The 281,403-nt window shown below is 37.9% G+C and overlaps 20 protein-coding genes, 2 long non-coding RNA genes and 2 pseudogenes across 37 annotated transcripts; 12 read left to right on the top strand and 12 right to left on the bottom strand.

The window, feature by feature from the left end:
* The first annotated feature begins 8,939 nt into the window (after positions 1 to 8,939).
* LOC121756963 (NAC domain-containing protein 43-like) lies at positions 8,940 to 10,590 on the top strand. Its single transcript, XM_042152406.1, has 3 exons — positions 8,940 to 9,229; positions 9,310 to 9,584; positions 9,824 to 10,590. Exons 1-3 carry the CDS (start codon positions 9,058 to 9,060, stop codon positions 10,358 to 10,360), a joined length of 984 nt encoding a protein of 327 aa, XP_042008340.1. The 5' UTR covers positions 8,940 to 9,057; the 3' UTR covers positions 10,361 to 10,590.
* Positions 10,591 to 24,717: 14,127 nt separating this feature from the next.
* LOC121756928 (snurportin-1-like) lies at positions 24,718 to 31,316 on the top strand. Of its 2 annotated transcripts, none has more exons than XR_006041129.1 (7): positions 24,718 to 25,226; positions 25,745 to 25,931; positions 26,012 to 26,262; positions 26,820 to 26,934; positions 27,381 to 27,473; positions 30,376 to 30,488; positions 30,692 to 30,830. XR_006041129.1 is itself a non-coding variant. In XM_042152363.1 (7 exons), the coding sequence occupies exons 1-7, from the start codon at positions 24,868 to 24,870 to the stop codon at positions 31,103 to 31,105; spliced, it is 1,263 nt and encodes a 420-aa protein (XP_042008297.1). In that variant the 5' UTR covers positions 24,722 to 24,867; the 3' UTR covers positions 31,106 to 31,316. The 2 variants fall into 2 exon arrangements, 1 of the variants encoding a protein (XP_042008297.1); XM_042152363.1 differs by lacking the exon at positions 30,376 to 30,488 and adding an exon at positions 30,992 to 31,316 and having other exon boundaries at positions 24,722 to 25,226; positions 30,692 to 30,835.
* Positions 31,317 to 37,149: 5,833 nt separating this feature from the next.
* Positions 37,150 to 39,553, top strand: LOC121756787 (protein IQ-DOMAIN 17-like). Of its 2 annotated transcripts, none has more exons than XM_042152180.1 (5): positions 37,150 to 37,540; positions 37,616 to 37,870; positions 37,947 to 38,192; positions 38,272 to 38,421; positions 38,507 to 39,553. In XM_042152180.1, the coding sequence occupies exons 1-5, from the start codon at positions 37,385 to 37,387 to the stop codon at positions 39,251 to 39,253; spliced, it is 1,554 nt and encodes a 517-aa protein (XP_042008114.1). In that variant the 5' UTR covers positions 37,150 to 37,384; the 3' UTR covers positions 39,254 to 39,553. The 2 variants fall into 2 exon arrangements, with proteins under 2 accessions (XP_042008114.1, XP_042008113.1); XM_042152179.1 differs by having other exon boundaries at positions 37,153 to 37,540; positions 37,613 to 37,870.
* A 6,588-nt stretch (positions 39,554 to 46,141) lies between these two features.
* Positions 46,142 to 47,216, bottom strand: LOC121758225 (protein BRANCHLESS TRICHOME-like). Its single transcript, XM_042153642.1, has one exon. It carries the CDS (start codon positions 47,094 to 47,096, stop codon positions 46,266 to 46,268), a length of 831 nt encoding a protein of 276 aa, XP_042009576.1. The 5' UTR covers positions 47,097 to 47,216; the 3' UTR covers positions 46,142 to 46,265.
* Positions 47,217 to 52,946: 5,730 nt separating this feature from the next.
* LOC121759158 (protein CANDIDATE G-PROTEIN COUPLED RECEPTOR 7-like) lies at positions 52,947 to 54,560 on the bottom strand. Its single transcript, XM_042154663.1, has one exon. The coding sequence runs from the start codon at positions 54,484 to 54,486 to the stop codon at positions 53,176 to 53,178; it is 1,311 nt and encodes a 436-aa protein (XP_042010597.1). The 5' UTR covers positions 54,487 to 54,560; the 3' UTR covers positions 52,947 to 53,175.
* A 1,711-nt stretch (positions 54,561 to 56,271) lies between these two features.
* Positions 56,272 to 58,217, bottom strand: LOC121757237 (beta-carotene isomerase D27, chloroplastic-like). Its single transcript, XM_042152754.1, has 6 exons — positions 57,650 to 58,217; positions 57,393 to 57,485; positions 57,237 to 57,298; positions 56,805 to 56,911; positions 56,620 to 56,715; positions 56,272 to 56,524 (listed from the first exon to the last, which is right to left on the bottom strand). Exons 1-6 carry the CDS (start codon positions 58,028 to 58,030, stop codon positions 56,475 to 56,477), a joined length of 789 nt encoding a protein of 262 aa, XP_042008688.1. The 5' UTR covers positions 58,031 to 58,217; the 3' UTR covers positions 56,272 to 56,474.
* Positions 58,218 to 58,351: 134 nt separating this feature from the next.
* Positions 58,352 to 60,339, bottom strand: LOC121757238. Its single transcript, XM_042152755.1, has 2 exons — positions 60,123 to 60,339; positions 58,352 to 58,655 (listed from the first exon to the last, which is right to left on the bottom strand). The coding sequence occupies exons 1-2, from the start codon at positions 60,243 to 60,245 to the stop codon at positions 58,554 to 58,556; spliced, it is 225 nt and encodes a 74-aa protein (XP_042008689.1). The 5' UTR covers positions 60,246 to 60,339; the 3' UTR covers positions 58,352 to 58,553.
* A 12,330-nt stretch (positions 60,340 to 72,669) lies between these two features.
* LOC121756852 lies at positions 72,670 to 75,904 on the bottom strand. Its single transcript, XM_042152263.1, has 2 exons — positions 75,693 to 75,904; positions 72,670 to 72,996 (listed from the first exon to the last, which is right to left on the bottom strand). The coding sequence occupies exons 1-2, from the start codon at positions 75,813 to 75,815 to the stop codon at positions 72,895 to 72,897; spliced, it is 225 nt and encodes a 74-aa protein (XP_042008197.1). The 5' UTR covers positions 75,816 to 75,904; the 3' UTR covers positions 72,670 to 72,894.
* A 10,129-nt stretch (positions 75,905 to 86,033) lies between these two features.
* On the top strand, positions 86,034 to 89,589 carry LOC121757292 (probable lysophospholipase BODYGUARD 1). The gene is made up of 4 exons (XM_042152832.1): positions 86,034 to 86,749; positions 86,961 to 87,289; positions 88,088 to 88,287; positions 89,048 to 89,589. Exons 1-4 carry the CDS (start codon positions 86,080 to 86,082, stop codon positions 89,382 to 89,384), a joined length of 1,536 nt encoding a protein of 511 aa, XP_042008766.1. The 5' UTR covers positions 86,034 to 86,079; the 3' UTR covers positions 89,385 to 89,589.
* Positions 89,590 to 94,714: 5,125 nt separating this feature from the next.
* On the bottom strand, positions 94,715 to 97,026 carry LOC121757009. The gene is made up of 2 exons (XR_006041151.1): positions 96,757 to 97,026; positions 94,715 to 94,973 (listed from the first exon to the last, which is right to left on the bottom strand). It is a non-coding gene; the product is annotated as an uncharacterized LOC121757009 (long non-coding RNA).
* A 13,703-nt stretch (positions 97,027 to 110,729) lies between these two features.
* On the bottom strand, positions 110,730 to 118,687 carry LOC121758707. Of its 3 annotated transcripts, none has more exons than XR_006041541.1 (4): positions 118,342 to 118,687; positions 115,052 to 118,144; positions 114,772 to 114,832; positions 110,730 to 112,201 (listed from the first exon to the last, which is right to left on the bottom strand). It is a non-coding gene; the product is annotated as an uncharacterized LOC121758707 (long non-coding RNA). The 3 variants fall into 3 exon arrangements; XR_006041539.1 differs by lacking the exon at positions 110,730 to 112,201 and adding an exon at positions 114,176 to 114,307; XR_006041540.1 differs by lacking the exon at positions 110,730 to 112,201 and adding an exon at positions 114,293 to 114,418.
* Positions 112,209 to 115,034, top strand: LOC121758706 (homeobox-leucine zipper protein ATHB-12-like). The gene is made up of 2 exons (XM_042154098.1): positions 112,209 to 114,466; positions 114,610 to 115,034. The coding sequence occupies exons 1-2, from the start codon at positions 114,164 to 114,166 to the stop codon at positions 114,907 to 114,909; spliced, it is 603 nt and encodes a 200-aa protein (XP_042010032.1). The 5' UTR covers positions 112,209 to 114,163; the 3' UTR covers positions 114,910 to 115,034.
* A 768-nt stretch (positions 118,688 to 119,455) lies between the features above and the next one.
* Positions 119,456 to 121,812, bottom strand: LOC121759451 (methionine gamma-lyase-like). The gene is made up of 2 exons (XM_042155028.1): positions 120,783 to 121,812; positions 119,456 to 120,106 (listed from the first exon to the last, which is right to left on the bottom strand). Exons 1-2 carry the CDS (start codon positions 121,531 to 121,533, stop codon positions 119,535 to 119,537), a joined length of 1,323 nt encoding a protein of 440 aa, XP_042010962.1. The 5' UTR covers positions 121,534 to 121,812; the 3' UTR covers positions 119,456 to 119,534.
* A 19,371-nt stretch (positions 121,813 to 141,183) lies between these two features.
* On the bottom strand, positions 141,184 to 144,034 carry LOC121756785 (sec-independent protein translocase protein TatB-like). Of its 7 annotated transcripts, none has more exons than XM_042152173.1 (7): positions 143,828 to 144,034; positions 143,073 to 143,227; positions 142,716 to 142,837; positions 142,139 to 142,277; positions 141,977 to 142,053; positions 141,714 to 141,906; positions 141,184 to 141,561 (listed from the first exon to the last, which is right to left on the bottom strand). In XM_042152173.1, exons 2-7 carry the CDS (start codon positions 143,131 to 143,133, stop codon positions 141,452 to 141,454), a joined length of 702 nt encoding a protein of 233 aa, XP_042008107.1. In that variant the 5' UTR covers positions 143,134 to 143,227; positions 143,828 to 144,034; the 3' UTR covers positions 141,184 to 141,451. The 7 variants fall into 7 exon arrangements, with proteins under 7 accessions (XP_042008107.1, XP_042008108.1, XP_042008109.1 ...); XM_042152174.1 differs by having other exon boundaries at positions 143,073 to 143,182; XM_042152175.1 differs by having other exon boundaries at positions 143,833 to 144,034.
* Positions 144,035 to 148,370: 4,336 nt separating this feature from the next.
* LOC121759548 (embryogenesis-associated protein EMB8) lies at positions 148,371 to 151,935 on the bottom strand. Its single transcript, XM_042155178.1, has 8 exons — positions 151,513 to 151,935; positions 151,028 to 151,156; positions 150,629 to 150,760; positions 149,898 to 150,040; positions 149,682 to 149,779; positions 149,511 to 149,605; positions 149,063 to 149,116; positions 148,371 to 148,757 (listed from the first exon to the last, which is right to left on the bottom strand). Exons 1-8 carry the CDS (start codon positions 151,903 to 151,905, stop codon positions 148,557 to 148,559), a joined length of 1,245 nt encoding a protein of 414 aa, XP_042011112.1. The 5' UTR covers positions 151,906 to 151,935; the 3' UTR covers positions 148,371 to 148,556.
* Positions 151,936 to 158,610: 6,675 nt separating this feature from the next.
* LOC121759331 (rab GTPase-activating protein 22-like) lies at positions 158,611 to 164,914 on the top strand. Of its 2 annotated transcripts, none has more exons than XM_042154876.1 (5): positions 158,611 to 158,967; positions 161,937 to 162,069; positions 162,190 to 162,239; positions 162,889 to 162,942; positions 163,540 to 164,914. In XM_042154876.1, the coding sequence occupies exons 1-5, from the start codon at positions 158,693 to 158,695 to the stop codon at positions 164,729 to 164,731; spliced, it is 1,704 nt and encodes a 567-aa protein (XP_042010810.1). In that variant the 5' UTR covers positions 158,611 to 158,692; the 3' UTR covers positions 164,732 to 164,914. The 2 variants fall into 2 exon arrangements, with proteins under 2 accessions (XP_042010810.1, XP_042010809.1); XM_042154875.1 differs by having other exon boundaries at positions 161,934 to 162,069.
* An 848-nt stretch (positions 164,915 to 165,762) lies between these two features.
* Positions 165,763 to 173,432, top strand: LOC121756791 (protein HLB1-like). Of its 2 annotated transcripts, XM_042152183.1 has the most exons (14): positions 165,763 to 166,273; positions 167,215 to 167,337; positions 167,742 to 167,811; positions 168,098 to 168,211; positions 168,748 to 168,831; positions 169,615 to 169,665; positions 169,885 to 169,914; positions 170,062 to 170,124; positions 170,227 to 170,292; positions 170,435 to 170,563; positions 171,336 to 171,371; positions 172,308 to 172,427; positions 172,848 to 173,033; positions 173,135 to 173,432. In XM_042152183.1, the coding sequence occupies exons 1-14, from the start codon at positions 165,891 to 165,893 to the stop codon at positions 173,243 to 173,245; spliced, it is 1,566 nt and encodes a 521-aa protein (XP_042008117.1). In that variant the 5' UTR covers positions 165,763 to 165,890; the 3' UTR covers positions 173,246 to 173,432. The 2 variants fall into 2 exon arrangements, with proteins under 2 accessions (XP_042008117.1, XP_042008119.1); XM_042152185.1 differs by lacking the exons at positions 172,308 to 172,427; positions 172,848 to 173,033; positions 173,135 to 173,432 and adding an exon at positions 172,201 to 172,293.
* A 10,555-nt stretch (positions 173,433 to 183,987) lies between these two features.
* Positions 183,988 to 193,796, top strand: LOC121758849 (serine/threonine-protein kinase BLUS1-like). 3 transcript variants are annotated; one of them, XM_042154257.1, is made up of 23 exons: positions 183,989 to 184,369; positions 186,686 to 186,940; positions 187,059 to 187,183; positions 187,359 to 187,403; positions 187,906 to 187,987; positions 188,070 to 188,138; positions 188,241 to 188,411; positions 188,496 to 188,561; positions 189,131 to 189,199; positions 189,291 to 189,362; positions 189,509 to 189,555; positions 189,727 to 190,005; positions 190,830 to 190,963; positions 191,050 to 191,144; positions 191,232 to 191,270; positions 191,354 to 191,413; positions 191,512 to 191,613; positions 191,759 to 191,810; positions 191,885 to 191,937; positions 192,714 to 192,778; positions 193,040 to 193,091; positions 193,209 to 193,332; positions 193,412 to 193,796. In XM_042154257.1, exons 1-22 carry the CDS (start codon positions 184,214 to 184,216, stop codon positions 193,275 to 193,277), a joined length of 2,157 nt encoding a protein of 718 aa, XP_042010191.1. In that variant the 5' UTR covers positions 183,989 to 184,213; the 3' UTR covers positions 193,278 to 193,332; positions 193,412 to 193,796. The 3 variants fall into 3 exon arrangements, with proteins under 3 accessions (XP_042010192.1, XP_042010191.1, XP_042010193.1); XM_042154258.1 differs by lacking the exon at positions 193,412 to 193,796 and having other exon boundaries at positions 183,988 to 184,369; positions 192,714 to 192,810; positions 193,209 to 193,290; XM_042154259.1 differs by lacking the exon at positions 183,989 to 184,369 and having other exon boundaries at positions 186,763 to 187,009; positions 187,136 to 187,183.
* A 5,053-nt stretch (positions 193,797 to 198,849) lies between these two features.
* LOC121756934 lies at positions 198,850 to 202,196 on the top strand. 2 transcript variants are annotated; one of them, XM_042152376.1, is made up of 6 exons: positions 198,850 to 199,109; positions 199,209 to 199,405; positions 199,498 to 199,577; positions 201,549 to 201,624; positions 201,690 to 201,794; positions 201,874 to 202,196. In XM_042152376.1, the coding sequence occupies exons 2-6, from the start codon at positions 199,256 to 199,258 to the stop codon at positions 202,009 to 202,011; spliced, it is 549 nt and encodes a 182-aa protein (XP_042008310.1). In that variant the 5' UTR covers positions 198,850 to 199,109; positions 199,209 to 199,255; the 3' UTR covers positions 202,012 to 202,196. The 2 variants fall into 2 exon arrangements, with proteins under 2 accessions (XP_042008310.1, XP_042008309.1); XM_042152375.1 differs by having other exon boundaries at positions 198,851 to 199,109; positions 199,199 to 199,405.
* Positions 202,197 to 205,632: 3,436 nt separating this feature from the next.
* On the top strand, positions 205,633 to 206,859 carry LOC121759718 (5-keto-4-deoxy-D-glucarate aldolase-like). Its single transcript, XM_042155394.1, has one exon. The coding sequence runs from the start codon at positions 205,679 to 205,681 to the stop codon at positions 206,708 to 206,710; it is 1,032 nt and encodes a 343-aa protein (XP_042011328.1). The 5' UTR covers positions 205,633 to 205,678; the 3' UTR covers positions 206,711 to 206,859.
* A 21,320-nt stretch (positions 206,860 to 228,179) lies between these two features.
* Positions 228,180 to 230,109, top strand: LOC121758430 (annotated as a pseudogene).
* A 1,652-nt stretch (positions 230,110 to 231,761) lies between these two features.
* Positions 231,762 to 235,943, bottom strand: LOC121759748 (oligopeptide transporter 7-like). Its single transcript, XM_042155433.1, has 5 exons — positions 235,747 to 235,943; positions 235,199 to 235,665; positions 234,987 to 235,084; positions 232,735 to 233,560; positions 231,762 to 232,660 (listed from the first exon to the last, which is right to left on the bottom strand). The coding sequence occupies exons 1-5, from the start codon at positions 235,784 to 235,786 to the stop codon at positions 231,869 to 231,871; spliced, it is 2,223 nt and encodes a 740-aa protein (XP_042011367.1). The 5' UTR covers positions 235,787 to 235,943; the 3' UTR covers positions 231,762 to 231,868.
* Positions 235,944 to 240,091: 4,148 nt separating this feature from the next.
* LOC121759330 (transcription factor LHW-like) lies at positions 240,092 to 243,922 on the bottom strand. Its single transcript, XM_042154874.1, has 10 exons — positions 243,389 to 243,922; positions 242,826 to 242,915; positions 242,634 to 242,742; positions 242,504 to 242,545; positions 242,344 to 242,403; positions 241,272 to 242,264; positions 241,070 to 241,171; positions 240,828 to 240,965; positions 240,594 to 240,728; positions 240,092 to 240,505 (listed from the first exon to the last, which is right to left on the bottom strand). The coding sequence occupies exons 1-10, from the start codon at positions 243,469 to 243,471 to the stop codon at positions 240,317 to 240,319; spliced, it is 1,941 nt and encodes a 646-aa protein (XP_042010808.1). The 5' UTR covers positions 243,472 to 243,922; the 3' UTR covers positions 240,092 to 240,316.
* Positions 243,923 to 248,862: 4,940 nt separating this feature from the next.
* LOC121757473 lies at positions 248,863 to 254,940 on the top strand (annotated as a pseudogene).
* Positions 254,941 to 281,403: the final 26,463 nt, after the last annotated feature.

Below are 281,403 nucleotides of genomic sequence, written 5' to 3'. Positions count from 1 at the left end.
TAGCTTCATCACAACTGCTAGCCATACTCAAAATAACATCACTACATTGTTCTCTCATTCAAACATAATGAGGTAGTAATTAGAAAAATGAAATGGGGTCCCTATGTTAAGATTACAGCTTCTCGTCGGCTTCTAACAGATCAAACACAAAGGCTGCACGAGCAGATTCGGGCAAGCCTCGAAACAGATCAAGGAGTTCGGGTTCCTTAACGAGTTTCTTTGAAATATAGAACTGCAACTTGAGAGATAAGCCGGGTATACTTTTGAGTTGGTCAAAGACCTCCGCCCTCTTGTTGCTCAGATCGAACTCATACCCAATCCTAGTCGAAATCTCTTTCAATCGTTCATTTGTGTCTGTGTGAATCTGCCCCATGAGAGTTATAACTCCATCCATCTTGTCTTCCACTTTTTGCTTCTTAAGCACCTTTTTGCCAACTTGTTTTCCTCTCAATGCACCTGATCCACAAGCATCCCCTGTCGTTGTTCCTGTCCCCCGTGTCTCTCCTCCTAGACCCACAGTAACATCAACACCAGAACCAGGCCCTTCTACTTCGGTGGCGGACTGGCTCTCATCAATCATCTCAGGCAGGACACCTTCCGGGAAGACCATGTCAGGAAAAAGATCTTGTAAAGTCATGTGACTGGATGTCCCATCCGCGGCTTGAGTCTCATCCGCTCCCGGAGAATCACCTTTGTTCCCGTAAATGGTCCTCGCAGCAGCACCAACGTCTATACGTTTCTCACCATCGGCCCGGTCATTTCCAAAAACCTCCTTCCAGTCTTCGTATTGAGGCCAGGATTTGTTCCGCATATACTTGGCATGCCTGTCTCTCTGGACGCAAACACTCACACAACGTATATTAAAAATTACATTCTCTTATGTCAATGGAACTAATATCAGAGCCAGTTATAAATGAAGTCCTGTTTTATGATACATTTTGAAGCCAATACCGCTGTAGTCACCATAAGATAATACATACCTTACAAAATAGCGCCCATTGCTCGTCATCACATTCAATTCGGTATGTACCATCTGAATTGAAGCCGATGCCGCTGTAGTTAAGCATCGTCTTAAGTGATCCGTAGTTCCTCTTCCAAGTAGTAATTTTTGAGTAGATATGCGGGTGTGGCAGTATATCGGTATTTGGAAATTCACTCTTGATCGCCTCCCTCGCCCGAACAAGGTAACCATTGCGAAATCCATTGTCGGACTTCCAGTCGTTTGCTGCCAACTCCTTTAAAGTTGCCATTAGGATTTCTTCCTCACGAGCCGACCAAATGCGTCTCGACCTATCAGATTTTGCATTTCTGTTTGGGCCCAAATCCTTGCTACCTACATTCAGAAAACACCCAATATAATTCTGAGTACCAATAGAATAGCAACGACCTTAACCAAACGGACTATTACCTTCCGGACTTCCATCGTCTTCGCTACCTTCAGTTTGTTGTGACGCCATATCAATCAAGCTGTAAACGAACAGGTGGTTGACAGTTCATTAGAAACCCTTTCAGCCCAGGCAATTACATTACAATAGGGTAGCCATGTAAAACAGATGATTCCCAAACGGCATAGCTAAGACGCGCAAACGGTCTTGGGTCTGAGTTATATACAATTTATGTAGAATATATAAGAAAATCAACCCACAATCACAAACCAATTTCATCCACACACATACCAAATTAATGCACAAACACCGACCAAATCAACGCACAAAAACAAACCAAATCAATCCACAAACACAAACCAAATCACAATAGCCTCAATACCGACATTAAGGTGCGAATAGATACATACCCGTCTGCAATGCAAGTTTCGGGGTTTTTGTTCGTCGACCACCCGCTCCTGGAGTGAAATAAGGCGCTCGATTTTTGATTTTAGGCGGCAGACTATATTTGGTTAGGGATGAATTAGGGCTTGGAGGCCAAATTTGGAATTATGCAATTGTTTTGGCATGGTCTACGCCCAAACATGGAGTGAAATAAGGCGCTCGAGCTTAACAAAAACAATATAAGCTGTCTGATAAATTGTCTCAGGGCAAACAAACGCCTTAAATTAGATAAGCTATCTTATTGGTTATCAGCTATATCTTACAAACTCCGATATGACTACCCTATCTCGTATTGCCATCTCCGGGCAATCAAACGCGCCCTAAGAGTCATGGCCTTATGTTTTGGCATGGTCTACGCCCAAATTCTAATAACTTCAAAAATGTAGAAAGACAAAATGCGTGGCATTTTTAAAATATATTCCAAGATAGTTAAAATAATAATAAAAAAACCCCCTAAATTAACCGAAAGTATAAATATAGGTACATTGAAAAAGATAATCAATTAATTAGTATGTGCATCGTATTCAATATAATTCCACAGAGCACATGGAGTGTAATTAGGACTGTTGATGTTCAATTCAATTTTAGGAACAGCATAGACGGTTGAACAACTATTGAAAACAAAGCGCGGGAATAAACGAGACATATGAAAAGGACTTGACAAAGGGTGATCGTAACCTGTCGAAGAAAACTAAGTATATTTGTCAGAATTGATTTAGAAATTAGTGATATTGCCGCCATATTTACAGAAATAACAAGATTGACAATTAATTCATCCTCAACTAATTAATCTTATCATCTAGTTAACCTATCTCAATCCCTTTCTTATTTCTCCATCCACCAATGCTAATTGCTCGATTTAGTCATTTCACAATTTTCTAATCTTCACTCTGATCATACTTCCATTTTAACTTTACTTCCCAACTAATTCTGAGCCTTTTGTTATAAGGCACTTATTTAATTAAGGTATTTATAAGTAGAGGATTAAATAGAAACTTTCTCTTTCATAATATGTAAATCCATTTTTAGTTGTTGCTTATTGTATATCCAATTTAAACCATTTGATGATCGATATTAGTCTAAATTGAGAGTTTACATGCTAGAGAATAAAAACCTTCTAAACAAAAGTAAAAATGAGTGGACATATGGTATGTGTTCAATTGAAATAGCATCTTTTAATTTGTTATTATACACGATATTAGTTACTATGTAGTAACAACTAACAACCAACTCATGTTGTTTCCCTAAATATAATTTGTGTTATTGGTTTAATTGAAATAAATCGTGTCCATTCAAAGTTCTGGGAAATTATGACTTGGGACCACAGAATTTTATAAATGAGAGAAATTGATATTTATTGAGTAATAAATTGTTTAATTAAAGTCGACGGTCATTGAAAATTAATAATTATGCGTAGAGTTTGGAAATTTTGGACTATCCATATATGACAAATTGACAATACATACTTGTATATATGTATGTAGAAGTTTTCAGTAATTTTATGATTTTCGATCGATGGTCCCGAGTCCCTGACAATGAAATATGTACCATTGAAATTTTATGACTTTGGTTTTTTTAACTATGTTTTGTTTTCTTTTTATATTTTCGAGAAAGATAAGAGAGTTGGGAATTGCATTATTGTCCAAAAATTGTGTCAGTTTTCTTAGTCCACTAACATCAATTCAGATTTTGTGACAGGAATAGCTATTTCTATCAGTATAAAGTTAATTTCCAAATTGTTATAGTGCAAACACATGTAAAAGTGACTCTATGTTTGTCGCTAACATTCCCAATAAAAAAGAAAATTGGAAAATAATTAACCAGCATGTGCATGCTGGGGCTGCCTCAACTGTGTTTACAATTTGATGGGAGAAAAGGGAAAGAAGAAAGTACATTGTCAATGTGTATTAGCCCTTTTAACTATTGGACATCATTATATTCATAGTTTCATTTAGTGGAAAGTGTGTAAATAGATTATTGGAGGATTGATATTTTGCCTCCCTACTTTTATTTTTCTCATGAGATTAAGAAATTAAACGAGACAATTAACATAATTTCTCTCAATTATTAGAACAATAATGATTACGATGAGAAAGTGGATCTATCTCGGAACCATAAACAGCTTCAAAGATTATGATAAAGCGATGAAGATTGAATTTGGCCAGACATATAATTTCTTAAAAGCTTGATAATAAAAGTGTTGGTTCAAAATAAATTCATAAACAAATTGCAACTTTTTTTCAAAAAGGCACCTTAAGATACGAAAATTAGCTAAAACAATTTTATATAGAATCCCATCATTTATTTCATATTTTTATAAATAAAATGATTTTACAGATCAGATACATTTGAAAATAAATATAGATTGAAAAAAATAGAATAGGTTAATTCATTAGTATTTACTATACGAATGGGAACTTTGGGATATTTTTAAGGCTCTTTATAATTTTAACCATCTTGGTAAACTTTGTTTATACTTTTATTCATATCCCATTTAAATGGTAGGGTCATAAATATCGTATGTATAAGTGAGTACTTATACATACCATATTTTATTTTTAAATTATAATATTAAAATAAATTTTTTAATTATAAAATATTAGAATGAGCATGACAATACCTCCTGCTGTGCATTCTACCACAACACGGGATCCAAACTCAGATTTCATAGATGATTCTCAAAAAATATTTTATCATGAAATATTTTACGATAAAACACATTTATATAGACAACATATATCTCTGATAAAAGAGATATAGATAAGAAATACATGTATTGTAGTTATTTTTTAAAAGTGCTTGCAACTTATATCATTCTATCAGTTAGATTTGGACCACGAATCTTCTGACCAATTATCCTTACTCAAGATTTGAATATTGTGAACAATATTTATCACATCCTAAATTAATAAAAGAGAAAATATCACTGAGTGAGTGAGACGGAGAATTTTAAAAATTTCCCAGTAGGAATTTTCAAATATTCGTAGGAAAAGTTTTATGCTCTGATTGGATAGGCTTAACGGAAAGACTTATTTATAATCAGATTTAGCTCAAATAAATTTAAGTTGATTTATGAACTACGTAGTATTAATTAGTGTCACTATTGTGATTAATATTGACTTACCTCCAAATTCAGACTATGAAATGTTGGGTCTTTCTTAATTCAATTAATTTTGTGCTTTAAAGATATTATGCTCTCTGTTAAGGATGAAGTTCCTTAACTCGTAGATTTTGCGTCGAACGTCGCGGGAGCTTTTGCCCATCGATCAATCCGGCGTCAAAATTAGGGTTTTGTGCGTTTTGCACTTTGAAAGGAAAGAGAATACGAGAAAATAAAATAGAAGGATAATTGATATTTCTTGAATGAATAATATGAATAACAATGTCCACTATTTATAATAATGGATACTAACTTAATGAGCAAGACAAAAGATATGGAAAAGATATGCAAATCTATAATTAACTAACTAACTAAATAATAATAATAATCATCATCATCATCGTATCAACTCCCCCACGGTTGAAATCCACCTTGTCCTCAAGGTGGGAACCATGAAGCAACGATGAGTGTCGAGGAATCCTCCTGGATCAAACATACACCGAATAGTTGGGCGTCTCCCTGCATCATCTCCATCAAAAATCACAAAGGGATGACCCTTATGGACATGATAATTCAGTTCTAAAATCTTGTGAATGCGTCCATGAATGCTCAAGCATAGAGTGTCATTTTGCGGAGGAATCAACCGGGCATCGACGTCGAGCTATGTTGATCGATGATTCATACTTGCTACAACCTTGACATGAGATGAATCATTCAATAATTTCAGCGATGCGTTGCCCACAATGGAACTACCCAAACCAATCTGGACTTGGGGAATCTTGAATCGAGAAACATTCCATTGTCGCGCGCACTGAATCTCGATGCAACCGTGAACCGGTTTCTCTTTACGTGCGGAATCTGGACTGGACCTCTCTATCTTCTCAACCTTTTCAACTCCACCAAAACGAGAAGAAGAATGTAGAATCTTCTCCGAAGAATCATCAAATCCTTCCTCGACTCTATCGTAGTCAAGAATCACAATCTCTTTCTTATTGCACTCTAAAACATTCCCAACTGAAGTCTTGGACAGAGCATACGGCGGCTCGAGGGCGGTATCGGGAAGCAGCGCAAAGGGTGGTGGTATTGTACTCGACTGCTGCGGTAGAGCCAATGAGTCGTAGGGGACTAAATCCGACGGCCCCGGTGAAGCCTTGCTATTTCCTGATGGAGGAAGGTGCTTAACGAGGTCCCCAAACCCAAAAATTTGAGAGCCGTAGGACTGCGCAGGTTCAGGCAGCTCGGGAGGAAGCATGTTGTCGATGCGTCGGTCGGCTGCAACAAGGTGAGACTCCATCCTGTAGCAAGCTTCCAACAATTGTTGAAGTTGTGCGAGAGTCAGATGTGCCGTGGTGGTGGCTGGACAAGGTGGCTGCGGCGCGGGTTGATTCCATCCTGAGTTATGGTTGGGGGCAGCGGATGATCGTATGCCGAGACCTCGTGGAAGGGGCGTTGTCCCGTTGTCTCCCAGTAGGCAGGTGGATCCCAACTAGTGGGTTGTCTGAGCGCGGTGTGGTGTGGCTGCTGAGGCGGTTGATAAGGCTGAGAGTATCCCTGCTGCGTGCACAACCTTGGCGGGTCCCAACAAGAGGGCGGTGGTGGCGAGTACAAATCTGTCTCGTAGGATGATGGTTGTTGACACGCAGTTTCCTGGCGCAGCCATGGCGGGTCCCAAGAAGTGGGTTGACGGGCTTGGTAGGGATGGTGTTGTGGGTGGAGTCTCCCATCGTGTGGATATGGATATGATGGTTGTTGATCTAACGCTCTGATCGGATGGAGCAGGGGTTGAGGTACGGGCTGCCATGGGTGGTAAGCCGCCTGCCGGAGTTGATATCCGGTGTAGCCGTACGACATGTAGACAGTGATTCGGAGGAAGAGCTCACGATGAAAGCACCAATTGTTAAGGATGAAGTTCCTTAACTCGTAGATTTTGCGTCGAACGTCGCGGGAGCTTTTGCCCGTCGATCAATCCGGCGTCAAAATTAGGGTTTTGTGCGTTTTGCACTTTGAAAGGAAAGAGAATACGAGAAAATAAAATAGAAGGATAATTGATATTTCTTGAATGAATAATATGAATAACAATGTCCACTATTTATAATAATGGATACTAACTTAATGAGCAAGACAAAAGATATGGAAAAGATATGCAAATCTATAATTAACTAACTAACTAAATAATAATATTCATCATCATCATCATCGTATCACTCTCCCATCCCCCAATAATTGTCTACTTTGGTTTCGACACGGGTTTTAAGAAATATAAAAGAAAGTGAGTTAAAAAGTTAGTGAAATATGTTTCCAACTTTTATATATTAGTTTTATAACAAAATGTGAGTGAAATAAATTAGTAGAATGTAAGACTTACTTACCATTTATGGTAAAAAGTGAAAGTGGACAATTAATGGGGAACGGACGAAAATGACAAAAGTGGACAATTAATAGGAGACCGAAGGAGTATGTTCATTAGGTAATCGAGCTTCTTGCTAGCACAAACATAATTAATTTATTTATCCAAATAGTGTTAATAGTTCTAAGAGCGTCCACTATAGGGGAGTCGCGGCTCGTGGCTGCAAGGAGGAGATGATAATTCCCCCGGCTATGGAGATTCGGGATACGAGAGCTTTCCACCTCCCCAACACTGGAGTTCGAGTCCCACCCCCCTCCACTCTTTTATTTAATTTTTATTAAATTATGCATATTTTTATAATTATTATAGTCCAATAATTTTTATTGTAGTTAAATTAAAATACCTCAAAAAATGAAAAAAAAATTAATATTTGGTGGCTTGGGCTTGTCCACTATAGTGTGAACAAGTATTTTTGGTGGTCCGGCCAAGTTTTGTGGCTTGGCCCAGGGCCACGGGCTCTAATATTGTGGAGACTCTAAAGCCCTTATTTATTGTACTAGACCAACTAGCTAGGTTTCTATGCAATAAAACTTTATTCATATCGCTTGAGGAAGATATCATCTTGTATGCACCGAGACACGATTCTATAAAGTAACAATATTACTCCATTTGTTTATGAAAAATAGTTTCATTTTGCCATTTTGGGATGTGCATGAAAAATAGTCTTATTTCAAAAATAAAAAACTTTCTCACATACTTTATTCACCGTTTCTCCTTTTCTTTCTTACATTTTCTCCTCTATCTCTTACTTTTTCTCTTTACTTCTCCTACTTTATCTACTTTTCTCTCATCTCTCTTTACTAATTTCTCATTAAAACTCGTGTTGTCCACAAATGAGACTATTTTTTATAGACGAAGGGAGTAGCTATTTTCATTTGTTAGTTACTACTACTATCCAAGATTCCATGATGATTGGGTGACAAAAAAGTCGTGCATATTAACAATTCAAAGTAGCGTATAACTAATTTTGTCTGCCCAATGCTACTTCTACAAATTTAAAATAAAATAATCTCCGAGATCTTGTACTTGATTTACTCCACAAGAAGTACTTATCTCAGCGAGGTCATATTTAGTTGATTATATGATCATTTTGTTGAGTTTTTAAAAAGAAAAAAAAAATATAAGATACGAAAATTAGAGTTGGAACCGTGAACTTTACAAAGCCAGTGGTTCGTCAATTTCGCATGCGCATCCATATCAACTCGACAGCCGTTTGGAAAGAGGCAAAAGGTCACAGGCGGCGGCAAGCTGAGGTCACATATTGCCAACCCAACAGGTCACCGGATTTATCCGAAAAGCAATTTATTTTATATATTTCTAGCCTTTTGAATCCAATATCTTCCCAAATATAAGTATAACCATAGAAAATTGTTAGAATGTAAATATCATGTAGAATCTTTGGGTTGAGTATTATACATAACTTTATGTAATCTTGATGAAGCTAAATATGTTAAATGAGTGTAGATATTCAAAACTATGAAGGAAGTGTGACCCCATCTCTCTTGTTTTAGGTGGTTGGTAATGTTGAAGATGGACCCCATAGGAAGACCATGATACCAAAAGTTCCATGCATTTTAACCCTACCACTTTGGTATAAATCATCACCTCGCCAAAGCTTTTCACTCACACAAATACATCTCCTCCCCTTTATATCCCATCTCTCCACACACCAACTTCAAAGCACGTCTATTTCTCAGCTTATTGCCTCGATCTCTAAAGACATGAATCTATCCGTGAATGGCAATTCCAAGGTTCCCCCGGGCTTCCGCTTCCACCCCACCGAGGAGGAGCTCCTCCACTACTACCTCCGCAAGAAAGTAGCCGCCGAGAAAATCGACCTCGACGTCATCCGTGACGTCGACCTCAATAAGCTCGAGCCATGGGAGATTCAAGGTAATTACATAAAATATGGCAATTAGTAATAATTAATATTTTACACGTACAATAATGTTTTTTGTTATGATAAACTGCAGAGAAATGCAAGATAGGTTCGACACCACAGAACGACTGGTATTTCTTTAGCCACAAGGACAAGAAGTACCCGACCGGGACAAGGACGAACCGCGCCACGGCTGCCGGATTCTGGAAGGCCACCGGGAGGGACAAGGTCATCCACAGCAACCTCCGGCGGATTGGAATGCGGAAGACTCTGGTTTTCTACCGCGGGAGAGCCCCCCACGGCCAGAAATCCGACTGGATCATGCACGAGTATCGGCTCGACGACATCTCACCTCTCGACTCCACCAATGTATTTACATTCTCTTTCTATCTATCTATCTATCTATCTACCCATCTATTTTTCACCTTACATCCGTCATTAACGGCTTTTTCAATTCCCTATGATATCGGGCATAGTCCTTTCACATTTCATCATTACTACCACCAACTTATTCCATCAAATAAAAACTAACATTAGCACATGTCTGATGAGACTAAAGGTCTGGTGTTCGAATCCTATGTGACGCGACCTTTAAAAATTTTCGTCAGGTGTCAAGCCTGGCCGGTGACATGGGGCCGGAGGAAGGGTGGGTGGTGTGCCGCGTATTCAAAAAGAAGAACTACCACAAGTCCTTACAGAGCCCTCTGACATCTTCAGCCTCAATCATGCCACAAAACGACGCCGTTCTGGATCAACTACTCATGTACATGGGAAGATCCACCTCCTGCAAGCAGGAAACCGATCCCATTATGCACTTCCCCGGTCAGTCCACCGCCGGCTTCCTGCACCTCCCAGAGCTCCAGAGTCCGGCCATGAACATCAACGAAGACATCAACTTCAAGCCTCCTTCAAATGAGATAGGAATGGCGTCGTCCGACTGGGCCACGCTGGACCGGCTAGTGGCGTCACAGCTCAACGGGCAGCCTCGCGGAAGCGATGAATTCGCCTTCTCGTTCGATCAGGATGATCAGGTGCAGCAATTGATGAACATGAATAACTTGGATAGGGGTAACGAGACGGATTTGTGGGCATTCGCCAGATCATCGTCGTCGTCGTCGGACCCACTGTGCCACTTGTCCGTATGATAATGATGCTGAGATATTAGGGTTTGGGTGATAATCATATTGAAATTGAAAAAACTTATACTACGTTTGTTGATGTGTAAGTTATAGGGGAATGGAATAGCTAGTATGAGATACTACTACTTACATTACATACATATATAAAACTGCAGTATCTTTGTACCCAATAATTATTTGTGATGAGCCGTCATTGTCTAGTTATATACGTGAATATATACATGAAAATTGAAAAAGGACGAAGGAATCAGTTGATTGATTTGGGAAGACTGCTTTAACTGCTAGTGATATTTTACCTACTATATTCCTATTACTTTATTTATTGCCACATATTCATCAATTTCGTGTCTTCTAAAAACACATGGCCACACAGATTTTCTGTTTGAGAAAGTTCTACTCCTTAATTTAATTCTTACTATTTTGATCTGCTTGCCGGTGTCTCCCTCCGTCCCGGATAGTTTGTCCCATTTTTCAGTTTCGGTCAGTCCCACATAGGTTGTCTCATTTCACTTTTTACCATATTTTGGCAGTGGACCACGTATTCCACTAACTCATTCATACTCACATTTTATTACTATAAAACTATTCTCTCCGTCCCCAATTAATTGTCACTCTTTGACCGGGCACGGGTTTAAGAAATGTAAAGAAAAGTTGGTTGAAAAAGTTAGTGGAATGTGAGACCCACTTTTTAATATTAGTTTTATAATAAAATGTGAGTGAAGTGAGTTAGTGGAATGTGAGACCTATTTACCATTTATGGTAAAAATGAAGTGTGACACTTATTGAGGGACGGACCGAAATGAAAAAGAGTGACAATTAATCGGGGACGGAGGGAGTAATATATAAAAGTAGAACACACATTCCACTAACTTTTTCAACTTACTTCATTACATTTCTTAAAATCCGTGATTGATCCATGTGAGACAAACTATCTGGGACGGAGGGAGTATCTTTTATCGATAGACTTTAATCGTTACAAGTACTCATCATATTGTGGGGGATTAATAATGAACTATATTATGGGGGATTAATAATGAACTATAGTTTAAGAATCAGGGAAATTAATTTTCGTTGAATTAGATAATAGTAATATACATGTTAGTGATTAAAAAGTTTGCTAATCAGCTTTTTACAAATAAATTTGATTATAAATTTGATTCTGAATGGATTTAATGTGACAGATATTTATAAACCGCTTTCTCACACCATACACAATCGCTATACATAACTTTTGAAGTCAATTTTAAATTTAATTGTTGTCGCAATGTTAGACGGTATTAATATATCATAAATAACATTTTCTTTTTCAAAAATTCATTGAACCTTACTCACTCGGTCGGAAAACATCTTTATCATATTTATCGTGTCTTATCGTTATGTAACACTTAAATTATATGCTCCTTTAATGTGCACTTAGAGCATGCGCAGCGGTGGCGTCCGTCGCCACCGCCGTCCACGCCGCTGGCACGGACGCCATTCGCCGCCGCTGCGCTCGCACCGCTGGCACGGCGCTGCTCGATGTATCGAGCACGTTCGTGCCAGCGGACGCACACGTGGCGGCACGGGATTGGGCAACGGCGTAGCCGTTGCATTCAAACTTTTTTTTAAAAAAATCGGTATTTAATTATAAATAATGCTAAAAAATAAAAAAAAAAATTCCAAATCCCAAAAATATGGCCGTTTTTTCCCGTTTTTTCTGAATTTTTTTGATTTTTTTGATTTTTTTTTTCCCAAAATCATCTATAAATACACACATTCATCACTCATTTATCACATCAATTCATCTCTCATTCATCTCTCATTCATAATTCTTATACAAACTATCAACACATTCAACCTTCACTCAAAACATCAAATGGATTTCACTCATCTCATGGCGGAAGCGGAGCGCGAAGAACAAGAATACTACGAACAACATCGTGCCGCTTACGAAGCATATGTCGCGGCAAATACCCCCGCTCATCCTCCTCAACGCACTAGATCAAATCGCCGCTACATCCATCGTGACCGGGAGGGAGCCCACGAAAGGCTCGTTGCCGACTACTTTGCCGACCATCCGCGGTTTCCGGCAGATTACTTCAGGCGCCGTTTTCGCATGTCAAAGCGCTTGTTCATGCGAATTGTCAACACATTGTCCGCACGTGTTGAATACTTTCAAACAGGTGTAGATGCAGCCGGCCGACAAAGTATCACGGCGTTGCAGAAGTGTACGTGTGCCATCCGACAACTCGCTACTGGGCAAACGGCCGACATCTTCGACGAGTATTTGCATATCGGTGAGTCCACTGGAATCCTTTGTTTAAAGAATTTTTGTGAGGGCGTTCGTTCTGCTTTTGGGGATGAATTCCTTCGGGCACCCACCACCGATGATTGCCAACGGTTGCTTCGTCTTCACGAATCAGTCCATGGCTTTCCCGGAATGCTTGGCAGCATTGACTGCATGCATTGGAGGTGGAAGAATTGCCCGACTGCTTGGAGGGGGCAACACTTAAGCGGTCACAAAGGCGGCGGCCCAACACTTATCCTTGAGGCGGTCGCCGACTATCGCCTATGGATTTGGCATCCATATTTCGGCGTTGCCGGATCCAACAACGACTTGAACGTGCTCTATTCTTCACCACTCTTCAATGATGTGATGAATGGTGTAGCACCGGCGATCGACTTCACCATCAACGGAAATACATATCGCATGGGTTACTATCTCGCCGATGGTATCTACCCAAGGTGGTCGACGTTCGTGAAGACGCTCCACAACCCGCACGACCCGAGACGGGTTCTTTTTGCGCAGCGTCAAGAGTCAGCGCGGAAGGACGTCGAAAGAGCCTTCGGGGTTCTTCAAGCTCGATTCAACATTGTGAAGGCCCCGGCTCGGCTGTGGTACGTGAATAATATCGCCGACATCATGTTCACGTGTATTATATTACACAACATGATTATAGCCGACGAATGGCCGAGGGCGGCTAGCTTCTACGACGAGGACGAAGCCGGAAGCTCAACAGCGAGGTCTCCCCCACGCCGAGGCGAGCATACGACGGTTGGCCAGAGGATCGAGATAAGACACACAATGCGCGATACTCGAATCCACAATCAACTACAAGAAGACCTAATCAACCACATGTGGGCGAAATTCGGCAACGAGTAGTAGTTTTTTTAATTTTTAGGATTTTAATTATGTAATTTTTAATTTTTAGGATTTTAATTATGTAATTTTTCATTTTTAGGATTTTAATTATGTAATGTTTAATTTTATTTGTCATTTGTAATATTTATTGTGGTTTTTCAACGAATTTTAATATTATGGAAATGTTATTGTTTAATTGAATTTTAAATTAATTGTGCTCGTCCTTGCGGAAGAGCACAGTTGTGGGTGTTGTGCTCTTGCCAGAGAGCATGCATGAATAGTACCGCCCGAGCCCACAACCGTGCCGCTGGCAAAAGCACGGTTGTGGATGCTCTTAGCTCCATCAAATAGAAGTTTGGGGAAAAATGCGCCTAAATTGATATTGGAATATGGAAGATGTTGAAAGGGAATTTCATATTCATTGATATTTTGGTATATCTACAATGACGATAGTAGCATGCCTAAATAGGAGGGGTAATATTTACATATGGTAAGATCTTCTATGATTTACCCTAGCTATAAATCTGGAACAAATAATTCTAATTAATTCCACAATCTTCGTGTATCTTCCTTGATTTTAGTTTGATTCTTCCAACACTCCCCCTCAAGTTAAGCAATGGGACTTCCCATTCTTAACTTGCCCAATACTTCGGCGAAGCTTCTTGCATCCACGGCTTTTGTTAGAATATCTGCTATTTGATCTTTTGAACGAACAAACGGAAGGTCTATCACCTTTGCTTCAATATTCTCCTTGATAAAATGTCAGTCTACTTCCACATGCTTTGTTCGATCATGTTGTACCGGATTTTCAGATATATTAATTGCTGTTTTATTATCACAAAAGAGTTTGCACAGCTCTTTTGACATCAATCCAAGTTCTGTCAACAACTTCTTCAGCCATAGGATTTCTGTCACTCCACTTTTGATTCCCCGAAATTCTGCTTTTGCGCTTGATAATGCTACCACCTTTTGTTTCTTACTCCGCCAAGTCACTAAATTGCCTCCAACAAAGGTAAGATATCCTGCGGTTGACTTTCGATCATTTGGGTTTCCAGCCCAATCCGCATCAGTGAATCCGTGCACCTCTAGATTTCCATGATTTTCAAACAAGATCCCATGTCCCGGTGTCCCCTTTAAATAGCGCACAATCCTCAAGGCTGTTTCCCAGTGGTCGGCTTGAGGCTTATGCATGAACTGACTCACTACTCCCACAACATATGCAATATCGGGTCTAGTGTGAGAGAGATAGATAAGCTTACCCACCAGCCGTTGATATCTCGTTTGGTGGGTGAGTTCAGCTCCTTCAGTCAGTCGAAGGCCATGATTCTGCATCATTGAGTTTTCTGCCGGCTTGCAATCCATCATTCCTACTTCGGCCAAGAGGTCTAACACATACTTCCGTTGGCTTATGAATATTCCCTTCTTGGATCGCATCACTTCGATGCCTAGAAAATACTTCAATAGGCCCAAGTCTTTCATTTCAAAATCGGTAAACAGATTCTTTCCCAATTGCTTTATTTCTTCCTCATCATCGCCGGTAAGGATCATATCATCCACATAGATTATCAGACATGTGATCTTTCCGTCCTTCTTCTTTAGAAACGGAGTATGATCTGAATTACTCTGTTTGTACCCATATTTCTTCATTACATCCGTAAATCTTCCGAACCACGCCCTGGGTGACTGCTTTAAACCATATAGTGTCTTCTTGAGTCTACACACCTCTCATGCCCTGAGCTCCCCCTCAAACCGGGCGGAGCTTCCATATAGATAGGTCGAGTAAGTTCTCCGTGCAAGAAGGCGTTAGTGACATCAAATTGATGTAGTGGCCAATTTTTTGTTGCAGCGATGGAGAACAACACTCGAATAGTACTCATCTTAGCCACTGGTGAGAATGTTTCTGCATAGTCAACTCCATAGGTCTGAGTGTACCCTTTCGCCACTAGCCTTGCTTTGTAGCGGTCAATTGATCCATCTGGTTTCCTCTTGATTGTAAACACCCATCGGCATCCCACCAGTCTTGATCCTTCTGGTCTCATACACACCTCCCATGTCTTGCTCTTCATCAGTGCCCTCATTTCCACGAGCATTGCCTCTTTCCAATGTGAGATTTCCATGGCTTCTTCTGCCGTTCTTGGGATCTCTTCTTCTTCGTATAGGGCTGCCATAAAAGCCCTTGCCATCTCTGTCATGTTTGCGGTTGCCAGATTCGCCATTGAATATCTGCTCCTTTTTTATACTCGTTCTGGACTATATCTCTTGGGCGGAATGCCCCTTGTGCTTCGGTTGGGAAGTATGTACTGTCCAGTATCCCCGTCGATAGCAGCATTCTCCATGGGTTCTGGTTCTGCGACAGAGTTATTAGGAATATTTGCACTATTGATCCCAGCTTCAGTAATTACCTCAGATATCACTGGAGGATGATCGTTAGGGCTCGGCGGTTGAGGAGGCTCCACTGTCTCTAAGACGGGCTCGGCGGCAGTGCTAACTGACTCTGTTGGTTCCACAACGGATTCACTTGGTGGTGACGCAAACCAATTTAGGGGTCCACTCGTTCTATTACCACAACTACTCTCCCCCTGACCACTAAGATTGGTATAGTAATACTCACAGTCCAAGAAGTTGCAATTCATGGTTGTTATTATCTTCCTAGACGACGGATCGAAGCATCTATAACCCTTTTGATTGATCTCGTACCCCAAAAAAACGCATTTAATGGCGCATGCGGAAAATTTTGTTCTTTCGTGTTTCGGAACATGAACATACACAGAACAGCCAAATACTTTAAGGGGTAGAGTGAGGGGTTCGGGTATTTTTGCTAGTGAAGACAACAACTGTAAAGGGGTTTTCATTTTCAAAATTTTCGTGGGAAGACGATTTACCAAATAAACAGAAGTTGCAACCGCTTCAGGCCATAAAAATTTTGGAACATTAGAATCAAAAAACAAAGCACGAGTGATTTCCATAATAATTCTGTTTTTCCTTTCGGCTACTCCATTTTGTTCGGGGGTATAGGAGCATGAAGTTTGATGAACCAACCCTTTATCCACAAAAAAATTTGACATATCATGATTCACAAACTCCCTCCCATTATCAGACCTAAGAGTTTTAATGGTTGTTTGAAATTGAGTCTGGATGAGTTTGTAAAAAATGACAAATTTTTCATAAACTTCAGATTTATTTTTCAAAAAATATACCCACGTCATTCTTGAACAATCATCCACAAATAACAAAAAATATCGAAAACCATGATCACCAGTAACGGGCGCAGGGCCCCAAACATCAGCATGTACTAATGAAAAAAGACTTTCAACACGAGTTTCAGTAGATTTAAAAGATTGTCTATGGCTTTTTGCCAAAACACACGATTCGCAATCAAAATTCTTAAGATGAGAAAAGTTCGGAAAAAAAAGTTTAAAATAACCGAGAGATGGATGACCATAACGTCTGTGCCACAACCAAGCGTCTCGGGTCGCAGATCCGTGAGCCAGCATCGCGGCCCTGCCTTGGTGAGCCATCTCGTCAACATAGTAGAGGCCTTGACGCTCAGAGCCACGCCCAATTATCCTCCTCGTCCTGATATCCTGTAATACACAAAAGTTAGGATGCATTAGCAGTGTGCAATTTAATTCCTTCGTCACGTGGCTAATAGACATCAATTTATGTGATAGCTTTGGGACATAGAGACAATTAGACAGCCTTAACGTCGGTGAAATCTCAATTGTTCCACTCCCCTCTACTGAAGTCAATTCCCCATCTGCGGTTTGTATTTGACTTTTCATAGTACCACAAAAATTCACAAAATCATCTTTATCATGTGTCATAGTGTCGGTGGCCCCACAGTAAAAAATCTACCGATTATCTTTCTCCCTAGACTTTTTTCTCACGGCACATGCAACGGGTAACTCATGTAGTATTTCAAAAGGATTAGGACTTACATATGAATCATCACAACTTATGGGGTTCTTTTTCGGAATAGGCAAAGTATAGGGGGAAACATGCAAACTATGGGGTAATTTTTGTAATTTCGGATAAGTGCAGGAACTAAAATCATAAGAGTTGGAAATTAAAGCATAAGATGGGCTGGGTTTGTGAAACCCTAGCCCAGTACCTCCGTCGTTCTCTCCCTCGACTCGCTCGGCGAAGGCCGCCTGCCCCACGTCGTCCCCTCGTCTGCCGCCGCCGTCGCGCGAGCCTCTTTCCTCAGACGTTCGCCCACGGACGGCGGTCTTTGTTCCGCCGACTCCATCGATTCCAATGGCCAATTTTGCTTTTCCCTTCTGGTTCTCCTCCCACCACTCCGGGAAGCCGATCAATTTGAAGCATGTCTCTCGGGTATGTTTGTTCATCCCACAATTTGAGCACCACAACTTGGTCTTGTCTGGTTTGGGGTTTGTGCGACGGTTGTTGGTGGCGACGAGGTTCTGCCCATGTCGGGGTGTCATCTGTTGGGGTGGGAATCGCACGTTTCGGGCTCCAAATCCGAGTCCCACGCCGTTCGTTGCGCCGGTTGGTTCAGGGTTCGCTGCCGGCATGATCTTCAGCCGGGTAGCTTCCCTTTTGATCCACCTGTATGCGACGTCCACTGGTGGCGCCGGGATCTCTTTAAGGATGTCTCTCCTGGTTCCCTCAAATTGAGGGTTCAGTCCGGCCAAGAATTTGTATAATCGTCGGGTGTTGATGATGGTTCGGTATTCACCGATTCCCTTGTCGCAACAAGTGATTGTCTTGGTTTGGCATCGATCAATTTCGATCCACACTCCGTGCAGGGTCCTCCAGTAGGTTTCCAGATCCATATCTCCTTGGACAATACGACTGGCCTTGTCCTCCAAATCGTATATCATATACGAATCCGATGTATTCTGATATGTTACCGCTAAGCTATCCCAGATTGCCTTTGCACTTTGTTGATGTGCAAAGTCAGCCACGATCTCGATCTCCATGTTGTCCACAATCCAGGAGAAGACCACTAAATCGGTCTCCTCCCATTCCAGATATTCCTTGTCCGTTGGTTTTGGTGGTTCTGGCACTCCGGTGATGTGCCGTAGTGCTCGCCTACTCCCGATGGCAACTCGCATAAGTCGAGCCCACAATGGATAATTCCTTCCATTTAGCTTGAATGCTACCACAACATTCTTACTGGCTTTAATCTTCAGATCATCGTATTTGACATCCTCTCTTCTATCATTTTCAGGTTCCGGTGGTGGTCCTCCGCCTTCTGGCCGAGAAACGGTATTCGGCTATGATGAAATTATATTCTGAGCCACTGCTCTGGTACCATGTTGAAAGGGAATTTCATATTCATTGATATTTTGGTATATCTACAATGACGATAGTAGCATGCCTAAATAGGAGAGGTAATATTTACATATGGTAAGATCTTCTATGATTTACCCTATCTATAAATTTGGAACAAATAATTCTAATTCATTCCACAATCTTCGTGTATCTTCCTTGATTTTAGCTTGATTCTTCCAACAGAAGATAATAAATGAAATCTATAGAGAATTCAACAATATATGATTACAGATGCGAATACAATACAGCACACAATCATTGTTAATTTTCTTAGTTATATATTGAGATCTTACATATAGTACTTGTTATCCTAGAGAATCTAACAAACATTAATAGTCCACTAAGTCAAGACCAATTTCAATGTTCACATCATTTATCTCATTTCCAGTTAGTTTACTGTGTACCACTTTATTTATATTTTTTGCTAACTATTTTACAGTTAGTTAACTATTTTACATAATATACATCAGTTTTTTTTTTGTATTTTACCTGAAAATTTTTAATTATTATGAGAGGTTGATCGATTATACCAAGTAGATTATAAAATTACTTTTTATTATTTTATATTAACAATTTGGCAGTTTTGATTAGGATTAGGGTTGATTAAACCCAAACTTATAATATAGTATCATTATTCCATTAGTGTTAATGGTAGTTCGTGACCTCTGCTTTGTTTAATTTTTATATGTAAAATCAACTTTGATTTATTCTATAAGTGACCCAGACCTTTCAGGTTTATTCGGTTATGCTGAGTCGCTGACCAATAATAAAAAATCTAAAAAGTTCGTGTCTTCAGAAATTAAGTGAAAGTTGAAACATGAAGCACCAAAGTCTTCAAAGTTAGGGCCACTTTGGCTCTAATCTTCACAGATACACAATTCAGTCATCTCTCTAATTAATGTTTATAATTGAGTGGGGTGATTACACATGCATACAAAATATTTCGTCAAGTTTTAAACTAATAAAAAAAGTTTTAAAGTTTGTATCAAAATATAACCATATTTTATACTATCAAAACTAAAATTAACTTAGAACTCCTAAGATGATCAGCCATTTATATTATGCCAAGTGGTAAACCTATAAGATTTATTTTATCCAATAAGAATAGATTAAAGAATCAATTTTTGTTGATGTTATGGAATACGTTAATTTATAGATGCATTTTTATAATGTCATAGATGCAATGTATATTATGAACTTGATACATTGATGTAATGTTACAAATTTGTGGAATATTTAATATCACATGCTACTTTCAATGACATTGATTTGACGATTTTTAAAGATCTTAAAAGTACTTATATTTTTATATAACTCTTTTAATTTAAAGGTAATTTTATGAGGATTCTAACATTATATCAATTTCATGTATATGTTCGACGAAGAAATTTGGATCATAAAAACGTACTACTACTACTACTTAATTTGTTATATCTATATGTCTATGTAATGCACTTCATTGCAGAATTATTATGTCACAATTCATTGTACATAATGATCCAAGTTTAGTGTATATAATGTTGGAAAAACATTACTCCCTCCGTTCCACAGTAATAGAGGCATTTCATTTTGCGCACTAATTTTGAAAAAATAATTATAAATAGTTAAAGTGGAGAAAAAGTAAAGTAAGAGAGAGAATATTGTAGATAAGACTCTTCTCTATATTATTCTCTCTCTTACTTTACTCTCTCTTCACTTTAACTATTTAATACTATCATTTTTTCAAAACGAGTGCAGAAAATGAAATGGATTTATTACTGTGGAACGGAACGGAGGGAGTAGTATTTAAGTATGTTTTCGAATTTGCAATGAAGAAAATGATAAAGGTCATATTTCAATAATTTTCATATAATAAAGTCTATAGCAATGGTATAATAATCCAAATGTAATTTATACTATAATTTAGTGTATACAATGTCTAAAAATGTTTGTATTATTGAATTGTGTATGTATGCATTATACAATTGTCACTCGAACAATTTTAACCCTTTAATGTCATATTCACGTATATATAATGAAAGAACTAATACTAATATATAAGGACTAAACTAGAATGATGCTAGTAGGCCCACAACAATTTTTTCCTTAAAATTTACTCCCCGACACTTTGATTGAAAGCCCTTCAATCTCAAATCCATTTTTCCAATATTTTCTATTCCGTACTTATACGTCTAATAAAGTCTCAAACTTCCTTTTATTTGCCAAGGAATTCAACATTTTGTGTTGCAAACTGAAGCTTTCAAATAATTGTATTTTGAAGACTACATATTTTTAGCAATGAAGATGGCAATAATTTCATCATACGTACCAAGAACAAATGTTGAAAAAATTAAGGACTCTAATTAATTTCACGCCTTCCTATCGTTATTTGTAGATTGTGGTCATTTTTTCAAGCTCCCGTGAATAACCCATTCTGCTCTATTAATACAATAAATGTCATTGAAAAAGAAAAAAACATGCAAGAATGTGAGGTGAGAGGAGAATAAATATATGGGGTTCAATCGAAGGGCCTACCTTAAGAAAATAATAATCGAATCATCGCTCAATATGAAGATGTGGGCCAATAACCAATGAATTAATTTTTTCAAAGGATGTTAATCATAAGAGGTAGACTAATATCTATTTAAGCACTTATTCCTCATGCACACATTAACCTTGATATAAAGTATTAAATTGTTGTGTGTGATGTTTCACTTTCTCTCACCCACTTGATAGCAAAATTTTAACTCCACACCATTGAATGAAATCAAACTTCGTTATCGCCATTACATATATATACAATGTGTGTGTTTCTCTTTAAGATACGAGGACAAATTTACATGCAAACGTAATACATTCACCTAAATATTGAATTTTCAACACGTACAGTGTGTTGAAGAAAACATTACTAACTAATATAGTATAATTTTTTTATGTAGTACTAAAAACATTTAAAGCATCACACTAGCTAATTGTATAAAGTCATTGCATAGATGGTAAAATTAATTACAATATGATGAAATAAAATTAAATTAAAGCAATTCGGGAACTCGAACTCTGGTGTTCACTCCTTCAATAAACACATGCATCAATAATCTATCTTTATGTTTTGGAAATTTAAATATAAGTTCTCATTTAGACCTCTTTGAATTCGTATAGCACCATTGAGTTCATAGTTTGAAGTTTGAAGGACCAATGATCATACAAATGTTGTTATGTTGAAGTTTTCTATTTATCTATTGACAACTCGAACCTCTAACTTATTGATAGGAAAAAATATCTTAATAACTAATATACGCTTTACCGTCCTGATCAACTTTGCTCATACTAAGAAATTAATATTTTAGAGTTCAAATTTTGGGATCTGGATCCCCTACTGTGCTAAAAGCCACATCAGGGGATGTTGTGCTCTAATACACACATATTTTATTCATAAAAAATGTTAAAATATTAAGTTTATTTTATATAAAATAATAGCTTGTTTGTAACAGAATCCTCTGATGTGCCTTTGAGCACAGCGGGGATCCAAACCCCAAATTTTGATGTTGGAAAAAATGATGTGGCTCACCAAATTGATATGACTTGGTGGTATTTATTCGTGTTTATTTACTTGAGCATGTTCAGTTATTACACGTGCATCATGTAGTTCATTAATTCAAAACCACAGTATCAACATTAGGTTCGCACATATTTCCCTATTCCACCTAACTTTTCTATTGAATCAATTGGATGCAGTGTATAAGCCAAGCCCTCTATTGCCAAACGCACCTACAAATCATAACATGCATGGTCCATGACCATGATTATAGACTTATGTTCTACTAATATTCGCATGCGCACCAGTTGAGTTAAATATCCAAATTTAAGTCTAAATATGTTGCCATTTTTATAATTATACTCATATAATGTCTGGATCTAATCATGACTCAAAATATATCCTAATCTTATAGACTTTTACACAAAACTTCCCCCCAGGCCCCCACATTCACAATAAAATCTAATCATAAGTTTATACCATAATTTTATCTCCAAATTTGGATACATAGTTTGGTCATATAGTTATTACACAAAGTATCATGTGATGTACTAAATCACGAATTATTATTTATAAAGAATCAACACATATCTTTAACTTTTTTTTCTCATATTTGGCACTAATAAGAACTCCAATACCATAAAGAGAGATGTTTGTATGTACTAAATATTACTCCAATTTATGTAGTTTGGGTAACGCAAGAGAAGAAGCATGCTTGTGTAACCAAACAGTATAATTGATTTATCCGCAGTGGCACTACATATATGTTTGAAACACATATTGAACCAAATCTAGGCATAAAATTCTTAAAGCCACCATCACATTATTGAAAGCCCATTTCATGGTATAGCTTCATTCCATCAGTTGCAGGCATAATAAAATTTTCTAAATTCTACATTTAAAATATTATGTACTAGTAGCACATTTACAGTGTTTGGAGACAAATTTAAGCAGATATAGTAGATTTCCAGCTTAATCCAACCTTTTATCATAAAAAACAAGCGCAGTTGCAATTTAATATACACTTTAGTCCATTTTGAAGCTTAATTTCCCATGAAAAACAAGCACAGCTGCAAGTTGTGATTATTTTTGGGGAGGAAAACCACACACAAAAGTGTTTTAAGTGAAAATTCTGTCGAATGAGTAGATTCAATGACAAAAACTGGAAGAGAATCTATAGGTCGAACACTAAAAATTGCAAGAAAGAGTTACGTAGTTGTGTAATATTTTCTGATTTCATTTATTATACATCTCAAAAGCACTAACTTGATAATCAGAAACCACTAACTTGCAGCAAACAAAATGATTATGGTTCTCATTCTTATGATAAAATTATCGTAGAACAAGAATTGGATTCCTTCTAGTTATTAGACATGAGAAGATGTTGTCCCTTAAACTAGCTAGTGTAAGGGTGTAAGCGCATTTCCAAGCACTCGGTCAGTTCTTCCACTCTAATGCAGTAGTCAATACTTCCTAGCATATCAAAAAAACCGTGAACTCTTTCGTGTAAATTCATCAACAGCTGGGCATCAGCTTTCCGTATCACTGGTTGATGCTAGTCGTTTATGAATTCATACGAAAGAGTTCACGATTTTCCTGGAAATGCGCTTATACTAGTGAGTTCAAGGGAAAACATTCGACTATCATTCTCAAAGCTGTTGCTGACCAACGACTCGGGATCTGACATGCATTCTTTGGTTTGGCCAGAGCGAACAATGATATCAATGTACTCAACTGATCACCGATCTTTAATGAAGTTTGTGTCGATCAGACTCGGACGATCAAATTCAGGGTCAATCGTCGACAATATAAAATGGGCTACTACTTGGCAAAGGTTTATCCAAAGTGGTTATTGTTCATGATGTCGATTACATGTTCGATTGAGAGGGTAATACCAAATCATGCTTCTTCAATGTGACGTAGACATGTACTACTCCTTAACATGATAATCGTGGATGAATGATCTACGTCAACTAATTGATGAGAAGAAGTTGTACCTAGCTCGGAAGTAGCCCGAAACAACCCGATCTAATTAGGTGCACCACCTCTTTTTCAAGAGTATATGGCTTGACAATATATTCCATTAATGAGGGGCGAGCTCATGGCCAACTCATGATCGAAGTAATTTGGGCACATAACTTTTGAAGTTATAAGTTAGGAATTTAAATTAATGTATTTTGAATATTTAATTTTTTTTATATATTTAATCTTTGTAATTTGATTTCAATGAATGTAGTTTTTTCGAATTTGAATATATTTTTTTTATAGTTTATTTAAAATTTTAGGTATTTTAGTAATGACTGAGTTATATATAGGTCTACATTGTGACTTAAATTTCGAATTATTTATGTTTTTTTACGAAATTTATTATTAATTTATGTAATTTTGTTTCTTTTGGGCTGTGCTTCCATGGTAAAACAGCAATTTGAATGTTGCGTTGCCCATTCCAATTTACCTGCAACTCTTCCTCCAGTCCCAGTCCCAGTCCCAGACCCAGACCACCACTGTGATTCTCGATTTTTCTAATACTACTAGCTTTCAATTTCGATTCAAGGGCCTCTGCACATTTTGCCCCAGACCATGGCGCCGCCCGATCCCCGCCGCCCGTTCAAACGGCCTGCCTTCTCCGATCAACAGAAGCGGCGGGATATCTCCTTGCAACGGCAGGCCCAGAACCGCCGCGACGCCCAGCACCAGGCCCGCTGTTTGGCCCTCACTACTATGACCCTTCAAAACGATTCTGCCTCCGCCTCCGAGCCCGAATACGAACTCCGCGAGCCCGATTTTGAAATTGAGCCCGAAGCTGCAGTTAAGGCCAGAGATTTTGACGTTAGAGAAGCGGCCAGCCTAAGAGGGCGCGAAGCCCGGCGATGGTTCGCAAAGCAGCTCATGCTGCCCGAATGGATGATTGATGTTCCCGACCGCTTAAGTTCCGACTGGTATTCTCTTTCCACTTCCACAAACTATTTTCTTTGCTATGTGCTTTGTGATGTTTTAGTTCAGTCTTACTTCAATTCGTCGAATTAGGGATTGTTAGCCTTGGTTGAAAGGGGGGAATTTAGTAGAGATTCTAGCCAGATAATTAAGCTAGAGAGCACGAGTCACAGAGTGGATTTTGAGAGAAGATGCTATTTGAATTCATTCATTGATTATAATGTGTCAATACAGAATTTATTTATAGATCATTATAACGTCTTCCTTCCTTCACACTAAATCAACTATCTTTCTAATTGATTGACAGCTTAGTGTAACTGCTTAGCAGTTAACACAACTAAGTTCTAACAACTATTCTACTGTTAACTCCATGTTGTTGATCATCCTTCTTCTTTTACATGTATCATAGTTTGTAGAATTTGTAGGAGTAGGAAGTGGACTGATTGAACGTTACTTAATAATCTCCTTCATCGCTTGAATGTCAAATTCAAAGTGTTAATGAAGCTCTCGTTTTTCTGTGCAGGTATGCGTGTGCTAGACCGGCTGGGAAACGTTGTTTTGTTGTGTCTTCTAATGGTGTCACGGTTAGTAGGTTACGCAATGGTGGTTTGTTACATCGATTTCCGTCTGCTTTACCCAATGGTTCCAGGACAAATAACAGCAATCGGTCTGGCCAATCTTATTGTATACTCGATTGTATATTTCACGAGGTAGTTGGTTTCTTGTCCTCTTTGATCCTATTCTTTGAACATGTCGTACGATGTGATGCGTTACATACCGTGATTTGCAGGCTGATCAAACTTACTATGTAATTGACATGGTTTGCTGGGCGGGAATGTCAATGTATGAATGTACCACAGAGTTCAGATTTTTCTGGTTGAACAGCAAGCTTGCTGAGTCAGGGGCTTGCACCGATCCTTCACCTCAACATAAATATGCGTTCAGGACACTTGTCGTATACAACTCCGACCAGGAGGGTCTAAAAGCAGCTTATGCTGGTCCAGTCTCATATCTGAAGGATGGGCTGTTGTTCTACAATAAGTAAGCTTTCCTTCGTTTTTTCTTACTACTGTTAGAATCATGTTGTTGCATGAGCAGCTAATTACTTTGTCACCAGGCGAACTTCTTTTCACTGGATCCATACGTGTTGAACGTTATTACATAGTTGAGTGAAGCGATTAGATTAGATAGATGAATGAAATTAAACTATAAAGAATACCTTTAACAACTTGAAATAAACTTGCGTAATTTTCTTAAAGCTAAATTGAGATGAAGGCAAAAAGAAAAGGAGACTAAATTTTCTAAACAATAAAGGTAAGAATAAGGTATTGGATATAGGGATTTATGTCATTTGTAGCCACTATTTTATGCCTGGGAGGATCTCTGGCTAGTTGTTGTGTATTGCCAGTATCATACTTGATACGTCCCTTTTCTCTGCCATCACATTTGAATATTTGATAAGGACTTTTGATCTTTTTTCCATTCTGAGATCTGTTAAGTGCTTAAAGCATGCTACTTTTCGTGTTTCTTCACCTCCTATTATGCTTAGGATGATGTTCCTCTTCCGTCTCACACTCTGATCTTATTCTGATTCTCAGGCATGCACATTATGAATCAGGAAATACACCTTTGGTATTAGTCTGGAAGGATGAGAATTGTAGCCAATATGTTCTTGATACAGATAGTAAGGGACAGATTCCAGATCAGCAGCAGGTATATTAAGTCACTTTGAATCACTTCCATATGTAGGATAGGCTCTGGGATTCTTGTTGCACCCAATAAGGCCTCTTTCCTCTATCACTTGGTTCATAGTATGTGATTTGAAATATAGATGACAAGCCTACTCGGATGGGCATTCTTGCATTTTATGCTACTTTTGGGTGGTTTATTATAGCTTCCATGTTGATAGAGAATAAATTATTGAAGCTAAGAGGATAAAATCTTCATCTGCTTTGATAGATCTTCGGGGGAGGAAAGGCTAAAAACAAAGTTGTTGCATATCAAATGCTTCTGAAAAAATCATTGAGTATTACTAATTCTGATAGTATAACTTAACACTTTGCATGCACAGTAGACTTCCAAACTTGTTTGACAATTAATAATAAGTAAGTGGGTGAATATTTCTCTAAATTCCATATTTCCTGTTTTGTAAACATCAGGTAGTCTTGGAGCTATTAGATGATGGGAGATTGGCTACCTTAGACGATCCTCCTGTTATATTTGGTTGCTTGAACAGTGATTTCATCCAAAAGGTTTGTTTGCATTTATTTTTCAAATATAAAATTGCTGGTAAGTCTTTTAATAGTAAAGAAGTTTCTGTCCTTTTCTCTTTTGCATTCAGAAATAAAATTTGTTTCCAGAGGTTGATTGATAACACTATAAAGTAAAAAACCTTCAATAGTTTAACACCACTATTTGACAAGACTCTAGCTTGCTGTAGATAAACTAGAAATGTAAAGTGTAAACAAAATATCCAAGTTTGGTAGAAATGACTAAAATTTAGGGCTTTCGGCAGCCTAATTAACAAAATATCCAAGTTGGGTAGAAATGACTGATATTTAGGGCTTTCTTTACACCTTTATTGTTTCTCGATGGGTGGGGTGCCAAAATACAAGATGTGGAAGATGTGTCACCTAAACTTTTGAAGAAATAGAAAAAGCATATCCTCATAATATTGATGATTTCTTTCTTTTGGTGGTCTTTGATCTTAATGTGTCATAGTTTTTTGCTTCCCTAATAAGTTGTTAAAAGTTCTGCAACTCATGCGTTGAGTTTCTGTAAGCCATAAAAGTAGTTTCTACTTTATAGTAGCTTGTTTCATTTTGGCTTTCAGAGACTCGCCTGACTTAAATTTTTATTTTTATTTATTTGCTCGAGAATTGCGTATAAACCATGTTCTTCTTGTTACTGAGAATTGACTTTCATTTGAGAAGACTAATAAAATCAGATTAGTATTGGATTGTGTGGCATGTGGTGTTGCCTATTTAATTTCAGAATGCACTTCTACGGCTGAGCGTTGATACTTAATACTGTGGCAGTTAATAAAGGTTCGCTAAATGAACAATTTTTTTCATGAACAAGACTAGGTGTGCACAAGGGTCACGAACCGCCGGTTCAAGGTCATGAACCGGCGGTTCAAGGTTCAGGAAATGCTTGAACCTGAACCGGCCCGCCTAGCTCCCGGCGGTTCCGGTTCAGGTTCAACAAACCGGCGGTTTACGCGGCGGTTCAAAACCGCCGGTTTTTGGCTTGAACCGCCGGTTCCGGGCCGGTTCGAAGGTTCGTCGACTTTTTTTTTTTTGGCATTTTTCAACTATTCAATTTTTAATCAAATTACATTACACTTTCAAAGTTGTTTATGTATGAAATGTGAGTAAATAAAATTGAAAAAAAATACGACTAAAGTTGCAATTTTATTGAAATTGCATGTTTACAAGTTATAACAATTACAAATCGAAAACATATGCCGGTCTTGAAGTCTTAAACAAAATTTAAATACAAATGAGACTACTAGTCAACAACTAATTACAAATGACAAGAACGACGTTGAAGTTCTTAAACGTATAAGTGTATTATATACATACTCTTAACCGGCGAAGAAGATCTTTCTACATAACTAAATTAAGGACACCTTTAGCAATTCAACTTTAAATGTTGAGTTTCGTCTAACAATCAACAATTATAGTAGAATTGTCAAAAGTTTCCCTCATTTAGCCGTATAGAGAAATATACTTCATCGACTAGAGTATATACAAATACAATTATGTAATTGTATTTGCATATTTTTAAAGTATGAATTAATGGGAAAAAAAGAAATAAAAGAAAAATGACTTGAGCTCAACTTAAATTTAAAATTTAAGTTGAGGTGCCTACGTATCCCAATTGCTCATTTGCATTAGGGAATCAAAGTCCACGTAGTTCTCTTACCTTACTTACCTATTTGGCTTGGCCGGCGGCGGTTGACGGTTGGTCTAAGCTTCATCCCCGGTGAATTCATCTTGTGATCCCTCTTGACGATCATCCCAATCATTTTCTTGTTCTCGGACGTCAGCTTTGGCCCAATCATCAAGTAACATCACGGCTTCCATATTTTTCGTCGAGAGCTTACTTCTTGATTCATCCAACACGCGCGAGCCAACACTAAAAGCGGACTCGACGGCTACGGTGGAAGCCGGAACAGAAAAAATCTCCTTGGCCATTGAAGCAAGGATGGGAAAATCTTTCTCGTGGGTTCCCCACCAATCGAGGACGTCGATTTGGGCGGGAGGAGTAGGACCTTCATCACCAAAGGAAAAGAGTGAATCAAAATATAAATCTAATTCACTGACCATACGGTTTATGACCGGTTTTGCGTCAGAAACCCGGCGGTTTATGCATAAACCGGCGGTTCGTCCACGGTTTGCATCAGAAAACCGGCGGTTTATGACCGGTTTTGCAGGCCCAAACACTGCACCTACGACCTAGCCTCTGAAAAGTCACCGGAACCGGCGGAAACCGGCTGCCAAACCGGCGGTTTCTGACCCAAAATCGGCGGTTTCTGACGAAAACCGCCGGTTTCTCGGAAAATCGCCGGTTCCCACCGAAAATCGCCTGTTTACCTAAACCCTACCTGAACCCCTACGAACCCCTAGCCTACTTACACTGTGCGACCCTTTGAACCGGCGGTTCGAACCGCCGAACCGCCGGTTTTGAACTGCCGGTTCACTGTTCAAGATATTGCCGAACCCGCACCGGCCCTTACGACCCGCCGACCCTTCTGCCGGTTCAACCCGCCGGTTCCGGGCCCGGTTCCGGTTCATGAACCGGCGGTTCCGAACCGCCGGTTAACCGGCGGGCCGGGCCAGTTTGTGCATGCCTAAACAAGACCATGTAACGTTTGATAATTTGTGAGTTTAAGATCCTTTCTTTGTGTAAGGTATCAGATAATAGGGGAGACCCTTTCTTTGTACACGGTTTAAAAGAATAGGCAGCTTTTGGAAGAAGGATTACAAAGTTGAGTGAATAGGCCATTTACTCATCCGGATACTGCCAGATGAATACCATGTCGATAGATTCTAAAAATAATGGCTTGTATTATTTGAACATTTAGAATGCAATTGGTAAATTTTACTACTCCTTGAATAGATGATAATCAGTGCAGTTTATTTGCCACAGAATATTAATCTGGCGGTGTCTATACATACATAACCCATCTCTTTACGCCGTCATAATACAAAGATGAAATGTTGGTGCATTCATTGCCTGCATAATCTGGAAAGAAAACCGAGGTATCTGTATTTTTTTTATGCTCCTAGAGAAGTGGATCCATGTTTTGTTCATGCTACTGAATTCGGTACTAGTTTTTGCTCATTTTGTTATTGTAAACAATTGATAATGTTCACATATTGAGCAATTTTTGAGTATATTTTAGCAATCTAAAATCAAGAAAGTTATGGAGGACCGAGAACATTACTAATTCAAGTTTTTTCAGATGGGAAGTCAGACTGGGGATCTCCTAAGATTTTCCATCAATGAAGGGGCTTTATATTTTAAAGATGGGCAACTAGAAAGAGCTGATCTAAACTATCTCGGAAAGCCTAACCGTGCACGAGCATTTGCAGATAGTTACTCCAAGGTAACCACACAATTTAAACTCATTCTCTTGTATTCGTTTAGTTCGTACCATGAAAGATGCAAAAGAATTTCTATCTTAAATCCCAATAACATTTTCATTGTGTCAATGATAATGGATATAGATTATGTGATTTGGTTTGTGGTAAACTTGTTGCAGGTGATGTTCCAGTATGCAGCTAGGCATTCTCCTCTAAGAATAGAGCATCTACTTGCATCAATTGAGTCCTCCAACCACCAAGAAATTACTACTGACGCAGATATGCTTGGTTGACCAAAACTTTGCTATATTTATGAATGATCATCATTTTAATTATTCAGATCATATACTACGTGATGAATATAAATCACATGTTTGCATGAATTGTGATCAAAATTCAAAAGCAGCGATCGCTAGTTTCCTAGCAATGAATGATGCAATTAACCAGTGCTATTGTAGTATACTTTGTTAAGAATAAAAATAGAGCAAGTTACAATTGCATATACCTTTCAATTATCCAAGCTAAGAATTGAGTTTGTGCAATTATTAAACTGACAATTAAAGGCGAAACAAACATTTCTAATAAGAATTTCTTGGAAAACACCGTTCTTAGGAATGAAATAATTAATTAAAACATATGCGAATGAACTTATTGATCAAGTTATCAATTTTAAGTCAAATCAGACAAGAGATCATTAGCTTAACTATGTTCTATGATAGTAGATTAGGTATGATTTATATTCCCTTAATGACTTAAAAAACTATACTAATTAATTTTCTAAAAGTTAATTAAGAATAATTACCTATGACTCACCTATACCTGTCTGTACTCGAGGCTTAGCATATTATAACGTTCTTAGTACTGTTAAACACAAGAAACAGGTAATAGGAATTACTCTATAAATTAGTACTATGAATATAAAAATATTTAGGAATATTCCCTTCACAGAATCAGATAATATTTAGCTACTCGTAATAAACGGAACATAAAAAATAAAGAAACCATAATTGAAATGAATAAATGAACAATTAAAACCCGTGAATCAGTGAACACCAATAAAATGCTTGAATCTTCAATGTTGCATGAAGCAATAAAGCTCTGACGCAAACGGAATAAAACTAAGGGTGAACTATAAAAACAGTCTCTGGACTATGTGTTTATCTCGTCCTTAGTCCCTGAACTTTTAAAATATCCACATACAACTCTGGACTAAGCGTTTATCTCGAAAATGGTCCCTTTTCACTGTTTTGAGCCGAAAATACACTTTTGGGGGGTTTTGGGAGTTTGGGCAATTTGGTCTTTTTACACTTTTAACATTTTAAATCTGATATTATTTCAGTGATGTACTAAATCTGATATTATTTCCTAATTATCATTTTTCTTCCCTTTTACTATCCTTCACTTTGTTTCTTTATTTCAATATTAGATTTAATTTTATAAAATTAATTTTTAAATTTTAATTTTAAATATCAATAAATTTTTATTAATTATTAAAATTACTATTAAATAGAAAATTAATAGTTTTAATCAATATTTGCTAGTGTCTAATATTTAATCAATAAGGTACGACGACGCCTTAGTTTTAATCAATATTTAATAGTTTTAATCGTAAATAGATCATATAACACGATTTATTCTGAAATAAATATACATCTAATGTAAGACTAATATAATTTTCATTTATTAATTGAAAACAATCAAAATTAACTAGAAAATTTCAACAAAAATTCTCCTATATCAAATTTTTAGTAGTATCAAATTTTTAGTCAACTTCATAATATTTAATCACAAGCAATTATAATAACCGAACGAAGGCTAAATAGAATAACTCTTATTTTTCCATCATGATTAATCTGTACTTCTTCAATTCAGCTGAATATTATATTAAATAACAAAAATTAATAGTTTTAATCAATATTTATAGTGTCCATGAATTAATAGTTTTAATTAAAAAAATTTATTGATATTTAAAAATTGAAATTTAAAATTTAATTTTATAAAATTAAATCTAATATTGAAATAAAGAAACAAAGTGAAGGATGGCAAAAGGGAAGAAGAATGATAATTTTGAAATAATATCAAATTTAGTACATCACAGAAATAATATCAGATTTAAAATGTTAAAAGTGTAAAAAGACCAAATTGCCCAAACCCTCCAACCCCCCAAAGGGTATTTTCGACCCAAAATAGTGAAAAATGACCATTTTCGAGAGAAACGCTTAGTCTAGGGTTGTCTGGGGATATTTTGAAAGCCCAGGGACTAAGGGCGAGATAAACCCATAGTCCAGAGACTGTTTTTGTAGATCACTCTTGATTCACTTGGTTTTGCATGGTTTTAGAGAGTATTTTTACTTGTTTTTTTTAATCATATATTGTGTACTTTGAGGTATGGTTATAGCTACTTCTATATTATATTGGTATTTGACCATTTTGTGAAGAATGTGTAGAAAAATGTACGAAATATGTGGATGTGCAGTAGCTTTGGTTCGAGACAGTTAATCTGGAGATTTTGAGGTCCGATTAGCACATAATGCATATCATTCTCTTCGTCTTTGAAAGAGGTTCGAGTGGATATCTTAAACATCTCAATCGGAGTTCGGTAGAAGAAGTTATGACCGTTTTACAGAGACTGCATGGAGTAGTGAAATAGCTAGCGACCAGCCAGGTTCGCGTGCAAACGAACCTGGCGACCCGCCAGAATCGCACAAGAAAAACGCCGTAGGCAGCTGGCCACTAGCCAGCTTCGACACACACCGAACCTGGCGACCCGCCAGCTTCGTCGGATAGCTTATTTCTCGCCCAAAGTCAACCCTAGGTATATATATGCCTAGGAAACACCTCCCAACACAACTTACACGCCTCCTACCCCAAAAATACTAGTTTTTCACCTATGAAGAAGAGAAGAACGAGCAGAGGACACGTATTCATCGCAAGATTGAAGACGAGACCTCCAATCCACCCAATCCAATTTCAGGAGTTCATATTTTAGTTTTATTTTTGGTCAAACAATGTTTTTGAATATTTCTTTGAATATTTCTTTGACTTTTGTGATGAACATGGGTAGCTAAACCCTCCGTAGAGTTCTACGGGGGAGATATAATGATTCTTATGTTTAATTAATTTCTTTTTTCTATGCCTTGGCTCATGTGGTTATTTTGATTTCTTCTGTGCTTATACATTTATTTGACCGATCACCTTATAAATGCATGTGGATTCTACTACAAGAAATGAGAAGTGAGTAGTTTAATTTGAAAGAGAAGAAATTGACGTCTTTTCCAATATAATCGAGAGATTTGAGCCTTGAATGAAGGTAAGTATCTTAGGAGCTATTATGAGTCGTTGCCATAGTTTTAGGAAGGAGACTTCAGTTTTAGGTATCAATCTACAAATTATATGCTTTGAGAGAAGATATAGTTTTACCTTAGTGATAGCTTAATAACCATTGAGACCCTTTGTTGGCATAGTTTGGAAATTAGTTGAGCATATGATAGTTGTTATCGATCCCGTAGGATTCTACCTCCCTCATTCTTGATCTACATCTGTTCTCTTTTATTTCCTTTTAGTTCTCTAGTTGTTTTTTATTGTTTTTACTTTGCTTTTAAGTAGATTTAGAAAAAACAAAACCCTCCGATTCATCTAGATAGTAGTTGAGGTTGGTTCGTGGTACTTAGGTTGACACTCATTGTCTATGTGGATATGATACTCTTTGCTTACTATTTGCTACATTATCATTTAATAATTTATTTAATACCTTTTCGTTTCGTTTCTTGTCTTATTTATTTATTTTTGGTTTTGGTAAAATATAACGTAGCATTCCTAATTCCTAACATTGTTTTTAATTATGAATAGTATTATGTTTAGCATTATCTTAAATCTGTTAACATTGTTTTTAATTATGAATAGTATTATGTTTAGCATTATCTTAAATCTGTTAGACCTGTGTTGTAGTGCCATTCTTTAATGTCTTCATCCACATGATATCCTAATCCTAATCCTAATGCATTATACATCCATACACTAATTCAATACAACTATATACTATTATATTATTACTATATGTTTTGTGTATGTGTGTATTGCAGATTCAGATGCCTCCCGTTTCAGAAAATAAAAAAGGTGAATAATTGGAATAGTTTAATTAGAAGGAGTTGGGAAACTGAAATAGCAGAAAAAAACAAGTTTGACCGGTCCATTTTTAAAAGGTACAACTATCAAACGTCTCTTTTATCTTGATTCCTGCCACTCCCACCCATTTTATTTCCATTTTCTGCTCTACAGTTACCAATTACATTCACTATCAATTAAACTTCTACCTCGGTCCCAAAGAAGATGATACACTTGAAAGATGACATGAGATTTTAGGAGATATTGTTTTGTGTATTAAGTGGTGAAAGAAAAAAAATAATTTCATAATTGATGTGAGAGGAAACTTTTTCCAAAAGAGGAAATGTGACATCTTTTATAGAACAAACTAAAAAAGAAAGTGTGACGTCTATTATGGGACGAAAGAAGTACTTATTTCCAATTTGGATTTCTTGATTATCATCTCCAATATCTATCTTCTTTATCCTTTTCTCCATTTCCGGAATTTCCTTTTATAGGCGTAGATTCATTGTGCAATATGGGATTACAAAAAAGATTCAAAAATTCAAAAGGAGAGAGCACGTTGAGGGGTGCATTGCAAGCGAGGTAGTATCGAGAAAGGCAATAATACACTGACGGCATATCACACACACACTGACACACACACATTTTCCAACCCCATTTCTAATTAAACAAATACTATCACTCTTCATTTTTATAGCACTTCAATGACCAGATTCTTAATCCATTCATTTTTATACTCGACCCACTTCAATGCTCCAGATCCTCCTCTCCTCTCCTCTCTCATTGGTTTCTCCTTGTATTTTTTAATACCACAAGAAATTGAGCTAAATTGCTTCAACTTTTATGTGCAGTGAGTGAGTCGCATTTAATTAATCAATAACGAAAAATTCCATCGGAAACACACACACACACACACGCACTAGCTAGTAAAAGTTCCATAGTGAGTAAAGTAAGAGCATCCACTGCGCTGTTCCTCCATCGTCCCTTAAACTGCTATTTGAGGGCTCCACTGTACTTTATTCCTCCATCCCTTAACTAAGGGACGGAACCTGCAACGCTCCGTTCCTTAACCGTCCCTTAAATTACTATTCATTCAATTTCAGTTTTGTATTTTTTTTTCAACAAATTTAATTTAAAAAACAAACTTCATTAAAATTAAAACAACATTAAAATTCAAAAAATAGATAAAAGACATAATTAAAATCCTAAAAAAATAAAAATGACATAATTTAATTTTCTCCGCCAAAGTTTTCCCAAATGTGCTCAATTAGATCCTCTTGGAGTTGGGCGTGGGCGCTAGAGTCGCGTGTCCTTGCCCGAATAGACAACCGTTCTTGTATTGACGGATGCGCTCCGCTTCGCGGCGGACTACTTGCGGTTGAGCTTCCAGGGGATTCGGGGTCAAACCAATTTCCCGCCTCGGGTCCTTCGTCTTGGACAATCATGTTGCGCTAGATTATGTGCGTATACATGATGTCGACCATGCTCTGCATTAACCACGAACGAGCCGGGGGCGGCGCGGCTTCCTCCGCCTCTCGGCGTCGATCTTCTTCAAGTGATTGTTCAATTATTTGACGCATTTGCTCAAAATGATCCATTAGTTTGAGTTGATTTGAGATGGAAATTGGAGTGGATATAGAGGGAATTTGAGAGGAATAGATGTGTGTTTGTGTGTGAAATGAGTATGAAATAGGAGTATTTATAGAGTAAAGAAATAAAAAAAATAAAAAAAAATTTGAAAATAAAAAAAACAAAGAAAAAAAATTTAATTAAAATTCGAATTTTAAAAAAAATTTGAATTATTGCGTCATCCGTGACGACGCCCACTCGCAGGCCAGCGAGTGGGCGTCAAGCATGCGTCGGGCGAGCGACACGTCGGCCGGGCGGGTGGCGCGACGTCGCGTCCCGAGTCGCGCAGCGACGGGATACGGGACGGGCGATACGCTGCAACGCGTCCCGCGGCGGAACCGTCCCTCCGGGACGGAACACGAGCCGTGCGCGGGGCGCTTAGTGGATGCTCTAATTAAACCCAAACATAGAGACAGCCACTCCATTTTGCAAAATTTATCAACAATTGTATGACATAACATGTGAAGGACTGAAGGGAGGAGTCAGCCATTATTTATGCGAAACGCATTAAATCAATCAGAAAGGGCTACTTACTATTTTTCAAGGGGTCCTTGGAATCTTATGTGACAGCCCCCCACCCCACCCCACCCCAATAGGGAGTAGTAGTTTTTATTTTCCCATGCCGCTACAAAACACCTACGTCTTGCGTTGTGGGTTGTACACTACAGTTTTAGAATTAGATGCTGCAAAACAATTACAAGACTACTACTCTTTTATATGAAGCATAACACTATTTAATCCCCCACCAATTATTAATCTCTGGAGTATATATCAATCCTGCTCCCTCACCACTGCAATTTTATCACATCACTATACATTTCCCCTTCTTCTTGCACATGTTGCAAACCTCACACTCAATGGGCAAGAAGACCTCCTCTTCCTGGCTCACCGCTGTCAAACGTGCCTTCCGCTCTCCCACCAAAGACTCCGATTCCGATAAGAAAAGCTGCCGGCGGAAAGTTGACCACCCACAACAAGACGACGAAGCCAAGGTATATCTATCTATCTTTCCTATCAAACTACCCCTGACTAGTCTAGCCTGGTTTGATAACTTTATTGCGCAGAAGAGTGAGAGGAGGAGATGGCTGTTCAGAAAGCAATCCAACAGCAATGCCACACAAGCTCCTGTGATGCCCCCCGAGCAGAGGCATGCCATCGCGGTGGCTGCTGCCACCGCAGCCGCAGCTGAAGCTGCAGTTGCAACCGCAAAAGCTGCGGTGGAGATGATCCGGCTGACGCAGCCGTGCCCCAAGGCTGCTGCGTTGTATAAACACGAGACGGCGGCCGCGAGAGTGATCCAAACAGCCTTCAGAGGCTACTTGGTATTTATCCATCTATGATCAAGTTGAATCAACTTAGTTAGTTGTACAGGAATGAGCTTATTTTGAGTTATTGCAGGCTAGAAGAGCATTGGTGGCGCTGAAGGGAATAGTGAAGCTGCAGGCACTAATCCGGGGGCAGAATGTTCGTAAGCAGGCCAACATGACCATGAAATGCATGCAGTCGCTGCTGCGCGTGCAGGCGCGGGTGCGTGATCAGCGCGCCCGCCTCTCCCACGACGCCGGGAGAAGGTCCATGTTTGCTGAGACCACCAATTTATGGGAGTCCAAGTACCTCAGAGATATCAGAGACAGAAACTCTAGAGTAAGCCCATATATATCTCCCTAAATTGGATACATACATATATATATATATATATAAACTTGCTTAATTTGTCGATTAGTCAAGAGAGGGAAGCTGCGTGACTGACGAGTGGAGGGCGGCGCCGGAGTGCCCGCGCACGCTGGAGGAGCTTGAGGCTATCCTAAAAGCCAGAAACGAAGCAGCATTGGCGCATCAGAAATCCTCCCTGGCTTTTGCTTTTGCTCAGCAGGTCATCAATCAATATGCTGTGTCTGCCTCTGTTTCAATTTGAAATTATTTCAACGGAAATGGATTGATTTTTTTTTATTGTACAGAGCAACCTAGTGGAAAGCGACAGGAGCGCCTACAACGGAGACGAAAGCGAGCTAGACAACAGAACAAACTGGCTGGATAAATGGATGGCCACCAAGCAGTGGGAGACCAGCAGCAGATCCTCCACAGACCACCGCCGCGACTCAATCAAAACCGTCGAGATCGACTCCCTCAAAACAACAAACGGCCGTCGATCCCGCTGCCAGAGCCCCATCAACCACCGCCACTCCATCGCCTCTCCCCACCCCAGATCCATCGCGCCGTCCACGCCATCTCTCGCCTCCAGAACGCGATCGTCGCCGCAAGTCCGCCCGCCCAGCCCTCGGCGCGTAACGGAAGACAGGAGCTACTCCACCGCAAATACGCCGTCGCTCCGCTCCGCACAGCGCTTCAGCGAGGGAAACGCCGCGGCGGCGCAGATACCTAACTACATGGCGGCGACGGAGTCAGCGAAGGCGAGGATCCGATCGCAGAGCGCGCCGAGGCAGAGGGCGGCGACGCCGGAGCGGGAGCGCGGCGGATCGGCGGCGAGGAAACGCCTCTCGTACCCGATACCGGAGCCGTATTGCGTGAATGTGGGATTTGGATGCAATAATTTGGGGCAGAATCTGAGGAGTCCGAGCTTCAAGAGCGTTCAGGCAGGGTACGTGGGGATGGAGGAGCAGTCCAATTATTCATGGTATACGGAGAGCATCGGCGGAGAGATATCACCGTGTTCGACCACCGATCTGCGGCGGTGGTTGAGATGAAGATACAGTTTCATGTTCCTAAAATTTGATGAAGAAAAGCAGCATCATTGATGGATGAGGAGTGATTCAATAACTGATTTAGTTGGCAACTCTAGTTTGTTTTTGTTTTTGTTTTTGTTTTTGTTTATGCTAAAATAGGAGTGAGTGATGCAGATGCTACACTGTATTTGCCGCCACCACTCATAAACTTCCAGCTTACCATTCACCCAATCATTCTACTCATCCACCAAATTAATTACATTTCCTGTATTTTCAGTGATATTAGGTCACCATAAATTCCCATGTCTCAACTTCCTTCAATTTGAAAATTTCCGTTATTATTTGGTCTAGTAAATTTGAATCGCAGTTATCTCTTCATCTTTATCAATAGTCTTGATAGTATTTAAATGCAAAATTAATAGAATAAGATAGATGATAAAAAATCACTTAGCAGAAATAAAAGCTGACTAATACTTTTAGATGACTCAAAATGGAAATTTTTACTATTGTTTCCAATCATTATTTAGAAAATTGTGAGTTATTGTATTGACTTGCATGCATGGAGACATGGAGTTCTTGAAATTTCATGAAGGTAAGAGCTAAGTCTACGCATGAACTAAAGGCCTATTTATTTTCAATGAAAGTTGAAAATTGAAAGCATATCAAAGTTGAGAGCATCCACAATCGTGCTCTTGCCAACAAGCACGGTTGTGTGCCCCACTTTTTCTGCCTGCTCTTAGGCAAGAGCACAACATCCACAACCGTGCTCTTCCGTAAGGACGAGCACAAGGGTCCCACCATTCTATTATTCAATTTAAATAAAAACATTTCCATAATATTAAAATTCATTAAAAAAACCCGACATAATATTACAAAAGAAAATAAAAATTACATAATTAAAATCCTAAAAATAAAAATTACATAATTAAAATCCTAAAAATTAAAAATTACATAATTAAACTCCTACAAATTAAAAATTACATAATTAAACTCCTAAAAATTAAAAATTACATAATTAAAGGCTAAAAATACCCATGTGGAAGACTATTCATTCGACGGCACTACCCCCAATTATTTTTGGAGACCCAAAAAAAATTAAAAGTGGGTAGAAAACGGATATAATTTTTTTGGGAAGTAAGAAAATATTTTTTATTTTTAATCGGATTTTTTAATTAAAAACCAATTAAAAAAATCAAATTGCCAACGGCATCAGCGCCTGCCACGTCACCTGCTCGCTGGCACGGACGTGCTCGATGCATCGAGCAGCGCCGTGCCAGCGGCGCGAGCGCAGCGTCGGACGAGGTCTCTGTTGGCAATTGAAACATAAAATGAATATAAAATATCCCACATCGGTGTACACAAATAGATTAATCCACTATATAAGTCTCATGGGCCTCACCTGCTCTCACCAATTGGTTTTAGGATGGAACCCATAGATTTCTAAGATGGTATCAGAGCAGGAAATCAACAAAAAACCTCAAATGGAGAACAGCCAAATGCACTCTCCCGAGCTACTGATCGAGACAATCTCAAATCTAATTGATTTGTACAAAGCCTACACTAATCAAAACCAAAATTCCAACCAACCGAAGAACTTCGGCGTTGAGCCCACGCCGTCACACCCAAAAGGTGAAGAAAACCCTAAGTCCGAGGAACCGAAAGAGGGCTGCAATTTGCTCGGCAAGCCTAAGTTCAAGAAGCTCGAAAACGGCCGCTTAAAATGCGTGGAGACCGACCATGAGCTCCCTGCACACGCCAGAGAAGCCTACGCTGTGTCCAAGCACTGTCTGCTTGATTCAGTCAGTGTCCAAGCACTGTCCAAGCCTACGCTGTGTCCAAGCTCGACGAAATGTCAGCCGCCCCCCGCCCCCTCGTCACCGTGCAGTCGCTGGAGAGCGACATGGCCACTGACGCCAATTCCGTTCCCTACCCCGAAGAAGACCAGCGGCGGCGGCGAACCTAAATTCGATCGATTCAGTCAGCAGCTGCCAGAGTCACCACCCGTCAGCAGCCGCCGGAGTTACCATCCGAGCCTAAATCCGATCGATTCAGTCAACAGCATCGACATCAGTGGTGGAAGCAGTAGCAGCACCCGTCGATCCAGACGGCAGCAGCACCCGTCGCAGGCTGGAGCTCCATTGGCGGCGGAGGTTGTGCAGCGAGGAAGAAGAAAGAAACGGAGGAGGCGCGAGATTTGGGCGAGCGGCGAGGACCGAACACCCACCGCCGACCAAGGCGCCGCGAGGACGAAGGTCTCCCAGGCGGCTAGGGTCTCGAACACCATGAGAGAACCAGTCTCAAATAACCCCCCACACTTCCATAAATCCAACTTTTCATCCTCACCATGAGAGGAGGTGAGGCCCATGAGACTTATATAGTGGATTAAGCTATTTGTGTACACCGATGTGGGATATTTTATATTCATTTTATGTTTCTATTGCCAACACCCTCCCTCAAACCCTTCAAGGTGAATCTTGGAGGGGTTGGACTTTTTTATGATCGATTGGACAATCGGCCCAATTTTTTTTCAATCTGTTGGACCACTGGCCCAAATTTTCAGCCCAGTTATACTGCTGGGTCAGTCATTTTATTTCGGTTTCAGCCCAGATATACTGCTGGGTCAGTTAAATATGATCCACAGTCGGCGACCCGCTCTGATACCATCTTAGAGATGGTAATCGAGAGAGGCTGAACTCGTATTGATCGACATTGGGAACACAGAGAATAGGGAGTAGAAAGGTTCGTATATTTCCTGATCCATTACAATGATTTCCATCCTCAATTATATAGGAATAATTTGTCACTTATCTATGGAAATTGTATCAACCTATTCTAGGAAATAATATTCTTTGATATCAATCAATTATTCCCACAATCTTCTCCTCCCATTGATTCGGTTGATTGATTCCTTGTCATACTTTGACAGTCTCCATGTCGCTGGCACGGACAGACGGACGCCGTCCTGCTCGCCATTGTGGACGCTCTTATGATTTATTTCTATTGCATTTTGTAATAAGTCAATTTATTATTATGTTACTTTTGTAAAGTTTCTTTTGTGGAGATTATATATTGCCACCAAAAGTTATCGAGAATATAATCTGCCATTTGGTGGTGCTGCCCAGTGGGAGAATTTCTTGCCTGTACTGCATAGCACCGATCACATGCATACATGTGCATATATACTACTCCACTACCTAAGGGCTAAGATAATTTTTGCCATTTTATGGGTTGTTGGAGGGTTAAATCATCATTTTGCTGCTTACATTGCACATGGACTGACCAAAAATAATTGTATCTTTGTTGTTCCTCACACATTTTTGACAGGATAAAAACATTTGTGTATTTTCCAATATTTGGAGACTTCATAGCTCTGATATTTCCAAAACTATGTGTTAGGTTTAATTATGAGTTACATACTAGAAACATTGAGCACTCTTCAAAGCCATAAATTGGAGGATGAAGGGTATTAATTGGTTGCTAAAGTAGGGCTTAAATGTGATTTTTGACATGATAACAAGGATAACCCAGGGTCAATGTCCCACAAAATAAAGAATTGAATAACAAAGGATTCCATCAATAACCTAGCTAGTAGTAATAATAATAATAATAATAATAATAATAATAATAATAATAATAATAATAATAATAATAATAATAATAATAATAATAATAATAATAATAATAATAATAATAATAATAATAATAATGGATAATTGTAAAACAAATTACAAGCTTTATCCATGTTGGAATTTCAATTTCATTTCCAATTTTTTGAAATTGTGAATCTAACATTGTGTAATTCATATTTTTGTACTAGGCAGCTAGAGGGTCCAACAGAATTTCATTTAGCTCTATATATAATAAATTAATAATAGTAATGTAGTACTATTTCTTTATTTGCTACTCACCAGATCAAGTTAATACCGGTCTTGAGCATCTATCTCAAGATAAACATGAAGTTGGTAGTTTTAATTCTCTTGTGTAATACCATATATTGTTACTTTCTGCTAAAATACAAGCATAAAACAAACCACTAATAGCCGTTGAAATATATCTAGCAATGCAGTAGCTGAAGAGAGGGTTGTCAATATGTTAAGGATGGTAGCTGGAGAATTATTCCTCAAAGCCCTTATAAAATCACATGTCTAAGTAGACAAATTCTTCTTGGGAAATATGCATGTGGACCACATCAAAATATATTAACTACAACACTTATGATTCTTTTTATTGTTTGTAAATGACTCACACAACTAATAATAAATTGTTTAATTTGGTTCAGACTTTATCCAAAATATGTACAAAAATAAAGTCAAATTAGTGGTCACGCAATCTCTGTTTCTCAAACATTGCTTTCTATCATGACTTTTTAATTGATCTCTATTTCTCAACCATCATTTTCTTACCTCTTCAAACCACTTATAGACAGTGACGAAGCCAGAAATATTTTTTTGGGGGGTCCAAATATTTTTATTGATGACTAAATACCATAAAAAATACTATTTTTTCATTTATTTAATGATTAAATCTTACAATAATTACTTTTAATTTTCTGCGAATCTTGAATAAGAGAACTTTGAGATGAAATTGAATGATCATTATAAAGAAATGAATAAAGATTATGGATTATATTCTTAGACTAAAAGTTGTTAGTATAAAATATTTTCATATTTAAGGAATATTATAGAAGTCTAAGAATATTTAATTTATCAATTATGAAATTAAAGTTTAAAATAATCAAATGTTGCAAAGTCACAAATAATAAGCATTAAAATTAAATTAATTAGTAGATGTGGATGTGTAAAAAAATAAGAATTTTATGAATGATAAAAATTATAAGTAAAAAGGTTTTGCAAGTGGATTAATGAAGAAAAGAAATTATATCTATTGTTCTATGGGAGATTCGATCACAATACCTCAAGGATGAGAGGCGGGTCCATTGACCAACTGCGCCAGGACAGTATTAGTGTAACGCTAAAGCATATATATATATATATATATAATAACAGTTCCCATGGCTGGGGGGCCCAGTGGCCCCCCATGCCCCAGTGTGGCTTCGTCCCTGCTTATAGATATGATCATCACCGAACATGGAACTGAAAAATCATGACTTTTAAATTTAAAAGTTAAGATTTTTTTTAATAATTTAAAGACGCTCAAGCCAAAGATTAACAAGCAAGTACAAACAATACAGTTGAGACAAGTAACATCGCACTGAAGCGGACAATAAACACACAACACAACCTACATTGAGCCGGAATCCGTCAAAAACAAGAGAAGACAAACGTAGGAATAAAATTGAGAAAATTTTATAACAAGAGAACTATTCATATTATGTTTGAGGAATGCTACGACATATGTCACCATATTAAACCTAAACTGATTATGTGATATCAAACCCAAAGTTGATCACTTTTAATAGAATTGTATAACTAAGATAAGCTAAATACGTCTTATAATCTTTACTCGATAACTTATTGCCCATGAACAGTTCTGGTCCTAGAATTTTTAATCTACGTAATTATCTTAATATTTGAATTAAAAAGACATCAAACAAAACAAGAGACATCATTGAATTATTCCTTATGTCCAAATAACAATAAAATAAATCAGCACCATAGAAAGGACTTGAATTGCTCAATTGCATAAAATAAACATAGCCCAATCAACAGAGTTTCTAATGATTGGCAATTGAAACATAAAAATAAATATAATAATATCCCACATCGGTGTACACAAAGAGCTTAATCCACTATATAAGTCTCATGGACCTATCTTCTTATCACCAATTGGTTTTAAGATGGAACCCATGGATTTCTATCATGGTATCAGAGCGGGTCATCGACTGTGGGTCATATTTAACTGACCCAGCAGTATATCTGGGCTGAAACCGAAAAAAATGACTGACCCAGCAGTGTATAACTGGGCTGAAAATTTGGGCCAATGGTCCAACCAACTCAAAAAAAATTGGGCCGATTGTCCAATCGATCATAAAAAAGTCCAACCCCTCCAAGATTCACCCATCAAAGGGTTTGATGGAGGGTGTTGGCAATTGAAACATAAAAATGAATATAATAATATCACACATCGGTGTACACAAAAAGCTTAATCCACTATATAAGTCTCATGGACCTCTCATTTTATCACCAATTGGTTTTAAGATGGAACCCATTGATTTCTATCACTAATAGGGCATGAATACCGGCCCAGTTTGCCGTGCATTGTGGCCCAACAAGCTATTTTCAACATCCCACTATAGCTCCACCTTCAAAAATATGTTTGTTGAACTAATCTCTTAATGTCTTTTAGATACTCCCTCCTTACAAGCTATTTTCAACATCCCACTATAGCTCCACCTTCAAAAATATGTTTGTTGAACTAATCTCTGAATGTCTTTTAGATACTCCCTCCTTCCCCAAAGAATATGCATTTTGGGGATTACACGGATTTAATGTAAAATTGGTAAAGTAATAGAGAGAGAAAGTAAGTAAAGTATTGTTAGTGGAAAATGGGCTCACCTCATTAGAGAGAAGAGACTTTCTAATTTTAAAAAGTGCATATTCTTGTGGGACGGACTAAAAAAAGAAAGAGTGTATATTCTTGTGGGACGAATGGAGTATTAATTACTACTAGTACAATACATATAATTAAGTTTAAAACAACTAATTATGTGGATCTATGAGGGTAGTAGAATACATCGAAAACAAATGTCTCCCACAATATTAATTTGACATTACTGACTTGCCAATTAAAGTAAGTATCAAATTTCTAACAAAGTAGCTACAATCAATGCCAAAAGCAATCTGTATTTCCAGCAACAACACCATATATATAAACTCAAAAACTTTCTACATCAAATTGATTTCAACTTGCTCCTCAAGAATTAGCTGGAAACTAATTAATCACACTATATACTCCTAACTCCCAATGGAAATATTATTTCGCTCCATTCATAAAATGCATAAAAAATCAAAATCAGGACAAATCAAGAAACATAATAAAAATTAAAAGAGTAATTACATGAAAAAAATAGATCTCATCTTGTAATATGGCCAGCACTGAATCTAACCGGCCCCTTCTGCTTGAGTAGTATCTTCAGCTGCGCCTTCTGACACTCTAATTTGCTTCCCAAATGCTTGCTGCTTCTGCAACCGATCGCTCTCACCACTTTCGGAAACTCAACAAACCCTTTAATCCCTCTCTTTATATGCGGATTCTCCGTCATAGCCTTCTGATGATCATTTCTAGATGAAGAAGGTGTACTGGTTTGGAGGCGGGAGAGCTTCTCCTCGAGGAAGATCTTCGCCTCCGAGAGCTTCATCTGCACGCGCTCCTCGCGGATGACCTCGGCCGTGCGCAGCATCTTCCTCTCCTCCTCCATCTCTCTTTTCAATCTCACGATCTCGGCCTTGTGGGCCGACACCTGATCTGCGAGGTCGTGGCAGGCGCGCTCCAGCGCCTCCCGCCCCTGCCTCTCCTCGGCCACCTCCCTCTCCAGCCGCCGGTTGAGAGACTTCATCTTCTTGAGAGCTCTCGAGTAGTCCGTGTTCGGCGGCTTGATGAAGGCTAGGTCGATAAAAGAGGCTGCGAGGTTGCGGGATGAGATGGGGAGGTGGAGTTTGTGAATATGATCGGTGGTGGTGGAGTGTTGTTGATGGAAGATGTAAAAGGGATTCTCGTAGAGTTTCCAGGTTGGGGAAATGGGGGTGGTGGTCATCATATTCATATTCATATTCATATTCATATTCATATTCATATTCATATTCATATTCATATTCATGGGGGGTTTTGGATTTTGGTCTTGGGAGAATATGGTGTTAGTTTTGTTCATCATCACCATTGTGTTTGTTATCAATATCTCCTTCATTGTTCTTAGTTACTTAATAAGTGTTGTGGTGTTTTTGTTCCTTCTTTTGCTTTTGGTGTAAAGGGAGTAGGGCCATTAGTATAGTTAATTCGTATTTGGGAGATAAAAGAATGGGAAAAGTTGGAGACATTCACATGCACCGCTGGTTGGAATTTAATGAGCATCGATGGATGGAGGTGGATTTCAACTTGGACCAAAAATATGCAATAAGGGGTGTTATGATCTCCTTTATATGTAGATGTCTTGAAAATTCTAATTCTACTTGCATTGGAGAGAAACTTGAAGAGATCAATAGATATCGTCTTGATGAAATTCTTCAATACACATTGAATAAATTAAATCTCATCAAATTAAAGATATGGAGTATCACAAGAATTGGGCTAAAAGATTGAGAATATATTTAAGAGATATACACTCCGTACTACATTCCAAACATAATCTCTGAACAATAGGAAACTGCTTAATTAATTGTATGGAACATACACTAATTAACAAACGCAAGTGTTTGGTACTTATGACTTGTGAGCATATAGTATAGTTCCATTTAATGATTTTGTATATATTTGTGGGTTAATTAAATTACTAGTGCCTCGGTCTCAATCACATGCTGCAGTTTGTAGTGTGAGAAAACGAGTTACTTCACGTGGTAAAGGTGAAGTAAGTTGTTTTGAGGTGCAATTACAATTCACAAACTATATGTATATTTGAGGCATTGATTACTAGAAAATAATGTAATAGTAGTAATTAATAATCTTCAATAGATGGTAAATTCCAATAGAGACATGCTACTGTATATCATAACCGACTATAAATATGAGGGTCCATTTCTAACGGATTTCAAGTATAGAGTCCAATTATCTTAAATGCGCTGTCGATGATCTGATCAACATGTACTACACCACTAAATTCAACCCATCAAATTTACATACAAATCTTAGCACTCACAACCGTGCTCTTGCCAACGAGCACGCTTGTGAGCCCGGTGCCACTATTTCTGTCTGCTCTTAGGCAAGAGCACAACACCCACAGCTGTACTCTTCCGCAAGAATGAGCACAACTCATTTTAATTACAAACATTTCCATAACATTAAAATTCATTAAAAAAAAACTGAAATAATATTACAAATTACAAATAAAATAAAAAAGACATAATTAAAATCCGAAAAATAAAAATTACATAATTAAAATCCTAAAAAATAAAAATTACATAATTAAAATACTAAAAATTAAAATTTACATAATTAAAGCTAAAAATATCCTCGTGGAAGACTACTCATCCGGCGGCACTACCCCCAATTGTTTTTGGAGGCCCAATATCATGGCCTCGTGCGATCGAAGTTGCGAGGGGGTCATAGTTGACCTATCTGCCATATTGAGTTAGGCCAAAAGGGTCCACAACGAGTTGGTGGGGGTGGAGGTGGCGCATAGGGAACGGGAAAGGGAGCGGGGTCGGGAACATCGCCGGATGGAGTCGCGGCGCGACGGCGGTTGGCCGCCGCCTTCTTCCTTCCTTGCGGTCGGCGTTGGGAACCGCTCAGGCCGGCGTCGGGGCTACCCAAGTTAGCTCCGACGAGTTGGCTAAGCACGTCTTCATAGCTGGAGTCGGATAGGGATACCGACCTTGACCGTTTGGAGGAGCCTCTAGAGGAGGATGTTACGCCTCCCCTATACTTCGGATGCGACCGCGTCTCCTGCCAAATGTTGAGGTACTTGAACGGCTTGTAGTTAATGGATTGGTAGGTGTTCATCGCGGCAGAGATGACGTCGACCTCGCTCTGGCCGCTCTCCGCCGACCGCTCTTCCTGGAGGTAATACCCCTAGAACATGCTAATTTCTTCGTTGGCTCGGTAGATGGCGTTGCGCACCATACTCTCGTTGCGCTCGATTGTCCCCTCCAGCCGGTTTTCATTGTACTGACGACAGATACGCCACCAAAAGTGATAGCCGGATTGGTTAGTGCCAACCTCCGGATCTTCGGAGATTGACAAATACGCCTTGAACAATTGCTCCATCTCCGCCGGCGAGTACGGTGTGCGGACACCGCGAGTAGGAGGAGTCGGAGTTTGGGAGGGGGCGGTCGACCTCGCTCTATGCTCGGGTGTCCACCCGTATCGCCCTTCGGGGGCATCTTGGTCGTCGATTGGGTATGGCCGGTAGCCACCCGGAACGCCCGAACTTTGGGTTTGAGGAGGGGCCGAATATTCCGTTTCCGAACTATGAAACGGTTGTGAACCGAACCAATCGGGGTTCCAACCATGGGAGCCCGGAGGGTGATCGCCTTGGCTGGACATTGTTATGTTGTATGTGTGGAAGAAAGATTGAGAATGGAGATGAGAGAATGTAGATGAGAATGAAAATGAGAGAATGTAGATGAGAATTGTGTAGTGTGGTGTGAATTTTTGGGTGTGAAAGTGAGGGTATTTATAGATGGAAATGTGTATTTTTGGGGGAAAAATAAAAAATAAAAAGTGGTAGAAAACGGTAAAAAAATGGATATATTTTTTTTGGGAAGTGGAAAAATATATTTTTTATTTTAATCGGTTTTTTAATTAAAAACTGATTTTTTTAAAAAAATTAAAGGTGCCCAATCGCAACACGCCACGTCACCTGCTCGCTGGCACGGACGTGCTCAATGCATCGAGCAGCGCCGTGCCAGCGGCGGACGAGCTCTTCCGTGCCGCTGGCACGGACGGACGGACGCCGTCCGTCCACAGTTGCATATGCTCTTAGCAAACAAACACTAGTCTATTTCGAATTGACTACCAAATTCTATGACCGTCACGATTGATTCTTTTGTTAGGGAGCCACCACACAGCTGGTTAATTTGTTTAGCAGATTATCGCTCTTATTCAAAATCACAGATAGTTCATTTGATCTATAAATCTATCTACCTTTATCGAGTAGAAAGTGGGGTACTTGTGCTGGAAAGGGATCCCACTTCAGTCTTATAATGCATTTAATCATTATGGCGTTACAACTTACACCACCATTTGGATATGTCTCATTGCAGGGTCCCTCAGGTTTAATGCAATATTTTACTTACAATCTCATTCTGTATATGAATGAACTCTACATATGACATTATGAGTAATACTCCTACTTCAAATGTCAAATGCTCGTATCACCTTTCACTCTAATCATACTACATCAATCAAAATTAATTTATGAGCTCAAGAGTTAAAGGACAAAAATCATTGAAAGTTTCTCAAAGTATACGCACATGCCATGTCCAAATTAGGGTAAATCACTGTTTGCGTGTTTTGAACTTTTGATAGATTAGTATACGAATTTTCTAATTATGCACGCATGAGAATTGCTAAAAGGCGAAAACTTAGCCAAACATAGATAGTGGAAGGCCAGGGTACTGTCCCAATGGGTTTACTAATTCATAACTTAATCTTCAAAGCTAATTAAAGTATATCATAAAAAACATCAGCTTGTGTGAAGTGTCCAAAGTATAGCAATCAAAAGAAAGGGAAACTTTTCTCAATTTAATTTTGGGATATAAGACATCACAATAATATGAGATAGACTTGGAATCAACCCGTTGTAGACTTATAAGATCATATTTGTAGAAAATAAATATAAATATGAAAAAAAATGTAAATAACATAAATACTAGTACTAGTTAATAAGAAGTTGGCATGGCCCATACCCAACTTATAGAGTGGTTAAAAGCAAGCCTCAGTCTAAACCCAACCCACAAGAAATGGGTGGGCCTACATTATGCCCGTCCAATGGGCCACTGCCTTTGCTTTTTCATTCGGAGTATTATTAAATAAATGGAAAATTATACATAAAATTGTTCTTTTTTTCAAAAAAATCTTATTTAAAAATTGGGGTTAAATCCACTATTTCATAATTCATGTTCTACAGAAAAGAATTGTCACTTGCATTATATAAACTCCATCTTAGATACTTAATAGTAGTAGTCAGTAGAAGATAAGAATTATTGTCCTTAGGATTTCATCTTAATTCTCAGATTATTATCTTTTAAAATCTAATGAGTTGGTAAATAATTGGGATTTGGAAGAACAAGATCAGATGTAGGTCAGGCCACAGAGTGTCGTGAAGAAAAAGAGGTAGATGTTTGGAGTTATAAAGGAAAGTAGGAAAAACAAGAAGCTAGGGACGAAGTGGGGCAGAGGGAAATAAAGACATGTTTGAAGAATAGATGAAGAAGAATTGAATAAGATATATTGTGTTAAGAAATGTTCCACTTAGAGTGGGATGGAGGGAGTATATAATTAGATAATATAGGTTAGCCTATTTAAATTATGTACTAAGTATATCAGAAAAATGAGTTTGCCTAGTTTAAATGGAGTCAGTTCTAAATTTATAGCAGTAACTTTTATTTTTCAGGACAACCTGAGGTCATTATTTTGATAGCCAATTTATATTTAGAAGTTGGGATATTGATCTCCAAATAGACAGAGAAATGAAACCTACAAATGATTTTGAAATCTTCCTTGGAGCCACTTAGTTTGGACCATCTCAAGTAAATTAGTCTTTACACATGATTTTGAACTCTTCCTTGGACATTTTAGAACCACTTAGTAATGACTAACCTTTCATTTCTCGTGGAAGATGACCAAACAGTCCCCACAACACATTTAACACGACCACATAGATTTGTTTGATAATCCTTTTAACTTCAGCAGTCCACAAATTTATTCTAACAAATTGAGCAAAATCATGTACTATTACATTACGCATTTTATTCGAGCCATAACATTTCTCATAGTCTTGAAACAAAGGAAGCAGTGCGTGTTTGTTGAAGTACTCTCTCCCTTTTAAGTTCGAACTCTTATCATTTTTGTTTAACATAATAACCCAATTAAGCTAGACCCACCCACTTGTCCATCAGGGGAATGATTTATTTTCCCAATAATCCCAGCCACATCAAAATTATTCCAACACGTCTCCAAATTCTTAACTCGAAACAATCCTTTACTTGGCTTTCATGATCAACAAACACACACAAGAAATTCAGGGTCAAATTAAACGAAATCCATAATGGAATCAGAGGTGATGGCGGCTGCGTATTTGAAGTTTTGGTATTGGTCATGGAGTGTTGCAGTGAGAGAGATAGCTGGAGTGAGGTGGTGGTTATGCGAGAGTGGGAAATGAAGCATTAAAGGGAGAAGAAGGAAGAGGAAGGGGGTAGTAAAAAGGAGGAATCTGTACAGCAGACCCAATTCCAAAAAATACTACTACGCACCGACACAGTACAAAGGAGGAAAGAGTTAGCTTTGATAAATAACCAAATTCCATTTTTCAGACCAGAATTCAGTTAACTCAACATGGTACTAGAATTCCTTGCTGTAAGAGTGTGGGATTGGAAAATAAAAATAAAAATTAAAATAAAAATTTCAAAACTCCACCATTACCAATAAATTTTTACATAAACATTCTCTCAAAATAATGTGAAACTTCACCATCACTCTCAACTATCAACACAGAAGTAAGAGGTGAACGATGCTACACTATAATGAATTCCAAATTCCAAATTCAACTCAACATTCCAACGTCTAAACTTCTCAATGCTGCATTTGGATAAAAACAAGTTGTATTTTTTTACTTTTGAGGGGAAATCCATAAATACTCCAACTTTATGGAACTCAAGTCCAATCTAAATGGTTCCATAGTTTTCAATCCAACATAAAACCTGCAATCATAGCTCATACAAAAAACCCAAAGGACTTAAAATCTACTTTGATAAGCCAGAGTGGATTCACTAAAAAGAACCTAACTGTGCACTACTATTGATATATGAATCAGAAGACAAGTCATGATCAATCATACAAAGTTGAAGGTCAGACATCAATCATACAAAGACTAAGAGACGAGTGATCAACGAGATTTATAACAGCAAACGTTATTCTCTAGAGTTCTTTCATCAACAAAATTGACAGGACATTTCAACTCTGAATTTAAAATCTAATTCACGTATATATAAGCCATGGCGAAAATAAAATTCAAGTAGAAGTGAAGAAAAAAGATACACACAGGTATAACTAGAAGACCTGTATAAGGGGGGAGCACTGTTCACTAGGAGGATGCCTAATGCTACATCCTCTCATAATTCAAACTCATCTTCAAGCTTCAATTGCTCAGCAGCAGCCTCTTCCTCTTCGTCATCAATCACAAAGTAAGGATTGTGGACCTCGGGCCTGAACTTGTACCCTGTGAACGCATAGAATGCCAAGGTAGCCAACTCCGCGGCAACCACGCTAGTCCAGAAGTACTTATACGAAGTAATAGTTTCGAGACCATAGACCACAACCCGAGTGAAGTAAATGTAGCATATGACCACAATGTAATACTGCCTAAACAGAGTGAGTTTCATCAAATTGACCGCAGCCTTGCCATCAGTCTTGGCCGCCTCGCGCAAGTTCTTAATCGACCAAACAATGGGGAAAAGCACGGCACAACAGCAGACGACATCCACGAGCAAGAACACCTGCTTCCAAGCGATCCAATCCTGCCCGAAGGGCCCTGTCTCATCAATCACAACCTGAGCTATATTCGCGATAACCTGAAGAGGAATCACAATCATCAAAACCTTCTTCTCCTTATCGTGCAAATACGGCTTCAGGAACGACCATCCCGTCCCGATCAAGACGATCAAGGTGAACAAAGTAATCCCCTTCAAGAAACTGAATATGTAAAACAGCACATCCCAACCGTGTGCAGATCCAGTGCGCTTAATATACGATTTGTCTTCGGCCTCACACAATAGATTCAGTGCTTTGAGCAATACCACAGCCAACATAAAGAAATGGATTCCAAAAGCAGTCGGTCTCTTCTTGTACAAGACATTGATCCAAAAGGCGGCCATAATGAAATAGATGATGGAGAGCAGGAAGTAAACCCTAGGTAGAATTGTTTTACCCGCGGAGAGGTAATCGCGGCGGTTGGACCTTCCGCCTTCCAAGTTGTACATCGCGGAGCGGACGTTCATGGAGACCTTGAGCTGCGGGAGGCAATTGGCGAAGATGAGAGTGTACTGATCGGCGGAGGACTCGGCGTAGGAGAAATTGAAGGCGGAGACGGAGGGGTTGGGGAGTTGATCGAAGGTGAAGACGTGCTTGATGGAGTGGGATCGGAGGACGCAATTGATCTGCGCATCGTCGATTTGCTGGAGGACGTGCGCCCAGGCGTCGATGGTGCAGAGGAAGAATCCGAGCTTGGAGAGCTCGGGCGGGTCGGGGACGGAGCCGGAGAGGGAGAGGTTGGTGAGGTTGAGCTCGACCTGGCCGCGGTGGGTGAAGCCGAACTCGTCGAGGAGGATTAAGGGGCGGGAGTCGGATCGGGTCTCGGTGGAGCGGATCTCGGCGGCGGAGAGGGCGGCGGAGGAGAGGATGAGGAGGAGGAGAGGGAGAGACATTTCAGATTCGGGTCGGATCGGAGTCTCTCGGGTCAGGAAAAGGGGGAAATGGTTTGAGATTTGTTGGTTGGGGTTTTATTTAGCGCCCTTTCCGATGCTTCCTAGTAATCGTCTAATATGGAAAAATCAAGTCTTCCTTTCTTGTCTTATCTTCTATTTTATGTTTAATCAATGATAGTTTTAATTTTATAACCTTTTCAAACAATATTTCATGTTAGGAAGATGAAGATGAGATATCGTTTTTTAGGTATAAAGATCGATTGTTTGTGTGTTTTAAATATGTATAGAAATAAAAATCATGCTTATTTCTAGGTAAATATTGTGGAGATTTAGAAAATGTGATGATTTATGTGAGCACAATTTATTTCATCATGCAAAAGTGTAATGTGAATCTAAATTTGTATTTAATATTATATTCTCTCTCAGCAAGCCTTGGTGGCCCCCACACTCCGATCCGATATCATTGAGTTGTCGCAAAATTTTAAAATATAAATGAAAGTGAATAAAAAGTGAGCAAATTGAATCTTATTTTAACATATTAATTTTAAAATAATTTAGGGGAAAAATGAGTTTGTTATATGGGAAATATATTTTTAAAAATAATAAAAGTAAATACTCCCTCCCACGTTACTTGAGGCATTTTTTTGGGCACGAGATCTAAGAAAGTTGTGTTTAGTTAGTTAAATAAAGTAGAAGAGATAATAAAGTAAGAGGGGGGAGAGAGGGTAAAGTAAAAGAAAGAATAAAGCAAGTGTGATTAGATGTTTTGTTTTTAGACAAAAAAGAGAAATGACTCAAGTAACTTGGGATAACTAAAAATGGAATATGACTCAATTAACTTGGAACGGAGGGAGTATGATCTATTTACTAAAAACGTTTCAAAATGTAAAAGTAAGAGAATGTGAAGAAAGTAGTGTATTCAAAATTTTATATATGAACATGGATATGAAAATATGAGGTAAGTGCAGATCCGCCCCATGGGTTACTTAATAGTTTTTGGCATGACAAATGGGATTAGAAGTTGGACTCGGTCGGTTGGATAGGAAAAAGGGGGATTATAAGTGAGTGATGGCGGAATCCACGAGCATGTTGTGGGGTTAATTACTCCATTATTGAGTTGAAAAGTCTATTTCATTATGATGCTAATTACTCATTTGAGATGCGATCTTATTGTTTACACACAAAATACAAACAACAGGACTAACGAACGAGTCAAAGGAGATGTAAATTAATTTCATTGGAAAATATACATAATCTCCTTCACTTCTCTAACCTATTCGATCATATTCCTATTTTTTTTTCTTTTAGTGGCAGTTCAATAGTACTAGAATAAACGCCTTAATTTATATCGTCAACTACTTGAGTAAACAAAAAGTCTTTTTGCTCAGCGGATTTATGACGCCGGTAGTGGAATAATGGATTCTATTTTCCACAAGAGTTAGTCAACTATGTGATATACAGATACAATTATACAAACTTTTAATTCGGTTTATAGTAGATCAGTTAAACATATTTTCCTTCTTTTTTTTATAAAATCAATTATTCAACTTTAAAGAATAAGTTAAAGGGGTATGGTCAGAAACATTGATTTCATTCCATGCCGTTTGAAAGAGGTCACATTATTTTAAAGGGTTATTAACAAGTCATTTAAAAATTTTAATTTTTCTACTAAACTTTAAAGTTGGAATCATGAATTTAAGTTTTGGTGTCAACTTTCCATCGATTGAATTAGTTGACAAATTTTAGCTTACATCGTGTCTGAGTAGTAGAAAAGAGAAAAGGATCAAGACCTTATTCTGCTTACATATTTACTAAACCCCAAGTGTCAAAAAAAAAGACGTCTGTAAAAATACAGTAATACCACCTTATCTCGTAGTACTATATGAAGAGCCATATTATTATATATACGAGATGGAATTTATACAATATGTGATGAAAAATGGTCTAATCCGGACAGACAATATGATAGTTGCAACCACCAAAATATATCATGCTTTTAGTTTGGGACAGAGACTTGAATTTGGGTTTGCAATGGAGCCTGAAGGAAGAATTATTTGATTAGCAACAAGAGAGATTGTATATATATATATATATATATATATATATAGGTATATAAATGTATGAGAGACTTACAAAAATTTGGTAGACAAGATTGTTTTGAAACCGGATCGTCCTCAAAGGGGGGTGGAACTTGTCCATATATCATCTCACAACTCATGTCTTCAAAATCTGCAATTAACACATGTATGTAGATTATTATGTTGTGATGATGCAATTGCAATGAGACATGAATAATGTAGGGAGGTGAGCTCACATACTTGGATTCATCGTCAATGGAAGGCCAAACTCGTTGGTGAAAAAATCTTGTGTTGGTATTTTACACATGTTAACGCACATTCCTACGCAACCACTATTCTCCAAGTACCTTCCAATTTCAATTCCATCAAAATACCATTCCATCACATTATCTAATTAATGTACTCCCTACTCGACATGTCTCATTTTGCTATTTTGGGATTTCCGTGATTTAAAGTCTCATTTGTTTTTTTTTCATTTTATGTAAGGGGACCCAACATTCACCTAACTCATTACACTCACATTTTATTATAAAATCAATATATAAAAGTGAAGTCCATTATCCACAACTCATTTTTTTTTTTTTTTTTACAAAGTCAAACAATTTCTTAAAACTTGGGAAGAGTCAAAATGAGACTATAATTAGCAGACGAAAGAGTATCATATATACATACCTGCATTTCTTGATGTGGACTCCGCTCTTTTGCTTCACTCCGTTTACTTCTACCTCCACAACCTACTGAATTGCCATTATTAATTTTAGATATACAATTTTAAATATAATTAATACTTGTAAACACCAAGAGAGAGAAGAAAACATAGATACAAACCTCAGAAGGGCCAACCAACCAGTGGAAGAAAGGCACCGTTAATGCCGCATTGAACTCTGCTGCCCATTTTGTTGGTGGAAACAACTTTCTAAACTGCCATACAAAATACAATCCATATTAATCAACCCATTCCACCTATATATTTTACTTAACTTATTAGATACTAGAATGATATTTTCCTTTAACTTATGAGTCATTCTATAAAAATAAATGTAACTATTCCATGTTTTTGTTGAGAGAGAGGGAGAGAAGGGTACTTGAGCAGGGGCGCCGGGAGGGAGCATGGAGAGGAGCACCTCTCTAACAACTTGCTGCTGCTGCAGACGACTCCTTCCCTCCATCACTCCTCTCGACACTTCCACAAACGACTCGTAATCACAGTCGAACAGCCCCTTCTCCTCCATCCCCGCTTTTCCTCCGCGCCCGAACTTGTCCATCTTCCGCGAGAAGAGGCTCATGAACACTCTCTCGAACAGCCCGTCCTTGTACTTGGTCTTCTGCCCCATCGGTGCCGGCTGTCCCGAAGCCTCTGCTATTCCGCACCGCACTGTGCTGCTGCGTAAATGGAATTTCCGCCGTCTCTCCGGCCAACATGGCGACGGGAATAACGACTTGGTTACCGGCAAGCTTAACACCATCTTTAATTCCGGTTTTGGCTTATCGTAAGATTCACAAATTTAAAAAAAAAATTATGGGGTTTAATTGAGTTGAAGAAAAAATGAATGATATGGGCGTGTGGTGGTGGTGAGTTATCGGAAGAATGGTGGCCATACATGTGCCGCATCACCAACTAACAACCTTATATTATTTCTTTTTATTTACATGAATATCTTTTGTGAATACTACAAATATGACTAGGCCAGGCCATGATGAAGGCCCAAGATTATGTCTTTCCTTTTATTTTGTTGATTATATACAGTATTCCAACCTTTCTCAAATGCATTCTGCAGGAAACAATATGGTTAATGTTACAAATTTATTCCAGAGGCTGAAATAAAACATTTCCATATTCCAGTAAGTATGAGGCAGAGCCTGAATAAAGTAAAATGAAAAAAAAAAACAGAATAACAGGTGAAATTGCATAACATTTATTCGGAAATCCGCATGATCTGGATGGAACTGTTGCAATATATTGCTACTACAAAAAAAAACCTCATTCAATTAGGCAGAGTCAGCAGGTTCCACAGCCTTTGGTGCATCATCTGCTTTCAACTGCTCCAATGCCGACACACGTTCGTCCAGTGACTTGTAAGTGTTATCTATCTGTTTCAAAACAAATCAATTACACCATACACAAAATTCGAATCAATACCAATATTCATGTTATCAACTAGTTCATTTCCACTCCCACTAATCTCTCTAGCTATTACTCCATCCAGATCCATTTATCTAGAACCACCTCTCAGTTTTGACCTTAACTTTCATCAGCATTTTAAATTTGACGCATTTAACTGATGAACTGATGCAGAAATCTCTATGATGAAGTCTGAGTTGCAAATCCTTGAGTTGGCTTACCATGGATTCGATCAGGTCAATGTAGTACTATCAGATTTAGACATGAGAAATGAAGGGGATCCAACAAATGGGTTTCATCTGAATAACTTGTAGAGTTGTATAAATGAGCTTTTCAAAGGACATATCTCTTCAACACATGTTACTTACATGGAAACTGGTCGAGGAAATGTGATCGCTTAAGAAAAACTTAACGAAAGGAACACAATAACTAAGCTTACTTGGTGCTAGTTATTATGGCTTGACCAGCATTTTTAGTTTGCATCATGTTGTAAAGACAAAGTAGGCAATTTGTGCTATTAAAAAAAGGCAAAAGAACAGCCAAGGCTGGGCATTTAGGGTTATGAGAATCAGTTATATACCAATAACTGCATAGCAGATACCAAGTAAAGTGACAAGATTAGAGTTGATAAGTGAAGACGCTAATGGAGTCACTGCTTATTGATGATTAGAGTTGAGTGACAATTGAAGACATGAATAAAGTTAACGGAGTTGATTTCATCTCTTCCTATCCTATAGAGACAACATGAAAGCAACGCAAAAACGGATACAAGATCATTATTGAATAGTGTTATGCATCTAAACTTCATTCACTTTTGGGTGATTTAGTGTTCTCATTCAAGTGTTGATTGTACACAGATGCACAGACTGAATGCTATTCGCACAAGAGTCGTAAGCTTAGGCCTAGATTCAAGTGAGTGAGCGTCAACATTAAGGTAGCGACTCAAAAACAGGCGGAGCACTTAAACAACTAAATCGTTGCTCACTGTAGACTGTCCACCTATTTTTCACTGCATCAAGGATGATAGAACTACTACTACTAGTGGCTGTCAAGTGCACGGAAAATGATATAACGAACATTAACGCAAAACTCTACAAATTTAAAAGACACTCTCTCGACATTTCACAAAGGCAAAATGATTCTATACCAAACTTCCACTGTAAGTCTGCCTCATTTCTCAACCATTGTTAACTTCTAGTACAATATTCATCCACTACATACGGAACTCTTCTCTCGCCGTTTCGACTGAACATCATCTAATTTTCAATCAAATCTACACGAATTTTTTGACATATTCAATTCGCGCTGGAACATATTCCGTGTAACAATTGGGGAGCCACTAACCAATCTCATGAACAAGCAGTAATAGGAATAGTAATTAAAATAAATAACAATCAATTTCAACAAAAAGCAGAAGAAAGGGCAAAAAGAAAAACCTGTTGAGAGATGGCGTGGTGGGCAATTGCATAATCCTTCTGGAGATAATAGAGACCGGCGGCGGATGCCAGCGCCGCGCCGGTGAAGAATGAAGCCAGTCTAACCCGCAGCACATAACCCATTTCTGTCCCCTCCGATTTCACCGATCTCAGCGTCAATCGCCCAAATTCTTTACAGAAAAAAATGAAGATGGCGATGCCCAAAAGGCCTAAACACTTGGGCCTTGGCGCTAGACGTCACCACGTTTCGGGAACCGGCGGTTCACGGTTCGGAACCGCCAGTTCCGGTTCAAGAAAGGCGTGAACCTGAACCGGCCCGACCAAGGTTCTGCGGTTCCGTTTCCTAAACCGTGAACCGCCGGAACTGCCTGTGCATATCCGATTCCGAGCCGGTTCGGCGGTTCATTTTAAATTTTTTTTATATTGTAAATTTGTAATTCAAGTAAAAAATGTAAATATATTTGTATAAATAAAATTAGAATAAAGCGACGTACAAATGCAATTTTATTGATACAAATTACAACTTCAAAATTAGAAATTACAACTTTTAAATTACAAATTACAACTTAAAATTTACAACTTAAAAATTATAAATTACAAAAGACTTAAAGTCTTGATTACAATTTTACAAATTACATATTCGAAACGAAGGGGAGAAAAAAAAATAAAGGAAAAGGACTTGAGCTCAACTTAAATTTAAAATTTAAGTTGAGATGTCTACGTATCCTCAATGCTCAATTGCATTTTGGAATCAAAGTCCACGTAGTTCTCTTAACTTGCTTACATATTTGGCTTGATCGGAGGAATTGGCGCCTACTCTTCTTCGTCGGGGAAGTAGTCTTAGTCAGGTTGTACTACTTGATTGTCCCAATCCGGTTCTTAGTCTCTAATTTCGGCGGAGCACCAATCATCAAGTAACATGGTGGCTTCCATGTTTTGCCCGGTGAGTCTACTTCTTCTGTCGTCCAAGACGTTGCCTCCAACACTAAAGGCGGACTTGACGGCGACAGTGGAAGCCGGAACCGAAAAGATCTCCTTGGCCATTGATGCAAGGATGGAAAAATCTTTCTCGTGTGATCCCCACCAATCTAGAACATCGATTTGTTAGGGAACGAGACCTCCTTCTTCCTCATTGAATGAAAAGTGTGAGTCAAAATATAAATCTAACTCACTTGCTGAATTTGCCGTCCTTTCTCCGCTGCTGAAGCCGTATAGGTCCGCCAATTGGGATTGAGCGTCGGGGTCATCAACTTGGAAGAAGCCAAAGTTATGTGTTTGCCGGGGGGTCTAGGTCTCACTTGGTGGGTACTGTTGTACTTGGCTTCGTAATCGTGAAAGAGAGCCCGCAAGTCGAACTCAAAACTTCTTTGGAGGGTTGGGAGGTGGGGGAGGTTTATTTGGAATGTTTGGGCTAGGTTTATGTAGTTGTCGTCGTCCTCGTCATTTTGCAAAGCTCGGAGTGGTTCAAGATCAATAGAAGCCAAATTGTTGTAATAAAATTCTAAAATTTTTAAAGTACCAACTAGTTTCCACTTTGGATCCAAAACTTTGGCAAGCAAAAAAACCGTTGGGATCTCATTGAAATACTTGAGCCATTTTTCAACCATGTAATATAAAACAGACATTAACTCAAGATTGTTTGTGGAATTTTTCATTGCAGTTTTAAAATCAAGTGATATATACATGCAATGTTCTAAAACACGAACGAATGTGCAATAATACACACCCGATAACTCAACGGTCGCATTTAGAAAACCTTTGAATAATTTAAATAAGCTCATGCTTTGATCCCAACAAGAAGAGGTTGGATATAAATCATCAACATAGAAATTTCTATAAAAATCAACCAAATATTCTATATGCTCTAATGTAGAATGCAATATATCATATGTAGAGTTCCATCTAGTAGACACGTCTAAAGTAAAAGTTGTGTACCTTATTTTCTTCGAGTGCCAATACTTATTCCACGCCTTGCCAATTCGAGGCTTCCAGTGGATCAAGGATACAGCTGTAGTAATAGGTTGAATATGTCTTTGCCATAAAGACAAAGCATCTTGTACACATAAGTTTAAAATATGACAAATACATTGTTGGTGAAAATACTTACCATTTATCACCGGGGAGCAAGCCGCAATTAAATCGGGTATACTTGCGGTGTTAGCGGTTGCGTAATCAAAACCAACCGAAAATATCTTGTTGCATAACTCATAATCATTCAAAACATGAATAATTAAAGATGTAATTGCTTGTGCGGTGTGTGGGGAAGGAAATTGTCTAAAATCAATTAAACGTTTACTTAAAGACCAACTATTGTCTATAAAATGACATAAATTCCCATGTAAAAATTTCGTTGGAAAGAATCCGTCCACACATCGGAGCAAATATTAACTTTGTGCCCCAAGTTGGATAGAAATTTTCCAACTTCTCTTTTTTTGTCAAAAAACTGACGGTTGTTAGATCTTTGAGCAGTAGAGGGGGAAATTCTTTTTGTAGCAACATTAAAAGCGGTTTGCATAGTAACTTCATATTTTTTGTCATTAAAAAAATTAAACGGAAAATGTTTCATTGCCACCCATCTTACCATAGCATCGGTAACATTTTTGGGATCATATTTAAATAGAGGCATACCTGTTTGAGACGATGAGCCGGCGGAGAAGTTTATTTGGCTTTGGGACTTAGTATGCCCATATTCCACGGGGTGTTTTGTCTTCAAATGGCGATGGAGAGTACCATATCCCCCACCGGTTCCAAATGGATAGACTTTATCGCAGTAGTTGCAGTATGCTTTGAACTCACTTGTCTCCACGGTAGTGGCCAGATCATTAGGATTTGAAATTACCACCGGGACCTTCTTGTAATGTTTGGTGAAAATATCGGATTTCAACTTGGGAGGCATCTTCTTCTTTTTTCGTGCTGCGGAAGGAGGAGCATCGGCCTCCTCATCATTTTCGCCAACTTGGCCGGTGCTAGAAGGGGGGAATTGATGCCATTCATCATCGCCTTCGTCCGACGATAGATTCACATCGTACTCGAAACGCGAAGCCGAATGTGAATGCCCCCCTTGTTGGTCGTCGTCGGCGAGGGCAAGTAACAAGGCCGCATTTCGATCTTCTTCCTCCTACGAAAATTATACAACTAAATAAAAATACTAACACAAAAATAAAACACATAGACACATAGATGTTGAAAAATGAAATTATGAATTTAATAAAAATGAATTAACAAAAAACTAAAACATATTAGAACTTACTTGAGCTCGAAGAGCAGCTCGCCTTCCCACCTCCTCCGCAACTTGTGCTCTAGTATCACTTTGATCTTGGGCAATTCCCTTGCCCCGATCACCACCACAACGACATGAAGACATGATATTTATGGAAATTGAAAGTGGAGAATAGAGAGTAGTGTGATTGTGTGATGATGATAATATGAACAACGTGAGTAAATTATGAGCGCAAATAACGTAAACAACTTGAGAGAATGAGGATGGAGAATAGAGAAATTGAGATTGAGAAGAGAAATTCTTATTAACACAAAAATGAGGTGAGTAGAAATAAAGAGGAGGGGGGTATTTATAGGGGAAAATTGTGATTAAATTTATAAAAAAAAATTTAAATTTCGAAATTTTGAAAATCCGGCGGAACCGCCATTTTACCACTGGAACCGCCGGTTTTAGGCGGAAACCGCCGGTTTTAGGCAGAAAACCGCCGGTTTCGTCAACGGTTTCTGACGAAAACCGGCGTCCGCGGCAGTGGTTTCTGTAGGCCTGAAAACTTGTCGGGAACCGCCGAACCGGCGGTTACGGTTTGCCAAGAATTGAAACCTGAACCGGCCCGGTGGAACCGCTGTTCCGGTCAAGGTTTGAACCGCCGCCGACGGTTCCGGTTCCGGTTCCGGTTCGAAACCACCGGTGAAGGTTCCGAGCCGGTTCGTCCAGTTCGGTTAGGTTTGGAGACCTCTACTTGGGGCCTTAATAATATTATCCCTTCCCAATATCATTTGGTATGAGTACTACTACTAATTTTTTATGGAATATTAGAGCATCCACGATAGTATGGACTAACCAATAGACTAGCACTAGAACTAACCAAAAACACCTCCTGTCATGTTACTATGACTAACCATACCACTGCCACATCACTAGGACTAACCACAACACAATAATAGCCTAGCACTAGGACTAGTCAACGCCCAAGCCAATAAAACAAATTTACAAATACGAAATTAAAAATCCGACACGAATATGAAAAAAGTACAACCATTTTATTTCTAAAAAAAGTTCAATTAAAAAAATACATAGTTAAAAAAAACACTACCATGAAAAAGCTTCACACACGCGGGCCCCGTCTCACTCCTTGGAGTCCCCTTGGCCATCCCCAGCAGCTCCCCCAGAGGCACCCCCTGTTAGGATTGGTATACTGAAAAGCATATTTCGAGCATGTTGCACGGATAGAATTGCTTGTATATAATAAACTCTACAATCCACTTTTAACCCAAGGCGAGATGAAGTAATTTTATTGCATTGGTGTTTGCTTAAGCATTTATAAGATGTTTCTCAAACATTTAAATGTATAAGAAGCAAACAAGTATAATTCTTCAACATAGTAGACTGGTCGTGAACGACGTTCACAGAAGGTGACGCAGTCGGTCCTTTGTAGAAGAGTCACAACCTAGATAGGCTTTGGCTACCTATCGTGAAAGGTTGCAGTGTCAGTCCGCATGTTTCCTTACCTTAGGAAATAAACGACACTGGTGTGGTATAGCACTGAAGGATCTAACAGTTGAGATAAGTCTTTCTTGCTATTTACTGAAAGACGAGGTCTCGGTGATTGTTATTTCTTAATCATTGTTGACATAACATTGAGCATACGATATTGATTATGCACTACTTTGATTTATCAAATGGTGCGGTTTTTTCGCAATCCAAGAATCCTGTTATCTTGGGTAATGGTGATCTATGTCTAGAGGTGCTAGTATTGTTATTGCAATGAATCGTGTGCTGGGTGAGTCCAGTTTGATAATATCCTCAAGAGTTGTTCGAAAAAGGTTTTATTATTCAGAAACCCGGTCGGTTGGAACTTATTCCAGAATAATAAATAAAGATTTTGAACTAGACAACTCTTGGAAAAAGATATTAATTAAGTAAAGTCAAATAGCAGACTTAAATTAATTAATGGATATTTATATCTTAAACACGAGAAATAATAAATTAAAGAGGTAAAGCTCGGATTACTCGTAATTTGGGATTGGACGTGCAGTTAATATTATTTTACTGTAGTGGCTGATAATAATATTCTGTTTGGATTTGAATTAAATTGGGGCTCAATTTAATTAGTAAAAGTCCAACAGGTTTGGCCCAAGTCCAACCTCCATGGATCCCTAATCTGGCCCATCATAACTCTATATAAAAGAGACTAAATAGAAGACAAAATTAATGAATTTAATCATAAAATTTCGTGTTCCCTCTTTTCCAGAGGAGACGAAAATTTCCATTCCCTTCTGGTGGGAATTCTGTCTTCTGCCTAGTCAAGCCCTTTTCGATTCTGACAAGCTTTGCCCACCTAAAGGTCGGATTCTGAGTTCGGGATACAGATTAGAAGGTTCGTGGTTGAGTACGAAGAACATCACGTGGAGAAGGCGCAAGCAATCGACGATTCTTTGGAGAATCAAATCGGTAATTCTAAACCGTAGGAATTCATGTTTTAGGTTTTAATTCCTTTTACATGAATTATGTGCGTTCTTGGATGCAATTCTGTGTTTAACATGTAGTTAATTGATCCCATAATCGGTCAAATAGATCTGTAATTATGTTTTATTTGTGAATGCATAACTTCCGCTGTGCAAGGGGCTCCAAACCCCAGCACCCCCGGCAGCTCCCCAACACGCGCCTCATATCAATGACGAGGCTCTCCAGAAAGGCCTTGTGTTGGGGGTCCGTTGCCGTGTTCCACTCCTGTATGGCCTCGAACAAGTTCCTATGCGTTTGCATACGCGCGACGGTGGTGAGTTCGCCACTGGGCTGGGTACTGGGAGCTGCAGATTGAATCTCCGCGAACCCGCTGGAGGCTCCCCCAGACATCCGCATTGCCGTCTTTTGCCCAACCGGGCGACGGAGGCGGGGAACTAGTGGACGAGTATCTTCGACATCGTCGGGGAGGTCGTGGGAACCGGCACTGCTGCTGTACCCGCCTGAGAGATAGAGCCTCGTCCGCTTCGACCAGCCAGCAACAACCACAACACGAAACTTGGCGGACTCCATCAGCTCCATATAGGAGTCCCAGTACGTAAACAGGCCGAACACCCTGGCCAGGGGGAACTGCGAGAACGACAACCTCTTCACGTCCTCCATGGTCTGGTCGCTGGTCATCGAGCGGGTGTTGTTCTCGTAGATGCCGGCAAATCGGGAGATAGTGGTACTTATTCGGTCCCATTGTTTCAGGCACTCCTCAGGCGTGTGAAACTTCTCATTCGTCGGCTTAAATATCTCATAGGCTTCACTAGTGCAAGCCCACATCCCATCGATTTTCTGATTACTTGACACAATTGGATCATCAACAACACTAATCCAAGCCTTGGACAGAGCCACATACTCCTTCGTACTCCAAACGGTCCTCAGTCCCTCACCGTCCTCCTCCTCATCCTCCGCAACCCCCAACCACCCCCCCCCCCCCGCGTGAAGACTCCCCTGCCACCCCTTGCCTTTGCCCCTAGGCTTGCCTGTGATATTCCTAACCCGAAACCTGCATCATTTTGCACAATTACATATTTTTTATTGTCATTTTAGGACTAATTGTTATATCATATCTTACTAATTAAATCAATAGTATATAGTATATGCTTCTAATGACATATAATGCAACTGGTTGGCTATATAATATATATATGACATTTTTTTACTAATAAAACCTATGAGTATATACAATGATCTATTGCTTGGGTTTATAAATATATATGATGCGTGTGCTAATTAATTTACCGTAATAATTAATAATTTTCAATTTAATGTATTAAAATTATCAATACAAAGACATAATTATATCAATACAGCATGTAAATTTAAATATCAACACAAAGACATAAGTTTATCAACACAAGAAGATTGATAAATTTATGTCTTTGTGTTGATATTTTTAACATACAAAATTGATATTAGTTATTAGTTATTACTATAAATTAGTTAGTATTTGATTATATATATATATATATATATATATATATATATATATAGGGTCCTGTTAGATTGAGATTTTTTGGCTTAATTGAGAATTGAGATGCAATCTCAGTCACTCATTAACAATTTTCATGCGATGTCAACAGCGTTTAGTTTATGTCAACAAGGGGGTATTTTTGTCATTTCAGTTCTAAACTCTTTGAATTATGGTCAAAACCCTCTCGAACATTTACATTCATTTCTCTCCCAATTACTCTTATACAATTCTGCAAATCTTCAATTACTCTTATACAATTCAAATCTTCAAAAATCAATCAAACATTGTTATTCATCTCCTAACCCGCAACAGCCGTTTCTTCAGCGATCTGCTCTTCGATTTCGAGCAATCCCCACCGGCGGAATCCTCCCCTTCAGCAGCCGCCGAAATCCAGCGGCTCACCACGTAGTACAGCAACACCACCTCCCCCACCACCGTTGCCATTGTCGTGGCTGCCATCGAAGCTCCGGTCTGACCAAATCAACAACCAAATAATTGTTCACCCTTTAATCACTACGCGTTTTATGCAAAACATGCAAAACACATAGATTCGGAGAGTATGCTATAATTCGTCGCATAATCTGTTGATCGATTAATTGAATTTTGCAAGTGTGAGTAGAATTGGGGAAAAGGGGTTCAACAATCTACAGTCGATCACTGAAGCTTTAACGCAACTGCATAATGACGTAATTAGCCTTCCATTAAACAACAATTATTTTTCGGTGTTGCTTTATGATTTCATCCACGTAACTAAGCCTAATAATCTACTAGTTGCATTCAATTGCAGGGTTGAATGAATATCAAATAATATATTATTCATTTCTTTCACTATGTGAATAATAAAACATGGAATAATTTTGATGGATGTGATAATTTATTAGGATTAGTATTGTCATTTGAGGTTAAGTGTGATTTGCGTTGGATATAGAAAGCAAACATGGACAAAATAAGAAGTGAATAAAAAGTGGTTTTAATGTTTGATGTTAACTTATTTTTTGGATGGGTTTTAAAGTAACTATTGTGGTTTCTGACTTTTGAACTTAGCAACGTGTAATATATATCAAATGTCAATCAGTTCAACAACTTCTAATGAATGTCAACAACTCGTATTCAAATGTCAACAACGCAAAAACAATTTTTATAATTAAAAAACAACTCTTTTTTCTTATTTTCTTTATTTGACACAAGTTCTGAAATCATGATTATACAATACATGTCAATAGAATGCACATCAATTGTCAACAACTTATAGAAAAATGTCAACATCTTGTATATCAAATGTCAACGGCTTGTCAACAACTTGTATATAATGTCAACAACTCAAAAACAATTCTTATAATTAAAAAATACTAACAACTATTTTATTTAATTTTTTTATTTGAACAAGTTCTGGCATCATGATCATACAATACATGTCAATAGCCTGCATATCAAATGTCAACAACTTATAGTAAAAAATGTCAACAGCTAGTCAACAACAAATCTATAACTTTCCAACAATCCCACATTTCTGAATCAAAAGCAAAATCGGTCAATTTCACAGCCATGAAGCTTGAATCAGAGAGATATGAAGCAACAACTACTCTTGGCGCTCAAATTCGTCACTCTAAGCAGCGCGTACATGTTCACGCGCTCCCTAACTCCGGCGCACAAGCTCCCTCCTCTTAAGTGAAATTTTTTTTTGACCTTTCAAAATTTAAGCACTCAGTTCCATATACAATGTACTCTGAGGCCTTAATATGATATCCTTCTCAATGAGCTTTTCAAGCAACTTCACACCTCTATCATATTGACCAGCCTTGCATCAGTTTTCAATCAGAACACCGTAATGCCCTGCTTCCGTTATACTCAGCTTAATCATCAACTGTAACACATCAACTGCAGCATCAAAATCACCCACCTTGCATTAGCCAAGCATCAATTTCATGAAAATCGAGTTATCCTTAGGTGGAATGTGCTACTCCACCATCTCCCTCAACAAAGCCCGAGCCTCAGACATCTTCTCTGCATCACACAGGCCCGACAACAAGGTTGAATAGGTTACAACATTCAGCTTAATCATATATCCTCTCATCTCCTCCACCAACCTTTATGCATCATCCACCCTCTCCACTGCAACACACCCTTCGATCAAAGTCGTATACGTAATCACAGTAGGCCCAATGTTCCTACCTTTCATCTCCACAAACGTCGGCCGCCGCCGCCTACGAGATGCCCGTGCTCCCCGACGACTCCGAGATAATCCATAAATTCTTCAAAGCCAATTTCTGTGAGATTTTATTAGATGCTACTAATTCAAAGCCATGAGAGACTTAATTAATGTAGCATTCAAGCATCAAACATCAAGCAAAATTTCATTTTTCATTTATTTAAGGGAGGAAATTTGGAATTAATACCTGCCACAATAATCTACAAATTCAGACAGAAAAGCTATTTGCTAGAAGAAGCTACAAAGCATCAGCTTCTTTACCCCTAAACCTGTCCAAGCAAAACAATTTCAATTCAATCCATAGTAAAACATCAGTTCTTGGACACACACACACACACACAATCACACTAAAATGTTAACAACTCTATTAAAATGTCAACAACTAAAAAATAACACTTATAATTCACATATCAATAGCCAGAATATCAAATGTCAACAGCTCTATTAAAATGTCAACAACTAAAAAATAACACTTATAATTCACATATCAATAGCCATAATATCAAATGTCAACAACTCGTATTAAATTGTCAACAACTAAAAAATAACACTTATAATCGAAATTATCGAAACTATGTGAATCAAAATTATGACGAGAGATATAATCGAAATTATGTGAATCAATACACAAGACATTATCCAAATTATTCAAAGCTTGCAGCAGAAAAATAGCTTACTGACTCTACATAAAGGAATTAATTAATCTAAAATACTTTATAAAAAAAACTCAAAAGTAATCGGCTGATCGAGTGACCTTTATTGTCCCAATTAGTGAGAATTAGCAGCACCAATTTGATGCCATGCGTTTCCGGAGACGGCACCGGTGATGCTACTAGATTTTCCGCACCCTCAGTCTCAGGAGCCAGCGACGGACTTCTGCTCAGAAAATCTTCATTTCGGTTGAGCTCCGCTGCAGTAGACGGATCCATCCAGTCCGAATATGAATCAGCTGCACCGTCGAAGGCCTCCGGAGCTGGTGCCGGACTCTCGGATTTCTCCTTGTGCGCCGGCGACGGTGCCAGAGAAGGAACTATGTGAGATTTACTCTTACCGAAAATCCTATGAATTGGATCCAGAGAAAGAGCTATGTGATCTTCCTTTAGCAGAAACCCTAGGAATTGGGGCTGGAGAAGGGGCTAAAGCAGCGACAGTTTTTTACTCAAATTACCATTTTGACCTTTTTTAATTAATTAATCCTAAAATATTTTTGATGTGGCAAATTCTGGACCACTCATTTAATAAAAATGAGTGGCTAATAATGCATCTCAATTCTCAATTAGAATAAAAAATCTCAATTGATCACAACCCTATATATATATATATATATATATATATATATATATATATATATATATATATATTATGCATTTATAATATATGTAAATATATGTTGTGCGAGGGTGTCTTATTAGAAAATGTATAAATATAGATAATGCATGGAAATATAAAAAACTAACTTTATACTTTGGCAAATGTGAAAGAAAAATAAAAGAAAATTCTTAGTTGTGACATATAGCTGAAACGTGTCTCATATTTGCTTCATTTGAAGCTTAGTGTATTTAAAAGAAAGTTTGGATAATAAATCATTCCTCCATTAAGTCGGATATAGTGTTGAACAAAAACAAATAAATAAAAACAAAGGGTGAACTCCTTCATAAGAAAAATAGTCTGATATTATTTTTGTTGACGGTAATACTTAGTTTTAATTTTTTTATTTAGCCCATGTACATGCTTTGTTATTTAATACTTTGGAGGTTACTTGAATGTTATTTAATAGTACTTTGGAGGTTACTTGAATCCCAAATACATACACGCTATTAAATTGTTTTTGGATGATAATATATTTATTGGTATTCATTTGCATAAGTTCGTAGAACACGTATGTATAGAAGCAATTAGAAATTTTGTAGCATGTAAATAATTTTTATAAATTCATGAGATATGTGATATTTTCCATAAATGGACATAAGATATGTTAATATAGGATTTTGCAATGTGTAGATATATATATGTATGTATATAATTGAGATAGTAAGTTAACTTTCTTTATTTATATATACACGTATGTCATAGAATATGTATAATTTGATCTATATGAGTATAAGTAAATAGCGTAATTATATATCTCTAAAGATTATAGTGTAATATTTAACTACAGTCATGTGTATAAATATATGGGACTATTTACAATATTAAATAAAGTAGATAGCATACAAATAGTTGTGATAATTTAAACGTGCATGTATTATATACGATCAAGGGTTATAGATCGAGAAACGGGAATAAGTGTCCGACCAGATTATCTATCTTAATCAGGTGTGTATAAATCACACTTTAATTTTACATGTTTTATGTGCTTCTTTGCTAGGTATTTATATAAAGTGAATAATTGGATTATATGATGTGACTCTTATATGATTATGTGTGTTATTTGATATCAATGGTGGAATATGATAGAAATATGTAATTGATGCAGTTGATATGTTTGCACATGGTTTTGGAATTATTTGAATCATTGGAATAAAGAGGATCTGTGACAGTCATGCCCTAGGTCTGATATCAATGGCAATGGACTTGTAGGTCATATACAATGGTAAGGACCTACGGGTCATATATACAATGACAATGGACCTCCGGGTCATATATATGTGTGCGAAATTATAAAGACTAAATTGTACATATAAAGTTATTGGTTTATATTATCTCAAAGTATAGCTTAATTTGACATTTCCTAGGAACCATAAAATTTGGTCGCAAAAAACATAATCTTATTCCTTTAAGTGAATTTCCCATGAGTTGTGAATAACTAATTTTTAAAGAAATTTACTACAAAGCCTAAGTTCATGATTTTCAGCGACCAACTTTAAAGTCTGTGAAAAATATAAAATTTAACCAAGGTTTGTGATTAAGATACTAATGCCCCTTTTAAAAATATTGTTTCAAACTTTAAGTTATTACTTTAATGTATTTGAATTTGAATTATAAAAATATAAGGGTTATTGGTCGGAAATAGCATCTACGGAGTACCTTGGATGTGATCTGGTATTTTCCACACCTTTTATTTTTGGCCCGTGAAACAATTATTGTTTCTTCTAGTTATTGATGCCATAAGATTTTGATAGGAAATATAAGATTTCACACAAGGAAAACTCCTTTCTCAAATGGTTACAGGTTACCAAGTTCTTTAATTCCCAGAGGCTGAAATAAAACATTTCCCATTCAGGCAGAGCCTGGATCAAGTAAAATGAACAAAGGAGCAGCAGAATAAGGTGGAGTTGCATAAGTTTTATTCCGCAATCCTCAGGATCTCATTGGAACTGCTACAGTATATCGCTACTGAACAAAACATATAATTCAATCAGGCGGAGTCAGCAGCTTCCACGGCCTTTGGTGCTTCGCCTGTTTTCAACTTCTCTAATGTCGATACACGTTCATCCAGTGACTTGTAAAAGTTATCCATCTGTTTCAAAACACAAATCAGTTGCACCAGGTATATTTCAAAAAAAATCAGTCAACACCAGAATTATTTCAAAACAAATACAGTAAGCTACACTATATTCAAAATTCGAATCAATATCAATATTATATCGACTAGTTCATTTCCATTCCATTTAGATCCATGTATCCATAACTACCTCAGGTGACCATAATATATTTCATCAGCATTTTAAATCTGATGTTTTTAGCTGAGGAAATGATGCAGAATTCTCTATGATGAAGTCTGAGTTGAAAATCCTCGTGTTGGACATACCATGGATTCGGTTAGGTCAATGCAGTAGTACTATCAGACTTTAGACATGAGGTATAAAGAGATCCAACAAATGGGATGCATCTGAATGGCTTGTAGAATTGTATAAATGAGCTTTTCTGAAAGACGAAAAATCCCTTCGACACATTTTACATGGATAACTGGCCGAGGAAATGCAACTGCTAAGAGAAAACTAGTTATTATGACTTGTTGTTGCACCATATGTAGCATAATACAAAACATTGATGAGAACTTATGATCCTAGTCGGCTACTAATTGGCATAAATTAGGTGCTTCTCAATCCATATGAAAGCATCCCTGATTTTGTAAACATAGATCTAAAAAAAAGTTACAGTTTCCAGTTAATAACTAATAGTCCTTTCTCATTTAACATAATAATTTGAGAACCATAACTACCTCTTTATACATATAGCAAGTTTTAAGCTACATAATTGGACAAAAAATGACTTGAATAATTATTTTTGAAACTGTGTTCCATAGTGTTTCTCATCTTACTCAGCAAGAAAGAAGCAGCATGATGAAACTCATGCAGTCATGAATTTACAAAAATACTGAGTCTGTCATGTTCAATGAATCAATCCTAGGTAGTAGGTTGTCATACTTAGATCAAAGAACACAGCTCTGTTCAGTTTGTTTGAAGCTTCCCAAGAAACAGAATGTCATAGACTATTAGGCTCTTTCTTGTACTCCCTCCGTCCCATTGAAGATGACTCACTTTCCTTTTTTATTTGTCCCAACTAAGATGACCCATTACTAAAAATGGAATCATCTTTGTTTCTACTTTATTCCCTCTCTCTTACTTTACTCTCTCCATTTCACGCACAAAATAAAGTTGCATAATTTCCCGTGCCGTCCAAGGAAGGGGTCATCTTCCTTGGGACGGAGGGAGTAATAAATACCAGGTAAAATGGAGACAATTTAAAATATAAATGGAATCACAGCTAATTGATGTCAGGGGTTGATTTCATCTCTTGTCTCCCATGGAGAGAACATGAGAGCAGGCTAAAATGGACACATGATAACTTTCGATAGTGTAATGCATCTAAACTTCGTGTATATTGGGTGATTAGTCAAAATATGAAATTTAATAAGCTAATCCACCTAATATTAATGAACCAAACCAGTAGTATTATCATTCAAGCGTTGTTTGCACAAAGACGCATAGACGGAATGCAATTAGCACAAGCGTAATAAACATAGGCCTAGATTCAAGTGAGTGAGAGGCAACATGATGGTGGCGACTGAAAAACAGAAGGACCACTTAAACAACTAAATCATTGCTCACTGTAGATTTCCCACCTAATTTTCACTGCTTCAAGGATGAACAATATGTTTTACCTCAACTTCTAGTGGTTGGCATGGCAAGTGCACGGCAAGGATGAACATCCGCATCCACCTTTCTTGGGATCGATTATACAAAGAATCATATTGACTAAAGAATTTAAAAATCACAGCATTTCACAAAAGCAAAATGCAAAATATGATTCTAATTGTATACCACACTTCCATTGTATGTCTGTATCAATTCTCAGTCATTGTTAACCTCTACAATATTCATCCAGTACATATGGAACTCTTCTGTTAAATTCTCTAAATTCTGTCCCACATCGACTTGGTGAAGATCCCTTCTAATCTATATAAGTGTGGATAACCCTCCCCCTTATGAGGCCTTTTAAGGGGTGAGTGACTCATTTCTAATATGGTATCAGAGCGGGCCCAAGTCGATGATGGTTTTCTCTTTATCTCTTATCTACCTCACGAGTGGAAGACCGATGTTCTTTCCGGCCCACATCGATGATGGTTTCTCTTGCATTGCCTACCCACGTGATGGAAGACCGATGTTCTTTCCTATCTACCTCACGAGTGGAAGACCGATGTTCTTTCCGGCCCACATCGATGATGGTTTCTCTTGCATTGCCTACCCACGTGATGGAAGACCGATGTCCTTTCCGGCCCACACGTGAGGGGGCATGTTAAATTCTCTAAATTCGATGATGGTTTCTCTTGCATTGCCTACCCACGTGATGGAAGACCGATGTCCTTTCCGGCCCACACGTGAGGGGGCATGTTAAATTCTCTAAATTCTGTCCCACATCGACTTGGTGAAGATCCCTTCTAATCTATATAAGTGTGGATAACCCTCCCGTGAGTGGCCCATTTCTAATATCTTCTCTCACCAGCTTCGACTGAACATCATCTAATTTTCAATCATCAGAAACTTAATTAATCTAGACAAATTTTGACACATTCAATTCGCACCGGAACATATTCCGTATAACAATTTGAGAGCCACTAACTAATCTCATGAACAAGCGGTAAAAAGAATATCAATTAAAATAAACAACAATCAATTTAAACTCAAAAGCAGAAGGGGCAGGAAGAGAAACCTGTTGAGAGATGGCGTGGTGGGCAATTGCGTAATCCTTCTGGAGATAATAGAGACCGGCAGCGGATGCTATCGCCGCGCCGGTGAAGAATGAAGCCAATCTAACCCGCAGCGCATAACCCATTTCTGTCCCCTTTCGGTTTCACAGATCTCAACTTCAACCGCCCAAATTCTTTACAGATGTATTTGTTGCTAAAAGTTAAAATGAAGATGGCGATTACTAATACAGTACTTTTATATAGATTATTGTAAGTATTTAGATTTAAAAGTATAAATGCAGTTTAATTGTTATTAATAAATTTTTTCATACCATTATAAAATTGCCGACTGATCCATATAATAAAATGCATTGCCTAAAAGTCCAATGTTTTAAAAACCGGACCGGTAAGCGAACCGGTGAAGCTACTGGTTCATGGTTCAACCGGTCGGACCAGTTTAATCACTGGTCAAACCGTTTTACTGTTACAAATATGTATAATTCAATTTATAATGTAAAATATAGTGTCCAATATAATAAATAATAAAATATGATCAATAATGTGTCACAAAAACATTCAATCTTACATATAATTAGTATATATACAAATATAAAATATTAAAATTTAGTGAATATAATAAAATATACAAATTGTTAGTTAGTGTGAATAAAAATTAAATATTTTACATATAAAAATAAACCAAATTTATATTAATTCAAAAAAAAGTATGTGGTGGAATAATCGAATACAAATTATTAGTTAGTTTAAACAAAAGAATACTTTAATATCAATAGTTAGTCTACATAAATTAAATATATGCTATAAAAATATATATTTAGTAAATAATAAACTATAATAAATAAATATATTGAAAAAATCGAATCTTACTCCCTCCGTCCCATGTTGTTCGCACTTTTCATTTTAGGCCGTAAATTTGTGATTGATTTTTTAGTGTAATTAAATTAGAATTTTAAGTGTAATGAGACATCACTTAATAAAGAAGCTCTTAACTTAAACTAACATATTAATTGAATGCATTAATTCTAACTTAAACTATAAATAGTGTAAGGATTTGTGATGAGCCAAAAAGCAACAATGCAAGTAACATGGGATGGAGTGGGTATAATATAACGATAGTAATAAGCGTTATAGTAATAATATAGTAACTAGGAAAGTATAGATAAAATTTAGAGGATGATAATTATATGTATCATAATAAATAATTACATAAAAAAATATAAAATAAATGAATTATTAGTTGGTTTAAATAAAAATATTAATATTCTATGTATAACATTGTTTAATTTTCTTATTTTTCCATGTGGGGCTTGTGGTGGAGTGAGTAAGCTCTTGTTAATTGGAGTGGTGGTCATGAGTTCAAGTTCTTCCAACAATAAGTTTTTAAAATTTTGAACACAAAAAGCAAAAACCGGTTTCCGGTTTCAAGCCAGACCGGTCCAACCGGTCGGTTCAAACGGTTCTCGATGGCTCAACCTCACACTGGTCTAAATAGGTAAACCGGACCGGACTACATACCGGTTCGCGGTCGGACCGATCGAACCGGCCGGTCCGGTCCGGTTTTTAAAACACTGCCTAAAACTTGTCACTGACACCTTTTGAAAGGAGCAACAAAAATTCATTACTCCCTATAGTCATATTTATAAATGACACGTATTTTAATAGGAAATTGGTAAAATAAAAGAAAGGAAAGAAAATGTGGGTAAAATAAGAAAGATAGGGAAAAATAAGTGGATAAAATATGAGAAATGGGAAAAAATGGAAAAAAGTATGAGAGAGAAACTTTCCATTTTTAGAAATGTGACTATTTTTTGTTGACATACCAAAATGACAAAATTGATTATTTTTCGTGAACAGATGGATTATAAAAATAGTGCGTTTATCATCTAAAAATAAAAATATTTGCGTAGGAAATAAAAATATCATCTAAAAATAAATACTACTCCATATTACTACCTCCGTCCACCAAAATTCGTCCCAGTTTGACCGGGCACAGGTTTTAAGAAATGTAATGGAAAGTGGGTTGAAAAAGTTAGTGGAATGTGGGCTTGACTTTTATATATTAGTTTTATAATAAAATGTGAGTAGGAATGAGTTAGTGGAATGTGGGGTCCACTACCAAAAATGGTAAAAGTGAAATGGGACAAATTTTGGGGGACAGACGAAAAAGGAAAGTTGAGACAAATTTTTAGGGACGGAGGGAGTAATACATTATCGTAATCGAATACCTTTACCTTTACTTTATCGTCACAATATTTTACAGTACATAACTACTATAACAAATATATTAAATTAAATTTAAATGTTATAATTAATTTTCCTTTACAAACATTTTCGTGCATGAAAATTTGAGGAAAAGAATTGAAGAAAATGCAAATAGAGGAAAGGAAATATTAGTAATAAGGGATAATAACGGTTAATACTAAAAATATTAGGACAAATCTGATATTTCCATGAATTTTATAAGTGTGTCTCAATTTGTTATTTTAGAATGTTCGCAATTTGAAGTCTGATTTTTTTTTAGTAAAAGAACCTACTATTTAACTAAATCATTATATACGTACAAAGGCACTGGACTTCAAATAGGCTCGAACTCGGCACATCTTACAATAATGTCTAAACTAATTACCGTTAGAACAAATGCAATAGACTTCAAATTATGTGGACTTTTACATGGCAAGAAGTGCTGATTTGGACACTAAAGGTGGCAACCTTTCCAATGAATACACTTTTGTCATCTTCGAAGTGGGAGAGTAGGGGCTAGGGATAGACACAGTCACCCATAGTCTGTTTTTTACGAAGGCGATGATGAGATATGGATTTAAGTTGATCAATTTCGATCATACACTTGTTTACGAAGAGAAGATATATTAATGTAACTTGGTTGATTATCTACGTGAATGATATGATATTTAACGGTGGCAATCCTGAAGAAATTGTGAATCTAAAGAATAACTTCTCAAAAGAATTCGAGATGAAAGAGACCGCGGATTTGTAAAATATCTTTGTATAGAAGTCTTGGGAGCAGGGAAGGCATTTTTCTGCGGCAAAAGAAGTGCATTATGGATTAATTTGCTTAGACTGGATTGTTGCGTTGTAAGCCAACCGAGAAGCTCATTACGACAAATCATGGATTGCATATTGTTGAAGTAGCTGGATAATCATGGATTTGCATATAGAGGAAGATATCAACATTTAATAGGGAAATTAATCTATCTTTTCTATGTGAGGTTTAACATTACTTATATGGTTGGAGTGTAAAGTGACTGGACACTACTAGAAAAATTGCTTCTCACTACATTTTTTTTATCACACTTTATAAAAAGTGCCAGCATAGATGTACTATCTACACACTAGCTTTTTACTGCACTTTATAATATATTGTTACTGCACTTCAACATAAAAAGTGCCATCATAGATGTACTATCTACACACTACCTCTTACTACAGGTACCCGGTGCTGCACTTGCATAAGTGCCATTATAGATGAAGTGTCAGCACAGTAATTTTCTAGTGACAATTTTAAGTGTCATTACAAGCCAATTTTCTAGTAGTGGGATTGGGGTGTGTGTGCGCGCAGGTGCAGATCAAACAGGTCCAAAGGATTGACTCAGCCGCTAGGCCTAGTAAATCGTAAAATTATCTGACTGTGTCGTTGGGATACTCTCAATCACTATCAAAACCTTAACCCATTTACTATTGGCTAGTATATGGTAGTAAGGATCGATCCCACAGAGATGGAGGTGCTAGTAAGTGTTTAGAGGACTCGGAAGGGGTTGGCTGCTGCCACGCAACTCATGGGTTAAGACTTGTTTAACTACTAGACTCAGAGGAATTTAAAGGTGATTTAACTAGAGAATTCGGATAACTAAACTATTAGGTCAAGCAAACAGGTTTCCGAAAATAACTAAACAAATACGTAAACATGCAGTGGGGACCATTTTGCCAATTTAGCTACTACGACAGAAAAGCTGCAGAAAGTAAACAACGGCCAATAACAGATCAGACTTCTAACTAACTCCTAACTTCATCTTCTTCAGCAAGCTAGGTAAATTCAAATTAAAACAGAGCATCAAACATGCGAAAACAGAACAGCTTCAGATCCGACTTCAAACATTACGATTAAGCATAGAAACTACCAGATCTAAACTACTAGACCGAGCAAAATAAGAAAGCAACAGTAAACACCCATAACCATGCAAATCAGAACATCACGTCTCAGATCCACAACTCTGATCAACAATTCAACTCAGATCAACAAAAACCAACTCTGATACATTCAGATCCATACTCCTCAATTCAAATTCAACAAATTCAACCACAAATCAATTCCGATCAACTCGATCTCAACACCGAATCAAACATCAATTGCGAAAAGCATCCAATTCAGTAAAAACCAACAATCAAACATAAGAGACAATTAAACAGAAAACAGAAACTTTCATAGCTACTAGATTAAGAGTCAACACAGAAATATTAGACACCGAGCTTCCAAAATGATGAAGTTTCAGCTCAAAACGACAGAAAATAAAGTAATTGTATCTTCGTCCTTCGTAAGGACGGTGTTACACCTTGAAACTGTACTAAACCACCACAAACTCCCAGAATTTACCCCATTGATGCTAAGTGCGCAGAGAAAATATGTGTATGAAGTGAATGAGCTAAGAGCGAAAAGTGAATGTGTGAGCTTGATGATGCCTCTCTTCATGATTGTATCTCTATTTATAGTTGAGGCTCAGATTTCTAGGGTATTCTCCCTTGATGATTTGTCATTTTTTCCCTTCCTAGAAGATTATTCAAATGATGCTTTCTGCTCACAGCTGCTCCCGCCTTTGCTCCTGTAATCTCCTAGGTCAGGTTGAAAGCTGGCTTCTTCACTCCATTTTCCTTTGATTTCCCCCGCCTGGTAATTTTTCATCCGTTTCCTCAACCTGGCAGATTCTCTTCACACCTAAACTTATAAACATGTGTTAGTTCATGAAAATCACATAATTTAACCCCATAACCGATGCATGAAATGAGCCTTATCAAACTGCTCACACTTAAACCATACTTGCCCTCAAGTATGAAAGACAAAATAAAGAAATAAGGTTCGTGCATGGTTATCACATGACCGACATCTAAAGAAAAGAAACAAACACAAACTCCTAGACCTAGACGCAAAAAGACTTAAACAACAGACGGAAACACAGATGAACGAAAACAACAAAACACAGAAAACAGAAATAAACAAAGATGTATAAACTGGTTCAAGTTCTAGCAATCGTCCCCACAAGCTTAAGATCAGTCCAATCTTCTACAGTCTCAGATTCCTCCCCCTCCTTTCTTCTATCTAGTCAATCTGTCAGTTCGTCAAGATAGCATTTATTCTCACCAATTGTTAGATTCACTTGATCACTCATTCCTCACCAGATACAATAGGACCATTCACTCATTTATGCTTTTGCCAACCACTGATGCCTTGGGTTCTCCTGACACAGAAAAAGTTCCTTAAGGTCTTTTAATTTGGTTTTAACGGGGCCAGGGGATTGTAGTATGTGTAGGTGAGAATCCTAGGGAGCCTAAGTTCAAGAAGTGTAAGTACGAATATGTGACGGACATGTAAACTTAGAGACAAAAGATGGAAACAACCTCCCTGTTTACAAATCTGACTTCCAAAATTTGAAGTTGTTCCCCGGCCATTTTGGCCTTATTCCCTAACTATCCTCTACTGGGTCAGGTGACAATTCTTTTTCCTGCCCACCTTATCTAACTTTCCTTTTCTAATAATTTTTTTTTATATTTTCTCCTAGGTTAGGCTATACACTTTTTCATGCCCTTTGTTTTCCTCTTTTTTTTGTTCTTTCTTTCTTCATTTTTTCTCGGGTCAGGTTACAAATTTTTCCTGCTCGTTTTCTTTTTTTTTCTAATTTTTTTCCTGGGTCAGGTTATAGAATTTCCTGCCCGTTCTTATTTTCTACTTCCTACTTTGTATTCCCCTGATTCACAACCTATTCCCTACCCCGAATGGTGAGTTGTCCCCACTCCGCCCCCTTGTTCACATGACATGGAAGCTAAGGTGCCAAAAGAAAGGACAATTTTGAACAGGCTCAACTTTGCTAGCTAGGGGGTGCCCTTACAATGAGGTGGGTCCAGTAGATTCGAAAAGATTAAGCTCAACTGGTTTCTCTTATTGCCTTTAGTCCTTACTCCCCTAAGCATCAAATGACAGCCTTTCTATTTTTTTTTTGTTTAGTAGAAAATGTTCTACTCTAGGCTTTTAACTCACTTTTTAGAAGGCTTCACAACTAGATCAAATTAAGGCTTTCCTATCGTTCTTACTTCCTCCAAACTGATTTCGATTTACTAAGGAAAGAGGTCTCAAAAATTGACATGCATCCTCTCTTCGATCAGTCTCACTAAGGGAATCTTGCTTTCTATTTCATCAGTTTATACTTAAACACATAGGTCCTAAAAAATGACACTCTACTGACTCAAAAACTAACTCAAGACCCAACATATATACATGCTTTGACTCACTGCACTAACTCCTCCCCCCTCCCACTTCATTCCTGCTTGTCCCCAAGCAACTCCGATGAAGTGGAAAGCAGGGCAGTTAGTGCACACACATTAACAGACCCTAAAAACATAAAGAAAACACAAACTTCTCACACTCAGACCAATAATTGGGCTAAGTGGGAGAAGAAACGGGACAACAAACCAACAAAACATATATACAATACAAACTTCTCACACTTAGGCCACGCAATGGACTAAGTGGGAGAACAAACAATCACAGAAAATAACAGAAACCAAAAACATGCTTAATTAACAAAAACTTCTCACACTTTGACCAAGAATTGGGCTAAGTGGGAGAAGACACCAAACACAAAACACAGATATGTACAGACATCAAAAGCATGCATAAAAACAGAGATAAACATGCTTAACAGACACTTAAACAAAAGAAAATAACAAAACAAAAACAGAACTGTAAAATTACTTGGTACTGGGGGTTTAATTCTGTTTCTCGCTCCCTTGGGAGCCAGGCTTCTGGGGCACTTGCTTCGGGCGGTCAACTTTCACTTTCTTCGGAACTGATGGGGCAAGTTCCTCTGTCTCTTTCACGGCCGGTTTGGGTATTGTTTTCTTCACAAATATGGTGGTGGCTGGCTTGGTCATCACTTCCTTCTTTTTATTGGTCGGGGTACTATCTGGATCACTAGTGGCTTTCTTGAGTGTGGAAGCTCCTAGGCCTAATGAAAAGTAGTTAATGAGCAAAATGAAAAGGTTTTATTATTACTTCCCTACACCATGTCCATCTGAATTGTCCAACAATAATTTTCTCTTTATTTGTACTATTATGTCAATTTGTCCACCCTTTCCCAGCAGAGTCACAACTTTTATGGCTTCCCGTTAAAGCAGCACTACACTAGGTGCCTGATCTTGAGTTCAACTCTACTATTAATTTTTTTTATAAGATTAGCATTGGAGATTGTGCTCTTTTCAACCCACTTAACAATTCTCCACCCTTGATTGGGCAAAGAGAATAACCTGCAGCTTGGGGTAAACAGGCTTTATCGATCATCAAAAATGGCCTTTACCAGACACTGTTCCAAACGAGATCTTCTATTCCTGCTTTGTTCGTCGACATTGGGAACAAGTGTTTATGGTGGCCAACAGATCAAGACTACATTTCTCTGTTTCTTTTTCTTATTTTCATTTTAAATACCAATGGATGTTTGGTATCGCAGGAGCAACACGAAGAAGTAGATAAGCTTTTATACCAAACTAGAAAAGAGATGCATGTGAATAAATGCATTAATGTAAATTGAATTTTAAATAATGTACAAATTATTATTGTTAATCCGCCCTCACTCCCTTGAAAAATTGTCATTTATTTTCATTTCGTTCGTTCCTAAAAATTTGTCACATTTCACTTTTATCATTTTTGGTAATATACCACATATTCCACTAATTCATTTTCACTCACATTTTACTATAAAACTAATACTCTCTTTGTTCCCCATTAGGAGTCTCATTTCTTAGCGGCACGAGTTATAAGAAATGTTAATAAAAATGTGGATAGAAAAAAAGTTAGTGGAATAGGGGTCTCATTAGTATATATTAGTTTTAAATGAAATGTGAGTGAAATGAGTTAGTAGAAGGTGAGACCCTGTTACCATTTATGGTAAAAGTGAACCTGAACTCCTATTTGCGGACAGACTAAAACCCAATAGGCTGACCCGGTGGGTTGGACATATGTTCTTTTACTATTTCTTAATATTTAACACATAACTTGACATTTTATTAATTATTTTATAATATAAATAACTATCAAAAAATATTTGATTTTTAATTTAATAATGTTAGATTTTATTAATATTATAATAGATAAATAAATTTAAAAAAATCGTATTAACCATATAAATACTCTATTTCTAAAATAGATTAAATTTTTTAAAATATAGTTAATATTTATTTTTTATATAAATTTTAAATTAATATTTAATTATGTTTCAGTTTAAAGATATTTTAAAATTATCATAATTAAATGATTTACATCTTATAAAAATGACTATTTTTATCATTATGTATTGGATAGATCACATATTCATTTTATTGGTGGCAACCTGATTAGCCCATTGAATTAGCCCGAAACCCGAACATTTAGGATTAAGGTTAAATATTTGAACCTGGTACAACCCAATTAACCACAGCCCCGAGTAAGGTTGGTCCGAAAGTCGTTGAGTAACCCGATTGACATCCCTAGTTATAAATTACAGTAATGGGCCAACAAAGATTAATTGACGCATAATATATTACTCCATCTGTTCTAACTAAGTTGAGTCAAAACACTTAAGCGCGAAGATTAAGAAATTATATTGAAAAGCAAGAGAGAAGAATAAAGTAGGAAAAATATAGAGAGAGTAAAGTAGGTGAGGGAATAAAATAAGAGTGATTGAATGTTTTGTTTTTTGTTAAAAAAAGAAATGGTTGTAATTAGTTGGGACATTCCAAAAAGAAATACGACTCAACTTAGTTAGGACAGAGGAAGTAATACGTACTAGTACTTCAATTTTAATCTACTTATGTAATGTCCATATAAAAATAATACTATTAGTACATTATTATAATTGAATTTCTTTATATTTCATTATTACAAGGGCCATGATGAGATACGAGTTTAAGTAGAGAAACTCTGATAAAACTAAGTATGTAGAGGTGGATAGACATTAACCTAGACAGTATCATTTTCATTATCGCTAACCTAGACAGTATAGAAATGTTTTTCTTTTCGAAATTTCCACTGTACCATTCAACAATGAAATGACAAAAACAAAAACACTAACCTAGACAGTATCGCTATGCATTTTCATTTTCATTTTCATTTTCATTTTCTTTTTCGTTGGTGCCTTTTACACCCACGTCGCTACGCATTTCATTTTCATTTTCTTTATAGTTGGTGCCTTTGAGACCCACCCAAGGTGACTCAGTCTCGTCCACAAAGGCCAGTGGCGGATCCAGGATCCGGAAATGGAGGGGGCGGAATATATAGTATTAGCTTTTAGTGCGGACATGGCTATTTTTTTTATTATTCGGGGCGACGCCGGAGGCAAACGGAGGGGGCGGACATGGTAAATTTACATCCCGATAAGGGAAAAATAGTCGCACGGAGGGGGCGACCGCCCCCTCCTAGATCCGCCACAGCACAAAGCAGCCCCCACCGAGTGTCACAAACCTCTCCTCCGTCTCCCCCTTCCCCAACCCATATCCAATAACTTTCGTTTCTTTTTGTTGTAATTATTACACGATTAAACTTTCTTTTCTTCTTAATATCATTATTAGTGTAATTGTCTTAATGAATATATATACCAAGTTGTGCCATTCCCCAATTTAACTTAGGAAGGAAAAGATGAATCTTACATATATATGATCCACTGAAGCTGAGTTTGTCGACATTAGTCATGTGGCTTACACTCCTTTTGGGCCCTCTGCCCTTTGAAAAATTCTCCATTCATTAATTACCATTTCTCTACCGCCTCCACAACTGCTATCACACTACAATATGATTAACCTCATTTATAAGTATTGGTAAACTCAACTAGAAATGTGAAACACAAGACTTATGATACTATATAGTATAAACAATGTCCACTAATCTAACAACCAACCTGTAACTAAATCTCTCATTTGAAAAAGAAGAAAACAAAAAAGTAAATTAATTGCTATAGTTTGATTTTGGTCCCTCATGCAGGAAAGTACATTGCCATAAATTTGAAGACAGGTGGTTACTTGTTATTTATAAATAGAAGAATATGCAAGCAAAGAAAAAGAGTTTATTGAAAAACTTGTAGTATCTTCTTTGCTAGAGGTTCAACCACCACCAACTTTTTCCACTTGCCAATTTTAATGAATTCATCTCATTTACAACCTTTGTTCTTATTCTTCACCCTCTGTCTCTCCACAATCGCATTTGAGGCCTATAATTTAATGCACATTTCCCTCTTCTGCATTTCATTTATGCTCCTCATATTCTTGCACAAGAGAGCCACTTTCTCTAATCATGGGATTATTTTGCTTTATTCTCTGAACAAGATGAGAATGGCGGTGCAATCTGGTGCGAGATTGGGAGGGAGATTGGTGAATGAGATCTTGAGTTTTCTAGTGTTTAGTGTGTTGGACGTGGTGGATGCGATCCTTTGCTACATTTACAAAGTGTTGGATTTCTTAATCGAGGCCGAATGGAAGGAATGCTACTGCTCCTCCCCGGTCAAGGAGATCACGGTGTCCGAGGCCGGGGAGTCGAAGATCCTGCGGCTGACGTGCAGAAAGCTGCAGCTGGAGGAAATCTCCGACACGCTCTACACGCGCCCCTCCCTCGTCTCCAAGTCCACCGCGGCCATCCGGTCTTCTTCGTTGACCGTGAACTCGACTATCATGGACATGCTGCAGGGAAGGATCGGCGGGCAACGGACTCTTCCGATTCCGAGGTGGTCGGATTGTAACTGCAAAACTTGCACATCGTGGACGGCTTCTTCATGCAGGGACACTCTCTTTGTCAAAGTTGACGGAGCTCGAGGTAACACAAATAATAAGATTATGAAATGCGATAAATTGGATTTTTATTTAGAGTCAAACATGCAGGTGCGCAATAATAAATGCTTGGTTTGTATATGTAGAGTGATTAATGGCCGAAGCAAAAAGTCTCAGCAGTACTTTAAATTTCTGTTAATTTATCAATAAAAAAAATGAGAGGTTACCGTAACATTAGCCAAAATTTTTGGGAGCAGAAAATGCGGGGGAAGATGTAATCTTCATTCATGGGTTTATATCGTCGTCAGCGTTTTGGAGTGAGACGTTGTATCCAAATTTTTCCAAGTCGGCGAAATCAAAGTACAGATTGTTTGCTGTGGATCTATTGGGTTTCGGGAGGAGTCCGAAGCCTATGGATTCGCTCTACACATTGAGAGAGCATTTGGAGATGATCCAACGCTCCGTACTTGAGCCATACAATGTCAAGTCCTTCCACATTGTGGCGCATTCGCTTGGTTGCATTCTCGCTCTCGCTCTTGCAGTCAGCCACCCTTCTGCTGTCAAGTCCCTAACCTTGCTCGCACCCGTACGTACCATTTCTCTCAACCACCCCTTTTTTATGTTATTTTACCGCCATATTTTTAGAAAAATCATAAATTTTAGTCAAATTTTGATTTATTATACAATTTTAAAATTTAACCAGAAAAACATGAAATTTGGATCTGATATGACACTCCAAAAATTATGTATAGACGTCTATACCCCGATGAATTACATAATGTCGTATATTTATAAAGTAAATGTTATTGTTTGGTTGAAAAATATCGACATGCAACTATATTTTTCTTTATGGAATAATTGGAAACAAATCCAAACTTTATGATTTTTCCAGCTAGTAAAAATGTGTAATGAAGCAGAGTTTACCAAAATTTATTCATTATTATTATGTGATAATTATGAACAAATCTAAATGTACGAAGTTACTCGATGGGCATAATTAGTCTGACATAAATTCATGATTATTCCAACTATTTGCATACATTATGAAGCATGCATGCCCGGGTAATCGTTCGATCCTTGTCGGCGTCGCCTCCCTTACTGCAATTCTCACTCTCATTTCCTCTCAATTATTAATTCTTCATCGGGTAATTGTACTAGTATAATCTCGTCTCCTCACACAAGTAATTAATCACTCCACATTTATCTTAGACACAAGTAAGGTCCCACTAGAAGCATCAAAGAAATGTTAATTGCACCGCACATAGTTAGTTAGGATTAAAATCGCAAGGAAAACATGTATATCACATCTAGTTAAGGGAGTATTAATAATGTAAGTATGTGACGTTTTTGAGTTGTTACATGATGGGGTCGAAAACAACAACAGCCATATTTCCCAACGCCGAAAGGGGAGGCGGCGACGCAGCACATGATGAGGAGGGTGGCGCCGCGGCGCGTGTGGCCTGTGATCGCCTTTGGGGCGTCGATGGCGTGCTGGTACGAGCACATTAGCCGCACCATCTGCCTAGTCATTTGCAAGAACCACCGCATTTGGGAATTTCTCACCAAACTCCTCACCAGAAATAGGTGCGCTACTCCCTTATTTAATTGCTGCATTCGTCACTCAAAAACACACCTAATTAATTAACGTTGATATGCCTACTACTACTTCAACTCTTGCCACCAGTCAAAACTACCACTTTTTTTTTTTGCTAGAAAAATTCCCTTGCTTTACTTACGCAACATTAAGTTGTGTACATCCGAATGCACGATGCATCCATCCCAATTGGGGCTCACCAATTTCTAATTAGGGTTTTTTAATCTCTGATTAGATGCATATTTCACTTATTTTGGAATGATCAAACATATCTAGTTTGTAGGATTTGTGTTGCTCCTAATATAGAATGTATCAGGTGGGGGGACCAACAACATACCCTAACTAGCTCATGGCCGCCCTAGTATGATATTATCTAATACTCCTTACGTCCTTGAAAATTTGTCACTTATTTTCATTTTCGTCCGTCCCTAAAAATTTGTCACCTTTCACTTTTACCATTTTTGGCAGTGGACCTCACATTCCACTAACTCATTCTCACTCCCATTTTATTATAAAACTAATATATAAAAATAGGACCCATATGCCACTAACATTTTTCAACTCACTTTCTATTACATTTCTTAAAACTCGTGCTGAGTCAAATGGTAACAAATTATGGGGGGGCGGAGGGAGTATAACAATTCATTTAATATCACAACACATGGATACTAAGTAGTCATGTAGCATGGGGCAACATATATGAGAACAAGATTCAAAGATGTATAAGTATTTTGAATTGATATGATCCAGGATGAGGACATATTTGATGGAGGGCTTCTTCCTGCACACACACAACGCGGCGTGGCACACGCTACACAACGTTATCTGTGGCACCGCTGCCACCATCGAAACCTACTTGGACCAAGTGAAGAATCGACTCAAATGCGACATAACCATATTTCACGGTAGAAACGACGAACTCATCCCCCTCGAGTGTAGCTTCAATCTGCAGTCTAGAATCCCCCGAGCGCACGTTAAGGTTGTCGAAAATGAAGATCACATCACCATTGTTGTCGGAAGGCAGAAGGCCTTCGCCAGGGAGCTCGAGGCAATTTGGAGGAATGCAAGCTCGAAATCAAAAATATAAATTGAAAAATGAGAAATGTATCAATAAATTGGTCTGATTGAGATGAGGGCTACATTTAAGAATATCTATTGTCTATTTCTATGAAATTCTCAGTTTCAGGTTATAGTTTAATTACCTGTAACACTGATCAGTCATGCTTACGGACAATTGTTATATTGGAAATGTCGTTAAATAAGAATACAACGTAATCCGATTATCAATCTAATCAGGCATGTCTCGTTATTACTTTTTATATAAAAAATGCATATTACATGTAAAAAATATTTTTAAATTCTAAATGAATCATGGAGCATTTAGTAACAGAACAATTTAATAACAAAAATTACATATATTAAAATCATATTGAATTTGAATAACAAAACAATTATAAAATCCATAGTACAGGGAAACTATAATTGTGATAGAAAATCCAATGAGATATATTCGGTGACGTGATATATGTTGTTGAAATATCCTTTCGGAAAGAAAAAATGTATGGAGTTTTTGTTAGACAATTTCTTTCAATTAACCATTAATCAAGTTTCCAATTCAAACTTCTTTTTCTTCAATTTAATGCCTTCTTAATTTCTACAAAGTTTCCATTGTTCCTATAGGACTTGGCTTGTTTAGTTTCTAACTTTGCTTGATCGTTAACTTTTATCAATGATTTGCAATAAATATATTTGCTAAAGCATCCACAATATATGTCTTTAGACCATTTCTAAAACGTCTCAATAATGACATCACGTTTTGATTTACAAAGAAAATGACAGCATAACTTTTACAAGGACTAGACATACATCTTGAAAAATCAGGCCATAGTATTTTCTTGAGCCGTCCAAAATTTTATTTGTCTATTTAGCTGAACTCGGTAGATTTATGGACTTTAAGATTGTCCAACGTCTGTCATGTAAAGGGAATTTTCAACCATTTAAATTAAATTCAAATCCATTTTTGAGTATATGTATGTCACATCTGTAATTTTATCTCAATTGTTTACATCAAATTCAAATTTTACACAATTTATGAGTATATGTCTCACAAAATTTTTGCTAGCTCAATATTTGGTATTGTTCGGTAGAAAAATACAAAAATATTTTTTAATTTTACAGTATAATTGAAAAAGTTTTCTACATTAAAAATGAGATTTGGAGTAAGATTGGGGATATAATTATAGTCTCGGAGCTATATATCTTAGTAATGATAGACTATTCACTAATCCTTTGAGACGTCTTTTATAATTTGATCTATAATATTTGCGATTTTCTTTCCGAGAAAAAAGGATTCTACATACTTGTGCTAATTTAATTTTGGTTTTAAAGCAAGTACAATTCTTTGAAAATATAGGGAAAATTTATCTCCGAATCAACTGCCCCTTATTTGTGATCGTACTATATTTGGAGAATTTTCTATAGAAAATATAGTTATAATTTTAGTTTTCAATAAACTGAATTTAGCATAAATATATTTCACTAGAAGTTAAATAGAATTAAATAGTGGAGAATTTTCACCAAATATTGAAGTGTGTGAGACAAATATTAACCGAAATGATTATATTGTGGAGTTGACTTGCTTCATACATGATTTTTATCATCTACCAAATTATTATATATAGATCCTAATCATCCTATCAACTTTGGAGGCGAAACGATGTGGTTGTTAAGAATGATCCAGTGGGCCTTTATTACAAAGCAATTAATTAGTAGAGCCCACATGAGGTCTTTCAAAAGTTTACTCTACACTTGAATTTTCAACAATTTGCACTAATCCTTCAAAGTGAATACCTAATAATCACATTATATTTATTCTGCAACTACGTTGTTATTTGGTATCTAAGTACATGTTAACAAACGTTAATCTGGTCCATGTCAAACCATAATGTGGTATCATACCGCAAATTTCCTAGTTTTCTTCGAGAGAAAAAAATATATATAAAATAAAATATGGGACACAACATTCGCAAAATGACCCATGTAACACAGAAAATATTATATCTAAAAGATGAATATTTTTCAATAATAACAAAATTATTCAAATTTAAAAATAATATCAATGAAATGACTCCAAAGGAACAAAATTAAGGTATTTGTAGAGCTAAAATGGGTTGTACTACTTCAAAAGGAATCACATACCTATAATAAAAATAATTTGAAAAGGGAATGAAATAATATAATTTGGGCTACGAAGCCCATTCAACATGTGAAAAGGCAATTGCAAATAATAGAATTTGGGCTTCAAAGCTCATACAACATGTCCACCACTTTATTTCTAAAAGGTATATTTTCAGCATGATCTCTAAAGTTTTTGAATTCAAATTGCAATTGTTTGTTATCCAACTATTATTACAAATAAACTTAATCTAGAGATCTGATAAATTTAAATACACAAAAAAAATCTTTTAAGGGCACAAAAATAGAGACACAATTAATTGTGTTAAAAAATATTCAAAAATGACATAAAATATAGGATACAACTTATCTCTAAGGTAAGAATAAATTATCATACTACTATTTTTCTTTTAAATAATGCTTTCATTTGCATTGCCTAATTTTTAGTTGGGATATCAATAATAAAGACGGAAAGGGCAGTGATAGTTTGTTTAATTCATAACATAACTATGACCCGTTAAATAAGAATAGTAAGGGGGAAGTGTAGTACTATAATAATGTATTCCAACATTAAATCTTAATCACAAAAATATTTAGCGAACAAAAGAGGCCTGTTCTGGCGATTCGATCTCAAAATTAAGGTGGCAGTTTGAAAAGGAATTATTTTGGTGGTGAAATTCACATATAAATTGTTTAATTTAATCAGAAAAAATAGTCTGTGGCGACGCTGAAATTGTGGGAGTAGAAAGGAAGTTCCACATAACTTACGCCGACACACCTCAAGGAAATTCAACTGTTCTAACACACTGTTTTCAGTTTTCACTAATAAAGACAAAATCCGAGCCTTCAATTTTTTAGTTGAATAAGAAATAAAAATGAAATGCATTAAATGATAGGGGTGAAGCATCAGCTTCAGCAATTGATGACAAATGAGAAGGCCAGTTTTATATGTCAGCCTTTGTTGTCTGAATCAAACTCGGATGCCTTCTCTATTTCACCTTTCCAGGTCATTTCTTTCTTATCATTTTCTGCTCTTCTACCTCTTTCGGGCATCCACTCAATTTTTTTTAAATAAAGCTATACACCCATATAGCTTGTCACAAAAGGGTAGTTTTCTGAAAAATTTAGTCTAAAAATAAATTAATAACTTTTTTATGGGCTATTTATACTTCTCTCTTAGGCCACCCGCAACGCGTCTCGCGGGTGGCTCCTATCTTGTCCCGCCGAGACGCGTTGCAGCACCCCATCTCGTCCCGGTCTCGCCGAAACGCCCGTCCCACCGAGACATCTCGCGGGCTGTCTCGCTACGCGCTTGCGCGACGTGGCGCGCTCCGGTGCCATGCGTGACGCCCACTCGCCGGCCCGCGAGTGGGCTTCGTCACGCTGACGCAATAAATCATTTTTTTAAATTCGAATTTAATTAAAAAATAATAATAAATAAAAAATCGAAAACGGTAATATTACCATTTTTTTTACTCTATAAATACTCATATTTTATCCTCATTTCACACACAAATACACATCAAATCCTCCAAATCATCTCCATTTTCTCTCCAATTTTCATCTAACATCTCATCACAAAAATGTCCGGCGACGGAAACTCAGGCGCTGGCGGCTCCGGCGGGTTTGACATCAACGCGTTTGGCGAATGGGGGGCATGTACAACATGTTGGGTGGTTCCGGTTCCGGTTCGTCTACGCCGGGCACCCAGGGCTCGTCGACGCCGGGGGGGTACCAACCACCTCATTTTGATGTGGATGCATACGCTCGTCCCTCCGCCCTGAGGTATTCGTAGGGATTATCCCAAATTCGGGAGGATTATCCGGATGAACCCCATCCGGAAGGAGGACGAGGCGGTGGAAGCTCCAAGGCATTCCACGCCGTGGAGGAAGAGGCGGAGGCGGCCGAGGAGGATGAGGATGTAGGCCGGCATCCGTACAGCCGCAAGGACACGCTGGCGGTGTACAATGCCTGGATCAGCATCTCGTACGATCCCATCGTCGGGAATCAATAATCCCGAAAGTGCTTCTGGGAAAAGGTCACCGAGGCCTAGAACGAGATCAAGCCAAGAGGGTCCCACCGACGCACATTGAAGATACTCCGCGCTCACTTTGACCGAGTCGACAGGGAGGTCAAAAAATTTGCGGCATCTACAAGAACGAAGCATCTCATTACCAAAGCGGAGCCACGGGAGCCTACATTCTGAGATTGGCTTTGCGAGTCTACTTCAACGACACCGACAAAGAATTCAGACATGTCGATGTCTGGGAGGCCATCAAAGACGAGGAAAGGTGGACCGGCGGTGTGCGGTCCAGCTCGGGCTCGACCTCGAAGCACACGGCGGGTGGCCAATACTCGTCTAGTGGGGGCGGTTCGGGCAGCGCCGCACAAGAGGCTACCTCACAGGAGGTTGAGGCCGGGGGGTCCTCCCGTGGGCGCCGTCGGCCGCAAGGGACCAAGGCAGCGAAGGCGGCTAGAGGGAGGAGGGGCCGAGGCTAATCAAGCCAGGCGGGCTCGGGCTCGAACACCCTATTGTCCATGTACTTAACCGCCACGATGGCGGACACTTCCCGCATGACGCCTCCACAATACCAAGCCATCTTGCCGGAATTGAGTATATGGCAAGACAAATTGGTATTCCGCCTCCAGGTAGCTTGACTGCACCGCCACCGCCTTCGGGAGATGATTCGCCGGCGGAGTAGTTTTTTAATTTCAATACAATTGTATTTTAAATTATATTTTTTTTATTTATTTTACCACGAATTTAATTATGTATTTTTTTAGGATTTTAAGTTGTATTTTTATTTTATTTAATGAAGTGTGTTTTTTATTAATTGAATTTGTTGGAAAAATAAATAAAAATAAAATTGAATGAATAGTAAGTTAAGAGATGGTAAAGAGACGGATAAGAGATGGAGGGTTGCATGTTATGTCTCTTAGTTAAGAGATGGAGTGAAAAGTACAGTTGAGCCAATGAATAATTAAGGGATGAGACGGTTAAGAGACGGATAAGAGACAGCGTTGCGGATGGCCTTATTCTAGAAAGAAATATTGATTTGACTATAATGAAAGTATATTAACAATAATGAGAAAAGTACTCCATGTTTTTAATTGAATTACATATTTCACTAAACCGTTACTATATGAATCATATTTTGTTTTAATCAAAATTATGACTAAGTTATATTATGGCATACTAACAAAAAGGAATTGTCACCTATGTGTCATACGAAAAAACCACAATTTTGAAAAACCCTCAACACTTACATCCATTATAAATTTATAATTAATAAAAACCCAAATACGGACTTCATATGTTATAACTCTATTTTTAACATATCTACACATACAATGGCTATTTTCCTTGGTCTTCTATTTTTTCATCATCTTTACGTATTAAATTTGATGCACACCTACGTTATATTTGATGTATCTTTCACTACTTCAGCCATATTTGGCTTGATGTTGTTTGGCCATCTCATATGTACCATGGTAAGTTCATCTGCTTATCATAAAATATTTATTTGTAAATTCATGAGAAATATATGCATTATACTATATGTAACTTGGATTAGTGCACTAATTTAAAATCTATTGTTCTAAATTATGATACGATGTGCTTAAGGATACAAATTTTACAAAACATCACTACGTACATTTCAAATATTTTTGTTTGTCTTTCATTTTTTTTATAGGAAAATGAATATAAATTTAAAGGTCGCACCTTGGTTGACTCAAACCCTAGACATTTAGCCTCACGCATCATCACCCTACCGTTTGTCTGTTTGTCATTGACACAACAGCAGCATGCGCTTAATAGTTAATACCTTTATTCTCCTTTGTCCTCTAATTAATTACTCTATATAAACCAGGGCTTAGTTTGTGTATGTGTAAATCCATAATATATTTTGGGTAAACATGATTTCAGAATTGCAACCGTCCTTGAACTTATATTCAGTTTGGAAACCACGTGCTAGACATTAACTCATTGTCATTCTTCTGAGTTAAAATAATTAATAATGGCTCATGTAAAAAGCAATTTACTGACACTATAAATATACAGTACATATCATGGAAATTTACACATATGTACAATCACATTATTGTTCTTGATTTCTATCTCCCACTGGACAATTATTCAAGTAAACTATGCCCTCCAGACCAGACCAACTTTATTGAAAAATCCCATCAATTCTTATCATTCAAATCATAACAATTTTTTTTGTTTCTTATTTCCTTGTTTATATACTCCTATTTTGAAAAAGATGAGAAAAAAATCATCCTACACTTGACTGACAGTGATTTGAGATGGAGAGGTCATCACATCAATATAAGAAATTACTATATCATATCTGGGGCTTATCAACACGCTAAGAATCATGCACCAAAACTGTTTGCTTCTCAATCAACTACTTCCTCCGTCCCAATGAAGATGACCCCTTCCTTGGACGGCACGAGATTTTATGTAATTTTATTTTGTGTGTTAAGTAGAGAGAGTAAAGTAAGAGAGATAGAATAAAGTAGAGATAAAATGTGTTTTCATTTTAAGTAATGAGTCATCTTGGTTGGGACAAACCAAAAATGAAAGTGGGTCATCTTTAATGGGATGTGGGGAGTACATGTTTTTCATAAATCATTTCATCACCTTCACACACACACACTCACATGATGCACCAGAAATGAGACTATTAAGTTGTTTTAATTTATGTAACAAAATTTGAGTATTAATTAGCCAATCTTGACGGACTTTCCCCCCAGCCACTAAACTATCAATAATCCAAACAATTATTGTGTAAAATTAATTAAACAAAGATTGATCTTTAAGGGAAAAATGGATTCATGTAGACATGACCTAAATAGATCTGGAAATATTTCGGAGTTGCCAATATTATATGGAGAGAGAATGTTGTGAAAAAGGGCGGGGGAGAAAAACATGGGGAAAATGGAGATCTGAGGCCATCATGGCAATAATCATCAATATGATGATGGAGTTGAGACAAAGTGGTAAAGGGACAAAGAAAAAGTTAAGAAACAAAACAAAAAACCCATTTTACAAGAGTTAGAAAATGAAGAAGGAAGTAATGATGAAGAAATGATCCATTACTAGGAGTAGGGGTGCAGGGTACTAATATGCAACTTTCTTCTTTTAAACCACAAGCTAGTCAACTTTCATAATCATTACACCAATCTGCTCTTGCATTGAATGCCTAACAACCTCAAACCAATTATCAAAATCAACAAAATTAAATAAACACACACAAATTAAAATAAAAATTAAAGAATACCTGTATAAAGGGGTGGATTAGAATTGGAAGGAAGCAAGAAATTGGGGGGAATGAAGCCTGGTCCGACGCCTAACATATGATCCATCATACCGATATATTATATGTGAAGGTGGATCTTGTTATGGGCCTCGAGCCAAACAACATTCCCCTCAAAAAGTTAGCTTCCTATCTTTGGTTGAAACTCAACTTCCATGGATGAGAATTAGGGTTTTCACTTTGCACAGAGGGTGGTGCGTGAATGAGAGAGAGAGAGAGAGATGGTGTTTGAGGAGAAAGAATGGAGAGAAGGGAGTGATAAATAAAGGGATGGAGAGAGAGAGACAGAGGTGAGTAAAAAAGGACAAACAAAGTCATAAAAGCTAAGCAGTGGACAGCTTGACCCTTCACCATACACTTACAACTTACACAAACATAATTTACACCAATTTGCAGTTCAATCCGTAAATGTTATATTCAAATACTGTAATATATAGAGCATGGGTTAGGATATGAAATACAGTTCCAAATGCCTTTTTTTTCTTTCTTTTCTTTTCTGGCTGCGATCAAAATTTAGGGTAATAATTTTTTTTTTCTGGAAAAATATTTGGTGTCGTATATGTGTTAATTAACTTGATAAATACTCCATATACGTATCAAAATTTATGTGTTCATATTTGTTTTGAGGGCAATTCAAAAGCAAACAAGATTTTATATTCACCTGCTGTGGAGTATGCTTTAGTAGTGCCTCACAACTCACAAGTTTAAAACAAAAAATATACTGGTACTATTAATTTTATCTAAAATCAACAATTTATTATTGAAAGCAATTATATAATCAAGCACTTACAAAATATACCCCTCTCAAAAAAGCTAGACCCCAGTCTGCTGGTTAATTTTATTTTTTACTGAAAAATCTTATACTCCGTATGTAGAAAGTTATTAAAATAAATATTGAATTATAAAATGAGTGGTAACTTTTATTCTTTGGAATGGAAATGCAAATTAGCATAACTATATCTTGACTTTATTTTGAAGAATCTTCACCTAATCTTTAGAAAAAGTGAATATAAATTAATATAAATGATGATTCTAGAGTATTTTCAAAATTTAAACATTTCAAGTGAGAACATTATAAGAATGATACGGGTAGATTCTTATATTCATACTCCCTCCGTTCCATGTTAATAAAGTCATTTTTTTTTATTTTAGGAAGTTCCAAGTTAAGTAAGGTATTTCTATTTTTTGACAAAAAGTAATTCTCCCTTTTACTTTATTCTCTCTTCATCTCTCTTACTTTATTCTCTCTTACTTTATTTACCATTCATTTAACACACTATTCTTAAACTCTGTGCCGAAAAGAAATGTCTCTATTAACAAGAAACGGATGGAGTACAAAATAAGGCAGTGATTTACTACTATAGCTAATGATAATGTAGATGTGGGACTCCACCTAATTCTTGTCTAGACATACTAGGCATTTAACAGAAACGAATATTTGAAAATTCTTATGCAATTGATTACTAGTATTATTTAGGTAATCTGTTAAAAATAAACGCTTTCTTAAATTTAAAATTAACCATTTAAATGAACTCATTTAATATATTTTGAGGCATAATTACTCCACACTCAAAAACGTACTTTATTACTGTAGTATTAATGTTCGAGGTCTTGCTCATAAAACGTAAATCTCGTATATCATACAAAACTAATGATGCATCAATCCGTGACAACATACAATTGCACAATCAACCAACTTTTAGAAACTATTCATCAAATGTAGTGTTATTGTGTGAAAGATATATATATCCTTACTTTTCTTGTATATTTCTGTGAGTCAATAAAGATTCATTTTCAGTCAACTAATGTCCATAGAATTAATGTGCATGATTAGTGGCTTCTGTCGTTCCTGATTAATCAACTCTCCTTTATTTAAAAAAAATAAAGAATAATAGTATCAACTAATCTATTATGCTCGAACTGGATTTGTAAAGTTATATATCATGAAGTTTATATATGTTGAATAACAAATTACCAATTAGGCGGAGGAGTTTATAATGCACGTAATAAATATATCTCCATCCGTCCGTCACACATTAAGAGTCACATTTCACTTTTACCATAAATGGTAAGTAGGTCTCACATTTCACTAAGTCACTTCACTCATATTTTATTATAAAAACAATATAAAAAAGTGGGTCTCATATTCCACTAACTTTTTCAAGACACTATTTTTTACATTTCATAAAACTCGTGTCTCCACTAAATGTGACTCTTATTGTGGGACGGAGGGAGTATACTATCTTCCTTGTTATTGACTGTATAAATGTTAGATTAAATTTCTGAGCAAGATATTCAGAGTTTTACCAACCAACCAAGGGCATAATACATGAAGGCAACTTATTAGTATGAATTCCTTTTTGCCCCTTTTTCTCAATCTAAACAATTGTATATCAATCAACTTTTTAAAAAGAAAACAAATAATTTAGGGGTGGGTTGAAGCTTTTTGATAAAAGCTTGTTTCATGCAAAACAAAAGGCTACATAGAGGACAATTTGTGATGAATTAGTTTCTTAATTCACATTACTATAACAATCCGTGATCAACATTAATTATCTTCATTTTTGCAGGGTCTTTTTTCCAAAAGAAGGGGACAATTTTCCCAACAAGAATTGATCACTTGAGATTTTGACAAAGATAGTTTGACTTTCTATGCAAAAGCTAAGAAAAAAAAAAGAAAAAAGAGGAAGTTAATCCTAATAGCATTCATTTCAAATTTTAGTTTAGGTGGTTGTAAATTATTGAATACTACTATTTCTCTATTTCAATGTTAGCCTTCTCTATACATTAATTATATGTACTGTATTACTATTACAACTATTACATATATTACTATATGATTATTGATTAATACGCTGAGTTATCTTACAATGATTTTTTTTATCGAACATTGTAAACGAAAACATAAATCTTCGACCACATGTCTGTCCACATCATATTATTATACTAAATGTTAATTTGGAATTGAAGATTTCCATGGAAGGAAACAAAATCAATAATTAATGAATAGGAATATTTCACTTCCCTATCATGAAAAGTTTTTTGACCTAATGCATCGAAAACAGTAGCTCTTACAAAAACTTTTTGACCTTATAATTAACCTTGAATTTTGGTCCTGATTGTTAATTATGTTGTCCTATTATTTAAAGATGAATTGTACTCCCTCCGTCCCATTAAATATGCAACATTTGCTTTTTGGCACGAGATTTTATGTAGTGTTGTTTTGCGAGTTAATGAAGAAGGAGTAAAGTAAGAGAGAATAAAAAGTAGAGAAAGTATTGTTTTCTTTTTTAGAAATGTTTCATTTTTAATGGGACTGACCAAAAAGGAAAACATTACATTTATAATGGGACGGATGGAGTACATATTTTAATATATATTGCTAAAAGTTCTCAATTATTAAGGCTGTACCCTCTGTGTGCTCTAATTGATCAATGCAAAACACACTCATTTCGCCATAAAGTCTACTCTTTTTAGTTGAAACCAACGATAGTGGTCATAACGTTAATTGTTAAGTTCTGACAGTACTATATTTTTCATTGACATTAAATCACAATTTTTCTCTAGAATAAGTAGAAAGAGGGGTACTATAAAAAGAAAATTGAACATAAAATAAAATTCACTACAAAAAAGGAGGGCATTTGCAGGCAAGGAGTACTATATAAAGAAATTGAACGTTAACTAAAATTATATTTTTAATATTATTATTTATCAATATTTATAAAAGTACTCTCTTTTATCATCAGTTGCATTGTTATTGCATATTTTTAATGTCTAGGAAAATGATAAGCATATCATTCATTATTCATATATAGAGTGAATGAAACACATTAATTTGGTTACATAGTAATATTAGGGAATATTATTGACTAAAGTGTAAACTCTAGATTCCATAAAAGTATGTGATGGATGGTTAATTGTTGGTATATTCGGAATTTATTCATGAATATTCAAGTTATGAAAACTTTAAGCAATTGACTTTGGTAAACCTGGAAAGCTTTAGTTGCATATTCATCTAATCAATACAAATTTACAATCATAATAAATAGAGTATTTCTCTTTATTCATCCTACAATATTTACAATTTGTGAATTCTGGGTTGTCGACAACTGGCTAATCCGTATTTTAATAAATCGTTATTGAGATATAATTAAGTTTGTCCGTTATAAAAAAGACTTATCTATGTAACAATACCTAATAAAATGATCTTATCACTATTGTCTGACCTTTGTATATCTCTATCGGCATTAATTAACATGACGCATTTTGCTTTTCCTTAAATTATTAACACGAAAGGTTAATAAATTAATTTAATTCGATCTTGGTTTATTTCTATATAATTTGCAAAAGTTGGATGGAGTAGTTGAAAAGTAGAAAAGCTGGAGTGTCTTTTTTGTGGAAGCTTTTTCACAACCCAAAGTCGCATGTACACTAAGACTGAATTTTTTCTTGAGTAAAGTAAGATTCTTTGCACACAATAAACCAAATCACAAAACTAAGAAATATGAAATGTCATACACTTCTCACTTGTTACTGTAAAATATGTGCAAACAAACAACATATATATAAAGCCTCACAAACCCACCTCAATTTTCGTTTTATTTGTTGCATTATGCAAAACGTTTTGCAATTTGTTGCATTCTAATTGAATCAATTGAGTACAAGCATGCTCACAATCTCCCTTGAGCTATACTTTAAAATTCGTGAATAGGTTTGTTTATATATTCATTTGCATTGATAATGTAGGGATCAGACTTAGATTGGATTCACTAATTACCAAAACCTCTTTGTTCTTCATAAGGGAGCTCAGTCAAACTCCAACCATGCGACTGATATTACAAACAAGTTTACAATAAAACTTGATTACAGAACAAGAAATTATCTAGCTATTACAGACTAGAGAATTAAATGTCAAACCACTTGGAGTCTTCTTAACACCTGCACACTCACAACCCTTATCAGTAAAACAATAACAAGGATCCTTTCGGATCTAAGTCAGTAACAATAGGGAATAGAACAAACAGAGAGAAACACTTCAAGAAGAAAGTCTACGGCTCAGACACCCGCCGGAGGCTCAAGCCTATTCACCAGAACTTAGATCCAAGGAGTAACACAGAATCAATCGGTGATTAACCTCACACTCCAGATTCCAGGCCAACACAACCCCCAAACACCAGATCTATCAAGCTCAAGAACGCACCCACACAGAATTGCTTCAGAAACAAACCCTAGTTCACAACCGACCCAGCAACCGAAGTGGTTGCTTCTCCTAATCCATCTACTGGATTTACCACACGATTAACCGTGTGAAATCACAAGGAAAGCACCGGAGATCCATCGGAGAAGAGAACAGAAGAAGTGTGAGCGAAGAGAGAAAAGAGAGAGAGTCTGAGAGTAGTGAGAGAGAGCAAGAGTCAATAATGATAGAAACCAAAAGGTCTCACTCACATAACTAGCACAAACCTGGATCCAACGGCTGGAGGCAAGGATCCGGGTGAGAGGGGCACGTGGCGGCATCTGGAGTGGAAGCTTTAGTTATTGGGTCAAGCCCAATTCCACTACACATGGGCAACAAATAATCAGGCCCAAATGAAGTCCACCAATATTCAACATACTCCACCTTGGACTTCCATTCTGGGAAACCAGCTAATACCAACCCGGCTAAGGTTTAATTCATCACAGCCTACCTGGAAGCCCCCTCAGCCCCAAAGGACAAGGTCCACTGGCATTTTTGGGAACCACCAAGTTGCCTCCAGACACCAGAGGGTCAAAGCCCATTAGTCTAGGAGGTCTTCATGCCTCAACTCGTATACCTGCTTTACCAAGGCAAGCAAATGAATGAGGTCTTTTTATCCCTGGGACATGCAATTAACCCAAATCAAAATGTAGAAATTTGAAGCAGGAAACAAGTTTTTCAGCAGGCAATGGTTTTGTACCCATATCAGCAGGATTCTTATCTGTATGAACCTTATGCAAGAAAACTTCACCCTTTTCTACTATGTCCCTAATGTAATGGAACCTTACATCAATGTGCTTAGTTCTATCATGAAAAACAGGGTTTTTACATAACTGAATTGCAGACTGAGAATCAGAAAACACAGAAGGAGATAACTTCAGAAATTTTAGTTCAGAGAGAACTCCCTTTAGCCAAACTGCTTCTTTCATAACTTCTGTGATAGCAATGTACTCTGACTCTGTAGTGGATAGAGCCACTATATGCTGCAATTGGGATTTCCAACTGATACAAGACCTACAAACTGTGAACACATAGGAGGTAGTTGACTTCCTCTTATCCCTGTCATTTGCATAGTTAGAATCCACAAACCCAGTTAAGGGAACACCATCTTCACACTTAGAGTAACACAAACCATATTTTACAGTATTTTTAAGATATCTCAGAAGCCATTTCACAGCTTCCCAGTGCACAGAGCCAGGATTAGACATGTATCTACTGAGGCATGACACAACATAAGCAATGTCAGGTCTGGTGCATACCATCAAGTACATCACTGACCCAATAGCATTTGCATAGGGAATCTTTTTCATAGCATCAATATCAGACTTGGTTTGAGGACACTGATCTTTACTCAACACAAAATGAGAAGCCAAAGGAACAGAAACAGGCTTTGAATCATACATATTAAATTTTTTAAGAATTTTGTACACATAAGGTTCTTGATGCAACACAAGGGTAGAAGACTTCCTATCTCTAACAATATTTATCCCTAAGATCTTCTGAGCATCACCTAAATCCTTCATGTCAAAATTCTCACTCAAAGCAGACTGAACTGACTTTATGGTTTTCAAACAAGGTCCCATTATGAGCATGTCATCCACATACAGCAGCAAGAACACAGGCACAGGAGAATCAAGGTCTTTAACATACAAGCATGCATCAAAAGTACTTCTTACAAAACCCAATTTATGCATGCAACTGTTAAACTTAATATTCCACTGCCTAGGAGATTGTTTCAAACCATAAAGAGCCTTTTTTTAGTAAACACACATGATTAGGAAATTTGGGATCAACAAAGCCTTCAGGCTGTTTCATATAGATAGGTTTATCTAAATCACCATGCAAGAAAGCAGTTTTAACATCCATCTGTTTCAATTCCCAATTAAAGTGAGCACACAAAGCAAACATCAATCTAACAGTAGTGAACTTAACCACATGAGCAAAAATTTCCGTGTAATCTACCCCCTCTTGTTGAGTAAACCCTTTTGCAACCAATCTTGCCTTGTACCTAAGACCCTCCACCTCACTTTTGAGTTTATATAACCACCTGCAATCAACCACAGAGGCACCAGGGGGCAAAGGAACAAGTATCCAGGTAAGGTTTATCTTTAGAGAGTGCATTTCCTCTAACATTGCTTTATACCATTCATTCCAGTTCTTTGACTTAGTGGCATGCTTATAGGACTGGGGTTCATCCCCATCAGATTCAAAAACATTAAAAGCCAGGTTAATAAGAGCAACCATGCCAACAAATCTAGTAGGTTTAGACACATTCAATCTTCTAGTTATATCTCTGGCTAACACATAATTGCTCAAATCAGTATTATCAATTGCATTTTGAACACCAGTAGGACTATGCAAAATATTCTGAGCAGGAGAGTTTTGCCTAATAGTACTATCATGCATCTCATTGTCATTAACATTCAGGGGCACATTATCAATCAAATCTCCCTCATGAGGTGTCTCATCAGGTGTATTTACTGGATAGGTATGCTAGAAAGGCTGCTCCACCTCACTTGGAGTATCATTTTGATTATCCACATCAGTGAGTGGTACTGTGGGCTCTTCCTCAATAAGAGGTTCACTGTCCACAGGGTGTGGAGCAGGGTCAGTGGTCAGACCTAAGCAAGGGACAGTCTCATTAAAGACTACATCCCTGCTTATAATGACCTTAAAACCTGGTTCATCCCTTAGCCAGATTCTATAACCCTTAACACCCTCAGGATATCCAAGAGAAACACCTTTCCTAGATCTAGGCTCAAGTTTATCAGACTTAGTATGCACAAAAGCAGTACAGCCAAATACCCTCAGGTGAGAAAGAGACAAATCTTTTCCAGAAAACACATGTTCAGGACACTGACCATTTAAGGGCACAGAAGGAGATCTATTTATCAGATAAGCAGCAGTAATTAAAGCTTCACCCTAGAACTTCTTTGACAAACCAGATTTGGCAAGCAAACATCTCACTTTTTCAAGCAAAGTTCTATTCATCCTTTCAGCCACTCCATTTTGTTGGGGTGTATAAGGAACAGTTTTATGTCTTTTAATACCATAAGCAGCACACAAGTTATCAATCTGATTATTGCAAAACTCAAGACCATTATCAGTTCTGATAGCTTTTATCTTCTTACCTGTCTGAGTTTCTATCAACATTTTCCAGGTTTTAAATCTCTCAAAGACATCATACTTATGTTTCATGAGAAAACACCAAACCTTCCTAGAGAAGTCATCAATGATAGATAGGAAATAGACAGAGCCAAAGTGAGAAGATACAGAGGCAGGACCCCACACATCCATGTGCAAATACTCAAGCACATATTTGCTCACATTAACAGGCACAGGAGAATGAAAAGAAACCCTGTGCTGCTTACCCAGCACACAGGTGTCACAGAAGGGCATACTGCCTTGCACATCAGAGTCAGATAAAATAGCATGCTTCTTTAAAATATTTAAACCTTTTTCACTCATGTGTCCTAGTCTATCATGCCATAGCATAGTTTTATCACTTTTAACCACATTGGCATAGGCACTAGCACATGAAAGAGGTTCTGCAGTACAGACATATAAACCACATTTCTTTTTAGCCTTAAAAAGACACATTGATCCTCTGCAAATTTTCATGCATCCATCCCCCCATTTTCCCCTCATACCAGCAGCTTCTAAAGCAGTACAAGACATCAAATTGTAGCACAGATCTGGAACATACCTCACATTTTTCAAGCAGAGCACAAAACCATCATTAAACTTTAAACACACAGTACCAATACCATGGATTTCACATTTTTTATCATCAGCCATAGACATATAGGTATTAGTAACAGGTTTCAGGTCAGAAAACACCTCCTTAAAAGGACTAACATGATAAGTACATCCAGAATCACACAGCCAATCATTTGAATTAAAAGGACACACAGGGGAAGCATTAATATACATCAGATCATGAACCATGAACACACATTCATTATTTGCATCATATTTTGCCACATTGACAAGACTTTCAAGCTGAGTGTCATTATTTGGGGTTTTCTTCTTCTTAGGCTTAGTGCACTCCTTTTTGTAGTGCCCCACTTCCCCACAATTAAAACACTTTCTAAAAGATTTAGGATTCCTGCTATTGGACCTAGATCTATTCTTTTTCTTTGAATTAGAGTTGGAACCTGATCCATCATTGGTGTCTTTACCCCCTCTAGACTGAGATCTGCCTCTAACATTTAAGGCTCTATTAAAGGCAATTTTATCAGCAGCTCTCTCCCTTAGTTCCAATTCTTTAGATTTTAAGGAGCTGACAATTAGGTCCAGGGAGGCAGAGTCCCTGCCATACTTAATGGCAGCTTTAACATCACTATAGGAGTCAGGTATAGCATTCATTAGAGCAATACTTGTGTATTCATCTATAGTTTTATCACCAGATCTCTTAATATCTTGCACAAGCTTCTGAAATCTATCAATGTTGTCATCAATGTCTTTAGTTAAATCAAGCTTAAATTTGAACAATTTTTCAAGCAGATACATTCTAGAAGACATAGAAGTCTCTGTATACACAGAATCAAGATTTTTCCACATTTCAGAGGCAGATTCAATATGATCAACTTTCCTAATCACAGAATCAGACAGATTTAACACAATAGTGGCTCTAGCCAACTCATTCATCTCATCAATGTTGTCCTGAGCAGTATCCTCAGGCAAAGAACCATCAACAACTTTAAAAACCTTTTGTTGAATCAAAACACACTTCATTTCTGTTTCCAGATCACAAAATCATTTTTACCATTGAAAGGGATCAAACCCACAGGCTGAGTCATTTTTGCAAAGATTTTAACAAGAGCACAGGAAGCAAGACAAACACAGAGAGCCTTACAGACCTTAAAGCACACAGACATAAGGCAAGAAACACACAGAACACACTTTCTCACAGACAAACAGCCTCAATTCCCTGACTGTCACGAGCACACTGGCAAAGGCTATCCCAGTTCGCAATCACTCACTCTTGGAGGGCGCAGGGGGTCACTTTGGCAGTATCAGTGCTTGGTGGCCAAGTGAGCAGCACAAAACAACAGCAGAAGCAACAACAAAGCGCAAGAAAGCAGATAAGCCCTAAGTTCTTGCCAAGAACTATCTACCAGCAGCAATAACCCAAGCTTAATGTGGCACTATAACAGAAAACAGTAAAACAAGCGGGTTTCAGCCAATATACCAGAGTGAATCCCCACTCAAAAGATGATTCCACTTGCCCACCTTCTTAAGCGACTTGGCGTGCCAATCTAGTCCCCCCGTGGCTCTGATACCACTATAGGGATCAGACTTAGATTGGATTCACTAATTACCAAGACCTCTTTGTTCTTCATAAGGGAGCTCAGTCAAACTCCAACCATGCGACTGATATTACAAACAAGTTTACAATAAAACTTGATTACAGAAGAAGAAATTATCTAGCTATTACAGACTAGAGAATTAAATGTCAAACCACTTGGAGTCTTCTTAACACCTGCACACTCACAACGACCCTTATCAGTAAAACAATAACAAGGATCCTTTCGGATCTAAGTCAGTAACAACAGGGAATAGAACAAACAGAGAGAAACACTTCAAGAAAAAAGTCTACGGCTCAGACACCCGCCGGAGGCTCAAGCCTATTCACCAGAACTTAGATCCAAGGAGTAACACAGAATCAATCGGTGATTAACCTCACACTCCAGATTCCAGGCCAACACAACCCCCAAACACTAGATCTATCAAGCTCAAGAACGCACCCACACAGAATCGCTTCAGAAACAAACCCTAGTTCACAATCGACCCAGCAACCGAAGTGGTTGCTTCTCCTAATCCATCTACTGGATTTACCACACGATTAACCGTGTGAAATCACAAGGAAAGCACCGGAGATCCATCGGAGAAGAGAACAGAAGAAGTGGGAGCGAAGAGAGAAAAGAGAGAGAGTCTGAGAGTAGTGAGAGAGAGAGCAAGAGTCAATAATGATAGAAACCAAAAGGTCTCACTCACATAACTAGCACAAACCTGGATCCAACGGCTGGAGGCAAGGATCCGGGTGAGAGGGGCACGTGGCGGCATCTGGAGTGGAAGCTTTAGTTATTGGGTCAAGCCCAATTCCACTACACATGGGCTACAAATAATCAGGCCCTAATGAAGTCCACCAATATTCAACAGATAATAACATAGCCTTTACTTATATTAGTATTTTATAGATGTTTTTCTTATTTGAGTTGTAATGTTTCAAGCCTAACGGTTGTCTGTATACATTAAACTTCAAGCTCGCTTGTACCCGTTATAAAAAAATATATATAGTGTTACTAGTATTTATTAAGATAACCTTTACAAGCATTTTTTATGTCAAAAAGCAATGAGTCAAGTCTTTTAGTATTGTAGACTGGGTAGTTTAACAAGTCATCACAGTACGTAAGTGTCTCGGTCAATACCTTCTAGAAGTAACATATAATTTCACCATCTAAATACACTTTGGCTACCAATCGGTAAAGTTGCAATGTCTACCTAAAAGTTTCCTTGCATTAGGGGACTAACAATACTGATGTGGTATAGCACTGAACGGATTTAACAGTAAGATAAGTCTTTCTTTTATGGACTGAAAGACAAGACTGAATATTACTCCTATTTCTTAATCTTTATATATAACATTGAACATACAACATCAATTATGCATTGTTTTCATTTATTAAAAGCAGGTTAGGTCCGCCTGAATATTTGACATGACTAAAATTTGGTAGTATAAAGTTATAAACACATCTTTGTAGAATATAATAAATTAAGAAAATACATTACATGCAAATTTGATTTGTGACGTAGACTACAAAAATTTGAAAATTTGAGATGACTTAAATTTGGTATAAAGTTTTAAACACACCTTTGTAACAATATCAGAATAAATTAGAAAATACATTACACGCAAATTTGATTTGTGACGTAGACAACAAAAATTTAAAATTTGACCGAAGTACTATAGTTTACAACCTATAAACTCTTTAATTAATTTACTAAGATGGTTTTTGTGAGTAAAATCATAAATATCTTTATTTTGAATGAACAATAGTATTAGAAAGTCTCGTTATTTCGTAAGCCACGAATGACAATTTTAACCTAATTTTGATGAAGGCCCAAATATTGTGAGTATTAGGAAGAGCATTATAAGAAGGCTTACAGCTTCAATCTTTATCCTATAAATCATAATCGAAGGCCCTTATTATCTCAGCTTCAACCTTTTCAAGTGATTTCTATTTGCACTACTTTAAAATTGTGAATTCACATTTATGAAATGAGAAACAAATATCATTATATTAATTTCTAAACTCACAAATGTATAAAATAACAATTTATTATACTAATAAAAAATCATATAATAAAATAAGTTTTGAAACTATGCACACAAAACAAACATCAATTAGAAATTAGAATACACTTTCGGATCTCTACTAAAAAAAGATCAACCACAAACACATGTCAATTAATGTTTAATGAAAGAAAAACAGAGGGCATGATTAACGTGTGCAAATCCAACTTAGAATATCCTAATTATATGTTTCAGTTTATTTGATTCAATGTTAGCTCATTATCAACTTATCAAGACACGTATTTTGTTAGCTTTACTTGTGTGAAAACATAACAATATTATAAATACAAATAAACGAATAGATGGATCGAGAAATTGATAACTCTAACCTAAGGTTTTTTTCAAAACCAACTTAAGATTTTTTTCTTTTTCATAAGAACCTACCTTAGATGCTTTTATTTGTGCGTACTATTAATTCGATCATGCATAAATCGATTCAATTAGATAATAGTTTTAATGTAAATAACTTATATACTCGGATTTAAATGTAAAACACAACTTGAAAAGTTAAATTGTACTACCCATTACGCTTACCTTTCGTTTAAATTATGCACCATTTTTAATTAGATTGTGCGTGAGTCAAAACGGTATTATAAATGGCGGAAGAAGGGAGTATTTCTTAATCTGCAAGCCGAAAAAAATATCACACTCTATTAATTGACATGGAACGAAGGGAGTACTATTATATGCTTGTACCCCAAAAATGTGAACATTTAACTTTTTCTTGTATAGCCTCATAAGTCCCAACTAGCTTATGCAAATTGGGCCTTTGGGAATACCAAACTGTGAGATCATTAGTATGTAACAATAAGGTATAAGATTCAAATACAACCGTTATTTACCTCTAAAAAATTGACTTGCAATTTTGAAAAAAGTTACTCCCCTCTCCCCTAATAATTGTCCACTTTAGTTTCAGCATGAGTTTTAAAAAATAGTATAAAGGAAAGTTAGTTGAAAAAATTAGTGGAATATGAGTCCATTTTTATATATTAGTTTTATAATAAAAATGTGAGTAAATGAGTTACTGGAATATGAAACTTATTACCATTTATGGTAAAAAGTTAAAGTGGACAATTAATGGGGGACAAAGGGAGTATGAAAAACCAACCCTTGTATGATACTTCCCCCGTCCACAAAAAATAGTCTTATTTATGAACGGCATGAGTTTTAATGAGAAATTTAGTAAAGTAAGAGAGAAAGAGAAAAAATAAATAAAGTAATAGAGATACGGAGAAAAAGTAGGTGAAGTATGTATAAAAAGTGGGTAAAGTATGAGAGAGACTTTCTATTTATAGAAATGAGACTATTTTTTTGGACATCCCAAAATGGCAAAATAAGACTATTTTTCGTGAACGGGGGAGTATTGTATAACAATTCAACAGCGAGAGCCAAAAAATTTTAAACTCATATCGAAAAATAACCTAATAAAACTCAAAATCCAATATTACTGACACAATTCGAACTCCCACTAGTCCATAAAATTGTAGATATAGATTACAAGGAATTAAAAGTGGTGTTGTCATTTGAAACCTCAAGATACAAACTGGATCAATGCTACAGAACTAAGCTAAGTCTGGTCGATTTATCAATTGATCGAATTCAATATTCTAAAACTCAAGAGTAAAAAAGATGTTGAATTAGTGTGTCTCGTTTGTGAAAAAGAAATTGACTAATCATACGACTATATAATTATTTCTTTCCCAAAAGCAACACAATCGCTTTACCTTGCTTCTCAAACACTAATGTCGAGGAGATGATCACCAAGTAACCACTAACCAATAACATTTGAAATATCTATGAAAGCAGTCATCTGAATAAGAGTAAGTAACAAAAACTATTTTTTGATAAACTTGTATTTTGTACTATGATTTTAATTTTTAGAAGTTGGACTTAGGATCGTTTAATTGGTTTTAGGACTAGTTTTACATTTTTTTAAAAACTCTCTATCACTTGACCATTTTGTCGAGTTCAGTAGCCGAAATGGCTAATTAGGCTAAGAATGGGAGATGGAATGAATTGGACGAAAAATACAAGTGTTAAAGAGGCACTAGAGTAGACCAATTATTATGTTTTTTCACTCACATCTTTCATTAAAGTTTTAAATCAAATAGTTTTTCTATAAACACCAAGAGTCACGGTGTGGTGGCTAAATCAAACACTCAAATTATAGGTAATTTGGGAAGTTACAAAGTTTCTAATTGAATCAACTTTACCTACCGCATACTAACTACTAGTATTTTGAGAAGTGGGAACGAATTGATTATACTAGAAAGTCCAAACAACAATCACATACTTCATCCGTCCCAAAATTGTTGAAGCATTTCTTTTGAGCACGAGATTTAAGAAATTGATATGATAAAGGTTAAAATAGATAGAGTAAAGTAAGAGAGATAAACTACTTCGGAACAACCCAAAAAGAACTCAACTACCTTGAGACGGATGGAGTACACTTTTTAAGTTTATCAAAACCACCTTGTAGCTAAAAGAGCGATGAAAAATATCACATATTGACAAGTCAAAGTAATAAAAAGTTAATGATGTATGATCAAGGTTATACATAACGATTAAGAAATAATTTTCTAAGATCTCATCCTTTAATAATCAATAAGAATGATTAATTTACTGCGATCTTTTCAGTGCTATACGGCTATATACCACATCAGTGCAATTCATCACCCCAAGGTTAGGAGACTTTAGGCTTGGAAACGCAACCATTTGCCATAGGTACTTCCCATTCTATATAGGTAGTGAAATACTTATTTTTGCAAGACTAAGTAAGAGAACTTTTAGTGGTGATGTGATCATCATTTACCCTACAATGCAGAATATTTGAACTTTTTTGTTCAACTTAAATAAAATAACTAAATAATATATCTAAAAAATAATTTCTCATACAATTAGGAAATAAAACTACATACACACAAATAGTTTGAAGTATGCTTATGGTATCTACCCTAACAAGTTGATTTTGAAGGACCTAACGACGAGATTCTGGCGTCTATGGTTAGTGTGCCAGTGTTGCAGGAGTTGATTCTGCAAGCGGATTATCACAGTTCCAAGGAGGTCAAGCATGGACGACGTGGGCCTCGTCACCTCATATTAACGACTTAGTTCATCTTAGGATTTCTATCTCTTTCTAGTTGTGATTAACCTTTCATGCTTGTGTCTTTTTTTCTATGCTACTAGTGTTTGACCCCAATAATAGTCGTAATATTAAATCATTAAGTCAGTCCGCGTCCGCCTCAAATATGACGAGATATCCGTCTCATGCATTGCTTTGGAAAATTCACTAAATCCTCTTTGCTCTCGAGTTTATTATAGGTACATCATAAACTCTTAGTCGCCATTTTTTTAAGGAGTGTTTCATTTTATCAAAAAAAATGTTATTCCACCATAACTACAAAATACTAGACAAAGACTTGAAAATGCAATACTTAAATATATAAACTTATACTTGAGAAGAAATATTATTTAGAAATATTAAGCCATATTCCATTGATTATTCAAAGTCTCTATCTGTCTTGAAAATTATTGCTAGTTTGTCGTTAGGGTCAAGTCGACCTTGGAAGAAGATTTCCATAATTATCGTACATATGGCTTACTCATCACCCACGTACTACAATTATCTATCTAGACTTTCTTATATATAATATACTCAGTCCCCACACGCTCTTAAATATTAGCACTATTTTCTTCTATACTTATCGTCCCTAAACCCCAATACTGTGCCTTAGACTCTTACATTATGTATAAACTGGAGAGGTTATAAATTTGGGTTCGACTATATTTCCGTATTCGAATTTCCTTTTCTTATAAAAAAAAATTCATTTGGTATTTCATATTTTTAAAGAATGGTTCAATAATTGTTTTAATCCTTAGCCACAATTCAATAATATTTTAAGAGTGAGGATTGCATAAAACTTGTAAGAAAGATTAAATATTTGCCATACATATCTTCAATCCTGAATTGTAAACACAAATATAGCCTATAAAAAATTGCATGGGGCTCGAGTAAATTAAATTAATTGTGTGGATTATATATTGGATATCCCAATAATCAGGAGGAAGCAATTGCCAAATGGCAAGTGAAGCTTGGAATATGAAAAGGAAAAGGGGCACGTAAGTAGCCACATTTTTTAAAACCTGGGAGCCACAGTGGCACAATCCAATTGGATTATCGAAGAGCGAAGGGCTAATTTTGTCTTATCGCTAATGACGCAATACGACGTGTCAACCGCAGAGCGTGAAAACTACTTTTCTTTATTTTCCTCGACTCCTATTTTTTTTTTCCATCCCTTCCCTACCAAAGATGACCCTTATCTTCAAACTAAATCCCCATCGCTTTCACCCCTCTCATTTCACATATCCTACTCTATCCCATAATGTTTATGCTGTAAATCCTAATTTCATCATCGCCCTTTCAATTATCAACTTAACTTTACTCCCAAATTTCGGATTTAACATTCATTATTTCAGCCACAACTCTATTCTAATTTTTTAAGTGTAATCCTCTAGTTCAAGTAATTTCCTTTGTAAGAGGAAAAATAATTGAATGGGGTATGACAATATGAATAAGTACAGCAAAAACACAAGATTAAAATAGAGAAAGCCGACACCTGGTATCCTAAAAGAATAACTGCTAGTGACTCCAGGCCCACTATATATCAAGACATACACGTTTAGTTTTATTTGACGTTAAAGATGCATCCACAGTGGCTCTACGAGCCAAATAAATAAGCGGCAACAATCAAAGCTTTCTCAACGTCTTAAAAACAATGTCTATCAATATTAAGACGACCTCCAAAAACTCCAGGAGAAAAAGATTTAGCGATGACCAAATCAAGTCACTGGAGACCACGTTCGAGACTGAGGCTAGACCGGAGCTACACCTCAAGCAACACCTAGCTAGCCATCTTGGCCTGCAGCCGCGACAAATTGCCATATGGTTCCAGAACAAGAGGGCTAGATCAAAGTCCAAGCAAATCGAGCAGGAATACAGCGTGCTCAAGTTCAACTACGATGACTTAGCACTACAGTTTGACACATTGAGGAAAGAGAATCAAGCATTGCTTACCCAGGTCTGAGGGTGTTCTAGTTACTAGTCAGTTTACTGTTAGACATTAGTGATAGCTTAGATAGATTGATCAGTTTTGGGCGTTTCCGATCGTCTAGTCCTTCAAATACTAGTTCAAGCAAGCACTAAGCTTTTCTCAATTCACAGGTGCAGAAACTCAGAAAGATGGCGGATAACAAGGATTGCGAGGAGAATGAAAAGAATCAAATCAAATTAGGAGCTACTGAAATCCCGAGATTGCTACTAGACATTAAAGGCAATGAGCTATGCATGCCATCATGCGAGGAACTGAACGGGAGAGTAGATTACCTGGAGGAGGAGGCAGGTGTTCTGAATATAGCTCAGATTGCTGAAAGTTCCTTAACATCACCTGAAAATGGATGTAGCTTTGAATCTTGTAATTTTCTTGATAATACTGGCGCTAATGCACAGTGGTGGGACTTCTAGAGTGATCCACGATATAGAGTGACTACGATATAGAGTGAAGATACGTGTGTGATAGATTAGAGAGCCAGAGTATTTAGAACTAGGTTACATAAACCATACTGCATACTTCTTCCAATTTTGATTTATGTTTGACGTATGAAACCTGTGAAAGCCATCTCAAATTCTTGGGATGGATGTTCGTGATCATAAGGCAGAATCCAGACTTAGCCACGTGTTGCTTTTAAAGCATGACATTCTGTTCCTTAAGTAAAAAAAGCAGTAAGTCCAAGGGAAAAAGTAAACATATGCAGCAGGTAGAAATACAAGCTGCTATATAACATTGGAAAATATAGGACAACCATAAATGGGGCTTAATTACACAGAGAAACAAAATCTAGTGAAACAAAGGCAGCAAAACGATTGTGTGCATTAAAACATTTGATTCATTTCACTAATCTACATCATTCACTACAATAGATGCACGTCTGAATATAGTTATTACAACATATATTACATAGTATGCCTTCGTTTGGGTCATGATAAAGATGTTTTTAATGTTAGATAGAATTAACCATCTCTCATGACCTCCTCTATATAAGTAAGCCACCAGGGATGGTGAATCTGGTCTAACAAACTAGAGAATCAACCTAATACAATGATAAGAGATCATTCCTCCAGAAAATGGCAAAGGCAAGTCCTTCATCGAAATAAGTATACTTACGTCTTTGGTATACTATAGATTTCACAAGTCCACTCAGAACTCTGTATAGTGGCAACCAGCATGAATTACTTAAGCTTGGTAAAGAGAGGTTCTGGTAACAAGTCATATACAAAATTATATAGCGCACACATTTTTATCGCAAATAGTTTGCAAACAACCTTTTGCTGTACATGGTAAAGAGAGGTTCTGGGAACACGGAAGTGCTGCCAAGACGACCATAGCTCTTTAGTCGGAAGAGGTAAACATAAGGAACCTCAATGATATGCTCGGTAAAATTATTGTGAATGTCTTTGCACCACATCACCTACAGTCCCCCAACCCCATGCAGAGATCATTAATTTGACTTAAATTCTACTTAGGGAAATATGGAGTCAGGGATCCAGGCATGTCTAAAAGTTGGTGATGAAGCTAGCTCATTACTTCATTTTGCTCGGAAGAAAATAATGGATATTAAACTTTATACTAGATTTGGAGGCTGTCGAGCTAGTTCGTTTATAAGGTCGCAATATGGTAAAATGGGGCTATACCTTTAACTTAACATGTTTAGTCCCCAAAATAAAATTGTGTGACATACTGCATAGTCATTTATCTGTGGAGTGAAAAATCCTGCAAAAGTATTACTATATGCTATCTAATCCTCATAGAGTTTATTGGTTTTAGATTCATATTCGCTCAAAGTATTGTCCATGTACTTCATCACATGGTTTTTATACCCAATATTGTAGCAATAAATAAAAAAAAAACAGAAAATGGACTGAAAACCTTATCAAACCATTTACCTTGTAGGATATCGAACAGAGCGAGGTGAGAACTCAAACATGAAACACTAAACATCTAAAATTTATATAACAGGGTGCAATTTGTTTATTGAAAAGATTTTCTAAAGTACTAAAACTACATATTTTTGTCGAGGTTTGGGGAAAATAAAATGAGCTTGCACGAGTACTAGGAAGCAACAACGGTCCCGTCTAGTTACAAGTTTTGGTTTCTGTATTATACAGAACTTACAAAACATAAATGACTGAAAGCTTTCCAAAATTTGAAAGAATCCAGAAACTCTAAATTGTTTCATAAATTTTATCCACCTTGTGTTCGGTATCTTACAACGGATTGGATCTAGCCTGAAGCTTACCAACTTTTGACAAAAAATTATCATTTTCTTATCATAAAAAGATTACTGTTCATATATAGCACTCAACATAGAAGACTTTTATAGAAATAAGGTATCCAAAGGATTCGAACTTGTTTCAATAGAAATGAAAGCATAGAAGACTTTTATATTTATGTGTAGAAGCTTTGGCATTTTACTTGGCAATCTTGAATATCAAAATGCCATCAGTTTTGAGCTGCCAATAGCATTCTTACTAAAACATCATTTAAATAGTTGTTCTATCTATGCATCATAGTTCTGCCTAACTTTTTCAAAAGTTTCAACGCAGATATTTCAAGATCTTCAACATTCAGAAATTCTAAAAGCTAGTACGTATTATTTAATATAGTACTAATAAAAGAAAGAGATATTCTTAGAACATTGAACTACTTAACAAATAATGAGGAGACATGAGAAGAAATATGACTAAATAACTCACTGCTGCAGATGCAGAAGTATCTCCCGTAAGCTTCATCCTCATCAGGAAATACCTAATCCAGTTCCTCAGTCAGGTCCATTTGTAAACTCCGATTAAAAAAAGAGAGCAAAAGTGATGGAACTAATTAGTTCAGATATAAGACAGCAAGATGGAAAAACCTTCTCCATTTAATGCGGAATATATTGGAACCTAAGAAAGTTTAAGATGCAGAGGAGAGAAATGCTGAAATATTATAAAACAGAAATAATGAAATGTCAACTTTATCCTTGTTATTCAGAAGAAAGTAAGAAATGCAGTAGTAGAAAACAACTTCTATCATTGTTACTTTAAAAAATTTCAAAAACATCCAGTTCTACTTTTCATCATCAGTCCAAGTCTATAAGAAAAGTTTAGAATTAAAGGGGCTAATAATCTAAAACCTTAGATTCACTTATACTGGAAAGTGGAAAGGCAACAATCTGAAATCCATTATATGCTCCAAAGTCACAGACGTAACGTTAACCAACCAACCAAAAGGAAAGGCGAGGCAGTTGTGCTAATGGATTCATAAACAAAAATATGGACCAAAGTCACTTTGGTTATTGGCAGATAAACTTGAAAGCTCTGATGGTAAGCTTTTTGCATCAGCTGGTGACTACTACTGGAAATGTATATTCACCTGCATTCATAAACTTTGATCGAACTAGGTGTTCCCTTTCTGGAACTAATTCTGAATTGATGTGATAACAGTTTGATAAATCAAACATAAGCACCAAGTTTGTATGGCATTAGTGCAACCTCAGTAGTCAAAAGAAATGGGCTTAAATACATTAGTGGCAATCATTAAAGTTCACAATGAATCCATTCAAGACATAGCCTTTTTTTCTAAACTTACTCTAGGAGCTCCATCAGTCCATTGACACCTGAACCTTGCCTTGGTCACCAGTTTCCTTATATTGTCCAGCTCCTATATAAAATTACTATTCAATTAAGTATAATCACTAGCGAAACAAACTAAACAGCATTTGTAAAATCAGAATCCATGAGACATCCATTGAAAAGGAACTAAGTTGAACATATGAGGCTTCAATTCTAGAAACAGGAACATAAACCAGAAAGTAAAAATTGACAATTGTGAATAAGAAAGATGAAAGGGTGAGGTACATGTAGCGCAGAAGTCCTAGGGTTCTATTGATCGAGATAATCGTTTGAGCTAAGTGGTGCTTAGGATCGAAGGTCTTGCCGGAGCTGATGGGTGAGGAGTTCCTCCGGCGAGGCGTCGCTGGTTTGACGACAGCCTTAATAGTGTGAATTTCAGTTCGATCTGGGGACTAATCTATTGTTATTAGCTATCCGTAGTGGTTTAACATAAAAGGATTCTCGGCACATTTAATCATACAACAGAAAAATGAAATTCAACTTAGATGGTGGAGTAAGATATTTCTCTTTCATTCCAAAATTGCAAATACTAGTTATCTATAGAATTATCATCTTAAAAAAACTAGTACTACTACAGTTTAACCTACTACACTACGCACCTACCAAATAAATTTTGTTGGGAAAAATATAGGGTGTTAGAATTGCATATAATTGAATAGCAATGTTCCAATTGACGTATTGAAAGGTCATAAAATTATGAAAGATATTGCAATTTTAGTAAACGTTCTAAATGATAAAAATATGACTATTGATGGGGGAGTAAGATAATCTATTTTTGTACTACAATTGTTGGTGTGTACATAATTTCTAATTTGTTTGTTTCTTACAAAACAGGTCCACTGTTCTAATTTGGCCTTCACTACATGGCCTAAATACATGATGGCTGATGCAAACTTTTCCTGAAAACAAAAAAAAAATGAATGGAGGAGAAAATAGTTTAGCATTTTCAAACATTAAATTTTAGAATAGAATCTGATAAGGGCAAGTAGGAGGTCAATTATAATTGTTTTAACTGTTCATAAGAAAAATACAAGAGTAACCTCATTTCAGAAATAATGGCCAGCTGTTCTATTTTTATCTTGAGAAAATTTACGGCTATATATATATGTATATTAATAGAGGTACAGATTTACTACCGGTACACATTTAATTAGTTTAACATAGTGTATTATACAGACAGATATGGAGTACTTTCATAAGCTGCCAAAGCCTTTTACCATCTGATTCTTGGGCTATGTTACTATTTCTCCCGTGAGATCGGATTAATTAGGCCAACCATTTTGTTTATTTGTTAGTAATTACATGTGAAGTGGAAACAAAAGAAAAATAGGCACAATGATTAAAGATAAACCATAAACAATAGAAAAGATGTTATTCCCACTAGTTACATAATATCCACACCCCCTTAGGCCTACACATTATTGAACAAATTTTGGATCCTGCATTCTAGACAACGCCTTCTCGAATTGGCTCCACTTCTGTTCCAACGTGCCATTAAACCCAATCGACATCCTAACAAGCCCGGGCGAGATCCCGGCCAGCTCCTTCTCCTCCTGGCTCAGCTCACTGCTCGTGCTGCTCCCCGAGCAGGACATGAGGGTCTCGTAGTATCCCAAGCTCACCGCCATTAGCCCGAACTGGCTGCAGTTCTGTAGCAGGTTCATTAGCCGGTTGGCCCTCTCCTCCGTCTCCATGTCCACGCATAGGAGCCCTCCGTACCCGTACTCCTTGGTGGCCATGGACTTAAGCGTGGCATGGTCCGGGTGGTCCTCCAGCCCCGGGTAGATGACCTTTAGTCCCGCCTTCCGCATCCTCGTGGCATACACGAGGGCGCGGTTGGAGTGCTCCTTCATCCTTAGCCCTAGGTGTGGGAGCCTCCCCGCCAGCTCGGACGCCACTTTCGGGTTCATAGTGGGCCCCAACAGCATCAGGCTCCCTTGGTGAGTGTCCATCATTGAGTTCACTAAACTGGCTGGCCCACACACTGCCCCTGTTCCAATCCAGTGTTTTATTTTATTAGCTCAAATTATGCCACGGCCCTCAATAATTCAATGTCACAAGCTAAATGGATGGATTGCATTATGATAAGACACAAACACACAATTTATGGACAAAAGTGGTGCAATGCCTTCTTTTTTTCTTTTAAGTTGCTTATTTTATTTTTTCGTTTATCTAAGAAGGACATCATCATGTCACAAGGTGCCCATGAATCAGTGCCATCAACTTTAGGACAAACGCTTTCCCACAATCAAATAAAAATTCCACACATAGCAAGTAAGCTTATCAAGAAAGCAGAGATGAGCCCCACAAAGCCCAAAAAAATACAAGGATCGCGAGTGATGATGGAAGCAAATTAATAAAGAACCATATTTTATCGTATCCAAATATATAAAACGTTAGCTGTCACATCAAAATATGATCTAATTAAGGTGGAGTGAGTGTTACAAACACCTAACATGTCTCGCCTAATTTAGGCTTGGTTCGCACATACCAGAAAATGTAATATGTCGAGAAGTATTTGAATTGACATACTCATACTAATTACTAACTAGAGGATTAATTAATTAATTAATATATAGACGTATTTAATTTGCTTATGTGAATAGAAATAGAAAAGAGGAGAAAACGAAACAATATACGCAATTAATTAAAGGAATAAAATGTACCCGCGATTAAATCGGCGCCTCCGCTAATGAACTTGGACATACTATGCAAAACGACGTCGGCGCCGAGCCTGGCCGGGGAGACGACCATCGGCGAGAAGGTGTTGTCGACGACAACGGTGATCCCTTTATCGTGCGCCATCCTGCAGAGCTCGGGCACGTTAGCAACAGTGAGCGTAGGATTAGACATGGTCTCGAAGTAGAGCACATTAGTCTTGCCGCGGACCATGGCCTGGTTCACGGCGTCGTGGTCGCGGATGTCGACAAACGACGTCGTAATGTTGGAGGTGCGGGGGAGGAAGTTGGCGAGGAGGGTGTGGGTCCCGCCGTAGAGGGTGCGGGAGGCGACGACGTGGCCACCGGCGCTGCAGAGCTGGAGGAGGACGGAGGAGACGGCGGACATGCCGGAGGCGGTGCAGTAGGCGGCCTCGGTGCCCTCCATGGCGGCCATAAGGCGGCCGAGGCCGAGGACGGTGGGGTTGAAGTGGCGGCTGTAGATGAAAAAGTCGCGGTCGGGGCCGAGCTCGCCGGAGAACATGCGGCGCATGGTCTCGGGCTCCATCACGGTGAAGGTGGCGGAGGCCTCGATCGACATGTTGACGCCGCCGTGCTCGCCGAACTCGTGGCGGGCGTTGGCGAGCGCCGCGGCGGGGTCCTCGGCGAGGGGGTGGTGCTTCTTGGAGGCGGAGAAGGGGGCGGAGGAGGAGGAGAGCGGGCGTTTCTTGGTAGGCATGGTGGGGTTGAGGGTGGCCATTTGGTGAATATTGATTTTGGGGAGAGATTAGAATGTGAAGACTGAATGAAGGCTTTGGGTTTGGTGAGAGAGTTGTGGAATGGTGTCTCTATTTATCGAGAAGGAGGAGGAGGAGCGTCCAGATTCATTCCTGTTGGGTAAATTTTGTGCTACCTACTTTTCTTAAGATTTTATTTATTGAGATTGTATAGAATAGTATAACTCTGGGAAGCAAATTCAGCTCAAAATTTGTAGCTTCATCCGAGTTACCGAGTAGTCTGCTAAATTTGGTGGACTAATAAGAAATATGGAGTAAAATTTTTTACAGGCTAAAATTTCAATTCTATTACTCCCTCCAGGTCATTTTGCCATTTTGAATTTTCAACAATTTAAAGAATTATTTATGGATAGAGGTCATTTTGCAATTTTGAATTGTCAACAATTTAAAGAATTATTTATACTTTTTCCATTTTGATATGTGGATTAATATTCGACTAACTTTTTATACTAAAAATTAAAAGTGGATCTCATATTACATTTATTTCTCTATTTTATTTTTCTTAATAAAATTAAATAATTTCTTAAAGTTTATATAGAGTCAAAGTGGCTTTTTAAATGATGGACGGAACGAGTAAGTATTAACCCACGATTGAATAGGACTGCCCGAATTTCGATTGAATAACTCTAGAAAGGACTATTGCATATTCTTTTTGTTTAGCAATTAGTTTGTCGCTTCATTGATTTTTTTAATAAAATAAATGATTATAAAATAATAAGTGTTGACAGTGGATGCACGAATGAATAAGTCACAAGTGCAGGGACTGACTTGCAAATTATCAAGAATTGAAGTTTGAAATTCGGTTATGACGGCTAGTAACTGATTTTGGTTGGGAATGAGCTCGGCTGCTTTAAAAGGCGTTTCAGCAGCGGTTATCAGCATATAACATCAACCAATAGCAAGAGTAAGAGACACACATTATCTTTGTGAGGAGTTAGCTTGTATAGTCTTCGGTTTTGATGTGATTTCATATGCGAAGAGAGAGTAGCTTGTTCTTGAGGGTGTGATCTTGTTGTATTGTAATTCTTGATCGTGTTTTGGAATAAAGAGTTTTGTGATTCTCCCGTGGACGTAGGTTCGTCTGAGCCGAACCACGTAAACACCCGCGTCCTTGAATTCTGCAAGTCTATTTGTTGCTCTGTTTGTGTTCGTCGATTTGTCCGTGATAGAGAGGGTTTTCTCTTCATTCTTGCTTTGTTTCTTTGTTCATCATAACAAATTGGCGCCGTCTGTGAGAAATTCAAGCTCACAAGATGACAACCGCGAAGTTCGATATGAAGAAGTTCACGGGCAAGAACGATTTCGGGCTGTGGCGGCTCAAGATGAAGGCAGTTCTTATGCAGCAAGGTTTATGGGAGGTATTGAAGAACAAGACTGATCCAGACGGGGAGAAGGATGACGCGAAGGGACGAGAGGCTGAGAAGGGTGGAGCTAAGGCCCAGGATCTTCATGATAAAGCGTATAGTACACTGATCTTGAGCTTGAGTGATCGGGGTACTAAAAGAAGTTTCTAAAGAAGAGACCGCGGCTGGGGTTTGGGCCAAGCTCGAGTCATTGTACATGACTAAGTCTCTCAGCAATAGGCTTCTGCTCAAACAAAAGCTCTTCACGTTCAAGATGTCAGAATCAAGAAATATAGGAGAGCAACTTGAAGAGTTTGCCAAATATGTAGATGATCTCGAGAACATTGAAGAGGTTATCAAAGATGAGGATAAGGCGTTGATGCTCCTCAATTCCTTGCCCAAGAGTTTCGATCAATTCAAAGATGCGATACTGCTCGGGAGGGATTCAAAGGTCACCTATGAAGAAGTACATTCGGCCCTCAAAATGAAAGAATTTCAAAAGGTTTCTGAGAAGACTATGGATCCAGCCAGTGAAAGCCTTAATGTGAGGTTTGATCCAAGAAAGGATGGAAAGAAGAAGTTTCAAAAGAAGCAAAAACCATGGAAGCAGAAGCCAATGGAAGAAAAAGAATCCAGATCATGTCATTATTGCAAGAAGCCGGGACACATCAAGAAAGACTGTTATGCTTTGAAAAGGAAGCAGGCCGAGGGTGCCAAGGCACTGGATACTGCTGATGTTACTGAGGAAGTTGAGGTGGCCCAGGTTATGAATGTGACAGAGGATGAGGCCCCGGATGTATGGGTGATGGATTCAGGCTGTAGCTTCCACATGACTTCCAAGAGAAGATGGCTCATGAACCTCCAAAATGCCTCTGGTTCAGTCCTGCTTGGAAATAATCAAGTTTGCCAAGTAAAGGGCATTGGGAGGGTGAGATTGCTAATGGAAGATGGCTCTCAGAGGATATTATCAGAGGTTAGGTATATCCCCTCCATCAAGAGAAACTTGATATCTCTTGGAATGCTTGAGAGGAAGGGTTTTGTGTCAATTCTGGCAGATGGTTTCATAAAGGTGATGAAGAGTGTTGACACACTTATGATTGCCGAGAGAGTGAATAACCTATACTATCTCAGGGCAAGAGCCATTGATGCTGATCAGGTGAATGCAGTTGTGAAAATGAGGCTCATTGATTGGCACTGCAGATTGGGACATCTGGGATTTGCAGGCTTGAAAGAGCTTGCCAAGAAGGAATTGATAACCCTTGATGATGGGTCAGATGAGACTGAATTGAAGTCCTGTGAGGAGTGTATACTCGGGAAAAGTAAGAAGTTACCCTACACTACAGGGAAACACACTTCCTCAAAGCCTTTGGAGTATGCTTATGCTGACATTTGGGGGCCTTCACCGGTTCAAAGCATAGGTGGAGGAAGGTATTTTCTCTCAATAATAGATGACTTCTCAAGGAAGATATGGCTGTATGTTATGAAAGAAAAATCTGAGGCTTTTAGCAAGTTTCAAGAATGGTGCAGTGAAGTAGAGACTGAAAAAGGCTGCACACTGAAATGTCTTAGGACAGACAACGGTTTGGAGTTCTTTTCATCAAAGTTTGATGAATTCTGCAAGAATAAGGGAATCAAGAGGCATAGGACTGTCCCACATAATCCACAGCAGAATGGAGTGGCTGAGAGAGCCAATAGGACAATCCTAGAGAGGCTGAGATGCATGTTGATCTCATCAGGTATGCCCAAGCATTTCTGGGCAGAGGCTGCTTCAACGGCTGTTGTGCTCATCAACAAGTGCCCTTCTACATCAATTAACAATGACACACCAGATATGAGATGGTATGGGTCGGCTAGAGACTACACAAAGCTGGGAAGTTTTGGCTGTAGGGTATATGCACACACCAAGAGAACCAAGCTGGATCCTAGAGCCATGAAATGTGTTATGTTGGGATATCAGAAGGGTGTCAAAGGCTACAGATTATGGTGCACGGAGAAGGGGATGGGCCAGGTTGTTATAAGCAGAGATGTGGTATTCAAAGAGAGTGAGATGCCTTATTTGGTGGGAAATTCAGACAGTGCTCGATTTGAGGTGGAGCTCACTGGACATCAATCTGAGAGTTTCCATGATGCTCAGTCTGATGAAGGGATTACAGAACCAATTCCATCAAAGGATGCAGATGAAGTACAAAGAAGCCATGTCATAGCCAGAGACAGACAGAGAAGGCAGATTAAGCTCACATCCAGATATAGTGATTATGACATGTTGTATTATGCCCTCACTGTTGCAGAGGAGATAGAATACCACGAGCCATCAACCTATAAAGAGGCAGTGAAAAGTCCAGAAAAGGATAGGTGGCTCAAAGCAATGCAAGAGGAGATAGATTCACTCTACAAAAATCATACTTGGATTCTTGTTCTAAGACCCAAGCACCAGAAATGTATTGGCTGTAAGTGGGTGTACAAGAAGAAAGTAGAGGCATTTAGGAACAATGAAGTGAGATATAAGGCTAGGTTAGTAGCCAAGGGATTCACACAAAGAGAGGGAATAGACTATAATGAGATTTTTTCCCCTGTGGTGAAGCATAGTTCCATAAGGATTCTACTTGCCATTGTTGCTTACAAAGATTGGGAGCTTCAACAGATGAATGTGAAGACAGCATTCTTGAATGGAGAGTTGGAAGAGAGGATATACATGGAGCAGCCTGAGGGTTTTGTGAAGAAAGGTGAGGAAGATAGGTCTGCCTACTTAAAATAAGCTTATATGGGCTAAAGCAGAGCTCTAGGCAGTGGTACATCAGGTTTGATGATTTTATGCAGAGAGCAGGTTTTGAGAAATCACAATATGACAATTGTGTTTTCATAAAGAAAAGCAAAGGGGTGGCCATTGCATATTTGCTACTCTATGTAGACGATATGTTGATTGCAGCAGCTTCATTATCAGAAATTCAAGACATTATGGATGAATTGGAGTCAGAATTTGATATGAAGGATTTGAGGAATGCCAAAAGGATCCTAGGGATGGATATCTTCAGAAATAGGAGAGAAAGGAAGCTGTGGCTCACTCAAAAAGAGTACATCAAGAAGCTGCTGGAAAGATTTCAGATGGAGAACAGCAAGTCTGTGACAATTCCCTTATCAGCTCAGTTCAAGCTATCTGCTAATCAGTATCCAAAGACAGAAGATCAGAGAAGAGAGATGCTGAAGATACCTTATGCTAGCATTGTGGGCAGCATAATGTATACAATGGTTTGCTCAAGGCCAGACATAAGCCATGCCATCAGTGTAACTAGTAGGTTCATGGCTGACCCGGGTATGGAGCATTGGCATGGATTGAAATGGATATTGAAGTATCTCAAAGGCACATCAGATTACAACATACTCTTTGATGGTGAATGCAAGTCCAATGATGAAGTTGTAATGGGGTTTTGTGACTCAGATTTTGCTATAAGTCAAGATACAAGGAAATCACAATCTGGGTATGTTTTTTGCCTATATGGATCTGCTGTCAGCTGGAAATCAAATTTGCAATCAGTAGTAGCACTTTCCACAACAGAAGCTGAGTACATTGCCATGGCTAAGGCAGTAAAAGAGAGTTTCTGGTTGAAGGGCATACTTTCAGACTTTGGAATAAATCAAGATGCTGTGACAATCATGTGTGACAGTAATAGTGCGATTTGTTTGTCTAAACATCAAACATTCCACGAAAGGTCCAAGCATGTTAATGTTAAGCTTCATTTTATTAGGGATGAAGTGAGCAAGGGGAAGGTGAAGATTGTGAAAGTTTCTACTGAAGAGAATGCGGCAGATATGTTAACCAAGACCATTCCAAGTTCTAAACTCAAGCATTGCTTGGAGTTGGTCAAGTTAGTGAGGTACTGAGAAGCTGGGAGTTTGGAGAAGATGATCAAGCAATGTTTCATTCGAGATCCAAGGTGGAGATTTGTTGACAGTGGATGCACGAATGAATAAGTCACAAGTGCAGGGACTGACTAGCAAATTATCAAGAATTGAAGTTTGAAATTCGGTTATGACGGCTAGTAACTGATTTTGGTTGGGAATGAGCTCGGCTGCTTTAAAAGGCGTTTGAGCAGCGGTTATCAGCATATAACATCAACCAATAGCTAGAGTAAGAGACACACATTATCTTTGTGAGGAGTTAGCTTGTATAGTCTTCGGTTTTGATGTGATTTCATATGCGAAGGGAGACTAGCTTGTTCTTGAGTGTGTGATCTTGTTGTATTGTAATTCTTGATCATGTTTTGGAATAAAGAGTTTTGTGATTCTGCCGTGGACGTAGGTTCGTCTGAGCCGAACCACGTAAACACCCGCGTCCTTGAATTCTGCAAGTCTATTTGTTGCTCTGTTTGTGTTCGTCGATTTGTCCGTGATAGAGAGGGTTTTCTCTTCATTCTTGCTTTGTTTCTTTGTTCATCATAACAATAAGCCTGTCATTGTATATCTAATTTATAAAATTTGGAATATATAACAAATGATTATCTAACAAAATGATAATAGAAACTTTTGGAATATATAAAATTTGAGTTTTATGCAAAACTAGATCTAAATACAAAAACGTTGAACATCATACTAAGGGCATTTTTAGATAATTGTTAGTTTATTTTTAGGTCATTTTTCTAAAGGATGGCCTAAAATGATTTAAAATGACATCAAATCTGGAGATTATAAAATGGCCTAAAACAACCTCCCGTGTTTTTGGTTAATTATTGACCATCACCTCTAATCTTAGGGCCACGACTTGGGCTTCAATTTTATATTAAGATGCATTTTTATTTTGATCATTTTCCTTATGGTAGTATATTTAAATGTTTATATATATGAACCTTGAGTTGTGATCAATGTCGAACCAATTTTAAAGACCGAACTAGAGACCAAATATGGGCCATTAGATCTAGTTTTTTGATGAGATGTGCTGTTGTGTAAATTTTTCGATCTTCATTACAAGCCCATTTTACTTCATTGTATAGGTTTATTACTTCATTCCGTACGTAATACCTTGAAACTACAACATATTTTTACTTTCTTCCAGTAGGTTTTGAAATGATTCAACATATGTTTTATTTGAATTCATTGACCTGAGTTTTTACTTTATTTATATTAAAAAATACAATTTATTCAAGTGTGTTTATTACTTCATTCAAAAACGTTATTACTTCATTGGATAAGGTTTTTACTTTATTCCAGTAGGACTTCAAATGCTTCTGCACATACTTCATTCCATAAATTTATTACATCATTCCATGTGTTTATTACACCATATCAGCGTTGTGGCGGTGGTGATAGATATTGTAGAGAGAAAGAACGGCACGCGACGGCGAAACCGCATTTACGTACTGGAATGAAGTAATAATCCTACTGGAATGAAGTAAAAACCTACTGGAATGAAGTTAAATCTTCGTAACATGTTAGTATGACTTATTTACCTTCGGATGAATTAAAATAGGCTCGTGGTGAAGGCAAAAATAATTGATAAATTTGTGTCTCTCATCCATTAAAAACTAGATCTAAAAACCCTAATTTGGTATGGTTCGGTGGTTCGGTCTTTAAGAGTGGATTTGTGAATAATGAGACTCTATGAACCTTAAGAATAAAAGATACACAAGTTAATTTTCACCATTCATTGATCCGTTGGGCTAACTCAAATATTTGGAGTTATATCCATTACTCCCTCCATCCCACCATAAGCAAGTCACATTCTTTTTTTGGGATGTCCCACCATAAGTGAGTCATTTCTATTTTAAGCAAAAAAAACCATCTCTCTTACTTTATTTCTCACCTACTTTATTATATTCACTCCTCTAATTTTCCCTCTCCCATACTTTATTCTCTTCATTCTAACTTTTTAAATATCAATTTCTTAAATCTTATGTCAAAAGAAGTGGCTCACTTATGGTGGGACGGAGGGAGTACTTTACTTGATTTTATAAAGAAATTTATATTATCCTACACTTTATAAAACCTTATTACTCATACGCTCGGATTTTACATTATTTTAAGGCCATTATTTGGTCTGTTTTCAGTGTCAAAGTTGCATTACATGTCCATTATTTGCATATTTTATCCATTTTGGTATTTTGACGTGTTTTGTGAGAAATGTGTAAAATAGAGCTGAAAAAGAGCATAAAAAGTCAAAATTTGGAAGTTGGAGCTGAAGGGCAACCCAGCGGTCGCTAGAAACCATTCCAGAGAGTTGGAAGCTGTCCAGCGGCCCACTGGGCCTATTCTCGCACGGCAGTCCCAATTCAAACCCATTTTTCTGGTGATTCTGAAGTCCGATCAGGGTATGCTACATACCATTATCTTCTTCTGCGAAAGATCTTCACGTTAGTACCTTGATCATCTCAATCGGAGTTTCGTGGAGAAAGTTATGGTCATTCTACCAAAGTCGCGCAAAGCTGTCAAGTGCAGAATTTAGGCGGAAATTCAAGAAATGAAAGAAGACATTACCTTGTGAAGCCAAATCTTTTCCTTAACCTATGGGGCATGAAAATTCAATATTTGCTATTACTTGGAGGAAAATTTTTACCAAGTTTAAATCATTTTCAATCATATATATACCACATAACTTAATTCATAATATTCACTATTTATAGCCCCCTTTGGGGAGCCCCCAAGGCTCCTCTCTATTCCATATTTTAATTCTTCCATCATTCTTGGAGATTGAAGCAAGGCAAGAGGAGCATGAAGACTTCAAGATTCTACCTTGGTTTTGTTTGTTTATTTCATGTCTCGTATTTTAATTATGGTTTTAGTTCATCTGTCTATGGATTAGTAAACAATAGAATTTTGAGGTTTGATAGTAATTGATTTTTATGAAGTTCTTTTTATGTTTAATGTTCAGAACTCATTCCACTTGATTTTTCTTGAGCTTTTGTTCGACTAATTGGACGTTACCTTGATTATTGTCAATCTTTGATCGGTGATAGCTTTGTTTGGTTTATCTTATATGTGCATACAATAATTGTGACATGAGTATTGATGCATGATAGGGAGAAATCGTGGTAAAACTTAAGTCGGATGAACGTAGAACTAATTAGAAGAACTAAAGAGTTAGTGAAATCATTATCCTTGAAATTCCTCTATTTGCCCAATTCTATCTTATTTGTTTTATTTCTTTTATTTTATTTATTTTTGTTTAGTTTCTTCATTTAAAAATCTAAACTCTTGTTTCTCTATATAGTATATGGCGCTTAGTATATGATAGCTAGCAGTAATTATATTCATTGAGTTCGATATCCTGGTACTGACCTTTAGTTCTACTATTTCTGCCTTATATATATGCAAGTAGTTGTAGTGCTAAAAAATAGTGCATCAATTACTCAATAATTTATATGATAATTGTCTATAAAATCACGAAGTTTAGCTAAATTTTGGTTTATCCTGTATATTTTCAGGCAAATTCAATGCTAGATTGATGTGCACATGTAAAATGTTGGTGATATATGTCATTAATAATGACCTGAATGTGTAATACTCTGATGAGGTGGATGACTAAACGACATCATCTTGAGCCTAAGAAACTAAAAATATATAATAAAAAAACAGAATAGATTATATTTAGTCCAATGAAACAAGTAATTATTTTTGAAACTTCATGAAATACTATTCAGATTTTAAAAAGGTAGTATGAAACAAGCCTGAATTTAACAAACTTGATAATTTATGGCAATTAACTATCACGTATATATATAAGAATAATCGGCTCATTTCATAGAAAAAGTTGTGAAATTGCGAAGTTGGAGACTTAAAGCATCAATAACGCGTTGGGCCGGGTCGCAAATCGCGAGTCCCGGCCCGTCCCAAGCGTTGGATGGAGGCGAGTCACGGCCCAGGCCAGTCCCGGTGCCGCATTTGCGGCTCGGTGACGGTCCCGCGGCCCGGCCTGGCCGGCGTTAACGCGTCACGGGCCGCATCCCGCGAGTCCCGGCCCAGCGTTGCATGATCTTCGGGCCGGGCCGCAAGTCCCCAAAATTTTTTTTTCCGATTTTGTGTCTATAAATACGAGACTATCGTCCATCATTCTTACGTGCATTATCCATTTCAATCCTCTATTATACCCTTTGTTTTGGCGTCAATGGAGTGGTTCAACACCGATGAACGTCAGATGGACGAGATTGTTAACTCGAACAATTGGTACATGCCGGCGTCGCCACCATCGCAGCCGACGCCTAGTCCGGGAGTCGGTAGCAACGTCGACGTAATATCGCCGGTCAACACCGAAGAGTTCGAGATCAGTGAGATGGAGCCCGCTCAAGGGCGGGGCAAGAGCAAGGTCGGGGTCGGCGAGGAGAATGGGCCGAAGAAGTACAGTTCGCAAGAGACAATGTGTCTTGCGAGGAACTACATCGACGTCGACGAGGATCCTATCATCGGCAATCAGCAGTCCGGCAAGGTTTTCTGGGAGCGGATTGCTGAGAGGTATAACGTTGGGCGTCCTAAAGGGTCGATTGAGCGTAGCTACGTGAAGCTGCGCAAGCATTGGGGTCGGGTCCAGGCGGATATGAGCAAGTGGAATGGAAAGTGGGCCAACGTAGTCTGGATGTGGCCGAGCGGGCACAGCGAGGCGGACCTCGTCGAGAAGGCGAAGGAGGCATTCTTCGCTGACGGGAAGAATGCCTTCAAGTACTTCGATGTTTGGAAGCTCGTCGAGAAGAGCCCGAAGTACACCAGCGGTGTCGAGCCGACGGCAACTGGGGCGGAGAAGAGAACCAAAGTTTCTGCCTCCGGAAACTACTCTTCGAGCGAAGGAGGTCCGGCGATAGACCTCAATGTGACGGACGACGACGTCTTCGGCTCCTCTCCTAGCATTCAGAGCCGTCCGATGGGAACAAATGCGACAAAGAGGAAAGCAAACGGGAAGACAACTGCGAGCAACTCCGCCATGGTGCCACCGCCGATCAATCCGTCTCTGGATAAGATGTCCGGCTCTTTGTCGGAGATGAGTATTACATGGCGGATGAGCCAGCTGACGGAGTTGACATCGAGGGATACCTCGACGATGTCGGAGTTCGATCTCGAGTTGCATCGTGAGATGATCGCATACCTTCGCGCCCAAATGAAGAAGTAGTAGTTGTGGCCCGGGTTTCTAGTATTTTTTAATTTGCTTCGTCTAGGAAATGTAATGTTAATATCTAATGAACAATGCATTTTCCCTGTTTCAATTGTTCAACGAATTGCATTTACGAGTTATATATGTTGAAGTTGTGAATAGTGTCATTTATTAGTTGCGGCCGGGTTTGTGGCCTGCAGGGTTAGAGCAGTTGGGGTCTGGGCCACAACTGTAGAGGAATGATGACGTGGAGGGGATTTGGAGCCTGAAACCGGGCTGAGGTTAGTGATGCCCTTAGGATACGTTGAACGTTCATAACTTTTGGAAAATTCCAGATGACAAGGACGACACCAGATTTAAATCCAATTGATGTTACGTGACTACTTTTATTCTTTAAAAATATATAAACAATTTCTTAATTTTAGAAAATCCATATTATTGCACGTGGTGTATGTATAAGTGTATAACGAAAATTCCCTACTTTTGTTTGATATTAGTGGGTAATTTCGAACTTGGCATCAAATGATTGTAAGAACCGAAATGCAAACCCAAAAAAATGTGTTAATAGAATGAATGAATTGAAAGGAATGCATGGATTAGTAGGACACATCACACACAAAATCAAAATGTGCTACACTATTTGTACGGCAGCTTAAATATCCGGGCCCACTAAGGATAAGCAAACATGAATAAAAGATTGTCATCTCTATCCATCTGTTTGCCAAATCAACACCCTCTTATCGAATATCCACAAGCATAAATTCATAGATTTTGAAATAGGAATCAAACCTCTTATAACATTTAATTAAGAATGGTTGAGTTTACTATTTTCGATATGAGTTCATAACTAAAGCTCACGAATATCACTTTAACTAAAAATTAATAATTGTTGATCAAACTATTAAATGTTCAAAGATTATTGCGTGCAATACTTTTATTTACTCCCTCCGTCCCAACTAAGATGACCCCTTTGGTTTTTTGCACGTGTTTTGTAAAAATCATACTCCCTCCGTTCCGCGGTAGTCGAGTCATTTCATTTTCTGCACTCGTTTTAAAAAAAATTATAATAAATAGTTAAAGTGGAGAAAAGATAAAGTAAGAGGGAGAATAATGTAGATAAGACTCATATTTACCTTATTTTGTCACTTACTTTACTTTCTCTTCATTTTAACTATTTATTATCATTTTTTCAAAACGAATGCATAAAATGAAATGACTCAACTACCGCGGAACGGATGGAGTAATAAATAGTTAATGTGGAAGGAAAGTAAATTAAAAGAGAATAATATGGAAGAGACTCTCTTCTACATTATTTTTTCTCTTACTTTATTTTTCCTGTGGATCAACTATTTATAATTATTTTTTCAAAACACGTGTGAAAAACAAAAGGGGCATCGTTAATGGGACATGGGAGTACATTTTTTAAACGTCTTTAAGCCACGTTAACAAGACATACATCTAGGTTGGAAAATTAGCCTTTCTCATTGGTTTGAAAAGATTAGGATGAAGCCTTTAGTGGGCATTATAGGCTGCAATTAAGAAAGGGAACTAACACAGTTAATGCCCATTTATACGACGAAGTTGGTAGAGTTTTTTCGACAGTGTTTAAATTTAGATCAAGTAGTTTAATAATGTCTTAATATTTTACTTTGTTGAGAATTAAACAAACATAAAATTAGCTAGCACATATATCCACATCCACAAATGATCATTGCAAAAATTTGAAGGAAGCTGACAAAATGAATAATGTTGAAGATATAGTTGTTAGCATTTTTCAAAGCAGGGTTATATAAAGGTTAGGACTTGTCGTCCTCTTGCAAACTTTTTCTTCAACAAAATGACGTATAGGAAACAAATTTGCATGTTAACCACTCCCTCCTCCGTTCACGAAAAATAAGACACTTTGTGAATTACACAAATTTTAATGTAGAATTGGTAAAATAAGAGAGAATGAAAAAAAGTAAGAGAGAAGTAGTGTTGGTGGAATATGGGGTTCATATTATTAGTAAGAGAAAATGGAAAAAAGTAAGAGAAAAGTAATGTCACTAATGTGGAATCCATATTATTTGAATGTGCTCTATTTTTCGTAGATAATCAAAAATGACAAATATGCCCTATTTTTCTCGGAGAAGGGAGTATTATCTTCTGGAAAAAATATTTGTAGGTACTTTAGATGAAACAATAAAATACTATTATTTGTGCATCGGATATTGTTCCACGTCGATCCCTCATTCGTTGAAGTGCAAAAAAAGCTTATCCCAACAAGTTTTAATAGCAACGAGAAAAATTTAGGTGTCCTGTGAAAAGTATAATTAGTCCATCTGCAACGCTGTCTGTTATCCGTTCCTTAACCGTTTCTTAAATTACTATTTTTGGGCCCACTGTACTTTTTCACTCCATCTCTTAATTAAGGGACGGAACCTGCAACCCTCCATCTCTTATCCGTCCCTTAATCGTCTCTTAAATTACTATTCATTCAATTTCATTTTTTATTTTTTTTCCAACAAATTCAATTATTAAAAACATACTTCATTAAATAAAATAAAAATACAACTTAAAATTCAAAAAAAACCACACATAATTAAAATTCTAAAAAAATAAAAATTACATAATTTAAAATACAATTTTATAGAAAATAAAAAAAAAACTACTCCGCCGGCGAATCATCCTCCCGAAGGTGGTGGAGGTGCACTGAAGCCACCTGGAGGTGGAATACCAAGTTGTCTTGCCATAAACTCAATTCCGGCAAGATAGGCTTGGTATTGGGGAGGCGTCACGTGGGAAGTGTCCGCCATTGTGGCGGTCATGTACATGGACATTAGGGAGTTCGAGGGTGCCCCCGAGCCCGAACCCGCCTGGCTTGATTCGGCTCGGCCCCTCCTCCCTCTAGGCGCCTTCGCCGCATTTCTCCCTTGCGGCCGACGGCGCCCACTGGAGGACCCCCGGCATCGTCTGTCGTGCCCTCAACCTCCTGCGAGGCAAACTCTTGTGCGGCGCTGCCCGAACCGCCCTCACTAGACGAGTATTGGCCACCCGCCGTGTGCTTCATGCGCTTCGAGGTCGAGCCCGAGCTGGACCGGACACCGTCGGCCGACCTTTCCTCGTCTTTGACGACCTCCCAAACATCGACATGTTTGAATTGTTTGCCGGTGTCGTCAAAGTAGACTCGCAAAGCCGACCTCAGAATGTCGGCTCCCGTGGCTCCACTTTGGTACTGAGTCGCTTCACTCTTGTAGATGGCGCAGAATTTTTTGACCTCTCCGTCGACTCGGTCAAAGTGAGCGCGGGGCATCTTAAATGTGTGGCGGCGGGACCCCTTCGGCTTAATCTCGTGGTAGGCCTCGATGACCTTTTCCCAGAAGCACTTTCGGGATTGTTGATTCCCGACGATGGGATCGTACGAGAGGCTGATCCAGGCGTTGTACACCGCCAGCATTTCTTTGGGGCTGTACGGATGTCGGCCTAGATCCTCCTCCACCTCTTCCTCCTCCTCCTCCTCCTCGTCCGCCTCCGCCTCCGCCCTGGAGCTTCCACCGTCTCGGCCTCCTCCACCGCCTCGGCCTTCTTCCGGAGTGGGTTCAACGGAATAATCCTCCCGAATCTGGGATAATCCCCGCAAATACCTCGGGGCGGAGGGACGGGAGTATGCATCCATATCAAAATGGGGTGGTTGGTACCCCCCCCCCCACGTCGACGAACCCTGGGTACCCTGCGTCGACGAACCGGAACCACCACCCAGGACATTGTACATGCCCCCCAGTCACCGAACGCGTTGATGTCGAACCCGCCGGAGCCGCCACCGCCAGAGTTTCGGTCGCCGGACATTTTGTGATGAGAGGTTAGATGAAAATTAGAGAGGAAATGGAGATGATTTGGGAAGAATAGATGTGTATTTGTGTGTGAAATGAGGATGAATTAGGAGTATTTATAGAGTAAAAAACGGTAATATTACCGTTTTTCATTTTTAAATTTTTTTTTAATTTGAATTTTTTTAAAAAAATTATTTATTGCGTCATCGTGACGATGCCCACTCGCGGGCCGGCGAGTGGGCGTCACGCATGGCGCCGGAGCGCGCCACGTCGCGCTGGTGCGTAGCGAGACGTCTCGCCATCCGTCTCGGCGGGACGGAACGCTCGGCGGGCTGGGGACGAGACGGGGCGCTGCAACGCGTCACGCCGCCGTCTCGTCCCGGCGTGACGGATTACGGGCCACCCGCGTGACGCGTTGCGGGTGGCCTTAGTGTGTCCAATGCGAGATGCATTTTATAAAGTATTTACAATTTCATTTTTTTTAATTCAATTACATTGTCAAATATTAAAAGGAAACTTTATCAAGCGGAATTTATCATAATTATATTTTTACACTTTTCCATTTAAGAAAATCATTCGTTATATTATATTTCATCGGTCTCATTAATAGTTTCGAACGTAAAACTGATTTTGATCAATAATTCATATATACGTGATGTTTTTCATATGCAAAATATTATATGCCGATCAGTAAATAACATAAAACATCAATTTTTATCAGCCAGGATGGGCACATCAACAATTACTAATATAATAAGACCATATATCAAAAGGGATTAGCATATTTAGTACTTTCTTCGTCCAATAATAATAGATGTTATGCTTTCCTTTTTCGTTTGTCTCACAAAAAATGTTACATTTCTTTTTTAGAAAAAGTTCTCTCACACTTTAATATAAATATATTATTTTCTCTCCACGCAACATATAAAACAACATCTCCTAAAATCTCGTGTCATTTTCTAAGTGTGTCATCTATTATGGAACGGATCGGAGGGATTAATATGTAGTAATAAAAAAAAGCATGGTGTAATTAGCTTAACTATAAGCTCCTAGAGACATATCAAAATAAATTCGACCATAAGTTCGTTGAAAAAAAAAGTAATTTATCATAAAACTTCAGTATGCATTAACTTTTAAATATTAATATGTCGGCAAACATATCAATTGGAAATATATAAACCAATTAACATCGGTCATTTTCTTAAAATTTAAAATCTCCAAACGACAAAAAAAGACAATATAATAAAAATAATTACTATCACTTTTTTGGATCAAATAATTATTTAAGTCATCAAAAATATCATGGTTCAATGGTTGAGATGAGTTCATGGTTCCAACACCATAGGACCAGATGGCTAACGTTTTATCCATTTTTCCACATCCATATATAATGCCGAATTAGTTTCGAATGCAATCTAGTGTAAATAAAGTAGGAAAGTAACTGCTTAAGACACTACAAAAAATAGACTTCACCGAACACACACTATCAAGCACAAACTAAATTTATTTTATTTTAAATTTCATTTATTGGTTTCTTTTAAATTTATATAATCATAAATTAAAACAAAGTATGAATATTAAAAAAAAAAGGTACAAAAATATTTATTGATTTAGATTAAATAGCCATAAATTCGTTAATTAAACTTAATTCATACTTGAAATAGTAAAAGTAAAAGCATACAATGAGTGATTTTTTCTATTTTATTTTAGCAACCAATTTTTATCATTACTACAAAGCGATTATTTTATTAGCTCACGCTTTATAATATAGTAGTACTAATTTTAACATGATAAGATAGAAAACGCCTAATTATTTCGTCGACTAATTTACACGTGGAGGATGAGAGGTTTAACTTAATTGAGATGCGCTATCCATATATGTATGACGCGCAATGCTCGATTATTTCTGACCTTATGTTGAGGCAGCGTTATTTTTTGAAGTAGACAAAACAAATTTTGCTATATAATATAGACAAGAATTAAGAATGATCAAGTCATCACGTCCTTGTCATAATGGCGAAACAATTAGTTGTAGAAAAATTTAGGCATGTTTAATCGGGTAGGTTCATTTAGCAGTTTTATTTGGTAGTAATAGTCCATCCATCCATAAATAATCCTATTTATAAATGATATAGTAGATTTTAATAAAAAAATGATAAAATAAAAGAGTAGAAAAAAAACAGATAAAGTATGAGAGAAATAGAAAAAGTAAGAGCATCCTCAACAAGTAGGCTCTGCGGATAACCTAACTATTTATGGACCATATACCACTTTTAAGTATTTTTTATATTCTCTTAACTAAGAGACGGCACCTACCACATTTCATCACATCCTTTAACAATTCATGAGACCCACTATTTCATTTCTTTTTTTTTCAATCAATTTATTTTTAATTAAATAATATATTATACTTATAAAAGAATATTTATATTAAAAAAGACATTATATTTAAATTAAAATGCTAAAACTACAATTTATAGAAAGCAATAAATTATATTATTTTTGTGAAATCGCCTACTCGTTGCTAAATTTCGCCCAGATGTGTTCGACTAGATCTTCTTGGAGTTGGACGTGGGCCGCAACATCTCACGCAAGTACCCAACGGCATATGCGCTCGCTTAATGGTTCGGCACACCCCGGCGTGGGAGACAGCTTGCGGTTGAACTTCCGGGGTATCATTGTTGAACCAATTTTTGGAGAGATTGATAGTTTTTTTTTATTTGAAAAAAAATAGGTGATCAATGGAGTATTTGTAGATGATTTTTATCCAATTCTTTATAAAAAAAATCAAATTTCCAACTATCAAAACGTCGCCCACTCCACAGTGCGCCACGTGTCACGGACACATCGGCTCCACAGACCTTGTCGTGGTCTCCACGACAAGACGCTCTCTACAACGAGTCACCCGCAACGGCGGCTCGATGCGGTATCGTCCATCGGGACGAGCGTCTCGTCCGATCGAGCACTGTTGCAGATGCTCTAAGAAAGAGATGAGAAAAAGTAAAAAAGAGGAAGAAAAAGTGGGTAAAGTATAAAAGAAAGTTTCTATTTTTGAAATGAGACTATTTTCGTGGACATTCCAAAATAGTAAAATGGGACTATTTTTCGTGGATGGATGGAGTATAAATTTATTGGATTAGAAAATTTTAATTATAATCTTAAATGTTCGAGTTTTGGACTAGTCTAATTAGGCTAAATACTAACTAGATGTGATTTGAAAATTTAGAGTTCTTTGTTCTATGTGATCTAATGGTTTGAAAATAAGGTATCTTACAAAAGATGGAAATTAACCGGAAAACTGAGAAAAAACTCATCCTTTAAAGACTAGGATCACGGACTAAAAGATGATGCTCAAAATTTTCTTTTTCACTAGGACAAATGTGTGAAGACTTATTTAAAGTTAGGATATGTGCGGAACATAATCGAAGAAGTGGTTCTCTTCCCACTGTGAATACTTAGGTGGCATGTAGCTCACCTTATTTCGTGAATTGTAGCATAGTATTTTTGGTTGATGAGTGTTTTGTTTTTATTTTCTTGTTTTGCTTCGAGGGAGCACATCTTGATCTTCTTTCGTATCCTTCTTGATTAGTTTGTTTGTTTTGGCTCGAAGTATTTAGTATTCTTGTCTTTGTTTGACTTATTTTTTTGTTTTGAACTTTGTTTCCTAAGTTCATCAATGTTAAAGCGATTTGAGCCCTGCTTCTTTTCTCTATTGGGTCAGGCTTGGGCTGAGCTAAGTTGGATCGGCTCAGGTCACTTGACATCTCTATATATATATGATTAAAGATAAAACAATAAACAAATTTGGGTGTGAACATGCAGCCTGGGCTGGTGGTGTTTGACGAGGCACCGTGTGAGACGATGAATTTGTTACTGAATGACCGGCTGGGGATAACCCATGGTCGTATGTGCCCAATGTAGGGGTGGTGCTTGAACTTTAGGGCGATGCCCTTTCCTTGTTTAAAAAAAAAATAAAACCATAAATAAAAAGCAAAAATGTTATTCACACTAGTTATGTAATACCCACACCCCTTAGGCCTACACATTAATTGAACAAATTTTGGTGATCAATGCAAAGAATTTGATGGATGCTGACAAAATGAATAATGTTGAATATAGTTGTTAACATTTTTCAAAGCAAGGTAATTTATAGGTTCGGACTTGTCGTCCTTGCAAATTTTTCATCAACAAAAATGACGTAATGGAAACAAATTTTCATGCTAACTTGTACTTAATCCAAAGTTCATAATTTTTAAGACCAATATTCCTAAATTCTATATTACTAGTAAATGTAAATATTGATTGTAAGTGAAGTGATCAATTGCTAACTCACTCCCTAATTGCTAACTATAACTAATTTAAAACCATAAGATTTGTAGAGATCAAGTGGTTTATAAATTGTCATGTGTAATTTTAGTTTATTATTATTTAAATTTAAAAAAATAAGAAAACTACTAAATTAGGGTTGTAGATCAAAATGTCAATATAGTATATTAAACATATCAATACGTTTAATTTAATATGTCAACACAATTTAGCATTGACATTGTATATGTATTGTATTGACATATTATCATAGGTACGTTGACATTAACCTGCTACAACAAAAATACGAAAATTCAATTTTTTTTCAAATTTTGACATCGTAATATATGCAAGTGAAATCTCATTAGAATCCTTATAAAATTATCTTTAATTTGATATATTTTGTGTAAAAAATAATATAAATTGAAATAGTTATAATCATTTAAAGTTTTGAGATAATTTTTGAAAGTTAGTTATAACTAACTTTTTGTTCATTGACATTAATATCCCTAATTGACATTTTTTTGCATCATATTGATATTCGTGAATGAATGATCTTATATCTTGATTTAATGATCCAATGTTTATTATTTAATTGTAATTAGAATTTAAGATGGAGTTAGCAATATAACACCTCCCATGATTGTAATTGGAGATTTATGACTTAGATTCTAGATTAATTCCATATGATGAGAGAATTCTTGATTGGAAAATATGGTTTTTGGTATAGCATACAAAGGAAAGCCCCCTTTAAAATCTGACACAAAACAATCATTCAACATTTTATGTGCTATGCATTTACATGACAATAAAATAAGATTGATTCCCACTACAAAAGAAAAGTGGGTTTCCAAATTTTTAGATATATGTAGGAAGAAATTGAAACTAAGACAGAGCTACTTTTCTTGACTATAAACTAAGAGCGGAAGTTACATATTAACTATAAAGCAACTCTCCATGGGAGAGAGAGTGGTGCAAGCCCATCAAGAGCCACCATATGTTACTGCAATAAGATTTGATACGAGGCGATTAAGGGAAACGAAGAAAAAGTAGGGGCAGAATACAGAAGAGTGAAGATGATCCTCGAAGTTAAATAAATTTTTTCATGTTTTTGAGCTGGGCAGTGCTCGGATCATTTTAAGTAAAACAACGAGCTTGATGCTTCCCTGATTGCGCTTTGTTGCGCGATACTGTCAAAACTCAGCCACAACTAAGTAGACTAATGTAATGTAATATGCAGCATAAAGGTTATCAAGAGCAGTATTCAATTGATATTACGGGTTTTGAGACTTTTTTTTTGGGGGGGGGAGGCAAAATCTCAAGGCAATCTACCATGCTTTAGGTAAAATATACTTGCTCATTCACTCTTTGTTTGGATTTGGGCTTGAGAGAAGAAACTCTTTGCATTGCGGGCCACCTCTTCCTCGAGTACTGCCTCTAACAATAAGTCGGATCCACTCAAATCACCTGAACCCAAATTTACTAGTGAGTTTCTTAGTCCACGAAATACGTGACACAATTTGTGCAGAGAAAAAGGAAAATGAGCTATCTGCTGATAAAGTAAATTGGTAGGAGCGTGGTGATGAAAGAGCCCCAAATAGAAATTTAGATATGGTCACCTTTTTGACAGGGCAACAGTTTAGCAGTTTCAGCTGATATAGGTAGAACAACGAACTGACCAGAATCATCCTTTAACTCATTAAGAACATCGTCCATGGAATTTGCAGTCAAGTGTGCAGATTCAGCCAATCTTGCATATGCGCTTGCTTGGCTATGTACATCAGACAGCGAAGAGGTCGAGGGACTGTGATCCTTAAGACAGTTGAAAGTTCAATAAGGACTTGAATTTAGACTAGAACTAGTATTACAGTTCCGAAGATACCTTGGTCGTGCTACTGGAAACCGGGGTCTCAACTCTCACATTGCTGTCTTGAGGAGGTTTTGAAAATTCCTTTTCCACTGTAATCGAGTAACAAAACTAAATGAGAATGACAATAGAAAGCTATGTGCTTACAACAACAAAAAGTTGTAACTAAATTGCTACCATTTGTAACAGGTGGTTGACTAGCAATATTATCAACAAGTCTTGTTGTCAAGGGACCAGGGTTCATGAAAGAAATGGACCGAACTTCATGGCGTATTGCTTCTAGTTGTGCCATTGTATCTTGTAGTTCTTTATGCACCTGACAGAATTTAACAGATTTTCTCATGTTAAAACAACCAAACTGTAGAACGAAACAGAAATTACTTTCAGACAATGAGGGTAATCTTGCAGACATATATGACCATCGAAATGGAAATGGAGACTATCATACTATTCCCACTGAGAAGGTCATCACATACACAGCATCTGCCAGGAATATAACCATCACCTTAATATCTGAATTAAGAGATGGCACTGGTGCAATACCACTCAATGGCATAGCATACAACTAACAAACCAAGAATGGCTTTTCCATTTCAAAGTATCTGTGGCTAATCCCTCTAGAATTCTACACCTTTACTAAACGGAAGATAACATTGATAACACCATTGCTAAGCAGAGCAATTTTCTAATAAGTTGCAATATATTTACACCAATTGCATCAGAAGACACTGAATCCCCAAGCGAGAACCACTACCTGACGAGCTTGAGATTGATGCATAACGCTTTCAAATTGTCCCCGTGCCACTTGAACATATCCAATTGCGCGCCCAGCTAACCTCCCAGCCGTTCTAGCTATCACTGGAAGATCCTTTGGACCTAATTCAATCACAAACTCAACCAATGTTATTCGCTTTTCCCTATATTTAAACAACCCGAAAGTTTACAAGGTTTCTAAAATGCAGGAAACTGAGCCTAAAAGTAAAATCATGCATTAGAAACTCCAGCCTTAAAATGCAACCATGGAAAGATTCAGGGAACGACATGTGAAGTGATGCTGATCGGACACATTCATACAGAATTACGTACATGTAGAGAGATAACGAGAGAGTACCGATAAGGGCGGCTGCAGCTCCAACAATGAGGAACAGCTCCCCGTATGAAATGCCAAGCATCTTTCTCCCGTGAGTAACTCACCAGCGAGACAAAAATCTATTACTGTATCTAAACACAGTTATGAGCAGTTCCTTAGCACCATTTTTCAACAATCTGTTTATAAAATATTACATGAGCAGCAAATTTTCAACCAGCTTCCGCAAAATATCAGTTAAAAATGTAAAAAAGTAGCTAATATTTTGAACACAATAATGTAGAAAAAAAACATTATGCAGTTGCCCTGATCAGCTGATTATACTCAACAGTTCCTCAACACTAACCCTAACAGCTCATTGCATTCTCAATTGCAGACAACAATAACCAGGTATTTATATTCAAAATTGTAAAATAAACTGAACTGATACATAAAATCTAGAATTTTCATCAGTTTGAACGTTTCCAGTTTCCAAATGTGTAGAATAAATTTTTATTTTATTTCCATTTCTTAAAATTAATCAATACACGAAATATTCTTCACCTAAAAAACGAACAGCGCGAAGCTAGAAAAGAATACGAACCACAAATTCCACTGCAAGTGATGATACGTAATTTTCCTATGCATAAACACCTTTAAAATTACCCGTTCAAAATTTTAGGAGATGCGCCGATTGATTTGAGAAGAAAATATGGAGAATCAAAACTCTAGAAATCGACATTCATTTGTGAATTGGAGAAGCTCAATAATATCGATTGAATTTCTATAACCATATACACCTTACAAGAATACCAAAAATCAATGGAAGGAGCGGTGGAGCGACGAGCAGAGCGGTGCAGCGGCTAGGAAGGAGCAGTGGAGCGACGATCAAGGAGCCGTGGAGGAGTGACGCGGCAGGGGGGAAGTAACGGCGGCGAGGCAGGCTGGTGGGCGTGGCGGCGTGGTGGCGAGGATCCCGCCGATTGAGAGAGTTTTAATCTTTTCAATTTTCATCCTATATTTAGTCGATTAAAATATTTAATAGTATATAAAGAGTAGTACTATAAATTTTTACATTATTCGAAACAAACGAGCTGCATAAAATTTTATCCTTATTTTAAGTAAAATTTTATGTTTCATGCATGTATATATAATGGAAAATAAGAAATTTATATTTTTGAATTAAATATTACATTTATTTAATCTTTGGCGATACCTATCAAATCATGCTATAGTCTGAAATTAAACTTAAAAAAAATACTCAACTAAAATATGATTATAACGTGATCCAAATTTTCTACCTTGGATTTTCACATAAGTTTTGAATTTTATGATATAATTTATTCATATGTTTAAATTACTTTCATTTAATTGTTTATTTTGATAAAATATTTTTAAAAACTATTGATTAGTAGTATAATTTAATGATATGAATTTATTTTAAGTTTTACTAAGTTTAAAGTAAAAAAACATAAAAGCAATAATACTTATAAAATAATAAATTATAGTACGATATATTAAGAAGATTGAAAAAAGCATAATCAAAACAAGAAGAATAATACAAAAATTCTTTATGTATAACTAATTTAAAATAAAAATATTTTAAAAAATAATAAAATCATAATACGCACTAACCAAATAAATTATACTCTCTTCATTCCATTCTCACCTCATAATACTTCAATAACTTTTTTTTATTTCTCTCTTATTTTATCAATTATACATTAATTCAAAAAATTATTTATTTAAGGATGAAGGAAGTATAAAAAAGTAGGATCTATAGTACTAATTATTTTTCACTCATATTAACAAAGTCAAATATATTTTTTAAAAACGCATCGGTCAAAAATAAGACTATTAATGACGACAAAAGATTGCTTTGTGGATATTTGTTATATTGTTTCACTAATTTTATCTACTCCATCCGTCCACGAAAAATAGGGCACTTTGTGAATGGCAAGGGTTTTAATGTAAAATTGGTAAAGTAAGAGAGAAAGGAAAAAGTAAGAGAAAGTAGTGTTAGTGGAATGTGAGGTCCATATTATTAGTAAGAGAGAAGTAGTGTTAGTGGAATGTGTGGTCCATATTATTAGTAAGAGAGAAGGGAAAAAAAGTAAGAGAAATTGTTAAAATCTTTCCTTTTTTGAATATGCCTTATTTTTCGTGGACAATAAAAAATGATAAATGTGTCATATTTTTCGTGGACGGATGGAGTATGACTTTATGCATAAATTCGGTGTAGCAAATTCACTTTTATGTCATTTTTAAAAATTTTATTTGTAAAGATAATGTTGATAGCAGTGGTGATTCCACTTTTTAATGTTGTTTATAAAAATTTTTCTCCACGTTTAATGTTGTTTATAAATTTTTTTAAAAGAACTTATTAAATACTGGGTTGTTATTTTTAAGTTATGTTTCTATTTATTTATATTCATGTTTTTGTTTTTCATTTTATTGGTTTGTAAATCAAATCTATTGTGGTATAATTAAATTGTTGTAATGCATATGTATTGATATAATTATTTGTATAATAAAACTATTAATCGTATTTTTAACGGTATTGATGATTTTTTTTTGTTTTTATATATTCCTACCGTTGTAACGATATTATTTGTACAATAAAATGCTTCACTTAGTAAAATAAGAGAGATAGAAAGAAAAAAAGTGATTAAAGTATGGTTAGTGGAGAATGAGTTCCACCTCATTAGAGAAAAAAAAGTTTTCAAAATTAGAAAGTATATACTCTTGCGGGACGAACTAAAAGAAAAGAGTGGATATTCTTGGAGGATGAAGTGAGTATAATTTATTGGATTGGAAATTTTTAAATATAATCTTAAATATTTGAGTTTTGGACTAGTCCAACATGCTAATTAGGCTAAAAATAGTGAAATTTGGCTTGAAAATGGAATTATTTTTTCTATATAACCTCATGGTTTATCTAAAGGCTCAGAAATAAAGTAGTACTCTCTCCGTCCACGAAAAATAGTCTCATTTTATCATTTGAGATTTTCACAAAAAAAATAGTCTCATTTCTAAAATAAGAATTCCTCTCTCATATTTTATTTATTTTTTCTCATTTTATCTCTTACTTTACCAATTTTTCTTTAAAACTTCTGTCGTTCACAATTAGACTATTTTTTTATGGACGGAGGGGGCAATATTTTATAAAATGGAATTGAACCGGAGAAATGAGAAGAAACTCATTCTCTGAAGGCTAGAATCATGAACTAAAGGATGATGTGTTGTGCAAAAAAAAAAGTTTTGCCAAGACAAATGTGTGAAGACTTATTTAAACTTAGGAAATGAGCTTAACATAATCGAAGAAGAGATGCACATAGCTCGCCGTACTTCCCTCGAGTTATTGCATGGTGGTTTTGGTTGATGATTGATTGCATGGTGGGTTTGGTTGATGAGTATTTTATTTTTCTTCTCTTATTTTGCTTGGAGTGAGCACATCTTCATCTTTTCTTAGTTGTTTCTTGGTTAGTTTATTTGTTTTAGTCCCACTTTCTTTGTTTTGGTTTGACGTGCTTTATATCCTCATATTTGTTTGACTTGTTTTTTTGTTTTCAACTTTGTTTTCTATGCTCACTAGCTCTAGAGCAGTTTGAGCCCCTCTGGGTTCCTCTAGTGAGCCAAGCATGGACTATTTGAGTTTGGTCGGCTCAGGTTACTTAACATCTTTAGATATGAGTAGTTTTATTTACCTAATATTTTTAATTAAAATTTTTATCGAATTAAATTAATCTAATTAACTTTGTGGATAGCATAATATGGTCTTTGAAATTCATCGTTGTGACTTTTAGTCAAAAGTCATCAAATAAGAACAAAATTTTTAGAATCCACTTGAGCCAAAGTCAACAAAACCATTGCAAAAGTTTCGAGAATCAGATCAGTTTATGTGAGTTGGTCACATACCACAAGCAAAAAATTTCATGTTAATGAATGCGAATTCTTCATTGATAATCGTGAGAGCATGGACCCTTTTATATATGCATTGGATATATCGCGAGGTGTGTCAAAAGTAATGTTTGATTTCATTTTGATTGGAGACAACAAATTTGTGCAATTTACCAGATGTTATTTTTTCCTGCTTTGATGGTCACAATAATATATTTTCACTAACATTATTTGTCAAGAGAAAAACAGAATTTTGTAAGATTCAAAACAATGCTACTCCTGCCATCGTCCCTGAAAAATTTGTCACTTATTTCCATTCCATTTCTGTCCCTAAAAATTTGCCACCTTTAGCTTTTACCATTTTTAATAGTGGACTCCACGTTCCATTAACTCATTCTCACTCACATTTTATTATAAAACTAATACAGTATATAAAAGTAGGACCCACATTCCATTAACTTTTTCAACTAACTTTCTACTCTCTCCGTCCCACATAATTTGGGACACTTTGACCGGGCACGGGTTTTAAGAAATGTAATGAAAAGTGAGTTGAAAAAGTTAATGGAATGTGGGTCCTACTTTTATATACTGTATTAGTTTTATAATTAAATGTGAGTAGGAATGAGTTAGTAGAATGTGGGGTCCACTACCAAAAATGGTAAAAGTGAAATGGGTCAAATTATGTGGGACGGCCCAAAATGGAAAACTGGGTCAAATTATATGGGACGGAGGGAGTATTACATTTCTTAAAACCGGTATTGAGTCAAATGGTGATGAATTATTAGGAACGGGTGGAGACAGGGAGTAGTATTTAATAAGTTTTAGTGAATCAGATCAATTTGAATAGATTCTTACTACACAAGATTCATATAAGATAGACAGTATTGTTATTACTTTCCTTTATGTGAATTTTTATTGTCGTTTTGCATTTTCAATTAATTAGTCTCATTTTAATCGTCGTTTTGGCTTTCCAAACTAAAATTGTCCTTACATTAATTTGGGTAAACATGTATGCATTAACATTTGTGTCTAAGCACAAGGTAGCTTACAATAAGAATGGTAAAGGAAGGACGAGAGTAATTGAGGATAACCTTTGATGGATCAAAATAGTACCAAGTTCTCTTATTTACTTATACTGGAAGTTTGGAATATCCAAGCTAATCTTAATTTGATGGATCAAAATAGTACTAAGTTCTCTTATTTACTTATACGGGAAGTTTGGAATATCCAAGCTAATCTTAATTGATAACTCATACTACAAACTAATCTTAATTGATTCACATATCACTGAGAGAATGGGATTCGAGAATTTCTAATACTAATAAGGGTAAAAAAGAGTCAACAATCTATATGTGTTGTGGGTTTTTTTGCATTATTTGAGATTGCACAACAATTCAAGTGGATACGAATTGTTCAGTAGTAAAACCAGTGCAATCAAGTGGATTTGAAAAAAAAAACTTAATTGAAAGTATTTTTCAAATATCACAACGTCAGAGACAAAAACCCTTAAAAACCCTTAATCCTATAAATTATGTTTCCCAAATCTAAAAGGAAAAATATGTTTCCGTGGGGATGAGGTGTGTATATATCAAGTGCAATCATATTAAAGGGGGTAAATAAGTAGTGAATTTATACCTCAAGCTGCTGAAGTCTCTCCGTCTTGAAATCATTGGCGCTTGCAGAAGATACAGCAGTTGCTTGATCCAAGTGTTGAAGAAAATCCATAACTATGGCGTCAGTCCACGGAGCTCCCCTTGGAGCTCCTGCACCAGCCACCCAACCCAAATGGCCTCCTTTCGGAGTAACTATCAGCATACAGTTGGGATTATTCTGGGGTACAAAGTTCCAAAGAAGGAAGACACAGAAAAAGGAAAAGAGTCAGATGATTGGACACTTCTGGATGAGGTACTCCAAGGAGAAAAGCACCTTATACATAAATTGGAAACTTATTGTTTACATGGATAATGTAAATATATATGTCACAACATGAACTGAAAGGCAATATTTTCTTAAAATGATTTCAACAATACACACTTAATCACAGTAAAGTAAATGTTTTCAAATCATGAGTACAGAAATACTACGGAAATGGGGATAGTGAAATAGAAATCCGTAGCAGACAAGAGAAGTTGAACCTGTATTTCCTCACGAGGAATTCCTCGGGATGGTGCAATTGGATCATTCTCAGCCTGAAAATCATTCGTAGGTTTAGCATCAGGGCTGGATGATCTAACAGATAAGTGTATCCTCAAAAGGTGATTTTTCGTGCCAAAACTATCTCTATTTGCATAGATCAATTTAAAAAAATACTAGCAAAACAGGGAGAAAACCATAAGTGGTGAACAGATGCACCAACAAAGGAGGCGGAAACAGAACAGACTGCAAGAACAATTGAGAGATGAAAATATGGACAGATAATAAAATAAAGAAGTTGTGTGATTCTGCACAAGTTCATATCATTTCAACTTCAAGTACAGGAATAAGGAAATCTAGAACTGGACCAACCAATTCCTGGTTTAGTTTCAATAGAGCATAAGTTTTCCAATTTTCCATAAAACCCACAAACTGCAAAACAATACTTGCCTGGATGCATAATAGAGGTATTGTCACATTCTTTATAGAATCTGAACTGCTTGAGTTGGAGTAGTAGTCATCCACAGATTTAAATCCAAATGATACTGAGGGGGTCAAGAAGAGCAAACAATTAGTGGTCGGTGGTCCCAGGGATTCAAGCATCTGTAAACATATACAAACCTCGAGTCAGTCCCTCATCAAATTCTCTAACAGATTTAGCATTAGCAGCCAACGGGATATTAAATTCACCTCCGATATCCTCAAATAAGAGTGCATGCCTGAAAAGTAAGTCATTCCATTTAGATCTTATATAAGATAATGAATGAGAAGGAAAGAATTTCATTGTAGGACTTCAAATATGTGTAGAAACATTGAAAAGAAATAACTCCATTGTACCTGCTGAAAATTTTGCAGAGAGAATTTGCTAGAGCTGTGTCATAAATGATGTTAAATCCTTTATGGAAATCTTCATCTGCAATTACTAAATTAAATGGATTGCATAAGGACACGGCACCAGCAAGAGGGCAAGAGAAAGATTCCTGCAATAAGAGAATATGCATAAGAATAGGAGCTTGGAATAGTGTAGATTAAAACGTGAGACCCAGAATCTCCAGAGTAGCAAGCACAAAGACAGATTGTTTAGTAGATATAAGAAACCTAACTAACCACAAGCTATGACACCCTGATCAGAGACACATATTGCATGTGAGAAATTATGTGTCTAGAACACTAGTTTGTCAAGATATGGAAAAGGGATGTCAAGTACTCAGCACCCTATTCAAAGCGCATCTCAACATCCCATCAAAAAAATGGCTCACACTAGAAAATTTAAGATCATGTATTGAGCAACCTAAACCTTGAACCCTATCCTATCAGTGTACCCCTTAGCCTAAAACCTGAATCTCTCGTCATACTTTGCATTAACGTTTTCATTGCGATAAACATATAAAAGCTTTTGCTCACTAATAAGAAACCCCCAAAACAATGTGATGCATTGGGAGTCTGCTCTCATCAACTGCTCTGCATACAAACTAGCAAATTTTTCCTGAAAGGTTCCTAAATAAAAAGAAGCATGAGTTTGAATATATATGTACAATAATGGAAAAGCTTGTAAATAGTTCAATTACCTGACCCACATAGCGAACAAGAATATTAGCTCCAAGAGACCAGCCAACAGCATATAAATTAGCTCTTGGATAGCGGCTGCCAACATGCTCCACTACCTCAGATATATCTCCTAGAAATGAAGCTGAATAGAACTGCAGCAATTTAGCATAAATGAAAGGCTATCAAATGAAGAGTATTCTTATTCACATATTCAGCTGCCAAACTCTGATGATATTATTGGTTCATTTTCACATCATTGACATTGACGAACTTTCCCAGAGCAGTACTTAAGGTTTTGATGGTCTATGATGCATGACAAGGACACAACAGAGGTAGATCAGGGATAAAGATGGCAACTTTATTCGTAACAGAAGAAAGAGTTTCACACAAAAGTAAAAAAGATCAAAGAAATGCAGTACCTGAGCTGTGGTGACAGGACTGCTACCACAACCTCTGCTATTAAATACCACCACTCGCCATCCTTCACTCCTAGCTCGCAATAGCATATGTCTCACATATGTGTCCTGGCTACCACCAGTGAGACCTGGCTGAAATCATCCATTGGCAATGATCAATAATACCTTACTTCCTTGACTTCCAACACATAGTAATTTTGTGTGCTACTTTACCTTTTTTTTCGACACTTTTTAAGTTCAGCGCATACAAATACTACTCAAGTTATCATATTCCATGTAGTTCCAAGTTTTCACACATTTACGAAATTAACAACTGAAATAGACTCCTTCTCATGATTTATTCAAAAAATATTCGTAGCTGGAGATCGGCACAACCACCATACATAATAATTTGGTAACAAAAAGTAAATCAACATGAAAAGCCATATCCAAATGAAGTAGTATTACGGCAATTTTGAGTAATTCGGAGTCAATAAGTGTTAGTATACCAGTAAAATGAGAAGGGGAGAGTCCGAAGGCAAGCTACGGTCATCGCCGGAGACCCAATCGAGGGCAACAGAGCCGTCGTCGATAGTGCGAAGGCACTCGCGGCGGAACCTGACGTTGGGAAGTGAGCGGAAAAAGGCGGCGAAAATAGTCTCGACGTGTCGATTAGAAGCAATCAAGGGGTATGGGAGGTAGGGCAGATGAGGGGCTTTGAATGCGGGGGTGAATGTCTCGACGCCTCCGCCTACAACTTCGAGAGAGGGGTGGAGCTTGCTGGAGCAGTCGGGCATTCCGGCGGCGGTGGCGCGGAGAGTAGAGAAATGAGATGGTTTGGCGAAGGGGAGATGGGTGAGGTGGCGGAGAGGGATGGCGAAGCAGAAGGTGGCCTTGGCCATTGGTCGGCAGCAGAGGAATATGTGGCTGCCTTCCAATTGGGGGTTATACAGTTTCGAAATTTTAAATGCTTTTAATCCTAAGGGCATCCGCAATGGGCGGACGATGGCACGCCCGATGGCGCGCATCGTCCGCACCCATTGCGGGTGCGCGTAATTGGGCGCGGATGATAGTCGCGCCCTATACTTCGGTCGCGGAGGATAGCGCGGACGATGGCCATCGTCCGCGCCATCGTCCGCCCCATTGTGGAGGTTGCGGACGATCAACCGCGGACGATGGCACGCGGTTTCATTTTTTATAAATACCGTTCATTTGTAACATTTCATTTCACTCGATTTCATTTTCGAAACTTACAATTACATAATTACTACGAAATGGATTCAAGCCCCAATAGTCCTACGTTTAGCGCAGGGGCGCATTGGCCGGGTACAGAACCCGGCGATTATCGTTCGTTCGACACCAACGCCCATTACGATCCCGATTTCAGTACGGAATCGTATGGGTTGTCTGACATGGAGCGGTCTCCGCACCGCCCAACCGCAGCGGCCGATCCCGACCCCGCCGCGACCGCTTCCGCCCCAGCCAGAAAGAAGCGGAACCGGCAGCGGGCGCAGAAGTTGCCGCCTCCCGGTGATTGCGATGAGTACGCCCCCGGCCGTACGAACTACAACGACGACGAAACTCTCACCTTGGCCCGGTGTTGGGTAGATATATCGGAAGATCCGATATTCGCGAACAACCAGCGACAGATCGCGTACTGGGAACGCATCGCGGACCTCTACAATTCGGTGAAGCCGCCGACCGCGTACAAGCGCAAGCGTGAGCAACTCCGCAAGCACTGGGATCAAGTCAAGAAGCAAGTGAACTTGTACGCGGCGGAGTTCGAGAAGTTCACGCGGTCACAGGGGGAGCGGCGAGAGCGCGAGCGACGTGCGCGCTAAAGCGCTGTTGTCGTACCGGTCGATGTACGACGACTTCAAGCACGAGGCCATCTGACCTCAACCGGACGTACGTGGATGAAGGGAGTTCCGGCACACCGGTGTCTTTCCGGCGTCCTCCCGGCGTCAAGGCTGCGAAGGCCAAGGGGAAGGCGACCGCGACCTCATCGTCGACCGCTGCAACCCAAGCTCCGGTCCCGGTAGAGCTCCCGACCCAGACGGCCACCGCGTTTGAGTCGTTAGCAACAGCGTCGATGGCAAGGACGATGTTGCAGACGCACAGGGCCCTCAAGAAGTGTACCGACCCCGACGAAGCCGAATATCTCCGTGCGTTACTCGATGAGCTGCGTCGGAAGTTGGGAATTGGTCCGACTTAGTTTTTTTTATTAGTTCAATGATGTAACTTTTTTTATTAAAACTTCACCGTTTTTTATTTACTCGTTACTTGTTATTTGAAAACAGTAAATTAATTGAACAAAACAATAAAATGATGATGTGGCGCGCCATAGGGCGCACCTTAGGGCGCGCCTTAGGGCGCCCCACTGCAGGTGGGGAGGTAGGAGGATAAAACTGCCGACGTGGCGCGCCTTAGGGCGCCCCATTGCTAATGCTCTAATATACTCCCTCCGTCCCAAGAGCATCCACGATAGCGGACGTCCACTAGGACGAGCGACCAGTCCGTTTAAATACTAGGACGCCTATGTTGTGCTGATGGAACGGCCAGACCATGGAAGATGTGAAGAGGTTGTCGCTCCAGTAGTTCCCCCTGGCAGGAAGTTCGGTCAGTTTAAATACTGGGACGCCTAGTTGTGCTGATGGATTCCGCCAAGTTTTGTTCCGGTGCTGACGCTGGCTGGCCTAAGCGGACGAATCTCAACATCGCCGATGAGTACAGCAGCAGTGTCGGTTCCCATGACCTCCCCAATGATGTAGAAGAGACCCCTCCGCCCGTTCTCGCCGCCGTCGCCCGGTTGGGCAAAAGACGACAATGCGGATGTCTAGGGGAGCCTCCAGCGGTTCACCGAAGGTCCAATCATCTCCTAGTGTCGAGCCCAGTCCCGCCCTCGCCAACCTCGCGCACATGTAACAGCAGAAGAACTTGTTCGAGGTCATACAGGAGTGGAAAGCGGCAACGAACCCTTAAGAGCATCCGCAATGGTGGACTTCCCACCGGACGTCAGACCGGCGTACCGGATGTCTGCGCGGGACGCCTGCCATTAGGTCGAAGAAGGCGGACGCGGACTTCCCCTGGCGGATGTGAGGCGGACGCCATCCCCTGCCATTAGGTCCGATTTTTAATTTAAAAAAACTCTATATATATGGCTCGTTGAACTTCATTTCATTCGCACCACTTGTTTTAACGAGTTTCTCTCTCTCTACTTTCATTTCTTTTAAATATAAATGGAGCACGACAGTGATTCTCCCGCCACGAGCAAGTAAAAAAAGCAGAAGTTTCCCGTTGGAGGTGGGGGAAACGACGACTGAACTGCAGGGATGTCCGGGGATGATGCCCGGGGTGAGTGGACGGATGACGGGGATGGCGCCCGGGATGATGGGGGAAATGATGCCTGGAATGGCAGGGGGGATGGGGGGAATGATGCTCGGGATGAGCGGGATGATGATGCAAGGTGTGATGCAGGGCATGCCTGCCGATGCGTGGGGTAGCAGGCTGGGGGTCCTTCAAACACCTGGGGACAATGTTTATCGCCCCTACATGGATTTATTGTCTAGCGATTCCTAGAGTACTCCTCTGGAGACTCAGTTCACTGGAATTGAGACTTTCTCTTTTAAGGAGTTGGGGCTATCTCCGGTCAGGGAGTCTCCCACTGAGATACAACCGGCGGTAGGGAGGTCGAAGAAGAAGGGCAAAGGGAAGGGCAAGGGCAGGGCACTACCTCGCGTGCAGGGGACGAGGGTGGGGCGGGGGGGGAGGAGGCCGGCGAGGGAAAGAGGACCATCTGGAGCGTGGCGGAGTTCGTCGCGCTGGCTCAGGCCTGGGTCGGTATAGTCGAGGATCCCTACATTGGGGCTAACCAGCATATCGACAGAATGAGGTGGCGCATTAGCCAAAGCTACTCAAATTCAAACCGCCAGGCGGGAAGCCTCACGATGGAGAGCAATGCCGGAAATAGTGGGAGCGGCTATGGAGGCAGCTCAGCCGATTTGCCGGCATCTACCAAAACAACCTCCGCACGGCAACCAACGACATGTCCATGGAGGATGTGAAGACTCTGTCTATGTAGCAATACCTCGACAAGGAGAAGAAGTTCGGCGTCTTCAATTATTGGGAGGTTTATCTTGTGGTGCAGAATTCCGCCAAGTTTTGTGCGGGTGTTGATGCTGGCTGATCGAAGCGGACAAAGATCAACACCTCCGGCGAGTACAGCGGCAGTGCTTGTTCTCACCACCTCCCCGACGCTGAGGCAGAGATCCCGACCCCTCAATCGTTTTCCCGCTGCCGTCACCCGGCTAGGCAAAAGACCGTGATGCGGATGGCTAGGGGAAACGCCAGCGGGTCCCACGATGTCTAATCGAAAGCTCCTTCCCAGCTCAATCCCGAGCTCAGTCATCTCGCCCGCATGCAGCAGCAGCAGAGCCTGCTAGACACCATGGAAAAGTGGCAGGCAACGACTGACCCCTTATACAAGTTGGGGATGCCACCCCTGCCCGTGAACGACGCCGAGACTGGCCATGGGGGCTGCGTTTGTCTTAGCTTTGGGTTGTATTTTTATTTTTTTTAACTATGTAATTTTTTTAAAAATTAATTATGTATGTTTTTTACTATTTAAATAAAATTGTTGCATTTTCCTCGTATTCGTGTCGAAATTTTAATTCCGTAAATTGCATATTTATGAATTTTGAATTTTTTTATTGGGGATGTCCGCCATTGTGCAGTGGGATGTCCTTATGACGTGGCAGTGCAGTGGGAGGTCCTTATGACGTGGCAGTGCAGTGGGAGGTCCTTATGACGTGGCAGGAGGTGTTTTTGGAAAGTACGTCGGGACAACCGCACCATTGCGGATGCTCTTACACAAGTAGATGCTGGAGAGCCTAATCTACGATATGAGGCGCGCTTTGGGGATCCCACCCTCCGCCGGAGGCCGCATGTGTCGAAGTTTTGGGATGTTTTTTTTAAAAATAAAATGGTTGCACTTTCTTCGTATCCGTGTCGAATTTTTAATTCTGTATTTGTGAATTTGTGATTTGTTTTATTGGTTAGACTGTTGGTTAGTCCTAGTGCTAGACTATTATTGTGCAGTGGTTAGTCTTAGTGACGTAGCATGAGGTGTTTTTGGTTAGTCTTAGTGCTAGGCTATTGAGACGTCCACCTTATTGTGGATGCTCCAAGATAAAGCGAAGCACTTCTTTTGAGCACGAGATTTTAGAAATTAATTAATATTTAAATAGTTAAAGTAGAGAGAGTAAAGTATGAGAGGGATAAAAGTAGAGAATTTGTAAGAAATTGATATTTAAATAGTTAAACTAGAGAGATGGTAAAGTATGAGAGATAAAAAGTAGAGAATTAAGAAAATAAAGTAAGAGAGGAGATTTTTTTGCTAAGAAGGGAAATAGCTCACTCATAATGGGACATTTCGAAAAGGTATGAATCGCTTTTCTTGGGACGGAGGGGGTATTAGAGTGTCCACAATAGAGTGGCACAGCCACGACCGCCAAGGCACAGCCATAAAAACTCTTGCGCATCCACAAAAACTTGTCCAGCCTGTCACGCCACAGCCATAAATCACATTATTTTATCAATTGTTGGTATATTTTAATTGGACTAGAACAAAATTAATTGGACAAAAATAAATAGAATGGAATGTAATGAAAAAAATGATTTGGGAATAGATATTTTATAGATAAAAATTTTAAAAATAAAAAAAATTAAAAATTGGAGTCAGACACCGCCCCTGCTTTCTCTGGCGTGCAATAGGCACCGCCGCGGTCGCCACGCCCATGACCCCACCGCCCCTTCCTCGCCGCAAATGTGGCTCGCTCCTTTCCTCCCCACCCCGCCGCGGCTCCCTCTTTCCCAGCTATAGCGGGCGCCGCGGCCTCCCTATTGGAGACACTCTTAGTAACTCCGTCCGTTGAAAATCAAAATTCTTTCCTTTTTTGATTTGTTACCTAAAAATAAAAACTTTTATTTTAAGAAAATTTCTTTCTCTTTAATCAAGTGGAACACATTTTTCACTAATATACTTTTCTCTCTACTTATCTTATTTTACCAATTTTATATTAAAATTTATGTCATTTCAATTATTTTTATTTTTAAGTACAGAGGAAGTTAATATACTTATTAAATTACTTTAGACAATAACATTAAGTATAGCTAATTATAGATGCAGACTTGCATAAGTAACATATGATTAATGATGTTAGTATGGAACAATGTACCATGGCTAGAATTTTAGATATGAAAAGTATTTTAACATTGCGACTTTACCAAAATTCAGATAGTAAATAATTCAAATACAGAGAGTTTTTTTAAAGTTTTAATAAAATAGATATTGTCTCCGTCATCAGGAGATAGGCAACCAAGAAAACTGATCAGAAATATGCAGAAACTATTTTCTCTTTTATGTGTTTGTTACAATGAAAAACGAAGCTTGAAACATGATGCGTTGTTCATCTACTAATATAAGATACACACAAGAACACAATTTAAATAAGTATTCAAAATTATTTTGCAATTCATTATCAACTAAATCAAAATCTAATGGACTGAAAATCTTAACTGCTTTACCCCTCTTTAAATCTTAACAAACTAAATTTTACTTGAGTTTGTGATAATCACTAATGGAGTAACTCTTTTATTTATTTATTTATGGACTAGTAAATTTTTTAAAGTTATTAATCGCTAATAACTTTATTTATTTATTTTATATTTATTTTAAGAGCATTTCAGTTCTTCCCAAATTTTCTTTTCCTAGCACCTATTTCACCTCTATCCCCCTCTCCACATATCATCTGTAATCACATAGTTTTATACTACCAAACAATAGGACAAGAAACATATGTGCATGCTACTAGTTAAGAACATTGATAAGTTCGTATTTGCATGTATTTATCTATTTAGGGATTAGATTTAGCTTGTGTTTATTGATTTTTAATTATTCTATCTATATTTTCACCGATTAATTCTATAATAAATTTGTTGAATTTTGAGATAAAAAATGACATAAAAAGATATAGAATGTAAAAGACTAAGTTTGGGCTAGGAAATCAAACCGGGTACAACGCGGCCAATAATATGACACAATTTTATTTTTGAAAACAGTAAAGTAACTTTATGTCCAATTACTACACTCTAGTTAGTGACTCTACCATTTCTCCTTATTCAATTAAAATATTCAACTTTCTTTCTTCTAGTTTGATACTTGCACTTACATTTCTCTCTCTAAATAACACACTAATCAACAATTCTTAAAATTTCTTGCCGACTAAGAAATGTATCTTTTTTATCCGGGACAAAAGGTGCAATACTTTATTTTTCCTTTATCTCTAAGAGTTTACGTTCTCCACTCAATAAAAACATCATTTTCGATCACTTGCTGTGGGATGGAGGGAGTAATATTTATGATTGAGCATATTACATTTGATTTTATTTTATAGGGGTGAATATTTTATATGTATGAGTTATTAAACTTGAACTTAATTGTAGTGTGCATATTTAATTTTTTAATATACTAAATATAGTCGGTGTGAAAAATAGTAGAGTTCATAAAAAAATAAAAAGGGGAATAACTATCTCAAAATAAAAAACAAGTGGATGGAGCATCAAATTCCATGCGAAAAAGCGAAGAGGCGGTGATGAGAGAAAAGGGGCACGTTTCTTATTAGTTTGGTGATGGTGTTGAGGAGCTCGGTAATGAGAAGACGCCACAGCATAACGACGGATATTACGCAAGTGCTCGCAGCGGTGACGTCAGCTGCCGCCGCCTTCTTATTGATGCCCGAGATCTTTCTCGGCGGTGATGGTCGAAGCCGGATCTTCTTACTCGCGGAGGCCGACGGATGGGGAAACGCCCTCATTCCCTCCTCTCTCAATGTCGGAATAGCCGCTGCTGTCACGACCTTGGCCGGTATCGCGCTCGCCGCCACCCTCGTCTACTCCTCCCGTAGGTAAACACAAACACCAATCAAATCAAATCAAATCAATTATGTCTTTTCATCATCAAAACACAGAGAGTTTTTTTCTTTTGTGTATAGATTTGAATTAGACGAAGTAGACACAGATAATTAGGTAAACATAATGTTGGTACAAAAACAACCATTAATGAGAACGCTGAGGCGGAAGAGACGCACGTTTCTGGGGTCGATTAATACAACGTCGTCCGCTTCCAAGCCGTCGTCGTCATCTTCTTGTTTGTGGATTCATTTGAGATCGGTTTTGTTAATCGATGCTTCATCATCCTCCTCGCCTTCTTCGCTTGTTTCTTCCAATCGGTTAGTTTTTTTTTTGTCATTTTTCTTCAAACTTAGGATTTTGATCCTCTATTTTTTAATTCGTCGTCTAAAGATTTTTCCCCTTTCCCATTCCATTCTCTCTCCTAGCGTTCCATTCCCCATTTCTCAATTTCGAAGGCTCTTGATTATTACTCCAGTATTATAGAATAATCAAATCCCAACAATTCTTCTAAAATTTAGGTATTTGTATTTTACATGTATTGATATAGGGAATTAAAAGATATTCGGTGAAAAGGTACAAGTGGTGATCAGAAAGTTGTGAGATTTGAGACTTTATGCAATCGCTGTCTCTTATTCATCCCTTAACCGTCTCTTAAATTACTATTCATGAGCCCCACTGTATTTTTTTACTTCATCTCTTAACTAAGGGACAGAACCTGCAACTCTCCATCTCTTATCCGTCCCTTAACCGTCTCTTAAATTACTATTCATTCAATTTTATTTTTTATTTTTATTTTCAACAAATTCAATTAATAAAAACACACTTCATTAAATAAAATAAAATTACAACATAAAATTCGTAAAATTCTAAAAAAATTAAAAATCCATAATTTAATAATTTCCTCGTCCAAATTTTGCTCAAATTTGCTCCATTAGATCATCTTGGAGTTGGGCGTGGGTGGTAGAGTCAAGTGTCCTTGCCCGAATAGACAACCGTTCTTGTATAGACGGATGCACTCCACTGCGAGGCGGACTACTTGCGGTAGTGCTTCCGGGGGCTTCAGGGTCGAACCAATTTCCCGCCTCAGGTCCTTCGTCTTGGACAATCATGTTGTGCAAGATTATGCACGTATACATGATGTTGACCATACTCTCCATGAACCACGTACGAGCCGGAGCTTTGATTATGTTGAAGCGCGCTTGGAGAACCCCGAACGCCCTCTCCACATCCTTGCGAGTAGCCTCCTGCTTTTGCGCAAAAAGAGTCTGCTTTGCGTTCACAGGCCTGTTGCACGTCTTCACGAAGGTTGGCCACTTCGGGTAGATGCCGTCGGCAAGATAATACCTCATTTTATACCGCCGGTAGTTAGCGATGAAGTTGATGGCCGGCGCTTTACCATCCAAAACTTCGGCGAAGAGGTCGGATTGGTGGATCACGTTTATGTCGTTGTTTGATCCGGGGACCCCGAAGTACGCATGCCAGATCCATAGCCGGTAGTCGGCAACAAACTCGAGTATAACGGTGGGGTGGGTGCCTTTGTGGCCGCTAGTGTACGACCCCCTCCACGCCACAGGGCAATTCTTCCATTGTCAGTGCATGCAATCGACGTTGCCAAACATCCTGGGGAATCCGTGCACTTCTTCGTGAAGGTGGAGCAGAAACTGACAATCTGTCGTGCTTGGCCTCTGGAGAAATTCGTCGGTGAAGGCTGCCCGGACGCCTTTGCAGAATTGGATCAAGCACATTCTCCCAGTGCTTTCTCCAATGAGGAGGTATTCGTCGAATACATCCGTCGTTTGTCCAGTCGCAAGTTGACGGATTGCTGCAGTACATTTCTGCAGCGTCGTGTGGCTGGGACGGCCGACAACGTCGAACCTTTCTTGGAAGAACTCTTCCCGGGCTGCCAATGTATTCGCGATGTGGAGAAATAGCGGTAAATAGCGGTTTCCGCATGCGGAAACGTCGACGGAAGTAAGTATCTCCCAAACCGGGTTATCGCAGAAGTAGTCGCGGACTAACCTTGCGGCGGCTTCCTCCCGATTACGATGGATGTAAGTCCGGGAGCGTCTTTGGGGCGGCGCGGCTTCCTCCGCCTCCCGGCGTCAATCTTCTTCAAGTGATTCTTCCATTATTCGACGCATTTGCTCATATGGATCCATTAGATCGATTAACTTTGGGGGAAGAATAAAAGAGTTGATTTGAGATGAAAATTAGAGTTGAAAGAGAGATGATTTGAGAAGAATAGATGTGTGTTTATGTGTGAAATGAGGATGAAATAAGAGTATTTATAGAGTAAAAAAATAAAAATAAAAATTAAAAATAAATAAGAAAACGGTAATATTACCGTTTTTGAATTTTAAATTTTTTTTAAAAAAATGATTTATTGCGTCAGCGTGACGAAACCCACTCGCGGGACACGTTGCGGGTGGCCTTAATATCTATACCTAGAAGCTGATCAAATTCTAGGGTTAAGAGGAAAAATAAGTACTCCTTTCTTCCCATATAAATAAGTCATATGGAAACGCCACGAGTTTTAATGCGCAATTGATAAAATAAGATTGAAGGAGAAAAAGTAGTTGAATTAATGTAGGGGATGGTGGGGCCATTAAAGATGAAGTAAGAGGGGATGAAAAAAGATTTCCATAAATGAATATGGTAATTTTCTATGGGACGGATGAAAAAGGATATTGTGTTTATTTCTATAGAACGGAGGGACTATTTAGAATTTAGTTAAGAATCAAACAACGTAGCTTTTACTATACCCTTCGGTTTTTAGGATTATAATTTCTTATACTGAGTTAAGAAGTCATCAGATTTACCTTCTAGGGAAAAGTCGGGAGAATACATTTTTAGTGTGAAGAATATGTAGTTCATCTTCACCTTTTATTCGTCTGCATTCTAATTACTGTCGTATATTTCTTGCGATGGAATATTATATTTTTCGATCAACTCATTACAGCAGAAGCCATACATCTCCTTGGTCTAGAAGGAGAAGGAAACATGCTCTCTTGGCTAAACAGTGGAAGGGTTTGTTTGATGCTGATGGGAGACTTTCTGATGGAGGAGTCAAATTTCTGAAGAAAATCCGTACTGGGGTGAGTAGTACTCAGTTTAGACCAAAATTGTGTTACAACCTCAATTCAATTTTCTTAGGATAGTCCAATTTCTGCATATCATTATGTACTAACTTCACCTATTTCTTTTATTTGTTGCAGGGTGTTGAGCCTAGCATACGGATGGAGGTTTGGCCCTTCCTTCTTGGAATGTAATATTTCTCGTTAGTTGTTTTTAATTCTAGTGTAATTATCATTCAATTTGAGTAATCTGAATTGCTTTGAATTCCTTGCACTAGTAGTTATATAGGCTTTTAATCTCGCTCTCAACATGATGGATGTGATAAATTTTACTACTAGTATAAATAGCTTATGGCTATCGATGCCATAATAACACAATTTTCTATTAAAAGGTTTTGGATCTTCTTGGCCATGACATTATTTTAATATTCAGCCTACAGTTCCCACTCTTAAAGCTTATGAGTCTATTTGGTTTGGAGTCCACACTCCCTTTGGTAATGAAAAGATAAGTCTTCGGTAGCTAACACCTCAATTTCTATATCATTTTGAAAGCGTAACCTAATAAGAAATCCCACCACAACGCAAAAAAAAGAAGAAGAATACCTTGTAGGTCTATACTTGGCGATAATGAAGAAGGTGGTGAGCATGCTTATTTTTAAGAATGAACTGTCTTAAATGAACTTTTACATACCTTATTATGAAAGAATCATACATTCCCAAAAGAAATGTATATTACGGTTGCATCTTATGGTGGCATATTCTTGTATTTTTTCTGTCTTTCTCACCATGCTTATGCAAGATAATGTTATTTTTTAACTAGGTTGTTTATCATTATTATAGGTATGATGTGAACAGCTCAAAGAGTGAGAGAGATGCCATTAAAGCTAAAAAGAGGTATTTTTCACTCTCACATGGCCTTAATTAGTGTTGGTTGGACCTGGAATGGGGAAAACCTATGCAACCCACCCCAACTAAATCCAAGGGAACCAATATTGTTGTATCATTTTTCTGGGACGCTATTCCTCTTTTATAAGTACACGTCTTTCTGCAGCAGCTCTTTCACCGAGACTAGGTATATTCAAAATATTGATTAATACATGGCCTTCTTTTATTTTTTTTCATAATTTTTAGACGTCTACTTAAGATCTGCATCCTGTAGAAATCATTGATTTTAAAACATCTGCTTAAATGATTAAATGGTAAATTATGTTAAGTGATTGTATTTGCATGTCTTTTCCTCACTATGTCAAACACATGTCTACTTTCATTACATTAGGATAGCCAAAGGTTTTATGACAAAATGGATCTGCCTTGTTTTCTTAGTTTTTCTGACAAATGTACGTTCACTCAAAAACCTTTCATTATAGAGCATTTAAAATTTCATTTAAGTGTTGACAGTCTATAATATCTTGATTTGTTTCTAACCTCTGCTATACGGTATTGTTATTTTTGCTTGTAACTTATTTGTACTCTTATTTTGTGTTACCATAGGAGAGAATATGCAGAGCTACGAAAACAGTGTCGACAAATTTCCAAACGTGGTGAAAAGAGTTTTAAATTAAAGTTGGCATCTGGAAATAATAGCAACAAGGATGGGGAAGACATTAGTCAAGTTTCTGATTCTTCAAGCTTGGATGAAGCCACTAGTGTTAGACCTTCTCTATCATCAGATGTTACTAGTTCATCTATTGAGTTGCATGGAAGTAAGGAGTTAGTGGAGCAGAAAGAAAACGATGGCGAAATTACTACTGAAACAGACACGATGGATCTTGATTCCTTTGACGATCTAGAGGACATCAAACCTCTTCTCACATCAATGGATATCGAAGATGATAAAGTTTATAAACCTGTATATTCAGCTCTTGGAAATCTGACCATAAGGAAAGTTGAAGATTTTGTGACTTGGCAGAGGATCATACGCCTTGATGCTATACGTGCAAATTCTGAATGGGTCATTTATTCCCCTTGTAAAGTTTCGGTATCAGAAGAGAAAGCACACCAACTGGCAGAGAGTATTGGATTGAAGGACTATGATCATCTTGAGCCATCAAGAATTTATCACGCGGGTCGTCTCGTTGTTATCCTTGAAGCTTATGCTGTGTACGATTCCGAGATTGGTTATTGTCAGGGTATGAGCGATTTGTTGTCTCCAATCATATCCGTGATAGAGGAAGAGCACGTGGCTTTTTGGTGTTTTGTTGGTTTAATGCGGAAAGCTAGGCATAACTTCCGTCTTGACGAGGTTGGAATCAGGAGACAACTGAACATTGTATCGAAAATTATAAAATGTAAGGACTCACACCTGTACAGGCACTTGGAGAATCTTCAAGCGGAAGACTGCTTTTTTGTGTATCGAATGGTGGTAGTGTTGTTCAGAAAGGAGCTGACATTTGAGCAGACGCTTTGCCTGTGGGAAGTGATGTGGGCAGATCAAGTAGCAATTCGAGCAGGACTCATCACGCGCACATGGCGATGGCTGAGGCTAAGGGCTCCACCAACGGAGGATCTGCTGTTGTATGCAATAGCTGCTTGTGTGCTGCAAAAGAGGAGCTTGATAATCGACAACTATAGCAGCATGGAAGAAATCATGAAGGAGTGCAACAGCATGGCTGGTCATCTCGACGTCTGGAAACTCTTGGACGACGCTCATGTTTTGGTAGCCACCTTCCACAACAAGATTTAGCCCTAGAGCTTTTTGTTTTACCTATTTTTCCTCATTTTTCTTTTCATCCCCATACACAAACCACAGCTTGTATATATCAGTTTTACCTGCCCGGCTGAGGACCCCCTAGTGAAGTGGCAAGCAACGAAGTTTTTAAGATATGATGTAACATTATTATTTATAGATTATTCATATTAGCCCTAACTATTCAACTATAATATAGTATGGTTTAGGTTAACAACAAAATTTATGAAGTTGTGACTTACTTGGTACTCCCTCCGTCCGCCATTAGGAGTCCCGGTTTACCATTTTAGTTCATCCGTCATTAGGAGTCCAGGTCCACTTTTACTATAAATGGTAGGTAGATCGCACATTCAACTAACTTATTTTACTCTCATTTTATTACTCCCTCCGTCCCATAAGAATATGCACTATTTCTTTTTAGTCCATCCTACAAGAAAATACACTTTCTAATTTTGGAAATTCCTCTTTTCTCTATTGAGGTGAGACTCATTTTTCACTAACAATAATTTAACTACTCTTTCTCTCTACCTCTTTCTTACTTTACTAATTGTGCATTAAAACTCGTGCCAAACTCAAAGTGCATATTCTTATGGGACGTAGGGAGTATAAAACTAATATGCGGAGTAAAAAAATGGGTCTCACATTCCAATATTTTTTTCACCTACTTTCCTTTATTTTTCTTAAAGCACGTGCTTAACTCAAATTGGACTCTTGGACAAAGAAGTATTATTATTTGTAGATACACAAAATGACATGGGAATCAGACATAAAGCATTGGAATAATGTTTGGGGCATAAAAAAGATATTTAGAAAATGAGTAAATATTATACTACTAGTAATTATCTTTAGATTGAGAAATTTTTATGAAGTAAAAAAACCGTTAATGAGTTACATTAAAAAAACGCTGACGAAGGGTAAAATACTAGAAATGGGCCGTTAACAGGCCATGTCTAAGGACTGGGCCCATAATATTTGGTAATATAACTTAATAAAAAAGAAATGATTAACTTTGCAATCTTAGACTGAAGCAGTGAATTTCACTAAAATTAGTCGTTGCATTTGCATACTTGCATTGCAGTATTTAGAGATAGAGAGAGACAGAGACGGAGAGAGATCTCCGTTCAGTTTCCAGATCCCAATCTTTACTGCCATCACTATGTCTACCAATCCCGACCACTCCGAATTACAAAACGGATCACCCGAACCCGAACCTTCAGCTGCAACAGCTGCCGCGCCGCCGACCGACGTTCCAGATCTCCAGAAGCCTGATTCCAGCGACACTGATGGACAGCCACCTGATTCTGAGAGATCGAGAGAATTGCAGCCGGAGAATTCCGAGGTTTCGAATTCTGCGCCGGAAGGAGAAATCTCCAGCGAATTAAGTGATGTGGATTCACGCGTGGTGCACTCAAACCAAGACGTGGAGACCGATTCCAAGGCGGAAGGGAATCGGACATTTACTATGAGAGAGCTGCTCAATGAATTGAAAAATGGAGATGCGAGTGTCAACGATGGCAGAGAGTCTGGAACTCCTCACAGGTTAGTCAATTGCACTGTTAATGCTCTAGGAATGATATATTTTTCTTGTTTTTTTAAATCTTAATTATGTGCAACTGATTGTAATGTGGTCAGCTATTGGATCCAGGCCAGTTTCATTAATTTATGATGCAATGATAGTTGATGCTTGTTTATTGGCAATCTGATAAGTGCTGCATTTGTCTGTGGCTTAGATCTCTTTGAACTGATGAACTGATGTTGTAGGCAGTCATATTCTGAAATCTTTTGGTGTATTATTAAGTGATTTAAATTTGTAGAAACTCGAACCATGTATTAGTGCACCAGTGTCCGAACATAAAAGTTAGAATCCCTCACAACTAGTGCAATACTTATTTCTTTTCATAGAGAGGTCAAAGTTGAGCAACACGGACATGATTAAGTTCTGAAATCTTTTGGTGTATTTTTAAGTGATGCTTTGAATTTGAAATTAGTGGAAACTCGCACAATTGTAGTGCTTAAGTGTCCGAATATAAAAGTTAGAATCCCTCACAACTAGTGAACTGCTTATTTCTTTTCATAGACAGGTCAAAGTTGAGCACGGACATGATTAAGTTCCGAAACCCAAATAAAATGTGGGCAACTGATGTTCAATTGTATGGATAGTGTAATACTGACACTTGTGCAAGAATAATCATTGGAAGCAGTGTTAAGTAACACGATTTGGAACACAATCTCTGTTTTAAATATCTAAATCTTCATTACAAATAAAATCCAATCATACTAGAGTTGGCTACAACTGTGCAAACTTTTCAAGTTATGAATAATTAAATTTGTTAAAGCATTGACAGTGCGGTTCATTAGGCTTAGTTAAGTATCCAGTTATGTTTAAGGTGAAGGAACGTGATTACTCTAACATTGTTTTATTATTTCAACTCTATTCTGATAGATTAAAACTTTTGGTTGGATTGTTGATGTTATTACAGCCAACAAAACTCAGAACTGCATATTGAGCAGAACAATGCTGCTATGGAGTTGATTAATAGCATCACAGGTCTTGATGAGGAAGGTAGATCTCGACAAAGGATTCTTACATTTGCTGCCAGGAGGTAGAAATCTTATCTTCAGCGTATATATGATGAAACTGCAACATATATTTGTTATTTTATTTCTGTTTTTTGTTAGGGTTATAGTAATTTATAATGCCACAGTTCACCATGGGCATTTTCTAGTTTAAGTGCCATTTTTGCTATCCAACAAAGGGCTTTATTGTGCCTCTTCTTTCCTCTGGTTGTGTTACTTCACTGACATACATATGAATATTAAATCCCGGTGGAAACTTTTTGAGTGGTAACGACTAAAAACAGTTTAGACTCATTCTTATGCATTAAAAAATTAATCAGACTGAACTCATAATAGTTTTAACTGCTGTTTTCATATGCTTTCTACCTTGCCGAAGCTTCCTATATGAACATTGTGTTAGTTAATCACATCTTCTTGCATTGATTTGCAGATATGCAACTGCTTTAGAAAGGAATCCGGATGATTATGATGCATTGTACAATTGGGCCCTGGTTCTTCAGGTCTGAGTGGTAGAATGTGAATTAGATTTTTATAAATGTATTTCACTATTTTCCTTACATTTTGAACTTTACTTTGGTAACTTGAGGTTTTCTCCTGAAGCTAGTTAGTGAGCTGTGAAAGTTTTGGATGATTTTAAAAGTTAAGGGTGAACATGTTGTGCTTTACATGGCTTTTGAATGCTCAAGTTACTTTAATCAGTAACGGATGTATGCGTAGAAATTACTGCCTTGAAGTTGCATTTTTTTAACGCTGTAAAGTTCTCTGAAATTTGCACTGTGGATGCAGGAAAGTGCAGATAATGTAAGTCCAGAATCCAGTTCTCCTTCCAAGGATGCTTTGCTTGAAGAAGCATGTAGAAAGTATGAAGAGGCTACACGCCTTTGTCCCACACTTAACGATGTATGTGTCACTGCTACACTGTTATTTTTTGGTATAAGTATACTCTAATTTGTAACTTCTAAATATAATGGGAATTGGGAAACAGTACCCTGATGCTTTTGATGTTCAAGGAAAAATTGCCTTATTACTGCCCAAATCCCTTATTATGCATGCATGTATATGTTTCATCGTGAGTGTACAAGTATCTTGCAGTAATATGAATGCTTGCTTGTTTTTCACTTTTACATGAATAATATGTGTATTTAATTAGAAAAATACTTTCATGCATTATCCTCTTGGCTCTTGAAGATATATTAGTTCAATGAAAACTGATTTATAGTTTCTTTATGAGATTGAGATTACAAGTAGTTAGAAAAAACTCATTAATGCATGATGCTCTTGAAGATATATTAATTCAATGAAGACTGATTAATAGCTTCTTTACTAGATTGTAAATAGTGACACAAATTATTGCTTGTACATATATTCACTTAACAATTGAATAGTTTCTAGTATTATTTAAATGGAGATATGTGAGATTTTTCTTCCTTTGCCAGGCTTACTATAATTGGGCTATAGCAATATCTGACCGGGCTAAAATGCGTGGTCGGACAAAGGAAGCTGAGGAGTTCTGGAAACAGGTTTGTTCTATTGGCATTCCTTCTGTTTTATGAGATGAATCCTTGTGTTTATCGTAGTATCTTGGTCAATTGCTTTGTCCATTCTTTTGGTTCACTTCTAGCAACCTTTTATTTTTTGTGAACTAGAGCTGGTGACATCAAACCCCTTTGGTCCTATAAATCTATCAGTTGAAGCATTAATTTAATTGAATCCAGTTGGCAAACTTAAGAAAAAATGTAGAAGTGAAAGAGGAAGAGGAAGAAACATTATTTTGTCCCATTTTAGACTCTGTTTATATTAGTTTGGTAAGGAGTTATTGATCTTTTAACAGCTTTCTCATAGTATTGCGCATGGACATTCAAATTTATAAGTGGTGGTGCTCTGTTGATCCACAAGTGTATTAACTATGTCAACATCAGCAGTCACTCTCATTCTTAATCTAGAATGACAGATACAGATAGCACACTTTACAGTGTATGTTACTGTATCTTGCCCAGTGGAAGGTGTGAAGTTAATATCGAATAATCGAATTGAACTTTTTTGTAGAAAATTCCGATTTCTTATTTGTTGATGTGGTATTACTATTTGTTCATCTTTATGTAGTTTACTCTTTTTCTGAAAGATGACTAATCCTATCTAGTCAAATGTTCCCGGATTTAATATGTTTGGCTTTGGCACATGACTTTTAATATTTAGATTTCCTGTGTAATTCCTGTAACATGCTTAAGCACATGGCATGACTTCCATGATATTGTTAATGTATTGTATAATAACTTTGTTCCTTACTGTTCTGTTATTTGCAGGCTACAAAGAATTATGAAAAGTCTGTCCAACTCAACTGGAACAGTCCTCAGGTAGATATTTGCTATCTCTGAAAAAAGTGAATAGCCCCCTTTGTATCACAATTGTGCATCAGCTGCTGATTCTGTATCACAATTGTGCATCAGCTGCTGATCGGAGCAGTGTTCATCGATGTTTTCTTGCAAATATTTTTCAATTTCTTCCTTGTTTTAAGATCCCTCTACTATCTTGTTCTTTTCTTGATATTTACTAATGTTTACATGAATTTGCAGGCGCTTAACAACTGGGGACTTGCTCTACAGGTGTGTTTAATAGTATCTCATCTATTGAAGCCATTGTTTCCTTTCGAATTAATCTTGTAATAAGATGATAAGTTTAGCACTTCCCTTTATCCATGTACCATGTAGAGACTTACATTCTTTGTTCTTGTGCTCAAATTTATGTTTCAGGAGCTCAGTGCAATTGTTCCTGCTCGTGAGAAACAGACAATAGTCAAAACTGCTATAGGCAAGGTATGAGAGTCATAGTTCTCATTAAAGGCCCTGGACATTTAACTGAGCCCATGTTTATAAATTATTTCTACTCTGATCATCTAACACCTTATGTGTCTGCAGTTCCGTGCGGCAATACAGTTGCAGTTTGATTTCCATAGGGCAATTTACAATCTTGGAACTGTACTGGTTAGTTTGACACTTGTCTTGCTCTTTGATAATTTATTGTTGTATAACTGTAGAAGATGAATTTTGGCACTCTAGCATAAATAAGAACTGGGAATTAGAAAAAGGATGCCATGCATTGATCTTAATAAGCCAAAATTTGCAGTATGGCTTAGCAGAGGACATATCGAGAACTGGGGGACATGTGACTGCAAAGGAGGTTTCACCTGATGAATTATACAGCCAATCTGCAATATATATTGCAGCTGCACATGCATTGAAGCCTAATTACTCAGTAAGCACACTGTGTTTGATCATTATCTATTATTCTTTATATCACCCTCATACATCATACTCTTATTTTTCATATTTTATGAATTACTCTAGAGTGACTTCTCCTACATCACTGAGACAGACAACCTGAAAGTTTTGCACTGCTTAATTTTTTTTTCACCTGGTATTGTAAATAAAATTCCCATTCTTCCTATTATTTCACCTTGCAATAAATGACAGAAACTTTATAACAATTGAAACCAACATTCATTAACAAGGTTATTTCAGTAATTGATAATTAATGTTTTTTTATAGGCAAAGTCTTCTGTTATATGGGTGAGGTAAATATGGTCTCTGCCTTTGTGGAATGAATGGGGTAGATCATAGGCCACTTCGACATCTGCGATTGTATAACTTATTATCACTTGAAGTAAAATCCTGATTTTGCAATTATGTTGCTCTCTGCTCTTATTTTGTGTCATGTTATCATATATTACATTCTTACAATTAGGGGGTTAGTATTCGGTTTTCTGTTAGGTCATTTGAACCAAAAAAGTCAATTATATATATGTGATTCGGTTTTGTTCGGTTTTTAAAAATCCGAACCCTAAAAAATGAACCAATTTTCAAATTTTGGTTTGGAATTTGGATCGGTTCAATATTTGGTTTTTGGATATTTTCCTTCCCCGACTTGTTAAATCTTCCATTTTCTGTTTTTGCTAAAAATTCTTCTAGTGTTATCTGAAATCAAAATGTTGAGAGGCAACCTCATTTGTTTTATTGTTGTGGTTCAGGTTTACACTAGTGCTTTAAAGCTTGTGCGGTCTATGGTGAGTATTCATTTCTTTGACATTATACTTGTGCTTCATGCCTTATCTAGAGAATGTGAACTTATATGAAGGTTCTCTAAAAATGCTATACCAGCAGTTTGTTTATCTAGCACCCCCATACTCATGAAGATGACTGATCTCTAACTTAATTTACGTATTTAATTTGGCCGAATTGATTGTTGTATGATAAATCACACTTATGTTTGTTCAGAGATTGGAGAACATTCTCTAGACTAGAAACCCCTCACCCTTTCCACTTATCATGGCTATACTTAAAAACTGAGCTTGGATGATAAGAGATTGAAATTTGAAATTTTGACATTTGACCTTGAAAGAATGCAATTTATAAAATACTTCCAACTCCCCATAGCCACAGGGGTGGGTCCAATACCTAACAATGACACAACAAGCACTGTTAGCAACTACTTCAGCAATACTATAGCTATAACCTGCCTTGGATAGAAAGAGCTAAATATGAACAGTTCTCTAATCTACTCCCCCCCCCTTCCCTGGTTTCGTCATCCCGACTCATCCCCTTCCCAGACCTTCCATCACTTTCTTTTCACAATTTCCTAGGGCCTTAAATTGCAAGTTAAACCATTCTTTATTAAAGGCATGAATTGTACAGATGCATGAATGCAAGGCATTAAAGAACGATAATATTTACAAGTTACCAGTGAAGCTATTGAACTTCTCACATATTGTAGAAAGAGTCAATCTGCAAAGTTGGAATTCTAGTTTGGATATAGCATTTTATTTTCCCCATTTTTTCTTTGTAATGTCCTATTCATCTGTTCATATTTGCCGAACCTTCTCCTTGTTCTGGCAGCAGGAGATACTTTGCACTTCAATTTATCATCTTGGAGGTGGAGCTAGTTATACTTTGAGACATCCTTTGTCCAATTAATACATCTGAACAAATTTGTATTTTCTCAGCTTCCGTTGCCATATCTAAAGGTTGGATATCTGACAGCACCACCTGTTGGGAACCCAGTTGCACCTCACAGTGATTGGAAAAATACTCAATTTGTGCTAAATCATGAAGGGCTTCAACAGGTAGGAAAAGTCTTTGCTTATGCTTAAAAAAGAAGGATTATCACTGTTATGCTTTGTCTGAAACATATCAAGCAAGCATCAAATTCTCTCTTTAAGAATATTCATCTCGAACCATTGATATTAAGCAAATTAAGAATACAAAGTGCCCTTTTGAAGCAGTAATCGAATCATCTGATAGCTGACTATTCAAATTTCAGATAACCTTCTTTTTCTGGTGGTCTCTTCACCCTTCATGACCATTTACTTAAAAAATGTCCCAAAATTTGAAAATTTACTTATCGACCTCTTACCAGTGTTACTTGTCTGCTAAAAATTACCATGAGGTTCTTCAATCACACTATCTATCTTTCTCTTATGCTATCCTTGTCAGCATCACAATGCTACTTTTTCAAATGAAACCTAAAAAGCATTTTCTTGCAGCTTAGCAAAGCTGAAGATAGATATTCATCTCTAAGCCTTTCATCAAGATCAGTGGATTCGCCCACCAGTAAACCTGTCATCAGAATCTATGTTGCAGATATTGTTTCTGTATCGGCGTGTGCTGATCTTACGCTACCACCTGGCGCTGGCCTGTGCATTGACACAACCCACGGACCTGTTTACCTGGTAAGATACTTATGCTAATCAAGCATTTCTTCATTTTATTTACAAATTAACCTCCTGCTCTCTTCTTCTGCTTTTTGAAGTCATTTTGTTGGCCGCTGCAGGTTGCTGAATCTTGGGAATCTTTGGATGGGTGGCTCGATGCCATTCGATTAGTTTATACCATTTTTGCACGGGGTAAGAGCGATGTTTTGGCTGGTATAATAATTGCTTAATTTTGTACCTGTATATTGTGATGATATTGCAAAGTATTTTCTTGAGAGGCCTACTGTTGGTTTAAGAACCAGTGAAGGTTGTTTGTTCATGTAGGCTTTGTATATTAGCCAATTATTACTATAAACATGAGGTAGAGTTTATACTTTATATTATAGGGGCTTTGCAATCATTACCGAAACTTCTAAAGATATTGCAAATTGGATTGTCACATTTGACTTCTTCAAAAGTATTGCTCGTACGCAAGAAATACAAGGGGATGTATAGGGTTTTGCAGCTTTACAGCTCTAGCCTCTAGCCATTGAGACAAGTTTCTTATTATAAATATCCAATTGAATTTGACCAGAAAGTAGCACTCTTTCTGTCCTAATTGAGTTGATGCATTTATTTTGGATACGGAGATTTAAACTTTCTATGTTACATGGGTTAAATTGAGATTAAATAAAATAGGAGACATAAAAGAGTTTAGCAGGAGAGCAAATAAATTAAGAGTGATTTGATGTTCAGTTTTTTGTTATACCAATAAAATTTATTTTGGACAAATTGAGAATAAATAAAATAGGGGAGATAAAAGAGTTTAGTAGGAGAGCAAATAAATTAAGATTGATTTGATATTTTATTTTTTGTTATATCAATAAAGTTTATTTAGGACAATTTGAAAAGGAATAGACTCAACTTATATTTTAATACTTTCACATATAAATGAGTTTCCCCAGCAAGCTTATGTATCTCAATAATATGTAATACTAATACATGCGCAGGAATGAATTAGCTAGGACTTGAATTTATACATTTGGATATCCTTCGTATACCAATGAAGATGTTCTATTAAAAGTTCGAAATTTGTGTTTAGGCCAAATGAACAATTGGATAAGATCTTAAATTTATTGCCTTTTCAAGACTCGTTGAAGAGACTTGCTTTCTCCAGGTAAGTACCACTTGTCAACGTGGTCATTGGGTTACTCCCTCCGTCACAAGTGAGTTGATCCCTTCCTAGGACGACACATGATTTTATGTAACTTTATTTTATGTGTTAAGTAGATAGAGTAAAGTAAGAAAGAGAATAAAGTAGAGATAAAAGATGTTTTCATTTTTAGTAATGAGTCATCTTAATTGGGACAAATAAAAAAAATGAGTCATTTTCAGTAGGACGAAGGGAGTATACTCTAGAATCCACAAACAATACCCAAGAAAAGAATTTTATTAGACTCGACAAAGTATCCGAAGCACCAAATATACAAGACACAGTACGTACACAACGCGCCATAGTTGTCATTATTTCTACTGTTAGTAAATTCTACCCTTATATACTTTGAAAAATGACACCTATGTTTAGGTCAATGTTTTAAAAACCGGACCGACAAGCGAACCGGCGACGTTACTGGTTCACGGTTCAACCGGTCCAACTGGTCGAACCACCGGTCTAACCGTTTTACTGTTGCAAATATATATAAAAATATATTAAATTTAGTAAATGATTTACAATTAATAATATATCACAAAACATTAAACCTTATAGATAATTAGTGATGTATAAATATAAATAATATTAAAATTTAGTAAATATATTCATATATATATATATATATATATATATATTTAATATTAGTTAGTCTAGATAAAAATTTAATATTTCATGTATTAAAATAGATAATGTTTATATTAATTTAAGAAAATTTATTTCGTAACATAATATATAATTAAATACGAATTAAGTACTTATTAATTAGTTTAGATAAGATTATTCATTGATGTCAATAGCTAGGGTATATAAATTAAGTATGTAATATAAAAAATTTATTTATAGTAAATAATGAATCTTATATGGTACTAATAATAATATAGATGGTAAGTAGAGCATCATTAAAATATAAAGGATGATAATTATATATATTGTAATTAACAATCATATTAAAGAATAATAAAATTAAAATGAAGTATTAGTTTTTGTAGATAAAATTAATGGTTAATGTATAAAAATATTTAATGTTCAAATTGTTCAATGAGCCCATGTGGTGGAGTGGTAGAGGTCTTCTTAACTAGAAGAGATGTCATGAGTTCAATCTCTACCAACAACAAATTTGAAAAAAATTTGAAAAAAATAGAAAACCGGTTTCTGGTTCACGGTCCAACCGGTCGGTTCCACCGGTTCACGGCGGTTCAATGCAGTGGTGGTTTAAAAGGGTGAACCGGACCGGACTACCTACCGGTTCGCGGTCCGACCGGTCGAACCGGCCGGTTCGGTCCCGTTTTTAAAACATTGGTTTAGGTAATTCCAAAAAAAAGGACTCTTCCGAGGCGGAACACAATGAGGGGAAATTTCAAGCAAGTTTGGCAATTCCTTGGAGGCTGATTTAAGTTGGCATTTCAAATTCCTATAAACCAATGATCAATCAGATTGATCAAAAGCATGAGGTGCATGCATTGCATTGAATTTAATGATAGAATTTACCTTCCATTTCTCAACATTAGAGTACAATCAGATTGATCAAAAGCATGAGGTGCATGCATTGAATTTAATGATAGAATTTACCTTCCATTTCTCAACATTAGAGTAAAGGCCTAATGGTGGTCGGTTATTTGCTACAACACCTGCAACAAAATAATAGGGCCTAAATAACTATCATTAAACATATATAGATAAAAAAATAATCTCAGTTATTTGGAAAAGTAGTAAAAAGATGGCACAAGTGATCTCAACCTCTCGTCTTGAGAAGCCGTGAACTCGGTTTGAAAGGGACAAACCTTAGAACCACATATTATTTAGAAAAATAACCCTGATTAAGGACTTTTTCGTTGTCTGCCCTCTATCTATCTATCTATTATACAACTTCAAAGTTGGGGTCTGCATTGCTTCATTCTTATCAAGTGGAAGTCGAACCTGAACTTGGAAGGGAAGATCGTCCCCTTGTAAATCCATTTGTTCCTCTACTATCTCTTTTGCACTTATCACCACTGATTCGCAGAAATGAACCATCAATATTTTCCAATTTCTGACGGGATATTCTCCAACCCTTCTAAACCAAAAAGATGAAGCTTCTCAAGACCTGGAAAGATGGAACTCGCTTCTGTAGTCCAGTGTTTCAAGCTAGGACACCAATTAATTCCCAAGTATTTGAGACAAGGGAAATGGCCTTCAAATATTTCCCACTTGCCTGTTCCAAAGCAACCAAGTGATAAGTTGAACTTCTCAAGAAGGCGCAACGAACCTATCTTTTCCACCATCATTTCCCATTCAAAGTCATTTTCCTTCATCAGAGTCAAGCTCTGGAGGGTTTGGGGAAATGTGAGCTTATATAAACACAAATTCCCTCTAAAATCATACATATGGAGGGATTCTAATTTACTCCAGACATTTAATATTGCTCAGACAATAATAATCATCACGACCCATTCTCTTGCTCCCTGAATAAGTCATGTTGAAAATTATTTATCATCATATATTCAAGAATACATAATTGAATATAAATAAAGCAAGATCTTTGAACATCATGTATTTCACGTATTAACCATAAACATAATGGATCAAAAACTTACATAGACGATCTATAGCGGAAGCAATTGGGGAAGACAGAGAGAACTTCCTCAGACTTTCTTTGTCGTAGTGGCGCAACTCTAACTCCAAGGATTTGTTTCTCTCTCTTTCCGTTGTTTATGTGTTCTCTGTAATGTGTGTGATTTGATGGGATCACTACGCCTTTTTCATCAAAGTGGCCATTTAATATAATAATAGGAGCGTTTCATTTATATTAATTTAATCGTAATTACAAACTTGATTTCCAATTTTAATGGCAATCGCTAACTTGATTCCTTACCATATATTTGATTAAAATATATAGTTCATTATTTTGGTTATTAGTCAAGGAAATTATATGACTAATTGATTTTGCCAAAGAAACGTCCCATTCATAAAACTTACAACTAATTGATAGCTAATTAATAGGGAAAAATGTATGTTATACCAAGTTAATGTATTATATTAAAATCCAATTCTATTTTAGGATTCTATCACTTGTCACATATGTGAGACATAAAAATTACATTCTCCCATTTGGCGAACATGTGGGACACAATGTTTTCTATTCTCCCACTTGACAGAGCCACAGTAAAATAGACATAATAAACATAAGACGCGCATAATATTGGACTTTATAAATACTTTCATCATTAGCAAACATAAGTATTAAATTAGAGAGACTACTAATGTGGGTCATGGCAGGCGTATATCATTCGATCGATATAGTTCCTTCCATGTACCACATCACTAATAACCACTCTAATATAATCTATCAATGACACAATGTCCATAATTGTCTTATTTCAAGACCTCCCACATTAATACTAAAACGTATATATGCATATCAAATAATAAGTTTATGTAGGAAAAAATAGAAACAACTTTATTGAATTCAAAATATCCATAACTTAAGTGTCTGAACCAACATGGAAACATAAAGATTAGACTTTTCCATACCCAAGACCCATTATGTTAACTTATTCCATAAATGTCTTAGTCCGTAACGCCTTAGTCAATGGATCAACAACTATAAGTTGTGTGCTTATACATTCTATAGATATTCTTTGTTCCTAAACTTCATCTTTCATGGCAAGAAACTTTAATTCCATGTGTTTAGCTCCTTTGAATACTTCATTCTTAGAGAAAGATACGATTGCACTATTATCACAATACATTTCAAGGGCTTAGATATTGAGGAGACAATACCAAGGCCTGAAATAAAATTTTGCAATCATTAATGCTTCAAAGCAAGCCATAAATTCAGCCTTAATAGTGGATCCTCTAGCCATAAGAAAAATGTAATCAAAAGTCGATTTTCTAAAGTCAACACATCAAGCATAATCGGAATCAGAATATCCAATCACTTCTAATTGATCAGATTTCCTAAATGTGAGCATAAAATCTTTTGTCCACTTTAAGTATCTCATTATCATCTTTGCAGCTCTCCAGTGTTCAATGGCAGGGTTACTTTGGTAACGACCTAACATTTTGAGCGCAAAGCTTTTGTCTGGTCTAGTACAAACTTGAGCATACATCAAACTTCCCATGATAGATGCATAAAAAATATTTATCATCTCGTTACGTTCTAATTCACAAGGGCCGTGAGCCATCTAAGAGGGTTGGCCGACAATGTGTCCGTGGAAGGTGGCCACCTTCTAGGTACAATACTTTTCAGATATGGTATGAGTATTGAAGAACTTAGACTGATCAGTCGGACTTTTAAGATCACAAAAGAATTTAGTAAGCTCAGACCTTTTTAAGAAAACCCCCGTGTGTTACTGTTGATGGATGACTACTATATAATGTAAGTTTTGCTTTTCGGCACGTGTCCACTGAGTACTCTTGTACTCAGCCCTGCATGTATTTCTAAATGTGTAGGTTGAACGTCAAGAGGAATGAGTATTGATCGGAGTCGATGTTATTAATTAATCAAGTGGATCTTTCAACGATTCGTGTCTTCATACACGAAGTCGTTTAGTAAGGACTTATTCCGCTGTACTTTTGTTAAGTGAGAATTTCAAAGTCTCACCATCGAACTCTGATTTAGTTGATGAGATGATTATTCTATTTCTGAGACCATGTATTTGAATACTTGGCTTCTATTTTATGGCATCAATCGATTTGGCCTTTTCGGCAAATTCCTTGAGCTCTACCCCTTTTCTTTCCCCGTTTCTTAAATCCCTCTTATTAGTCGCGGATTACCCGCTTTCGCTATCCTTAGCAAAATGCGGTTGTGACAGGGCGGTGACGATAAATCATCCTCGGGCTCCACTTCCAAACCGTCAAGGTCGCAAGCCGACCCCGACAAGGACAAGGGCGCAAGCCAGCTTGTTGGAGCTAATTTGGGTGGTTCTGACTCCCATCGATTGGGTCCGGAGCGGTTCGTAACGTCGTCCAGCAAAAGCTAGCCACATGTGAGGACAAACTCAAGCCCAATCAGCCCCCCAAGCCCCTCCCCCTCAACTGCCTTCTAATCCGAATATTTTATTCAGATATTTTACCTAGGCAATTGCGGCTGACACTAGCTGGATGATCCGCAACAAGAATGGGCGCATGTCATGATGTTTGAATCCCTCCATCGTCAATTGGACCTACCGATCATGATGCCGCCGCCACATTTTTTTTATTTTTAGTATTTAAATTATGTTATTTTTAATTTTTAAGATTTAAATTATATAATTTTTAATTTTTATGAGTTAAATTATGTAAGTTTTAATTTCTTGAAATTTGTTATATTATTTTCAGGCGGAAGTTTAATTAATGAAATATTTTTTATTAATTGTACTTTTAAAGAATGAAATAGTATGAACCATGAATAGTTAAGGCATGAAATGGATTGTGGCAAGTGTTGTTCTTAGTTAATAGATAGAATAAAAAATGATTAAAAGTGGTACGAGACCTATGAATAGTTAATGGCCGACTCTCCACGGATAGCACGATTACTAATCCTCTAATTTCCTTTGGAAGGGTTTCAAAATTGTTGTTCGGTTTTTTTGGTGGAATTTCAGTGCTTTTGTTGATAGGCGGCTAAATTTTTGATTGAAAATATCATCAATTTTGTGTCTAATCTAATTTTTCTCATATATTTTGAAAGTGGTACGCGAGATTATGATTCTGTCATTCTTATCTTAAAAAGCATTAAAAACTTAGAGCATTCACTATAAGGCGGACACTTTCAATAGCCCCGCCCCCTTTTTTGTCCACAGTCCCAATTTATTTGTCCGCGCCCACAAAAAAATGTGTCCGCAGCTATAAGCTGGACACTTCCATTAGTCCCGCCACTTTTTTAGCCACTTTTCATTTTATTTCATTTTTCGTTTATTTTAAATCAATTGTAATTAAAATCATCGGAATGTAAATAATTAGAAAAACGGCTATAATTAAATAAATTAAAATTGAATACTAAATTTTCATCGTATTAAAGTAATAGAAAATTATACAACGAAAATTTAATCTACAGAAAACCACACCACTTCTTCACGTTGCGCCCCCTCCCCTACTTGCCCATACCTCTTCAATCAAATTGGCCTGGAGTGTGGTATGTGATGTGCTCCTGCGCATATCAGTGAAACGTTTGAGCAAATATTCATTACTATGTGGTACACCCATCTGTATCGGCACGGAGGCAACACCGTGACTTGAACTTGCACCATCTTCCGGTGCCCAGCGCTCCGCAGCAAAGCATTCATCTTCTATTATCATATTGTGCAATATTATACATGTTAACATAATATTCGCGACATCATCTCCGTGCCAAACTCGTGCCGGGCACCGTATAATAACTCATCGCGCTTGGAGCACACCAAAAGCTCGCTCAACATCCTTCCGAGCAACCTCTTATTTTCGCGCAACATATTGCTTTTTCGGTCCAACCGGTTGGCGAACTGTCTTGACGAATACGGGCCAACGAGGGTGTATCTCATCTGCCAAATAGTATCCCCTGTGGTACTGCGTTCCGTTGGCTACGAAGCTGATTTCTGGACCCTCCCCCCGGCACTCATCATTGAAGAGAGGCGATGACTGCAGAACGTTGATGTCGTTGTTCGAACCTACAACACCGAAATACGCATGCCAGATTCGCAATCGGTAGTCAGCAACGGCTTCCAGAATCATCGATGGACCTTTGCTTTTCTGCCCAGTAGTGAACTGGTCTTTCCACGCCACCGAGCAGTTTTTCCACCCCCAATGCATGCAATCGATGCTCCCTAACATCCCTGGGAAACCTTGCACCGAACCGTGCATATCTAGCAGTCTCTGGCACTCATCAGAGGTTGGCTTTCGTAGGAACTCCGGACTAAAGATTTCCTGAACATATAAGCCGGTCCGGCATAGGCAAGCTGTCTAATTGCAGCGGTGCATTTTTGAAGAGTAGAAAGCCCGATCCGGCCAGTGCAATCACTCCGGAGGGTGAAGCACCGATACCGCTTTGCCAAATTTGTCGTTATATGGGTGAAGAGCCGTTGCGACATTCTGAAACACCGACGGAAAATCTCCGGTGGATAACAAAGTAGTCTGCCGTTAGCCGTTGGTGGGCTCCGCTATGGTCTCGTTGGATGGTCCGACGACGAGTAATCTCACGAGGGATCGCGCCCTCCGCCAATTCCGCCGCGCGCGCCGCGTCCTCCTCGTCGGCTTGGTTCTGCACCTCTTGAATCAGAGAATTCCACGCGTCATTCCACAAATTATCCATTTTTAATACCAATGGAATCCACAAATTTTAGTGAGAGAAAGTATGAGTGAAGAGTTGGAACGGTGTGAAAATAATGAGGGGAATGGGGTGTATTTTTAGGTAAATTAAATTGAATTTTAAAAAAAAATTATTTGTCCGCCCCTGGTCGGCGCGCCGGCCTGCGCTTTGCGACGCGGTAGGCGCGTCCTCGGCGACTCAGCGCTGATCGCCCATCCGCCCCGCTATTTCTGTCCGCTACGGGGCGAACGCCCCGCCCACTATAGCTCGCCGCGGCTTAGCCGCCTCCGGGGCGGCCGGCGCGCCGCCCCTATAGTGGATGCTCTTACAAAGTTACATCAACCTTTAGATAAACAATACTTGTTGGTTGGACCAAATTTATACTATCTATGATTTCTTTATACTTCCGTCCTCTATTATACTTAGAAAACTAGAGTATCCACAATAGAATGACACAATCACGATTCCGTCAAGGCACAGCCACAAAAACTCTTTCACAGTCACAAAAATTTGTCCAGCTTAATAAACAACCACACTACAACCACAACCACAAATCACATTTTTATAGATTGTTGGTATATTTTAACTGGATTAGAATAAAAATTATCGGACGAAAGAGAGATGAAAATACGGATGTGGATGAGTGAAGTAAAAAATGAGAGAAATAGGTGTATTTATAGAAATAAATTCCAAAAACTAATATATATATATATATATATATATATATATATATAAATCAGCGGCACTGCCGCGGTCGCTGCGCCCGTGACCCCACCACCCCTTCCTCGCCGCAAATGCGGCTCCCTGCCGTCCACAATTTGAATTATGAATTGAATTACAATTCTAGTTCCTCACATTCCACAATTTGAATTACATATTAAAAGTAATAAGGCTCGTTTGGTTTACGGAATTGGTATTGAATTGGAATTGCAGTTCTATGAATTGAATTGGAATTCTAATTAAATTCCAAATCCTATGTTTGGTAAAATGAAGTAACTGATATGAAATTGAATTTGAAGAATCTGTGCACACAATGTACGCACACTATACACAAAATACACACTTACACACGCTTTACACAAAATACATACACTATACACAAATACACACACTGCACACTCTACACACTATATACACAAAATATACACAAGTGTGTGAAGTGTGTGTAGTGTGTGTTGTGGATATATAAGAAGCTATCTAATTTTATGACTATGTGAAATTTCAATTTTGTACTTGAAATATAAAATTATGGAATTGAAAGATTTAGAATTGCAATTTAATTTTAAATCCAAAAAGTGTTTTGGTACGAAACGTTGGAATTGAAGATGCGAGAGATCTTGAAGTTTGTTGTGTTCATTACAAAGTAGAGTTTGATGGTTATAAATATAAATGAAGTGATATTTTGTGAGAACCTTCAAACATAAGAATGTCGAAAGACTACGTCTGATTAAAATTTATCAATCTCCAATTAGGTGAGTCCGCATGTGGCCCGGCCACCATTCGTGGCTCTCTTGTGGCCTTCACAATGGTAAAGGCCACGAAATGTATAAAAACAATAGGGCCACGAAATGTGGCCATCTCCAAAAAATAAAATTAATTTGTTTGCTTTTGTAATAATATTTTTTAATTTATGTCTAATAAATTTTATTAGTCTTTAAATTCATGATATTTATAAATTTAATTAAAATAAAATAATTTGGATTGTAAACAAAAAAAATTCACAACCTCAAAAAAATGTAACAATAATTTCGTTGTATTATATTAAAATAGGAAAATTATACAATGAAAGTGATCTAGTTTAAAAACACTGGGGGAAACCCAAATCACTCTACGGCGCTACTTCTACGGTTCCAGACCTCGTCGGCTTCACGTTGCACCGCTGCAACAAGGTTTTGGAACTCCAGATCTACCGCTTGTTGGAATTGTTCATCGTCGGAATCCATAGTTCCAAGGTTGTAGAAATTGGAAGGAAAGATTGGAGCAAAATGGAAGTAAAATGGAGTTGGAAAAATGGAAATGAGAGTGTATATTTATAAAGTAATTTTCGAAACTTAAAAAAAAAAAAATCCCGCGGCCCGCTGCAGTGGAGGGCCGCGGCTCCCACGGCTCAGCCGCGTGAAGGCCGCGGCCGCGGCTCACCCTCGGCTCCCGGCCCTGCGCCCCGGCTCTCGGCTCTCTGCAATGGGGGGCCGCGCACCGGGCCGCGGCTCCCCCATTGTGGACACTCTTAACGTGAAGAAGTGATACTTAATCTACATAAATAAATAAATAGGATAAGTTTATGAATAACTATAAAACCATGTTAATGCTTTTGAACAACGCTGGAAATTTATTGTTTGCTGGCAAATGTATGGCCATTTGCAGTCAACGGCTGCATAATTATACTTCTAACATAGGAGTAATAATTAGTATTGCTATTAATTTTGGTAAAACATTAAAAATATAAATAAGTAAAATTAAAAGGCCAATAATAAAATTAAGACACTTGGTCTGAAAAACAATCCTAAAATCTAAAAAATATCGATAGAATTCGGAATATCGTAACAAACAGAGACAGAAAAATAGGGACAGAGAGAAAAGTAAGAAAGTTTCCGCAGACTTCAACACAGTCCGTATCTATAGACTCTCACTGTCCATTTCTGGATTCTCTCATGATTCAGTAACAAAGAAAACGAAAACAAGAAGAAAATTAAGTAATTTAAAGCAAAACTTTTGGTGGAATCGAAGCGGAAATTTTTGAGATTGATTGATGGCTGCGTAATAGAAATGGGGAAGACTTACTCGGCGAATCCGAATGATTACAAGCTTCTAGAAGAGGTGGGATACGGCGCCAGCGCAACTGTTTACAGAGCGATCTATTTGCCTTACAATGAAGTGGTGGCGGTTAAGTGCTTGGATCTCGATCGATGCCATAGCAATCTGGTTTGTTCAATCTATTCCTTTCCCTCTATTTGTGTTTAGCTTCTGTTAATTTGCTTTGATTCCGCGTGTTTTGGGGATTTAATTTCATTTGAGGCGACTCTTGATCTAGTTGGGGGTGCATTTCTTGTGTTGCTTGGAGAATTTCAATGCATCCGCAGTTTGAGATCTCGGTGCATTGATGTGCAATCAGCTAGATAGAGTGTTGAGGGCGAATCCTTGATGAAGTTTTGAAATGGTTTAATTTGAAATCTGTTGTGAAATTTGGTTTCTATATGATTATAGGTTAAGTGAGCTAGCGGCTTATCATCAATATGTGATTTCAAGGCTTGAACCACATTTATTTATTCTTAAGGAAATTTAGTGTAATGAAGTCCAGCCATTGTCAGCTAAGATCACTCTTTCATTTGAGAAATACTGTTGTTGAGTTAACTTAGAAGAATGCCATTGAAAATCTCGAGGAAGGGCTGATTGAGAAAGATTTCATCTAACCTGGCTCTCTGTTGGTTATCAGCTATATTTAATGGAATTGTTTCTGTACAACCAAAAGAATTATCAATCGATTTTCATTTCCCCAAGAATGTTGTCCTATTTCATTAATATACGACCATAAAGCTAATGTTCGTTGGTTTATTAGCATCAATGCAAATCTTTTGCCTTTTCTTCTAAAGCTACCTTGTTTAGAATTAAGCCTCATTTTTCTCGTGTGACTGTGATATAAGGTTGACATAAATGCTACAGCTGTTGATTGCATCCCTATTAGTTATAACATACCCTCAGTCCTTCGCCAAGTGGGCGCTTCTTTTTTTTAATGTGTTTTAGGAAAATGATAATAAATAATTAAAGTGGAGATAGAGTAAAGTAAGAGAGAGAATAATATAGAGGAGGGTCTCTCATCTACACTATTCTCTCTCTTACTTTACTCTCTCTCCACTTTAACTATTTATTAGGAGTATTATTTTCCCAAAACACATGTAAAAAAGAAGCGCCTCACTTACCGAGGGACGGAGGGAGTACATCTTTTGTCCTACATAAGTGTCAATCATTATTCCATTATGTCTTTTTTGGTCAAAAAATGTAAATTCTTTCGTTGTCATTTATGGAGTACACCTATTATTTACTGGCAGTTTGTGCTAACTAGAATATAAATGAAGGTCAATGAAATTTGAACTGGATTTACTCCAGATTAAGTTAGACGTAGAATGGTTTAATGAAGTTGTAAAAAGTCAAATATGCTGGCAATAGCCAGTTTTTTAAACATGTTAGGCGTTAGCACATAAATTATGAGATAAATGTGAGCATATAAATTAACACTTTTAAGATGCCAAGAGCAATATTGCATGTTGTGAGTTCCACATATGCGATCATATGGTGTGAAGTGTGACATCGGATCTATCCTGAAGCTCTGACATGTATATAAGTGGGTGTGTATCAAACTGTATTTCTTGATATTAATATTCATAAAATTTTGAGGTTCATATAACCAAAATATGGATTTTCACTATACAATATCAAATTAATCATGACATTTTCTCACCATCTCTGACTAGTAAGTTATCTCAACCCCCCCCCCCCCCCCCCTTTCTCTGAATGTGATAGTACTTAAGAAAATATCACAACCAAACTTTTAAAATTTCTGTATCTACTGCTTGTCATCTGCTACCGGTGAACATGTAGTTAAGCGTTGACTACCTTATGGGCTATGGCACAATGTAAGAATTATTAATGGCTGTTTCTCGAATCATATGAAGGGAGCCTGTATAATTAGCTTTTGCCAATGACTTGCTGCTTCTGAGATATGTTGCCTTATGGGCGTTTACGTAATGAATTGTATGCAGTGAAATGTAATCTAACTATCTCAGTTGGCTCGGAATTCTTAATGTAGGTTTATTGTAGTATTCCTGTTAAGTTTAGATCTCTTTGATGGAAAGTTCTTGTTCTCCCTTGGATTCTAGTTTCAAAATACTCCCTCCGTCCCACAAGAATATGCACTCTTTCCTTTTTAGTCCGTCCCACAAGAATATGCACTCTTTCCTTTTTAGTCCGTCCCACAAGAATATGCACTTTCCAATTTTAGAAATTCTTCTCTCTCTAAGAGGTGGGACCCATTCTCCACTAACAACACTTTAATTACTTTTCCTCTCTACATCTCTCTTACTTTACTAATTTTGCATTAAAACACGTGCCGAACCCAAAGTGCATATTCTTTGGGGACGGAGGGAGTATAAGAATATTTTCACCAGTTAATGTAGCTTATTTATTCTGTTAGGATGAGTAGATGCGGTTAGGCTGGAGTTTATGATATTGTCTTTTCTGCAGGATGATATTCGCCGGGAAGCTCAAACGATGAGTTTAATAGACCATCCTAATGTCATAAAATCTTTTTGTTCATTTGTTGTTGACCACAACCTTTGGGTGGTAATGCCTTTTATGGCTGAGGGGTCTTGCCTACATCTCATGAAGATAGCATATCAAGAAGGGTTCGAAGAATCTGCCATTGGATCTATCCTGAAAGAAACTTTGAAGGCTTTGGAATACCTTCATCATAATGGCAATATTCATCGTGACGTTAAGGTTAATTAATTGTGCAAGCTTGCATCTAGGCAGATCACAGACATTGGACTTGTTCAGTGGACAGTCACAGTATGCATTAAGTAAATTACTTCATATTTTGTTTAACATCTCTTCACAGGCTGGAAATATATTGATGGATAGTAATGGTGAGGTGAAGCTTGCTGATTTTGGTGTTTCATCCTGCATGTTTGACAGAGGTGATAGACAGCGTTCGAGGAATACCTTTGTAGGCACACCATGCTGGTTTGTGTCTCTCTCTCTCACATGCACACACATACACACACATTGAGGCAAAAATACCACACTAACACCAGTAGTTATCCAATACCCATTTACTTTCTACTATACATATCTCCCAGTCTCACTCACTCTTTTGATACCTGCTGCTATAATCTGTCCCTTTTAATTCATTATGCAGGATGGCCCCAGAAGTGTTGCAGCCAGGAACTGGATATGATTTCAAGTGGGTTACTCCATATTCTTGTATTGTCTTGTGGTTCTATATAAACTGTGTTTTATGCATGCACAATTTGATGAGCATAAAAAAAGTGTTTGTGAATTTATCATTTAAGTTTAATCTACTCTTGTAGATTGCGATTTGGATAATTATTAATGATATCTCCTAGAATATGTACTGGAATATTAGTTTCAAATCTGAGGTATGTGTAAGATGTGTGGTGCAATGTTTACCTAGAAATTTGTTTTCATTCCATAAGCTACTTTGGCATGATCCTAACTGTCTGAACATGTCTATTTGAAAGACTAAAGTCGAATTCAAACTCTAGCTGATCTGTTCTGGGAAGAACATTTCTCACTTTAAATTATCACACCAAGTAATTTTATCATATTGGATCCATGTGCTCACCTTGCACTCCTATTTGTTAGTCTTCCATCATGATTGTTAGCAGTTACATATACCTATTCCTTTTGTGCATTATTTATAGTGCTTTTTGTTAAATGTACAGGGCTGACATTTGGTCATTTGGAATAACTGCACTGGAGTTAGCCCATGGACACGCCCCATTTTCCAAATATCCTCCAATGAAGGTATACATCTCTACATAAGAGCTCTTTTTGTGGATGATACCGTCCTAAACACTTTTTGATATATGCCTCTACTCTCCAATAGGTTTTGTTAATGACCATACAAAATGCTCCCCCCGGACTTGATTATGACCGTGATAAGAGGTTCTCTAAGGTATTCATGATATTTCCAGGTGCACCATGTTCACTGAACACTTTTATGGCCTCTGATTATTATTACCAGTGTCCATGATTAGTCGCGTTTGGCTTTTGACAGTCCTTTAAAGAAATGGTTGCTATGTGTTTGGTAAAAGATCAAACAAAGAGACCAACTGCAGAAAAGTTGTTAAAGCACTCATTTTTCAAGAATGCAAAGCCTCCTGAACTCATTGTTAAAAAGTTGTTTGTTGACCTGCCACCACTATGGAAGCGCGTGAAAGATCTACAGGTATATTCCGTTCATGGAAACCAGTAGGGTTCAGAAGTAATTTTTTCTAGAATTTATGCTGATATTGTTGTGAATTGCACGCAGATCAAAGATGCTGCACAACTTGCTTTGAAAAAGTTGCCTTCAGCTGAAGAGGAGGCTATATCTCAGGTTTGAAATGCCTCAGATCTCAGTATTTCTTCTATTTTGTTTCCTATTTTATGCTAAGCAAAGATTTACTGCAATGGGAAACATATCCCTTTTCTACTGTTGGTCTACATGGCCTACATGTGAAAGATTATAGATAACTTCTCCACACCTGGTGTTCACAAAAAGTAGAATGAAAAAGAGTTTTTTCCGTTTATGAGTGTTTTTATATTTGATTGAAGCGAAGGAAGTTGTGAACCCTCGTTTTCTCCTTATTCCTTTCTTGCTCATTAGCCAACCGCTACCAACAGCCCTCATTTTCTATTGAGTAGACAGTTGAGCTAAACTGCTGGTGTATGATCAGACAACAGCTGGAATTGTCTTATCTCATTAACAAGTTGATAATTATGGGGCCCTTCTCTATTTATTTATTTTATTACTTTTTTGAAGAAGTAATGATGTGAGGAAATGTAGAATCTGCCATTTAAACACTTTGCTCAGGATTTAGAAAAAATAATACATTCCCTGTAATTTGTGGTTTGTGCATTTGTTGTAATTATCTTTCTTGATTGATAGCTTCTGTTCTATTTCAGAGTGAGTACCAGCGAGGAGTAAGTGCTTGGAACTTTGATGTTGAGGATTTGAAGTTTCAAGCATCATTGGTATGTTGAGAGAATTCTTATTTATGCCCATCATCAGTATGGAATAATTGTGAACATTGGAAGTGATACTATGGGCTGTTTTATTCTGCAGTTGCTAGACGAGGATGAAATACAAGAAATCCAAGAAGAAGCAGACAATATAAAATCTAATATGAGCCAAAAGGTTGTTTTCACAATTATTTACTTCTTAAGATCTGTCAGTTTTTTGTCATTTCTTTTGTTTTTTTTTGTTGTATACATCTTGCTATACTTGATGCTTATACAAAGTTAAGAAAGTCGATAACAAAGTACCTTTTTTCTTGTTTGTAGAGTGCATCTGATTCTGTACCAAAACCAGCAGTCCACAATATTGGCAGGTAAATTGAAAATATTCATTCCATCTTTATGCTACGTTATTATATTGTTGCCTTGTAAAGGTTTTTTGTCTACAGTTCTTAATTTAGTTTTAGTTTTTGCTTCTGTCTGGTGAACTTATGTCCCTATTAAGACCTTAATAATTTTTCTGCTGTGTCTCCTTTCATCTCCAGTGAAAAGATAAATGGTGATGAGCTGCTTGTAGTTGAGAACCTTACAAACAAGGGACAGACATATGAAAGTGGCATTAAAGAGTTTGACAATAAGGCAAAAACTGATATGAAGAAGAGCAATTCAAAATCTGAGCTGCCAGCATCACTCGTAGAGAATGAAGGAGCACAAGCCAAGAATAAAAATCAGACAGGCAGAGCCCGTCAAACTCAAAGTGGACCACTTGTGCCTGGTATGGTGCTAAGTAATTCACAGTCAGAAAGAGCTCGAAAATTTGAAAGGTTTCTGCCTCATCCTACTGTTGTTATGTTTCTGCACTCTGCAGCAATGGTGTGTTATCTAAATCTGACGAGATAATGGGTAGCATGATAGGAGAACTACTTAACTGCTAATAACATAAATTTTATCGCTTTTCTCATTCTTTAATGTGGCTGACCATTCTAGTTGTCGCTGTGAACTTGATAGTTTGATCACCTGGAATCTATTGTCTTTATGTTTCTTCCTTCAGTTTTACTATGCTCTAAAATGAATGCTTAATCTGTCTTACATCCAGAATATCTCCTTTCATGCTAATTGGAAATACTCTTCAAGTAAACTTGTTTGTGTGCTGTCTCTGGATAACTTTATTGGACCATTTTCTATTTGAATTTCTTATCTGAAGAGTTAGTTTCAACTACTTTAACTTGACAAAAGACTTCTTACTTCCTGATGTTGGGATAAATACATTATTAGGTAGGGTATTCAATTTCTAGCTCAACTCTAAGAACTTTGCACGTGATTCAGTATATGCTCTGATATAAATGCATTTTCTAGTGTGATGCTATGTTTCATGCTGTGAAGAGCATGAAGAAGGGAGGCTCACCTTCGTGGAATGCATGGGTTTATTTAGTCATCAATTTTTAAACTGATTCTATGTTGTGGATATGTGGAGTACACGTGTTTGTTTTCTCATAAATTTTAAAACTGAGCAAATTTAACTTGCTATATTTTCCCTGCGTAAATTATTAAATCTTTGTTAGATCTATGTGGTCATTTCTTGGCTTTTGCAATTCAACAGGATAATTCCCCAATCTAATTTCACTGGTATACAAAATGTGTTCATTAGGTATGAAATTGATAACCACTTAGTGGCTGAGAAGTCTCAGCAAGTGCGAAGAGCACCCAGTTTTAGCGGTCCTCTAAACCTTCCGAACCGAGCTTCAGCAAACAGCTTATCAGCTCCAATCAAATCTTCGGGAGGTATATTTAATTAGCATGCATAATTGCATATAACTATTTTTGGATAAATTCTTGGAAGCATATTATATCATCTTTTTTGTTTCCAGGATTCAAAGACACATTGGAGGACAAATCAAAAACGAATTTGGTACAAATAAAAGGGCGGTTCTCCGTGACGTCCGAAAATGTGGATCTTGTAAAGGTATAGCTCATTTAAGTACTAGATTCTTTTTCATGACTGTTACTTGATTGTTTCTCATGATTGTTCCTAACCTAACACAATGACTAGGATATTCCACTATCCACAGTCTCTCGGCGAAGTTCTCAGGTAAGAAAGGAGCCACCTTTATTCTTTTAAAAGATGGTGACAGTTTTTTTAATCATATAACTGGATGTTCATGTGGTTCTCAGGGGTCACCACTGAGGAAGTCTGCTAGCGTAGGCAACTGGATATTTGATTCCAAACAAATGGTGTGTATGCTTCTTGTATCTATTGATATTTAAATTACTGCCGCTAACTGGATATTTGATTCCAAATTACCGGACTTTCTGATGCTCTTGCTATTCAGCCCCAAAGCCAGTCACCCAAAGAAATCGGCAATAGTAATGGATATGCCTCAGTTCTGATGCCTCACCTTCAAAATCTCTTCCAACAAACATCAATTCAGCAGGTAAGATAGTTTTCAAAATTCATTTGTCTTGTCAGGTTTACAGCTTTTCTCTCAGTATGCATTGATTGCTTCGGCCAAATCGCAATTTCCTTTTTGTCTCAAATTCTATTAAACCTTGGATCTCATTTCTCCGTCTTAATTCCAGGATCTTATCGTGGATTTATTAAGTAGCTTGCAAATAGCGGAGGTTGAAAATGGTGCGTTTTTTCTATATTTAGCATATGACTGAATGATAATGTGTTTATTTGGCTGAACCTATTCCCCTTTCCAGCTCCTCAAAATGGGAAATTGCCTCCTTCTCGTGGTTCAGACACTAATGGCAGTGTAAGTACACTTGCTGATAATTTGTTCATTTTGGTATTTTTTTTGTTTAATTCAAAGGGATTTTTTGTGGCAGAACATCAGGTTTTTATGGTTCAACATAAAATGTTAACTTTTCTAGAGTGAACATGTGTTTGTGAAATTATTGTCTAGGGAACTACCTACATCTGTATGATAGAACTATATGCCAATATGTCATGTTTTTTTAACATCTATAACAATTAGTAGAAAATTGCATTATAAAAATTCTTGCTAATCTATTCAGTATTTACCTATACAGTACATAGGTTTGACATCTAGAATACTTTCTTGCTCTGTTTTCTCAATATTACAAAACCAATTTATTTGATTTTAATTAGCATTCTTTGTGTGTGATTAATGTGAATATTGTAGATTAGTCATAGTACATTCAACTGTTAAACTGCAAAAAGGAATTGATTTCATGTTTACCATCATTTGTCTTCCACCACAACATAGCCTAGCATTCCTTTCCTGAATTATAAGTCCAAAATCACAGTAAGAAAAAAACACAGCGATTACGTCTTATGTACCTCAATTTAAAGTTTCACAGTTTAAAATGGCGCCATCCTACTCTTTGTTTTCAATTATTTCATCTAAGACTCCAACCTGAGATATTTTTTCCACGTCAACTGTGGCTTGTGATGAAATAATATCTTTGCTTGTTGTGGCACAGAATATTATGATAGATAAATCTCTATGGCATGGTGATATGAGTTTGCACTGGTGCATACTGCTGATGCTTGTTGCAATTTTTGCAGGTTGAATCTATTGTTTCTGAAAGGGAAAGGATGCTGCTTGTGACGATATCTGAACTCCAAGCCAGGTGTGTTGTAATTTGACTGGACTCCAAGCCAGGTGTGTTGTAATTTGACTGAACTCCAAGCCAGCTGCAATATCCATCTTTTGGGTGGGGGGTTACCTGGCTTGTGAATGGGAATGGGGGAATCAGTCACCCTAAAAAACTGAATCGTTCGTACTATCAAGCACAACTTTCATATCTTTCTGTCGTCTTTGTCATCAAATTTCCTATCCAATCACCCCTTACATTTCAAGACACTCAAACTCTATATCTGGTCGCCTGCAGGATGAATAGCTTGACGGATGAATTAACTTCGGAAAAGCTCAAATACATGCAAGTGAGTTCTTCTTGCACACATAGCTAGTGTTTATGTGTTGCAACACTTGTGAGTTTAGAGTTCAGAGTTCTCACCACGACATTTAGTTTGATGACCACTCTTTTTCCCTCCTGGCAGTTACAAAAAAGACTAAATGCAGTGCCAACACGTGTAGAGGATGAAGATAGAAGGGGAGGAGATTCATGATTTCGAGTATATATGTCAAATGTTTTTGTTCATCCATCACACCTTGAGAGTTCAGGTATAACTCGAGATTGTAATGATGTATTGGGCCACATAACTGCTGCTCTAATATTAATTAGCATTGATTTGATTCTCAGGGTGAAAATGTAGAAACAAATGCAAGATGTTGTTGGTTATAGCTGGAATGATGGGTTGTATGTTGAATAAGAGGGTTAAAAAAGATTCCAGCACCTTGTTTGAGGATTAAAAGAGAATAATGAAAAGGTAATGAGTTGAGTTGAGTTGAGTTGATTTATTTGGTTGGTTGGTGGGAATGGAAAGTAGGTGGTGTTGTGTTGTGTTGTGTTGGTAACCCCTCAAGCGAATGTGTATTATTTGAGATTAGATGAAAAAACCAGAGTCGCATTCAATGTAATGCCGAATGGTAACTCTAATTCTGTGAATATATAATCTGTAATATTATGTGCTGGTATATACAGAGCCATTTGTTGATATAGATGAATATAAATACTTTGTTTTTCATGCACTAATAGTACTTTTTAACAAAAAATAATCACTTTTCAATGTATTTTGGTTTCAAGTTACTAAGTATAAATAATCTGTAATATTATGTGCTGGTTTTGTGTTCAATTTCTATCTCTCGGGTTGTTATTTTTCAGTCTTCTTTTTGGTACCAGCTAAATGATACATGGGCTGCGTTAACTAACCTTTAAATTGCTAAATACAATTAATTGATACGCGTACAATTAATTGATACGCGTTAGATCTTTAAATCGAGAGTCAAGATTATTCAATTCCGAATATCAATATACTAAATAGAAAATGTAAATTATTAAGGTCAATTAACAAGTTAGTTATAACCAACTTTTTAAAATCATCTCAAAACATTAAATACATATAACTATCTCGATTTAAATTATTTTTCCGCACAACATATCAAATTAAAGATAAATTTTATAAGGATTCCAACGAGATACTACATGCATATGTTTCGATGTCAAAATTTGATCAAATTTTCGTAAATGGTCATAGATTTCGTAAAGTAGTTTAATGTCAATACAAGGGGCATAATATATCAATATAATGCTTGTACAATGTCAATATGAAATTGTGTTGGCATTGTTATGTCGATATAGTATTTTATACACTATATTAACATTAAGTTCTTAAACCCTAAATTTGATAGTTGTTATTATCTTTCTAATATTAAAAATTTAAAAATTAAATTACACAAGGGAATTTGTAGTTCATTAAATTTCTTAAATCATATGGTTTTAAATTAGTTGTAGTTAGTAATTAAGGGATTCGTTAGCAATTGATCACACCTCTCTGATATGTACAGAAGTAAAATTTATTCTATATATATCTAACATGATTCTTAAGGATTTTTAATTTTAAATCAAAATAAAGAAAATTGTAAATATATATTATATTACTCCTTCCAGAAATAGTAAATAAATATTATATTACTCCTTCCATCTCAAGTTAGAGGTATTTCTTTTGACATTGGATTTAATAGAGTATAAAGCTTATGTGAAGAGGCAATAAAATAGGAGAGAAAACAAAATAGGAAAGAGATATAAAAAGTAAAGTAAAATAGAATAAAGTTTTTGTTATAAAAGTAAATGACTTAACTAATTTGGGATAAATAGAAATAAAATAGGACTTAACTAATTTGGGACAAATGAAATATTATATTTTCTTAATAATAATATTAGTAGTAATTAAATTAAGAGAAAATGGGTTGATTATATTTTGATGGGATGAAACTTTAGGCCTAAATAGAACGTGAAAATAGGCACATTTTCACTCTTCTGTTTTGCAATTTGCCTTTCTGCGTTTGTTAAATAGGGACAAACTTGGGCTCTATATATTGTAGTAGTATTAACCATAAAAAATGTATTACTACTGCATAATGTTTTTTTTTGGTTTAACCACAGGTGTACTGAACCCGGCGGAATTCGACTAATCCTGCTCAACCGGGCTTGTGGATTAAGGCCGAAAGTCTCCCAGCGGGTGGCGGGGTTTGAACCCTGCATAATGTTTTTAACGTAATTGTTAATGACAAACTTAGGTATACGTCACAATGGATGTCTTCTTTTTTGAAACTAACCTAAGGCCACCCGCATAGCATTACACGGGTGGCTCGAATCCCGTCCCTCCGTGACGAGACGGGCGCGGGATACGTTGCAGCGTCCCGTCTCGTCCCAAGCCCGCCGAGACAGCCCGCGAGCTGTCTCGCCACGCGCGCGCGCGACATGGCGCCCTCCGGCGCGATGCGTGACGCCCACTCGCCGGCCCGCGATTGGGTTTCGTCAAGCTGACGCAATAAATCATTTTTTAAAAATAATTTACTTAATAATAATAAATTTTAAAATTCGAAAATGATAATATTACCGTTTTTCGACCGTTTTCCCATTTTTTTTACTCTATAAATACTCCTATTTCATCCTCATTTTACACACAAACACACATCTATTCTTCTCAAATCATCTCTCTTTCCACTCCAATTTTCATCTCAAATCAACTCTTTTATTCTTCCCCCAAAGTTAATCGATCTAATGGATCCATATGAGCAAATGAGTCGAATAATGGAAGAATCACTTGAAGAAGATCGACGCCGGGAGGCGGAGGAAGCCGCGCCTCCCCAAAGACGCTCCCGGACTTACATCTATCGTAACCGGGAGGAAGCTGCCGCAAGGTTAGTACGCGACTACTTCTGTGATAACCCGGTTTGGGGAGATACCTACTTCCGTTGCCGTTTCCGCATGCGGAAACCGCTATTTCTCCACATCGCAAATACATTGGCAGCCCGGGAAGAATTCTTCCAAGAACGGTTCGACGCCTTCCCAGCCACACGACGCTGCAGCAATCCATCAGCTTGCGGCTGGACAAACGGCAGATGTGTTCGACGAATACCTCCACATTGGAGAGGGCACTGGGAGAATGTGTTTGCTCCAATTCTGCAAAGGCGTCCGGGCAGCCTTCACCGACGAATTTCTCCGGAAGCCAAGCACGACAGATTGCCAGTTTCTGCTCCGCCTTCACGAACAAGTGCACGGATTCCCTGGAATGTTTGGCAGCGTCGATTGCATGTATTGGCAATGGAAGAATTGCCCTGTGGCATGGAAGGGGTCGTACACGAGCGGCCACAAAGGCACCCACCCCACCGTTATACTCGAGGCCGTTGCCGGCTACCGGCTATGGATCTGGCATGCGTACTTCGGGGTCCCCGGATCGAACAACGACGTAAACGTGCTCCACCAATCCGACCTCTTCGCCGAAGTTTTGGATGGTAAAGCGTCGGCCATCAACTTCATCGCTAACAACCGGGGGTATAAAATGAGGTACTATCTTACCAACAGCATCTACCCGAAGTGGCCAACCTTCGTGAAGACGTGTAGCAGGCATGTGAACGCAAAGCAGGCGCTTTTTGCGCAGAAGCAGGAGGCTGCTCGAAAGGATGTAGAGCGGACGTTCGGGGTTCTCCAAGCGTGCTTCAACATTATCAAAGCTCCGGCTCGTACGTGGTTCATGGAGAGCATGGTTGACATCATGTATACGTGCATAATCTTGCACAACATGATTGTTCAAGACGAAGGATCCGAGGCGGGAAATTGGTTCGACCCTGAAGCCCCCGGAAGCTCAACCGCAAGTAGTCCGCCTCGAAGTGGAGTGCATCCGTCTTTACAAGAAAGGTTGTCTATTCGAGCAAGGACACATGACTCTACCGCCCATGCCCAACTCCAAGATGATCTAATGGAGCACATTTAGGCAAAATTTGACAATCGATAGAAACACAACATCGCCGTTCTTCTTCTTCTTTGAGCTTTAAAGATTTTGAATTTAGTGAGAGTGAGCGGAAGAAATTAAATTATGTATTTTTCATTTCTTAGGATTTTTAATTATGTTTTTTTTTTATTTTTTTAAGAATTTTATGTTGCAAATTTATTTTATTTAATTAAATGTGTTTTTATTAATTGAATTTGTTGGAAATAAAAATAAAAAAATGAAAATGAATGAATAGTAATTTAAGAGATGGTTAAGAGACGGATAAGAGATGGAGGGTTGCAGGTTCTGTCCCTTAGTTAAGAGATGGAGTAAAAAGTACAGTGAGGCCCAAGAATAGTAATTTAAGAGACGGTTAAGGGACGGATAAGAGACAGCGTTGCAGATGGCCTAATAAAGCATGATTGCAATTTTTTTTATTATTTTTGTTGAATTATTCAAGAGAGATTTTTAATAAGAGAGCAAAAATTAAGTATAATTTTCTATTTGTAATAATTTGAATACCAAATTTATTTATTAAAAGAAATCATTTTAGCAATTAAATTCTACTCCCTCCGTCCCACTTTAGGAGTCCTAGTCACTTTTGCACGCCCTTTTTATAAAAGTTATAATAAATAGTTAAAGTGGAGAAATGTAAAGTAAGAGAAAGAATAATGTTGAGAAGTCCATCTTACTTTAGGAGTCTCGGTCACTTTTGCACACCCTTTTTATAAAAATCAATAAATAGTTAAAGTGGAGAAATAGTAAAGTACAACATTATTCTTTCTCTTACTTTACCATTTTTTCACTTTTACTATTTATTACTCCCTATGTTCCATAGAAATATGCCATATTTTCTTTTTCGTCCATCCCATAAAAATAGTTCATATCCATTTATGGTAGTAACATTTTTCTCCTTCACTTTTACTTTATAATTTATGGGTTACACCATCCACTACACAATTTCAACTACTTATTCTTCTTCTCTTTTACTTTACCAATTCTACATTAAAATTCGTGCCAAACCCAAATGGCATATTTCTATGGGACGGAGGGAGTATGATTTTTATAAAAAGGGTATGCAAAAGTGACCGAAACTCCTAAAGTGAGACGGAGAGAGTAATTTCCTATTTATCTCGTAGTTGTAATTAGGGGTCAGCAAAAAAACCGAAAACCGAATATCTGAACCAAACCAAACCTAAATTTTGAAATTCGGTTCGGTTCGGGCGAAAAAAAACTGCAAAAACCAAATAATCGAATTATATTTTAAATATAATATTATATATATTCTATTGATTTAATATATTCTATATAATATGTATTATATATATATTCTATTAATTTTATATTTTATATTTTATAGATATGCTATATTCTATTATATAAAATAAAATATATATTATATATATATATATATATATATATATTAATATATAGTATATGTTTTTTTTTTTTTCAGTTTTTTGGTTTTTCCATATAATTTCGGTTTTTTTAGTTTTGTTCGGTTTTGGTTTTTCGGGTTCGGTTCGGTTTGAGTTTTGAACTAAATTCGATTTTTCAGTTTTCCTTCGGTTTGAGAAATAACTGAATTGAAGCCCGAGTGCTCACCCCTAATTGTAATAATTCGAATACTCAATTTATTGAATAGCGGAAAAACGCCTTAACAACAAAACTTCATTTTATTGAGAATTAAAGGAAATCATGTTTTGTTTGTTATTTCTGATTTTCCAAGCCCCAAACCAAATAAAACCTTATGTGGGCTCACATACCCAATAAAAGATGCCAAACCTCTATAATGGCACAGATTTCAAATTTCCATTGCCCGAGGATTAAAATTAAGACTAATTGTTGTAATTATAAATTAAATTAATAATTAAAGTTTAGCCAATAGATTTCCGATCATATCGCACGAGGCGCACGTTAGATGCGACCGCCGTCCAACCTCATTCAATGATCTCTCTCTGCCTCACATCGTCGCCGTCAGCATCTCTCTCGCTTAAGCCCTCGTACTTTTCCTCCACCAGGCCTATATACACACGATACAACCAACTCAAAAAACTCAAACAGGTATTCATATTAACATCTATACTAAGCGCTGTTGGTTTTATTTCCTTTTGCCGGTGTAATTTTTTTAAGTTAGTATTGGTTTGATTTAGAGGAGGTCAGGAAATGGCAAGGTCAGGGCGGAGCTCTCTACCGACGCGCCGGTCGCTATGGCGATCGGCGCGTGCATTCTCAACTCGCTGATTTTTCCGGCGGCTCCTTCGCCGGAGGATATGGAGGCTGAATCTTTGATTGACTCCGCCGACGCGAGATTCGCCGTTATGGGGATCATTAGCTTCATTCCTTATTTCAATTGGATGGTAATCACTCTTTTTCGTCTCTATTTTGGGGATCTGGTTTGATAATTTGATTTTTAGTCAATGATTTGAGATATGGTGCTTTATCGGTGTAGATCTGGGTGTTTGCTTGGATGGATACCGGAAAGCGGCGTTACGCTGTTTATGCTATCGTCTATTTAGCCCCGTACTTGAGGTTTGAATCACGCTTTCATTTTTCTTTGTTTTAGTAATTAACTTCGTTTAGTTCCTTAGGCCATCCGCAATGGGGCGGACGATGACACGCTCGATGGCGCGCATCGTCCGTGCCCGCCATCGTCCGCCCCATTGCGGGTGCGTGACATAGGCCGCGGACGATCGTCGCGCCCTATACAGCTATACTAAGGGCGCGGAGTATAGGGCGGACGATGGCCGCGGACGATAGGCCATCGTCCGGCCCACTGTGGGCTACGCGGACGATCGACGCGGACGATGGCATGCGGTTTCGTTTTTTTATAAATAGAGTTCGGTTGTAATTTCATTTCACGATTTCACTTTCGAAACTTATTATTACATTTACATAATTACTACGAAATGGATTCAAGTCCCAATAGTCCTATGTTTAGCGGAGAGGCGCGTTGGCCGGGTACAGAACCCGACGAATATCGTTCGTTCGACGCCGACACCCAGTATGATCCCGATTTCAGTACGGAATCGTACGGGTTGTCTGACATGGAGCCGTCTTCCGATCCCGCCCCAGCCAAAAAGAAGCGGAACCGGCAGCGGGCGCAGAAGTTGCCGCCTCCTGGAAATTGCGATGAGTACGCCCCCGGCCGTACGAACTACACCAACGACGAAACACTCATTTTGGCCCGGTGTTGGGTAGATATATCGGAAGACCCGATTTTCGCGAACAACCAGAGGCAGGGCGCGTACTGGGAGCGCATCGCCGGCCTCTACAATGAGGCCAAGCCGCCGACCGCGTACAAGCGCAAACGTGAGCAACTCCGCAAGCACTGGGATCAAGTGAAGAAGCAAGTGAACTTGTACGCGGCGGAGTTCGAGAAGTCCACACGGGCACAAGGGAGCGGCGAGAGCTTGAGCGACGTGCGCGCTAAAGCGCTGTTGTCGTACCGGTCGATGTACGACGACTTCAAGCACGGGGCCATCTGGGCGCTCTTGAGGGACAAACATAAGTTCCAAGGTGGAATTCTGCACACTGGTGCGCCGAAGAGGACGAAGACCACCGAAGCTGGTGATTACACGAGCAGCGGCAATCACCCGGTTGACCTCAACCGGACGTACGTGGATGAAGGGAGTTCCAGCACACCGGTGTCCTCCCGGCGTCAAGGGTGCGAAGGCCAAGGGGAAGGCGGCCGCGACCTCATCCTCGACCGCTGCAAACCCATCTCCATTCCCGGAAACGCCCCCGACCCAGACGGCCACCGCGTTTGAGTCGTTGGCAACAACGTCGATGGCGAGGACGTTATTGCAGACGCACAAGGCCCTCAAGAAGTGGACCGACCCCGACGAAGCCGAATATCTCTGGGCGTTAATCGATGAGCTGCGTCGAAAGTTGGGAATTGCACCGACTTATTTGTTTTTTTTTGTAAGTTGAATGGTGTAACTTTTTTTTATTAATGCGTCGCCATTTGTTATTTAGACGTTTTTTATTTACTCGTTACTTGTTATTTGAAAACATTTAAATTAATTAAACAAAACAATAAAATGATGATGTGGCGCGCCATAGGGCGCGCCTTAAGGCGCCCCACTGCAGGTGGGGGGGAAGGAGGATAAAACTGATGACGTGGCGCGCCATAGGGCGCGTCTTAGGGCGCATCTTAAGCTTATACAGATGAACTTATCTTCCATAAACTCCTGATGCATAAGTAACACTGGTCTTATTATCCTATTCTTATATAATGTTGCACAATGGAGACTGCTTTGCTAGAAAGTTCAAAAACTTCACTCTTATTGGCACAATCTTCTAAATGTTTGGAATATATGTGTTCAATAGTAGTTGGTAAATTTGCACTTGCTGCATGTTTTTGCAGATAGGTAGTTATTATCAGTGGATTTTTTTAGGTGTAAACTCTAAAATCATGTATCTTACTTCAATTTGCCAGTATCTGCCTCCTGTGATGCAAATTGCAAAATATCATTTGGATTGAGTAGACTTGTTTTCCAGATCGAATCTATCAATATCTCCCGAAGAGAGCTGGCTGCCAATTGCTAGCGTTCTCCTTTGCATATTTCACATTCAGGTGGGAGAATCTCAGATTCTTCTAGGTGGTAACTCAAGATTAAATCAACCTTTTGTTGTTGGCAGCTAGAAGCAAGCATTAAAAATGGAGATATTCAGGGCTTCAAAATATTTAATGAGGCTGCAAACCATCTCTCATCAATAAGGAAGAAAGGCAAAAAATCCAAAGAGGTATGCGATCCAAAACAAAGAATGAAATATGTATAATGCTTACGAGTTTTCATTTATTTTGATCTATGTTGCTTGACAGAGGGAGGAGAGAAATGATTTCCACAATCTGCCCTCTGCACGTGAACACTATAGAAATGAATTAGGTGATTGGTCCAATCCCCAGAAACACCACAACGATCATGAAATATTGAGTGAAGATGAAGAGGGCAATGCTTGATGGTTAACTGCAATCCGTGGTTGCCTTTGTTTTAAATTTCGATATGTGCATTTACATCAATGTTGTGGATTACAAGCAGGGTATCTAACAGTGTTTTGCATTGATTTGTGAATTTGAATATACATGAAATTGTTCTCGTATGAAAAATAACTAATGGCGATTAGTGAGCGTGGGTTCTGGTTTCAGACAAGTTGCACTATCTAGTTCGGTTTATGGAATTCAGTTTTAGTTTTGGGTCTATATAACAATTTTATCATATGCTGCCAAGATCATATTAGTCATTCATGTCAAATTGTTAATTAACCAAAATTACTGTATTTCATAACAAGCCATTTCAAAGATTTGCTCTCCATTAAATTTTTTTCGACCATGTAGCATAGGCAAATTTAATTTTAGGGCATACTATCATAGTAACATTTGATTAAGATTTTTTTATACATGATTCTCTTTCAATGAAATTTCTTATGACCTAAATGATAAATGACCACTAAATGGACATACATGATTTTTTTATACATGATATATGAAACAAAGAGAATGTTACTATTCGAGGTTCGAGATGCCTGTAAATCAGCGTTGAGAATAGTAATTGGGTCGGTTGATGAATACCCTTGTTAGTTACCAAAACAAGTAAAAAAAGGAAATACTAAGTTATAGTACTCATTCGTCCCATAATATATATCACACTTTCCTTTTTAGTTTGTTTCACGAAAGATGTCACATTTCCTTTTATGGGAAAAATTCTCTCTCACATTAATATAAATATATTATTTTCCCTCTCCATCTAAAACACAAAACAACATCTCCTAAAATCTCATGCTATTTTCCAAGTATGACATCTATTATGGAACGGAGGAAGCAGTAATTATCTGTCGAACTATAACTTATCGGATTTGGATCCCCTGCTGTGCTAAAAGCCACAGCAGGGACGTTGTGCACAAATACACACATATTTTATTCATAAAAAATGTTAAAATGTTAACTTTATTTTATATAAACCTCTTGCTATGGCTTTTAGCACAGCAGGGGAGCATCAGCAGTGGCGCGGAATTCCCAGCGGAATTCCCCGCGTAATTCCCAAAAACACCTCCTGCCACGTCATACGGACTTCCCACTGCACTGCCACGTCATAAGGAATTCCCACTGCACAGTGGAGGACATCCCCAAGGAAATCCCGAAGGACTTCCCACAATTAAAAAAATTCACAAATTCATAAATTAAACAATTTTCGGAAGTAAGAAATTTACGGAATTAAATAGTCGACACGAATACGGAGAAAATGCAACCACTTTATTTTAAAAAAAACATACTTCATTATAAAAAAAAATACATAATTACTAAAAAAATTACATTATTAAAATAAAAATATGCTTCTCACTACTCGTTAATACAAGTGGTGTGAATGAAATGAAGTTCAACGGGACATATTTATAGAAATTAAAAAAAACATTTAATGCAATAAATGAGAATTCCGCGTGGACGTCCGTGGGAGTCAACGCAATGGCGGAATTCCGTGGGAGTCAACGCGATGGAATTCTGCGTAAACATTGCGGAACTGCGGTGTTCTCGGCGGAATTCCATATCCGTGCCTACCATGCACAATGGCGGACGTCCGGCACGCCGGTCGGAATTTCGCCGGGACAGGCGTCATTGCTGATGCTCTTAGGCCACCCGCAACGCGTCACGCGGGTGGCCCGTATTCCGTCACAGAGGGACGGGACGACGGCGTGACGCGTTGCAGCGCCCCGTCTCGTCCCCTGCCCGTTCCGCCTTCCGTCCCTCCGAGACCCGTTGCGAGATGTCTCGCCACGCGCTCCCGCGACGTGGCGAGCTCCTAGGCCATGCGTGACGCCAACTCGCCGGCCCGCGAGTGGAATTCGTCACGCTGACGCAATAAATTAAAATTTTTTTAATTCGAATTAAAATAAAAAAAAATAAAAATTGGCAAACGTTAATATTACCGTTTTATAGCCGTTTTCTTTTATTATTATTATTTTTATATTTTTTTACTCTATAAATACTCCTAGTTCATCCTCATTTCACACACAACTACACATCTATTCTTCCCAAATCATCTCCATTTACTCTCTAATTTTCATCTCAAATCATCTCTCTTTTATTCTTCCCCCAAATTTAATCGATCTCATGGATCCGTATGAGCAAATGCGTCGAATAATGGAAGAATCACTTGAAGAAGATCGACGTAGGGAGGCGGAGGAAGCCGCGCCGCCCCAAAGACCCTCCCGGACTTACATCCATCGTAACCGGGAGGAAGCCGCCGCAAGGTTAGTCCGTGACTACTTCTGCGATAACCCAGTGTGGGGAGATACCTACTTCCGTCGCCGTTTCCGCATGCGGCAACCGCTATTTCTCCACATCGCAAATACATTGGCGGCCCGAGAAGAGTTCTTCCAAGAAAAGTTCGATGTCGTCGGCCGTCCCAGCCACACGACGCTGCAGAAATGTACTGCAGCAATCCATCAGCTTGCGATTGGACAAACGGCGGATGTGTTCGACGAATACCTCAACATTGGAGAGAGCACTGGGAGAATGTGTTTGCTCCAATTCTGCAAAGGCGTCCGGGCAGCCTTCACCGACGAATTTCTCCGGAAGCCAAGCACGACAGATTGCCAGTTTCTGCTCCGCCTTCACGAACAAGTGCACGGATTCCCTGGAATGTTTGGCAGCGTCGATTGCATGTATTGGCAATGGAAGAATTGCCCGGTGGCCTGGAGGGGTCGTACACGAGCGGCCACAAAGACACCCACCCCACCGTTATACTCGAGGCCGTCGCCGACTACCAGCTATGGATCTGGCATGCGTACTTTGGGGTCCCCGGCTCGAACAACGACATAAACGTGCTCCACTAATCCGACCTCTTCGCCGAAGTTTTGGATGGTAAAGCGTCGGCCATCAACTTCACCGCTAACAATCGGCGCTATAAAATGGGGTACTATCTTGCCGACGACATCTACCCGAAGTGGCCAACCTTCGTGAAGACGTGCACTAGGCCTGTGAACGCAAAGCAGGCGCTTTTTGCGTAGAAGTAGGAGGCTGCTCGAAAGGATGTAGAGCGGACGTTCGGGGTTCTCCAAGCGTGCTTCAACATTATCAAAGCCCCGGCTCGTACGTGGTTCATGGAGAGCATGGTCAACATCATGTATATGTGCATAATCTTGCACAACATGATTGTTCAAAACGAAGGATCCGAGGCGGGAAATTGGTTCGACCCTGAAGCCCCCGGAAGCTCAACCGCAAGTACACGTGACTCTACCGCCCACGCCCAACTCCAAGATGATCTAATGGAGCACATTTGGGCAAACTTTGGCGGAGGAAATTAAATTATGTATTTTAATTTTTTAAGGATTTTTATTTATGTTTTTTTATTTTTATTTTTAATTTTATGTTGTGATATTTTATTTTTAATGAAGTGTGCTTTTTGTTAATTGAATTTGGTTGGAAATAAAAATAAAAAATGAAATTGAATGAATAGTAATTTAATGGACGGTTAAGGGACGGAGGTTGCAGATTCCGTCCCTTAGTTAATGGATGGAGTAAAAAAGTACAATGGAGCCCGTGAATAGTAATTTAAGGGACGGTTTAGTGACGTTCGATGACCTTATCCCTTTTCATTTCACTTCGTCACTGCTTCCACTTCCCAGTAAATATGGCGTCTTCCTCCCTCTCCTCATCCTCACTCTCCTCTCTCCGAAAATCCCTCGCCATTGCTAATTCCACCCCCAACTCCAACTTTCCTTCGATCTCAGTCCCAAATTTTCAGCAAAAAACCCTACCACAAACCCTAACAACTAATCGCAAACACCTGACGCACTCCTCCACCAACTCCACCGCCGTCCCCACCGTCTCTCCACCGCGATCCCTCAAATCCCGCCTCAAGAACGGCGAGACTCTATATGGCATCTTCCTCCTCACCTTCTCCCCTACGCTGGCCGAAATCGCAGGTCTCGCCGGCTACGACTTCGCCGTGGTGGACATGGAGCACGGCCACGGCGGAATCTCCGACGCCCTCCCCTGCCTCCACGCTCTCGCCGCCACCAACACCGCTGCCGTGCTCCGCATCCCGGAATCCTCCACCGCGTGGGCGAAAAAAGCCCTAGATCTAGGCCCGCAGGGCATCATGTTCCCGATGATCGAAAGCCCGAAGTCGGCCCGGAAGGCCGTGTCGTACTGCCGGTTCCCACCCAACGGCGTGCGCGGGTCGGCGCACACGATCGTGCGGGCGTCGGACTACGGGATCGACGAGGGGTATTTGAGTAATTTCGAGGAGGAGCTGCTGGTGATGTGCCAGGTGGAGTCGGAGGAGGGGGTGAAGAAGATCGACGAGATCGCGGCGGTGGAGGGAGTGGACTGCGTGCAGATGGGGCCGCTGGATTTGAGCGCGAGCATGGGGTACCTGTGGGACCCAGGGCACAAGAAGGTGAAGGAGGCGCTGCGAGGGGCGGAGAAGGCGGTGCTCAAGGGGAAATCGGCTTATCTGTCGGGGTTCGTGATGCCGCACGACCCGGCGACGGAGCTGCGGCGGAGGGGGTACCATATGGTGTCGGGGGCGGCGGACGTGGGGCTGTTCCGGAGTGCGGCGGTGGAGGATGTGAGGAGGTTTAAGGCGAGCTTGGTGGATGATGATGATGCTGGCAAGGAGAGTGTTGTAGTTGCCGAGGAAAAATACTGGAGTGAGTGAAATGGTAAATGATATCACTGTTTGTTTGGTTTCTTCATCTCGTCAGATGCTTAATCTGATTTAGTTTGCTCGATTTTGTAATGCTCTTCAATGGAACTTGCTATACAGATTAAGGGCTCATGATGGTAAATGGGAATGCTTTACATTTCTATGCGATCACACAAACACTTGTTGGTGGTTACATTGTTGGCTAGTAGTGTTGCTAAGATAACCCAAGTTTAAAAAATTACATACATTGATCAGTAAAATTTACTTACATTGATCAGTAAAGTTTACTACTACATCACAAGCAGAGATCAGTTTGTCACATGTAGTTATAGATTCATGTTCAGCTTATCACACAAATTTATGAATTCATGTTATATTGCCTATAATGATCAATTCTTGTTTAGAATATGTGGCTGGGCATGTTTGGCTAAATTCCACGAATGTACTTCATGGGAGATGATATCCGCCATTTGTACCCGGAAAAAAAACATTTTCAGTGATGGGAAAGACGCGTGAGCCTCTCGCGTGTTTGCCTTGGATACACGCGTGAGCCTCTCGCGTGTTTGCGGATACACGCGCCTGCCTCTCGCGTGTTTAATCTGCTACACGTCTCCCTATCCCTTCCACCGCAGCAACAGATTCTCACCCGTAGCAGCATTCGCATCCGCCAAAAAACCCAACCACCGCAAAAGGCTGCTGCTTCCCAATAATCTCTGCCACCGCCGCCACACTGAGGCTCCGCCAGACTTCCACCCTCTAATTCACCGCGTCGAGGATTCCGATTGTGATGAAATTGATACAATTGATGACGGTGATGGAGATGTATCGTGAGAATCGGATGAACTCAAGGCCATTTCATCCCTTTTCCAAGGGAGAGTTCCTCAAAAGCCCGAGAATTCGAGCCGACAACGGCCTCTTCCTCTTCCTCACAAGATCCGACTTTGGGAGTTTATCAAACACGCGAGAGGCTCACGCGTGTATCCAAGGCAAACACGCGAGATGCTCACGCGTCTTTCCCATCACTGGAAATGTTTTTTTTTCCAGGTACAAATGGCGGATATCATCTCCCATGACGTACATTCGTGGAATTTAGCCGGGCATGTTGAGATGCATCCAGTGTCTCCAACATCCATCTGTAGCGCGCGCAATCTTTTAATCTAATAATTGAATTATTTACCCTCCTCCATTTGGAACATTAATATTCTCCTCCAAAACAAAATAAAAAATATTGAAAAACCTCATGGAAAAAAATCCTTTTGTTTTTCGGAAATGCCCTACAATTACAGAGGATGACAAGAGAAAGATGCACTTACAGTAAATTTGTTTCTCGTAAAAGAATTTAACACATTGACCCGAGTGCACAACTGTACAAGTCCACATTGTGCCTTAAATTACCAACTAAGAGCATCTGCAACGGTGAACGGTCCGTCCGTCCGTGCCAGTGGCACGGAAGACGTCATCTGCCGCTGCGCTCGTGCCGCTGGCACGGTGCTGCTCGATGCATCAAGCACGTCCGTGCCAGCTAGCAGGTGACGTGACAACGTGTGATTGGCCAACGGCATTTCCGTTGGAAAATCTATTTTTTTAAATCTAAAATAATAACAAAAAATAAAAAAAAATTTCTCAATCCCAAAAAAATGCCCGTTTTTTTGCCCGTTTTCCTGTATTTTTTCCCCCAAAATCATCTATAAATACACACATTCATCATCCATTTTTCACATCAAATCACCTCTCATTCACCTCTCATTCATATTTTCATACAACTTATCTACACCTTCATCTCTCACTCAAAACCTCAAATGGATTTCACGCATCTCATTGCGGAAGCGGAGCGCGAAGAACAAGAATACTACGAACAATCGTGCCGCTTATGAAGCATATGTCGCAGCGAATACCCCCGCCCCTCCTCCTCAACCAACTAGATCAACTCGCCGCTACATCCATCGTGACCGGGAGGGAGCCCACGAAAGGCTCGTTGCCGACTATTTTACCGACCCGCCGCGGTTTCTGGCAGATTACTTTAGGCGTCGTTTTCGCATGTCAAAGCGCTTGTTTATACGTATTATCAACACATTGTCCGCCCGTGTTGAATTCTTCCAAACAGGTCCAGATGCAGCCGGTCGGCAAAGTATCTTGGTGTTGCAGAAGTGTACGTGTGCCATCCGACAACTCGCTATTGGGCAAACGGCCGACCTCTTCGACGAGTATTTGCATGTCGGTGAGTCCACTGGAATCATTTGTCTGAAAAATTTTTGCGAGGGCGTTCGTACAACTTTCAGTGATGAATTCCTTCGGGCACCCACCACCGATGATTGCCAACGGTTGCTTCGTCTTCACGAATCAGTCCATGGCTTTCCCGGAATGCTTGGCAGCATTGACTGCATGCATTGGAGGTGGAAGAATTGCCCGACTGCTTGGAGGGGGCAACACTTAAGCGGCCACAAAGGCGGTGGCCCAACACTTATCCTTGAAGTGGTCGCCGACTACCGCCTATGGATTTGACATGCATATTTCGGCGTTGCCGGATCCAACAACGACTTGAACGTGCTCTATTCTTCACCCCTCTTCAATGATGTGTTGGATGGTGTAGCACCGGCGATCGACTTCACCGTCAACAGAAATACATACCACATGGGTTACTATCTCGCCGATGGTATCTACCCAAGGTGGTCGACTTTCGTGAAGACGCTCAGCAACCCGCAAGACTCGAGACAGGTTCTTTTTGCGCAGCGTCAAGAGTCAGCGCGGAAAGACGTCGAAAGAGCCTTTGGGGTCCTTCAAGCCCGATTCAACATTGTGAAGGCCCCGGCTCGACTGTGGTACGTGAATAATATCGCCGACATCATGTACACGTGTATTATCTTACACAACATGATTATTGCCGACGAAGGACCGAGGACGGCTAGCTTCTACGACGAGGATGAAGCCGGAAGCTCAAGCGCGAGGTATCCCCCACGCCGAGGTGTGCATACGACGGTGGGTGAGAGGATCGAAACAAGGCACACAATGCGCGATACCTGAACCCACGTTGAGCTATAAGAAGACCTAATCAAACACATGTAAGCGAAATTCGGCAACGAGTAGTGGGTTTTTTTAATTTTACGAATTTAATTATGTAATTTTTAATTTTTAGGAGTTTAATTATGAAAATTTTAATTTTTAGGATTTTAATTATGTAATTTTTAATTTTTAATTTATTTTGTAATATTATTCCGGGTATGTGTAATGTATTTTAATTTTGTGGAAATATTTTTATTTAAATTGAATGATGGAATGGTGGGACCCTTGTGCCCGTCCTTGCGGAAGAGCACAGGTGTGGGTGTTGTGCTCTTACCTAAGAGCAGGCAGAAAAAGTGGTGCCGGGCCCACAACCGTACTCGTTGGGAAGAGCACGGTTGTGGGTGCTCTAAATTTCACGTTTTATTTTGAGAACATTCAAACCACATATCAAACTATACAAATTTTAAGAGCATCCGGCGGTTAGGGCGTTGGCTAGTCCACCATTGTGTGCGGCTACGGAAAGGAAGAAAAAAAAGCCCTAGAATTATGGCATGGACGACACATATTTCTAATCATGCGGTTGAGATTCAAACTTAGATTTACTTCATAAAAAAAACGCGGGGGTAAAACTGTCATTTCTCTCATTTAATTTCTGAATTTTGTCAAATATCACGTAAAATGATAAAATGATAGGTTTATTGCATAGAATGATAGTTTTGAGATTCAAACTTAGATTTACTTCATAAAAAAAAGCGCGGGGGTAAAACTGTCATTTCCCTCATTTAATTTCTGAATTTCGCCAAATATCACGTAAAATGATAAAATGATAGGTTTATTGCATAGAATGATAGTTTTGCCGGATAGAATGATACTCTGAGTTGATAAAATGATACTTTTGACTGACTGATAAAATGATAGGTTTATTGCATAGAATGATAGTTTTGCCGGATAGAATGATACTCTTAGTTGATAAAATGATACTTTTGACTGACTAATAAAATGATAGGTTTATTGCATAGAATGATAGTTTTGCCGGATAGAATGATACTCTGAGTTGATAAAATGATACTTTTGACTGACTGATAAAATGATAAAATGATAGGTTTATTGCATAGAATGATAGTTTTGCCGGATAGAATGATACTCTAAGTTGATAAAATGATACTTTTGACTGAATGATAAAATGATAAAATGATAGGTTTATTGCATAGAATGATAGTTTTGCCAGATAGAATGATACTCTGAGTTGATAAAATGATACTTTTAGCTTATAAATGTTAGGTTTACTGCTGATAAGTCGTATTCTAGGCCTTGATTACTGGTCAGTATGATGTGCAAAATTGATTATATCTGCAAAACAGTTGCTCAAAGTGTGCAGGTTAAGTGTTCTAGCCAGTAGGGAAGTTTCGGAATGTTCAGGTGATAAAGGGCGCTAGCATGATCTCATACTGATCAGTATTCGTGCTGAAACGGCTTGAGATGGAGAAGACGGATAGCTGGGACGGATTACCCACAATGGAGGGCAAAGAAGTCAACTTGCAATGAGGATTTACCCTAAAATCAAGGGTAATCTTCCCTATAAAAGGAAGCCAAGAAGGAGAGAGAAAGATATACACATTCACTCATTCACCACCATCTTTAGGTAGAGAGTTCTCTCGGTAATACCAGTCTTTCAGCCGTGTCCCGCTTCTTGCCTCGCCGCAGCCATGATCACCTGACGCCCAGATGTTCCCGGAGTACCAGTCATCCTTATTCCAGCCAGCAAGATCATAGTTTTGGAGTTCCATCGCCCGGAGTGGCAAAACACTTTTATTTTGCTTTCGTAGTTAAATTGCTTGTTTTTCCTTACGTTGGATCTTTGTTGCTTTTGGATATTTTCTGCTTTTGAAGTACTTGTTGAAGATCCGAACGTGTTTATGCTATGAAGTTGTTTTCTGTTCAGTTTACTTCGCCGATCTTTTTTCCTTCTGCCTAGTTAGCTTAGATCTAGAGTTTCTGGTCGTTTTGAGTATCGAATCGTGTGTTTCCAGTTAGTAGTTTATTTCTTCGAGTTAGCATAATCTGTTTACTTTTATTTCATAGAGGTTTGTTTCATGCAAGGTGCAGTTATGTGTTTCTTGTCTTCTTCCATGCTGATCAGTAGGCGGGATTTCAGTTTCGATGTTTGATTTTCGATTTGGAATTTTTGATTGTAGATCTGTGTTCGTGAGTTATTAATCTGTGTTTTTATGGTGCTGAATCTGGTTTGTTTTTCTTATTTTAGTTTGTGTTTGTTGAAGAAGATGATGTCCATATCCAAGTTTGGGACCACTTTTGCTTTTTAGATGCCTTTTGCTTTTTGTCCTTCACCTTTAGTACACCCTGCAGATCTGTCAGCCTAGTCACCACAACTACCACTTATTCTATGCTTTTCTGTTTAGCCTTTTATAGAAACCTAGTACTTTCCGCATATTTTCTGTTACACCGCATCCACCATAATTCCACGTACACCACTACATGTCGACCACCATTCACCCTTCCTAGTCAGTAGGACACCATCTTAATTTCCCGTCTAGGTAGAGACTCAACCCAAGCGTGGTAGCTAACCAAACCATCCAGAATATCACCACAATAGTTTTAACGCACCATCTCTGTGGGATTCGACCCCTACCTTCACTATACTACCCAGTAGAAGAGGGTTGAGGAATCTATGAAACCAGGGTCTAGGCTTAGTTAGGATCTCTATCCTGACCAGTAGGATATATCCTTGCTTGAACGACACCTACGCACCCTGCTGCATCTTTCAAATGGCGCCGTTGCCGGGGATGGATGGCTTTATTAGTTACTTTTGTGTGTGATACTTTGGTGTATATATTGTGTATAATTTCCTTTTTCTTTTCATTTCAGTTTATGAGCAGTAGCTCGTCTCCTGATCAGTGGAGGCCGAAAATACTCAAGCGAGGAACTATACTCGTAACCACTCGTTCTGGCCTGTCGACCACCCTGTCTGACCTAGGCACGAGTAGTGACAAAGAGAAGGGCACCATAGAGGGACCAATACCAGAAGAGAAATCACTGTTGGAAGCCAACCCAAGGGAAATGGCCAACCAGGGAGATGAAGACCCGGAGATCGGGACGCTGAACGCACATACTGAAGGAGAGCCCCCGCAAGCCATAGTCGTTACTCCAGGGCAAACCGCCTGCGATGTGAAGCCTCATGTGATCGCGATCCTGCCTACATACTGTGGGAAGAGCTATGAAGGACCGTATGAGTTTCTTCATGAGTTTTGTAAAATTTGTAGGGCGCAGAGGAGACCAGCAGGAGCGACTGAGGATGATTATAGGCTGAAGGCTTTGCCATTTGTGCTCAAGGGGGAAGCTAACACCTAGTTCATGCGCCTGCCCCCCAACTCTATTGAGACTTGGGCCGATTTCAAGTCAGCATTCCTGGGCGAGTTTTTTCCGTCATCCAAGACAAGCGCGCTGAAGAGGGAAATAACTAATGTGAAGCAAGGGTATGATGAACCCTTGAGTGATTATTGGGCAAGATACATGGGTCTTTTGGAATCATGTCCCAACCATCGCATGACGGACATTAAAGTACATCATACTTTCTACGAAGGTATGAACGCGGTAACCAAGGACCTGGCAAATTCATCGTCAGGAGGAAGCTTCACGCAATTACGGGTCAGCGAAGCGAAGAGAGTCCTAAGGAAGCTACTGAATGCAAAGAAAGAGTATGACCATTCAAGGGAAGGATACAACCGAGAGCGGGCTGCTGTTGCCTCGCTTACTGATCAGGAAAATAAGCTGGAGCAGAAAATGGATTTGAAAATGGATGAGCTGAAGAAGTCACTTCTGAGTGCGATCGAGAAGAGCACTCCACCACCTTCCCCAGCTGGGAATTACAAGGGTGCAGAACAGGGAAATCAAGGACCGAACTATGATCAGCCTAATGACTTCGGGAATATGGAACAAGTTAATGCTGCAGGGTACTTCAATTCTAGTGGGCATTGGATTCAAGGTAGACAACGAGATGCACCATGGAGGGATCATCCAAACTTCCGATGGGGTGACGGAAGCCAAAATCAGAACCAAGGTCAGAACCAGTATAACCCCCATCCGAACCAAAACCCTAACCGTGGACCAGCAAACCCAGACTACCAGCCCAACTGGTCAGGAAGAAACCAACAATCCCAAAACCAAAACCCACAAAACCAGAACCCGAACCCTGTCTATGTGCCGCCCCACCAGAGAAACTTCCAAAATTTCCAAAATCAGCCAAACCCAGGACCCCAACACCATCAGAACCAAAATCAATTCCAAGGCCAGCAACAGAATCAATATCCTCAAGATCAGTACACCCCTCCTGCCCAGTATAACCAATACCCGCCTAATCAAGGCCAGCAAAACTCCCAGAAATATCAACACCAAGGGCCGAGTCATTTCCAAAATTCGAACAGGCCAAGGAGATCCGTTGAGGACATGATGGGTGAAATGCTAGCGTCACAACAGAGCATCAAAGGAGAATTGCAATCCCATAATAAGGTCGTGTAGGGGATGCAAAATGCCCAGAAGGAACATAAGGCGAACATGGATATGATGAATAGGCAGTTAGCTCAACTGGCCAGTTCGGTGGGTGATTTGAAGGGAAATGCGGGGAAACTCCCATCTACAGTCCAAATACCCGAAAAGGCAAATGTGAGTAAGGTTACGTTGAGGTCAGGAACTACTTATGACGCGCCTCAACCGAAACGACCTAGTGGAGGATCCAATGGAACGAAGATAGGAGGCGATACCACTTCAGCGGAAGAATTAGGGAGACCTATGCCTCGGATGCAGGATCCATTCTTCTTGGATGATACACCAAGTGTAAGAGGTGAACCCGACACCCTACTGACCAGGAAGGAACCTCCTCAAGGGGAAGAGCCCAGAATGGAGGCCCAGACCCAGGAACTACCCAAGAAAGACTCCAAGAAGGTTGCTGAGGGACCAGTAGAGGAGAAAAAAGGGGAGAAACCATTCCCATTCCGATTTGTTACAAAGAGGAAGAAAGAGAACCCGGTTGACTACTTGTCGATTTTTGGGAAGTTGGATGTCACCATACCATTCCTCCAAGCCGTGAAGCTACCCCCTCTCGGGAAATTCATAAAGGACTTCATAGCCGGGAGAGCCCAGAAGGATGGCAAGATTATGGTGGAAGGGATAGCGTCAGCGATAGTGCAAGAGAAGTTACCACCCAAGAGAGCCGACCCAGGTATGTTCACCCTACCCATAACTGTAGGAGATGTGAAGGTCGAACATGCAATGTGTGATTTGGGGGCATCTATAAATGTCATGCCATTGTCTATCTATAACCGGTTGAAAGGAGTGAGGCTGTCAAATACTAGGGTGTTGATCCAACTGGCTGATAGGTCGTGCATAAGTCCTAAAGGAGTTTTAGAAAATGTGTTAGTAAGAGTGCATGATTTTACATACCCTGCTGATTTTTATGTGATCAAAATGAGTGAGCATGAAGCGAGGGAGTCTAGTGGAGTCTTGTTAGGAAGACCTTTTCTGAGAACGGCCAAGACAATAGTGGATATGGCTGAGGGGACTATTTGCATTAATTTTCATGGGGAGAAGTTTACCTTCGATATAAATGATGCCATGAAGAAACCCATCGATTCTGAAAATCTATGCTATGTTGATGTGATTGACCCCCTAGTCCAAGATTTTCTTGAGACCGAACTATTGCAGGAGAAACTCCAGGCTTTAGATGTTTATGAACAGGCGGACATAGAAGCTGCTGCATGGTGTGATCTGATCAGTAGCCAAGGGTTGACTGATGAAGAAATAGAAGTAGCGATCAAGGAATTCTGTCAGAAATCGGAGTTCATTGGAGCCGCAGGGGCTCAGCTACCAGTCAGTATAGAAGAACCATCAGAGGGAGATTTAGAAAAAGAAGGAGAGACTGAGAAAAACCCTTTACCCGAAGACACACTTCCACCCCAAGTTGAGCTGAAGAAGTTGCCACCGAATTTGAAGTATGCCTTCCTCGGAGGTGAGGATTCATATCCAGTGATCATTAGTAGCAGTCTTACAAGGGAACAGGAGGCTAGGCTGCTGACTATGCTGAGTAAGAACAAGAAGGCGATTGGATGGAGTCTTACAGATTTAGTGGGGATAAGCCCCGACGTCTGCATGCACCATATTAGGCTGGAAGAAGGAGCGAAAACACATAGAGATGCTCAAAGGAATGTAAACCCGAACATGCGAGAGGAAATATTGAAGGAAATCTTGAAGTTGTTGTCGCTAGGGATTATCTATTCAGTACCGGATAGTGAGTGGGTCAGCCCGATACACATGGTCCCAAAGAAGTCGGGCATCCAAGTAGTTCAAATGAGAGGAATGAGCTGATCCCAACGAGACTAGTCACGGGTTGGCGGATGTGCATCGATTACCGTAAGCTGAACAATGCGACCAGGAAGGACCATTTTCCCCTGTCGTTCATCGACCAAATGTTGGAGAGATTAGCTGGGAAGAAGTTTTTCTGCTTTCTAGATGGGTACAACAGGTATTTCCAAATTTACGTAGATCCTGAGGACCAGGACAAGACCACTTTCACTTGCCCGTTTGGAACCTATGCATACCGTCGCATGCCTTTCGGCCTATGCAACGCTCCAGGTACGTTTCAACGGTGTATGATGAGAATATTTTCCGATTTGATTGAGGATTGCATAGAGATATTCATGGATGACTTCACGGTTTACGGAGACTCGTTCGACTCTTGCCTTCACCATTTGGATATAGTTTTGGAAAGGTGTCAAGCAAAGAGTTTGGTTTTGAACTTTGAGAAGTGCCATTTTATGGTCACCGAAGGGATAGTTTTAGGACACGTGGTCTCAGAAAGAGGTATCCAAGTGGATCGAGCCAAGGTAGATGTTATATCCAAATTATCATTCCCTACTGATCAGAAGGGAATAAGGGGTTTTCTGGGGCACGCCGGATTTTATCGAAGATTTATTAAGGATTTCTCCAAAGTCGCCCAACCCCTTACCAGGCTACTTCAAAATGACGTGGAGTTCGTTTTTGATGAGCAATGCAAGGCTGCTTTCAATCTTCTCAAGGAAAAGCTGATATCCGCACCTATCATAAGGGCTCCTGACTGGAACCATCCTTTCGAAGTAATGTGCGACGCCAGCGATTTTGCGGTAGGAGCCGTGCTGGGTCAGAAGACCGATGGGAAGAGGTACGTAATTTTTTATGCATCCAAGACTCTGAATCAAGCCCAGCGGAATTACAATACCACTGAAAAAGAGATGCTGGCAGTGGTGTATTCTTTCGAGAAGTTCCGGCCATATTTACTGGGATCCAAAGTCATAGTGTATACTGACCATGCAGCGATTAAGTATCTGATTGCCAAGAAGGAATCCAAACCACGCTTGATCCGATGGGTACTCTTGTTACAAGAATTTGATTGGGAGGTGGAAGATAAGAGAGGAGTCGAGAACAAGGTGGCAGACCATTTGAGCAGAATAATGCAAGATGGAAACGGTGAAGAAGTGCATGACAATTTCCGGAGGAACATTTGTGTGAGGTGATTTTTGCGCCCAGAAAAATTGATTGGGAAGAAGTGTTCAAACTTACAGGTCAGAATGACACAGCAAAAGGGAAAGAGAAGGTAGGGCAAGAGCCATGGTATGCGGACCTGGCCAACTACCTAGTAACTGGAGAGCTTCCGGAAGTACCGAGTGTTACCAAAGCACAAAGAATGAAGATCAGGAGTGAAGCAAAATACTACTTTTGGGACGACCCCTATCTGTGGAGGGTAGGGTCCGATCAAGTGATAAGGAGGTGCATTCCTGACTGGGAGTAGCGGGATGTTTTAACCCACTGCCATTCGTTAGCATGTGGAGGGCACTTCGGGTCCAAGAAGACGGCAAGGAAGATTCTGGATAGCGGCTTTTACTGGCCAACTCTCAACAAAGATGCGTACGAGTTCTGCAGGAGCTGTGAGCGTTGCCAACTGACCGGTGGAATATCTGCCCGGGATGAAATGCCGCAGGTACCTATAATTGTTTGCGAGCTATTCGACATATGGGGAATGGACTTCATGGGTCCATTTCCTTCATCCTATGGGAATCTGTATATCCTAGTTGCTGTAGACTACGTCTCCAAATAGGTAGAAGCCAAGGCCACAAGCACGTGTGAAGCCAAGGAGGTGGCCAAGTTCTTAAAGAGTCATATTTTCAGCCGATTCGGTGTGCCCAGGGCGATCATATCCGATCAAGGTACGCACTTCTGTAACCGTACAATTGAATCCTTGATGAAAAAGTACGGTGTGCACCATAGACTATCCAGCCCTTACCATTCGCAAGCAAATGGTCAAGCGGAGATTTCTAACCGCGAGATAAAGAAAATTTTGGAGAAGACTGTGAATACTTCTAGGAAGGATTGGAGTGTAAGGTTAGAGGATGCTCTCTGGGCGTATCGAACAGCCTACAAAATCCCCATAGGCATGTCCCCTTACCGGATCGTTTTTGGGAAGATGTGCCACTTACCGGTTGGGATCGAGCATCGAGTATACTGGGCAGTACAGAAAGTGAATATGGATGCTACAGCCTGTGAAGAGGAAAGGAAGCTGCAACTGCAGGAGCTTGAGGAACTTAGATTGGAGTCATTCGACTCAGCCATGTGGTACAAAGAGCGAACTAAATTGTGGCATGATCGAAATCTAAGAACTAAGGAGCTCCATGTTGGCCAGAAAGTACTACTCTTCCAGTCAAGATTGAAGTTGATGCCAGGAAAGCTCAAGTCCAAATGGACAGGACCTTACATCATAACTGCACTCCGTTCCAATGGGGCAGTGGAAATTTCAGGGAGTTTTTCTAACTCTGAACCTTTCATAGTAAATGGACATAGGTTGAAAATATTCAGGGATAATAGCGAGGTGGGTGTAGTGGATGAAATTCCACTACAACCACTTACATCGGTTTCATACTGATCAGTAAGATAGGAATCTGGAGTTCCACGTGGCTAGTTTCTTTTGAAAATAGTTTGCATATACTGGCCAAGTAGAATTCCAAATTGCCTAAGGAAGATGTAAATATTGTAAATACGTAGTTAATCTTTGCATGCAAGATAATTTCTAAAAATCCAAAAATATTTTCGGGTCTTAATTTTAATTTGGAGTACACATTGACCAAGAGATTACTTATCTGGTGCTATTTCAGATTTTATTTAAGGGCCCATTTGATTTATTTTCCTTATTAGGTAAGTATAGGGGGGATTATGGAGAGGACAAAAATTTGAATTAAAGTTGGTGCAGCTTTTGCAGGGTGGCAGCGGCTAGGATGGCGCGTGAGCAGAGAGAAGGGACACGCTGACCAATCAGAGGCCAGCAATTTCAACCGTCTCCCATCTGAAACGTCGCGACCGGCAACCCCTGATAACCGGTTACAACCACCTGCAACTGCTCTCTCTCACCCAAATTAAACTCACCGTCCCAACCCTTTTCCCTCACAAACCCTCATTTTCAAATTCGCTTTCAAGAAATTCTTGTCCATCTCTCTCACGGAAACATCATTCTCAACCCCAACTCTCTCCAAGATATCAAACCCTACTTTCCACCACTAAATCGCAGATTTTCGATCATGGGGAAGAAAGCGTTCGCCAAGAAAATCAAACCGCGCCGCCAAGAAACCCAGGAGGCACAACCACAGCAAAATCCACCAACACCAGCACCAACCGCTCAGCCACCACCTATGATTTCCATGGATGCCACGATGGCATTTCTTCGTCAACAGGACCCTACTCGGGACTAGACGGCGGCATTGGCTGGTTTCGGTCAAATGGGGGGCGTAGGAACCGCACCCAGTGAAATTCCACCTGCACCGGTCAGTCACGCAGAAGTACAATCGGAGGAGGGATCTCCCTCGGCGACCGCGCCATCGGAGACCTCGGTACCAGATTCGGCGGAGCTCGACGCTGTCGCCACCCATTACGACTCCGACCCTGAGGAGCGTAAGAAAATGGCCAGCCAAGAAGAGACAACCCATGAGGGGAGTGGCAAAACGGAGAGGATGCCCGAGGAGGAGCCGGTGTCTCATGAAGTGGAAAGGGAGGACATAGATCTGAACGAATCAGCCCAGAAGCGGTCGTTGATGACAGATGAGGAGTTTGATTCCATCTTGAACCAAGTAGGCCAAGCAGCGGAAGCTACTGCCTCGGAGGCTGAGGGTCTAGACCTCGCTTCGAAGGCGGTAGGCATGAGCAAGGAAACAGGAACAGAGACAGCAGAACCAGAGGTAGAAGCATCCACCCTAGTGGCACCTCAGGTAGTAAAGCTGATTCCCATCAGACGGAAACTAGTAGTGAAGACAGACTCCAAGGCAGAGCCGGCCAAACCGCAGAGGATATCGCAACGTTGTTTGGGTAAGTGGGCAGCTAGTAAGGCGAAACCGAACACGGCGGAGGATCCTCTAGAGATCGTGAGTGACGACGAACGGACAACTCCCACAAAACCTGGGGAGGAGCCCTTACCTGTTACCGACCTAGAGGATACTGCACTGGAAACCAGAGCGGTATCTCCAACACTGAGTGGCCAAGGTGAAGAGGCTGACGGGATGGCTGAGGGTCTGAACCTCGCATCCAGGTCAGCAGGCCACAAGGAGACCAGTCCTACTATCCAGGATCCACTTTCAACACAAGCTGAGAAGGAACCCGAAGAAGAGAAAGACATAGATGACGGTGAGGAAGTTAGATACCGTGAAGAGAGAAAACGAAAGGGGAAGGCCCCTATGAAGAAGAAGCCCAGCAACAAGAAGCCACGTACAGTAAACACTGGCATAGTCATTACTGAGTCAGTTCAGCGAGTCCAGGAACACCGGAGGGAGCGAAGTGATAGCGAATACGCTGCCAGCGAGGAATCAGCCTCCGACAGCGATATCTCTTTGGAGGAAGAGGAGTACGCAGAACAACAGCTTCAGAATGATCATCGAGAGTTAGTCCACCCACCGGTAGAGAGACTGAGGTACCGGCGCTGGACAGTGGACCTTACTGATGATCTGGTGGAGGAGATGAAGCTTTTCGACTCGAAGGAGCTACAGAAAGCTTTCGATAGCAAGGATGAAGGGAGTAAGCAAGTGAAGAGCGGAAAGGTACTTCACATTCCTTCTTTAGATGAGTTAGGTGCCCGCGAGCAGTTTCTATCTTATTTGCACGCGTTAGGATTCGAATGGTTGTTGGAGAATGGGGATCCGAGTGTCCCGGTTAGATTAGCGAAGGAGTTTTTCACGACCTTTAGGTTTAAGGTCACCACTGATCTAGATGAGGAATGTATCAGTTTTAGGCTGTTTGGCGGAGAGATACGGATGAGCTTGATTGAGTGGACCGTGCGTCTGGGAATGTGCAGTTTAGAGGAGGCCATATGGCCTGAGTGGAGAAGTAGGGAGCGGGGAATTCCCCGCAGACATGTGGAATTTGAGCCACAGGAAGCCTGGGAGGAACTTACTCACCCTGATGCAGGGCAATTCCAGTCCACTATTTCCCGCTCCGTTCATTTCAACAACCCAATTCTGCGTCTTGTACAGCTTTACCTGGATTTCAATTTATTGGGGCAGTCGAACTCCACTGTTAGGACATCGATGACGGAGTTATATCTTCTCTGGTGCGCCAAGCAGGGAAGGAAGTTACATCTGGGTTTTTGGACCGCCTACCAATGCCATCTAATTGCCACCCACCCAGCGAGGAACCTCACTCTCTGCCATGTCTTGGGAGTGTTCGTCAGAAACAACATCATCATCACGGAGGCCGAAGATTTATCCGACCAGATCATGGTGGATCCTCCTGGTCTTTTTGATACACCTTCGTTCGTCCGAACGAACACCGTTTACATGAGGCCGGGCGCACCCCAATTCTACGCAATGGGAGAAGAAGCTATACCGACTGGGAGATCAGCAGCAGCCAGGGAGGAATCAATGCAAGAGCAGCGTCAAGAAAGGATAGAGAAGGCTGTGGACGAGATAGCGGAGGAAAACAGACAGATGAGATCAGAAATGACACGATTAGCATCAGTAATGGAAGGGATCCTGAAGGAGTCTGCAGGACAGACGAGGCAGAGTCAGAAGCAAGAAGCTTTGGAGACGATTGTTACCAGACTAGGAGAGGAAAACCAACGGTTGATAACAGAAATGGCCAGGATGGCGTCCGTGATAGACGAGATATTGATGGAGTTAACACAACGAGGCCAAGAGGAAGTTGTTGAACCAAGTGGCCATGGAGGCCGAGCTAATGAATCACGAGTATCAGAGGAGGTATTAACCGAGACAAAAGAAGCAGAGCAGAAACTAGAGGCGGAACAAGAGGAAGGAGATGCCGAAGAGTCGGCAGAATCTGGGAACAAGCAATCCGAGAATGAGGAGGAGAAACCGGTAGAACCACCTGCACCACAACCTGCCCCGCGAAGGAGCAGGAGGAACAAGTGACCACCACACCTACTGACCAGTTAGTTTTCTTTTTATTTTCAGTTTTTAGTTTTTCGTATTTTAATTGTGTTTTGTTTTTTTAGGTAGTATAATTTCTGTTTGTGCGCAAACCCCATTCATAACACTTAACCTATTTTATAGTCTAAGTGTGAGAAGTTAAGGGTTTGTCTTTTTGGCGCATGTGTTTGTGTTTTCTGTTTTCTTTTTTCGTAAGCATGTTGGCTCACACTTAGCCCATTGCATGGCCTAAGTGTGAGGAGTTTTGTATATATGTGTGTTTTGTTTGTTGGTTTCTGTTTAGATTTTCAAACTCTCCCACTTAGCCCATTCCATAGTCTAAGTGTGAGAAGTTTTAGTTTTAATATGTTGTTTTTGTCTGTTTGTCTATGTGCCCATCATACTGGCCATTACCTTTTCCACTTCACAGCCCTATCTGAGGGCAGACACTTGTGAAGTGGGAGGGGGGACGCAATGACCAGTATGATGAATGTGTATATGTGTAGTCTGTGTTTGTGCTTATGTTAGTGTCTTGTTAGGTCTAGTTTTTTTTTCTTTTGTGTGTTGATTGGGCTTAAAACTCAACTGTCTTGAGCTGACGGTGAGGGGAATTGAGGGAAATAAGACATGCTGGAAAACAGAAACCACCCCCCTTAGTACCTCCTAGCCAGGATAGATGATGCGAGAATGAAAGAAAAACCCATACTTAGAGCCAAACACGAAAGCCCTCTTAAAATGTGAGTTATAAGCTTTAAGTGGAACCACTTTCCACATGTTTAGAAAAGAAAAGAGCGGCTGTCACAAATTGCCTAGGGTGAGGTGACTGCGTGTAGCAACACTTAAGGCAGTAGGAACCCCCCCCCCCCAAAAAAAAAAAACCACCTTTAGAACCTCTTTTCTAACTCTTTATACCCAGATAAATACCCCTAGCCACTGGGACTGTGTGTGTGCAAGGCATGAAGCGAATGAAGCTTACTGGCTAGAAGGGTGTACAAGAAAGCAGAATCCAACTGGACAAGAAAGTTTGGAAGAAAATCGGCCAGGGAGTCATCCCAGGCCCAAAAAGAAGGTATAAGGATGGCGAAGCCACGAGGAAAAAAGAAAAAAAGAGAAGAAGAAAGAATATGAAGAAAATGGTCAGAAAAAAAAAAACTCGGCCACAAAAAAATGAAGAAGGAATAAGGGTGACGAAGCCACAAAGATGCTACTGACCAGTTGGAGACCAAAGCCAGAAGCGCCAACTAAGAAAAGCAACTAACCAGAGGCCCAAATGCACACAGTTCCCCCACATAAAATAAAATAGAAGTTTTTTGAACCTTAGAGCCTTAGGAACATCCACCCAAAACACTACAAGCCAATAGCCCCGTTACTAGCCTTTAAGCCCTTCAGTAGCTGCACGTGAAATCTAAGTCCGAAGCAATTGTGGTTGAGCACTATGAGATAACAGTCCTAACATTCCCGGAGAGGTATGAGTGACTGAGTGAACTTAGTGTTTGGCCGAAAGTTTGGGCGATCTTGACGAGCGGATATACTGACTGGGAGAGAAGGGGGGGGGGGGGGCGGCGGAAGTTCAAGGCTGTCTAAGGCCGGATTGCACCTGATCCCGAGGGGAGGGATGGTTGAAAATATAGCCCAATCTTTGTGTTTAGTCTTTCTGTGTTCGTTTATGTGTTTTTCTTTCTGTGCTTGTTTTTGTTTTTTTGTTTTCTCTTTCCGTTGTAGTCTAGGGTCTAGTTTAGGATTGAGTCGGTCAGGGGAGTAACCAGGCTAGAATCCGACTTATTTCTTTTCGTTTGTTCTTCACGCTTGAGGACAAGCATGTGGTAAGTGTGAGCAGTTTGATAAGTCGTATTCTAGGCCTTGGTTACTGGTCAGTATGATGTGCAAAATTGATTATATCTGCAAAACAGTTGCTCAAAGTGTGCAGGTTAAGTGTTCTAGCCAGTAGGGAAGTTTCGGAATGTTCAGGTGATAAAGGGCTCCAGCATGATCTCATACTGATCAGTATTCGTGCTGAAACGGCTTGAGATGGAGAAGACGGATAGCTGGGACGGATTACCCACAATGGAGGGCAAAGAAGTCAACTTGCAATGAGGATTTACCCTAAAATCAAGGGTAAGCCTCCCTATAAAAGGAAGGCAAAAAGGAGAGAGAAAGATATACACATTCACTCATTCACCACCATCTTTAGGTAGAGAGTTCTCTCGGTAATACCAGTCTTTCAGCCGTGTCCCGCTTCTTGCCTCGCCGCAGCCATGATCACCTGACGCCCAGATGTTCCCGGAGTACCAGTCATCCTTATTCCAGCCAGCAAGATCATAGTTTAGGAGTTCCATCGCCCGGAGTGGCAAAACACTTTTATTTTGCTTTCGTAGTTAAATTGCTTGTTTTTCCTTACGTTGGATCTTTGTTGCTTTTGGATATTTTCTGCTTTTGAAGTACTTGTTGAAGATCCGAACGTGTTTATGCTATGAAGTTGTTTTTTGTTCAGTTTACTTCGCCGATCTCTTTTCCTTCTGCCTAGTTAGCTTAGATCTAGAGTTTCTGGTCGTTTTGAGTATCGAATCGTGTGTTTCCAGTTAGTAGTTTATTTCTTCGAGTTAGCATAATCTGTTTACTTTTATTTCATAGAGGTTTGTTTCATGCAAGGTGCAGTTATGTGTTTCTTGTCTTCTTCCATGCTGATCAGTAGGCGGGATTTCAGTTTCGATGTTTGATTTTCGATTTGGAATTTTTGATTGTAGATCTGTGTTCGTGAGTTATTAATCTGTGTTTTTATGGTGCTGAATCTGGTTTGTTTTTCTTATTTTAGTTTGTGTTTGTTGAAGAAGATGATGTCCATATCCAAGTTTGGGACCACTTTTGCTTTTTAGATGCCTTTTGCTTTTTGTCCTTCACCTTTAGTACACCCTGCAGATCTGTCAGCCTAGTCACCACAACTACCACTTATTCTATGCTTTTCTGTTTAGCCTTTTATAGAAACCTAGTACTTTCCGCATATTTTCTGTTACACCGCATCTACCATAATTCCACGTACACCACTACATGTCGACCACCATTCACCCTTCCTAGTCAGTAGGACACCATCTTAATTTCCCGTCTAGGTAGAGACTCAACCCAAGCGTGGTAGCTAACCAAACCATCCAGAATATCACCACAATAGTTTTAACGCACCATCTCTGTGGGATTCGACCCCTACCTTCACTATACTACCCAGTAGAAGAGGGTTGAGGAATCTTTGAAACCAGGGTCTAGGCTTAGTTAGGATCTCTATCCTGACCAGTAGGATATATCCTTGCTTGAACCACACCTACGCACCCTGCTGCATCTTTCAACTGCATAAAATGATAGTTTTTCCGGATAGAATGATAGTTTTGCCGGGTAGAATGATAGGTATTTTTTGTGTATAAAATGACATTTTTGTTTAATAAAATGATACTTTTACCTGATAAAATGATAATCTAAGCGGATAAAATTACAGAAACCTTATAAAAATGATAGTTTTTCCGGATAGAATGATACTCTGAGTTGATAAAATGATACTTTTAGCTTATAAATGTTAGGTTTACTGCATAAAATGATAGTTTTGCCGGATAGAATGATACTTTCAGCCGATAGAATGATAGTTTTGCCGGGTAGAATGATACCTTCAGCCGATAGAATGATAGGAATTTTTGGTGTATAAAATGACATTTTTGTTTAATAAAATGATACTTTTACCTGATAAAATAATAATCTAAGCGGATAAAATGACAGTAACCTTTTAAAAACGATACTCTGAGTTGATAAAATGATACGTTTACTGCTTTGTAGGTTTGTATATTATGTATTGTGCCGATTATATTAGATTTATTGCATAGAATGATAGTTTTGCCGAATAAAATGATACTCTGAGTTGATAAAATGATATTTTTGACTGACTGATAAAATGATAAAATGATATATGTTAGGTTTATTGCATAGAATGATAGTTTTGCCGGATAGAATGATACTCTGAGTTGATAAAATGATACTTTTGACTGACTGATAAAATGATAGGTTTATTGCATAGAATGATAGTTTTGCCGGATAGAATGATACTCTGAGTTGATAAAATGATACTTTTGAGTGACTGATAAAATGATAAAATGATAGGTTTATTGCATAGAATGATAGTATTGCCAGATAGAATGATACTCTGAGTTGATAAAATGATACTTTTGACTGACTGATAAAATGATAGGTTTATTGCATAGAATGATAGTTTTGCCAGATAGAATTATACTCTGAGTTGATAAAATGATACTTTTGACTGTCTGATAAAATGAGCGAAATTCAGAAATTAAATGAGCGAAATTTGGATACGTAAATTTTATCATGAGCGATATACCCCCGCGCTTTTTTTTATGAAGTAAATCTAAGTTTGAATCTAGACCACATGATTTTAAAAATGTATGGTCCAGATTTAGTTATAGGGTTGTTACGGAAATTGGGGTTATCATTATAATGCACCCCTATATATATATAGAGATGTATTCATTTCCTTTTTGTATCTTTTGTTCTTTGTTCTTTTTAATCTCAGCCCCACGGTTTTGTCATCCGACGGTTAGATTGGTGTCACGTGTCATTTAATAATGCAGATTTTCAGTTGAATAATGCACACCGACTAATAATGCACCATTATAGTGTAATAATGCAGATTTTCAGTTGAATAATGCACACCGACTAATAATGCACCATTATAGGGTAATAATGCAGATCATCTGGACCGTTGATGAATGAAATCTAACGGTCCATATTAAGAAGAATAAAGGATCTAAGGGATGAATAGGAGAATAACACTCTCATATATATATATATATATTCATATATATATATATATATATATATATATTCATAAATTATACTCCTGTGCTCTGTAATCAGCTATAGTAAGGATTTGGATCCCCTGTAATTAGCTATAGCAAGGATGCTATTAGCATAATATATATATTCATAAATTATACTCCTCTGTCTCATAAAAATATGGACAATAGGTATGACACGGGAATCAAGTTAAAATTAGTAAAGTAAGAGATAGAGGGAGAATGGTATGATAAAGTAAGAGAGTGAAAGAGAATGATAGTTAAAGTAATGTTAGTGGATAGTGGGGACCCATATTATTAAATTGATATAACTTTTCAAAAGTATAATACACATATTTTTGTGAGACGGATAAAAATAAAAGGTACATATATTTTTATAGAAAAGAGGGAATAGTAGCTGAATGAACAAACGGGGATCCAAATACGATTTGGGCTCAACTAAACAAGTCCACATTGAGCGTTAAGGTTATAGTCAATGCCATCTTTTTACCTATCTTCATATCCCAATCACTTCAATCCAAATTCCATCTGCCCACTTGCATTTATATCGCCTCCCTCCTAGATTGTCGAACTCAAGATTTGATAGAGGAATAAGAGTTTCCACAGTGGGGAGCCGCGCCCGTGGCTCGGTGCGCGGCCCCCCACTGCAGAGAGCCACGTTTTGCGGCTGAGGGCCGAGAGCCACGGCAGCGGCCTTCACGCGGCTGAGCCGTGTGAGCCGCGGCCCTCCACTGCAGCGAGCCACGAAACGCGGCTGGGCCGCGGGAAAATTATTATTATTTTTTAATTTCGAATTTTTTTTATAAATATGCACTTCCATTTTCATTTTTTCCACTTCATTTTACACTTCCAATCCCTAATTAACATCCTACAAAAAATTTTCGTTGTAGAAATTTCCTCTATCTATAGTACGACGAAAATTTGTCTTTAATTCGTAACTTTATTAAATTATGTTTATTTTTCAAATTATTAGTCTAATAAAATTTAATATAGTTAAATTAAAAAATATCATTAAAAAAAGTAAACAAATTAAATTTTTTTTTTGGAGAGAGCCACATTTCGTGGCCCTTGTTATTATTGTTAATTTTGTTCATTTACCATTGCGGAGGGCAAGAGAGCCACAAATGGTGGCCGGGCCAACTTTGGTGGCCTTCAAGGGCCACAATTGTGGACACTCTAAGATCAACTCACACCATGGCCTTTCCAAAATCAAATCTTTTTTACACCGTAATTTTATTCTTCCTCTCAATCCAATTCAAAGTATTGTGCAACACTTACCAAGTTGGAGGCTTAGAGCATCCGCAACGGTGGTGGGGAAGAAGGCCGTCGTCCGTGCCAGCGGCGAGGACGAGGCTCACCGCCGATGTCGAGCAGCGCCTTTCCAGCGAGCAGTCGACGTGGCGGCACACGATTGGGCAACGGCTTTGAATAATTTTTTTTAAAAAAAATTCGTTAATTAATTTTAAATAATGATAAAAAATAAAAAAAATTATTTTCCAAATCCAAAAAATATGGCCGTTTTTTTGCCCGTTTTTCTAATTTTTTTTTATTTTTTTTAAATTTTTTTCCCCAAAATCATCTATAAATACACACATTCATCATTCATTTATCACATCAAATCATCTCTCATTCATAATTCTCATACAAACAATCAACACATTCATCCCTCACTCAAAACATCAAATGGATTTCACCCATATTATGGCGGAAGCGGAGCGCGAAGAACAAGAATACTACGAACAACATCGTGCCGCTTACGAAGCATATGTCGCGGCGAATACCCCCGCTCCTCCTCCTCAACGAACTAGATCAAATCGCCGCTACATCCATCGTGACCGGGAGGGAGCCCACGAAAGGCTCGTTGCCGACTACTTTGCCGACCAGCCGCGGTTTCTGGCAGATTACTTCAGGTGCCGTGAATAATATCGCCGACATCATGTTCACGTGTATTATCTTACACAACATGATTATAGCCGACGAAGGGCCGAGGGCGGCTAGCTTCTACAACGAGGATGAAGCCGGAAGCTCAACAGCGAGGTCTCCCCCACGCCGAGGTGAGCATACGACGGTTGGCCAGAGGATCGAGACAAGGCACACAATGCGCGATACCCGAACCCACATTCAGTTACAAGAAGACCTAATCAACCACATGTGGATGAAATTCGGCAACGAGTAGTGGTTTTTTTAATTTTTAGTATTTCAATTATGTAATTTTTAATTTTTAGACTTTTAATTATGTCGTTTTTATTTTATTTGTCATTTGTAATTTTATTTTAGATTTTTTTAATGAATTTTATTATTATGGAAATGTTATTGTTTAATTGAATTTTAAATTAATTGTGTTTGTCCTTGCGGAAGAGCATAGTTGTGGGCGTTGTGCTCTTGCCAGAGAGCAGGCAGAAAAAGTGGGGTCGGACCCATAACCGTGCCGCTGGCAAGAGCACGGTTATGAATGCTCTTAGCTGCTTGGGGCATTCCCTCCTCTTCCAACCCAAAAGTCTATACAAACTGGCCTCAACATAGGAGATTCTCTCTGTAAGTACACATAATCATATAACTCTCTCTCCCTCTCAAAGCTAAATTAAATGTGAATGTGCAGTTTTCTTGTACCCTCCAAGCCAAGATTCAGTGATCCAAGTGACAAAGGAATCCTATGAGAGGTGCAACCTCAAAGATCCGATCTTGTACATGAACAATGGTAACTCCCTTTTCAACATCACAAAAGTGGGCAATTTCTACTTCACCAGCGGCGCCGATGGCCGATGTGCCAAATCTCAGAAGTTTCACATTTTCGTTTCTGGGAATGGATCCTTTGTTGAAGACGACGACCCAGCTTCCGGTCCTATCCCACGGTTTTCGGCGCCATTCCGGTCCAGGCCGCCTCTGCATCGCCGTCGCTTCAGATCCCGGCTTTCATGGCTTCAGTTTTGTTGGCTGCCCTTGCGCTTGTTATGTAGAAGGATAATTTTACAGTATTGATTCATCCATTTTGTTTGTTGATAATTCAGTTTTGGTGATGTAATTTTACTCTACGGAAAACGGACCAAATCTTTGAAAAGAGTCGAGAGATCTGTCGGCACGATACTTTTTTGTGTAAAGAGAAATTCTTTATTGGTAGTAATATATGAAAAGGAAGCTTTTAATATTATTTTATTGTTTAAATACTTGATCTCGATGAAAAAGATGTGTCGGTTTAATTTGTGTATAAACTTTGTGCTCTTTTTCTCTTGGGAGACTTGCTCTTTTTCTCTTGGGAGACTTTTACCATTGGAATAGGAATTGATATTTAAAAAAAAAAAAAATTCTCAATGTGCTACTCCCTTATTAGTACTCCATATGAAAATGTATCCCACTAAATTTGAACTAAGATTGTTTCTGCCAAAATTAGTACTATCCCATCTTCAACGTATCATTTTTGTTCCATTATGGACTATATATCATTTCCTATCATTTTTTTTTCTGTTACGATATTTTGAGATTTGGTGTAATGTTACAAATCGCAAGGTTTCACTAATTTAATCAGGGTCTATTGCTCCCTAAAGTATGAACTTATGGTTAATAAATCGCAAGGTTTCACTAATTGATCTTGAAAATCGTGAACTATAATGAATTGTGCAATTTCTAAATGCAAAGTGTTTTCGACAATGATTCCAACCTACGTGGTTATACTCATCTTATATGGAGTAGAACTTTTATGGCTAGATGCATACATAGGGTAAAGTAAAACCATTGACCTCAGACTCAATCAATTCAAGAATAAAAAGCAAGCAATAATGGATGACTTTCTAGATATCATGGAACACCTTCAACACATGAATCGGCTTATGGAAGCTTCTTCGGATATTATTCCATTAATAGTTGAGTTGATAATGAAGCACAAATTAAATGGTAAAATGCTTCTCCATCATCAATAACTAAAAAATTTTGAGTTGTAGAATTTCAAAAGCTGAAATCAGGTACGATGAGCTGCAAAATATGCTTACCTTAGAAAGAAGGGTATGATCGATGAGAAAAAAATTCCCTAGTCTTGACATACCAAATGGCATAATGAGTTGATATGTCGAACAAGTAGTTATTTGACAAATGGAATTCTATAAAAATCATATTCCAACTATGCATAAACTATACATGGAAACTAATGAATATAAATCTTAAACTCATTCATTATTTTCAAATATGGAAATTTCTTCAAAATATTTTGAACCTTCCTTACATAAATCTAATGGGATCGTGCAACTATACATGCCTTTGCTATTTTATTTTTTTATTTATAAATTTCTTTAATTTTACATGTTATATAAAAATGCTAGTAAAATTTGAAAATAATTAATACTACTCTATGTTAACAAATTTTAAGTTACCCACACTTCATTGTTCGTATATAATTCTTATTTATATACTACTATAATAACTTAACTTAATAAAAAATAAGGTATGTCATCAAATTCCAATTTAATGACAACACAAGGATGAAATTTGTGTATTGACAAGAAATAATGCATAGAAGGAAGTTCTTGTACATAATATAAACCTATATTCTATATAAATAATAAAGTTTGGCTATTAATTTAAATTTTGTTGATATATTATTAATTATTTTCAGTTTTTCTTTTAAATTTTTTGATAGCATGTAAAAATTATTTTCATTTTTTTTGTACTTTTTTCATAGCATGTAGTAAAAGTTATAATTGTGTACGCATATATTACTCCCATTAGATACAATATGCAATTGGGAGTATGTATATGAAGGTTCAAAATATTTTGAAGAAATTTCCATAATTTAAAGGTATAATTGAATTTAGATTTAAACCACAACCAAATCTACAAAAGCACAATTACAAGTTGTTGAAAAGACATAGACGACCGAGCAAGGGTTTAGAGAGCTAGGACACAACGGGACAACCTTGCACCACAACCCCCGCAGCCGAAGGGCACGAAGCGTAGGGGCAGCCGTCGAGGTTATTCCCCCACCACTCTATCCCAATATCCTCCAGCCCCAAACACATGTACAGCAGCACCCCCATGAACGCCAGCCCCGCGTCCAGCGCCCCCGACAGCACGTAGTTGTACCTCTGCCACAACACCGGCCTGTACCGGAACACCACAAAACCCGACAAAAATCCTAGTATGATCCACGACGTGTAGTTCACGGCCGTCGCCGGCGGCATCTGCCCGCACGCCCCAATCAAGATAGGCATGTTCACCAGCCTAATCCACTCCTGCCCCGGGAACGCCTTGGCCGCCGCCCACACCAGCACCGGCGCTATTGCTCCGCCAAGGAAGAACCAGTTCACCGCCCCGTACAGCCCTTGATCGCCGAACATCTTCCTCGGCCCGATCAGCCCCCACACGACCGACGCGTCGTAGAAGACGTGGTCGCCCGGGCACGTCCACAGGCTGTCCGAGGATTGGTCGCAGATGTCTGGGATGGTCTCCATTAGCCACCAGGCGGTTGAGAGGTAGACGATGGCGGCGATCAGCGTCCCCACCACCTGCGCCATGAACATTGTTCTTGGTGGGATCTTCATGTAGTGTCCGAGCTTGAAGTCTTGGAGGAAGGTGATGGCCTGCGTCATGCTGATGTAGCCGTATACCTTGAAGCACATGTTCGCCACCGGATATCCCGGGTAGATGTACCCGATTATGTACTCCGTGATGATGTTCAGCCCCGGCGTCTGTAATTATTCGAATTTATATGAATGAGACAAAATCACTAACAAGATAAGATTTAAGAGATTTTTAACATAACCTGGTTAGTGATGGCGGTGATGATACCGATGGGGAGAGTGAAGAAGATGGCGATGGCACAAGCGAGTACAACGCCCCACCACGGGAGCTGAAGCTGCTCGTTGTAGTACTCGCAGGCGAAGATAGTAAGCATGACATTTCCGACAAGAATGCACCAAAACCACCACTCCGGTACTTGCCTGTATTTGCTCATGAGCTTGGTGTGTATGTCCTTTTCCTTCTCGTTGAAGCTCGATTTGCTCTGCTCCCAAATTTCCCTTCCGTGGAAGAGGATGACGTGGACAACGGTGGCGGTGAGGGCGGCGAAGCCAACGCCGTAAGTCATGACGAAGAAGGTGCTGAGATGGAGGTGGCCTTGCTGCTGGTAGGCGGCGTCGTCGAAGTGGAAGGAGGAGTCGATGATGGAGGAGATGTTGTAGATCTGGCCGGAGGAGGTGAAGAGCTCGTCGGAGAAGATGGGGAAGACCTTGGCGTTGTAGATGTTGAACCAGTAGCTGATGGGGGTGACGACGTACATGACGATGAAGAAGCCGACGGCGACGTTGGCGGTGGCGAACCAGGGGCTGGCGAGGGGGCTGCCGAGGTAGGAGGAGATGCTGGACCAGTCGAGGCCGAAGGCGGCGATGCCGAGGCCGTGGAGGCCGGAGCCAAGCTGCTGGACGAGGACATTTTGGGGGAAGAGCCAGCAGATCCAGGAGATAGAGGTCAGCATTTGGAAGAGGTAGCCTGGGAATATGTAGTAAGCGAAGCTGCAGATGAAGGCGATCACGAAGAACTGGGTGCGGCTCACGCCGCCTTTTTCACGTTCGTCTTTCTCATGCAGTGCCCTGTTGTACATACATGCATCACTCTACTTGTACAGTAATTATCTTTATTTTGAAATCATACGGCGTTCGTTATACTTAACAATTAAGGAGGGAGTTAGCAATTAATTACAACTCAAAGAATATAAATGTATATGAGAACGTAATTAATTCTTACACTACGAATGTATAAAGTTTATCTACGACCTCATTCTTGATATTACTACGAAAATCATATACTAAGTACTAGACAATTTTATTATAGGACTTCCTCCGTCCCTAAAATATTGTCCTACTTTGACTTATTACGGGCTTTAAGAAATGTAATGAAAAGTTATATATGAATTTTATAATAAAATATAAGTAGGAATGAGTTAGTGAAATATGAGGTCAATTATAAAAAATGATAAAAAATGAAATGTGACAAATTTTATGGAACATACAGAAATAGAAAAATGAGATAAAACTTTCACGAACTAGGGAGTACTATTTAAAATGATATGGAATCCGTAGTAGTATTTGTTAATTGTTACTATATCACTTTTATATCATTATTGTTACTTATTATATATATGGTTGGCAACTGGACAATTCATTCGATTCGAGACCACCTTTTTTTCTTAGTTTTTAATCCATTTTGAAAAATCCCACCTCAAATTTTGAGCCAGCGCCCTACGATTATTTTGGGATTGGCCTGATTGGAATCGTTTAATTTACAACATTTTCTCCCTAAACTTCAGTTTTTTCCTGGGCTATACAGACCGGCATATCTATTTGTTTTAAACTAAATTGTACTAGTCAACAAAAATCTAACTAATTTAAAAATATTTTGGACTAATTGGTTTTCCTGGACTATATATTTCAAACTATTCTAGAATGCGATCAATAAAAATTTAACTGAATTTTTATTATTATATTTATTGAAAAAAATACACTAAAAAAAAGAAGTTATTACAGCTTGGCAACAAAAGCTAATCTGGGGATATTTGATATTTCTATATGTATGTGTGGAAGAGGACATGTCACGTAGTGCTAGATAAGAATCCCTGCCCAACTATCCTCATTTATATTTATGTGGTCTAAATATGAGCTTTCAATAAGTTGAACGCAACTTGCGTCTAGTACCTATCTATCTATTTCCTCACACTTAAAATGGCAATAGATAAAAACTATCAAAATATCCAAACAAGACGTTAAGGATATGAACGAAAAGAATTGGTTATGCAAATGGATGTTGCTTCTAAAAATTAGCAACCCCAAAAATTGAATAAATTATCTATAATTTTCCTCTAAATCCAAAACATACTACCAATAGAAGTAAAAATTCAGTTCTACACACATATTGTCTTGTTGTGTGTCCGACCCTATTTGAAAAAAATTCAGTTATATGCTCCATCTCCCAACTAAAATTAGAAGGAAAAAAAAAAGAATTGGCAAGAGAAAAACTTGCCTGAACAATGAGACTTGCACCAAGTTAGCGGGCCACCACATAGCCGCTGGCTCCACCAGATACCTTCTGTATATTCCTGCCCATCCAAACCCCAACACCTACCATTCAAACCACGATGAAATTCATATTAGTATGATACTGTCCGCTTTAGGCAAAATTATTCTTACTCCTAATGTGATTGGGATGACCTTTATAACTTTACGTAAACATACCTGAGTGGTGATGACGACGATGAGGGAGACGGAGAAACTGATGTGTTTTTGGTAGAAGACCTTAACGGCGGTGACGATATGGATGGCGTAAACGGTTCCGGCGCCGGAGTTGGCGAAGATGGTGATGAGGACATGCTCCTTGACGTTGAAGGGGCCCGGGTTGAGAGTGAACTCCCAACGGGTCCCTCTGAAGAAGACGCGGTCGGTGATCTTGGCGGCCATGAGCTGGCCGAGCGGCACCACCGCGATCTGGGCGGAGATGGCGGTGATGGAGAGGGGCTCCGTCCTGTACCAGAAGAACTGGTTCAGGAAGGAGAGGAGGACGCACGACAGCGTTCCCAGGAACCACATTCTGAAGGTGAGGACGGGTAGGGTCGGGTCGTCGGAGGTGGACACCGTGAGGGCCACCTGCTTGATCGGAGAGTTCTCCACCTCGACTTCATCTTCACTGTGTGTCGATGTCGGCACTGATAACACATACTAGCAATTACACAATGACAAGATTATGCAGATTCAGATTAAGTTTGGTGGGAAGGAGGTGGACTTACAGAGAGGGGATGTGATTTGATGGGATGAATCTGCTTCCATGGTTGTTGCTTAGAATAGAGAAGAAAAAGGGTAGGAAGAATCTTGGAGAATATGGAAGGAATCAATGAGCAGCTGGCTGTTGTCCTCTCTTACTTATTCTCCATTAAAAATTGATGTTGAAGGTTTGGTTTGGTTTGGTTTGGTTTGGTTTGGTGTGGGGGTAGATATTAGAATGAGAAATTTGTAGTATTGACTTATTGCACGTGATTGTTTATTGTATTAATGTTCATGTGCTACATACCTTAATAATTACTCCTGTGGTTTTTACTAACTTCGATGCATATATGATTCAGTTGTTAATTTATGACACTGTTCCTTTTTACCCTCATACAAACAATATTATACATTTTCTGTGTTCCATAACAGCGAAGTCATTTTACTATTTTGATACGTTCTATAGTAATGGAATCATTTTTCTTGTTAGTAGAAATCAATACATTTCTTCTCTCTTACTTTATTCTTTTTTTTATCTCTCTACCCTTTTTATTTCCTACTTTATTCTTCCTTTATTAACTTGCTTAATATAGGGAGTATAAGTTTGGTATACATACGAATGTGATGTAACATATAGTACTACTATTACTAGTACTCCTATGCACTTTTAGTTGGAAATAAATTTTAATACAATAAAATAGAAATAGAAATAAAAAATAATTAAAGTATTATTAGTGGAGAATGGATTCCACCTCATTATAGAAAAAAAGATTTCTAAATTTAAAAAGTGCATACTCTTGTGCGACGGACTAAAGAAAAAGAGTAAATACTCTTGTGAAACAGAGGGAGTAATATATTGTTTCATAAAGGTCCGTGTGATAGCTATGTTTTGCTATGATAACAATATTTATTTTAGCTTTATTTAATTGGTACTCTCTCTGTCCGTTGTTAAATGTTTCATATTTTCTATTTTCGTTCGTCCTCCATTAAATGTCTCATTTCACTTAGACTATATTTAGTAAATGGACCTTACATTCCACCCACATTTTATTATAAAATCAATGTATAAAAATAGAATCTACCATCTACTAACTTTATCTACTCACTTTTCTTTAGAGCATCCACAATATGGCGGATATCCCGACGGATAAGCACTAGGACATCCCAAAAACACCTCCTGCCACGTCACTAGGACATCCCATTGCAATGCCACATCACTAGGACATCTCATTGCACAACAGTGGACAAGCACTAGGACACGCACTAGGACATCCCAACAAACAAATTCACAAATTCACAAATACGGAATTAAAATTTCGAATACGGACGAAGAAAGTGCAAACATAATTTCATTAAATAAAAAAAATAAAAAAGTACAATTCAACAAAAAAAACAACGATTTCCACAAATTACATTATAAATATGAACGTGCACTCCTCCGAACCCATAACTCTTCAATTATATCTTTCTGGAGTCGAATATGTGCTTCTTGTTGTCGAAGATCGGCAAATGCACGGACCCAGTAGGCGTCTCCATGAGGTATCCTCATTCGTACATTGGCGGTGGCCACACCGTGGCTTGGACCGGCAACATCAGCATCTCCATTGGCTCAATCAGTCAGTTCTGGACCTTCTTGTTCGACGATCATGTTGTGCATGATAATACACGCGTACATGACATCAACAATGCAGTCGTCATACCACAAACGTGTTGGACCCTTCACCGCCGCCCATCGAGCCTGGAGCACACCAAATGCCTACACCACATCCTTGCGTCCCGCCTCCTGACGTTGCCCAAAAGTAGATCTTCCTTGGATCAATTGGGCATCTGATCGTCTTCACAAAGACGGGCCACCTAGGGTATATCTCATCTGCCAAATAGTAGCTCATATCGTGCTGGTTGTCGTTGGCGACGAAACTGATGGCCGGACCAACGCCCATGCACTGCTAGTTGAAAATGGGCGACAACTGGAGGACGTTGATGTCGATGTTCGACCCGGCTACCGCAAAATACGCATGTCAAATCCATAGCCGGTAGTCAGCTACGGCTTCGAGGATCATCGTGGGATTCTTGCCTTTGAAGTCGGTCGTGTACATCCCTTTCCAGGCGGTGGGGCAGTTCTTCCACTCCCAATGCATACAATCTATGCTGCACAACATGTCGGGGAACCCGTGCACCGTCCCATGCGTATCCATCAGAGCCTGTCACTCTTTGGGGGTAGGCTTCCGAAAATACCTCTCCCTGAATATCTTAATGATGCCCTAACAAAAATACTTGAGACATTCCCGGGCAGCCGTCTCGCCGATGTGGAGGTACTCGTCGAACATGTCGGTCGCGCCTCCGTAGGCCAACTTCCTGATTGCGGCAGTGTACTTCTGTATAGGCGAGTGACCGGGTCTGCCACTCGCATCCAACTTGAACCGGAAATACTTGTACCGACGCTCTAAAGCGTTCACGATACCCATAAATAGATCCCGATGCATCCTAAAACGCCGCCTGAAAAAGTTATCCCCAAACCGCGGCTGCTCAGCGAAATAGTCGTCAAACAACCGTTGGTGTGCAGCGATGTTGTCCCGGGGTACTACAACTCGATGCTGGATGGGCCGAGGTACCGCCAGCTGCTGCTGCTGCAAGGCCGCTTGTATCAGGAGATTTATCTCCGCGGACGTATAGGCCTACAACTCTTCGTTAATTCGACGGCTTACGTCATCAGCATCCCCACCACTACCACTACCACTAGCCATTTCGGGATGTAGAGAAAAATGTAGAGAGAAAGAAGAGAAACCCGTTAATACAAGTGGTGCAAATGAAATGAGGTGCAATAAGCCGTATATATAGAGTTTTGAAAAAAAAAACCAAAATAATGCTCATCAGTCCGCTCATCCGTCGGGAATCCACAATAGCGGACGAGCGGACGGATGAGAAGGACGGACGACCGCGTTATCCGACGGACGACCTCTCGTCCGTCTGGCTCGTCCTTCTGCCGGTCGCCGATCGCAATAGTGGATGAGCGCGACGGACGAGCGGCTCGCCGGTCGCTTGTCAGTGCGCTCATCCACTATTGTGGATGCTCTTACAAAGTCAAACAATTGCTTAAAATATGCGCCGATTAGATATGAGACATTTAATCATAGATGGGGATAGTATAAATTGAATTTTCTCTTTATTTGTTTTAGTTTTCTGTCCGCCTCATATTTTTATGTTTTAATGTGTGAAATTAACCCAATAAGTAGATGGGTTAATTAATCTATATAAAAAATTCAATCATATGGGTTAATTAATCTACATTAAAAATTCAATCATGATAATTAACTTAAATTTTCTTATTAACTTAAATTTTCTTATTACCCTTAAAATTTTCACTTATCATTTTTATTGAGATAAGTATTTTGATACAATTACAATTCAAACAATACAAACCAATATATCAAACATAAAATTTAAATAAATATTTTATTTATCTAATATACCAAAACTAACTCATGTTTATTTATCCATATAAAATTAAATATTTATCTTATTTGTTAACTAATGATAAATCTCAACCGACTATCAAAGTTTAGTATAAGTACGAATGTGATGATACCATATACTATAATCTATTGGTTCATAATTGTCCAAACTTTTAGTAATTACGTACATACAACAATTATCAAATTGATTTTGCTTTTAAATTTAGAATGGCTCATTCTTTGGGTACTAGAAAATATAATTGATAGTAATATATGGGATCAAAACTTAAATGCATTACATATTAGTAAAATCACCTACAGACTCAATTTATAAAGAGGAAACGGAACTGGTAACACTATAGATTACACCTACCGTCCCAAAGTAAATATTACACTTTTTTATCTCACAAAAAATTTTATTTAAAAAAAAAAATCACTCTCGCATCAATATATAAGAATATGTTTTCTCTCTTCACTTATATTATAAAATTAAGACATTTGTTCCTTCATTTGTGTGCATTTGATTTCATGAATCTTAATGAGATTTAATTTGGGCTCAAGGAATTAAATATTGTAACAAAAAAAGTTGTTGTTGGGCCCAATGTGATTTAATTTGAGCCTTTGGGCTCACTCACTACTCATTCACGCCCATTTAAAACATTAAGAGTCAATTTAGATTATTCTGATCAGTAAGCTTAAAATAGTAGTAATCACCAAAAAGGTAAGATAGATTAATCAAAATACATGATCCCAAGCAATATTGATAACATCACTAGTATTTTCTTGATCAGATGGAGCCACACAACTAATTGATTAATTTATACACAAATACATAAATGCAACATCACAACAGAGAAGTTAGGCTACAAATTACAAGAACTAAATTTGTCAGCTTCAATGAATGAAACTACTCTCAGAGAAAGTTCTAAAACAGAAACTTTATATGGAGAACTTAAGCATTGTTCTTTCTTAACAAATTCCCCTTCATATACTATACCACACACATCTCCTAGAAAGAAAACAAATTCACTATAGTATGAATTTGTATATACTCCAACAGTCAATTTCACACTTCATCTAAGACTACAAACCTTTCTATTAATTTTACTCATCAAACTCTAAACTAATCTCTCAATGAGACATGTCACAAGTTAGCACATTGAAGGGCATCACCAAAGCTGAGGGGAAATGAAGCATAAGGTTGAAAACTGTTGAAGGCCGAGACGCCGACATTGCCATACCCCTCGTCCATGTTGGCTGCACCCTGTCCCGTCATCTGCAAGAGATGAATGAGGGACGAAAAGATCTCATGACGTGTAACAAAACGCGCACCCTGCAAACAACAACTCATCTCAGCAACAAGAAAGATCAAGAAAATGGCTAAAGCCATGTCTTTTTTCACTACTTGTTTAGGTTTTTACCTCAGCCTTCACCATGAAATGAGCCCATATCTTCTTCTGCTCAAGAGCCTCCATCTCCCCCTTCAAGATAGTCAAGCCAAAACCTCGAATAATCTGTACAATCTCCAAGAAGAAGCCCTGTTCTTCGCAGAGGATCTGCAAACAAAGTTGAAAGTCGCTTACTTCTCTTGTTGCTGGCTAAGCTTCTAATGAAGATTTACTAAGTTTTTCAATATGTATAGATCAATTCATTACCTCTATAAGCATCTGGCCGGGCGTGCTAAGGTCCTCGATTTTCAGTGGACAAACCATAGCATCGTTGCCAACTTCATATGCCCATGTCACTCCACTATCACCACCATTGATGGATTTATTTTGACAGACCTCCATACACTGTAATGTCAACAGAAATTTATATTTATGAATATGCTAAGGGCTTGTCAAAAAGCAAAGATGCAAGGTTCAGTGTCACATATAACTAGTAAATATTTTTTTACCTTTGGCTTGGCAATTTGTTTTAGACTTTCAGCATATCCGTTGAGACTCTGCATGAAGTTCAAGTGTATGATCGTTCGTTCCAACAAACGATCAATGCTCATCTGTCATATCAACAACAAACTATGTCAAGAAGCTAATCAGATAGATTGATAGATAGATATATAGATAGATGGATAGATAAATTTTAAGTTAATTCCTCACCTTCTCTCCATTGGGAATGAGCTCCCTCAACTCTCCAAGCCGGTCTTGGATCATCTGTCGATCTTTTGGCCTTGGTTTGCTCCCCGGTTTAGCCTTCTTTTTCTTGGGTTTCACTTGTTCCTCATGCCTCCTAGACGTTCTAACATCCAATGAACAACTATCATCAACACATGAACGCGGCTCCTTACTAACTAGACTATTCTTTGGCTCAGGGTTGTATGATTTCATTTCCCCAACATGTTTAACTTGGCTTTGGCTCCATGAGAAGTTGCCGGTTCTTCTTCTCTTAGCAGTAGACGAAGACTGATCCTCAAACGAACAAGGGCTGCTAGTCTCCAAAAGCTGGTCAAGGCCTAACTTGGAGAACAAACTGTTGGAGTTGCTCCTAACATTCTGTGAGATGCAATCAGATCCAGTCCAAACCACCGGGTTTTCCCTAACAGCTTTGACTCCCATTGAACACTTAGCATCATCACTTGATCTCAATGCATTAGTCACTGAACTTTGTAATGAATTGGTTGGTACAGAAGTTGAAGTTGTTCCACTCAAACGCAACCCCTTCATTAATGCATTAGAATGCGGAGAATACAAGCCGAAGTACTCCTCCACAGTTAGTAAGCCAGAGAGTTTCTCAGTTGGAGTTATGATAGATGAATCTTGGGTGTTAGACATATCTCTTGAGAGGATAAGAGGAGCATTGGAGATTGAATCTTTGCAAGATTCTTCATCTATTGGCTCGGGAAAGGATGTGGTAAGAGTTGAACAATCACCATAATCAGAGAAATCAAGGAAATTGACAGACTCTAAGAGCAGATCTGCTCCCATCAAATTCTCAGAATGGAAAATGCCACTCGACAATGATGAATCAAACAGCATATTACTAGAATCAAAGAAATGGCTATCTAACTGAGTCCCATTTCCTACACCCTCAATCCCATCCATTTCTCTGAAAACTTGCTCCACTTGTTCTACAAAACTTTTCATCTCAGGATTCTGAAACAAAAAAGTTTAAAGATTGGTTAAAAGAGTATCCAGAAATAGACTTCGTTTCATATATAGAGACACTACTAACCTTGTGAGTGGATCCAAGCTCCACAACTCCCCACGGTTCCACTGAGATCACAGCAATAGTCTGTAACACAAAATTTGATCAATTTCTATTTGGAGCAGATGATGATATTGATATCCAACTTTAAAAACTGAAAACATTTTAATTTCTCCAAAGCACACACCTTTATCCCCATAGAGAATTGGCAAAAAAACTCAGAATCATCCTGCCAAAAAAGCCATTCTTCAAGTTAGAAGAGATGTCACACTCACACCTATTAAAAAATAAGAACTTTTCAAAGTATTAATAGATACCTGGGAATTGTCATGACTATCAAACGATAATACACTATTTCTTCTTCCATGAAAAGCATCTGAATCCAACCATAGATGGTTTTTTCCAATTGCAGTTTGGCCAATTATCCTGCACAGTGATTTTTCATTATTTTCCTATTCAAGAAACATATATGGGGTGATTAAAATAATTAATATCCATAAATAGCTTACCCTCCTCCCACAACATGTGCTTGCAGAAGCATAGAATCAATCAGCGTTTCCACTTGTTCTTCATAGTAGCAATCTTTCAATGTCAATAGTCTAAATCACGAACAAGAAAGTTCCAATAATTGCTAAATTAGTCAAAAAAATTTATAAAAAGATAAGAGAACAAAATTAGAAGTTCAAAACTTGAAATCAAGATAGAATTAGCAAGTATGCAACCAATGTTATGTAGTGATTGAAAGTATAGCAAAAAACATTATAGTGGAATACAGCTAATCATCAATCTAGTAGCGGTATCCATTTCGACAAATTTTTTTGTTTGCGGAGAAAGGTAAGTATTCAGTAAAGGTAGTTACTTTTCTAGACAAGAAACAGAAAAAGGAAAAGACTTGCTTCATTTAAAGAATTCATGGTAAAATAAAGTTATAAACTTGAAAGTCGGAAAACACTTCTTAGTTTAAAGTTGAATTAGAGAAGCCAAAATATATTTTTGAACACAACTTTGATTCCAATGGAAATCACGTTATAACATCTGAAACACATGCAAAGAGGAGAGAGAGAGGGATTACAATGAATTTGTCTGATCAAAACCCCAGAAAACTCCATAACTCCATCCAAAACTATAGCAAAGATTCTTGAGGGTTTCCTTCATGGTTGAATCAAACTTTGTCGAAGAAAGAAGATGCAAGAACTCCAAGTAAATCGCTGTCAATCAGTTGCGGACCTCCAAAGATCTCTCTTTTATGTATGGTGTCGAAAACCTAGAAGCTGAGATCACAGAGCAATCAAGAAACATAAACAAAATGCAGTCTTTTTGAAGGGATGATTGATAAAATCACAGGTGAAAATGAAAAAGCAGGCTTTGGTGGAAGTGAAAGTGGTTTTGGCTGGGGGTTCAGATTAGGGTAGAAAAAGCAAACACAAACACTGAGTTTCAGAGCAAAGAATGAATGGTTGTGAGTGAAAGTGGTGGTTTTTGAAGAGTAGAGAAACAGCAAGTGGAATAGTAGTAGGAAGATGAGGGCTGGATGTCTGTCTCAAGCTCTGAACCAAATGTCCTAAAGCTTAAAAAGAGGCCATCATAATTAGAGCAAAAAAAACACAAAAACAGCAAATGCAGATTTTCTAAAAACTTTGAAGCTAAAGCGGATTTAATACAAGAATAAAGCTATGCGGCCATATTATGGCCAGCCATAAATTAATTAAATAACAAAAAAATTTGATTTTTTTTCAAATTTTTGGTTTAATACTACTTGGTTTTACTTTTATATCATCTTCATTATATGTTGCTCAACATGTTAGTGTTGTTCTTTCGTAATTTTTGCTCAACTTATTATTATTGTCATTTCTTGATTGTTGCTCAACGTATACAGTAATTCGTGATATTAATGTATTTTACGTAATGAAATTCAAAGATAAGTATCAACTCACAAGTCCATTCACACACATATAAGTTTATTCGATAATTCTAATTTTTTTATACTTGTAAATAGACTAAATTAACTCTTTATGGCCGGCCACATTATGGCCATTTAGCATCACTCTTAATACAAAGGCCTATAGATATAAATTGATATATATATATATATATATATATATATATATATATGTGTGTGTGTGTGTGCGTGTGTGGGGTGTGTTGAGTTGGGGTGGGTAGGGACTTGGGAGGATGAGAAAATATCAAGAAAAAAGCAAAATCAGATAAAATATTATTTTTCAAGGGAACAAAGATTTCCTCATTTATGTAAATGCATTTATGGATTCTTTATATCTGTCTTTATTGCGAGGAATATGTTTTTGGAAGATCTTTAGATAGGAATGGATCCATTTTGCAAATTCTGTGTGACAGTATTGCGTAAATTCTTTCTTTTTCGATCTCATCTTCTAAGAATAAAAAGCTTTTTATTTTAAAAATTTCTTTATATCTAATGAGTCATTTTTTTTCTATCTTAATTTACAAACATAGCATTGTCGTTTCAAAAAGTTTTCGTTAGGAGAGAGAATATTATTTTTGATGCAATTTTCATTTTTTATTTTTTGTTTTTGGTGTGGGAGTTGAGATAAGATATAATGACGAGAGATGTCCTAGGCTCCTAGTACTTGAGGTAGTTGGGAGAATATTAGAGCATCTACAGTGGGCGGATGTCCCACTCGGACATCCACTAGGACATCTCGAAAATACCTCCCGCCACGTCACTAGGACATCCCCTTCACAATCCGCTCTTCCCATCGCCCTTCCCACTAGGACTTCCCGCAATAAAAAAAATCACAAATTCACAAATAAAACAATTTACGTTTACGGAAATAAAATTTCAACACGAATACGAACGGGAAAAATTAACAACTTCATTTAAAAAAAAACATACATGATTTGAAAAAAAAATTACTTAGTAATAAAACAAAAAAAAGTACTAACATCAACGTCAACTGTCACTAGACATTCTAGATATACTTGAAATTAGAGATGTAGAGAGAGAAACTTGTTAACACAAGTGGTGCGAATGAAATAAAATTCAACGAGCCGTATATATAGAGTTTTAAAAAAATTAAAAAAAATTTAAAAATCGGACGTCCGACCCACGCCACAATGGCGGACGTCCGCCCGCCCGTCGCGCCGACGTCCGAGGACACCCGACGTCCTCACCTCCCCTGCCATAATGGCGGACGTCCGCCAGTAGGAGTAGTAATTCAATAGTATAGTAAAGAAATTATAATAAAAAAATCACAATATGTTTTAGAGTTTCTACGGCGCAATGCATCAGTGACTGAGATGCCCACTCTCTCCTTGGTGGTGGTGGGGGTGGCATTTCTTGAACCTCTTCTACCTCCTCCCCCTCCTCGTCGTCATCATCATCATCGTCTTCATCAACATTCATAGGGGTTGGACTTTGTTGTGAATAGGCACCGCGATCGGGAGCACCACTACCGGTACCAACATAAGCATCGCCTTGGTATTGAGAGCGAGAGAGAGCAATAGCATGTGCCACATCTTGCTCTTCTCGAGCCTACAAAATAATATTTGTATTGTAAATACAAATATTATTTATGAACAATAATGTAATGTAATTCAAAATTAATTAAATTAGTAGATAATAAATATTAACCTGCCACTCATCCATGTTCATTTGAGAAATTTCATCAATAACGGATCTCCGAGATGGCCTCTTGGCCTTTCCCTTTCCCTTATCAACACGACCTTCTCGGGATGAAGACATATTGCTATGTAGAAATGTAGAAATATGGAATAATATATATTTTTTTTTGTTTTAGCAATTGAGAAAGGAAGACAACTTATAGAACTACGGGAACAAGTATAAGTGTATAACAATGCGTAATAAGAGTAGCACTTGCGTAATTAAATGGAAGCACAATAGCACAAATGAGAAATTGGAGACAAAGAGAGAGAATTGGGAGATTGAAGAGAGAAACTCTTATTAACACAAGAGTGGGGTGAATGTAAATGAGGATAGAGGGGGGTATTTATAGATAAAAATGGGGGGGGGGGGAAATGGAAGAATTCGAATTTGAAATTTGAAAAAAAAAAATTAAAGGAGCAATCTCTCCGCCAAGAACATGGAAGCCACTATGCTACTTGATGATTGGGCAAAGGCGGACATGAGAGCACAAGAGCCGGATTTTGACTTCCGTGTAGAGAGTGATGGTGAAGAATTTTCCTCCGATGGCGATGACGTGGTCAGAAGCGAGAGCACTCAACAATAGCAATGACGGGGGGCGGTGAACGGCGAGCACGGCCGACCAAATAGGTAAGCAAGGTAAGAGAACTACGTGGGCTTTGATTCCTCAATAAAATTGTGGATACGTAGGCACCTCAACTTAAATTTGAAAAGTTTAACTTCGAAAGTTTAAGTTGAGCTCAAGCCCTTTTCAATTATTTTTTTCCCCTCCATTTCATGTTTTTTTATTTACGTTCCGAGTCCGACGACACTTGTAAATTATATTACATTGTTGTATCAATGTATGTATTGTAATTGTAATGTATCGTTGTTGCGGCTAAGTTGTACTTGAAGATCATTAAAATATATTCCCCATTTGATAAGTATCTTATTGGTGAAAAAGTGGGTATCTTTGGGAAGATGGTACTGGAACACAAATTTATATATGAAATCTGGATGAATGGGGATCAGATTATAGTTTAAAATGGGAAGCTGGGTTAACTGGCCGCCAATGAACCCAGCTTCCCATTTTAAACTATAATCTGATCCTCATTCATCTAGATTCCATATATAAATTTGTGTTCCAGTACCATCTGCCCCAAAGATACCCACTTTTTCACCAATAAGATATTTATCAAATGGGGAATATATTTTAATGATCTTCAAGTACAACTTAGCCGCATCCTGAATGATCTATGAAAATTCTTCTCGAATCAACCCTTTTTTCTTGCAAAATGTTGCCCATTTTCTAAGCAAACACATATCAGCACGCCATATACACATTGCTGCATTTCTAATAGGGGCAATTTGATCTTCCAAAGCAATCAATGCATCTCGAACACACAAAGTCAGAACATTATTCAAGCATCTAGCATGGAAAAAATCAGAACAAACTATCTATTAGTGCTAATTTTTTCCATGCTAGATGCTTGAATAATATTCTGACTATGTGTGTTCGAGATGCATTGATTGCTTTGGAAGATCAAATTGCCCCTATTAGAAATGCAGCAATGTGTATATGGCGTGCTGATATGTGTTTACTTAGAAAATGGGCAACATTTTGCAAGAAAAAGGGGTTGATCCCAAGGTAAGAGAACTACGTGGGCTTTGATTCCTCAATAAAATTGTGGATACGTACGCAACTCAACTTAAATTTGAAAAGTTTAACTTTGAAAGTTTAAGTTGATCCCAAGCCCTTTTCAATTTTTCCTTTTTCCCCCCATTTCATGTTTTTTTTATTTACCTTCCGAGTCCGACGAGGCGACGACACTTGTAAATTATATTACATTGTTGTATATTGTTGTATTGTATACTTATGTATTGTAAATTGTAATGTATCGTTGTCCGTTACAACTCAAAATCAATAAAATTTATTTCATTTTCTCCTTATTCGTCTTATTTGTGCTTGAATTATGCATTGTCTTGTTCCGATTTGTTGTATAAAGCCAAATTTCAAATTAAAAAAAATAATAATTGAACCGCGAAACCGCCGGTTCGAAAACCGGAACCGCCAAAACCGCCGGAAAACCGGTGGTTCCGAACCGGAACCGGAACTGCCGGTTTTCGAACCGGAACCGGAACCGTGAAATAGCCTCACGGTCCGGTTCCGGTTCCGCCTCCGCCAAAACCGGAACCGCCGATTTGCGAACCGTGGGCAACACTACATCAGTCCCAGACGGTTTTGCCTTTGGCGTGGCTGCATTGCACATTGCAAATTTGCAACAGTCACACCACCCACCGAAAGTTGCCTTTCTACGTTTTTTTTTAATTGTACTAGCCAAATTTTTTCTAAATATCCATATTTTATACTCTCTTTTGATGTTGTCTTTATTTATCATTTTGGTATGTTTATAAAATATTTTTCACTGCTTTTTTTTAGTTAGGATGTAGACTCCACTTTTAACTAATTACTGTACTCATATTTTATTATAAAATTAATAGTATAAAAAGTAGATATCATATTCCTCTAACTTTTTTAACACTAATTTCTTCACATTTCTTAGACTCAGTGTCAAATGAAGATAATATTTGGTGGACAGAGAGAATCTATTTTCACATTTTACTTTCTCTTTATAATTGTAAGTTTATATTATGAAGTATTTTAAATTGTAATTTTTAGATTTAAATTGTTGTATTCTACTCCATTTCTTTTAATAAGAAGTAGTTTCTCTTACTTTTAAATGGTAAAATAAAAAAAAAGTTAACGTGCCAATTAAAATATGGCATTGTGGATTGACTAAAGGTCAAAAGTGGTCCTAAACATATAGCGATTTTATTATTTTGGTTCAAAACAGTAACTTTTGAATTATTTCGTCCCTCACAATTGAAAACGGGCCGGATTTAGTCCTTTTTGACGGTGCCGTTTAAAAATGACGATCAATGGGAGTTTAAACTATTTTGACTGGATTATGTTACTAATTAGTACTCCATATTTTATTAACAATTAAATTATAACTTAATTTTTTGGGTTATAGATTTAGGTTTCTTCGTTCCTCTCCTTCAGATTCTCTTGTAGCAAAAAATAAACAAATAAAGCTATCCAATCAATTTAAATCAATAACTCTGGTGATTCTGATTCGATTTATCGCCGTCGCCGCATTCCTAAATCCCTCATTCACCCGCCCCTCTGGTAAGAGCTGCCGCCTCCGCTGGTGCAACCAGCTATCCCCTCAGGTCATGCATCACGCTTTCACCCCGACGAGGAAGACACCATCATTCACGCACACACCCGCTTCGTCAACAAATGAGCCACCATTGCCCCCTCCTCTCTGGCCGCTCTGACAACGCCATAAAAAACCACTGCAATTCCACCCTCAAGCGCTAGCGTTCCCCTTTCACCGAAGACGACGGCTCCTCCCTTGAAGAGATCCATCACAACCGGCTCTATTAAACGAGAGAGAGGCTAGGTTTTCTGTACTGACTTCCTTATTTTCATTATGTATAATCCCTCTTTAAATAGAAAGAGATCATTCTATTTTACAATTCTAAATCATCTGTACTGACTTCCTTGTAACAACTTCCGTGTTACAAGGTAAGTATTTAACTATAGAAATAGATCATTCTAAATCATTATATTTTACAATTCTTATACTAAGAATCCTTGACTGCCGCCCTTAATTGATTCTCACCTTTTAACACTCCCCTCAAGCTGGGTAGTGGGATCTCCAATGCTTAGCTTGCTAAGTACTTCCACAAAACTTTTTGAGTTAACTGCTTTGGTCAGGATGTCGGCTAGTTGATCATCAGACTGGACAAATGGGAACTCCACAATTCCTTTCTCGATTTTTTCTTTGATAAAATGTCTGTCAATTTCCACATGTTTGGTCCTGTCTTGTTGAACCGGATTTTCTGAGATGCTTATGGCTACTTTGTTATCACAATACAACTCACTCTTCTGAGGCTGAAAGCCAATCTCAGTCATCAGTCTCCTTAGCCATAGTATCTCTGTCAATCCACTCTTTATTCCCCGAAACTCAGCTTCTACACTAGATAAAGCAACAACTTTCTGTTTCTTGCTCTTCCAGGTTACTAAGTTTTCGCCAATGAATGTAAAGTATCCTGATGTAGATCTTCTATCCACTGGGTTACCTCCCCAATCAGCGTTCGTGTATCCATTTATCTCCAAATTTCCACCTTTTCAAAATAGTACTCCATGTCCGTAAGTACCCTTCAAGTATCTCACAATTCTAAGTGCAGCTTCCATGTGATCATCTTGTGGTTGGTGCATAAATTGACTTACTACCCCAACAACATAGGCAATGTCCAGCCTGGTATGGGAAAGATAGATGAGCTTCCCTACTAAGCGCAAGTACATATTCCGATCTGCAAGTTTTGCCCCTTCCACAATTCTCAGTCCATGATTTACCAGTATAGGCGTATCTGTTGGTTTACACTCCAACATCCATGTCTCAGCGAGGATATCGAGTATGTACTTCTTCTGCCCCAAGAAGATTCCTCCTTGTGATCTCAACACTTCAATACTTGATTCCTCCTTGTGTTTCAATCCATACAAGGTCTTCTCTAGGCGACATACCTCCCCCTTACTGTACTCATCCGAGAACCCAGGTGGTGCTTCCATATACACCTCCTTCTCAAGTTTTCCGTGTAAGAATGCATTAGTGACATCAAACTGGTATAAGGGTCCTTCTTTATTTGCTGCCACTGACAACAAGGCGCGGATGGTGTTCATTTTTGCAACTGGTGAGAAGGTTTCGGAGTAATCAACTCCATATGTCTGAGTATATCCATTCGCGACCAGTCGCGCCTTATATCTCTCGATGGACCCATCTAGCCTTCTCTTGATAGTAAACACCCATCTACACTCAACTGGTCTTGCCCCCTCAGGTAGTTTGCATTTTTCCCATGTCTGATTTCGGTCCAGTGCATCCATCTCTCTCTTCATTGCCTTTCTCCAGTGTTTATGCTTCATGGCTTCTTCTGCGGAGTATGAAATTTCTTCCTCGTCACAGAGGGCAGCCTCAAATGCTCGTGCCATCTCAGACTGGTGACTGACAGCACTATTTGCTATAGCATATTTGGTGTTTTGTCCGATCTTTTCTGGAGAGTATCTTTTTGGAGGAACTCTTCTAGTGGAACGTGGAGGTAGAAAATATCGTCATGTATCCTCATCAATGGCAGGTTCGGCCTTAGCTTCTTCCGTCACCTTTTATGTTCTCTCTTCCTCTGTCTCAGTGTTAGTACTAGCAGTAATATCATCATTAACAACTTCATTGGTAGAGTTACTTACATCGGATAACAGGATTGGAGACTCTTGAACTTGGTTACTAATTGGATTGGACTGTACTTCTGGGACATGCTCTATGGTTCCGACAACCTTCTCAACTGGATCCACTATCGGCGGGCTAAGTGATGGCAACCAACTTAGTGGGTCATTTTTCTCCTCACCATTTACACTACTACTCTCCCCTTGACCGCTAAGATGGTTATATAAATATTCTTCCTCCGTGAAATCACAATTCATTGTTGTATGGATGCGTTTGATTTTTGGATCATAGCACATATAACCCTTCTGATTTACCCCATACCCTACAAATACACATTTAATTGCACAAGGAGAGAGCTTTGTTCTTTCATGTTTAGGGATATGTACAAATACGGAGCTTCCAAATGTACGTGGTGGCAAAGTTAATGCTGGAGGAATTTGGGCTAATTTTGACAAAGTGTGCAGCGGAGTTTTAAAGTCTAAAATTTGTGTAGGAAGACGGTTTTCAAGGTACACGGCTGTTGCAAGAGCCTCAGGCCAGAAATGTTTTGGGACTTGGGATTCAATAAGCATAGCTCGGGTCATTTCAAGAAGGATACGATTTTTTCTCTCAGCAACTCCGTTCTGCTCGGGGTGTGCCGTTCTGCTCGGGGGTGTGAGGACATGTAGTTTGATGGATTATCCCAGTATTATGACAAAATTCTCTCATACTAGAGTTGACAAACTCCCCTCCCCCCATTATCAGAACGAAGAACTTGGATGTTTTTCTGAAACTGAATTTGCACAAGTTTATAAAAGTGGGTAAAGTGTTCAAAAACCTCAGATTTCTGTTTCATAAAATAGACCCATGTGATACGAGTGCAATCATCAATAAACAGTAAGAAATATCGAAACTCTTGACCCTCTAATGCAGGTGCAGGACCCCACACATCAGAATGGACTAAGGAAAACAAAGTATCAACTCTTGTATTACTGAACTTATTAGATTGTCTGTGGTTTTTGGCCAAAACACATGTTTCGCAATACATATTCTTAGTTTGAGTAAAATAGGGAAAAAGTAAATTTGAATAGCTTGCAGAAGGATGACCTAAATGACGGTGCCATAACTAAGCATCTCGAATTGCAGACCCGTGAGTCAGCATAACAGTTTCTTTTTTAGCTTTCTCGTCAACGTAGTACAGCCCATCCCGCTCAGTGCCACGTCCAATAATCTCCTTCGACCTGATATCCTGAAGTAAACAAAAATCTGGTTGCATTAGTAGGGAACAATTCAACTCTCTAGTAACGTGACTGATTGAGAGCAACTTATGAGACAATGACGGAACACATAAACAATTAAACAATCGATGTGGGTGATATGTTTATTGTTCCTGCTCCTTCAACACTTGTCAATTCCCCACTAGCATTTTGGATATATGCCTTCCCAGGTTCAGATTTCTCAATAAAGTCTGACGCATCATACGTCATGGTACTGAAAGGCGAGGTCTTAATAAATCACCACTACCCAATAGGAGCCGAAAAATCTGCACCATTTAGTAAGTCAAAGTAGTGCTTAATCAATACCGTATGCTCAATGTTAATGTACATTGATTAAGAAACAAATAATTATCAAGACCTCGTCTTTCAGTAGATAGCATAAATACTTGTCTTGCTGTTAAATCCAATTCAGTGCTCTACCACACCAATGTCATCTTATTCAGGAAGGCTTAGAAACATGCGGACTGACATTGCAACCTTTCACGATAGGTAGTCTAAGCCTATCTGGGTTGTGAAATTCTTATTTTTCTTTGTTCAGAACTGACCGTGTTACCTTAAAGTGGACAACGCCCATAACCAGTCTACTAAAACAAAGACTTAGACTTTGTTAAGTTACTTATACATTTAAACATGAAATAAACATCCATTAAATATAAAACATAACAACATTATGGCAAAAATAATCTGTTTTATTCCTTGAAAAATAAAATAAGAGTGTTTACCATATTCAATCACTCGAAAGGTGATTTCTATTATACAAACTCTAACACTCCGACCATCACAGCAGCGCGTCCTCCTCTGTTCGCGGCGTTCGGTGGTGGTCGACCATTCCTAGTCTCCCACCATTCCGGGAATCCCACAAGCTCAAAGCACATATCTTTTGTGTGCTTCTTCCGACCACAATTGCTACACACTATCTTCGATCGATCTTCTTCGGGTGGTCGGCGATTCCAGTTTCCTCCACCATTGCTGTTACGGTGCGACGAGGGCTGGAACGGTCGTCCTCTATCCCGAACAGCGTGTCCGACTCCTATTCCTTGTGATCTATCTTTGTTGCGAGCTGCCGGTTGCAGGACCTGCCACCGTGCATCTTCCTCTCTCACGATCCCATATGCCTGCTCCGGCGAGGGAAGTGGCTTCATCTTGAGAATATCTTTCTTAATGCTTTCTTACTTATCATCTATGGTTGTGATGAATTGATATAACCTGAGATTCTGAGTTTTGATGTTTTTCCGTTCAATATCTTCCATCAAATTTGGATCTTTGTGGTGGATTGTTGTCCAAATCTCTGTTATTGTGGTCCATACATCCTCTAATGATTCTCTTCCTTGCTTCAGGGTCATTGCACATCGGGGCAGATCGTAAATCTGGATTGAGTCGCTGCCACTTGTGTAGGTAACCGCTAGGCTATCCCACACGTCCTTTGCCTTTTTCGTGTTGGGATACCCTGCCTATAAGTTTCGATTCCATGTTTTGAACTAACCAGGTAAAAACTCAATGATCCGACTGTTCCCATCGTGCAAAAGATGGATCTGTTGTCGATGGTCCGGTGATATGAGAAAGCATTCCTCTTCCACTGATTTCCTTTCTCATGAGTCGAGCCCATAGAGAATAATTACCGCCTTTCAAATTGAACCCAATAGTTAGAGGTTTGGTATCGATTACAATTTCTGGTGGTGGTGGTGGTGAGTTTGATTTTGTCATAGCAAAACTATTGCGCATGAAGTTTGCGAACTCTTTCGCAAATTCATCAGAACTGAACATCTTAACTTCATCTGATTCTGACATGGTTGTTTTTGCACAGGTCTTGGTTTAGAGGGTTTGGGAAAGGTATAGACGGTGATGGACAGTTTCTGAGTCACAACCTGCTCTTGATGCCATATTAAACGAGAGAGAGGGGCTAGGTTTTCTGTACTGACTTCCTTATTTTCATTATGTATAATCCCTCTTTAAATAGAGGTCACAACTTCCATGTTACAAGGTAAGTATTTAACTATAGAAAGAGATCATTCTAAATCATTCTATTTTACAATTCTTATACTAATTATCCTTGACTGTCGCCCTTAATTGATTCTCACCTTTTAACAGGCTCCACCTCTGCCACCTATTTCGCCCTGCCCAGTCCCAACACCTCCGGTTCTACCCACACCAGCTCTCTGCTCGCCGGTCCACCCAAGAGTCTTAGCCTCTCGCTCCCCGAGATCGACTCAGTTAATCACAACATTGACTCACAACTCATTCCCCAAAAATTCAACCTAATTATGTCCAATTGTTGCCGCCGCCGCCAATTCAACCGATGCAACGGCAAGCCGGGGTCAATTATGTGCCCTTTAGCGCAGAATCGATAGGAGTGATGCATGAGATGATTCGGGCGGAGGTAAGAAATTACATGGTTGGATTGGAGAAGCAGCGTCGGCGAATTGAACACCAAGAGATGCAGCAACATAAATTGATACGAACTTGGTGAGCAGATCGAACTCGACACCCTTCCGCTTCAGCTCCTCGACGCACTTGGCCAGTAGTATCGAGTCCTCTTTCTCCCGGGCCAGCATCTTCTCGAGATGATATTCGGCGTTGGTCTTGTGTCGGATGGCCCAGATGAAGCCTAGGGAGAAGAGCAGGGATCAGAGGGAGGCAAGCCAGGAGCGACGACAAAGGTGGGGGCGGGCGCCGGCGGAGGAGGAGGGTGTTGAGAGAATGATAGAAGAGAGTGTTGGGAGAGAGAGAGTCCAAATTTGTTTTTTAAAAAAAGAAAAATATTAAAATATTCTCAATTTATCTCTAATTTAGTCAAAATAGTTTAAATTGTAGTTGACCGTTAATTTTAAACGGTGCCGTCCAAAAAGGACCAAATACGATCTATTTTCAATTGTGAGGGACGAAATAATTCAAAAGATAATGTTTTGGATCAAAATCGTAAAATCCTCATATGTTTAGGATCACTTTTGACCTTTACTCTTGTGGATATATAAAGCATGCCCTTAGGCCGGTAGTCTCTTATAATATCATGGAAATTGCAAGTCTTCGGCACAAGAAAATGGCATGATATATTTAATCTTACTAAAATAGTAGTAGTTCACCGCAGTTTAATGGGGTATATGATAAATTAACAAAAAAACTACTCCATACATCCATTTTCTAAAAATAAAAATTCTTTCCTTTTAAGTTTGATTCTTAAAAATAGAGATTTTTCAATTTAGAAAATAAACCTCATAATCCACTACTTTTTTCTCTTTCTCTTTCTTACTTTACCCATTATTTCTCATTCTCTTTCACATGTTACCAATTTTACATTAAAATCTGTGTCGTTTCTAAAGTTCATAGTTTTATGAAACGGATGGAGATTTTGTATATAATACTATAATATACGTTAGTTTACTTTTAGGAAAAGAAATGAGTATTTTATACTTCATATAATACTATAATATACATTAGTTTTACAATTATGGATTGCTACCATTGTTATAATAACTAAATTTTAGTGCATATTAAATCATTTTACTTAATTTTTTAATACATAACTCAATAATATCATTTCTTAAATCTTGTACTAAAAAATAACTAATCACTTTGAGGTAGAAGGGATGTAGTTAAATTAATACTGTACTATTGAAGATCTAATGGATAGTATAAATTTAGCAAGTGCAAATAAATTACAATTAATAAATTTTCATCAAAATGCTAATAATTATTTCTTCGCGTGCATGTATAATGTCTTTCATTCTGTGATTTCGATCATTCATAAATTATATGAATTGAAAATGACTACATATGATATGTTTTTTTCTTCATAAGGTCAAGATATCACAATGTTAATAGTAATATTGATGTTATATAAAATTCCAATCGTTACTCAAATGACCGAATATATTTTAGACAATAATACCCTTGTTACGAAAAACTTTACTTATTATAATGCATCACTATATAATTCGTTGCCATTCCACACGATAGTGAAAGATGTCGTTATTTCAGCTTTAATTTTTAGTTATAATGACTATTTTATTTTGAACCAAGAGATTTAGCATTATCAGTTTATCACTTATTGCGATAGATACGTAGTCGATAGATTACATTAACAACACATTATGTTAAATATTTAAGCATATATGAAAAAACCCCTAAAGTTTCTAAATCTATATCTTATAAATGGAATTTTATTTTCAAAAGTTGATTTCCTTATTATACTATTATTAATTTATATTTAATTTGAATAAATATGTGTAATTTGATATTATCATTATGATGAAAGTGTTGTATTCATACAAATTTTGATTAACCCTATAATATTCTTATGCTGTTTTAAGAATAGTTTAGTGATTTAATATATATAGGAGTAATTTTTATTATAAAATAACTTTTTTGTATTCTTTTAATATTGTGATAAAGTTCTCATAATCATAGTTGTGAATTTAAGGTTGACTTCAAGAATTTGAATGGCTATGAAAAGAGGGGTGAATGATGAAATTTATAAATGTTTTTGGTAACTTTTACAGCAAATTAATTCACAACATCTGTGCACCAATGCTATTATGTCCCTTTCAAAAGTTCTAGCAAAGGATCATTTAATTTTTAGTAGAGGCCAAAATATTATGGCAAATGTCCATTTCATCAATTATGACAACTAGAAAAGGAAATATACAAACTAAGTGGAGTATTATTGACCGCAGATAGACCAGATAAATTATGACAACCTTTTATTTATAAGAGTGAACTAAATAAATGGTACCTGATCTTTTATTTTCACATATAAATGGTACCTAGTTTTTATTTTATATCGTTTTTTATACCCCATGACAAAAATAACCCTGAATACCAAACATGTGATTTTTTTTGTTATGGAAGACATTTTTGGAAATTTCAATTAAATAGTACCAAAAATGTGATTTTTTTCCTTTCTTATTTTTTTCTTCTTTAGTTTCTTCTTCTTTCTTTTTTCTTCATTTTCTTCTTTCTTTTTAGTATTTTATCTTCCTTTCTTTTTTCTTTTTTCTCCTTAGTTTATGTTTCCTCTTTTTTCTTTTCTCTTCTTTCTTTTTAATGTTTTATACATACATCTTATTGTATTCATAATAGAAATCAAGAACAAAACACCTAATTAAATTAATTATTTAAAGTAATTAAATCAATTGAATATTTTTATTAAATTATTTTATACTCATTTTAGGGTTGAAACACCTAACTAAAAATATTCAACTCTTTATATCATTACGAATACAATTCACAATTTTAATTTTTTATTAAGACTATATTGATTAGTTATTAATTTAATAAAAATAATAATTATTATTATATAATATTATATGATTCATAATTTAAATAATTATACTATAATTATTTATTAATTACTAGTACTAGTTTTTATATTATAACAATAATATTATTATAATAAAAATATATAATTATAATTATATTTAAGTATAGTTGAATGATATTAAAAAATAAATTAATTATTAATTTATAACATTAAAATTAATACTAATATTGATTAATAATAATAGTATAAAAGTGAGGAGAATGAAAGAAGATATTATAATACTCCCTCCGTCCCAAGATAAGTGAGCTAAAACTTTTCGGCACGGGATTTAAGAAAATTGAGTTTTGTTAGTAAAGTGAAGAGTGAATAAAGTAAGAGAGTTAATAAAGTAGATAGAAAAAAGTAAGAGAGAGAATGCCAAAAAAGGAAATGGCTCACTTATCTTGGGACGTCCCAAAAAAGAATGTGAGTCGCTTATCTTGGGACGGAGGGAGTATCACTTTTGGTACTAGTTTTGTTTATGCCCAAAATATCCTCCATGACATAAATGGAAAAATATATTTGTTTAAAGGGCAGTTTTTGGTGAAAATCTTATCAGGTACTAAAAATGTGATTAATAGGTACAAAAATGATATAAAATAAAGATCGGGTACCATTTATGTGCAAAAGTGAAAGATCAGGTACAATTTATGTAGTTCACTCTATTTATAATAAAATATAATACAATTGCTAAATAAATGTGTTTGTGATCTTTCGATTCTTCGGAATTATTAAAAACTAGTATTAACACCCGAGCTATGCACGGGACATAAGAGTTTCAAATAATGAATATAAAATATAATAAATATATAGAAAATAAGAATTGAAAGCAATATGGAGATTTAAAAAAACAGAAATGTACTTATCTTGTCTCACTCAAAATGAAGAATTTACTACTCTCTAGTGAATGAAACATTTATGCAATTTTAATTTATAATCTAAGTGAAGTAAAAACAATAAAATTAATGACAAAAATAAGATGTGTGACTAATGATCTAAGAGTATGAATTAATTAGAATAATATATACAAATAAAGAAAATATGTGTGAGTAAAGATGTTTATTGAAAGTGCTATTCAAGTCATTAATCCAAATAAAAGGCAAATTAATATATAAATTTAATAGCTTAATTTATAAAAAATTAATTTGAAAAAAAATATGGAATATTAAACATATCCACATTAAATATATGAATAATTTAAATCATATAAATTTAAAACTTCTTTGAGAAGTCAAGTTAGAAAATTTGTATTATCCAATAATCACATTTTAGTTGACTGTTTATTTCTTTCTTTTAAATTCAGACCATAGCATAACTTAATATACATTGCCAAAGACTAAATGAATTTTTTATATTGGAAAGAATAAATTTCTTACTTCCCGCCACATATTCGTATAAAAAGTAAATTACTACTATCACTTAAAAGGGCATTAAGGACTTTTCATCAAGCTTGCACTTTAGATTAGGATAGATATTATCTTCAATAACTATCATTAAAAGGGATATCTTCTTTCTTTTTTAGGAATTTAATAAGATGGATATCCATAATTAAAGATTATACGGCCTCCGTCCCAAGGAAGATGATCCTTCCTTGGGCGACATATGATTTTATGAAATTTTATTTTGTGTGTTACGTAGAGAGAATAAAGTAAGAGAGATGTAATAAAATAGAGATAAAGAGATTTTTATTTTTAGTAATGAATGATTTTGGGTGTGGACACTCTAAAAAGGAAAGTGAGTCATCTTCGGTCGGACGAAAGGAATACGAGGTTTTGTTTTATTTTCAGGTACTGTTTCTCATAAAAAATAATTTTAACTGAGTTGGGCTGGAGGGGACTACTAAGTTGGATTTTTAACTGCTTTTGTACAAGTTTATAAAAATAAAAATAGAATTTAAATGACCTATATAAACCAGTTACAAAGGGTCAATCCTTATTGCGAATAAAATTTTATTCCCTTTTTTAATTAAGAAAAAAATTAATTAGAGTTAATTAGGTGGGTTGTTCGTGGGTTATTTGGTCGGTCCTAGAGACGGTCCTAGACTTGGGCTAGGCTGGCCAGGGTTTCAATAGGCCTGATTCTAGACCGGTACTGAGTTTGCAAACAAGCCCAATTGAAGCGCGTCCGAAACGACAATCACAATCCAGAGCTGCTTCGTTTCTCAGGTGGGCTGAGCCTGTGCCGAGCTGGGGTAGGTCTACTTGGCTTAGGTAACATCTCTGTTCGCGAAAGTGATTTTTTTATAATCAAAGAACTATAATGCCTCTAAGCAGTGGCAGACGCAGGATTTTGATTCTGGGGTCCAAATTACTGTTATAGTTGTAGTGTATTTTTTTTTATATTTGTCTCACATCAAGTAGTTGTGGCATGAGCAGTGGCTGACCTACATGGGTTTGGGGGACCCATGGAACTCCCAACAATTTCAAGTATTAGTATATATTGTGTATTCATATGAACAATATAGTAACTTAGCATAGATGGGAAGCTATCTTGCTTAGCATTATCCTAGCCTGTGTTCGAATCTCATCAAGCTCATTTTGGCTTTTATCATTTTCAATTATATTTTTACTATTTTTCTGATGTTTTTTTTATATTTCTTACATCAATTATACAAAAAAAATCATGTTGTATATACTTCATTAATTAATTTATTCAAAATTAATCTTTCCAAATTTTCTTTTAGCTAGTATTTTTTGTGATGTTTTTTTGTATTTTTCTATAACTATTATACACAAAAAATTTCATGGTACTTTATTACTTAACTTATTTTTAAATTTATTATAATTAATAAATTAAATATATACATATATCTAGTTTCTATATCATCTAATTAAATCTATATCATTACTCATTTTCTTTGCATCGTAATAATATCGCAACTTTCGGCTACAACGGCATCAAATAATACCTTACAATTGTTACCAGAAAATTGGACCTCTCAACTTCAAAATCCTGCGTCCGCCATGGACATGAGTGATAAGAAGTTATGAGATACTACTATATAGATGGATAATGATTGACGAATAATAAAAGGACGATGACAATAAGTTAAGTAAAGAAATAATAAACAAAAGAGTGAAAAATATAGAGATGATGTTTTTTCTATTTTAATGAGAGTAATAAATAAGGGGAAAATTTTTTATTGCAAAGTTTGTGCAAAACAAAAAAAGTAAAGTGTGTAACTTAAAGTTAAAACCTTGTGTAGTTGAAAAAATGGGAACTATTAACAAAATAAAAGGAAAATGAGAAGTATTAAAAATAAAAAGTAGCTGAGTCATGGAAGCATAAATAAATGTGACAGAAACGGCCTAAGCCGAAGTTGAACTTGAATCTCAAGCAAAGGCAGACCAAAAGTGTCAGCCACTTGAGCTAATAGATGAATGTTCCCAATGTTGGAGGTTCCATGGGATCCCAGGCCCCAATGTAGGTTCGCCATTGGCTCTAAGGGGGTGGCCGACCCGCCCGCCCAAAAAGCTTAATCATCCTTTCATTTGTATTTTTTTAGAAATATATTGTTGTTCAATCCATGTTATTAAGGGGAGTATTCTAATGTAAATTTTGTTGATCTTTAATTTGAGATTATTTATTCAATTCTCAATTAAGACATTTTTATTTTATTTATATTTTATATTCATAATACATCTTATTTTATACATATCATAAATTTTTTATTTATTTTATTAGAATTAAAATTTTACTACGTAAGTTTTACTACTTTTGTAATTTTATTTTTTGATAAAATTATATTTTCAATAATTTATATATTACATCAGGGCCGTTCCGACAAAATCAGAGGATGCCCTGTGCAAAAATCTAAAATGAGGCCTACCACTATAGAAAAAAAAACAATGCATTTTAAAGCTATATGATAATTAAAGAAATATACCATTTCGAACCTCGATTGTATAGTCTCTACTTGAACAACATCATTCTTTTGGTGTTATTTGAAATGAAATCTTCGACGATGTTAGAAAAGAAACCGATCAGAATTGGAGTCACGGTGCTAGAAAAAGGCCTGGGCGTTGCTATACAAGAGAAATAGCTTTGTTGGGCTGAAAAAATAGGAATACATGTATATGGGCTGAAATATTTCAGAGGCCCCTGAAAATTGGGGGCCCTGTGCGGTCGCACAGGCCGCACGGGCCAAGGGACGGGCCTGTATTACATTATCATAAAATATATAATTATTTACATTAATAAATATATTTTAAATTTTAAATGATATCTTAATAGTGCATATAGTAATAGGGGGAGCACTAGTGTCCTTTCATCGTTAGAGTCACAACATCCTTTCAACAACATGCTGCCATGTGGCAGATATAAGCAACATAATAATGATACTAAGCAACAAAGGATAACACATAAGAATTGTCTAAGATTGCATAAAAGATAGTTTATGTTGCATTAAATGTAATTTATTTTGCATTATAGATATAATGTAAAATAAATTACATTTAATGCAACATGAACTGTCTTTTATGCAATTAGCTCATCTAAGTCATCCACTAAGTTTGTTGCTTAATAACGTTGTTTTATTGCTTATATATGCCACCTGGCAGTATATGGTTGGAAAGATGTTGTGATTCTAATTTGAGTTATTTTTTAAGTACACTATATGATTATATTTGGTAACAATATCTTAGAAAATACTCATATATAGGAATTATAGTTCAATTATGTTTTTATTAGACAATGACAGAAATTTTGGTGCGCATGTTCTTGAGTAAGAGTGTCCACTATGGGGAGCCGCGGCTATAGCCGCGGGTTGGGGCGGAGGGCGGGCGGCTATAGTGGGGAAGTTGTCCGGAGGGCGGGCGGACAACATTTGGGGGCGGCGGGGGTGGCGGACGCGGGAAAAGAGGGGTTGGGGCGAGCCCGCGGCTGGGGAGAATTAGCCGCGCCTATAGGCGCGGCGCCCATAGGGGGCGGACAACCGGCGCGGCCGATTCAATTTCGAATTTTTTTTACCTCTATAAATACCACTCCCCACCACCTATTTTTCACCATTTTCACAAAATCCATCCACTCACTATCTACACAACCACTCTCTAAAAATGTATAATTTTACCGGTTTGCAATACAACGAATATTCGGCCCTAATTACCTCGTTTTCTATTTATTTACACTGCGATTATTTTAATTACAAATTTTGTGGGCTATTGGAGGTGTCCACTATAGTGGCGGAAATAGAATTTTGAGGCTGTGGACAATAAAACTGGGGCTATAGACAAAACTGGGGCGGGACTATTGAGCGTGTCCGCTAGTGGATACCCTACCACCATCCTTAATTTGGAGCCTATCAAAATTCATGATGACCTAATTTTTTGGGGTTGGCAAGAAATACAATCACTGCTTTGTCAGCAGAAATTTGTTTCGAAGAAAATCAAAACGTCACATGAAGTCGTTTTGAGATTTTTAAAGTTTGATTTGTAAAATTATAATTTTACCCCAAATTGATACAAGGGAAAAATCTCATTCTCCTTATTTGTTAACTCTTACTATATTATATATTGATGATTCTCTGACTAAAATTGTATCCTAGATTCGCTACTGATTAGACAATAAAATCACTTATTTGTATCCGAAGAAAAATATAACCTTGGCAACACGAACATAAGAGCATCCACAACCGTACTCTTGCCAGCGGCACGGTTGTGGGCCCGGGCGGTACTATTCATGCCTGCTCTCTGACAAGAGCACAACACCACAACTGTGCTCTTCCGCAAGGACGAGCACAATTAATTTAATATTCAATTAAACATAAACATTTCCATAATACTAAAATTCATTAAAAAATCACAATAAATATTACAAAATACAAATAAAATAAAAAAGACATAATTAAAATCCTAAAAATTTAAAAATACATAATTAAAATACTAAAAATTAAAAATTACATAATTATTGGCTAATATTACCCGAGGAAGACTACTCATCCGGCGGCAACAACCCCAATTGTTTTTGGAGACCCACTATCATGCCCTCGTGCGTTTGAAGTTGCGTGGGGGTCATAGTTGACCTATCGGCCATATTGAGTTGGGCCAAAAGGGCCCACAACGAGTTGTTCGGGGGGTGGAGGTGGAACATAGGGTGCGGGTTCGGGGGCGGGGGCCGATGGAGTCGCGGAGCGCCGGCGCTCGGCCGCCGCCTTCTTCCTTCCTTGCGGTCGGCGTTGGGAACGGCTTGGTCCGGCATCGGGGCTACCCAAGTTAGCTCCGACGAGTTGGCTAGCCACTTCTTCGGATCCGGAGTCGGATAGGGATACCGACCTTGACCGTTTGGAGGAGCCGCTAGAGGAGGATGTTACGCCTCCCAGATACCTCGGGTGGAACCGCGTTTCCTGCCAAACGTTGAGGTACTTGAACGACTTACCGTTCATGGATTGGTATGTGCTCAGCGCCGCAGTGATGATGTCGACCTCGCTCCGGCCGCTCCCGGCATTCCGCGACTCTTGGAGGAAATAGCCATTGAACTTGCCAATTTCGTCGTTGGCTCGGCCGATGCAGTTGCGCACCATACTCTCGTTGCGCTCGATCGCAACGAGAGTACGCCGGCGTGTACGGTGTGCGGACACCGCTTCCGCGAGTAGGAGCTTGCGGAGGTTGGGAGGGGGCTGTCGGCCTAGGCTCCGGTGTCCACCCGTATCGTCCTTCGGAGGCATCTTGGTCGTCGATTGGGTATGGACGGTAGCCACCCGGAACGGCCGAATCTTGGGTTTGAGGAGGGGCCGAATATTCCGTTTCCGGACTAGGAAACGGTTGTGAACTGAATCATTCGGGGTTCCAACCGTGGGAGCCCGTAGGGTTATCGCCTTGGCCGGACATAGTGATGTCGTAGGGTATGAGAGAATGAAGATGAAAATGGATATGAGAGATTGAAGATGAGAATGGAGATGAGAGAATGATGATGAGAATTGTGTAGTTTGATGTGAATTTTTTGGAGTGAAATTGGGGGTATTTATAGATGAAAGTGTGTATTTTTGGAGTAAAAAAATTTAAAAAAAAATTAAAAAGTGGGAAAAAACGGTTATAAACGGATATAATTTTTTTGGGAAGTGAAATTTTTTTTTTTATTTTTTATCGGTTTTTTAATTAAAAACCGATTTTTTTTAAAAAAAATATTTAAACCCAACGGCTATGCCGTTGACGAATGAGGGCGCGCCACGTCAGCTGCTCGCTGGCACGGCGCGAGCGCAGCGGCGGTGGGTGGCGTCCGTGCCAGCGGCGCGGACGGCGGTGGCGAGCAGCGCCATCGTTGCGTGCTCTAAAAAAGTCTCTTATAGAAAGACGACAAAAATTAAACTCGGCTGAAAAGATAAAATGAGCCCCATAGAATATAAATTTGTTCTGAAAATGCAAGTGAAGAAATGGGGGAATATTCCGGCGGGCGGTGGAGCACGATGCACATTGGGCAGTGGCCCCCCTTGGCCTTGGCTGGTGAGAATGCTTTTGACAGCAATGCTTACTGTTATTACTGTCGTCCCTGAATTTGGTGGGGTTTTAATGGATCATTTTCTACCCATTTTCATCAATCTTTCCTTTTTTTTAGTTACTAATACTATTCCCTCCGTCCTGTCCAAAGGTAGATTATTCTTTTCTTGGGTGACACGAGATTTTATGCAGTTTTATTTTGTTTGTTGAGTAGAAAGAGTAAAATAATAAAGAATGAACAAAATAGAGATAAATGAGTTTTCATTTTAAGTAATTAATCATTTTAATTAGGACAAATCAAAAAGGAAAGTAGTCACCTAGGACCGAAGGAATATAATATTCCCAATATCAATAACAAAACCAGATTATTGTCATGCTACAGTGTCGCTTTTTTATTCCTTGCCGTAATATCTTCATATAGTCACTACTCCCTCCATCTACAATAGAAGTTTCTATTCCTTGCGTCATGAGTTTTAAGAATTGTTAAGAAAAGTAGGTGGAGTAGAGTTATTGCAATATGAGTCTCACGTGTATATATTAGTTTTAAATGAAATGTGAGTAGAATGAGTTAGTAGAATGTGAGCCCTATTACCATTTATGGTAAAAATGAACCGAGACTCCTATTCATAGACGGACTAAAATGAAAAAACGGGACTCCTATTCGCGGACGGAGGGAGTACAACATAAAAAAGGAGCTAAGAATACTTTTTAATGCTATTAAGGATGATAATTTGTGTTTAGTTATACCATCATGCTTCATTAAGTGTTCTTATTGTAGGTGTTCTAACTAAAATTAGGGGACACACAGGGAAGCGTCTTAAGTAAAAGATTATGCTAATTCATCATCAATTGAGAGACGCTTTCTTTTGCATCCTTAATTATGGTAATTTTTAATAAATTTCAACCAATAGCGTCTCAATTTTTATGTGATCATAAGAGAAGTTATTATGAAGTGAGTAATAAGTTTCAAATTTAAAATAAAATTTATTTTCTGATAAACGCAAAAAAAGAAATGAGTTCAACCTTTAATCTTTCAAGCAATAACTGGTTATAAACGAGTAAATCACTCATGCACTTTCGTTGCATTATTTTTGGAGAAAGGAACACTTGTACATGAAGAATTAAGAGAGAAAAAGCAAATTAATTACATGCAAGAAGATAACATTATGGGGAATAATTACAACCTCATTCTTTTAATTTATGATCTTAATTTTTATTATATTTTGAAAATACTGAACTTTATAAATTTGTTTGTTTTGTCATGCATCCAGAATATATCCAAGTAGCTAATTAAAGTCACATGTAAAACATGTTTGTCGAGCTTGGATGTCGAAAGAACGGAACTGTGCCTTTTTTCGGCGTTGTTAGTTTGAACTGCATCACTGGCTATGCATGTAGTAATAGACAATAAATATTAAGCAATATTGCTATATATATTAATTAAAATCATACCAAGTTTTCTCACACAAAAATTAATTAAATTTTAGAATAAACGTTACTATCATAAAGATTCCTAGTGTCTAATGATACTACCATCTATATATGCAAATTACTTTTTGACCTAATCATCAAGAGCATCTAACTATATCTTCAGAATTTTAGCTTATTTGAAATCATAGGGCAATTTTTTTGGCCCATTTTTCAATGGAGATAAAGCTTCACTATTCATAAATTTTCTTGCAACCTCCGAAAGTTATTACCACAAATCAGGTTATGTTTTTTTGTCATGGGAACATTGGACTAAATGACCAATGATTTGAGTTATGATAAATTCTAATTCGATACATAATTGAAACATGCTTTATTCATGTTGTTACACTGTCCCGATTAAAATCATAGATTCCTATAACGACTCTTAATTTGTGGGATACACAATCGAGCTTTATTAATTTTCACAGATGAAAAAACTCTTCCAGACAATAACATACTCTCTATTGTGGTGTATTTCTTTTAACGAGTACAATAAAATTTCTAGTATTAATAAACTTGGGATCAGGAAATGCTATTGTTACGGACTCAATTCCCACATCGGTTGTGAGAACAACTGATGTGGGGTATATAGACTAAATGAACTTTCTCTCCTAACAAGCTAGTCTTTTGGGATGAGTTATCCTGTTTGGTCTGTATCAATTGATGCTTTCATTGAGAGCCCAAACAGCTCGGAGTGGTGGCCGGGCATGCGTTTGGGACCGCTCGGAGTGGTGACCCACGGAGTGGTGGCCGGGTAAAGAATCCGCCGTGACCAACGTGGCCGTGACCAACGAGAACTCGGAGTGGTGGCCCACGGAGTGGTGGTCTGGCAAAGAACCAGCTGTGACCAACGTGGCCGTGACCAAAGAGGACGTTGGCCCTTAAAGGAGGGTAGAATGTTACGGACTCAATTCGTAGAATGTTACGGACTCAATTCCCACATCGGTTATGAGAACAACTGATGTGGGGTATATAGACTAAAAGGGCTCTTTCTTCTAACAAGCTAGTCTTTTGGGATGAGTTCTCCTGTTTGGTCTGTATCAGCTATTGTATCTACAAATTTAATTGTAACTTTATTATACATTTTACACCATCAGAATTCAAAACCAATATCGAGACAACACCAAAACGCAACACCTCTTCAGGACTTTATGTTACAATTGGAAAACTTAGCACCGGAACCTTCGTTGCAAATAGAAAAGTTAGAAATGAAAGGAGTAGTATATAAATATAATTAAATTTCAAGAAAAAAGAACAAATAATGGATTCATTGCAAAATTTAAGATCTACTAATTAGCAGTTATAAAATTGATGGGATTTGGTTAATCAAAAGATAGTATTAACTAATCATCTTATAAGAGTGATTATTTTTGTCTGACCAAAGTCAAGATTAAGGATACTTTAGAGAATTTACTAATCAATCACCAAAGGTTTTTACATTGAGAATTTTATGGGAAAAATGTGCCTAGCTATACCTCAATTATTTTTACAAATAATTGTAGAAAAATGAAATAGAATAAGTCGCCAAGCAACATACATAGTAAAAGTGAAATTTAAAAGCTGCCAATTTTGTGCAAATTTGATGGTGTAGGGTATCCGAGGTCCATTGTCTAGATTGGTGAGGAACATCAATTATTTGTCATGATATGTACATATACATATTTTTATGGAGATGGGATGCACCTAAATCTAGCGTGACAATCTTGACTCTCCCACTCTATTAAGGTTCTTGCCTGCCTCAAAATCTACTCTTTTTACTTACCACATTAATTAATTTAATTAGTTAATATACGCCAATGTTGTTTTTCCCCTTTCCTACCCAACATCATAAACGCAACACCATTGATTGACTTTTGTTTCAATTCTTTCTTTTGCCCTTTCTCTCCTTCGTAATCATTCAGCACATCACTTTTGTCAAATGATGCATGCTTAATTAAGCAAGGCCCACTCCTTGTGTAGCTACATAATGTGGTGTAGCAATTTAATTGGTAGCTTAATCATTTTGATATATTTTATATGCTAGATGATGATAAGTGAAAATCAAGATTTGTCTAAACAAATTTGTGCTTGATTATGCATGGCATCTGATTAAATGTTCAATTCTTTAATTTAATAATTGGAATAGGTATAGTATACCCTAATGTACGAATGATTAGAAACTCAATATTTGTAAATCAATTCCCATCTCGATCAATAACTTTGAACTTTTCTAGGGTTTGATTTTTAAGATCTTCACTTCATTATATAACGATAGTTCTCTATATGAGAAACTATACTATACTATACTATACTATACTATACTATACTATACTATATTATAATAGATAGTACTCCATTCGTTGCACAAAAATATATACTTTTTACTTTTTAGTCCGTCCCACAAGTATAAGCTCATTCTAAATCTGGAAACTCTTTTCTCTCTAATGAGGCAAGTCTCATTCTCCACTAACAATACTTTAATTACTTGTTCTCTCTACTTCTCTCTTACTTTATCGATTGTGCATTAAAACGCATGACCAACCAAAAGTGCATATTCTTGTAGGACGGAGGAAGTATACTAGTACTATACTATACTACCATACTACACTAGAATTAGGGTCAGACGGAGAAAATAATACTGATAGAAGATATGAATTTAATTTTGTTTAAAAGTATTTTTGGATTATTCATATTATTGATAATTTATATAAAAATTTGGACAAATATAAAATCTTATAGAAGAAAAACACTAAAAATTAGTTTAGTGATGACTTGAGCCCCTTGTGAGCACCATTTTTGGGCCATGATTACACTACACTACTATACTATACTATACTATACTATACTATACTATACTATACTATACTATACTATACTATACTATACTATACTATGAGAACACTACTATACTATACATAGAGATAGAGATAGAGATAGAGATAGAGATAGAGATAGAGATAGAGATAGAGATAGAGAGTGGAGACGCAAAGCTAGTTAGATATCCACATATAGAGGTTGAGGTGGTATGCCCACACATAACATAGTTGATAATTCTGTCGCCTTTAAGTAACACACGCTTCATCATTAACCAAGTCAACCTCATACTACTACTACTACACATCAAGATTATCTACTTTGATTTTACTTCTTCAAATTGAATCTAAAAAGGAAACTTTTTGCGTTTTTATCCATTTTTAATAATTATTTGCTAATTAGTTAGCCTCCACTAACTAGCTAGCTATGTTGACAATTGAAACATAAAAATGAATATAATAATATCCCACATCGCTGTACACAAAGAGCTTAATCCACTATGTAAGTCTCATGGGCATTTCCTCTTACTACCAATTGGTTTTAAGATGGAACCCATGGATTTCTATCATGGTATCAGAGCGGGTCGCCGACTGTGGGCCATATTTAACTGACCCAGCAGTATATCTGGGCAGAAACCGAAAAAAAAAATTGGGCCGATTGTCCAATCGATCATAAAAAAGTTCAACCCCTCCAAGATTCACCTTGAAGGGTTTGAGAGAGGGTGTTGACAATTGAAACATAAAAATGAATATAATAATATCCCACATTGGTGTACACAAAAAGCTTAATCCACTATATAAGTCTCATGGATCTTTCCTCTTATCACCAATTGGTTTTAAGATGGAACCCATAGATTTCTATCAAGCTATTCTTTTTTTACAACCCAAATCTCGTTACTTATTCCCTGTCCCGCTTTTTACTTCAAATCATGGATATTTTTATTTTCTCCTATATATTCACACGATTTATCATGGTGGTCAGTACTATTTACATGATATTAATTCAATTTGCTGGCTTCAATAACAACCAAATACTATCATTTATCAGTATGTTACTGGACTGACCTATGGGGTTCACCAATTTCTTGTGAATCTTAATTTCTAAAACATTATCTAATAGGTTCTTGTTACTATATACAGTACTATGTTTTGTCCCATTAATATTCTTGGATTCTTTTTTCGTGTACTTATTTTTAAGAGCATGTCTTCCACACTTTCTTTTGTAGTACTAATTTTCTTTATCTTAACGTGATATGCTTCTCTTATTAACGGCAAAAATAATTACAAGTCCAATCAATGCCTTCACAAATATGAACATATCAAAACCTCAATATCTCCCATAGTAATCTAGACATGCACCTACCCACCAACAAAATAAAACAAACAATTAACATACTGACATAAGCAAATTATTCAGTCCTGTGGTTGTTGGGGTTGAAGAAAAAGGTACATTTGTAATTTGCACAAAATGCCAATTAAATCACTTTTGCTTTAATTTCTCTTTTTGATTTTATCGGCTAAACTTTCTTTATCTTAAAAATATGGAGTATATGTTTATTTCATATCCAATCTTGAACAGCGTATATATTTGGTTTTAGTTGGAACAATGGAAATTGGCAATTCTTGCTCTCAACAACGTTCTTTTTTTTCAATTTTTTTTAAGTGCATGCAGTCCTCAAAATTTATAGAAAAAACACACACACAGAGACTTATATACGTCTATATATCTATATATATATAAAACACGAGTTTTGGCCATTATTTTAAATACTTATAAGTTGTGGACAAGATTTTGAATACTCATAAGTTTTGGCCGTTATTTTAAATACTTATAACTCTATAAAATGAAAGATTTGTGATTAATAGGTGGCAGTTTCAAAATGAGACCTTATTCTGAATTTATGAATTTTCTGTTATTGCAGTTACAATATAATATTGAAAGACGTTTCAGGAGTAAATTGAGTAAATTAAAGTAACAATTAATTCCCTATTAAATAATTAGGATTTCCTACATTTTTCACCAATGGAAATAGGAATCCAAATTCACGTTTCATTTCAGAAAATTAGTTATTAGAGTTGATCATGGTTTATCATCTATCTAATCTGCTTAATGCTATATAACTTTTGTCATTCATAGTTATTCAATGAATTTAAAATTATACAACGAGTTCAAATATGTTTTTGACTTCACAAGAGTTTGCGAGTGGTGTCACGATGACACAATATGTTTACCGTTACTACAATGATGAAAATTACTAATTAAATTCTTTTAATCTTTATCAAACCATTAAATATAAGTAATTATTGCAACACAACCTTACTTCTCTTTATAACACCCTATTTAATATAAGGGAAAAAAACAATTGGAACCAACATTAATAATATTTTTATATATTTTGGTATTGGGGAATTTAAAAAGTTTTTCTTTTATTCTCATGTTTAATGGAGAATGTGAAAGGTTTTGAAAGAGCCTCATGTTTCGTTTTTTTACTATAAATATATGACATTTGGTATCTTATACTATATACATTCCTAAATGGAGTTGGCTTCAGTGGCTTTGTTGTTGTGTCGCGGCGTAGGAATGATTTCGTAATCCTTGTAGGTCGACGAGAATGATGGGTACAAAAAATAGTGTGCAAGATGAGTGTAGACTGTACCATTACAATATTCATCAACATTTTGCAGAAATTTTACTCACGTTTAGGTATTCTTCTAATTCTTCATCAATATTGTTACACCATGAAGTTAGTTTTTTGTTTTACCAATTCTTTTTTGTGTATTAATAATATTTGTTTTGCACCCTCAAATCGCTCTCTCATGATTGTGAATTGTTTTTCTAATTTGGGCTTTGACTTTATTTTTCGAATTTGTTAGTTGTTGAAAATGGGCTCTAAGTTGGAATATCGGCGTTGTCAGAGAGTATTTGGAAGATGAGCTACGTCAATCATGCCCTAACACATACATCAATAATTTCTCCATTTTTCTTTCATTAAACATTAAATTGTAATCAACACGTGTTTATGGTTGATCTTTTTGTAGTAGAGATCGAAAGCATTCTTATTGACGTATGTTTTGAAACATGAATCTAGTATTTCTAAAATGAGAAAAAATATAATTATAAGTTCTAAACTCACAAATGTATATAATTAACAATTTACTATACGAACAAAAACTCATACAAATCATATAAGTTTCAAAACTATGAGTTTTTGGAAGATGAACTACGTCAATCATGCCCTAACACATACATCAATAATTTCTCTTTTTTTCTTTCACTAAACATTAAATTTTAATCAACATGTGTTTATGGTTGATCTTTTTGTAGTAGGGATCGAAAGCTTTCTTATTGACGTATGTTTTGTGTTCAAATTATAGTTTCGAAACTTATTCGATTGTACTCCCTCCGTCCATTAATTGGAGTCCCATTTCTCCATGACACGGGTTTTAAGAAAGTTGTTGGAATGTGTAATAAATGGTGTGTGATAGTGTAATATGGGACCCACCTCTATTGTGTTAAATTTGCTGCCAATATTCAAATTTTGCAGCCAAAATTTGAAATTAAATATGCTTTTAAAAGTGAATTCAATTGCATTTAATATGCTTCCCAATTTCGAAATTTGCTGCCAACCTTAATTCAATTCAATTCTATTCAAGAGATTCACAATTTAAAACTGAATTTAAAGATTACAGTCAACATATTAAAAAACCCTTCAAATCATAATTCATCAAAAAGTCTTGAAATATGTTCAACATTCAATAACCACAGAACCTGTTATTGTTTGAAAGTACAATGAGGGAAACCAAAAATCAAATTTCCCTCAACAAAAAAATGAGGGAAATTTGAACAACAAAAGGTACAACTTCAAGGCTGCTATTAATACCTCACCTACACTCATTTACTCCACTTCTTATTTTTATCAATCTGAAAAACTCCCAAAAAATACTCCCAACATTTATGTTGATGTAAATCCCTCAGAAAAAATTCATCATAGGGATGGATATTGGGCAGAGGCAAACCAAACACTTGAATAGCATCATCAAGAACAATATGGTGCAGTTTCTACTCAAGCACAACCATGATGGAGTGCTCGGAAGAGGGGCTGTTATGGAGGCAGCAAAGACATTTGAAGTCAGTAGGAAAACCGTGTACAGGTTGTGGAAGACAGCCAAGGAGCAGATGCAAAGGGGAGAACTTGCAATGATGCAAGGAAAGATTAAAGGATACCATCATGCTGACAAATTTGTACTTGATGAAGAAAAGGTTAGAAACTTATCTACTCTTGAGAGAGCTTCATTGAGGAAAATGGCTGTCAAATTAAATGTGAGCAAGAGCACATTAGGTCAGTGGGTAAAGCAAGGAAAACTAAGGCCACATACAAATGCAATCAAACCTGCTCTCACCAATATCAATAAGCTAGATGGAGTCTTAGTCAACTTCAGCCACAAATTACTCAAGGTAGGGTTCCATATCAAAGCACGCATAATGTAGTGCATATAGATGAAAAATGGTTCTATATGACCAGAGTATCAGACAAGTATTACCTCTTGCCGGATGAGGATGAGCCATATAGGTCATGTAAATCCAAGAGATTCATAACCAAAGTTATGTTTATGTGTGCTGTCAGTAGACCACATTTTGGTCTTGATGGGCAGGCAACATATGATGGTAAGGTAGGAATATTTCCATTCACTGAAGTTATGCCAGCACAGAGGAGATCAAAGAACAGGCCCAGAGGGACCATGGAAACCAAGGCTATCCATTCAGTCACAAAGGAAGTGATGAGGGACTGCCTTATCAACAAGGTATTCAACTTTTTGCATTCTATCAGATCTTAAAAACTCATTAAAGATCATCATTTAGATATGTTATTTTTCTCCATGGCAGATCATACCTGCAATAAAGGCCCAGTGGCCTGTTTGGGCAAGTAAAGATATTTACATTCAGCAAGATAATGCAACCCCACACATAACAGCCATGGACCCAGATTTTCAAGTTGTTGCCAATTCAGATGGATTTAGAATCCAACTGATATGTCAACCACCTAATTCCCCTGATACCAAACCACCTAATTCCCCTGATACCAATATCTTAGACCTGGGCTTTTTTAGAGCAATTCAGTCACTGCAGCATGAGAAACCATGCAAGACTGTGGATGAACTTGTGGGGAATGTGTGTTGCTCCTTTGCAGAGCTTTCACCACAAACTCTCAACAAAGTTTTCCTCAGTTTGTAGGCTTGCCTCACTGAAATTATACAGTGCAGGGGTGGAAATGGCTACAAAGTTCCACACATCAACAAGGATAGGCTACAAAGGACTGTGGGACTGCCCAATGTTCTTGAGGTGGAGGAGGATGTTGTGAGAGAGGTGCTACATTACTTACAAATGCCAGAGAACAATTATGGGTCAATGTATGAAATAGGCCCTCTGTCAAATGCATTTGGTCTCTAAGTAAGCCAAATGGATGTTTTTTGGAATAGGGTAGTCTGATTTTTTTGGTGTGTTGGTCAGCCCCTATTATTTTTTGGGTTAGGGTCCGAATTTTTTGTTTTTTTGGTGTATAGACATAGTGTAAACCTAATGTAATGCACATACTCAGGATGATGATATAAGACCCTCAGAAAAATTTCATCATAGGGTATGGACCCAAGCCTCCAAACCATTTAAGGGGTGGCTTTTGACTTTACCATATTCAGCACATACTCAGAATAATTTCATCATTTTGCAGCAAGAAAAACCTCCAAACCTTGTCAAGGGGTGGCTTTTTACTCAAAAGAACAAGCACATACAAACATCATCATCACAGAAACTCTAAACTGCATATTACACCAAGTATAGCCACAATTCACCATCATAGAACATACTTAGAATAATTTCATCATTTTGCAGCAAATAAAGCCTCCAAACCTATTCAAGGGGTGGCTTTTTACTCAAGATAACCAGCACATACAAACCTCATCATCACAGAAACTATAAACTGCATATTACACCAAGTACTGGCAGAATTCACCATCATAGAAACAACTCAGAATAATCTCATCATAGTTCAACAAGTAAAGCCTCCAAAGCTAATCAAGTGGCCACAATTCACTCAAAATAACCAGCACATACATAATCACAGCAACAACCAACAACACATTCACCAAGATAAAAGCACCAGGGACTAATTTCAATTCACTTCCATTACATATCAGTAGATTCAACCTCCTAACCCAAATTGGGGGTGGCTTAAACAAAATTCATTAACCACAGAACAGCCCAATGCACAAATTCCACCAACCAACAACAAATTCCATAAACATAGTCAGTCAGACAAGATTAAACCTCCTAACCCAAAATGGGGGTGGCTAAAGCAACAAGGCAAAATATCCCTGCCTAAACCCCCAAAAATCAAACCAAAACATGAATCTCCAAACCCTAGATAGGGGGTGATTCTTACACAACTCACAATTGTTAGAGCAGATCTTTCATGCCAGGCAAGAAAATCAAGAGGATCTCCTTGAACCACTCCTCGCCCTCCACAAGACGACTCCGCCTATTCAAGGGACGTGGTTCAGGTACCACGGTGGAGTCAACAAACTCAAAACCCGGTGTTTCAGGGACGATAAGCTCCGAATCGAGCCAAGCATCCGGCGTATCAGGGACGTATAGCTCCGAATCGACCCAAGCATCAGGCGTATCTGGGACGATAAGCTCCGAATCGAGCTTACATTCCACATCTGGTGTTTCAACGGGCATAGATGGCTTAGAATCGGTCGAATCGAGCTTCGATTCCACCATCGGAGTTTCATCAACTACAGTGGACATCGAATCGGTCGAATCGAACCCATTGATGGGGGATAGGGTTTCAGAGGGTCCATACTCCATTTAGAGTAGAGTGAAGAAGAGGAGGAGACGGCGATGGTGAGGAGGAAGATGAGGCGGGTAGAACTAGGGTATTCGAATGGGGTGAGAGACCGAGCGAGAGAGAGAAAATGAGAGTGAGATAGTGAGAGTGAGAGAGAGTGAGTGAAAAAATTAGATTGTGGGAGGGGGGTGTTTTTTAATGGCATATGGCGTAAATAATAGAGAAGGGGGAGGGTAATTAAAATGTCCATTTATGGTAAGTAGAACCGGGACTCCTATTGTCGGACGGACAAAAACGGAAAAATGGGACTTTTATTGCTGGACGGAGGGAGATAATGTGGCACCTCAACCCCTCTGACGTATAATCTTATAATAAATAAATCCCTTATCATAAAAGCAATCAATACACGTGTCTAATTCATAGAACATTCATATTATATAAGTTCAAACCAACACTTATCCGATACATATTTCAAAACATTCTACACAGTAGTGGAACCCTCTCATCACTCTATATACTATACATTTATCTACATGCAAAATGATGAGGAGGAGAAGGTTGCCAATATGCGTCAGCCGCCGAACCTGATAACACGTGGAGTTCCTATGACCCATGTCAGTCAAAACTTACTGCTATCTTATTCCTGAAAAATTTAGTGGTTTAAATGAGCCACAACTCAGTGTATATAAATTTCCACCTTTAATCTCACATGATACAAACATCAAACATATTCTTTTATCAATACATATAATCAGAAACAATATATATAACATAATTTAAAAACAAACCATTTTATATTCATATGCATATGCCACTCTATTCAGTTTATTATTCTGTAACAGTCAAGCCCGGTATCTGCCCGGGATTCCTCTATGACCCGAAGGTCCCTCTGTAATTGGACTCATAGGTCCCTCTATATTTGACCCGAAGGTCCCAATATGTTTGACCCGAAGGTCCCAATATATCCACTGTGATTTCAGATCCAGGGCAAAACCGTCACAGATCCTCTTTAATCCAATGATTCACATAATCGGTATCATAAACATATCCTTTGCACCAATAACATATCCATATCATATTCCATCAAACTATCCAATATATCTAAACAAACATGTCCATTTAAGCAATCAAATATTCATATCATATTGGACCATTAAAATCAAACAATTCATAATCATATCAATTTCACACCATATAATCCAATAATTCACTCTCATTCAACATATAACAATCAATCACATAACACATGTAAAACTAAAAGTGTGATTTATACACACCTGATTATGACATCATAGTCTAACCGAGCCTCATATTCTGTCTCCTAATTCACAACCCTCGGTCCTAATAACTACATGAGCTCCCACTATGTATTTTTTTCTAGATCATATACTCTCCCGACTCCTTCTCCTTCCTTATTTTTTTTTCCTATTTCTTCAACTATACTCTCTAGTATAGGAGGTGTCCTCAAAAAGCTTAGTCACTAGGTTTAAATTAGTCCAGCTAATAAAAAAAATAATGCATGCATAGTTCTCCAACTCCCACGTATTATCCCATTTTATACACATATATTTATTAATATACTATGGCGGCCAATGTTTTATCACTAACAATTTTCTTAAATTGGCGTACCTCATATGCACGTAAAATATATATAGTAAAAAAAGAAATTATCTATATAATATTAAAGAAGATCACTAAGGTTGCACTAACACATACACACGCATACTTATATATGTGCATGCACACTTATATTACTTTTACATAATTTACTAAATGCAATATTATGTAGCAACCTACTCAATCTCTATAATTATAATAAAAATATATGTCATGTAATTATAATAAAATATAAAATTATGCAATATGATGTATGATTTGGGTCACGGGTGTCACAATTCTTCCCCTCTTTAAGAATTTTGTCCGCAAAATTCATTTCTTTCTAACATTTGTATAATTCTCTCTGACTTACCATCTTTCTGTTGGTGAAAAATATTACTAAAATATAATCATGTCTCCATAGATAGTAAATTGCAGACCTCTGCTAGACATAAAAGATAGAATACCATATAATCGTGTTGCATCTTTCGCGTACTTTTCAGCTAAGTTATATAACAAAGAACGCCATCTTATAGGTAAGAAATGTGCTATCGGTGACTGTAGGCACACACTGTTCTGCTTTAACCTGTTGACATGTCAAACACCTTGAAACAAACTCTACGACTTTCTTCTTCATCTTCGACCACCAATAATACTTTAATAATGATGTTATTTGCATATGTGTAATCACTCTGCTTGACTTGTAACTCAAAGTATCTGTAACAACATTCACCTTCTTAAGATGGTATTCGATGGTGCAATCATATTCTGTAAGAAACTCCATCCAATGTCTTAGTCTGATATTCAACTCCTTCTTACTCTTCAAATATTTCAAACTCTCGTGATCAAGCAGTATGATGCCAAATCTTCGAAGAAAAACAACACTGCTAAATCCAGATCAGAAATAGAATAAGAAGCTTCATGTACTCGTGATTGTCCTTTATGCATAAGCAATAAACTTTCCATTTTTTTTAATAGAAGAAAACCAAATCCATGTTGCAGTGCATTACTGTAAATAACATAATATCATGTACCTGTGGAAATAACCAATATAGACGACATAGTCAATCAATGCTTCAACTCATCAAAATTGTTTTGACATGATTCACTCCATATAAGATGAGAACTCTTCCGTAATAACTTCTTCATCAATTCAACCATAATCGAGAATCATTTTCAGTTGACAAATACTTCAATATTCTGTATATCCATTTCTATTCTTCAACCTGATACCATGTGTCCCAATAATACCATATGATCTAGCTAGACTTACACTTACCCAACCTTGCAATAAGATGCTTATCTCGCAAAACTTGTAATGCTTACTGCAAGTGATTAACATGCCCATCTGTACTTCGTGAAATATAATAGTAAGTCAATAAAAATAATCACTAAGTGATATAGGAATGGTTGAGAGACTTCGTTCACCAATGCCATAAATAATTGTAGGTGCAATAGTTAATTTGAAAGACATAACCAAAACTCATAATAGTCGTACTGAGTTTAAAATTGTGTCTCTGCAAGATTCTCTTTAGCTGTCTTCAACTGATGGTATCATGATCGAAAACCAATACTCGAAAACAGTTGCATACCTTGAAATTGATCAAATAAGTCTTCTATTCTTGGTAATAGATATTTATTCTTCACAGTCACTTGATTCGACTTCCAATAGTGTATATAATGTCGCAGTGTGTCGTCTTTCTTCTTCAAAAATAATATTGGTGCTCTCCAAAGTAAAACATTGAGTCATACATATCTCTTGTCTGACAACTCTTGTAACTATTTATTTAACTCGTGAAACTCTAATCAAGACATTTGATAAGGATGAATAGAAATAGATGCAGTACCTGGTAGTAACTCAATAGTGAAGTTTGTCTCTTGATCAGGTGATACTCCAGAGAGATTTCCATTTCGAATAAATTGAAAAGTCGATGTAGCTAATATAAGACAAGTTGCAATTGGTCGATACCATTAAATATCACTCGATCTCGTCTCGATGATTATATTACCATTTATTTAATATGACAAGCTGCCTTAGTTCGATGAAGTGACAGCCAATCTATACCCATGATAATATCAAATGTGTGCATGAATAAGAGAATCAATATTCGCTGGCAGCTCAACTGAATTAACTCACACCACATAGTCTAGATAAACCGTGTATACTGAAACAATGTCAGCTCGTAATCAACAACAAATATAGTTCCTTGTAAAGACAAAAACTCTCTTTACTTCATCGTCACAATACATTTCTTGCATATATTTATCATTAAATTCTCTAGGAAAATCGTCTGAACTTAGTACCAAAGATTGTATAATAGCTTGTGGGACTGTTTCTGCCCAATAGTAAATATTGCTTCAAAGAAGAGACACAATACAATCAAAACGTTCTTCAGACATATAACCCATCTGATTGAACACATGATCTCTATCCTTTTCAACCATATCTCAGTCATGACTGGATCAGTAGTCTCATAAAGTCAACAATTTCATTTTTCGGTGCTATTTAATGTTTCTACCTCTTTGACTCATCATTGGTCCATGTATTTACTGGAAATCACCATATGATGCAATATGTATATGAGATGTTTCTATAATTAATTGATGATGCAGGGTGGCTGACCCTTCTCTCCTCAGTGACCCATGTTTGTGATAATTGAAATGCAAATGAAACTTCTAACCAAAAAATATCTTATGATATACATGAATACTATGTCCCAGCGGGATTCTATCCCCGCTCTGATACCACCTTAAACTGTGGCACCTCAACCCCTCTGACGTATAATCTTATAATAAATAAATCCCTTATCATAAAAGCAATCAATACACGTGTCTAATTCATAGAACATTCATATTATATAAGTTCAAACCAACACTTATCCGATACATATTTCAAAACATTCTACACAGTAGTGGAACCCTCTCATCACTCTATATACTATACATTTATCTACATGCAAAATGATGAGGAGGAGAAGGTTGCCAATATGCGTCAGCCGCCGAACCTGATAACACGTGGAGTTCCTATGACCCATGTCAGTCAAACTTACTGCTATCTTATTCCTGAAAAATTTAGTGGTTTAAATGAGCCACAACTCAGTGTATATAAATTTCCACCTTTAATCTCACATGATACAAACATCAAACATATTCTTTTATCAATACATATAATCAGAAACAATATATAACATAATTTAAAAACAAACCATTTCATATTCATATGCATATGCCACTCTATTCAGTTTATTATTCTGTAACAGTCAAGCCCGGTATCTGCCCGGGATTCCTCTATGACCCGAAGGTCCCTCTGTAATTGGACTCATAGGTCCCTCTATATTTGACCCGAAGGTCCCAATATGTTTGACCCGAAGGTCCCAATATATCCACTGTGATTTCAGATCCAAGGCAAAACCGTCACAGATCCTCTTTAATCCAATGATTCACATAATCGGTATCATAAACATATCCTTTGCACCAATAACATATCCATATCATATTCCA

This window comes from Salvia splendens, chromosome 12, assembly GCF_004379255.2.
Source record: "Salvia splendens isolate huo1 chromosome 12, SspV2, whole genome shotgun sequence".
In the NCBI taxonomy this organism is placed as follows: Eukaryota; Viridiplantae; Streptophyta; class Magnoliopsida; order Lamiales; family Lamiaceae; genus Salvia; species Salvia splendens.
This window is presented reverse-complemented; position numbering and strand designations above follow the sequence as displayed.

Coding starts and splice junctions, on each gene's coding strand:
- LOC121756963 (XM_042152406.1), top strand. CDS start 9,058: ATGAATCTATCCGTGAATGGCAATTCCAAGGTTCCCCCGGGCTTCCGC. Junction 9,230..9,309: donor CGAGCCATGGGAGATTCAAG/GTAATTACATAA, acceptor GATAAACTGCAG/AGAAATGCAAGATAGGTTCG. Junction 9,585..9,823: donor CACCTCTCGACTCCACCAAT/GTATTTACATTC, acceptor AATTTTCGTCAG/GTGTCAAGCCTGGCCGGTGA.
- LOC121756928 (XM_042152363.1), top strand. CDS start 24,868: ATGGCGCCGCCCGATCCCCGCCGCCCGTTCAAACGGCCTGCCTTCTCC. Junction 25,227..25,744: donor GACCGCTTAAGTTCCGACTG/GTATTCTCTTTC, acceptor TTTTCTGTGCAG/GTATGCGTGTGCTAGACCGG. Junction 25,932..26,011: donor TCGATTGTATATTTCACGAG/GTAGTTGGTTTC, acceptor CGTGATTTGCAG/GCTGATCAAACTTACTATGT.
- LOC121756787 (XM_042152179.1), top strand. CDS start 37,385: ATGTTGCAAACCTCACACTCAATGGGCAAGAAGACCTCCTCTTCCTGG. Junction 37,541..37,612: donor AACAAGACGACGAAGCCAAG/GTATATCTATCT, acceptor TTTATTGCGCAG/AAGAGTGAGAGGAGGAGATG. Junction 37,871..37,946: donor CAGCCTTCAGAGGCTACTTG/GTATTTATCCAT, acceptor GAGTTATTGCAG/GCTAGAAGAGCATTGGTGGC.
- LOC121758225 (XM_042153642.1), bottom strand. CDS start 47,096: ATGAAGGAGATATTGATAACAAACACAATGGTGATGATGAACAAAACT.
- LOC121759158 (XM_042154663.1), bottom strand. CDS start 54,486: ATGTCTCTCCCTCTCCTCCTCCTCATCCTCTCCTCCGCCGCCCTCTCC.
- LOC121757237 (XM_042152754.1), bottom strand. CDS start 58,030: ATGGTGTTAAGCTTGCCGGTAACCAAGTCGTTATTCCCGTCGCCATGT. Junction 57,486..57,649: donor CTCCCGGCGCCCCTGCTCAA/GTACCCTTCTCT, acceptor TTTGTATGGCAG/TTTAGAAAGTTGTTTCCACC. Junction 57,299..57,392: donor GGTTGGTTGGCCCTTCTGAG/GTTTGTATCTAT, acceptor GCAATTCAGTAG/GTTGTGGAGGTAGAAGTAAA.
- LOC121757238 (XM_042152755.1), bottom strand. CDS start 60,245: ATGGGTTATGTGCTGCGGGTTAGACTGGCTTCATTCTTCACCGGCGCG. Junction 58,656..60,122: donor ACCACGCCATCTCTCAACAG/GTTTTTCTTTTT, acceptor GTTTTGAAACAG/ATAGATAACACTTACAAGTC.
- LOC121756852 (XM_042152263.1), bottom strand. CDS start 75,815: ATGGGTTATGCGCTGCGGGTTAGATTGGCTTCATTCTTCACCGGCGCG. Junction 72,997..75,692: donor ACCACGCCATCTCTCAACAG/GTTTCTCTTCCT, acceptor GTTTTGAAACAG/ATGGATAACTTTTACAAGTC.
- LOC121757292 (XM_042152832.1), top strand. CDS start 86,080: ATGAATTCATCTCATTTACAACCTTTGTTCTTATTCTTCACCCTCTGT. Junction 86,750..86,960: donor CAAAGTTGACGGAGCTCGAG/GTAACACAAATA, acceptor TTTTGGGAGCAG/AAAATGCGGGGGAAGATGTA. Junction 88,288..89,047: donor AAACTCCTCACCAGAAATAG/GTGCGCTACTCC, acceptor GATATGATCCAG/GATGAGGACATATTTGATGG.
- LOC121758706 (XM_042154098.1), top strand. CDS start 114,164: ATGTCTATCAATATTAAGACGACCTCCAAAAACTCCAGGAGAAAAAGA. Junction 114,467..114,609: donor ATCAAGCATTGCTTACCCAG/GTCTGAGGGTGT, acceptor CTCAATTCACAG/GTGCAGAAACTCAGAAAGAT.
- LOC121759451 (XM_042155028.1), bottom strand. CDS start 121,533: ATGGCCACCCTCAACCCCACCATGCCTACCAAGAAACGCCCGCTCTCC. Junction 120,107..120,782: donor AGGCGCCGATTTAATCGCGG/GTACATTTTATT, acceptor GGATTGGAACAG/GGGCAGTGTGTGGGCCAGCC.
- LOC121756785 (XM_042152172.1), bottom strand. CDS start 143,133: ATGCTTGGCATTTCATACGGGGAGCTGTTCCTCATTGTTGGAGCTGCA. Junction 142,838..143,072: donor AGCTGCAGCCGCCCTTATCG/GTACTCTCTCGT, acceptor TGATTGAATTAG/GTCCAAAGGATCTTCCAGTG. Junction 141,907..141,976: donor TTTCCAGTAGCACGACCAAG/GTATCTTCGGAA, acceptor AACTGTCTTAAG/GATCACAGTCCCTCGACCTC.
- LOC121759548 (XM_042155178.1), bottom strand. CDS start 151,905: ATGGCCAAGGCCACCTTCTGCTTCGCCATCCCTCTCCGCCACCTCACC. Junction 150,041..150,628: donor TTGTTCGCTATGTGGGTCAG/GTAATTGAACTA, acceptor CTCTTATTGCAG/GAATCTTTCTCTTGCCCTCT. Junction 149,117..149,510: donor TACCTCTATTATGCATCCAG/GCAAGTATTGTT, acceptor AATGATTTTCAG/GCTGAGAATGATCCAATTGC.
- LOC121759331 (XM_042154875.1), top strand. CDS start 158,693: ATGGTGTTGAGGAGCTCGGTAATGAGAAGACGCCACAGCATAACGACG. Junction 162,240..162,888: donor TGGCCCTTCCTTCTTGGAAT/GTAATATTTCTC, acceptor TCATTATTATAG/GTATGATGTGAACAGCTCAA. Junction 162,943..163,539: donor GCCATTAAAGCTAAAAAGAG/GTATTTTTCACT, acceptor GTGTTACCATAG/GAGAGAATATGCAGAGCTAC.
- LOC121756791 (XM_042152183.1), top strand. CDS start 165,891: ATGTCTACCAATCCCGACCACTCCGAATTACAAAACGGATCACCCGAA. Junction 166,274..167,214: donor GAGTCTGGAACTCCTCACAG/GTTAGTCAATTG, acceptor ATGTTATTACAG/CCAACAAAACTCAGAACTGC. Junction 170,293..170,434: donor ACAATCTTGGAACTGTACTG/GTTAGTTTGACA, acceptor CAAAATTTGCAG/TATGGCTTAGCAGAGGACAT.
- LOC121758849 (XM_042154257.1), top strand. CDS start 184,214: ATGGGGAAGACTTACTCGGCGAATCCGAATGATTACAAGCTTCTAGAA. Junction 187,184..187,358: donor TTTGTAGGCACACCATGCTG/GTTTGTGTCTCT, acceptor TTCATTATGCAG/GATGGCCCCAGAAGTGTTGC. Junction 187,404..187,905: donor GGAACTGGATATGATTTCAA/GTGGGTTACTCC, acceptor TTAAATGTACAG/GGCTGACATTTGGTCATTTG.
- LOC121756934 (XM_042152375.1), top strand. CDS start 198,993: ATGATCTCTCTCTGCCTCACATCGTCGCCGTCAGCATCTCTCTCGCTT. Junction 199,110..199,198: donor AACTCAAAAAACTCAAACAG/GTATTCATATTA, acceptor GGTTTGATTTAG/AGGAGGTCAGGAAATGGCAA. Junction 201,795..201,873: donor AAGGCAAAAAATCCAAAGAG/GTATGCGATCCA, acceptor GTTGCTTGACAG/AGGGAGGAGAGAAATGATTT.
- LOC121759718 (XM_042155394.1), top strand. CDS start 205,679: ATGGCGTCTTCCTCCCTCTCCTCATCCTCACTCTCCTCTCTCCGAAAA.
- LOC121759748 (XM_042155433.1), bottom strand. CDS start 235,786: ATGGAAGCAGATTCATCCCATCAAATCACATCCCCTCTCT. Junction 235,666..235,746: donor TCAAATCACATCCCCTCTCT/GTAAGTCCACCT, acceptor ATGTGTTATCAG/TGCCGACATCGACACACAGT. Junction 232,661..232,734: donor TCACCGCCATCACTAACCAG/GTTATGTTAAAA, acceptor GAATAATTACAG/ACGCCGGGGCTGAACATCAT.
- LOC121759330 (XM_042154874.1), bottom strand. CDS start 243,471: ATGAAGGAAACCCTCAAGAATCTTTGCTATAGTTTTGGATGGAGTTAT. Junction 242,743..242,825: donor GCACATGTTGTGGGAGGAGG/GTAAGCTATTTA, acceptor ATCACTGTGCAG/GATAATTGGCCAAACTGCAA. Junction 240,729..240,827: donor CCGGCCAGATGCTTATAGAG/GTAATGAATTGA, acceptor CTTTGTTTGCAG/ATCCTCTGCGAAGAACAGGG.